Source organism: Bos indicus, chromosome 6 (assembly GCF_029378745.1).
Source record: "Bos indicus isolate NIAB-ARS_2022 breed Sahiwal x Tharparkar chromosome 6, NIAB-ARS_B.indTharparkar_mat_pri_1.0, whole genome shotgun sequence".
Taxonomy (NCBI): Eukaryota; Metazoa; Chordata; class Mammalia; order Artiodactyla; family Bovidae; genus Bos; species Bos indicus.
In genome coordinates this window covers 56,129,767-56,366,854 of record NC_091765.1, presented here as the reverse complement: position 1 = coordinate 56,366,854, position 237,088 = coordinate 56,129,767, and the positions used below count along the sequence as shown (strand labels likewise).

The 237,088-nt window shown below is 37.7% G+C and overlaps 1 protein-coding gene and 1 long non-coding RNA gene across 7 annotated transcripts; one reads left to right on the top strand and one right to left on the bottom strand.

The window, feature by feature from the left end:
- Positions 1-23,875: 23,875 nt before the first annotated feature.
- On the bottom strand, positions 23,876-29,828 carry LOC139183613 (uncharacterized). The gene is made up of 2 exons (XR_011567143.1): positions 29,714-29,828; positions 23,876-24,890 (listed from the first exon to the last, which is right to left on the bottom strand). It is a non-coding gene; the product is annotated as an uncharacterized lncRNA (long non-coding RNA).
- Positions 29,804-227,585, top strand: ARAP2 (ArfGAP with RhoGAP domain, ankyrin repeat and PH domain 2). Of its 6 annotated transcripts, XM_070791262.1 has the most exons (34): positions 29,804-35,432; positions 44,972-46,023; positions 58,132-58,190; positions 59,245-59,321; positions 59,975-60,066; positions 61,761-62,114; positions 76,218-76,287; positions 81,329-81,382; positions 83,095-83,215; positions 92,459-92,637; positions 105,229-105,344; positions 109,405-109,604; positions 115,839-115,924; positions 116,691-116,873; positions 119,243-119,417; positions 119,896-120,030; positions 128,120-128,264; positions 132,678-132,780; positions 133,961-134,159; positions 134,342-134,405; positions 151,768-151,931; positions 157,419-157,631; positions 161,914-162,019; positions 165,769-165,916; positions 167,384-167,452; positions 170,035-170,109; positions 173,889-174,006; positions 183,838-183,966; positions 200,874-201,013; positions 208,901-208,983; positions 210,412-210,447; positions 212,293-212,356; positions 218,542-218,676; positions 225,094-227,585. In XM_070791262.1, exons 2-34 carry the CDS (start codon positions 45,116-45,118, stop codon positions 225,472-225,474), a joined length of 5,181 nt encoding a protein of 1,726 aa, XP_070647363.1. In that variant the 5' UTR covers positions 29,804-35,432; positions 44,972-45,115; the 3' UTR covers positions 225,475-227,585. The 6 variants fall into 6 exon arrangements, 5 of the variants coding, with proteins under 5 accessions (XP_070647363.1, XP_070647365.1, XP_070647366.1 ...); XM_070791264.1 differs by lacking the exon at positions 167,384-167,452; XM_070791263.1 differs by lacking the exon at positions 81,329-81,382 and having other exon boundaries at positions 29,805-35,432.
- Positions 227,586-237,088: the final 9,503 nt, after the last annotated feature.

The following is a 237,088-nucleotide window of genomic DNA, read 5'->3' as shown; positions in this document are numbered from 1 at the left end:
ATGTGAGACAGCAAAAGAGACACAGATGTAAAGAACACTCTTTTGGACTCTGTGGGAGAAGGCGAGAGTGGGATAATTTGAAAGAATAGGATTGAAACATGTGTATTACCATATGTGAAATAGATCACCAGTCCAAGTTCAATGCATAAAACAGGACACTCCACGCTGGTTCACTGGGACAACCCTGAGGGATGGGATGGGGAGGGAATTGGGAGGCAGGTTCAGGATGGGGGATACATGAACATCTAAGGCTGATTCATGTAAATGTATGGCAAAAACCACTACAATATTGTAAAGTAATTAGCCTCCAATTAAAACAAATAAATTAATTTTTAATTATGCCAAAAAAATGGTGCTAGAACAATTTCCTTATAAATTTTAAGCTTATCTTTCATTTTTGTTATATTTATGTGTTAATGAGAAGTAGCAGCAAAGGAGTTAATTCAAACTAAGTCACCAGATTTGAAAACTATAGCCAACATATTTGCAGAGATCATTTCATTCCTTTGTGTTTAAGTAAATTCCAAAACTTTACCAACTGATTGCAGTAACTATTGATTTTAATATGGTTTTTCATACCTGAAGGTTTAGTGTTGAAAGTTCTTATTGGTGACTTCTACAGTCACTATATAGCAAAAATGGTTTGTTCAGGGTGTCAGGAACTGTGTTATTCAATTTTTTGGTTAGTAAAAACTCTTCTTTTAGTGGCCTCTGAAATTACTATCAGTGTTTGAATTACAGCTTACAACCTTTCTCTGTTGAGTCATTGTTGTATTTATGAAAACTATGACTCTATAGAGTCATGGGCCTATGACATGAAACCAATGAAGTGAACTTTCATGAGAAATGAAAACTAGACAGCCTTCTTCTCTGCCAAAATTTTCAGAGACAGATTTTCAAACGAGGGTGTGCCAGGTGCATTGCTACTGTGTAGTGTGTGGTATCCCAGTTTAGAACGAGTTTCTATACCTTCCTCAAGGCTCGATTTCTACCAGGGTATAATTAGAAATTTGAGATGTAGTTCTGGTAAAGAGAAATAAGAAGTAACTGAAAGAAGAAAAGTAATATTTTTAAAAGAAAAAAAAGGGAGGGTCTGATATATGTTGACACTACATATACCCTTTAAGTTCACCTTGAGTTTCCCCCCTCTCCTCTGGACAGTCACAAGGAAATCCACCAAAGGAACAGATCTGTGCTATTCTAGACATTACCTCCACAGAATGTCCTTCTACCCACACTCTGGCATCTCTTACAGATCTTATTCCTAGACTTATCATTCCAGAACTCATCTCTTTGAAAGTAGAATTATCATCAGAAGTCTTATTTCTTACACTGCAAAAATAAATTTACAAGAAACTAATTCTTCAGCATGAACTGCACCCTCAGCATCATGGGCACTTTTATAAAGTGGGGAAAGAATACTAAGAGGCTTCCAATTTGCTGCTTTTCAGAAGTAACTGAACTCTTTGAACTAAATTTGCCTGAGCTGGGACTGCTTGAGGATCTTCCCCAACCAGTGTCCATCAGTTACAGTTACATGTTGAATCTTCGTAGGTCTTTGTTGCTCAGAAGTAAATTTTATTATAAATGGAAATTATCGAGTTCCTTAGAACCACAACTTTCTCTCCACTTAGACTATTGTTATCTTGACATATTTGATCTTATGCAATCAACTGCTGTGTCAAATTATTTGTATCCACTACAGGTGTTAACCAGGTTCAACAGCAGAAAAGTGTTACCAACTTTTCTATTTTGCTTCACTTCCCCTCCTCATTGTTCTCATCAGTGGGTTCAAGGCACCCTAGGATCTCGGTGAGTGGCAGCGGGTGGGAGGAACAGCCATAGCTGGCTCTAGGCAAGCATTTTTATTATGAAATAATCACTGGCAACTTCTTTTTGGCCCTGCTTCCCACTCACCTCTCCCTTTCAGCATATCTTCCATGTTGTTCTTTTTCTTTTGCTGCCTTGAACCATCTGCCAAAAATCACTTGGATAAACCCATTTGCACTAGAGTCTTGGCAGGACTGTGGGTTTCCTCATCAGCATTACTTGAATTTTTTAAGACTGAATCTGTGGTGATAAAATTGAAGCTTCTATGGAATGTCTTTCCGGGTACCTCTCAGCCTAAGTGTTGGGTTTGTGCAGTGAAAGGCAGTCATTGGGAACAGTTCTTTCTGTTTTTCTGAGCACTGTCAGAAATGCATCTTTTTTAAAAATTTTAATTTCTTTATTTAGAAATAGCTATAAAATTTTAAGGAAACGTCATTTGATTTTTAAAAAATTGAGAACAAAAATGAATTCTGCTCTCACAAAGGGTTCATTCTTTGTTAGGACACAGATGAGCCAAGATTGTACCACCTTTTGAAGATGCTGTTACAGTTACTGGTAGACCCAGATAACAGCCCTAATGTAATCCCAGGCTCCCATATTGAATTAAATCTGATCTAGGTTATTTAGGTTACATACTGCATAAATTCCCTCTCTGTGTCATTTCTCTGTAAAGAGTGAGCATGCTTCAGTTTTCTCTATAATATACATTTATTTTTGGAGCTCATTAAAAAGGTTAGGAAATTTAAATAGGTCTAGTCAGTAGACAAAAAGCTAAAGTTGAAGTTAGAAATACTCTCTGTGGTATTATCTAACACAAGATGAGAGTGTTTTATTTATTTATTTTTTTAACTCTTGGGTGCTATCTACAAAGACATTAAGAGTGCTGTTTGAAAAGTAGGTCTTAAAAAATCAGGTGTGTGTGTGTGTTTGTGTGTGTGTATGCTGCTTAAGAATGTTAGTTTTGCTTTAAAAGCAAAACTTGTAATAAATAATCAATGCTGTATGCCATTTTTCCCCTTTGTCTTCCCCACCATCTCTCTCATACTTCCTTTGGCTGCAAATACGTGATTGTAATCTCTTCTTAGTCTAAAATTAATTTGTACTTTTCTAATGTTTATGTTGCTTCTAGAAAATAAACCAGGTTATTGGTTTATTTGGGGGGTTAATAATTTAATTGCATTTCAGTAAAGATGCTATATAAAGTCATTTGATTATACAGGATAGTACAGTAAATCAACACCTCTGTATGGAAGTGGGTTCCTTGGGTTTTGAAGGAGTTAATTCCTCAGTGCCTTATTCATGTACTAAGGAGGACTGGTAGTTCTAGGAGAAATATGCCCGAATGATCAAGATCAGAGGACTTCTCTTATTTCAATGTACAAAGGAAGTAATGTATTCATCCCTGAAAGAACTGAGTTCTCTGTTTGGGTACTTTTAAAAAGCCACAATTTCATCTGTTAAATCTTCAAAATGTTAATGATAGCTTAGAATAGTAAAAATGGAACCATTTCTAAAGAATTGATAATTACTAATCCAATAACTGGAAATATAGGGGCCTTCAGAGTTTAGCTTGTGCAATAAGCTGGAAGATTTTTAAATATGCATTTTCTACACATTCATTAAGAAATCCTACTTTTTCTGAAGTACTAGACTCCCAAATATTTTTTTGTACTACTTCATTTACTCTCATTTCAGCAACAAGCTGTAAGCATAATACCTGGAAAACAATCTTAACATTCTTAAGAACCCAGAAAGTAGAGTGCTTCAAGGAGAGATAGCAGGGGACATGCTAGGAATTTTAAAAAACAAGAAACTGTCTTTAATATGCTTTTTGGAGAGAAGAGGTGATCCATGGTAGAGCTATTTTTGAATATACAGGAGATTTTTACAGAAGTTGAAATCTTTATCAACTTTTCACAAAGGATGAAATAGTGTATTTGCATGACCTTGAAGACTAATGTTTTGAGGCATTACTTAATCCAACAGCTGTGGCAATACCCTTTTGTGTGATACAAAATAAACAAAGAAACAGAATATAACATGGCAAGTGAATTTATGAGAAAGTCTGCTGTGTGAACACAGCTTTGGCTTCCACACAGGTTAACTATTTCAATGTGGTAGTGGTGATATCCTCCCTACAATTTAGCTGTGAAATTTGGGTCAACAGTAGATACTGTGACCCATTTTGGAACAACTGTAATCAGCATCACTTATGAGCCATGACTAGCACAAGCAGCAAGACAAGATCAATGATGATCTACAGAAACCGGGTGTTCATCACCAAACCTCTGCTGAATAAATGTAAGGACCACCTGTGTGTACATGTCCTAAGTCACTTCAGTCATGACTGACTCTTTGAGACCCTATGGACTGTATGCTACCAGGCTCCTCTGACCATGGGTTCTCCAGACAAGAACACTGGAGTGGGATGCCATGCCCTCCTCCAGGGGATCTTCTCAACCCAGGGATCGAACTCGAGTATCTTACATCTACTGCATTAGCAGTCAGGTTCTCTACTACTAGCGCCACCTGGGAAGCGCTACCATTGACCTGTACATCTACATACAACAGAGAAGGAAGCTATGGTGTGAGATATTTGCCTTTCCATCAACTGTCATGGATTTATTGTATGCTAAGCATTATCCTGATATCCGGGTGGCTTAAAAGATAGCTCTTGCTCCTGTGGATCTTAAAAATGTAGTAGGAGTGACTAAACATTGCATCGATAAGGAACAAATTTGTGCCAGCCTGGATGGGAGTGGAGTTTGGGCGAGAATGGATAGATGTATGTGTATGGTTGAGTCCCTTCTTCACTGTTCACCTGGAGCTATCACAGCATTGTTAATCAGCTATACCCCAGTACAAAATGTTTTTGGTGTTAAAAAAATTAAAATTAAAAAAAGAGCAAGCTAGCCATATATTAAACAGGGTTTTAAAAGATTTAGTGCTATGGATTAGACAAGGAAAACAAAAGGAAGAAACAGCTAATAGCACAGGCAGGCAACTGGAATGGTAGACGTTACTGAGATATCCTCAGGTGCAAAGTCAAACCTGTGGCAAAGTCCCAACTTGTAGAAAGAACAGTGAACCCACAGATGAACTAGGAGTACCTAAGTCAGGAGAACTTCTGGTGAAACCATCCCCAGGGAACTTGCTTCTTTTTTTCATGAATCCTGAGGTTTGTACTACTCTATGTTGCTGGCCTACATGACACTTTTCCCTGTTTATTCTCAAATGAATTTCTTGAATACAAATAATGTAAACCAGTGTAAGTATACAATGTCAGGCAATTATCTGTAGCCCTTTTCAGCCAAATCTTCAAATTTAAAGCCTTTGAATTTCTTATAAACTTCAGAAAAATGCTGCTGTGATGCTGTAACTGATTGTGCCTTCTCTGTGAAATGTTGTTTCCTTTTGAGGTTTTGAGAGATATGTTCTTTGGAGAACCTCAATACCAAGATAAAGTAGAGCGTTTAGCATTTTGTAAGCTCACACCCAAGGATTTCCCACAAGTTGAACATTAATTTTTAGTATTTTAGAAGAGAACAACATCAGCCACCTTGACTGTATACTGTACTGGAAATATAATGTCACTGGCATCTAAATACTCATACATAATTACACACACATTTTAAAGTATGTTCCATCCATTGTGGAGAAATAAAATGCATCCATTTTGGTGAGTGCTAATTACTTCTGTTCTAAATCCTAAATTAGGAAAGATATACCCAACAGAGTTCCAAAGAATAGCAAGGAGAGATATAAAAGCCTTCTTAAGTGAACAATGCAGAGAAATAGAGGGGAAAAAGATAGAATGGGAAAGACTAAAAGACTGAAAAAAAAGAGATCTCTTTTAGAAAATTGGAGATACAAAGGGGGTGTTTCCTGCAAAAATGGGCACAAAAAAGGACAGAAATGGCCAGCACCTAACAGAAAGCAGAAGGGATTAAGAACAGGTGACAAGAATACACAGAAGAACTATACAAAAGAAGATCTTCACAACCCAGATAATCACAATGGTGTGATCACTCACCTAGAGCCAGATATCCTGGAGTATGAAGTCAGGTGAGCCTTAGGAAGCATTAACTATGAGCAAAGCTAGTGGAGGTGATGGAATTCCAGCTGAGCTATTTCAAACCCTAAAAGATTATGCTGTGAAAGTGCTGCATTCAATATGCCAGCAAATTTGGAAAACTCAGCAGTGGCCACAGGACTGGAAAAGGTCAGTTTTAATTCCAATCCCAAAGAAGGGTAATGCCAAAGAATGTTCAAACTACTATACAACTGCACTCCTTTCACATACATGCTAGCAAAAGATCTCCAGGGGATCTTTTGCAACCAGGGATCAAACCCAGGTCTTCCACATTGCAGACAAATTCTTTACTGTCTGAGCCACCAGGGAAGGCCCAGACAGCATATTAAAAAGCAGAGACATCACTTTATCAACAAAACTCCATGTAGTCAAAGCTATGGTTTTTCCAGTAGCTATGTATGGATGTGAGAGTTGGACTATAAAGAAGGCAGAGAGCTAAAGAATTGATGCTTTTGAATTGTGGTGCTGAAGAAGACTCTTGAGAGTCCCTTGGACAGGACAGAGATCAAACCTATCTAACATAAAGGAAATCAACCCTGAATATTCATTGGAAGAACTAATGCTGAAACTGAAGTTCCAATATTTTAGCCACCTGATGTGGAGAGCCAACTCATTGCAAGAGACCCTGATGCTGGGAAAGATTGAGGACAGGAGAAAAACAGGGTGACAGAGGATGAGATTGTTGGATGGCATCACTGACTCAATGGACAGAAGTCTGAGCAAACTCAGGGAAATAGTGAAGTAGAGGGAAGCCTGGTTTGCTTCCACTCCATGGGGTTGCAAAGAGTTGCACTCGATTTGGCAAATCAGCAACAACAACAAATCCTAAATTGAGCAAGATAACTTACAAAAGCGTTCAAGCTGGTTTTAGAAAAGGCAGAGGAACCAGAGATCAAATTGCCAAAATCCACTGGATCATCAAAAAAGCAGGAGAATTCCAGAAAAATATCTATTTCTGTTTTATTGACTATGCCAAAGCCTTTGACTGTGTGGATCACAATAAACTGTGGAAAATTCTGAAAGAGTTGGGAATACCGGACCACCTGACCTGCCTTTTGAGAAACCTATATGCAGGTCAGGAAGCAACAGTTAGAACTGGACATGGAACAACAGATGGTTGTTGTTGGTTCCATCATGGTTCCAAATAGGAAAAGGAGTACATCAAGGGTGTATATTTGTCACCCTGCTTATTTAACTTCTATGCAGAGTACATCATGAGAAACACTGGGCTGGAAGAAACACAAGCTGGAATCAAGATTGCTGGGAGAAATACCAATAACCTCAGATATGCAGATGACGCCACCCTTTTGGCAGAAAGTGAAGAGGAACTAAAAAGCCTCTTGATCAAAGTGAAAGAGGAGAGTGAAAAAGTTGGCTTAAAGCTCAACATTCAGAAAACGAAGATCATGGCATCTGGTCCCATCACTTCATGGGAAATAGATGGATAAGCAGTGGAAACAGTGTCAGACTTTATTTTTTGGGGCTCCAAAATCACTGCAGATGGTGACTGCAGCCATGAAATTAAAAGACGTTTACTCCTTGGAAGGAAAGTTATGACCAACCTAGACAGCATATTGAAAAGCAGAGACATTACTTTGCCAACCAAGGTTCGTCTAGTCAAGGGTATGGTTTTTCCAGTGGTCATGTATGGATGTGAGAGTTGGACTGTGAAGAAAGCTGAGCACCAAAGAATTGATGCTTTTGAACTGTGGTGTTAGAGATGACTCTTGTGAGTCCCTTGGACTGCAAAGAGATCCAACCAGTCCATTCTGAAGGAGATTGATTTCTGGGTGTTCTTTGGAAGGAATGATGCTAAAGCTGAAACTCCAGTACTTTGGTCACCTCATGCAAAGAGTTGACTCATTGGAAAAGACTCTGATGCTGGGAGGGATTGGGGGCAGGAGAAGAAGGGGACGACAGAGGTTGAGATGGCTGGATGGCATCACCGACTGGATGGACGTGAGTTTGAGTGAACTCCAGGAGTTGGTGATGGACAGGGAGGCCTGGCATGCTGCTATTCATGGGGTCGCAAAGAGTCAGACATGACTGAGCGACTGAACTGAACTGAACTTACAAACATGTTCATTCATTTAAAAAATATTTTTCTAAGCATCTATTGTGTGTTAGGCACTGGGAGACCCAAGTCCCATCCCTCATGTATCTGATATTCAATTGTGTGACTTATATATCCTGTTTGTTTAGATTACTAGAAGAGGCTAGCTAGCCAACTGTTTAAGATAGACATAAATAAACAACTTGTAATACTATATTATCTTTGTGCTACAGGTAAAGGACCATTTCCCAGCCTGTTGCAGCATGCAAAGACTCTCTGATATTTCACAATAACGTTAATACCTAATTCTTCAGATCTAATTGCTTTGTTTATCTTGACCGCTAGAATAATGTAATTGCTAACAGTTGTGCTTGAAAGAAAACAAATTCCTCTAGTTCCAAATTGTAATGAAGAGTATTCTCTATTGTTTATAGTATCTGTTTTATACAATGTATAAAAAAAGTATGTTTTGAACTGGTTATAGTTTCAGCAAAACTATAGTGACTAAGACAGTGCAGATATTTTTAGCATCATTTTTCCCCCATAATGAATTAGCTCTTTTGACTGGTGAAGAATCTGTTTTCATGATGTCAGGTCACTGGATGGAATTTTGACTTCTTGGAACTTCAAAAGGCTCATTATGTGATATATAACATGCAAATCCAATTTGACAGAAAATGCTTGATGAGGCTCCATTTCCTGAGCATATTTTTGTAAATAGATGTGTGTTTGGAATATACAGAGTATTTAAAATTTTATGGCCTATCTAGTTCCCTCCCCACCAAAATGCAGATATTTTAGGATACTTAAACTCATGAATATATAATCATTATAAATAAAACCAGAAAAAATAGAAAAGACTCAGGGCAAAAAAGAAAATAAGTTACTACAAAAGAGATAAGATCATTCCTAAGCAGAAAAAGATAAGATCATTCCTAAGCATTTAACTTAATATAACATTGAGCTTCTTCGCCATCAAGGCCATGGCGGGATGAATTCTAGTGGTTTTATTTTTAGATGAAAGAAGGTATATAAAACACTTCTAGTACTGAATCCTAGCTGATTTTGACATATTGATATTTATGTAAAAAGGGTAAAACAATGATCAATTCTTCAAAAGAGGCTTTGAAAAAGTATCAAAATTTCTTCATGGTTCTTATAACAGTGAAAATATTTGTATATCAAATTATATTATGGGACAAGAATTGACCTTAGGACAATAGAGTAGTTGCTTAGATATGCATATGCATATTACCAATAACCTCTACTGAAACAGAAGTAGAGGTTAAAGCAGTTGAAGAAATGAATATTAGCTTGTCTCTGTTAAATTAAGCAAGAAGAACAATAATTTGAAGGGGCTCTCAAAATATTGAATTAAAATGAAACAAAAAGTTTTATCTTGAAACTCTGTAAAGAAAGAAGAATTAATACTCAAGCAGCTTTCTTTGGTGGTGTAATAAAATTATGAAGGTTAGCTTGTCTAAATTAATCTATTTACTAATTTTTTTCCTTTCTTCACTTTTTGGTGCTAGATCTTATCTTCCTAAGGTACTAATGTTTTTCTTTTGCGCTTGTGTTAGCTTATGTCCTTTAAGAAGCAAACACCAGTACCAGATTAAACATGCTAGAAATGCAGGGAACTTCCAATGGGAAAAAGGGGGAAGGAGCTGGAAGAAACTTGGTCTGACCTTAGGTGAAGAAGAGAGACAGGGAAGGAAGAAAAGAAAGAAGGAAGGGAGGGAAGGAGGAAGAGATGGAGGGAGGAAAGAAAAGTACTGCTTCTAGATAGGCTTTGCAGTTCTAAAGAAAGTTCATCACGGTCATCTGGTAGGTTTTGAGCATAGTCTCTACTGTGAGAGGAATTTCTTGTCTCCCAGGAGCAGACCTGCCTTAGTACTTCTGCCACACCCAATCATTGGCTGGAGGCCAGTGGGAAGGTGTGACCCTAAGAGAATTGAAGTGATAGGTTTCAAATCTTAGCAGCTGGGTCCATTAGTTAGTTATACTCTCAGCCATCAGAGATCCAAGGGACACCTTCTCAGGGTGTCCAAAACAATGTGCATATAATGGCCTCAATTTACCTTGAGCAGCGTTAATCATTCTACTTTCTATTTTTATCTGCTTAATCTAAATAACGACAATCACTTTTTGAATATTCACCAGGTGGCAGACACTATTAAAATCTTTACATGCGTTCTGTCGTTTCATTGTCACAAACACCCTGTTATTATTCCCATTTTACAGAAGATTACTTAATGAGTTTCTTGCATGAACTGGCTGCAATGGACTATTACATCATCCTTATTAAATTGAGGACTGTTTCCCAGAATCCCCTCACCTGTCTGGTCCCCCTACCAAAAGAAGAACTTGCAAGACATTGGCAAATTGAAGTGATGCCACAGACTTTACTCTGAAAGTTGTTTTGCAGCCAGACAAGATAACAGATAGATGAAGTTGTGGTTCAGTGGGGTTGCTGCATTGTCTTAGTTCTCCTCTGCTCTAACAGCTTACTGGTCCTGAATATCAAAGTTGGGGACAGGGGAGCCTGGTGGGCTGCCGTCTATGGGGTCGCACAGAGTCGGACACGACTGAAGTGACTTAGCAGCAGCAGCATGTATACCCAGAAACTCTCAGCTGCAGACCCACAGAAAGAACATTCCATAAAGCTCCCCAGTGGGATCTCCTTTTATGGGTCTATTTTAGTAATGGGATGTACTTGGCTCCTTAGATTGATAGCGTGCTAACTTCTCTTATCTTCTAAAGTTTCCCTTCCAGACTTTCACTTCCCCAGCTCCTCCCACAATTGTAAAGTATAGTTCTTATAGTTAATTCCTTTTCCCAGAACACTTAGTGAGTCTCCTGCCCTGCCTGAACCTGGCCTGATAGAGTAATAGCAAAATAAATGAATGGTCAAGTGAGGCCTAGCCTAGGGATTGAGAGGTACACCGTGAGGCTTCAGAGTCTAATATCCTGTATTTTAGATTACAGGAAGCATGATCCATTTGTTTTAAATATCAAATACGCAAAAAGAAAATTTAACTAGAAGCTATTGAGATTAAAGTAATTCCCTTACAGTTTAAAGCTTCTCACTTGTAGTTTTCCAAGTGTTTTAACAGTATCTGTCATGTGGTGAATATCCAAAAAGTGAAGATGATGATATTTTAGGTAGATAAACATCCCACTGTTACACAGTGTGTTATATGTGCAGCAAAAATGTTGTCCAAAAATTTAAATAAATATGAACACCTATAATCATATCTGGTTAGGATCCTAGATTTTTGTGACCTAAAAAGCAAAGGACATCACCTTAATTGAGAAAATTTAAGAGCAGGCATTATCTATCAGTCAAGCCCCTAATATTAATTCATTTCTAATGTGTCTAGTTGTTGTTTAGTTGCTAAGTCATGTCCAACTCTTTGCAACCTCAAGGACTGTAGCCCACCAGGCTTCTCTGTCTATGGGATTTCCCAGGCAAGAATATTGGAATCTTCCTCCAGGGGATCTTCCTGACCCAAGCATTAAAGCTGGGTCTCCTGCATTGGTAGGTGGATTCTTTACCACTGAGCCACCTGGGAAGCCCTAGTGTGTTTAAAGTTGCCTGTGAAGTGTATCTTCAAGATACTGAATGGTGCTAAATTAATATTACTACATCAATATATAAAAGTGAATGTTGAAAAATATCTTTCAAAAATGATGGCTTTGCCATAATTTACATGAAACTTTTTCCAGAGAGTATTTTTACAAGACATTTTATCTTTTTATGCTTTCAACTTTAACCTTGAACAGTGAAAGTGAAAGTCAGTCTGTCGGACTCTTTGCGACCCCATGGACTATACAGTCCATAGAGTTCTCCAGGCCAGAATCCTGGAGTGGGTAGTTGTTCCCTTCTCCTAGGGATCTTCCCAACCCAGGGATCGAACCCAGGTTTCCCTCATTGTAGGCGGATTCTTTACCAGCTGAACCACCAGGGAAGCCCAATTTTGAACAATAGACAATCAAATAAGGAAAAAAATGTCACCATTTGTGTCATCACACCAACCTGGGAAAAGGACATAGGTCCATAATTATAGTTGTACTCTGTTCTTTTCTGTGCTTGCTCTATTTACCTATTGTGTTTTTACCCCAATTTTATCCCTCCATATGTATGGTAGTTTTGCCAGCTTGATGTCCTATTTGGTTCTGCCAATAAGGGTCCCTAGAGAGGATGGGAGGATGGGGCAGGAAAGGCAGAGAAGACCTCCCTACTCTTTCTTGCTTTTTCTCTAAGCACTATGTGGCAGCAGTAATCTACCCCCAGACTGTTTATTCCCACTCCTTTTGGCACTTCCAGAATAAGTCCTATCACATGCCAAAGTGAAACCACATCAGCCAAAGGGGACTCCTTATCAGAGGTTGAGCCTCCATTCCCTGAGGCCTCACCTCTAAGCTGCTACTCTGGTAACTTCTGTGTTTCCATTTTGTTTCCAGAGCCTTTGGGGGAAGTAGTTGCTTGTCTTCATTAGCTCTTTAATTTACCCTAGTGTTCCCTTCTTGCTCTGAAGGCCTCCAAAGCCTACATCATCATTCCTTGCATTAACTCTTCCTTGAAACTCTTGATGTGAATTGTTTTACTCATTGGACTCTGTCACAATCACTATTATATGGCTTCCAGCAAATAAAGGGGGCTTATATTTTCTTCCTTGCCTTTTTCTTCCCCTCAGGTATTTATGAGAGTTTCTAAGGTAAGTTGTAAATGTCATCAAGAAACATCCCCTCAGTTATTGCAGATTATATACAGTTTTTTTTCCTTCTTCCCAGTTCTTTATGAAATCTTCTGCTAATGCCTCTATAGCTACGATACTTAGGTCCTGCTGACAGACACTGAAGGTGAGGTCCTCCCTGAAGATCCAAATGTGACTAACATTCTACTCATTCTGCCACTCACTCTACTGTGCCCACCCCTAGTTCTAAAAATACCCAGCGTAATATAGCTTCCATTCTCCTAGGCTGCTTTCTTTGATGTTACTTTTGTGCTGGGCTCTTAGTATCTCTTAAACATGTGGGGAACAGCTTTCACTTTTACAGTCTATTTGATGGCACGTCCTTCCCTATGGCAGAAGTTTGAGTTATGGGGCTGAGCTGCAGGGCAGTCTGTGTCACTGACAGAGGGAACTGCTTAGAATTACCCACGTTCCCACAGAGGCAAAGAGTCCCACCCCCACGCCTGCCCTATTTTAGCCAGAGTGTGATCCGTTTTATGTTTTATTTTCATTTCCTCTGAAGATTTCATTTGCACAAAGGAGTTCTCTGTTACAGAAAGATTTTCGAAACTGCTAGCATAGAACCTCCAGATGTGCCCAAACATATCTAAATTCAATGGTGAAAAATACCTAAGTTTTAATCTAAGACCACTACTACAAATGTAGAAAACACTTGTATGGCCTGTGATTCTTAGGATTCAACATAAAAATTTCTTTCAAGTTTTAGAACTTTGAAAAAGAATAAATTTATTCCTTATTTGTTGAAAAATATGTGTATATGATCTTCAAGGAAACTCAAGGCCTACATTCCTGGTAATTGTATTTGTGGGTTCAAAGAACTTACTAGAAAAAGTGTAGTAGTTACATGTTGTGCTTTGGAGGATCCAGAGTATGAGAACTGCCATCAGTGAAAAAGATCATAAATCGGAACCCCTGGATTTCACTAGTTAAACAAAAGAAAATGAAGAAATGTGCTGAGCTTCAAAGATCTCTAAGAAAACATGTACTTTTCACTAATATGCACTTGTTACAAAGTAAATGAAAATTGCATGTGAAAGGGATTTGAAAGCCATAAAATACTACCAAAAGAAAGCTGTGGATATTTGGAATGCTCTTCTCAATAAAAGTGAATACCTGGGAAGACATATGAAAAGGTTATTGAATAAGAAAGAAAAGAAAAGGAATTGAAAAAAAAAAATTTAAAAGAAATCACAACTATATCAGTGGAAGCCATATGAAAACAAGATTTTTTCAAAATTGGCTTATTTCTAGCAAGGTGGTAAGTTCCTATATGGTAGTGTTTATTTGTTAAAACAAGCAAAATGTGGGAAAGTTTTAGTCTTCAAACACTGAGCCATTTACTTGTGATATATATATATATATACATATATATAATACATATCAATATATATGTATTTTTGGCAAATAAGGCCAAGAAAGAAATTGAAGAATTTCTTTGGACTTTATATTGCTAGTTAAACTCGTTAAATTAGTTATATGTCATAAGGGCATGCCAGTGAGATTTTTCGGAGCTTGCATGAGCATTTGCTACCATCCACAAATTTCCTAAATTAAATTTTTATATAATATAGTACTGAACACCAACAACACAGCATAGAACTTAGAGATCTTTATTATGCTTTGGTTGTGAGTTGGGTTGGATTCTGCTATTGATTTTTAAGTAAAAATCTTAACTTTACCCATAAAGACATCTTGTTTCATTTTCATTAAAAGGTAGGCTGAACTTTTTTTCAAGTCCATCTTCTGGAGGCTCTATAATTTTCTTTGAAGTTTTCTAAACTTCTTTCCATTTTGAAGTCCATGGACCTGGAACATATGTCTAGAATGTGTGCATGCTGGTAGTATTTTAAAGATTATTTCCTTAAACCATGTCCACCAAAAAATTCTTGATAATTTTGCTGCAGGAAGCAATAGTCAGTAATCTTCTTTGAGCATAATCTATCAGATACAATTTCTCTAATTACACTGCATCAGCTTTTCTAAAAGTTCTGAAAACGTTTCCATAAACTAAAGGTGTTACACAAAAAGATGTTTTTCTGATCAAATAAATTTAGGAAATGCTAAGTTGAACAAGGTTAAACAGGTTTCTTTCCTGCAGGAGTCCCATGAATACTTTAATAAGATAACATCTGTCATAAATCTCTAGGAGAGAATACTGATTGATGATGTGTTTTCCAAAGTTGCTTCGTCAAGTAGCTTACAACATTATTTAGACCTTTTATGAAACTCTAGTTTGGAAATGTTAATTCTATGATTTGCTTGAGTGGGGCCTTGAACCACTGAATGGGCCTAATAGCAAGAAATTTCATTTTTTTTCAGGGCTTATCTACTTGCTCTGAATTCATCATATTAGTAATGTGGCTGGTGAATGACTTGCCTGGTAATTTTACTGACCAAACATATTTTTTCCCCTCACAAGTTATCATGAGTAGTAAGATTCTCTTTAATGTTCAAAGTTGGCACAAGGAACTTTGAAAACTGGAATTCAAAATGCATGCATCCTGGAAATCATAACTAAATTACAAATGTCATAAACTGTGCAGAAGAAATTTGAATCAAGACATCATTGCCTCTATTATTGATATAATATTTAAGAAGGTGTGTGAGGGAGTGGGTGGACTACTTTGAAGGCTTGGGTTGTTATTGTTTTGTATTGTTTAATGGGATGATTACAGTCTTGTATAGGCTTGTACCCAAGTCACACCTCGCTCAGTGAAAGATTTCCATCAATAACACAGAGATGAAAGCTGCCGTTAAAGTCTGTTATCCAAGCAAACCTTTGGCTAAGGATGCAAGAATCCATTTTAATAGCCTAGCTCCAGTCACTATATAAGCTAATAATACTCCAGGCCCAAGAGGAGATGCCTTATGTAGTATTTACAGTGAGCTAGGCCTATACATCTGACAGTGGTACTAAGCTTGCGTTCCAGCTCTACCTTTTATAAAGTGTGTGACTTTGAGTAAGTTACTTAAATTCTTAAACCTCTAAGTATCTCATCTATAAAATGAAGCTAATACTGAAATCCAATTTATAGGGTTGTGAGGATTAAGGGAGAGGGCTTATATGTTGAGATTGCATGTGGGTTGATAAATATGACCCCAATAATAAAACATATTGTTGTTGTTCAGTCATTAAGTTGTATCTAACTCTTTGTAACCCCATGGACTGTAGCATGCCAGGCTTCCCTGTCCTTCACTGTCTTCTGGAGTTTGCTCAAATTCATGTCCATTGTACATATAGGTAATATTTAATACATATGTCTACCCACACATGCTCACATGCATGCATTCCTGCAAAAATGCAAGACCCCAGCCTTGTTGATGTAGTAGCATGTTCCTTTTGTCATTTGTGTCTACCACGTGATATACTTGGCCACAGGCTCTCGTACACTATTCTCATCATGTTAGTTGTGGTACGTAACGTAGAGTTAGCTTTGAAGAAGGCAGCACAACAGTTCACGTGTTTGCAGTGAGTGCCAGCTGTGTCTGAACCTTGCTAAAGGCTGTGGAGTGTCTGAGAGAAGTTTGAGGTAGGGACTGAGTCTTTTGAAAGAGAGAAACTCAATTAACCCAAAAGGGGCTGAGGAGGGGATGTCAAAAGCTGCTGGCTAAGAGGACGTTATCGCCAACATCTCAGGAGCAGCAAGTAGAATCCAGATTCCAGCAGTGGTTGAGGGTGAGCAGTGAAGTGGGTACAGAGTTGGGGAGAACTAGGAGAGAGCAAGCCAGAAAATTACAGCTGCACCTACCATTTAAGACACCACCCTTCCTCTCAATCTCCTTTTCCCATTGATGTGAACCTTGACGGGTCTGATGGAACAGCTGGTGAAGTGAGGGGGAAAATCCTACCCTTCTGATCCGAGCAACCACCCCAAGGAAGGCTTCCAGACCTGAAGCCAAACGGTGGGAAAGGGAGTGGTGACTGAGGACAATACGTTTTATAATAAATGAACAATACAGGAATTAATTTGTTATGCTAGATCAGGCTGCACTTTTTTGTTACATTCACTAGATTGTTCTTGTTGTTGACACAGTTGAGAAAAATCTAAGGACCAGCCATATATTTCATTCAGGGGAAGGAGCAAAGTAAGTCCAAAAGCACACTTGGAAAGGGGCAATGGAAGGAAAACTAAAGTTCTTTATATATGTGTTCCTATTGAATTCAACTGGCTCAACAAAACATTTACCTATCTGATGATTGTATAAATGTTATGCTTTTTATTTAAAAGTGTTCTCTGCACTTATGAAGCTAATCTAATGAATTAACTTGGTGGCTTTTTTTTAATATTACTTTAGTAAAAAAAATTGTCCCCACCTTTGGGTACAAAGGCAAATACTGCTTCCAGTGCTATTTTATTTTCTTGTTTTTCTGAAGATGAATGAAAATCCAAAAAACCTTCCTTTTTTAGTGTCCTAGTAACTGTAATGAAAAAGCCAAGCATTCATGGCTGAATGAATGCATAAGCAGTAGTTCCTTTATAAGTGAAAGAAAGCAAAGTTCAGTCAAGCATGACAGCAGGGTCTCCTTAATATGCTTGCAAAATGTACTGGGAAGACACAATGTATTCTGATTGCTAAACCAGGCTGAACTTGCAGTAGTGTGGGTATGAGTGTTTCCACAGGAAAAAATATAAAACCATTACACAGGATGCTACAGAAGCCATGTGGAGTGAAGGAAATGCAGACTTGAGAGTTGGGTCTTTGAAGGTCTGTGCACCTGCTGTGGAGCATAACTGAGATGGTATGTCATTTTTCACACATAGAAAATGATCAAATGGCAGATAGAGATCTTTTCTAAAAACGTGTTTTTTAAAAAAACTGAGAACACTACCTTTTCAGACAGAGAAACAGGATATTTGGATCTTATTTCCTAGAGTAAGAACAGCAGACATGGATGGCACGGAAGTTACAGTCACGAGTATACACACAGCACATGAGGTCACTGGTGAATGAACTTTTAAATCATATATTCATGTCTGGCACTGTTAGAGACAGAGAGAGTAACTTGGTTAGCACCTTCATTCTAAAATATACCAACACATTTTTATGAAGGGCTGAGACATTTTTTAACCTCTGCTCTCCTTCTATCAATATATTTTTAATTACTTGGTTTAGGAAAAAATATTAAATTTGTTTATATGATACAAAAAAGCCACCTTATAGTTAAAACTTAAAATTTTCCTAACATTAGGATTCTACTATACTGGAGTGGGTTGCCATTTCCTTCTCCAATGCATGAAAGTGAAAAGTGAAAGTGAAGTCGTTCAGTCGTGTCCAACTCTTAGCGACCCCATGGACTGCAGCCCACCAGACTCCTCCATCCATGGGATTTTCCAGGCAAGAGTACTGGAGTGGGGTGCCATTGCCTTCTCCACTACTATAGAAAATAGAAGGATAAATTGAGTTGATTGTCCATTTTATTTCCCTAAAAGCAAAGGTATCAAATGACAAGTATCAAGTAATGTTTGTAAGTCCCTAAGAAAGCTGTGAGTTAGTCGTTTCTATTTGTAAGTCACAGTCTATAGGTGGACATATAGTGTGGGTCCATCTCTACTCTGAAATCTCTATAGATTAGACTGTGCACTCTTTTTGGGTAGGTGGAATGTAAAAGTGACTAAAAGGATGGTCCCTGTTAGAACATCGTTTTACTGAAAATATTCTTTTTGTCACTTTAGTTTTTCTTACAAAGTATTGTTTTCACCTCTTCAGGATAGTTGGCTCTTGATGTCATCCCTCTAGCATGCTTCTGAACAGGAAGTTACCTGAATGTGGGGAAACAGCAATAGAAGAAAAAAAGATAGTCTCTAGAATCATATAAATGTTCTATCAAATAATACATTTGCAGTTTAACTTCTCTGCATCTCAATTTATATATCTGATGTAAGAACATAGCAGTCATACATTCCATCAAGGGTTATTTTGAAGATTATATAAGGTAAGGAAATTATTACGTTGTCCCCTGCTTCAATCTTTTTGATGACTTCTGATCACCCTTCTGATAAAAATCCCCAAACCTGACATGACTTATATCATATCAGATCAGTCACTCAGTCGTGTCTGACCCTTTGCGACCCCATGAATCACAGCACACCAGGCCTCCCTGTCCATCACCAACTCCCGGAGTTCATTCAGACTCACGTTCATCGAGTCAGTGATGCCATCCAGCCATCTCATCCTCTGTCGTCCCCTTCTCCTCCTGCCCCCAATCCCTCCCAGCATCAGAGTCTTTTCCAATGAGTCAACTCTTTGCATGAGGTGACCAAAGTACTGGAGTTTCAGCTTTAGCATCATTCCTTCCAAAGAAATCCCAGGGCTGATCTCCTTCAGAATGGACTGGTTGGATCTCTTTGCAGTCCAAGGGACTCTCAAGAGTCTTCTCCAACACCACAGTTCAAAAGCATCAATTCTTTGGTGCTCAGCCTTCTTCACAGTCCAACTCTCACATCCATACATGACCACTGGAAAAACCATATCCTTGACTAGACGAACCTTTGTTGGCAAAGTAATGTCTCTGCTTTTGAATATGCTATCTAGGTTGGCCATAACTTTCATTCCAAGGAGTAAGCGTCTTTTAATTTCATGGCTGCAGTCACCATCTGTAGAGATTTTGGAGCCCAGAAAAATAAAGTCTGACACTATTTCCACTGTTTCCCCATCTATTTCCCATGTGATGGGACCGGATGCCATGATCTTTGTTTTCTGAATGTTGAGCTTTAAGCCAACTTTTTCACTCTCCACTTTCACTTTCATCAAGAGGCTTTTGAATTCCTCTTCACTTTCTGCCATAAGGGTGGTGTCATCTGCATATCTGAGGTTATTGATATTTCTCCCGGCAATCTTGATTCCAGCTTGTGTTTCTTCCAGTCCAGTGTTTCTCATGATGTACTCTGCATATAAGTTAAATAAACAGGGTGACAATATAAAGCCTTGACGAACTCCTTTTCCTATTTGGAACCAGTCTGTTGTTCCATGTCCAGTTCTAACTGTTGCTTCCTGATCTGCATGCAAATTTCTCAAGAGGTAGATCAGGTGGTCTGGTATTCCCATCTCTTTCAGAATTTTCCACAGTTTATTGTGATCCACACAGTCAAAGGCTTCAGCATAGTCAATAAAGCAGAAATAGATGTGTGTGGGAGAACAGAGGTGTGCTCTAGACCAAGAAGAACATTTGAAAACCTCAGAGGCAGCAAAAGTCAGGAACTTTTGAGGAAATAAAAGAGGGTCTTTCTCTAGATGGTGAAAAAAGGACAAGATGAAGTTGAAGGAACGAGCAGCTATATACTTATATAGTTATACATAATATACCTGCTTGTTCCTTCATCTTGTCCTTTTTTCACCATCTAGAGAAAGATCCTCTTTCATTTCCTCAAAAGTTCCTGACTTTTGCTGCCTCTGAGGTTTTCAAATGTTCTTCTTGGTCTAGAGCACACCTCTGTCCTCCCACACACATGCACAGCACACAAGCTGACTCCCATCAGCCTGTACTTCTCAGTTTAAATGTCACCTGTAAAGAGGAATCTTCTGATTTACCAGTCAAAACCATTCCTTCCTTCCCCTTATTATATTCTCTTGCATAGAATCTCGTTCATTCCTAAAGCCACAAATGTTGGGGTACTCTGAAATGGCTGGAAAGATAGACATCAGGCAGATAAGGAATCAAATATTACTTTTATTTCCCTTTGGCAGCATGCCAGGCTGTGGAAGCTATGGATAGCTTCAAACCTCCCATAGGTTTTAGAGTTTGGAAGAGCAACACACTCTTTTTGTCACTTGGCTCCCTGTGAGAAAGAGGGAATGAAAGAGCAGGGCTCATATGGCCATTTTCCCCTTCCCAAAACACTACATAGGTAAGTTACTACAGGTCATAGAGTAGAGTGTGTCTGTGGTGGGGAGAGGGAACTAGGAGGGTTAGAAACTCTCTAAATAAGAAGGAAAGATTGGGAATAGGGGGACAGCATTTCGTGTATTCTCAACTAAAATGTATTAATATGAGCCATATGCAATGACCAGGTTAATTCTGAGGTTAAATATAGACAAATATCAGTAAATTCATATGGTTTAAGTAAAATCATACATGTACAAATAGTATATACATGTAAATATATAAATACAGTATATATATGCATTGATATACTAGTAGTATATGTAATATCTGTATACATGTATATGTATATACATGTAGTATACTATACCATGAAAGTGAAAGTGAAAGTTGCTCAGTCATGTCCGACTCTTTGCTACCCAATGGACTGTAGCCAGACAGGCTCCTCTGTCCATGGAATTCTCCAGGCCAGAATCCTGGAGTAGGTAGCTGTTCCCCTCTGCAGGGTATCTTCCTACCCCAGGGACTAAACCCAGGTTCATACTGTATTGTATATATATTTGTTTGATTCTTTGGGTAATATCTTCCCCTGTTATCATGTTGTAAACTTCAGAAAGATAGTGACATAAATCTACTTTATCTTTCCATCTCTGTGACTCATCATATTTTATTGGCCAACCCAATACAAAATTTAGTTCAATGAATAATAGCTGCAAAGTGTTTAATATGATATTTGACTTATTTTAAGAACTCAACAGATGCCAGCTATTACAATGATAACACTGGTTGCTGCTTCTGCTGGTAAAACATTCTTATGTGTTGGGTATTGACTTTTGAGCTGGGTTCTATATTTATAAGATTTCTACTTCAGAAATCCGTAAGTGTTCTTCGAGGCTCACTCAAATAACGTGTCATTCACTGGTCATGATTTCAGGCAATATCCCATAGTTGCAATTTCCACAGCTTCTAAGTTACAACCAAGGAGAAGTAGGGTGAGGAGAAACTACAGCAAATTAGGGAGTGTATTCCTGTCCAAAAATGGCAGCCAGTTTTCCAATCTGTTCACACTTGCTCTGTGGGAATGTGAGTTCAGCATTATCAGACACACTGATTTTCCAAGAGAAGCTAAAAATTCATATTTTAATGTAAACTCTTCTAAATTTGAGCAACTAAATACTGTTAAATTCTATGTACTTTGAAAGCTAATGGACTTCATGTTTTCCATGTGCAGCAAGTTTGTGTCCTCTGCTTTTGTGATTGTTAATTGTGGTATGCTGCTGCTGCTAAGTCGCTTCAGTCGTGTCCGACTCTGTGCAACCCCGTAGATGGCAGCCCACCAGGCTCCCCCATCCCTGGGATTCTCCAGGCAAGAACACTGGAGTGGGTTGCCATTTCCTTCTCCAATGCATGAAAGTGAAAAGTGAAAGTGAAGTTGTGCTCAGTCATGTCCGACTCTTAGCTACCCCATGGCCTGTAGCCCACCAGGCTCCTCCTCCCATGGGATTTTCCAGGCAAGAGTACTGGAGTGGGGTGCCATTGATTTCTCCAATTGTGATATGAGGTCTCATCAATCCTTTTCTTGTTTTAAATTTGCCCTTTACATGATTGTTAGTCTGTGCTTTTCAAATTGGTTTTGTAACAGTTGATTTGCTTTATAAGAGATCTATTTTTAGCTGTTGCTTGTGTATTTCTACCTACCTATTTTGCAAATCCCTCCCCACTTTTTTTTTCTTATGTCAGAAGAACTCTCAAGGCTAGTTATTTATTATAAGGGAAGCATTTTTAGCACAAAGGGGCAAAATGAAACTATACAGTATTTTCAAGCTATAGCATGAAGAAATAAACTTTGTGAAGTGTTCAATAAACAATTTCAGAAATGAGGAAAATTGACACAACAAAGTGAAAGCAATGATTTTACTCTCAGTTGATGTATTTCCTGTGAAAATCCACTGAGTCATAGTTAGGATTTCTGGACTTCTCTTAACACTGATTTTTCTTAAGGAACTATTTTCCATATAAAAGTAAAATTAGATGTTTATGTTAGCGGTGGTAGAAACTACTGGATATCTGCAACTCTAAAATGTAATCTACTTTTGGATATGTGATTATTTTCTATACCACAAGAAAAAAATCTCACTATTAAACTATGATATAACACTGTTCATTTAGAATTTATATTATGTATATATATGCATATATATGTATATAAATATGTATATGAAAATGCTCTTTGAGAATTATTTAAACATAGATTTTATCAAATCTCATACTCCCATTTCTTTGCCTCTTCACAAAGAAAGCTAATATCTCTTTGATGACATTTCATAACAGTTAAACTCAACATGTGTAGCACTGTCAATGCAAGTAACTTCAATGAAGTGAGGACAAAATAAGCATCTATGATCAGGTTCATGAACATGTAGGTAATGACAACTATACTATGACTGTTGTGAGACAACAGCAATTCATTTTAAGGTGAATTTACATTTCAAAAGTAGTAAAGTGTTAAAATATATGTATCTGTATCAATGAAATGGGCTTCCCAGGTGGCACAATGGTAAAGAATCTGCTTACCAATGCAGGAGACAGCAAGAGATGCAGGTTCAATCCCTGGGCCAGGGAGATTCCCCTGGACTAGGAAATGGAAATCCACTCCAGAATTCTTGCCAGGAAAATTCCACAGACAGAGGAGCCTGGTGGGTTACAGTTCATGGGGTCACAAAGAGTTGGATATGACTGAGCACATCAATGAAATACAAAATGAAATTTTCATATAAAAGTAATATTTCAGAAACTCATTTAGCCTCTGTTCTAATAGTGACACAGATAGTATAGAATCTTCCCACAATGCAGGAGACCTGGGTTCAAATCCTGGGTTGGTAAGATCCTTTGGAGTAGGAAATGGCAATATTCTGCAGTATGCTTGCCTGGAGAATTTTATGGAAAGAGAAACCTGGCGGGCTGCATTTCATGGGGTCACAAAGAGTTGGACAGAGCTGAGCAACTAATACACTAATTCCTAGAGCCTAAATGAGTTTCTGAAATATTACTTTTATATGAAAATTTATGTTTACTTTTTTCTTGATATTATTCATGGTTTCTGAAAAACTTATATTTTAAAATAAATTATTTCTGCAATACCATCAACTTTTAATCAATAATTGAATTGATTGAATATTTTGCACTGCTCTTTTGTCTACCTTACAGTAGATATCCACTCAAGTTATTCCCTTGTGGTGAGAAAGAGTTAAAAAGAACTTTCAAAGCAACTCTTAAAACTTGTAACAAAGTACTGAAAAAAGTCAACCTAATGAATATATACTCTTTTCAGTTTAATAAAACAAACATTTATCTAAAGCTTTATGGTAAGTACTTCAGAGAATTCAAATAACAAGATTCTAAGTATGTATAATGCAAGGCAGACTGACAAGAATAAAGAGGTTATGGTACTTCAGGAATACAAATAGTAATAAGAAAAACTTCTCAACATCCATAAGGCAAACCCTACTGATATAGGCTCTCCAATAGCAGTTAAGAGAAAGGACAATGGGAAAACCCAAGAGAAAGTATTGTATATGTCTGAATATATGGTATACCATTTTCTCCCCAAAGTTAGGCATCAGAAATAAAGGTCCTTAAGGTAAGTTTTCTTTGAGGCATCCTAGCAGAATGCTTAAGGCATAAGTTTTGAATCCACATTCAGTTCAGTCAGTTCAGTCGCTCAGTTGTGTCTGACTCTTTGTGACCCCATGAATCGCAGCACGCCAGGCCTCCCTGTCCATCACCAACTCCCGGAGTTCACTCAGACTCACGTCCATCCAGTTGGTGATGCCATCCAATCATCTCATCCTCTGTCATCCCCTTCTCCTCCTGCCCCCAATCCCTCCCAGCATCAGAGTCTTTTCCAATGAGTCAACTCTTTGCATGAGGTGGCCAAAGTATTGGAGTTTCAGCTTTAGCATCATTCCTTCCAAAGAACACCCAGGACTGATCTCCTTCAGAATGGACTGGTTGGATCTCCTTGCAATCCATGGGACTCTCAAGAGTCTTCTCCAACACCACAGTTCAAAAGCATCAATTTTTCGGCGCTCAGCCTTCTTCACAGTCCAACTCTCTCATCCATACATGACCAGAGGAAAAACCATAGCCTTGACTAGACGAACCTTTGTTGGCAAAGTAATGTCTCTGCTTTTGAATATGCTATCTAGGTTGGTCATAACTTTCCTTCCAAGGAGTAAGCATCTTTAGTTGAGTTCAAATACTTTCTTCCTTATTTACTATTTGTGGGCTCTTAGATGGAATAATTTTTCTGTGTCTTGGTTTCTTCACTGGCTAAAAAGAAAAAAAAGAGAGAGAGATAATGATAGTATCTATCCCATACCCGATAAGAGAATTGAGTTCATAACGCGTAACAATGCCTGGTGCATAGAACCTGTGTATCACAGGATCTCCACCTGCTTGCAATTATTGTTCGTTAATCTGAACGGCAAACTACAGAACTGCAGGAGTGGGGGATGGGGAGTGTAGCCTAAAATATCCTCAATCAACCCTAGTTTAGGATATACACAAGGGCCATCCAATAAACTTGGTTAAAAGGAGGTGAAGATATTTAAAACAAATTAAGGACTTATTTTGGGGGTGTGACCTCACAGTTTTAAGTGTACTATGTTACTGCAAGGATCCTTTTAAAACCACTCAAAAAAACTGGTAGAGGTCATTACCATACATATTTCGGATGAATGAGAAAAAACAACTTCTTAATATAAAGCAAATAGGAACTTTTGGTTTGCAATGAAATTCCCAATGACAGGATCATAAAAGGTTTCAGAAAGTTAGGTACCTTCAAATATTTAGATAGAAGTGAAAATAATATTCTCTGAAAACAAAACACCTGTGATTCAAAGTGAGGTTCTAGTGATGAAGTCACTGACATCAAAGTTGCAAGTTAAAATTTGAATAAGATTATTTCATAAAATATGAGTGGAAAAGGCAGTATATATACTATATAATTTTATTTTCATGGATAATTTATCTAAAATGATTAATTTTTTATTATAAGTAGACATGTCTATTTTTATATACATTCCTAAAATTTTATGTTTTGCAAAACACTAGATTTTCCTTTATAGAAAAATGGAGGGATTAAATTCTGTAAATAATTCTGGGTATCAGATTTGGAAAGGCTTTAGAGGGATGTGGTATTTGAAGCTAGTCTTGAAGAATAATTGGAGAAAGGATAGAATTAATTTTATTGAGAGATGACTATTTTCTCGGTGCCATAGATATGTAATCAGGGTTTACAAATGGTTGAATTGAGACTCAGATAAGTTGAATTTGCTCAAAATGCCACAACCTACACTGACCAGGCTTCATTTTGAGCACAGACCTTTGCAATTTCAGCACTGCGTGCTTTCCGAAACAGGCAATTCAGTGCAGAGAATGGTTCCTGGAGAAGACTGGGCTGGAATTCTCTGTGCCTTATGGCATAATTGGTGTAAATCACTCGACATCTTTTTCTTAAGTTTCCTTTCTTATAGTGGGGATAATAACACTATATCTTCAAAGAGTTGTTGGGATAATTAAATGAGCTTTTGCAAGTAAAGTGCTGGGAATAGCAACTGGCACAGAAATGCTCTATGGGTGTTAGCCTTGATGATGTAAAGAAAAGGAAAAGGCGGAGGAGAGGAGGATGGTTTCCACTCTCTCCAACTGCCTCCTTCAGAAGCAGAATGCATTCTGGGTAGGAAAGATGGGTGGAGCAGAGACACAAAAGCTGGCAAGGGCAGAGCTATGCCTGCTCTCCCTCTGAAAATGGAGGAAATAAGTTGGAATGGGTCATTTTGGAATAAATACAGAGATAAAAAGATATATTCCAAATACATATTTGGAATAAATAAACAGATGGAAATTAACTGGTACTATAAGGAGAAGGGGATGACAGAGGATGAGATGGCTGGATGGCATCACTGACTCGATGGACGTGAGTCTGAGTGAACTCCGGGAGTTGGTGATGGACAGGGAGGCCTGGTGTGCTGCGATTCATGGGGTTGCAAAGAGTCGGACAGGACTGAGCGACTGAACTGAACTGACTGATATAGTAGAATGGCCTTGACAGTCAACAGATTTTTCATACTTCAATTTTTATAAAGTTACTTTTCTTCCATACTTTTCTCCCTGAATGCCTAACTATGAGGGCTGCTACATATCAATACATTACACATAGGCTATGAATAGAGTCTAGAAGTGTCTGATTTATCCGTTATTTACTACTTAATCTAAGTCTCAATCCTTTGTTTGTAAAATTGGAAAAAGAGTTCCAACTCATGGGAGTTGTACAAACACAACATATATGCTAGGTGTTCGGCCAGAACCTGGTATGATTAGTGAACAGTTAACAAAAGATTTTGCCATATTCCTTCAGCCATCTTTTATCTTCCTTCATATATTAAGGTTCTTAAAATCAGCATACACCTTATCACCAATGCATACTTTCAGTAAGGGAGTCCTGCTTTTCTTTCACTTCCCAGAGCTATTATTGACTCATCAGTGTGCCTTACAGCTTTTATTTCTTCTCAGAGAAGACTGAAAATCTGGGGGTCTCACTGTGTTTGCTAATCACTGTAGTTTCAATTTTGTTTATTGAAAATAAAACTATCTTATATTGTTTAAAATAAAAATTTTAAACAATAAATGACTGAATGATAATTGAGGAAGTAAGATATTGTTACAAAAAGGCACAAAGTCTTATTTTATAAAATCTACCGAGAGAAATAATTTGAGGACTCTGTTCCAGTAACAGTGCTTGCCTTATTGAGACATACCATAACTGATGTAAGATTTTTTGTTTATTTATAACCCACCTTGCTCAGAAAAGGATTTAAGATGGCTTACAAAGATAAAAATAAATGACAAGTATGTGAGAACTATGAGGGAGAGGGAAAATAAAGCCCACAGAGTATGGACTTAACAGGAAGTCAAAAAGAGCCACAAAAATAAAATTCTACAGAAATCCAAAAAAAAAAAAAAAAGACAATTCTTGAGATTTGGAAAATGTCGAGTGAACTTTCCTCGTGAAAATAGGTCTTTCTTTAAAGTATTTAGTTCAAAAGAAACTGAAGATTTGCTGTCTCTGGAGCATGCTTGCCTCAGCTGCCTCAGAGTCTCCCAGGGCAGGAGGGTGCTTTTTGATGGGCAGATTTTTCGCTGAAGATGAAGCCTCCCGAGAACCCGGGCTCCTGGGAAGCCTCCCACGCTCCAGACTTCACCAATTATTTCATTTTCATAATAAGCTCAGCACTTCCTCTAATTGTTTTACTTTCACCAACACGAACAGGACAAAGTAAGGACATTTCATCTTTTAAGGGAGAGAATTTCAGGTACAGTCTGTACAAAGATATTAACTAAAATATAAAAATAAGGAGCTTGCCTTGAAGTCACTGGCAAGCGATAAGATTTTACGGACATTTAAGTATCGATATTCCGGGGCGCACAAGGGTTTTTCTGTTTGAATTCCCATTCCTCTCGCTGCTTTATTGTTACTTCCAAGAGCAGAGTGTCAAGGTCCAAGTCCAAGGGAAAATGTCTTTCCGGGATCTAACGATCTCAGAGGCCAAAAGGACTAGAGCAGGGTTCTCCCTCCCCTCGGAGGGGTGGAGACCAGAAGGGGGACAGAAAGACAAGAAGGAGAAATATAAAACATCTGTGAGGAGGCTGTATTAGTTCAGATCTAAATTGAAAATCCCCTGCACCCTTAAAGTTATGACTGCTTGGGCAAGTTGCTCTCCCCCACAAACTCAACTAGAAAGTGAGAATATTCGTCCTTCCCTCACAGAGAATCCGATATAATGGGTCGAGCCTAATCAGCACTGAGCTTGGTAAACAGATTCCCGGGCCCATTGAGTGCAACTTTCCGCAGAAGCAGCCTGGGAAAACTAGCGCCCTAGATGAGTCGTTAAGTTTGGGAAACGCTGAGGCAACCTGGAAACTACTTAGTAGAGTAATACTAATAATCAGTGGTGCTGAGATTCCGCCCACTTGACAACCCACCCATCCGTGAGCAATGACCAACCAAATGGCCGGCCTGAGCCGGGGTAGGGTCACCGGCATCTCTCCGGGGAGGGCTATGCCCTCGCCGCTTTGGGCTGCGGGACGCGTCCTCGCGGCTTCACCAACCCCGCCGCCCCGGGAGCCTTGGGGCCGAGGTGCGCCAGGTGGCGACGGTGCCAGGCGCGGCCAAGTCGGGGCGGACTGAGTCAGACACCCAACTATGTTGCGGAACCAGGGCGGCCGGCTTGGCTGCCCCGGCCGCTGAGCCTCGCTGCCCCCACGCCTGGCGGCTCTCCCCGCCCCCGCGGGCCTGGAGGAAGCGGCCAAGGCGCGGCGCCGGAGCACCTGGGCAGGGCGCGGGCGGCGGGCGCGGCGCTTCCGGAGCTGCGCGCGGGCTCGCGCTCCCCGCCTCCAGGTGCGGCGGCCGCGGCGTGCTGGCCCCAGTGACAGCGCCGCCCGCGCGGCCGCCTCCTGGCTGCAGACGCCGTGCGGGCAGCCGGCGGGGAGGGAAGCAGGAGGCCCCGCGCCTGGGACAGGAGGGTGAGGACTGGTCGAGCCGGGCCGGGAAAGAAGCCGGCGACCGGGCTCCCCCGCCCGCCTCGGCTCCCCAGCTCCGCTGCCCGCGCGCAAAGCGAGTCCAGGGGACTGCGGTGGGCTGGGCGGCGGGGCCGGGGTCGGGCGTGAGGACCATCTCATCTGAGCCGCGGCTTTCCGGCACCTCTTTGGGTACATATCCAGAGCGCCAAGTGTTCAGCTCCGGTTTCTACCGCTTGGATTTAGCTCCCGCATGTGGGCGTCTAAAAGGAAACCAGAAGCTGGTAAGTGATACAAAAACTCTACTTAGTAATGGGATTTGACTCAGGAGTGGGAAGAGCCGGATAGACGGCTAGACCCCTTCCTCGAAAAGGAGCTGCCCTTCAGTGAGTTTCAGGCAGCAGTTAATTACTCGGTAGAGATAATGAGTTCGCTCGGATCCCTGTGCTCCCCCGCACCCTACTTGTTCTACACTTTGAGACCGCAGGCCTGTTAATTAACTTTAATTACAATCATTTGGCCTCCACCTGCCTGAACCTAACTTCATACTCGAAAACTGTCGACAGGGAGTTTACCAGATTGATTTTCTCGTTGACGTTTGGAGACAGGTCTCCTGGGAGAATGGGTGCCCGTCTTACTAAACGAGGTAAGTTCATCCTTGCTTCTTTTCTTAAACTTGTTCGCCTCACCTCCTTGCGGCGATCTGGAGTAATTTTGATTGGGGGGAAGTCTTTGTGAAAATATATTGTGAACTATAACCTTTGATGATTAGAGGCAAATTAGAAGCTAGTTTGTTTGGAATAATGACATTGTAGGCTGTTGCAAGTTTGTATGATGATGGCAACTTTTTTTTTTTTTGGCAAGGGTGTCCTTGAAGTAGTCTGCTTAGTGGAATATATCCTTTTGGTTTAAAAAAAAAAAGTACCGAAAAATAAGCTATTTTTAAAAGTACACATAATCGGATGTCATTGTGATTACCAATAATAGTGTTGTACTTACAAGCTTAGTATTGATTTCTCCCGCACTTAAGCACTCTTTGCCCGCATGAGTTTATGGGAACATTGCCCGTAAGTAATTGGAAGATGAAGTTATGACTATTTTACAAAGGAAGGTAACTTTTTTAAGGAGAAAAGAGAAATACTTCTAAACTTATACTTGTGACTTCCATACACTTACAAGAGAAATACTGAGGGGAAAATTCTCATGACCTTCCACTGTTTAACAGTGTTTTAAAAAGAAAGAAAAAGTAAAATGGGTCATGGAACTAGGCTAGAGTCTAAAGTGGAAATATCTCCCTGGCTACTTTTCAGACAGCTGTTTAACAAATACACACTTAAGGTGGGTCTTAACACCAAGAGTGTTCTCTATCGACTTGATTTGTCAGTACTCAAAGATTTGTTTAAATGAAAATATACCTAGAGGGGAAGTCAAATGACTTGTTAAAACTTATTTGTGGGCATGTGTGTGCATTTTTTTCCTTCTTCCATAAGTCAGATTTTATATGGATAGTCCATGAGAGGAGAAACTGGTACATTTAAAAACAAATATGTATTTTTTTTCATTTTTCCTATGTCTCTTGAATATTAAAATTTTTAATGAAAGTCTATTTGAATTCTATAGTGCTTCTTTTTTCAAAAGTTTCTCACATATGATTTCATTTAATCCAATAGTAGCCTCTTTTTCCCCCCACCTACCCCCACATTGCCCCTTCCCTCTTCCTTCTGCACACTGGTGATCAGTAGTTTGTTTTCTGTATTATCAGTGTCTGCTGCTAAAAACAAATTTCTTGACCATCTCATATCATTGCAGTTTGAGCCTTCTAGATAGAGTACTTTTCAATTCAGCTACTTAGTTATTGTGATTAAGTAGAGGACTAAGAGGCTTCCCTGATGGCTTAGACCATAAAGAATCTGCCTGCAATTAAGGAGACCTGGGTTTGATCCCTGGGTCAGGAAGATCCCCTGGAGGAGGGCATAACAACCCATTCCAATATTCTTGCCTGGGAAATCCCTTGGACAGAGGAGCCTGTCAGCCTAGGGTCCATATGGTGGCAAAGAGTCGGACAGGACTGAATCGACTTCGCAGCAGCAGCATAGGAATGAGATTATAATGAATTGCAGTTTTCTTGGAAGAAAGTCTTAAACTATCACCATAAGACTGTGAAGTTTTAAAAACCGGCTTAGAACTCTGTATTATAAACATCATGATATTTGGGAAATTTTCTGGTTTTGCTTTGTTTCTTTCTGTCCTACCTCTTAGCAACTTTGAGAAAGTTCAGTGAAAGGTGCTATAAAAATGTTACTTATGAATGACAGCCGTTGCTTTTAAGAAGAAATTATTTTAATGTTTTAGCAAGTTTTTTTTTTTCTTATTTGTTTGTTGAATCATTTATTGAATCCAATGTTTGTATTTTCTAAACTGAGGAATTTGGGGAATATTCTGGAAAATATTAGGTAAAGAACATTTTATTAATGTTGGAAATATTTCTTAGCTTTGATCAAATGTGATTGACGAGAGACTGGAGGCTATGAGATGTCTTCTCATCTGTTTGATTGCCTAAAGACATCTCCCTCATTGCCCCACTTTGTGGCAATGACTGCTGTCTCCACATGCTACGTTCCCATACATCTTGAAATTCCCCTCTGTAGCTCCTTCACTGATCATTCCATCCTCAGAGTTCTGAATTGCTGCATATTTCAATTATATTTATGGTGTCAGTTTGAAGTTTTTAGAGTTCCTTGGAATTCTTGAAAGATGATGGTGCTACTTCTCTATGTAATTATACATTATACATAAAACAATACTTAAAATATGAACCATGTGAAAGTCAAGCTCATAAGACTTAAGTTTTCTCATCATTACTCTTGAAGTGTTTTTATCGGGTACATTTGAGTCTTCCAATTTTGTTGTTCCTCTTTTACTGGCTCTTACTGACTTATAAAGAACTGTCCATATGCATTGGAGAAGGCAATGGCAACCGACTCCAGTACTCTTGCCTGGAAAATCCCATGGACGGAGGAGCCTGGAAGGCTGCGGTCCATGGGGTCGCTGAGGGTCAGACATGACTGAGCGACTTGACTTTCACTTTTCACTTTCATGCATTGGAGAAGGAAATGGCAACCCACTCCAGTGTTCTTGCCTAGAGAATCCCAGGGACAGGGGAGCCTGGTGGACTGCTGTCTATGGGGTCGCACAAGAGTCGGACACGACTGAAGCGACTTAGCAGCAGTAGCAGTCCATATTCGTGTCATTTTCCCTTGACATGCATTATATATGCATATATATGCATACATATACATATACATATAACATGTAACCATGTTACAGCCATGTTTAATACACTCCTTTAGATTTGAAACTCCTGGAGAGAAGACATTTCATTTTCACTTTCTTTTTAGTACAATATATATATATCATTGTTCAGTCACTAAGTCGTATCTGACTCTGTGACCCCATGAACGGTAGCACTCCAGTGTTCCCTGTCCTTCACTATCTCACTGAGTTTGCTCAAACTCGTGTATAATGAGTTATTGATGCCATCCAACCATCTCATCCTCTGTCGTCCCTTTCTCTTCTTGGCCTCAGTCTTTCCAAGCATCAGGTTCTTTTCTAATGGCTCTTTGCATCAGGTGGCCAAAGTATTGGAGCTTCAGCACCAGTCCTTCCAGTGAATATTCAGGGTTGATTTCCTTGCAGTCCAAGGGACTCGGAAGAGTCCTTTAAGAGTCTTCTCCAACTCCACAATTTGAAAGCATCAATTTCAAATGCTCAATTTGAGCATCAATTTTGATGCTCAGTCTTCTTTATGGTGCAACTCATATCCATACATGACTACTGGAAAAACCATACCTTTGTCCACATAGACCTTCGTTGGCAAAATGATGTCTTTGCTTTTTTACACTTCTTAGGCTTGTTGTAACTTTTCTTCCAAGGAGCAAGTGTTTTTTAATTTCATGGTTGCAGTCACCATCCACAAGAATTTTGGAGCCCAAGAAAATGAAATCTGTCACTGCTTCCACTTTTTCCCCATCTATTTGCCATGAAGTGATGGGACTGGATGCCATGATCTTCTTTTTATGAATACTGAGTTTTCAGCCATCTTTTTCACTTTCCGCTTTTACCCTCATCTAGGGCTTTTTAGTTCCTTTTCATTTTCTGCCATTAAAGTGATATCATCTGCATATCTGAGGTTGTTGGTATTTCTCCTGGCAATCTTGATTCCAGCTTGTGAATCATCCAACCTGGCATTTCACATGATATACTCTGCATAGAAGTTAAATAAGCAGGGTGACAATATACAGCCTTGACGTTCTGATTTCCCAATTTTGAACCAGTCCATTGTTCCATGTCTCGTTCTGACTATTGCTGCTTGACCCGCATATAGGTTTCTCAGGAGATAGGTAAGGTGGTCTGGTATTCCCATCTCTTGAAGGAATTTTCCAAAGTTTGCTGTGATCTATACAGTTAAAGTCTTTAATGTGGTCAATGAAGCAGAAATAGATTAAAAAAAAAAAAAATCCTTTGCTTTTTCTGTGATCCAGGGTGCGTTGGCAATATGATCTTTGGTTCCTCTACCTTTTATAAATCCTGCTGGTACATCTGGAAGTTTTCAGTTCACGTACTCCTGAAGCCTAACTTGAAGGATTTTGAGCATAATCTTGCTTTCTTAAGAAATGAGTGCAATTGTACAGTAATTTGAACATTCTTTGTCATTGGAATGGAAATTGACCTTTTCCAGTCCTGTGGCCACTGCTGAGCTTTCCAAATTTGCTGGCATACTGAGTGTAGCACTTTAACAACATCGTCTTTCAGGATTAGAATATATATGTATATATGCACACAGTAGCACGGTTCTCAAGTGTGATGATAGGTGCTATCTTGAACTGCAAATGTTTCTCCCTGTTATGTTATCTTGGAGAGAGTAGTTAGCGATCCTTAAATATTTATTTAATGAATAAATGTTAATAAATGAGTCAATCAGTTGAGAGACACTTGGTGAGATATCCTCTTACCTAAGAAAAAAGAGACTTAGATAATTACGGAGCCAATAGGAACAAGCCCTCAAATTCAGTTGGAAAAGAGGTCAGGGTGCTATTTATAAATGCTAAGAGAGGAAACCATTCACAGTAGGCTATTTTGAAACATCTGGTTGTTAGTCAAAAAATGTGACTCAAATTCAGAGAAATAGTGGAGAATACATCTGATACATTTGTATCCAATTAAAAAAATTGATATATAAAAGTGCATGTATCATAAGTGTACATTTTAAAATCTTTTTATTGAAGTATATCATGCAAGTTTTTATCTCAGCCAATTAAACATTAAAGGTATGTTCAATGTAGCATGAAATAGAACAGAATCCTGAAGAATATGTATGTACTCGTGCTTATATCAAGAATCCTGAAGGGTCTGAGTGTCCTTTCAGCTGCCAAGATACAGATGTGGGTAGGAGGGAGCTGGAATGAGCAGGTTTCAGGGGCACTCAGGTAGGTGTCCTCCACTGTGGTGTGGGCTTTGGTTTGTTAATGACTTTACCCCCACTCCTGCTCTTGTAGGAACTTGGGGAAATGCTTGCCTAAGAACTGTGGCCCCGCTTTAAAGATCTCTGAATTAAAAATTAAACATTTTTAATGTTTAAGAGACTTAATTTTAAGTTTAAAAAAAACATTAATTTTTAATGTTTGAGACTTAACTTTAAGTCTCAAACATCAGCCAATTAACTTAAAATCTGGATAGACAGTTTGAAAGAAAAGGGACTTACTGAAGCTAAGGAGTGTTTCAAGCCACATAACTTATTGGGATGTTATAGAAAACACCTAAACCCAGGTACTACTTAGGCTAATAAAAAAGTCATACAAAGTAAAGGAATGGTCACTACTGGCCTTCACTGGCTGTGAAATGTATATTCTTAATTTTGAAAGAGTTGTGTCTTTCAGATTGCACAGAAAATAAAATAATCAAAGCATGACTTAGAACAGTCTTTTCTCCTTGATCCAAGCTGTGGAAGGCTTTTGCCTGGAGCCTGACTATTTTCAGCTCAAACCTCTGTTACTCTCCATCCAGCAGCCACTAATTAAGTGCTTATTGCTTGCCAGGAACTAAGATCTTTATGCATATTTACTCATTTCATCCTCAAAAGAGTCTCGTGAGGTTCTCATTTATCGTCGCTGCTTACAGATGACCACAGTGTGTCTCAGAAAAATAAAGGAACTTTCCCAAGTTCATGCAGGTATTACACAGCAGAGTACGATCACTGGACATCACTGTGCTGTTTCCCAAGTCTAAAGTCTTCAGGTAAAAATCTTCATTCTCACTACTATAACGACACCTATAGTTTACTAAATTAATGAAACTGTTTACTGCTGTGTGAGGTGTTTTGTAGGTTTATTAGAAGAATAATGGGTGGTGCTAATTGAAAGGAATGTAATTTTATGAAGCAGGCAGGAGAATACCGATCACACCAAGTGCAATAATGCAGTATGAATATGACCAACTACAATATTATATACCATGGGTGAATTAGCCAGCATTTTTTGTACACTTATAATTCATGTCAGGTGCTTTTCTATATGCCTTATGTATTTGACTTGTTTAATTCTAGCAGAAATCCTAGCAGATATTTTATCTTCATTTTATAGACAGGGAAACTGAGCTTCAGGGAAGTTAACTATCTTCAGGGACAAAGACAACAAGTGGGAAAGGCTGGGTTGGAGTTCAGGCAGTCTGACTCTAGAGCACTGTGCTTTGTGTACTGTGGCCTGAGTATCTCAAACAATTAAAAGTAAATGACTTTAGGCTTCCGTATTTACTTACTTACATGGACGCATATGCTCACAGCTGCAAAGGCTTATATAACTTGAGTTCGCAAGGGATGGTATAGTTCAGCAGCATTTCCCTAGAGACTCTAAATGCTATGTATAGTAGAACAGTCAAATGAGAGGGAAAATAGGAAGTCCTTGATCCCTTCCTACTGTTAAATCGATCGCATAGGTATTAGGAGGCATCACAGTTAACAGCACAGTTTGTAGAGTCTGACTCTTGGAATTCTGAAACTTATCCACTGTTTTCCTGCTGTTAAATGAGATCCTATAAAGTTGGTTTGTAATCACTCCACAGATATTGGCTGATAACATTAGCAATAGAAGTCTGAGGGAGAATGAAAGAGGATGGATGTGTTTTGATGAAGGGGAAAGAGGGCTCAATGTAGAGAACCTGGGGCAGTGGAGGAAAGAGTTCAGAGTTGAGGGAACTGGGCTTTCTGTAAGGGGTTAAATGGGGCAGTGTTATCACAGGATAAGGTAGGTGACCAATGGTAGGGGAGAGGCATATTGAATGACCAACCAATTTGACACCAAGGATGTAAGGACTTAGACTAGAACAATAGAATTCTTGATCTCTGACCTTTTGTAATTTGCCCTATACGATGGGATAGAGTAATGACAGCAAGCGTGCTTTCTTAAAACCACTTCCTCTTCTGCATGGTTGTGGGGAGCAGAGTGGAACGATTTGTCTTTATGACTATGTGAAGTTAACATCTTAGTATTAAACAATAAGTCTGTTTGATGTGAAATACAGTGATACCTCCTCCTCGTGACTGTATTCTGTACTGAAGCAAAAGTAGAATTCTGGTAAGACCTGTAGCCTGAACTCACTAGTTCAGTGTGTTATTTATATGGACCCTCCGAAGTTTGTAAGAGATTAGCTGTTTCTCCACATAAATAACTTGAAATCAGGGACGCTTCCTTTCATCATCTATAGTGCCAGGTATCCTTTGGGGATAGCTGATTAGCTCTGGAGATTTGGAGGAGTAAAAATTGTGCCTGAGGTTTCTACCTTGGGTATCATTATGCGTGCTAAGTCATTTCAGTCCTGTGGGACTCTTTGTGACCCCATGGACTGTAGCCTGCCAGGCTGCTCTGTCCATGGGATTGTCCAGGCAAGCATACTGGAGTGGGTTGCCATGTCTTCCTTCAGGGAATCTTCACAATCCAGGAATCAAAGCCACATCTTATTCTGTCTCCTGCATTAGCAGGCAGATTCTTTACCACTAGGATGTCCTAAGTCAGTCAACTCTCCTATTTACTGGTACCCCTCAGTCACTGTGACCAATAAAAGTAATTTCTCACACATTTCTGATTCGCATTCAATTGGGGATGACTGTTTTGGAATACAATAAACTTCCATTGTTTTTAGAATCTGTAAGACTTGTATTGATGACACTGAAGAGTCTCTGTATTCATGTGGCAGCCTAACTTACTGAGTTTACATTTTTAAGGCTGTTTTCTGTCTTGTGATCCTAGGATTTTTAAGTCTATTATTTCAACACATTGGCAGGTTTCTAAATACTGTAAGGTTATGTTTATGATTTTAAAATGGTATGCTTTTTTTTTTTAAAGAAGTAGATTAAAGTTGAGTGAATTTAGTTATACTATTGCTACTTTTTCCCTCCCCAAAGATATTAAAATCAGGCAGAAGTGATTCCAAAAGTTGTCAGCACTGAATATTTAATGACTTTATGGTTTAATGAAGTGACCCAGGTTTTTCAGTTATTTTCTTTCCTTGTTTAACTGGGGAATATGACAAAGTTACACTGGTAGTGGGTGGGGGGATGGGTAGTGGGAAGTGGTTTACTGTGGTGGTTTTTCTTACTCGAGACATTTGGAGGCGGGTGGCTGTCCCAACCTACGATTTTTTTTTAATTGAAATATACTTGATTTACAATATTATATTAGTTTCAGTTTACAATTTTTATGAGTTATACTCCATTTAAGGTTATTGCAAACTAATGGATATGCTATTCAATATATCCGCATTGCTCATTTATTTTATACATGTCCTTGGTGGCTCAGTCAGTAAAGAATCTGCCTTGTTGTGCAGTAGACTGCCTACAATTCAGAAGACCAGGCTTCCATCTCTGGGTTGGGAAGATCTTAGCGAGTAAACCACCAGCACATGATAGTGTATATTTCTTAATCGCCTATCCCTATCTTGCCACTTCCTACTCCCCTCCCCTCACTGGTAAGCACTAGTCTGCTCTCTGTATCTGTGAATCTGTCTCTGTCGCATTCATTTTTTAGATTCTGAATATAAGATAACAAAGAGTATTTGTCTTTGTCTGACTTCTTTCACTAAGCTTAATAACGTCTAGGTGCCTCCATATTGTTGGAAATGACAGAATTTCATTCTTTTTTGTATAGCTGAGCAACATTCCTTTGTATTCCATGTGTACATATATCACATTTTCTTTGTCCATCTATTGATGGACACTAAGATTGCTTCTGTATTTGACTATTATAAATAATGGTGCTATGAACATTGGGGTGCATGTATATTTTCAAATTGGTGTTTTGTTTTTTGGATATATATCCAGGAGTAGAATTGCTGAATTCTATGGTAGTTCTGTGTTCTTTGTTTCTGAGAAGCCTCTGTTCTGTTTTTCCACAGTGGTTATACCAATTTACATTCCCACCAACAGTGTATGAGAGTTCCCTTTCTAACACATCTTTACTAATGTTAGTAATTTGGGTTCTTTTTGATAGTAGTCATCCTGACAGGTGTGAGGTGATATCCCATTGTGGTTTTGATTTGCATTTCTCTGATTAGCAATATTGAGCATCTTTTTATGTTTCTGTTGGCCATCTATATGTCATCTTTGGTGAAATATTTAAGTCTTCTGTCCACTTTTTAACTGAGTTATTTGTTTTTTTGATACTGAGTTTAATATTGAATGTATGAGCTATAACCATTAACTGAGTTATTTGTGTTTTTGATATTGAGTTTACTATTGAATGTATGAGCTATAATCATATTGGTCATATCATTTGCAAATATTTTATCCCATTTGGTAGGTTGTGTTTTCATTTTGTGTATGATTTCTTTTGCTGTGCAAAAGCTTAAGTTTGATGAAGTCCATTTGTTTATATTTGCTTTTGATTCCTTTGCCTTAGGAGACAGATCCTCCAAAAAAATACTGCTATGATTTATGTCACAGAGTGTTCTGCCTGTGTTCTTTTCAAGAGTTATATAGTTGCCAGTCTTACATTGAGGTCTTTAATCTACTTTGAGTTTATTTTTGTATATGGTGTGACAAAATGCTCCAATTTCATTGATTTTCGTGAGGCTGTCCAGTTTTCCCAGCACTCACTTATTAAACAAGAGACTGTCTTTCCTGTATTGTATATTCTTGCCTTCTTTGTCATAGCTTAATTAGCCATAAGTGTGTGAGTTTTATGGCTCTCTGTTTTATTCCATTGACCTATGTGTGTGTTTTTGTGTATCATGCTGTTTTGTTTACTATAACTCTGTTCTATAGTCTGAAGTCAGAAAATGTGATACCTCTTGCTTTGTTCATTTTCTGAAAATTGCTTTGGGAATTTGGAGTCTTTTGTAAACTTTAGGAGTATTTGTTTTAGTTCTGTGAAAGATGTCATGGGTATTTTGGTAGGAATTGCATTAAATCTGTATATTACTTTGGGTAGTATGACCATTTTAGCAATATTCTTTCAGTCCCTGTACATGGGATTTCTTTGTATCATCTTCATTTTCTTTCATCAGTATTTTATAGTTTTCAGAGTATAGATCTTTCACTTTGTTGATTAAGTTTATTCTTAGATATTTTATTCTGTTTGATGAATTTTTAAAAGTCCTTTAGGTGGGTTGGAATGCTTCCAGCTGCCCTACTACTAACCCTTCTCTCCCCTTGGTTCTTGATTCTAAGATCACTTGTAGTGGTTAGATGGATTGGGAAAATCTGTATTTGAGCTCCTTTGGAGCTTGGTGACCTAAATAGACAAAACTTTAAAACTTTGTACTTTCCACTTGTTACCTTAAATCATCTCAAAGTTGAGAGGGAGTCTTTCAGCACACATTTATTGAGCACCTTTTATGTGCCTGATGGTGTTCAAAGTTAAGACCTTCAGCAGTGAACCATAGACAAGATTTCTATCCTCTGGTAGAAGTCTACAGATGTCATGTAGTAACAAATACCACAAAGATACAGAAAGCAAGAGTAAGGAATGCTGTGGGACAGGGCATGCTCATATGCCTAAGGGCACTAGGGAAGGCCACTTTAATGAGCACACGTTTGAGCATAGACCTACTCGAGTGATGGAGTGAGCCATGAGCCATGGGAATATGTTGGGAAGTAGATTTGAAAGAGATAGATGGGTGAGAGGTAGGAATCATGTAGTAGAAATAGGACTGAAGCCAGCTTGGTGATGATTGAGTGATGGGGGCTTCAGGCAGAGCCAGGGAAGATGAAATTAGGTAGTTGCAAGGAGTGATGTGATGTGACTTTTGTTATAAAATGAATAATTCTGGCTGTTGTATTGAGAATATGCTGCTTGTGAAGGCAGGAGACCAGGATAGAATCTGGGATATCAGTCAAAAGGCTGTTGCAGTGGTCTAAGAAAGATAAGAAAGTGGCTTGGGCTAGCATATGAGCAGAAGCGATGATGAGAAGCAGTTGGTATTCATAGTACCTCCAAGGTAGAGCTCAGGAAGATAATAAGATTACGGTTGTTAAGTGATACTGAAAGCTGGGCATATAGAAGGTACTCCTAAGTGTTACTTCTGTTTTCTTTTTACTTTCTCTTGGAAATGGGTCAGGATAGCATGGGCAAATGTACATTCACATCTGTAATGCCAACTGTTCATGTATTCTCTAAATGTGTTCTGTATATATACATCATGTACTGTGTTTACAAACAAGTAATTTGGCATTTATTGGGCAGCTTATATGGGCTAGTCATCATCTTGGCAGATTTATTAGTTTATTGTGGGACAATAAACATAATTATGATGACAGATACTTATTTAACATTTGCTGTGTGCCATTGGTGTTCTTGATGCTTTACAAAAGCCTTATGAAGTAGGTATTCTTACCACTCCTTTCCTGATGAGAAAACTGTGGCAGAGAGAGGTTAAATACTGGAATTTGACCAAGGTTGCCCAGCTCCCAAATCCTGGCTATTACACTGCACTATCCTGTTTCTATAGGTTAACATGGAGTCAACAGGATGTGATTAAATACTGAGAAGTAAATGCTGTAGTCATACAGTGAAGAGTTTATTTCTTGCTTGGTAGAGACCTTATGAAGAAAATAGCATTTGAGTTACATTTCAAAGAATGGGAAAGATTTCAACTGTGGGAAGTTAATGACTTAGTGATGAAAATTTGTAATTATAATGATGGAAGTGAATATGTGCTAAACACTTGCTGGGGATTAAGCACTATTTTAATACTTGGAGTGGATTGTCTCATGTAATCTTTACCAGCACTGAGGTACCTTTGAACATTTTCATTTTATGGGGAAGGAAACAGACACACAGATATGTGCCTATGAAAGTGGAGGAGAGTGGAAATTGAATATGACTGCAGACTCCTGGACACTGTCTTAGGAAGGACATCCATCTCCTGGGGTGGGGGAGTGATGGACTTCTGCTGAGGTGTGAGGAATTTAAAACCCAACCAAAATTTTTTGTGCATCTCAGTCATCTTTGGCATGTGTCACAAACATAGATTCTTGGGCCTATATACAGATGTTGCTGTACAGCAGATCCACTCACTGATACCAGGAAAGCCATGAACCTAGAACATGGCATGTGTGCCTGGTGCCCAAATGGAGGTCCAAACATGGAGGGCTTTGATGTTGTGTTAAGGAGTTTGCCTGGTAGACTTTTGTAGTTAGGGGTGCTCATCTCTTTGTAGCTGATGATATCTTTGGGGGCCTGAAACCTTTGAAGAAGTGGGTCTGTGAACACACTTGGATAGTCAGACAGTTAAAAAGCACGATGATTGGAGGATGGCGCCTACATGAAAGTGCAGAGAGGTGGGGCCTACACAAAAGCGCAGAGTGAGTTTGTGGGGCCTGTGGGAGAAAGCCTCTTCCAGGTCACAAAAAGGAATCTAGTTCATTAACCTTATTTAGCATACCCATGATACCAGAGCGAGGTGGTATGGGTTAGAATATTTGGTATATCCATACTTGAGTCAGCCACTGAGGAACTTCATGTGTAAGAGACAGAAAAAACTTGTATATTAAAACATAAAGGCTCACACATGCACACACATTAAAAAAATAACAAAATGGACTTCTGAACCACTTCTACCATTGCTACCAGTCTGTCTCCTGTCTCTTAAACAAAAGGAGTGATTCATTCTATTTCGTGAGGTTGATAGGAAGCCTTCAGAGAGGAAGTAATAGATGCCTGTTCAAAATTGTAAATAGTGCAGAGGATTTGGCAAAGTATGTAGATCTGCCAGCTCTTACAGTGTATGTAAAAGGTATGGGGCTATTTAACAGTTTGTTGCTTGGGGGAAATGATAATTAATGAGCTAAGGCAACCCACTCCAGTGTTCTTGCCTGGAGAATCCCAGGGATGGGGGAGCCTGGTTGGGCTGCTGTCTATGGGGTCGCACAGAGTTGGACATGACTGAAGCGACTTAGCAGCAGCAGCAGCAGCAGCAGCAAAGTCAGTGAAGTGGCATGGGTTAAACTTGAGCCTGGAGTTAGTATGTGGAAACATCTCCCTAGCAGTAGAAATATATCTGAGGTACAGTATCTGGAGCATTGTTGCCACTTACATCGATAGTAGCTACTATTACTTTTTTATGTTCAGATTGAGACCAGACTTGGGGTGGTATGGCACCCCAAGAAGCTTAGCCTGTTCTGTTCAGGATGTGGAATGACAGGCCAGATTTGGACTTCCAGTGGTTTAGTGGTACATGGAGACTGGGCTGAGGGATTTGTTGAATGATTGCAGTGATTTAGGCAGATGTAATACAGGAGGGCCTGAACTGTGGTGAGGAAGGTGGACGAATATATTACTTCATGTTTTCTCACAGTTCTAGAGCCTAGTATCAAAAGTTGCTGCCACTTTGGTAACAATTATTTCCATTTTGTAATGGGCAAACAAAACTAAATAATGGGATTAAAAAAATAATTATGTGAACAAGAATAATGTATCTGAGAATTAGGTTCATATATGGTGTTGAGGTTTAACTTTCTGCTTTTTTCCCTGACATTTTGGTATTTTGAGTGTGACAGAGGGATACCTGTTGGGCACAGGCATTTCCTGTCTTTCATCTCTCTTTTTTTTATTTAATTAATTTTTTGTTTTTAGTTGAAGGATAATTGCTTTATAGAATTGTGTTAGTTTCTATCAAGCATCAGCATGAATCAGCCATAGCTGTATATGGTCTTTCCTCTCTGGTTTGTAACTTTTATTCCTTTGTTTCTGAAGTGCTGCCTAAATAGTATATGTTTTCCCTTTTATTTTTGGTGTACCCACTTGTCAGTGTCAGCTAAAGTTTTAGAATAGTTGAGGCAACATCTTATGGGCAGTTGGCATATATCACATGGAGACTCTTGAGTTGTGTCTTCTAAGGAGCTACTTTGAGATGCAGTTTTTTCCAGAAACACTGCATCTCTGCTTGCTCAAATGAATATACCTGATTCCACTGTGTCTCATTTTATTACTTCAGTGTATAGTCATTATGCTGATTTCCCAGGTGAATCAGTGGTAAAGAATATACCTGCCAAGCAGGAGATTCGGGTTTGATCCCTGGGTTGGGAATATCCCCTGGAGAACGAAAGGCAACCCACTACAGTAGGGGAAATCCCATGGACAGAGGTGCCTCCAGTATTCTTGCCTGGGAAAACCCCTACAGTCCATGGGGTTGCAAAGAATCAAACATGACGTAGTGACGAAACAACAATTGTTGTTACCTATATTCTGTACTTTTTTCTTTTTTCCTTGATGCTTAATATATAGAAATTTGCATATACCATACACTTTTACAAACTCAATGCAGCCATATAAACAACAGCTGGAAAAACCATCTTTTTAAAGAATTGAACAATGTTTGTGAGAAAAGTGAACTTATGTGAATCTGCTGTGTATAAAGGAAAATGTGACCTTTAAACTTTTTCCTTTTCCTTTCATATTAACTTACTTCCTGTTATCTAATGTAAAGTTGTTCATCTAGTCTTGTCTTATATAATATTGTGCATATAATGCTGCTGCAATTTTGAAGCAAAAATCATTGACCTGGGAAATACGTTCTAACTGTGCTTTTGGAGTGAGTCTTTGAAGAAAGTATAGTAAAGGACGGAGTTGCTCATATCTATTAGGTACTGTTAAGAAAAATTATCTAAAATTTGGAAATCAAAAGAATGTACAGCATGTTCCTGGGATGCCTTGTTGAGGGTATTGTTTAACAGGCACACCCCAGGGATATTCTAATTCTTGTGTTCTACCTCCTATTTACTATTTGATTAGAGCCCTGAACTGGGAAGTTACCTGTTGGCTTATAGATTTTTGTCCAGTGGAAAGATATCCCCAAAGGTTATGGTTTTATTGCCCTGTAGATCACTAACCAGTTTTTTTTTTTTTTTTAATATAACCTACCCATCTTATTCTAGAACTAAAAAAAAAAAAGTTTTCTGATGGACTATATAAACCTGTTCAATAAATGATCTTGGAACTAGCCCTACCACCTTACAGGTTCCCTCATTAATTAGTGAATAAAATTTTTGGACACATGTTTAATTTATATTTAAGAATCTTTTTTTTTTTTACCTTTTTGAAAATCACCATTTGGTACTACTATAGCATTTCTGTCCCATCCCTTCACACTCTACCTAGAAAATGACTTTCTAGGGCATGCAGTTTCCAAACTTAGATCTAAGTTTCCAAACTTAGATCACTACTCAGTACAAGTAGTGATCCTCATTTCTATTGTGTTTCTTCAGAGAACGTTTGTAATATAAAACTAGTTTTGATGCCAAAAATGTCCTAATAAATTGCTTTTCTTTTCTCCTTTTTTCCTAGGCTTAAGCACATAAAGCATTCACTGCGGAGAAAACAGCATTTTTGAGATAAGTCAGAGGAACACCCACTACAGAAGCACACCCTCCTAGTGTGTATTGCATTGCACTGCTTCTTAAAACTTTGCCTAGTGATGAAGCCACCACTATGTCCTCAGTCAGTGAAGTGAATGTTGATATCAGAGATTTCCTAATGAGCATTAATCTGGAGCAGTACCTCTTAAACTTCCGAGAATTTGGTTTTAATAATGTGAGGGACTGTGCAGAAATAAATGACAGTGTGCTCCTCAAAGTTGGAATATCACCTACAGGACACCGGAGGAGGATACTTAAACAGTTACAGATAATCCTGTCAAAAATGCAAGATATCCCAATATATGCAAATATTCACAAAACAAAGAAGAATGATGAGACTTCAAAGGATCACCAGGCTCCGTCTTCTGCTCAGAATACCTCCTTAGAATTTTCAGATTCACATGGTGTTCAGATACCTAGCCGGATACAGTTGGAGACTGTTACAAAAAATGTTGGAGAAAATGAGGTTTGTGTGGAAAATAGCCAATCTCTTAAATCAGATGATAAGCTGACTCTTCCTACACACAACTTCCCCATTCCAGAAGACGAACCACACTCGAATTCAGGTTCTTTTCAAGATTCTTTACTTCGTAATGAAATTACCGACATAGAATCTTTGATAACAGAGAAGACTGTAGGCTGCACAGCTGAAGAAGAACACACAGGAAGAGATGATTTGATTTCAGAAAATGTAGGCAAGCTTCCTAATGCAGACCTTGAATTCCTTTCCTCCCATGACTCTTCAGTATCAGAAGCAAATTCTGGAAATGGAACTAACGTTTTATTAGAAAGCTCACCACCATCCCCATTCTTTCAGTTTCAAGGAGAAATGGTTGTAAATGATTTGTATGTGCCATCATCACCAGTCCTAACACCTATGAGAAGTCGTAGCAAGTTGGTTTCAAGACCATCTCGATCTTTTCTGCTAAGACATCGGCCGGTACCAGAGATTCCAGGATCAACGAAGGGAATTTCAGGGAGGTAGGAAATTTTATGATAGGCTGTGTGTATTCAGTTTGGGGGAATGTAGTTAGTTCTAACAATTTTCTTTTCTGTTTTCCTTTCTAAATTTGACATTTTAGTTTACCTGTTCAACCAACCTTTTCTTTCTTCTAAAACTTTTTCATCATGTCATTTCTCTTGTATACCACTACCCAGAGTCTGTTTTCAACTTGTAACTGCCTGGGACTCTCTAACTTTCTCCTATTTAATTGGTGGAATTCCCATCCACTAATTCTACCTGGATATTCCATCCCATATCTAGTATATGGAACCTTCCACCATATCTAGTATTATCTTCTTCCATGAGTGCACTTATATTTGAATTGTTGACTCTGTCTCCCCTAGGAGACACCAGGTTATGTGTTTCTTGGTAGAGGACCATGTTTATATGATTGTATCTCTACTGCCTGACACAATGACTGGCACCAGTGAATCAGTCAACATGCATCTGGTGGGCACCTACTTGATACTGGTCACAGTGCTAGGAGCGGAGGAAGTAGAGAGGGATAAAGGGGCTTGAAGTGTAGCACAGGAGACATGTAAATAGTAGTAGTATTACAGTATGAGACCAAATGAGCTGGAGACTGAAACTCTAAAGAGGGGTCCTAACGACTTGTTGGGCCTTTGGTGCCCTGGGGTAACTGTAGAGTCAGAGAGGAGCTGACTTACTGCAGAGACTGCTTTCAACCGTTTCTTAAAATTACACCTAAGATGTGGTTTCCTCCAGGGCTGTGGTGAGATTTTTTTTTTTTTTTCCTATTTACTAAAATCTAACACTTGTCTCTCATGAGGTTAAGTTCAACCCGTACTGCTGTGGCACCAAATGCAATTACAGATTCCTGTGCAGGGTCTAGGCTGTGTATTTCTGCAAGATTCTCTTTCCCCTGCTGATATCCCTGTGTAGCCACTCTGTCCCTGGTGCTGGAACTTGGTTGTATTTACAAGAGAAAATATGGAAATTTAGTATATGCAAGAGAAAACATGGCAGTTTATAAGACCATGTTAAATGTCTTCCAGTAGTGTGTAAACTCCTTGAGGGCAGAGCCCCTAATTACTTTGTCTTTTTCTTGGCATCCCTGGTGCCAGGGGCGGTGTTGAGTATTTACTGGGAAATCAGTTGGCAGTGTCATTTACTGAACACCTGGAATCTAGTTTGGTTTATAATTTTCCATAAAATTATAAACTAATTCTCACACTGGCCCTTGAAATAGGTATTGTTCACCCATTTTGTTATGAGGTAATTGAGCCTTAGGTTAATTTTTCTAGGATTACATTGGCTATGAACTCGGATTTCATTCCAGTTCATTTGATTCTATAGCACACTTTTTTAACCACTCATTTAGTAAATGTTCTTAAAAGTGTTGATGATATATATAAGAAATGGAGTATTTCTTAGGAATGTAGAAAGTCACCAGTTTTTGTATACCATTGTAACTTTAGCATATTTTGCTAATTTTTGACACTTAAATGAGAGGGGTCTGCTGTGTCTTTGCAGGAATGGAATCTTTTTGGGAGCCATAAGGATAACTTCAGATAAAAACCATTGGGCTCAGGTTTTACTTAAGTTGTGTTATTTTTATACATTTTTGAGACTCTTTTGATGTTCATTTAGTTCTAAGTGTAAGCTTTGTAACATGTGAAAGGCTAGTTATTCACATTGTGATTCTTGAGTCTTTGAAAATGAGAATTGAAATAATGGTACAATTAGTAGTAAGCAGCTTAGCAGGCAGAGAAGGCGATGGCACCCCACTCCAGTATTCTTGCCTGGCAAATCCCATGGATGGAAGAGCCAGGTAGACTGCAGTCCATGGGATCACTAAGAGTCAGACACGACTGAGCGACTTCACTTTCACTTTTCACTTTCATGCATTGGAGAAGGAAATGGCAACCCACTCCAGTGTTCTTGCCTGGAGAATCCAAGGGATGGTGGAGCCTGGTGGGCTGCCGTCTATGGGGTCACACAGAGTTGGACACGACTGAAGTGACTTAGCAGCAGCAGCAGGAGTAGCAGCAGCTGATTATGACAGTAAATGGTATCTATGGATTTCTGGTGGTCAAATTATAAAACGAGAAAATAAATTATTTTCAGAACAGTGTTTTTCTTTGTGGTCCTTGCCTGAATTGCAAATAGTAATTGCAAGATTCTGCAGTGTTATAAATGAAACTGTAGATTATATAATCCAAGATTCTCTCTAGTCAAATAACATCTAAATGATATTTAGTATATTCCTTGATGTAGCATAGAATATATTTCTTTGTGGCCAGCAATTTTAACCTAATTTCTTTACTCACTAAACATTTTGTATAATTATTGAAAGGAACATGATTCTGGCTGTGTACCTGATGTGAGGTGCTTTGTTTCTATCTCCCTGGACATGTACCCCCAAACCTCTACCCCTTGCCAAGTTATCTGATGCAGTTGATGGGTTCTCTTTGTCCGTGCATTGGGCTCCTTCTCTGAATTCTATCTGATCCTCTTGGGAAGGCTGGGTTGGGTGGGGCTATGCTGGTGGCTCAGACGGTAAAGCCTCTGCTTATAGTGAGGGAGACTTGGGTTTGATCCCTGGGTCAGAATGGTCCTCTGGAGAAGGAAATGGCAACCCACTCCAGTACTCTTGCCTGGAAAATCCCATGGACCAAGGAGCATAGTAGGCTACAGTCCATGGGGTCGCATTAAGAGTCGGACGTAACTGAGCAACTTCACTTCACATGCTAGACCCTGGACCTCAGGATCACTTTGTAAGTCCTGTCTCTTGGGGTCTAGGTCAGAACTAGCCTTGAGCCAGTTCCTTCCTTATCAGCTCACCAGTAGGTCTCCCATAGAAGTCTCTAAGTAGAAAGCAAGTTCCACCAGCTGCCCTTCCCTGTGAGTCATAGGTGTGTCTTGTGAATCTTAATGATCCTTCCAGGAGGATCCTCCTTAGAACACAAAGCAGGAAGGATTCAGGTATCTTTTGCTATGAAAGAGGTACATTTCTTCTCCTCCTCCCTAGTTTAATGATTTTCATACATATTTCATGCAACTATTTTATCCTTGGTACAAGTCACAAAGCCCTGTCTTTTAGGTGTCATGCCTTTGAATATGTTGGGGAAGGAACAGTAAAGAAGCAAAGGTGGAGGCGAGGAGGGTGGTATGCAAGGGTGCACTATGGTTGGAGTACATCTTTTGTAACATAAGACTGAAGACCTATGTTAACTGTTGAAGGGCATTTTTCAAAAGTATGTGTTCTAAACCTGAAGTCACCAGCCTTCTGAGAACTTTTTATTAAAAGTAAAAATCATAGATATTTTTCTCTGGATGTACATAGACATGATGATACAGACATTAAAAATGGATCTGCTACTTTAGACTTTAATGGTGAGACATGAACAAAAACATACAGACAAATAAACAACTGTTTGCTACATTGAATTAGAAAAATACTGAAATTCATCCCATCCTCATGTTCAAGAAAACCTTTATATGTCATGTAAATAGCAAAAAAAAAAAAAAAAGAAAATTCTTAGCATTGTAAAATTCAGATTTTTTCCTTTAAAATGGCTTTTTACAAATTCTATGAAAATGAGTTGATTATTTCAGTATTTGCAAAATTTTGACTTGAATGTCTATCAATAACAATGAATCAAACTTTTTAAAACCTATTTTTTTTTTTTGTCACACCCTTTTCCATGTACACTCTGACTCATGGCCCCAAGTATTCTGAACAAGTGACCACCTCCTCCCCTAATTTTACTCTGACTTAGCATTTCAGGGGGAAAGTAATGTTTGAGCCAAAAAAAAAATCCTTATACTACAAAAGCAAATGTAAAAGTTCAAGTCTAGCATTTTCTTGCTGTGTCACTTTAATCCTTTTTTTTTTAAATTTTATTTTATTTTTAAACTTCACAATATTGTATTAGTTTTGCCAAATATCGAAATGAATCCTCCACAGGTATACATGTTTGCTTTACAGTGTGTTGGTTTCCGCCATATAGCAACATGAATCAGCCATAGACGTACATATGTTCCCTTCCTCTTGAACCTCCCTCCCACGCCATCCCACCCTCTAGATTGTCACAGAGCATTGGGTTGAGCTCCCTAAATCATACAGCAAATTCCCACTGGCTATCTGGTTTACATAGGGTAATGTATATGTTTCAGTACTACTCTGTCCATTCGTCCCACATTCTCCTTCCCCTGCTGTGTCCATAAGTCTGTTCTGTCTGCATCTCTATTGCTGCCCTACAAATAGATTCATCAGTACCATTTTTCTAGATAATGAATCAAAATTAATAGATAATCACTTGACTTACTGTTAGAGTATAAAGGTATCTTATCTGTGTGATACTTTCTACAAGTGAAGAGACATTTGTACTCTTTATTCATAATTTTGAAAGTCCTGCTTTGTTTGAAAAAAATTTTTTGAACTATAGCTTCTGCTAGTTGATGAAAAAAGTATTACAATAATGATGTAGACTTTTGTGTTGTAATCCTTCTGTAATTTTTATTCTTATCCTAAGGACTGTTTTGGAATTTTGTAAATTGAGACTCAATTATTTGTTCATTATACATTTCATATTCTTCATCTGAGCTGTATTTAATGCACCCTTGTGTTCTCTGAATTCAGATTTGTGTGATTTAGTTAGACATGCAGTTCAGTTCAGTTCAGTCGCTCAGTCGTGTCTGACTCTTTTCGACCCCATGAATCGCAGCACGCCAGGCCTCCCTGTCCATCACCAACTCTGGGAGTTCACTCTAACTCACGTCCATCGAGTCAGTGATGCCATCCAGCCATCTCATCCTCTTATCGTCCCCTTCTCCTCCTGCCCCCAATCCCTCCCAGCATCAGAGTCTTTTCCAATGAGTCGACTCTTTGCATGAGGTGGCCAAAGTACTGGAGTTTCAGCTTTAGCATCATTCCTTCCAAAGAAATACCAGGGCTGATCTCCTTCAGAATGGACTGGTTGGATCTCCTTGCAGTCCAAGGGACTCTCAAGAGTCTTCTCCAACACCACAGTTCAAAAGCATCAATTCTTTGGCGCTCAGCCTTCTTCACAGTCCAACTCTCACATCCATACATGACCACTGGAAAAACCATAGCCTTGACTAGATGGACTTTTATGTAACCTCAAAACAGCTTTCCCCTGCTGCTGATGATTCCAGTGTTTTTCTTTTGAATTCAATTGTGTAATGACCTATAGTTAGTCTGTTGTAGTTAGTATGTTGCAAATTGTAAGAATTGTATTTTTTTAAAACAAACATTCTGTGTAAAGATATGGTCCATTTGGGGTGTGTAATTGATTATTTTTTTTGGCGTGGGTGTCATGCCCACATAATGGGTAAGTGTAGATTATAAAGAGAGATCTTTAACGTTAATTAGCATTTATGCCACTGCTTTTCTTGGCAATTTTAGTGATTTAAAAATATGAGAACAAATAACATCTGTAGGTAGTTGAAGATTCACTTTGGTAGTCAGTTATTTTTTTGAAACTTGGTTCACATAATGTTATTTTAAAGGTTGTTAACATCCATGCATGTATTTTATGCAGTATCTGCTGTATAGTAGTTTACTAAATGAAAAAAAATACAATTTATTCTGCTACTATGTTGTTGACACGTTTTTAGTCTTTCAAACGAAGAGTGTTCATACTTTTAAGGACTTTAAGAAGCAATAGTTCATATTATCACTTTACCAGGAAGACCAACCATTCTTTTCTCTAATTAATAAAACAGTTGTCTCATTCTAGCTGAGTGTTTGTGTTATGTAAGGCACACATTATGCTCTTTAAAAGCACCATCTCATTAACCCTTATGATATTCCTAGGCAGCAGACCTTGTTTTTATTCCCCTTTAGTAAATGAGGAAATTGGACTCAGGTCTGTTGAATAACTTGACCAAGATCACCAAAGCATAGTAACAAAACAGGATGATAACTACTGCTTTTCTTAATGGGTTTTTAATTTTTGCAAATCACCCATGCTTTATATTTCAAATTTAATAGCAATCTGCAGTTTCTAGGAAAATTGATGGGAGAATAATAGAGCAGAAAGGAAAGAGCATGGGCTTTGCACTCAGGATGGAATTCACCTTGAATGCTGGTTTTTGCCTTCTATTAGCTATGCCACTAGGAGAAGGCAATGGCAACCCACTCCAGTACTCTTGCCTGGAAAATCCCATGGGTGGAGGAGCCTGGTAGGCTACACTCTGTGGGGTCGCTAAGAGTCGGACACGACTGAGCGACTTCCTTTCACTTTTCACGTTCATGCATTGGAGAAGGAAATGGCAAGCCACTCCAGTGTTCTAGCCTGGAGAATCCCAGGGACAGGGGAGCCTGGTGGGCTGCCATCTATGGGGTCGCACAGAGTCGGACATGACTGAAGCGACTTAGGAGGAGCAGCAGCAGCTATGCCACTTGGGCCAGAGAATCTCCTTTCCTTATTGGTAGGATTAGGACAGCAAGTTCAACCTCATCAGTCTATTAAGGAGATGAAATATGAGATGTAGATACATAAACCCCTAATAAAATGCTTTTGACATAATAGATATTAGAATATAAAATAGCTTGAGATAATTTATTTATAGATAAATGAGAATATAAATGGATAATCACCAGTTTTAAAAACAGCTTGTTTTCTGTGTTGAGCTAATTTTCATCTTCAGTAGATCAAATGAACTTGGTTGATAGATTTGGTAATTGCTTGCAGGTGGATACTGAATTGCAAAATCAATACAAATCATTGCGTACTTTTTTCTTTATATTTATAAAAATTAAGCCAACAAAATATGCTTTAAAATACCACTAATGGATGTACTTAAAAGAGTTCAAAACCTTTTTTTTTTTTTTTAACTACTTTGCATGTTTTTTTCCCCAGTAAGTTAAAGTTAAGTTTTTTATTAAGCATGAAGGTTTTAAATAGGTCTTATAGAGTTACCGGAGAAGGCAATGGCACCCCACTCCAGTACTCTTGCCTGGAAAATCCCATGGACAGAGGAGCCTGGTGGCCTGCAGTCCATGGGGTCGCTAAGAGTCAGACACGACTGAGTGACTTCACTTTCTCTTTTCACTTTCATGCATTGGAGAAGGAAATGGCAACCCACTCCAGTGTTCTTGCCTGGAGAATCCCAGGGACGGGGGAGCCTGGTGGGCTGCCGTCTATGGGGTCGCACAGAGTCGGACATGACTGAAGTGACTTAGCATAGTAGTAGTACTAGTAGTACTAGTAGTAGTAGTACTAGTAGTAGTATAGAGCTATGCTGCCTGAGTTTGAATCCCAGGTTTGTTACTTAAGAGCTGTGTGACTTTTGGAAAGTAACTGCTTTGATTGCCAATTTTCTTCTTAAAAAGTGCATATAATTATAGCTCTTCTTTGGATGTTTGGGACTAAATGCACAGACATACACATTGTGAGTGTGTGTGTGTATTTATAAAATTTTGAGACCTGAGTCTGATATATAGTAAGTGCTCAATAATAATTAGAGGTATTTATTATTAGCAGAAGTTATCAAAGATGTAGAAAATTTGAGTGGTGCTCTAATCAGGGGTTCAAATTATTAATATATATTTATGTCAGTGACATACAAATTTGAGGAAATGATTATAGCCATATCACAGTGTCAAGAATCTGGAGATGAACAAATAAAGGATTAATTATTTTGCAACACTTAGATAAACTTGTATGCCCTCTCCTGTCACAGACAGCTTCTATCCTGACTTTAAATAATGATTATTACACTCATACTTTAAAAAAATATTGTACCTCTTAAGTATATCCCAAACAATATGCTACAGTTTTGACTGTCTTGTGGACTTAAAAATGCAATCATATAGTAACTCTTCTTACTAAGCTCATGTTGCTTAACTTTGAAACTTCTCTATGTTGATACATACAGTTGCAAACTATTTTCATTGCTGTATCATAATTCATTGTATGGCTATACCATGATATCCATTCTTCTATTATATTTCATATGCTCAACATATTCTAGTATTTTGCATATAAACAATATACTTATATGTGTAAGTTTATAACTTACATAATAAAATAGACTGATGCTAATATATATGTTGATGAATTTTGACAAGTATGAATACCTATGTGAGCACTACCACAATAAGAATAGAGAACATTTCTACCACTCCTCAAAAATCACCTGTGCACATAGGTAGTAAATTATTCTTTCACCTGCATTGGGCAACCACTGATTTCACTGTAAATTAGTTTTTGCTGTTTTAGGGTTTCATACAAATGATGTCATACAGCAAAAAACACTGTGTTTGATATCTTTTATTCAACCTGATGTTTTTGAGATGCATCCACGTGGCTGCATGTCAGTTTGTTGTTGTGGATGTTGAATATTGTTCTTTTGTGTGATTCTTCCACAGCTTCTTTTAACATTTGCATGTTGACATGTACTTGAGTGGTTTTTCTTGGGGCACGTTCTACATGCATGTCTATTGAATATATACCTAAGAGTAAAGTTGCTGTCGTAGGATATTGCTTATGTTCCATTTTGGAAGGTAATACAAAGTGGTTCTCACCATTGAATGGTTATGCTTACTTACTTTAACACCAGCGGCGTATGTGTTTTCCTTTTGTCTCATACCCTCAACAGCATTTTGTTATTTAAAAAATTTTAGCTGTACAGGTGGGTGGGTAGTGATATTTCATTGTTTTTTTTTTTTTTTTAACGTCTCTGCTTTTTATTTATTTATTTATTTTTACTTTACAATATTGTATTGGTTTTGCCATACATCAACATGCATCCGCCATGGGTGTACACATGTTCCCCATCCTGAACTCCCCTCCTGCCTCCCTCTCCATACCTTCCTCTGGGTCATCCCAGTGCACCAGCCCCAAGCTTCCTGTATCCTGCATTGAACCTGGACTGGTGATTTGTTTCTTATATGATATTATACATGTTTTAATGCCATTCTCCCAAATCATCCCCCGCTCCCTCTCCCACAGAGTCCAAAAGACTGTTCTATACATCGGTGTCTCTTTTGCTGTCTCTCACACAGGGTTGTCGTTACCATCTTTCTAAATTACATATATATGCGTTAGTTTACTGTATTGGTGTTTTTCTTTCTGGCTTACTTCACTCTGTATAATAGGCTCCAGTTTCATCCACCTCATCAGAACTGATTCAAATGTATTCTTTTTAATGGCTGAGTAATACTCCATTGTGTATATGTACCACTGCTTTCTTATCCATTCATCTGCTGATGGACATCTAGGTTGCTTCCATGTCCTGACTACTGTAAACAGTGCTGTGATGAACATTGGGGTACACGTGTCTCTTTCAATTCTGGTTTCCTCAGTGTGTATGCCCAGCAGTGGGATTGCTGGGTCGTATGGCAGTTCTAATTCCAGTTTTTTAAGGACTCTCCACACTGTTCTCCATAGTGGCTGTACTAGTTTGCATTCCCACCAACAGTGTAAGAGGGTTCCCTTTTCTCCACACCCTCTCCAGCATTTATTGCTTGTAGACTTTTGGATCGCAGCCATTCTGACTGGCGTGAAATGATACCTTATTGTGGTTTTGATTTGCATTTCTCTGATAATGAGTGATGTTGAGCATCTTTTCATGTGTTTGTTAGCCATCTGTATGTCTTCTTTGGAGAAATGTCTATTTAGTTCTTTGGCCCATTTTTTGATTGGGTCGTTTATTTTTCTGGAATTGAGCTGCAGGAGTTGCTTGTATATTTTTGAGATTAGTTGTTTGTCAGTTGCTTCATTTGCTATTATTTTCTCCCATTCTGAGGTCTGTCTTTTCACTTTGTTTATAGTTTCTTTTGTTGTGCAGAAGCTTTTAATTTTAATTAGATCCCATTTGTTTATTTTTGCTTTTATTTCCAATATTCTGGGAGGTGGGTCATAGAGGATCCTGCTGTGATGTATGTCGGAGAGTGTTTTGCCTGTGTTCTCCTCTAAGATTTTTACAGTTTCTGGTCTTACGTTTAGATCTTTAATCCATTTTGAGTTTATTTTTGTGTATGGTGTTAGAAAGTGTTCTAGTTTCATTCTTTTACAAATGGTTGACCAGTTTTCCCAGCACCACTCGTTAAAGAGATTGTCTTTTCTCCACTGTATATTCTTGCCTCCTTTGTCAAAGATAAGGTGTCCATAAGTGCGTGGGTTTATCTCTGGGCTTTCTATTTTGTTCCATTGATCGATATTTCTGTCTTTGTGCCAGTACCATACTGTCTTGATGACTGTGGCTTTGTAGTAGAGCCTGAAGTCAGGCAGGTTGATTCCTCCAGTACCATTCTTCTTTCTCAAGATTGCTTTGGTTATTCGAGGTTTTTTGTATTTCCATACAAATTGTGAAATTATTTGTTCTAGCTCTGTGAAAAATACCATTGGTATAGCTTGATAGGGATTGCATTAAATCTATAGATTGCTTTGGGTAGTATACTCATTTTTACTATATTGATTCTTCCAGTCCATGAACATGGTATATTTCTCCATCTATTAGTGTTCTCTTTGATTTCTTTCATCAGTGTTTTATAGTTTTCTATATATAGGTCTTTATTTTCTTTAAGCAGATATATTCCTAAGTCTTTTACTCTTTTCATTGCAATGGTGAATGGAATTGTTTCCTTAATTTCTCTTTCTATTTTCTCATTATTAGCGCATAGGAATGCAAGGGATTTCTGTGTGTTGATTTTATATCCTACAACTTTACTATATTCATTGATTAACTCTAGTAATTTTCTGGTGGAGTCTTTAGGGTTTTCTATGTAGAGGATCATGTTATCTGCAAACAGTGAGAGTTTTACTTCTTCTTTTCCAATTTGGATTCCTTTTATTTCTTTTTCTGCTCTGATTGCTGTGGCCAAAACTTCCAAAACTATGTTGAATAGTAGTGGTGAGAGTGGGCACCCTTGTCTTGTTCCTGACTTTAGGGGAAATGCTTTCAATTTTTCACCATTGAGGATAATGTTTGCTGTGGGTTTGTCATATATAGCTTTTATTATGTTGAGGTATGTTCCTTCTATTCCTGCTTTCTGGAGAGTTTTTATCATAAATGGATGTTGAATTTTGTCAAAGGCTTTCTCTGCATCTATTGAGATAATCATATGGTTTTTATTTTTCAATTTGTTAATGTGGTGTATTACATTGATTTGCAGATATTGAAGAATCCTTGCATCCCTGGGATAAAGCCCACTTGGTCATGGTGTATGGTCTTTTTAATGTGTTGTTGGATTCTGATTGCTAGAATTTTATTAAGGATTTTTGCATTTATGTTCATCAGTGATATTGGCCTGTAGTTTTATTTTTTTGTGGCATCTTTGTCGGGTTTTGGTATTAGGGTGATGGTGGCCTCATAGAATGAGTTTGGAAGTTTACTTTTCTCTGCAATTTTCTTGAAGAGTTTGAGTAGGATAGGTGTCAGCTCTTCTCTAAATTTTTGATAGAATTCAGCTGTGAAGCTGTCCGGACCTGGGCTTTTATTTGCTGGAAGATTTCTGATTACAGTTTCAATTTCCGTGCTTGTGATGGGTCTGTTAAGATTTTCTATTTCTTCCTGGTTCAGTTTTGGAAAGTTGTACTTTTCTAAGAATTTGTCCATTTCTTCCACGTTGTCCATTTTATTGGCATATAATTGCTGATAGTAGTCTCTTATGATCCTTTGTATTTCTGTGTTGTCTGTTGTGATCTCTCCATTTTCATTTCTAATTTTATTGATTTGATTTTTCTTCCTTTGTTTCTTGATGAGCCTGTATTGCTATGACCTTTCCCCTTAGCACTGCTTACATATTTTCAATTATACTCTTAGAACTAGACAGATTTTTGATTAAGTACTGTGAAGCTAAGACAAAAACATCATAAATACTTCAGCAAATATGTTCACTTACTTTTATGAATTATAAAAAGTGAGAAGCAAATACTTGTAAAATCCATTAAAATCACTTTCTTTAAGGCTGTTTAGAAAAACACATTTATGGAATGTGGCCATTGTATTTTAGTAAAATAAAACTTATTTTTGAATATTTGTTTTTCTACCAAAGAAAATATATGTGTCTACAATTAATCCTTACTCAAGATAGTAACATGTGGTTTACATATGTGTTTTAATGGCTCTATTTTTCCCTTTGCTTTAAGCTATTTCCGTGAGAGAAGAAATGTTGCTACCTCAACTGGAAAATCTGTGACACAGCAAAGTGAGTCTCCTATTTTAAAGTCTGTAAATTAGGTAGTACTCATTTGATAGTCTTATATGTGTTAAAATCACAATCAAGAAGGCAACCCACCTGTGGAATAGGGAGTAGTGGGAATAACTCTCTACCAGGGTTCATAGTACTCCAGACACTTTTAAAAGTGAATGAATGAAAAACAGTAATTAATATACATGCAGACTCCTGGAAATTTGCACATGTTAATATAAAATTTTTTTCTACAGTCTTCGTTTATTATTAACCACAGTCAAAGGCATTTAACTAAGTTATGTGGTTTCCGAGTCTGAACTACAGGGTGTATATTTATGGAAAGTAATTTTGCCATGGTAACAAGGAAGGGTGACATTCATTGCTGTGGTCAACTGCTCACTAACAGAGGCTTTTCTTTCTTGTTTTTGAAAATTCTGCTTATGCAAGTTCAGGAACATTCTTTTCAATGATAAGTTAGCAAGCACTTGGTTAGTGAGCCTTTAAAAGAGTTTGCAACAGCAGAAAATGGAAATGTTAAGAATTCTTTATTGTAGATCTGTGTAATTCAGGGATAGTGGAAATTCTCTTGAAATAATTTATATCCAGGTGTGCTAGCAGTTATGGTGTTAGAGGGATTATATTAAGTGGATTCTGGCATTTTGAATGCTATTAATATCTAGCTGTCAGTGAACTTTTAATGATCATTTGTGGAAAATTACAGTAAAGATTAATTTTCTGCCATTATTTAGAAATTAACATTATAAATATATTGTGACAGTTTCCATTGTATGGGGAAATGTGTTTAATTATGTGGATCTTTGAGGTTAGCAAGAACAAATATGACACATCACACTTGTGATATATCTTAGTTGTGAAGTGAGGGATGTCTACAGAAAGAAAACCACAGTTAGAGTTGATTTGGAGGTAAGAATTATGAGCATAATTTGGACTCTTAGAATAAAGCTGAAATTGTGATATTGTTATGAAATAATTAAATACATGCTTTTGTAAAAAAAAAAAAATCACATTATTCTCATCTTTCCATCTCATTCTGTCATTCCCCCAAAAGACACAAATGAGGAGAATTCATCTTCCATTCTACCTTATGGAGAGACCTTTCTCCTCCAGAGACTAGAGAATTCCAAGGTTAGTCCCATACATTTTAATTTTTTTCCATATTCAGTTCTTTGCTTTTCTGCCTTTACATGCCTCTTCATTTTCCTTTAAGCTGTTTGAAGAATGTGTTATATGGAAGAAAAATTTCTAGTGAGTAAATTTCTGTTCAGTAAAATCATGGTAAATTGATATCTTAAAATATATATTACAAAAACACAGTTTGTTTTTAGGGATACAGATCAATGAGTTTTCAAAATTTAAAGGTACTTTAAAAAAAGAGAAAAGAAAAACTCCATTAAAAAGTAAAGCAAACTGACAGAAGCCCTTGATTTTACTTTTCCTTATATCCAAATACAGACAGACTTCTATTTCCTCTCCAGAACTTTTGCTCTTTTGGTATTTTATTTGTTGGTCAAGATTAAGTTGGAAGACAAAAAATAAGTGGGAAAGTAAATCAGGTTTTAGCATCTTATGTTCTTAGTTGAAAATATGTACTAATGATTTAAATAAAATACTGAAGGCATCAAAAGACTGTGTTTACTTTTGTCTCACTAATTAAGTTGTTTTTGTTGAAAATTGAGCTAAACAATAGACATTTGCTTAATAAAACTAAACCCAAATGCTGTGGATCTTTGTAGAATATTGTGACCCTGAAAAAAATATATATATATTCTTTTTTATAGAAGAGATCTATAAAGAATGAATTTTGGACCCAGGAAGAAACACTCAAAGGGGAAACAACTACTGAAAGAAACTCATTTTTTGTCAAATCAAGGTATGAGGACATGATTGATGATGATTAATTCTTTTGAATAGAATGTTATACACGATTCATTGTTCAACTCTTGTTCATATTTCTAAGAAAATAATTTATATTGGAAATTTCAAATCCTTTATTTTGATAACAGCATTCATTTTAATAATTTAGAGTCTGTAAATTGATTCTATAATCTATAGCACACTATTTTTGTCTTTTCATAATTGAAACCATTTTCTGCTTTTCAGAGTGGCAAATATGTGGTAACTATGTTTGCATTTTAAAGACAGGAAGTTACCTCAATATGAAGAAGAAAGGGGCAATGCCAAAAATGTCACTATGTGAGATACACAATTTTTACAGATGTAATGTAGAAGTTCAGCAGTGATAAGCAGCTTGAAAATTATCCAGTTATTTGGATCAACATGAGGTTAAACAGAGTATGTAAGGCACCAAGTTAAATTTTACTTTTCCTCTCAGTTTTATTAGCACTTGATATAGTGCATCATTACCTAACATTTGTCTTCTGGTTTATGCTTTATTCTCAAAGGCTGACACTGTTGAGGGTTTCTTTAAATTGGAATAAATAATTGAGTATCTTCAGTAAGCATTTGAACCTATTACAATGCAGAATATGGAGGGAGCCAAATTAATCCTTCTTTAAGGAAGCAGTGGTGGCTCAACATTAAAAAATCCACCTGCCAATGCAGGAGACACAGGAGATGCAGGTTCGATTCCTGGGTCAGGAAGATCCCCTGGAGGAGGGCATGGCAACCCACTCCAGTATTCTTGCCTGGAGAATGCCGTGGATTCTCCCATGGACAGAGGAACCTGGTAGGCTACAGTGCATAGGGTCACAAAGAGTTGGACATGATTGAAGTAACTGAGCACTCAGACACGCGCACAAGGAAGCGGTGGTTTTTAGAACTCCACATCCAGAAGGATGTAATTTGACCTCTCAGCCTATCTGTTTCATTGATTAGCAAAAACTTCTTTGTACTGAGTTTTGTTGTACATAAATGGCTGAGCGAGTCTGTTTTTTCTTAAATTTATAGGAAAGTAATTAGCAATTGTGTATTCCCATAAATATTACGCATTACACAGCTTTTACCTTCTGATGTCCTGGACCTTTCTTGTTTTTTATTAGCTACTTTCTAAGTCTAGTTTTTCCTCATCTAGTTTTTTCCCTTAATCTTGCAAAATAATACTAAAGATTTCACTTTGTTTTATTGCATGATGATGGAGCAGAGGGTCTTTGGAGTCCTTTTATGGAGAGGCAGAGAAAGGACAACAAGTGGAAATAAGATCTCCAGTGTCTCTCTTCACAATGTTGTGGTTCATGATCTTGCCTGTTAAGTGGCTGACCACATACTGGTGCTGGTGAAGTTTAAATTGTGATGCAGAGAACACGGCAGTCTCCATCCTTAGTACTTACACTCAACCCCCCAAATAAACAGATCAGATTAAATGATACATAAAAGAAAAAGACACTACTTCTTATAGTATATGAATCCGTATTCAAATATATCTTAGGATAATGAGAGAGTTCTATTTTTCTCAAAGAGTTTTAAAGATTATCCAGAAGCATTAATTGAGCTCAGATTTTCTTGGCCTTAAATTTCTGTAATTGGTTGTTAATAAGTAGAAAAAATCATCTATGGCTTGTCACATACAGTACTAGGAAGTATTAACACCATTCTTTTTCCATTTAGCATATATGATAACAGGACGGAAAATATAAGTGAAAACAAAGTAGAAGATATTTGGATACCTCGAGAGGACAAAAGCAATCTTCCTATAGACTCTGCTTCAGAATCAGAGTATTCAACAGTAGAAGAATGCTTTCAGAGTTTAAGAAGAAAAAATTCAAAGCCATCTAAATCAAGGACTCAAAAAGCAGCAAATTTGGACCCTGTTAATAGGCACAGTTATCCACTAAGCTCAACAAGTGGAAATGCTGATTCACCAGTTATTTCCTCAAATGTAATATCTCCCTATGCCTGTTTTTATGGATCATCTACAAGGAAGGTTAAATCCGGATGGCTTGACAAACTCTGTCCCCAAGGGTATGTGTTCTTTCTTTTTTTCTTTAAGGGCTTATTAAAAAAAAATTCAAGTGTATCCATTTCTAAACCTACTAGGTTGCTGCTGCTCCTCCCCACCCCACCCGTATGCATACAGAAACAGTTTTGAGAGACTTTTGATAACATTTTTGCAAATGCTGTTTCTTTAGATATATGAGGGACATGTGCCATGTACTGTATGGAATTCTGGGCTAAAAGATTCTGAAAGCAAATTAAAACTGAAAGTCCTAATTTCACATCTAGATCCTTAATGTTAGTTTCTAACTTTGCACCAAAATGGGCTACCCTGTGTTTCAATTTGTAGCAAAGAAAAACAACACAGATTGAGTTAGTATTACTCTGCCCACACTGTTTGGCTTTTGCTCATGTTATAACAGTGTTCTGTTTGGGAATACAAGGGTTATTGTAGTTAGGGAAAAGTAGGTCATTGTTAGATATTAGGCTTCACTGTTACAGATATATTGTTTTGAGTTTTGAATGTTGCACAAAAGGTCAGAGTCCCTTGAATATTATACTTTTAAAACAGATTTATCATTTCAGATGTTGACAAAGAAACTTCTGTCTTTAAGCATTTTACAGTACTGAGAAATCTTTGGAGAGGGATTATGTTTAATTAGAATTGTTTTCTGAATTTTGAGTGTCCTTTTGAAATATTTACTGGAAATGTTTCTCATGGATTATTAAATTATTTTGGGATTAAGAAGAGGTGGCAAGAATACACAGAAGAACTGTACAAAAAAGATCTTCATGACTCAGGTAATCATGATGATGTGATCACTCATCTAGAGCCAGACATCCTGGAATGTAAAGTCAAGTGGGCCTTAGGAAGCATCACTACGAACAAAGCTAGTGGAGGTGACGGAATTCCAGTTGAGCTATTTCAAATCCTGAAAGATGATGCTATGAAAGTGCTGCACTCAATATGCCAGCAAATTTGGAAAACTCAGCTGTGGCCACAGGACTGGAAAAGGTCAGTTTTCATTCCAATCCCAAAGAAAGGCAATACCAAAGAATGCTCAAACTACCGCACAATTGCACTCATCTCACATGCTGGTAAAGTAATGCTCAAAATTCTCCAAGCCAGGCTTCAGCAATATGTGAACTGTGAACTTCCAGATGTTCAAGCTGGTTTTAGAAAAGGCAGAGGAACCAGAGACCGAATTGCCAACATCCACTGGATCGTGGAAAAAGCAAGAGAGTTCCAGAAAAACATCTATTTCTGCTTTATTGACTATGCCAAAGCCTTTAACTGTGTGAATCACAATAAACTGGAAAATTCTTCAAAGATGGGAATACCAGACCACCTGACCTGCCTCTTGAGAAACCTGTATGCAGGTCAGGAAGCAACAGTTAGAACTAGACATGGAACAACAGACTGGTTCCAAATAGGAAAAGCAGTACATCAAGGCTGTATATTGTCACCCTACTTATTTAACTTATATGCAGAATACATCATGAGAAATGCTGGGCTGGAAGAAGCACAAGCTAGAATCAAGATTGCTGGGAGAAATACCAATAACCTCAGATATGCAGATGACACCATCCTTATGGCAGAAAGTGAAGAGGAACTAAAGACCCTCTTGATGAAAGTGAAAGAGGAGAGTGAAAAAGTTGGCTTAAAGCTCAACATTCAGAAAACTAAGATCATGGCATCCAGTCCCATCACTTCATGGCAAATAGATGGGGAAACAGTGGAAACAGTGGCTGACTATTTTTTTGGGCTCCACAATCACTGCAGATGGTGATTGTAGCCATGAAATTAAAAGACACTTACTCCTTGGAAGGAAGGTTATGACCAACCTAGAAAGCATATTAAAAAGCAAAGACATTACTTTGCCAACAAAGGTCCATCTACTCAAGGCTATGGTTTTTCCAGTGGACATGTATGGATGTGAGAGTTGGACTATAAAGAAAGCTGAGTGCTGAAGAATTGATGCTTTTTAACTTTGGTGTTAGAGAAGACTCTTGAGAGTCCCTTGGACTGTAAGGAGATCCAACCAGTCCATCCTAAAGGAGATTAGTCCTGAGTGTTCATTGGAAGGACTGATGTTGAAGGTGAAACTCCAGTACTTTGGCCACCTCATGCGAAGAGCTGAGTCATTGGAAAAGACCCTGATGCTGGGAAAGATTGAGGGCAGGAGGAGAAGGGAATGACAGAGGATGAGATTGTTGGATGGCATCACCCACTCAGTAGACATGGGTTTGGGCAAACTCTGGGAGTTGGTGATGTACAGGGAGGCCTGGTGTGCTGCAGTTCATTGGGTCACCAAAAGTTGGACATTACTGAGCAACTGAACTGAACTGAACTGAAGTCTCTCCTGTTTAAGTTGATGTGGTATGCATCCTTATGTTGTGCTGGTTATCTCTACTCTTCCCTTGAAAAGATGCATCATTTCTAGAAAGCATTGTTTTCACCTAAAATAAAATTTAATAGCAAAAAAATTTCCAGAAGAACAATTAGTTGACTAATGGGAGAAGAAATAGTATTTCTTAAGAAAGAAAAAAAAACATGCTGAGCACTTTTGTGGTTAGTAGTGATATAGTTAATATTTCAGCAAATCAGATATAGACTAAACTGAGGCAGAGTACTTCTTAGTATCAGGTATTTTTGTCACCTTTCTGGTTCCATTAGGGTGACAAAATAGTCAGATGTGTCTGTTTTCATCAATCATCAATATTATTGGTAAATGCATAGTCAGATTGCAAAGGTATGAGTCATTACTCAAATATACACACTGGCAGAATGAAGCAGTGAGCTGGAATAGTCTCAGATCTCTCATTTCTGTAGAACTTAAATGATTAGGGAGATCCCAGCCCTCTCTAAGCATCACTGGAAGATTTAGCAAACTCTTACAGAGCCCCCAGCAGCTGTGATTTCCTGTGTGATCTCTGATGGCACCTTGCTCTTGCAGGGTTAGTATGTTTATGCTCCAGGCACCTGAGAAAGCTTCACCATTAACTGGTCACCTCTGGGACAGTTAGAATGTTATCAGAACTCTGACTTTCATCCTTTCTATTCTGAACCAGCCTAAGGTTAGAAGATGTAATTTTTTGAGATTTTTATTTTTCCATTTTAGGCAAAATAATTGAGTTTTCTGACTTGAGAGTCTTTTCCCAGTAGACCAGAATGCAGCTAGGAAAGTAAACAAAGGAGCTTGTTATATCACCAAGAAATTTGAAAGCTCTTCTCTATGATTATATTACTAAAACTTAAGAGAATTACGTGTAATTGGCCAAGAAGCCTGTGTTTATTAGACCATAAGTAGAATTTCCATTTTTTTTTTTCTCATTAGACTCTGTAGGCTGTGGTGAGGGAGAAGGCACTGGCACCCCACTCTAGTACTCTTGCCTGGAAAATCCCATGGACGGAGGAGTCTGGTAGGCTGCAGTCCATGGGGTCGCTGAGAGTCGTGTCACTTTCTCTTTTCCCTTTCATGCATTGGAGAAGGAAATGGCAACCCATTGTAGTACTCTTGCCTGGAGAATCCCAGGGACGGGGGAGCCTGGTGGGCTGCCGTCTGTGGGGTCGCACAGAGTTGGACACGATTGAAGCAACTTAGCAGCAGCAGCAGCAGCAGGCTGTGGTGAGAGCGGTTGATGCTCATTACTTAGACAAAATGATGCCTATCCATTGCTTATGCAGAGGTTGCTGAGCTTTATCTCATGGCCACACATCTCTTTGGTGCAGGTGGCAGTGATTTTGATGGTGTTCTAAATTCTGTAGAGAAAGTATTAGCAACTTTTTTCTGTAAAAGCTCAGATAATACATACTTTAATCTTTATAGCCATATGATGTCTGTGGGAGCTCAGTAACTCAGCTATTGGAGCATGAAAGCAGCTGCAGAGAAGGTGTAAACTGATGAATGAGGCTGTGTTTCAATGAAAATTTATTTATAAACCCATCTGATGGGCCATGTTTGGCTTGTGGGACATAAGAGCGTAAAACTGATTCAGTGGTGTGGCTGAAAGCTCATACCAGCTTCCTCCATCTCCCTTGGGCCCCATGTTGAATATTATAACCTAGATTACAGAAGGGGAAAGCTGCTTTATTATTCTATCAAGTCTGGATCTAATCAGAAGCAGAATCCCTTTTTGAGGGCCTTTGCACTTCTTCTTTCAGCCCTGTGTTCTTGTAGCCAGAGAACAACATGGCTTATATCTTACCTTCCTCAAGGTCTTGCTCTAAAGTCTCCTTTGCATTGAGGCCCTGACACTAAAGTTAATATTATCACTTCCCCCTCTCCCAATACCCCATCACTCCCTTAACTGCTTTGTTTTTCTCATCGCTCATACACTAGCATTTATTTAATGCATAAATGCTCCATGGGGACACTCATCTCTATTGGATTTTGTTTACTGCAGTATCCTCAGCAGCTGGAAGGTTGCCTGGCAGTGGTAGATAACTCAGTGTTTGTTGTTGAAAAACACCTAGTGTTAGACATCATTTCTTTTCAGTTTTCCTAAAACATCAATTTTTTAAAAAATTTATAGTAATGTAATAAAAACTAAACTCCAAACACTGTAGTGATTGTAAATCTATCTATTCTATTGATAATGCTGGTGTACATCAGCAGAGCAAGGACTCTCAGTGTGCTTATTGAAATTCTGTTTAATTTCTTAAGACAAGTACAAGTGTTGTCAGAACACAGTTTAAAGCAAATAATAGCCATACTCAGTTATCCTTTTCCAAGTAATGTTTAAAACTGTCCTCAGTCATGAGTGACATTAAACAAAGTAATCAAATTCATAATCTGGATTTATTTCACATGATTGAGTGTCTGTTTGCTTTGAAATGGAAATGCCAGTTCTGAATCAATACACCGTATGTGATAACTGCCCAATATTTAGTAAGAAAATAATTGTATAATACCATGCAACTAGAGAACTATGGAAACACTTCCAGCTGAGCTTAAAGTATGAAATTTATTTAAGTATTTGAGTGAACTAATTATAATACAGATTTATATTATTGGTTTTAGAAAATAAATGAAGAAAAACTTAGTAAAATGTTAAACTTGGGCCTGTTATTAGTGTTTCAAACAGGTCAAGCAAATGAAAAAATAAATAGTCTTTTGTGTTTAAAAAAAAAACAAAACTACTGGTTTTGAGGATGAAATACCAAGTCTCTTTCCTTCCTCTTTCCTATTTGTAACTCATAAGCTCAAGCTTTTCAGTAAGTCTGAGTAGATGTAAATATGGAAGACTGGATAGAATTTATTACAAAATTTCCTAAATATAGGACTCAGAGGAAGAGTCCTGTGAATTGCTATAAAGAAAAGAGAAACATGGTTGAATGTGCTTCTGGGAGAAGCACAATTGAAATATCCAAGAATATCTGCAATTAGAAAACCCGTTGACTTCTTAACCTACTGTTTCCTAAGAATGTTTGTGTGTTCAGTATTTGGTATAATGCACCAAGCATATTTATAAAAAAATGCAATGTATCTCAAGGAATTTACATTTTATTTCCCAAGATGTTTAAGAACTTTTTTCTTGTTGTTGGTCTTCAGTCACTAAGTCGTGTCTGACTCTTTGCGACTCCATGATCTGCAGCACACCAGGCTTAATTCTTCTTTAAAAAATTATTCATTTTTTAACTATAGAGAAGCATTGTGTAGAAATCTGAGTCTGGGGCAGCAGGAGCTGAACATTTGAGGCTAATCCAGCAATGTGTGAATATAATACACTTAAACTATGGAAGAATACAATGAGCAAAATGTGTTCCTTGTCTTTTTTGTGTCTTCCTCTTAAGGCAGAAAAAAATACAAAGAAAGATAAACTCAGAAGACAAAGTATAACAGTTGGTACAGAAAGGTCCACAGAGAACAGAATCATGAGGTTACAGAGGGGCTGAGAAAACATTTCTTCAAAGATCATCTCGGGAGGAGGAATACCAGCTCAATGACCTTTGGAAAATGCCAGTTAAAACCATTTTAACTGGCATTTCTAGCTAAGTACTTTTCAGACTAGAGGGAGTGAAAAGGCACTGATATAGGTGATATCTGTATGTGCTGAAGTCTATGAGATAAATAGAGGGATTAGTTGAAGTTATTTTATGGAAGAAACAAATTAGGCTTTAGGATCAGGAGGGAAAATCAGGCAGAGAATTACATGTCCAGGTTGAACACAGAACTAGGGAAAGGGAAAAAGCCAGAGGTCAAATATCAAAAAAGGGGGCAAATCCCAAGCAGTGGTTGAGGGATCACTTAGAAGCCAGTAACCCAGGACTTGGAGGATACTGGAGCTTATACTGTAGGTTCCTTTGTCAGAGCTGACTTCCAAGACAGTGCCCAGGGTCTCCAAGGCTGCTTCTGTGGAGTGACTCTCTGCCTGCTCTGTAGTGGGTGGGGACCTCCAGCCTCCCCACAATGCTGTCCTGTAGTCAGCCTTTCAGTGAAAAGCAGATGTAATGGAAAATTGACAAGTCTCTGACCAAAGTGAAAGTCATTCAGTCGTGTTCAACTCTTTGTGACCCCATGGACTATATATAGTCCATTGAATTCTCTAGGCCAGAATACTGGAGTAGGTAGTCTTTCCCTTCTCCAGGGGATCTTCCCAACCCAGGGATTGAACACAGGTCTCCTGCATTGCGGGTGGATTCTGTAACCAGGTGAGCCATAAGGAAAGCCCAAGAATACTGGAGTGGGTAGCCTATCCCTTCTCCAGCGGATCTTCCTGAATCAAACTGAGGTCTCCTGAATTGCAGGCAGATTCTTTACAACTGAATTATCAGGGAAGCTGACACCTTTTGAACTTGAAGTTGAATCTTAAATCTCTGACAAAAAGTATTTTTTTATACCGGAAACTATTGGCCATTTCTCAAACCACACATCACTTGTGAAGAATGTGCCAAGCTACTAAAAAGTTTCCCAATTTTATCTGTAGTTTGAGGAGAAAATTTTTAGTTTTAATGTTTATTAAAATAGCATAACTATTTTCTTTCTGTCAGTCTAGCTAGTGAAGTGAATGAATGGAATCAGATAAAAATTAGAATTTTCAGGCTATTGCTCCTTTCCTATGTGACTCAGTTTCTCAGAATCTCTGTATGCCACACATAAAAATGTAAGGTCAATTGCATTTCCACAAATCTTCTGATTCTCAGCCACTTGTCCTTCCTTTATAGTCACCTCCAGAGTCACTTGTGCATGTATCTCCTGAGACTCTGAAATTCTGTGAGTAAACTTGTTTTGCCTTCAATTTGATCTGTTGCAGGCTTAGCAGTCATCTCTCTGAAACCTCCTGAGTTGGTTCCATCCCTTCTTGTGCTTTCTTGATTTCCTGATACTGTTCTTTACATTTTTGTTCAAGTTAGTTTGTAGGTATTTATTTGTATTTGTTTTTTCATCCTTTGATATTTTAGGAGAAGTAGAGATAAATGGCGGAGAAGGCAATGGGAACGCACTCCAGTACTCTTGCCTGGAAAATCCCATGGACGGAAGAGCCTGGGAGGCTGCAGTCCATGGGGTCGAGAAGAGTCAGACACGACTGAGTGACTTGACTTTCACTTTTCACTTTCATGCATTGGAGAAGGAAATGGCAACCCACTCCAGTGTTCTTGCCTGTAGAATCCCAGGGACGGGGGAGCCTGGGGGCTGCCATCTATGGGGTTGCACAGAGTCGGACACGACTGAAGCAACTTAGCAGCAGCAGCAGCAGAGATAAATGCAAACTTTTAAGTGGTCATCTTAGCTAGAAGCTGTTGAGTTGTTTTATTTATTTATTTTTACAGAGTATGACTCCATAAAATAGAGAGGTCTGAGTCTTTTAACACAGTTTTACATATACCATGTCATGTAAGAACAAAACTCTTTGTAAATATTAGCAAAATTGTGAGTCACACATTGAAATTTGTACTTTATCGTTGACTTCTAAAACTCCTTTGGCACTTGAGATTTTACGTTAAAATTTGTTTTTTCTTCATTTAAAGCAGAGATGGAAGCTGGGATTTCAGAAAATTTTTGTTTTTGTTTTTTTGGCCTCAGCTCATTTTGGTTCATATTATTTTGGAAACAATCATTTTGGTTTGGTTAAAAGTGAAGAAATGCACTCTAGAAATACACTTTAGAATAGAAAAGTGCTGATATTTTATAGAAATATTATAATTCCTTGAATGTGTATCTATAAAATACTTTATACTAATACTGCAGGATTTAAAGCTTCGTACTTAAGAGCTATGTGATTAAGTGATTAGCTAAAATAAAAAAGAGCTGTTAAATAAAAATCTGGATTTTTTGGAAATTGTACCAAAAATATTGAGCCTAGCTAGGGTTAGAGCAGAAAATAAGATAAAATATGCATAGGCTTCTTCAGCACTATGTAAATAAGGCAGGTGAATCTGAAACAGCATATTTATGATATCTTTTTCTTAGATATTTTTGAAATAATTGAGAAATATGTTTGTGATGATTAATAAAAGTCATAAATTTTGACTTAGTTACTTTTCAGTTGTGTGATATTTAAAGATGACAATTTGGTAGCCTCTACCACTTTAATGTCATTGGTTAGCATACTGATCGAATTTTTAAAGAGTTAAAAGATATATTAAAAAAATAAAAACCTTGCTGGCACTTCAGATCGAAATTAAATAGGAGTGCCTTCATGGAAGTACTTCATAGAGATTTAATTGTTTGTATATACACAGTTGTTTAAAAAGAGCTTTTAAAATACACAGTTTTTGAGACAATAAAAACCAACACCAGGTGGCGAGACTGTATTTAAGATAGCAGTTGAAGCTGCCCTACCAGAACTCAAGGGAATAGCTTATAGAAATCAGTAACACTGCACCTGCCTTATAAATTACTGTAAACAAAACTTCTCAAAACAATGTTTCCCTTTAGGATCCTAACAACAAAATAGTATAAAACCTAGGCTAATATTTTTTCTTGTCTGCTTTAACCTTTTTTCCTGAAGGAATTCTGAAGTACTTTGCAGAATTGAACTCACATATCAAATGGGCGGAGGTCAAATGTTACTGCGACCTGAAGGAATATGCAAGATACTTAGCTGTAAAAATGTGCCAGCATCTGTTCTGAGTAGTTGTTAAGAGCACAGACTTAGGGACCAGACTGCCTGAATTTTCTTCATAGAAATGATCTTTATTAATTGTGTGACTTGGGTAAATTATTTAACCTGCCAGTCCTTCAGTGCCTTCATCTGTAAAATAGGAATATTTTTGCCTCCTATGGTTGTTTGGAGGATTAAATGAATTAATATTTATGTATAGCTTGCTACAGTGTCTAGAACAAAGCACTATATAAGTGTTTGTTATTTTTATTATCAAAATTATTGTGCCAAATAAGTTCTTTATTGACTGAGGTTTTAAAATCTGTGTATAATAATTTATCAGTATTTCAGATCTAATTTGTGTCATGTGATAGGAACACAGACTGGAGTGACATTGTTTTTATATCTTGTCTGTTTTCAACATTTACTAAATAAATTGTTAATTGAAATTTAAGGGAAAGGTATAAGTTATGTTAGAGAAAGCTTTTAAAGTACTTTAGCAACCTCTAATTGTCTGTAATAGATTAATTTTACATACTTACCTTGGAATTAGTTGCTGGATATTGAGTAGACGTTTATAAATATATGAGAAAAATATTTAATTCTTACACAGAAAAGATAATTCTTAAAAATCAACTATTCATAACTTTCTTTTTAAATTTAAAATTGTATTGACATTTAGAAACAGTGCATCTTAAGCTCTCCCTTTTATGCAGTTGAAATTTTGGTTAAATTTTAGAGTTTGCCAGTTCAAATCCAAGTGTCCATTTGGCAGAAAGGGGACTTATATTGTGAGATAGTATCTAAGTACAAGTTTTTATCTTTAACCAATTGATAGAATTTAGTATTAAAGTTCACATGCAGAAAATAGCTAATTTAATGTTGACACATTTAATGAATAAAATAGATTATATGTGTAGTTTTAGAAACATATTCGTTGATTTGCATCTTTAAATAGGAAGATACAAAATGCACATATCTTAAATAATATATTTTAAGAAGATGTAACTGTGAAATGTATTTTAAAATTACATGGAAATATTGATGAATTAAAAAGTTTTTGTCAGAAAAATCTGATCTTTAGTATTTGAAAAGAACAAAATAAATTAACGGTAAACTCGTTGAGTTAGTAATTTATTTTCTCTATCCATAAAATGAGAATTTGAGGAAGCATCTTACAATGAGAAATACATTTATTTGTTATTCTATGCACTAGATATTGAGCATATTTTATATGCTAGAAACTGGTAGTCATTGGTTTTACATTGATTAAAAAGACATGGTTTCAGTGCTCAAGAATCTCAGTATCTATTGAATAGTAAGGGAAATGGAGGACATAAAATAAATGTATAATTGAAAATTCTCCTAAGTGTCATTAAGAAATGGAGCAAGAGGCCAAAGCAACCTGAAGGATTTGCGTTACTCAACGGTGGCCACTTAGGGGAATGACTTTTGAACTGAGATCTCAAGGACAAGCCAGCTATGTGAGGAGCAGGCAGCATTTTCTTGGCATATGGGAAGGCCGCAAGACAAAAAAGAATCTAGCGAGAGGAGACAGTATGGTTGGAAGACAGTGTCCACAGAATAGGTACCCACAGATTGGATGCCTGGCTGGATGAATGAATGATAGCAGAAATAATGTTTTAATGGTAGGATCGCAAAGTGGCTGTCTTCAACTACAGAGCAGTTGATTTTTCAGCTGCCACACTCTCATTCCATTTCATTGTGGGCTGGGATTTGTCTTATTTACCTGATCTTCCATAGCTTATTAGACAGATTTAACCTTTATACTGTGCAGTACTGCAGCAATTAGAAGCAAAGGATTAGAGACGTATCTAATCCTTTAGATACACATCTCACAGCATCTTAAAAACATAGTGCTAAGTGAAAAAAAGTGAGAAACAGTGAGATCTGTAGCACCATGCCATTTATGTAAATTAAAAATACATGTTTTGTGAACTTATGGTAGTGGGAGGAAGGCATAGTTAGGGAGTTTGAAATGGACATGTATGCACTGCTGTATTTGAAAGGGAATAACCAGCAAGGACCTACTATATAGCACATGGGACTCTGCTGAATGTTGTGTGGCAGCCTGGATGGGAGGGGAGTTTGGGGGAGAACGGCTGTATGTATATGTACGGCTGAGTCCTTTTGTTGTTCACCTGAAACTACCATGACATTGTTAATCAGCAATACCCCAATACAAAATAAAAAGGTAAAAAACATACTGGGTTAAAATGGCTGAACACATGCAATAGTCACCTGGCAGTTGAGAAAATCAAAATGGTTGGAGTATCTTAGGAGTTGAGTCTCTCAGAGGCAGAGGTTTTGGTTGACTTTCTTCAGAAAGCCAAGTATTAAGTGTGTTCTTTGTAGTCAGTGCCTAGGAGGAGAAATGTAGCTAGGCATGTGGTAGCATCTCTGACTGATCTCTGAGCTGTCTGCCCTCCCTCTTCCCCTACTCATTTTCCTGGATGATGCCTCAGACCTCAAACTGTCTATCCACATGCTAATGGAATTCTAAGAAAACTTTAAGTCCAAGTGACTGCAACTGAACAGTCTTAAGTAAGACAGGTTAAAGTAAGTTTTAAACTTCTTTTTAGTCCGTGCTTTGGCAGGTTTTGAAACTCTGAATCTAACTCTGAGGTTTCAGAAGTTTTCCCGCCTTCTGCCAACCTTTCTTTTAAAATACAGATTATTTGAGTGCTGGTCAGTTGAGGTTTTACTTGTCATCTTGCTGTTTCGCTAAGGGGACATTTGCTTAATCATGTCACTCTTTTAGTCAACAGATTCTTTTTTAGTACCATATTTGTCTCTGTGTTAGCTGCTGATCATATAGTAGAGAATGAAATATCCTTGGACTTTGTCCTTGTAAAGCATAAGGACTGGTGTGGGAGTCAGCAACTCAACAAACATAACTACAGACTGTGTTAAGTGCTATGAGGAAAAAGAGAGGGTGCTTTCAGAGAATAACTTTGTGATTTGCTTTGGATTGGTTTGTCAGTGGAGGAATGTCTGTGTGGGTGGTTAAGTGGAACTCTGAAAGATAAGGAGTAGTTAGCCAAGGAATTAGGGGGGTAATGGAAGGTCCTAAGGCCTTTATCTCCTACAGATGTTGATTATTTTTATTCTAAAATGGGAGATTATATGCACTACTGAACTCTGCTTCTGCTAAGTCTCTTCAGTTGTGTCGGACTCTCTGCGACCCCATAGACGGCAGCCCACCAGGCTCCCCCGTCCCTGGGATTCTCCAGGCAAGAACACTGGAGTGGGTTGCCATTTCCTTCTCCAATGCATGAAAGTGAAAAGTGAAAGTGAAGTGGCTCAGTCGTGTCCGACTCTTAGCGACCCCATGGACTGCAGCCTACCAGGCTCCTCTGTCCATGGGATTTTCCAGGCAAGAGTACTGGAGTGGGGTGCCATTGCCTTCTCTAGTTTCCTATTCATCATGTAAGGTGGGCAGACGCCTGACACAAAATCTTGATTTCTTGAATTAGTGTTGAGATTGTGTGGGAGGGAGGGTGTCTAGTTACCTGCCTTTAAGTGTGACAGATCAACATGAAATGAGCCTAGTGATTTTATTCAATGTATAATTATTGTGTATTTGCTTAGTATTTTTTACCTTGTAACTCTTAATGCTGGCAATTTGAAGAACCCTTGGGTTCTGTGAAGAAAGTAAAAACCAACACTGTTGAATGTTGCAAGGTTAAGAGAACACGTGGCACACCAAGAGAAGTTAAAAAGAAGCAGAAGGTTGAGGGAATAAGCCGGAAAGAACAAGGTAGTTGGTTGTGGTTATATAATTTTAAGCTTTTGTCATAGTCTTACTACTTCGTGATTAACCTTTTGAGCTCTTTTGAATAGTCTTACAATTTCATGATTAACTGAAGGCTTATATGCGACAATGTTGTCCACACCAGTGGATTTTGAAACTTCTCTCAGATCAATTTGCTCTATCTAAGGAGAATAATTTGGCTAATGATCAACGTGGGCGGCTTGCTGTATTTCATTAGTGTAACAAGTGTGTGGGCTCAGGAAGTAGCCCGGAAGACAAGTTCTCCACACTTTCTGAAGTGTTTTTTCTATCTTTAAATCTTCTGAAAACCACAGAAAGTTATACAATTTCCTTAACTTAAATGTGTTAGAAAACTGCAAAAGGAAAAGGTAGACCTGGTTATCCACTTAGTTTAGAGATGACTTTTAAAATAGGAAGTTTTTGTATATTATCTGTAATAAAGGCCAAAGGTATCTCGATTATGTCAGTTCACGCTGAGTCATGTAGAGAATAGACAGTCAAAACCTTTAGGGCTGTCTGACTTTGGTGAAAGGGACTGAAAAATAAAAACAAGCCCAAGTAGAAGTGGGTCTTCAGTTTTCCCTTATATAGTCAGGGTGATTTTTTTCCTCTTTTATGCCTAAATAGAGAACATATGATGACATAATTTTGCTTTGCTTCTCGAGTCAACAACCATTTCAAACTGCATTTGCCTTTCATATGATTCTTTTTCTCAAAATGTTAATGTTTCAGCGAATTTTGGATGATTGCAAATGATTCTCTATATTTAGACAGGGCCTCTTCAGCTTATTTGATCAGAATTAAATATATCTATGTAAATCCAATTGACAAAGCTTTGTTATTTTAGCAAAACATTATTAATGCTCCAAAGCAGAGATTTAAAAGCTAAGATAAAATGTTATAATCTTAATGAAAGATAAAAATTCTTATTATTAATGTTTTCATTAAGGGATTATCCCTTTAAAGGATATGATGTGATGATCGTGTTTTTGTCCACACTTTACAGGTATGGGAATGACACAGTAAGTTACAGTTTAAAAATGATGACCCTGTTAGAAGTATCCTTTTTAAAAACACCTAGAAACACTGATTAGAAAGTGTCATTGTATGTATTTTCTTTCCTTTGTACCATTGCCTAAACTGCATCGTCACAGCCTATTGTTTTCTTCACTGTTTTAACAGCAACAAATGGGAATGTACTGAAACACAGTTATGGTACAAATGCATTTAAAATCCAAGTTCATGGTTCTTAATAATGTGAAATGACAATTTCATGTGTTTTACAGAAAACGCATGTTTCAGAAGAGATGGGTGAAATTTGATGGCCTTAGCATTTCTTATTACAATAATGATAAGGTAAGTATGTTTTACAGTTTTAAAAGATTGTCCTGTGTGTGCTGAATTTATTTCAATAAACAAAGCACATGATTTGGTCTTTAGGTGTTGGATTATCAAGATGAAAAGAATTTGCATAGAGTAAAACACTTAACTCTTTTCATAGGTTAACTTTTTCGTGGTGCATAAAATTGAGATTTTTAAAAACTTACGTATCTAACAATTATTTGTGGAGAATCTCCTGCAAACTACTAGAATTGCTATAGATGATATACAGATATATAAGAAATTGCCTTTATTTTAGGTAGCACTAAGAATGTTTAGAGAACAATACCACAAAGGAGAAGTTACTTTGTTCTCTAGAAGGGCTATGAAGGAACCAAGGAATGCTTCTTGCACGAGATTTCAAATGGCCATGAATTTTGAAGAAAGAGGAGTTTGTACGTAAACAGGAAGAACAGGACTTGATAGTTGATAGAATGAGTTGCCCAGATTCTTTGGTGGGAAAATAGTGAATGTGAGGGACACTAATGGCTGATGAAGCTGAGAAGGTTGGGTTTGGAGTTCCAGCTCATTGAAAATCTTAAAGTGCAAGGGCTTAAAATGTATTCTTTCAGCAGTTGAATCTTAATGACATGTACTGTTTTCATCAGGTGCTTCTTCATTAGGTATGAGAATGTCTTTATTCTTAAGAGCTGTAGACTGAGATATTTTGGAGTGAAGTGTCATGAAATCTGAAAATGTCTTGAATTTACTTCTCTATATATACTTTATATATAAGCATATTTATATATTATAGATGTATATGTATATGCACACGTGCATAATTAGGTAAAACAAAAAGGTTTCAATGTTAACAAATGTCAAATTGAGGTAGAGGTTATGAATGTTCATTGTACTAATCTTTCAACTTCTATGTGTTTGAAAATTTCCTTAAATAAAAAGTTGGTACTAATAAATATACCTTATTTTTTTGTTAGTCAAAATCATACAATTTTATAATCTTAACTGCACATTCTTTTAATATACAAACAACAGTTAACCACATTCTCTTATTTAAAGTTTATAATCTAAAATCATCTTCTCATTAGAGATTTTTCACTGCCTTATGTTGGTGTTATTTCTGGCTTGAACATTGAGGTAGATTGCTTTTCATATATTGATTCTTTAGTGCTACAGGACGAAGAGCATAAGCTTTTAGAAATAAAGTAATACACACTGCAGGCTAAAACACAGGATAGTAGGAGGTTTTGAGAAGTGTTCACTGGTTTCACTTTGCAGGGATCACTATAAACCATCAGGTAGGTTTAAACATGCCTCTTTAATGTTTGCAGGATGATGAGATGAATATTTGTAAATGCTAGTTTTCTACCTTAGCTGCTGTTTTTAGTTTGCTTGTTGATTTGAATATCCAGGCAGTTTCTGTACGTAGGGTGGTTATAATGTATGCTCTGTACCTGATGCAATCTCACCCCTGGTTTTCTTCATCACCTGTGCCCTTCTCTGATTTGCTTGAAATGAGGAAGGAAACTATTCAGAAGTGAGACAGGCTTCCCTGTCATCAGGCTCATTATCCCCTTCTGGGGGAGAGGATGTCTAGTATCTCTGACCAACCAGATTCATTCTGTCCTTTAAAAGCTCATTTCAACTGCATTGAGGAGACGAGCACATACCCGCCTTGATGCAATAAAGATGATGCAGCCTTGGCTTGAAATCGAGACAAAAAGTTTATGATAAAACAAATTATTATAGGGATTTCTATGGTGGTCCTGTGTTTCGGATTCCATACTCTCAATGCCAAGGGCCTGGGTTTGATCCATGGCTGGGGAACTAAGATCCTAAGCCGTGTGGTATGGCATATATATGTATATAACAAATTATTTAGCTTCACATTAAAATTTTTTAAAATGTTAAATTGTTTCCTATGGCACTTTTTTCCTTTACTATTCAGATGATTGGTGTCATGTTGGCAAAAGAACCCCAGGACCACTAGATTAGGTGTTTCCTAAAAGGAGATGTGGTTTCTGTTGTGACCCTTCTGGCTGAAGGGCTGGATTGGTGGACTGGGAAGAGAGGATTGTAAGGCCAGTGAAAAGAGGGCACGGGTGGGGCCATAGCTGCCATCTCAGCTGGGTGTGGAGTTTTCATCACTAGTTGCAGCTCCAGGGCTTTTGAGCGCAGGGTCACTAGTTGTGGCACACGAACTTAATTGCTCTGTGACATGTGAGATCTTCCTGGGCCAGGGATCAAATCTGTGTCTCCTGCATTGGCAGGCAGATTCTTCACCACTGAGCCACCAGGGAAGCCCCTTCCAGTGTTTAAATATACACTTGAGGGGCATGTGGCCGGGCTTTCAGGAAGTAGTTTGCAGAGTTGCCTATTCCCTTAGTTTTCTTCTGCTTTTCTCAGTGCCACTCAATCATGTCTCAGCAAGGCCTTTTCAATTGTATTACTGAAAATGGCATCATCCCAGCAGGTTTGATATCTTGTCACCTGCCAAGAGATCTGACTCACCCTCCTCTCACTCAGCTGTGGGCAGAATTGCCCCGTGGTCCTTTCATTGTCTGCAAGTGGTAGATAAATGACAAACTTGACCTAAATATCTGTGTTATAGGCTCCGGGGATGCTTTAGAATTTCTTTCCTTCAGGAAAATTTTACACTCTGAAAAACGCAGGCATTTTGAGCCTGGTGTCATTGAGTTTCCTTTTTTTTCCCCCTCTGTATTGTCTTTATCGTGTGCTGGAAGGGAAATGTAAAGTCACCTCTACAGTGTTAAAAAAATTTCGAGATTGATCTTGATAATTCATAATAGTTATAAATGAGCCTTTAGAGAAAGTGCAACTTCCTAAAGTTCAAGTGACATAATACTTTGCTTCTTAAGTACATTTTGATCACTTCTGGGGGATTCATTTTTCTATTACTCTTCTATAAGTACTGACCTGTTAAACAACATTATTGTAGATATGTGGGTGAGTTGTTATGTTTTTAAGGAATTAAAAAAAATTCTATGAAGAGATTTAGTGGAAGGAAAATCTCCTTTTTAAAATTCCTGTCTTTCCCTACAATGCCGTTGACTTTTCTCTACTGAAAAACTGGTTAATGGTAAAATTTTATTCAACAAATAGTTAATTATCCCATTAGAGATATGTGTTTTATAAACTCCTCTAATCCTTAGGCAAACTGCAACTTGAGAGTGGACCACCTAGAAGTGATAAGTGCTTTTGAATACTCTGAATTTTTCATTATCTGGTCTCAGCCAGTACAGACTTACAGTCAGATAGACCCTTTCACTGTTCCAAGGGTGCTGGGCCTCTTCACGTCTCTCAGGCTGCCTGACAGTGGAGAGACAGTCTCTCCCTCCTGTCAATTCCTAGAGTCCTTAGTAGTCTAGTACAGCTTGGTACCTGCCTGTATTTATTGAATTTTTCTTTGCTAAACCAGTCATGTGATGTCTGTCTGTACAGGGACTTTTTTCAACAGTATCAGGGTACAACTGTGAAAAACTTGGGCATATCTTTACATGTAGTCTCATCTCTATGGTTTTGCTCTTCCTCTGAATCCATTAGACATTACAGTCCATGAAAATCCTGTGCAAACTTCAAGGCCCATCTTGTTCATCTTCTTGAATCTTTCCTTTATTCTCTCCAACTATGGCATTTGAACAATAATAAGCAGGAAAAGTGAGAAGGAGCACTAGCTGAAAGTAGGGAAGCAAATCAGGAGAGTGGGAAGTAAATCAGGCATTAATTTATCAGGATGTAGGCTGTATAGGCTGGTGGAAGTACTAAAAAATAAATTTAGAAAAATACTAAAAATGAGCTGTCAGAATTTGTATAATTGTGATTGATTGGACATAAGATTCATTCATTCAGAAAATATACAATACTGATTATGTGAAAGGTGGTGAAGGAAATAGAACTATGATGCACAGTCAGTTTAGAAAGATTGTTTTAATCAGATGATCACAAGTAAATATAAAGATCATCATTTAAATTAGAGTTAGTAGTTGTTATAGACAGAGAAGGCAATGGCACCCTACTCCAGTACTCTTGCCTGGAAAATCCCATGGACGGAGGAGTCTGGTAGGCTGCAGTCCATGGGGTCGCTGGGAGTCGGACACGACTGAGCCACTTCACTTTCACTTTTCACTTTCATGCTTTGGAGAAGGAAATGGCAACCCACTCCAGTGTTCTTGCCTGGAGAATCCCAGGGACAGGGGAGCCTAGTGGGCTGCCATCTCTGGGGTCGCACAGAGTCGGGCACTACTGAAGCGAATTAGCAGCAGCAGCAGCAATTGTTATAGAGGAAGAGCACAGGTTCCTATTAAGGTTTCTTCCTGGGTCAGGTTGAGGGGCCTGAGAGAAAAGCCGAGTTGGAGAACTTTTTTCAGGAATATAAATTCCCTGGTGGCTCAGAGGTTAATGCGTCTGCCTACAATGTGGGAGACCTGGGTTCGATCCCTGGGTCAGGAAGATCCCCTGGAGAAGGAAATGGCAACCCACTCTAGTATTCTTGCCTAGAGAATTCCATGGACGGAGGAGCTTGGTGGGCTACAGTCCACGGGGTCACAAAGAGTCTGACACGACTGAGCGACTTCCCTTTCATATGCTGAAACAGGAAAAGAAATGGAAGCAGTAAGTATGTGAAGACGGATATGTAAAATGGTGCCTTGCAGAACAGAGTGTGTGGTGTCACTGGATTGAGGAGAACCATGATGTGTGAAGGAGCTGCAGGAATCAGGAAGTAGCGGGGAGCAAGTTGACATTGTAGCTGTAGGGGACTCCCAAGTCATGTGGGTGCAGAAGAGCAGCCCAAGTCAAAGGCTATTGTGTTGAAGACTGATTGACCAAGAAGTGATATCTTAATAGACCATTATAGATGAAGATAATTCAGTTTTAGAGTTTGAGGTGCTTATGGGACAGTTAGAGGTACCATGGATGATGCAAAAATATGGGAGTGGAATGGGTAGAAATAGACAAGGAATAGAGGAAGAGACAGATTTTAGAATTCTCCCCATAAAATTGGTAGTTGAAATAGTAAGAAGGGATTTTTTTCCCTTAGGAAGAGAAGCTAAAACCCCCAAAATGGAAAATAAGGAGAAGAAAAAGTTATTCTGTAAGTACTCATTCCTTGACATCCCTCTCCTTTTTCTAGGAAGTTACCTCCTCATATTCCTAAATCACAATTCAAATATCTTACTTGATTTTGGCTGCTTAAGAGGACAAAGGAACATCTTCAAGGCATTGTTATTGAAGATGACATAAAGATGAATAGGGTTTTGATGGATACGTGAAGTCAGGGATCAGGGATAGAGGAAGACAGCGGAGCAGAGGAAACTGTCAAATAACTAAGAGGGAATACCATGAGAATATAATGTATGTCCTCAACTGGCAGAGGAGAAACCTCCCAGGAGACCCATCTTCCTGCTCATGCAGCTGTCTTTTACCCATCTGCTATGTACAGCTGTAGTTTGCTGCTGGGAGGAATATGAACATGACACTTGTGCTCTGCATGGAATGACTTAGTAGGTTCTTTGCCTAACCGGTTGTTTCAGATCCTTGGGACTTGACTCAAAAGTAATGGCTCCATGGATGCTGGAAGAGAATTGTAGAAGAAAGCTTATTGAGCTGTGTCCAAACTCTCTTGACACCCAAGACATTTTGTAATGTGACCTTGATTTATATTTTCAGCCTCATCTGTGTCCAGCTTCTTTTGATACTCAACACTTTGCATAATGTGGCCTTGATGAATGTTTTCTACGTCATCTCTTTTGATTCTACACTGCAGCTCCTCTTACTTCTCTACTTGACTCCTCTATTACTCAGTCTTTCCAGCCAGAATCTGCCACCACCACCCGGCCCCACCTCCTCACATATCTATTTGGTTAACTTAAGGTTTCTTAAAGTCAGGTTCAAATGTCACTACTTCTGTGAAAATGTCTGCTTTCTTATAAGGAGAACTGACAATTCTCATCTTTGTACTCTTTATTTCCCATAGTTTTTACTCACTTTTAAACTTGTCTCTCAGGTTGGTTTGTTTTTGTTTTTGTTTTTGCGGCTATTTGAATGTGAATGTACAAGTACTCTTGGAATTTTTCTTTCCAACACAGGGCCCAGTCAATATTACATTGTTGGGAAGTAGTTGAAATTGTGGGGTGATTATTATGCCAAATGGTTTAGGATGGTCCAGGAAAGCACAGACTGAGAAAGTCATTGAGAATCTTAGGAATGACCTTCAAAATTGTAATGTGTATATGCCTATTGCAAACAGCTGAATCTGTATCTTTTTATTCTTTAGCCCCTGGAGACTAAAAAGTGATGCAATGTGAGATTAAGATCTTCATCATCAGAGCGTTGACTAATAGGGTTAATTGATAGAAGTCCAGTAGTCTGGTTTCTTAGATAATATTCTTGCTCACACTGTGTAGCAAGTTTTGAAATGGTTCAGTTACAGTACCTGTAATGGCCAGCAGATGCCTGCAAACACCATAAAATCATTTTGACTAGACTGTTTTCAAAGAACATACTGCTGTTTTTCAGAACGATGTATTGCTATTCTAGTACGGTTGTTTGTAATGTGATTCATTGCCTAATTGCAGATGAGGAGAAAATTGAAAAGACATCTCACTTGGAAGAGATACTTAATATTTTCCTTTCTGGGCTATTAAGTGTATATGAGGATATATGCTGTTTGTATGTGATTTTTAAAAATTTAGATTGAGATTATGAAACAGCAGCAGTTATAAATACCATGCCATTCTATTTTTGATCAAGGGAATGTTATCTTAATGTGTCTTCTCTGTGTATCTTTTCCTCCAACCAATACAGGAGAAGTATTCAAAAGGAATAATCCCCCTTTCTGCTATATCTACGGTACGAGTTCAAGGAGACAACAAATTTGAAGTTGTTACAACACAAAGAACTTTTGTTTTTAGAGTAGAAAAAGAAGGTAAGTCTTTATCCTTATAAAAATGTTCACATGAATTTCTTCCCAGTCAGAAATTTAATAAACAAGCTAGAAATGGCAGGCAATCTTTAAATATGTTGCTTTTAATTAATTTACATTGTCTATTAGTTTTTGAAGGCCATAATATCAAAACATAAACAAGACGACGAGTCACTGTTGTTTGTTCACTGTTCTTTCATGCAACAAATATTTAGGGCAAATCTACTGAGTGCCAAGGACTCTTCTAAATTTGGGGTATATAGCAGTGAAAAAAAGTAGACAAAAATCTCTGCTTTTATGGAGCTCACTTTTAGCTGTTGATAATGCAAAGTAGTTACTTAAGGTGGAAAACAACAATTGAAAGATTGGTTTTATGAAGTTTATCTGTGGCTGATTTTAACTGAACATGCAGGCATAGTAACCATTCTAATATAGATTTTGGAGCGTCTTTTCTATTCCTTGAGTTTTTTTTTTTTTTTTTCCCCCACCTTGTATCATCCTGTGGGTCAGTTAATGGCTAAAATTGATCTAAAAATGACATGTGGTTTGTGGATGGAGTCTAAACCTTTGTATCTTATCTTTTTTGGAAGGGTGCAGGAGAGGTAGAGATAGGGAAGTTAAAAGTTCTCTGTTGTAACCTTGACTGTCAATATATCAGTACAATAAACCTTACTGCTCTTAAATAATATAGATAAGGCCATCTTCATTACCTAAAGCATTAGATTTTAAAACCTTTTGTCATTTTAATGTAGATAATAACTTGATTTTTAAAAGTACTTCTTGGTACTTAACTATTTGAATATTGGTGACCTGGAAAAATGACTGAATATGTGGTATTTGCTAAAAGCTTCATTTTCAAAATAGTCTAATGAGGTTCATAGGTATTATAGTTAGTATCCTATTTTATACATAAACAACAATACTAGCTATTATGGAGCAATATTTGTCTTTTATAAATTGCTAGATTCCTTGAACATATGTCAATGCATGGCATATAGAACACATTCAGTAAATATTATCTGTCACTGAAAAGCTTCCATTATTACTTTAGATATTCAGTAAATAAAAAGTCCCAATGCTGTTCACACTGGAGCCACATTTTTCAGACTGTGAGTCACTCACTTCCATTTATGAGATCAACTTAGTGGTTTCAGATGGTGTCCCCAAAGCCCCCAAACAAAAACCAAACAAACATGAAGTAGAATAAGGAGTATCAAAGTGCAGTGCCTACAGCCAGGGTATCATACGTGAATACACGTATCATGCTGTGTATTGTATATGCTGCCCAGGTGTAATGTAAAAGTGTTTCTCTCTTGACTTGATCTTTAAAAAAAAGTCACGAACTATCACCTGGAGTCGAGGTTGGCAAACTGGCCTGTAACCTAAATCTGGTTCACTGCTTGTATTTGTAAATACTGTCTTACTAGTCCCCAGACCGGAGAAGGCAATGGCAACCCACTGCACCGTTCTTGCCTGGAGAATCCCAGGGACGGGGGAGCCTGGTGGGCTGCTGTCTGTGGGGTCGCACAGAGTTGGACACGACTGAAGTGACTTAGTGGCGGCAGCAGCAGTCCCCGGACACTCATTCATTTACACGTTGCCTTATGGCTCTTTCTGTGCTGCAGTGGCAGCGTTGAGTAATTGCTGTAAACTGTCTGGCCAGGAAGGCCTAGGAAATTTACTCTCTGACCCTTTCCAGAAAGTTTGCCAACCCCTAGAGTATTTGATACAGACATATGTATTGTGACTCATTGCCTGAAATTCAGAAAGTCTTCCACAGTTGTGATACTCAATATGAGAAACATATTTGATATCACAGTTTCTCTGTTTCTGTATTTTCTTAAAACACACGACATTGCTCCTGTCAACTGGCTATCAGAATGGTCTGTCCTTATGTTCTGGCCTCCACTGGCCGAGCTAAATGCTAATTTCTTTGAGGTGCTTATCCTCTTCCCCTTGGCTTCTCATAGTAAAATTCACATATGCCACAGAGTCTGCATTTTAAGATAGATGTACTAAATAAAGCTTCAACTTGTGTGAAAATCTGTTTAGCCATATTTACTTGTGGCAGTTAAAAATTAAACAGACACATTTTATTGAAATAAAATGTATCAACCCACACATGTTTAAAAGTTACATGTTTACAATGGACCAATAAATCCCTCTGTGGTATGGAGTTCATCTTTATGATGTAAGCCTAGTATAAGAATTTCATGAACTTTAGTATGAATTTTTGTGTGTTGAATAAGGCTTAGGTCTTTAATTTTTAAAACCATGAAAATACTGCTTCAGTGAAAACAGACTAACCACATAGAATTACTATGTTATTTTCATTGAAAGTTGTTTTTACGTAGTAACAGCTCACATTTTTAAAAGTGTAGATATTTATAGATAGATAGATAGATAGATAAATGGCACATATGTCTATATGTTTACTAGGGAACCGTCAGCAAGATGCTGAATGTGTTTTTATTAAGTGTTTGTCTTTTTGTCCTCCTTCCATGTATACAAATGCTTGATCATTTTTTATTTGGTAGAAACAGATATCAATCATAGTTGCTTATAAAAAACTTTGCTTCAGTCTTATTAAGAAGCAAAATCAAAGTTTAGGACAGAAAGGGGCAGTAGTTTGACATCTAACAGAGATGAATTCTTTATTTTTGGTGAAAAGATTCTGAGTGACCTATATACACAGCTCCCTTTGTCTCCCCTGAAACCAGTGTCACGATTTCTAAACTCCCATGTCACCCACTGGCATTGCTAAGAGAAGATTACAATTTGGCAGCTTTTCCCTGCAGATTTTCTAAGGTTTCAATTCCCCTGGGTTTCCTAGTGAAATGTTGTTTTCTTGGCTGCAAGTTAATTTTATTGAAATTATAAGGTCTGGAATTCTCGTCCTCAACCTAGAAAATGTAGTCTGATTCCTTTCCTCCTCAAGCAGAACTACTGGGATTGCTCAGAGGATTGTAACAGCTAATGATCCTTCAGTTAATCTGTATTCCCTTGACACCTGTGGTAACACAGGTGTTGTGTTACTTTAAGAAACAGGTGATGTTTTCAGTGGGTAGTTCTCATAATTAGAAGAAAGCTTAAGAATTCTGAGTGGTCCAAAAATAAACCCAAAATGGCTTAAAGACTTAAACATAAGACATGACACCATAAAACTCCTAGAGGAGAACATCAGCAAAACTTTCTCAGACATAAATCATGCCAGTGTTTTCTTAGGTTAGTTTCTCAAGGAAATAGAGATAAGAGCAAAAATATACAAATGAAACCTAATCCAATTTACAGGCTTTTGCATAGTATAGGAAACCATTAAAAAAAAAAAAAACTCTGAATGGGAGAAAATATTTGCAAATGATCTGACTGACAAAGGCTCAATCTCCAAAATACACAAGCAGCTCATACAACTTAACAACAACAAAAAACCCACTCGAAAAATGAGCAGAAGACCTTAATAGACATTTCTCCAAAGAAGACATATAGATGGCTAGGAGGCGCATGAAAAGATGTTCAAAATCACTAATTATTAGAGAAATGCAAATCAAAACTACTATGAGACACCACCTCACACCCATCAGAGGAGCCACCATTAAAAACTCTACAAATAACAAATGCTGGAGAGGATGTGGAGAAAAGGGAACCCTTCTACACTGTTGGTGGGAATGTACATCGGTGCAGCCGCTATGGAAAGCAGTACGGAAGTTTCTCAGAAAACTAGAACTACCATATGACCCAGCAGTCCCACTTCTGGGAATATACCTGGACAAATCTATAATTCAAACAGATACATGCATCCCAGTGTTCATAGCAGCCTAGTCACAATAGTCAAAGCATGGAAACAACCTAAATGTCTATCAACAGGTAAGTGGGTAAAGGAGATGCGGTGCATACATACAGTAGAATACAACTCAGCCATAAAAAAGAATGAAATGATGCCATTTGCAGCAACATGGATGCAACTTGAGACTATCATACTAAGTGACAAAAGTCAGAAAGACAAAGACAAATACAATGTGTCACTTACATGTGGAATCTAAAATATGGTGCAAATGAACTTGTCTATAAAACATAAGTAGACTCAGATGTAGAGATCAGACTTGTGGTTGCCAAGGGGTAGAGAGGGTGAGGAATAGACTGGGAGTTTGGGGTTAGTAGATGCAAACTATTACATTTAGAATGGATAAACAGTAAAGTCCTATATAGCTCAGGGAACTGTTTCCAGTCTCCTGGGATAGACTGTAGTGGAAAATAATATTTTTAAAAATGAATGTGTATATATCTATAACTGAATCGTTTTGTTATACAGCAGAAATTGGCACACCATTGTAAATCAACTATACTTCAATAATAATAAAAAAAAATTCTGAGTAGTCATTCCCTTTCAAGGACCATTTTTGGTACCGCCCCTTAATTGCAGATTCCAAGTTATGTGTCCACCTTAATTCTGTTTCTGTACAGCATCATACAGCCCTCTAGTGGCAGCTGTGAAACTGCAACACTAATTTTTTTTTTTTTTAAGAACACTTGGGAATTTGGGATGAGAAACATATAAATTTTCCTTACCTGTTTTGGGCAAACAGACTTACCTGTTTTGAAATCTTCCTTGTTTTCAGAAGCAATGCATGGAGCTTTTGTCATCTGGAGGAAGAACTAGAGGAGTGAAAGTTCTCTTTGGTGTACTTTGATTGCCTGTCATAATATAATAGACCTCAAACTTTGGGGTCACTGTCGAACTTTTCCTACCTTATTTGCATCCAGGCCAGATTCAGCAAATCTTACCATTTTGACTTTGGAAATATGCCTGGGTTCTAACCAGTTCTCAGCACCTCCACCATTCTCACTCTCCCACAAACCACCTTTTTTTGGGATGATTGTCATAACCTCCCATGATCAACAGCAGTCATATTTTCATTATGGTTGTCAGATCCTCCAGCAAGAAAATGCTGACCTCCCAGACAGGTCCTGTCTCCCACTTCAGAGGCTCTGTTGTCTTTCTAGCTCACCGAGAGTGAAGTCCCTGTGAGGTCCAGAAGCCCATGCAGGGTCTCGCCTGTCTTTGTTTTGTCTGTGCTCACCCTCACGCACCATACTGCAACTACAGGAGCCTCTTGGCCTGTGAACGTGCCAAACCTATGGTTGCCTTGGCGCTTGCTGCTTTCTGTGTCCTAGGACACTCTTTCTCCAGTCATCCTCCCCATTGCCTTTGCTGCTGCTGCTGCTAAGTCGCTTCAGTCGTGTCTGACTCTGTGTGACCCCATGGACTGCAGCCCACCAGGCTCCTCCATCCATGGGATTTTCCAGGCAAGAGTACTGGAGTGGGGTGCCATTGCCTTCTCTGCCCCCTTGCCTTTAGGCTTTTGCAAAATCATCACCTTCTTCCTGAGCTTTTTTCTGTTATCCTGCATAGAATAGTACTTTCTGTGCCCTTCTTCCTGTGTTGTATTTTATCCCATTGCATTGTCAGTGTGTCATATATATCTATGTTTATTGCCTGCCCTCTTTCACAAGAATGTAAACTTCTGGAGAGTAAGGCCAGGATCTATCTTGTTCACTGCTTCATTCCTGGTATTCAGAATAGGGCTTAGAACATAGCTGGAACTAAGTGGACACTCATATGAATGAATCATTATCCATAAGAATAACCATAGTGTGTAATAATTCCTTCTCTAATATTGATCATGGGTTACACTGAGGAATCTTTAGATTATATCAAAATTTAAGAGTACATATGAATTTTGTTAGATTCTTTTATTCATGTTTTACATGCCCCTTGTGTGGCAATCCCTCATGTAATCAATCCTATTTTGCTAATGAATGTGTCTACTGCTAAATCCAGTAGAGTCTAGAGGATGCTAAGTATCCTCTGCTGATTTTTTTAACCTTTTTATTTGTGTACTTTGAGTTGACATTCCAGAAAACCTTAACTAGCTTGAGGTTTGAGGGGATCGCTTATGTTTTTTATTTACATTCTAGCATAATCACAAGAAAGTGGCAATTTTGTTTTCTCTTTTTCCAACCTAAAAATGCTCTATTCAGAGCAAAACCATGTCCCAGTCAGAGCATATTCTCAGAGGGAGTGATGCTTAGCACGGTGCTAATAAGATCAAGATAGACACTCAATAAACATTTGTTTTTGGAAAGAATAAAAGTACCTTGGTGTGAATAGCAGGCAGAATCCAGCACAATATACAGCTTTGCCTGTGCCCAAAGGGAAATTATTATTTGTTTTGGGATGCTGTGACTTACAAAGAATATTCCCCATGTCCAAGTATGCACACTTTGCAAATACCAATGACACTTGTAATCTTTTTCATTGTGTTTGAATTGTCTGTCTCACTGTTTATCTCCTTTGGCATGGGTTATTAAGTATAAACTGCACATTAGTATTCAATCCTGTTCTTCATGATTGTTACTTCCTATTAGCAAGTGAGAACCTCAGGAGCTAGAGAATTCTTGTAGGCTAATAAGGGCACCATTTGCTGAGATGGAGTCATAATATACTTAAGACAAAGAGTTAATGCAATCGCAAATTTAAAATTATTTCCTGATAAACTGAGATATCCACTAATAGTAGTCTGAAAACCAAAATCACTTTGGCCCAGTTCATTAAATTATGGCCTACATTTCAAAGTCAGTGATTTGTGTGGATTAACATAAACAAACAGAAAACATTATATACCATTTACTTGGCAGGAATATCTGTGTGTACTTATTGATCACAAATAATCACCAAGTGGAAAGAGTGTTGCTGTTACTGACAATGTAATACATTATCCCAGAGCAGTCTATCTGTAGATGTAAAATGTAGAGTAGGGCTTCCCAAGTGGCTCAGTGTTGAAGAATCCTTTTGCCAGTGTAGGAGATGTGGGTTTGATCCCTGGGTTGGGAAGATCCCCTGGAGAAGAAAATGGCAACCCACTCCGGTATTCTTGCCTGGGAAATCCCATAGACAGAGGAGCCTGTTGGGCTGCATTCCATGGGGTCCCAAAATGTTGGGCACAATTTAGTGACTAAACAACAAAATGTAGAGTAGCTGCTATGGATTGACATAGGCGTAGTTTCCTAAATATTTTCATGTCTTTTACTTTATAATGATGTGGGAGAAACTTGAGTCCTGATATATAGGAATAAGCACTGTTACTTGGGGATTATGTAATATCTGCAATAAAATATCATTAAACGAGTTTTTAATAAATACTTGGTCATTAAAGACACAACTAAATAGCTTTGGTAGTTTTGAAGGTGAGCAAGAATGAAGATACTTTAAAAATTAAGACTTGTATTATAAAATAACTGGGAATCCATGTTGAAATGTAAGTAAGTCTAATATGGAGACTTAATTTCAATCTACAATGACATTACCTCTAACCAGTCTTAAAAGGATCTGAGATACCAGGCAGTTTCCCAAACTTGGGTCCACCTTACTCTCCTTCTCAAAAATTTTTCCTACCTGGAATTCAATCTGTTTGTTTGTTTGTTTTCTTTTTCACCTTGATAAAACCACTTTTACATTTTTTTTTTCCTGGCCCATTTTCTATCTTCCTAGAATCAGTTATACCTCAAGTGTAAACCATTTCTTCTCCTTTTACATTAAACACTTATCCACAATCATGAGTATTCTCTTGTATGGATTGCCTTTATTCACATATTGCTATCCATCTGCCTAGATGCTCATGCTAGGGTGCTGAAAACCTCAGGTGGTTCTGTTAATAGAACCTTCTATTTTCTTTGATGGATTCTTGATTCCAAGCTACCTTTATTCTGAGTAATTCATTTTTTGATGAACACCTGTCAAATGTACTCAAACATATTCAGAACCACAGCTGTTTTTTTTTCCATTTTCATTGTACTTTAAGTCTCTATTGCCTTATTCCTGACCCCCTGCCTTCCAGTTTGTTCTGTCATCAACCTAATCTTGTCCCTTTCTCGCTAAGAATTCTGAAATGGTTTTCTTTTGCTTCCATAATAAAGACCAAATTCCTTATCCTAGGCACTGTAGGATCTCCAGCCATATTTGCCATCATTTCTTTGTGAGTTCAAAATTATAAATTTATTTATTTATAAATTATCCCCCGAGCAGATGTTCGTTATTTCTGTTTCCTCTGCTTAAAATACTATTTTGCTTGTTTTTCTTCCAAGCTCCAGTTTGTTTGTTTTTTTAATTCCTCCTCATCCTCAAGACCTCACACAAATATCCATTTTTTTTTTTAGCCCCTCATAGTGTCAAGAACAATTGTCTGAGACTTAAAACATTTGATTCTCCTAATTTTAATACTAACTAGCTATATGACCTTCAGCAAATCACTTACCTCCATTGAGTTGATTCATATATTACTTGATACCATTTGTATGACATTTACAGTATTCTGTGTTCTATTATGTGTTCATATCTAACTTGACTTACAACTTTGATTGCTCTTTGGGGACTGGATTGAATTCCTTTGTCTGTAACACAATGTGTTGTAGTTGAAGGTCATGTAGTTTTTGTGGAAGGAGTGAGAGAAGTAGTTTTAACAGATGAGATGCTATTGTTAGTGAAAGGTATGGGTGAGTGAACATCAAGGCAAGCGCAGTCTTGAGTCGGTTCCAAATGCCTGCTACAAAGCAAGCCTTTCTGGATATTTTAGTAACTGTATTGCTGGGTACAATCTGTTACCTGTTCAGTAGCCATATTACTTTCTTATATTAAAAAAGACAATCCAATCTCATGAGTAATCTAACAATGCTGCTTAGATGTTAACATGGATATGCATCATCTGGAGATCTTAAAATGAAGATTCTGATTCATCCATTCTGGAGGAAGGCTGGGATTTTGCATTTCTATTCAACTTCCAGGTGAAGCCAGTGATGTTGGTTACAGGGCAACTGAGTACAGTCGGCCCTCTGTAACCTTGGTTCCCACAACGAGGACGTTTTTGATCCTCAGTTGGTGGAATCTGCAGTTGGTGAACTTGGGGATACACGGGGCTCACTGTTATGAACTTGAGCATCTGCGGAGTTAGGTATCCCGGTGTGGGGGCGGGGGGGGGGGGGTCCTGAAACCAGCTGCCTATGAATACTGAGGAATGGCTAATAACCTAACAGAATTGGGCTGTTGCCCTGACAACAGTAGCATTTAGACTGTGGTTTTGGGGAAGGATCTGTAACTGATCTGTTTCAGAGAAAGTCAGTCTTGTTCCACATTTCTATGTGTTTATAGCTTATTAAGCATGGGTGTATATTTTCTCCTGTTTTTATTTTCAGAGGAAAGAAATGACTGGATCAGCCTACTATTAAATGCACTGAAGTTACAGGCCCTTTCTTCGCAGTCTCAAGCTGCTATTGCACCTGAGAAATGTGGATATCTTGAACTGAGAGGCTATAAAGCTAAAATTTTTACTGTGTTAAGTGGAAACAGTGTGTGGCTTTGCAAAAATGAACAGGTGAGCCATGTTACGGTGATTGCAGATTGTGGTTCCTTACAAGACAAACTACAGTCACAGCCATGCTTTGTTTGCCTTATTAGTGTTTTATTAGTGACTTATTAGTGTTTTACTGATGGAGGTTTGCTATGCTTTGTATACTCCACTAAATGTAACAAAGAGTTGAATTTTCTCAGCTCCACTAGCAGCAGGAAGGTAATCTACATCAAATTTGAGACTAGACATCATTCTTTGAAATAGAGGAAATAGAATCAATGAAAACTGAGTTTTGAAAAGTATTCTTTAGCTGAAGTAACATTAGAAAACTACATGAGAGAATAATTAAGAACCAGTTAACCATTATAGCTGTTGAAGAAAAAAAGACCTTGTTCTGTGTGTGTTGTAATTCTTTTGTTTTGTGACAGAAAATTATAAAGGAAGCACAGGTAACATATTTTCTTTAATTTACAGGATTTAGGTTTATTTGTTTTGCAGTAGATATGTCATTTGCAGAGGAGATAATTTACTAGAAGCAAGTGATTTATATACACACAAACACCCATATGCACATGTGTACATAGACATATCACATAAATAAATAAGATAAATTGTTGGGATATTAATGTTGGTTAACATCAAAGGATTCAGTGGAGAATTTAAACATGTTCAGGAGACTGACGTTAAAGTTTTAGCAAATTCTGTTAACTTCATTTGATTCTGTAGACTTTTTCTCTAACATACCTGGCTTTTAATATGTATAAGAAAATTACTTTCTTACCCCTTTTTAGAAATGAATTTTTAATCTTTCAGCTTAGAATATATTAGATGCTAAGTCATTATCTATGGAATTAAGTAATGTGTTGGATATCTGATCTAAGACGAAGTTACTTTGTGATAAATTATAATGGGTTATGATAAGGTAAAATATAAATGCTGACTATTTTCATAACAAAATAGAGATAACAACCTAAAATAAATAGTAGTTTCAAAAAAATTAACTATAGATCTTTATCCAAGCTTTCCTGTGAACTTCGGTGTGAACTTCTTCATTACAGTTTTGGGGATAAGATTTCTTAGCCAATTAACTATGGAAAGCATCATTGAGCAGTGTTGGCATATTAATAAGTTGGATAGTTAGCATATTCTTCAAGAAGAGTAGTGATGTACAGCTTAATAATGTGTATGAATTGAATATGAACATTTTCAGTCTGTGAAGTAAGATGATTAAAACTTTTTTTAAAAAATGGAATAAAGATTAGAAATACATAATTTGCATGTATCAGAATGCAAGTTTCTCTGCCAAATTAATGGAAGTTTTCATTTTTCACTTGCACAAACCTGATGGACTTAAAATTACTAGTTTCACTGTTACATTACTAGATTGTCTGAGTTTATGTTATCCTTTAAAAGTAGGTGTTTTTCAGTTGAGTTCAGTTCAGTTGCTCAGTCCTGTCTGACTCTTTGTGACCCCATGAATCGCAGCACACCAGGCCTCCCTGTCCTTCACCAGCTCCTGGAGTTCACCCAAACTCACGTGCATCGAGTCAGTGATGCCATCCAGCCATCTCATCCTGTGTCGTCCCCTTCTCCTCCTGCCCCCAATCCCTCCCAGCATCAGGGTCTTTTCCAGTGAGTCAGCTCTTCTCATGAGGTGGCCAAAGTACTGGAGTTTTAGCCTCAGCATCAGTCCTTCCAATGAACACCCAGGGCTGATCTCCTTTAGGATGGACTGGTTGGATCTCCTTGCAGTCCAAGGGACTTGCAAGAGTCTTCTTCAGTACCACAGTTCAAAAGCATCAATTCTTCAACGCTCAGCTTTCTTCACAGTCCAACTCTCACATCCATACATGACCACTGGAAAAACCATAGCCTTAACTAGACGGACCTTTGTTGGCAAAGTAATATCTCTGCTTTTTAATATGTTATTTAGGTTGGTCATAACTTTCCTTCCAAGGAGTAAGTGTCTTTTAATTTCCTGGCTGCAGTCACCATCTGCAGTGATTTTGGAGCCCAAAAAAATAAAGTCTGACACTGTTTCCATTGTTTCTCCATTTCCCATGAAGTGATGAGACCAGATGCCATGATCTTAGTTTTCTGAATGTTGAGCTTTAAGCCAACTTTTTCACTATTCCTCTTTCACTTTCATCAAGAGGCTTTTTAGTTCTTCTTCACTTTCTGCTATAAGGGTGAAAACTAGCCAATCTGATCACATAGATCACAGCCTTGTCTAACTCAATGAAACTAAACCTTGCCGTGTAGGGCCACCCAAGACAGATGGGTCATGATGAAGATGTCTGACAGAATGTGGTCCACTGGAGAAGGGAATGGCAAACCACTTCAGTATTCTTGCCTTGAGAACCCCATGAACAGTATGAAAAGACAAAATGATAGGATACTGAAAGGGGAACTCCCCAGGTTGGTAGCTGCCCAATATGCTACAGGAGATCAGTGGAGAAATAACCCAGAGAGAATGAAGGGATGGAGCCAAAGCAAAAACAATACCCAGCTGTGGATGTGACTGGTAATAGAAGCAAGGGCCGATGCTGTAAAGAGCAATATTGCATAGGAACCTGGAATGTTAGGTCCATGAATCAAGGCAAATTGGAAGTGGTCAAATAGGAGATGTGAAAGTCGACATTCTAGGAATCAGAGAATTAAAGTGGACTGGAGTAAGTGAATTTAACTCAGGTGTTTTTAAAGTTTTGTTAATACTTTTTTGTTAGCAAGAAATTATATGAAATTCTTGCTTTCATATTAATATGTCAGCATGAAAAGCATAATGACCATTTGTACCTAACAAACGACCACCATTTGTTAGGTACAAGGTACTATGCTAATTAATTTATAAACATTTGTTTTTCATCCTCCCCACAAATGTAGAAGAAGATATTCTCATCCATGTTTTATAGATGCGGACAATGAGGATTAAGTAACTTGTTAAAGGGTTACAGTTCATCATGCAGAGTTTAAGAGAAGAACTTTATAACCCTAAGCCTAGCTTCTTTGTCACTACATCAAAATGTCTTTTTAAAGTGTATGTTGAAAAGAAAATTTCTGGCTTATGACCTTTTAGAAATAGCCTAAGGACTCTTTCCTTGAATAACTTATTTGCCTAGGTAGTTCAGAGTATGCATTCAGTAAACATGTCAGACACACTTAAAGCAACACATTTACTGAGGAGGACAGTCTTCTTTTCCAGGAAGAAAAGTCTAATGGCATCTAATGAAGTCTTGGACTTAGAAACACTTTCATGTACAAGTAATACATGTAATCGCCTTAAAAAATTAAATTATTCGTGCCGGACTCTTCCTCATCTTTCAAGAAGTAAACCTATTTTTAATGAATGTATATTTCAAGACTTTTTCAATGCATTAACATGCTTATTTATGTACCCTTAGAAAGTGCATACTATTGTTTGTGTATGTGGTCTTAAAAGATCGCATCATATTATATGGAGCTAGGTCTTAAGGGACTTGGTCTTGAGTCATGTCTTCAGGAACTAGTTGGCTCAAGACTAGATTGATAAATTAAGGGAGGCCCTTCATGGTTAAGCCTTGACATATTCCAGTTTCATTTATTTTATATCCTGGTGTATATCTTTCTTTCCAAAGGAAGGTTGCTCATGGGTTTTCTCATGTGGTTGAGCAGACTGTAAAAAGAGCTTGAGTGATGGACTAAATAAGGAGCCCTTCTCATGAATGCAGAGGTCTTTTAGCTGTGTTTTAGGAAAAGCATTAAAAGATAGTGAAATAGTTAGATGTAAAAGTTTTATATACACAATACATAAAGTAATATTTTTTTAAATGATAGGAAAAAAACTGTGAAAATGTAAGAGGTGTTAGATTTGAGTCTCTGTAACTTAATTTGTATTGGATCTAATTTAAGTTCATGCATCAAAACAATTCTAAAAACAGTGATTTTTATTGCCCACCTAACGTAAAGTATAAATAGAATAAAAAGGAAAGCTGACTTATACCCCTCTCCCTCACATATGAACTGTTTTCATTTTTCTTGCCTCTATTTGAACTATTTCCCTGGTAGCTCAGACGGTAAAGCGTCTGCCTACAATGTGGGAGACCCAGGTTCAATCCCTGGGTCGGGAAGATCCTCTGGAGAAGGAAATGGCAACCTACTCCAGTACTCTTGCCTGGAAAATCCCATGGATGGAGGAGCATGGTAGGCTGCCTCTATTTATGCATATGATAGTTTTACTAATTTTCTTTGGAAGTCTTTCCAGAGGGAGTAAACAAACAGAGGGTAGAGGTGGAAGAGTAGCTGCTCCAGCTTATGTTGAAGCGTTTTTAAAATGGAAAGTTGGAAGCTTATTTAGAGCAAAGAAGATTGAACTGGGTGGTAGCAGTTCTGGGTTTTCATTCTTGCTCTGCTACTGATTGGCTCAGATAGTTAAACTAATCTCTTTCTGTTTGAATGGCATCCTGTGAAAAAGAGAGTGGGGTTACTATCTCTAAGACCATTATTTACATTTCATGTTAAAGTTCCAGATATCTGGGCTCTTATCAGACCCATTGACTTAGAATTCCTGGGCTTGCGATGCTGTAAAGCATCCCAGTTGACTCAGTGACTGCTGACAAAAACCACACACAGTAAAACACTGCTCTGTGGGGTTTTCTTTTTTAAAAATTATAAGCATCCAGCAAAAGAGTTAAAGTATTTCTGGAGCTGGAAAATGTATAGAGCTCTCCTTTGTCAGCACTGAGTGCTGCTTTAGTGTGTCCTTTCTCTTCTTGGGCTTGCTATACCCCTTTTTGTGGTTAACTTTCATTTAAGTGAATCTTTTTCCTGATGGAACATTTTGGAATGTGGGAACGTTTAAGTAGAAAGTTAAGAAAATCTTTATTAATGGTAATAAGTTTTTAAATTTTGAAGAACTGGTCTCAATAAATTGTGTATGATTGTAAACTATAGCTGCTGTTTTGTTTTATTTTTTTTTAATTTCTATAATCTTAATTTTTATGTAAAATTTTAATTTTTCAGCTTATAAATTGTATGATGACTATTTAATTCCTTTTTCTTAATGCAAACTTTTATTACCAGAGTGTGATCTATTGGAGAGATATTTGCAAAGTCAGCATAAAACAAAGTTCTTGAAAAGCAATTTGAAACTCTTAGTTCACATAAGTTCTTTTAACTCTGTGTGTATGTCTGGAAATTTACTCTGATTTTGTGGATTATTGTTCATCTTTTCTTGTGCTTTTTCCTCTACTTCCAATAGGTGGCCTTAAGATTTCCATGTCAAGCATCTGTACAGATATACTTTTAATACTTTTTCATTTTTTTCTGGGTCCATCTCTTCTACTAAATCAAGAACTTAAGTTTTGTAAGTTAAAAATGGCTGTTAGATTGGATTATCCGAACTATGGTCTTATTTTTGAAGTTCTTTACTTTTTAAGAAAAGTAGCATGATAAATGCAAGGAGATAGCAGTCTGCACATTCTTATCAACAGTTCACTGCCAGATCTAAACTCTAGACAATTAACATGAACTTTTCATTTTATCAGGCTTCCCTGATAGCTCAGTTGGTAAGGAATCTGTCTGCAATGCAGAAGACTCAGGTTTGATTCCTGGGTCGGGAAGATCACTTGGAGAAGGGATAGGCTACTCACTCCAGTATTCTTGGGCTTCGCTTGTGGTTCACCTGGTAAAGAATCCCCCTGCAATGCAGAAGACCTGGGTTTGATCCCCGAGTGGGAAGATCCCCTGGAGAAGGGAAAGGCTACCCACTCCAGTATCCTGGCCAAGAATACCAAGAATTCCAAGGACTGTAGAGTCCATGGGGTCACAAAGAGTCAGACTCGACTGAGTGACTTTCATTTGACTTTTCATTTTATCAGTTGCCCAGTTCAAAGATTCACTTTTTAATATCTTTCTTTCACTTTCATTTTTTAGCAGATTGTTGAAATTAACTTGAAGTAGCTTCAAAGTAGGAGAAATGCCTTAGGGAATATTAGGATTTTTTTTCTTTTTTTCTTTTCACATAGGCTATATGAAGATATGTATAAAAACATTTATTAGAAAGATGCAAAGTAGAAACAGATACCAAAATTCTTTACCTGATTAGTGGCAAAACACTGGTGCTATTATAATTATTTTATTATTAATATATATTATTATTATATAAATTGAATGTTATCTGTTTAAATGCTTATACCCTCTCACAACCCACCCACACCCATTGTTTAATTTTTTCACATTTTCTTCTATTCCTTGTTTTTGCTTCCATTTATATACCTACAATATATTATAATTATGATAGTTTTCCCATATTGTTACTTCAGCTTTGTTTAACATGAATTGTGTGATAGAATTTGTAGAGGTTATGTTATAGTTCCCCATGTTTCTGTATTTGTTCATCCATTTTGCAAAAATTTATTGGTTACCTCTTCCTTCCTGAGTGCTGCTCTAGATACTAGGTGCTCTGTGGTAACTCAGAAGGTCCCTGCTCTTTGGGAACTTACCTCCCCTTGTGAGTAACACATAGTGATAACATAAATGAGTGAGATTTCTGAGAGGCTTCTGTCTGTCTGTAGCCTTTTCTTTCTTTTTGATTCACTTTTTGTGCAAGAATCCCTGTGACCCTTTTCTAAAGAATTGCTTGTATTTCAAATGCTGTTAGGTATATAAATAAGTACTAGCTTCATTTTAACCTTGACAGTGTTATAATTTTTATATTCCCAACTTAAGACTGTGACAATTTCCTTTATTCACCGCATGCCCATAGGAGTTCCAGGCAAGTAGCTGACAGTAAACATTTGTAGAATGAAATTGTTGAATTAATAGTCATTTATAGCTGTTTTCAGGACTAGAGAGCTTATAGTTGAGAAAATTTTTCATTTTAATATTATTTTCTTCTTTATGAATTTTCATTTTTTTTCTGTTTATTGGAATTATTTTGTTGTTTCTATTTGAACTCTTCATATAATATAGATATTAATCCTCATGTCATATTTTCTGCAACTGGTTTTCTAAGCTGTTGCTGCTTTTGCATTTTCACTTAATTTTTGTTGCATAGGAATTTTGTTTATAGAAATAAATTGTGGGTTTTTTTAATCAGTTCAAAGCTTATAGACTTTCTCTATTTTGGAAAATAATTATTTCATTTATTTATCTTAAAATGATGTGGGTGTAGTATATAAGCCAGTATTTTAAAATTTTATATAGGTAATGAAATAAGAACATTCACTGATGTGTATATGTATGTGGTATTATATACAAGGTATTGCTGCTCGAGTGAAATTTCTGCCAATAGATATGAGGCGAATTGAAGATAATTGACTTTGGTTTCCATTTGTGATGTTGTCCTGGCAGTCAGCCTCCCATCTTTTCCTGATGAGTTTTTGAATATCATGTTAATATTAGGGACTTCATTACAACCAGATGTCTTGCTTGGTGGGTTTGTGTATCCATTTAATGATAATTGTGGCATTGAGGTTTTAACTACATTCACTTGATTAAACATTCTCAAATCCGGGTATAACAAGAGATTCATTCCCCCAGTGTAATGTTCCCCTGTGTCTGGTATGGGAATGAAATTCTAATAGAATTTAAATAGACCCCACAGGGCTCTGGCTTGTGTGGTACAGAAAGAAGCAGCAGGATGGAGGTGGTGGCCTCAAATTCTCTGGGTTCTATATCTGGCCAAACTCTGCATCTGGTGTTTGCCCGGAAGTCTGATGCCAATGTCACACAATGCCACATCTGCTTTCCACAAATGTCTAAGCACCGAGTTCTTAAATTCCTGGCAGGGAAACCTGACATCCGTATTTCCAAAAATAGGTTTGAGATTTTAGCAAATTTGGGGTTAATAAACCCTTCTTTAATTTTTCTGTTTAGGAATGAAACCATTATTTTGCTCTTTCACTTTGTAGTTTTAAAAGGTAGCTCGAGCCAGGCTCTGTTACTACTAATTTGTACAAATAACCCATTTCTCTGTCTTTGTAAATATTTGTCACTTATTCTAACCTGAATGTTGAATATGGAATCATTGGTGTGAATACTTCCAGTCACTGTAAATGGATATATTCTTATTGAAGACAAATTCTGTATTCAGAACCTTCAAATGAGAGGACTGTCTGGATGTATTAGACTTTCAACTTGTATTTCTTCATTCAACTTTTATAGCAGTTCTATAAAAGGTAGATACTACTGTCTTTTCGTAAATGAGGAAATTGAGGTCTGGACAAATTAAGGAACTTGCCAGTAGTCACAGAGCCGGTAAATGGATCAGCCAAGATTCTCCCCCAGTTCCGACTCCCGGTGCTCACGATGTCATTACTGCCTTTGCAGCATCAGACCTCTTCTGCCAAGCGCGGCCATTCATGCTCTTTGGGATCACACGTTGTGTGACAGCAAATTAACTGTGAAATATAGCTTCCTCCAGAGTCTGTTTTTAGCTTTATGCTTTCCATAACAATGTATTTCTACCTATGGAATTTCTATGCTGTTGTTTTTTCACTACAGTGTATAGGATTTTAAAGGTTGAAATTTAGCATGTTCCTGGCTCATCCCTATTTTTTCAAAATGAAAATAGTGCTGACAGATTGTAGTTAATGGGTAATTTATTTTTAATTTTCATGAAAGTTTACCATTCACATTCCATTCCATTTTTTAACATTTATGTACACCTGATAGTTATTTTTAAGCATGCATTTTCTTGTAATTAACTTTTTAATAGGTAATATGTTCAGTTGGTTTCAAATTCAAGAGGAATAATATAACGGTAATAATAATAGCTAACTGGGACTAGAAAGCACTTCTGCCCCAAGCATTCTTCTAAGCACTTTTTATGCATGAATTTAATCCTCATACAGTGATGCAGTAGGTACTACTGGTAGCCCTGATTTGCAGACAAATGAGCTGAAGCAAGCGAGGTACATCTGATCAGTCTGGTCTGGACTTTGTGGGTTTATCAGTCAAGTGTCACCTCCTTTGGGAAGAATATGAACTCAATACTCTCTTTTTTGGATCAGATTCTGTGCTTACCCTACAGACATGGATTATTCTTTTATTGCACATGTTACAATTCTCTCTCATTTCTCCTCAAACTGTAAGCTTCCTCAAGTACCCGCATCTCATGCTTTAGAGCAGGCCCACCACTTAGCATAAATTCTGGCTGTCTAGAGGTACCTACTCAACATAGTTTTGCCAGGACATATTCTCTCATTTTAAAAATGGCTGTATCTTCTCTCCCTTCTTCACAGAATTGTTAGGAAAATCAAATCAGAGTTCATAGCTGTTTGTAAGCTTCAGAGCACTAAGCAAACAAGTATTAAATCAAGTATGGAGTGTGTGTGCTTAATGAAGACCAGTACTTTTATATCCTTTGGATATTAGCAAAAGGATTGGCATGCAGGATGCATAGGTTCTTGACAATCCAATGTGTCACTGTATTCTGACCATCCTGTTTCTAACCAATAGTCTTAATAACTTCAAGTGCTTTTTTCATAATCTGATTGCATGCTTTTTTTTTTTTTTTTTTTTGCTCTGCTGAAGGCCTAGAGAAATGTTTATATCCTGATACTTAGATGACGTAGACTTGTACTGTTTAGATTCTACAACTGGTTCTGCTGTCTAATTCAGTGTTTCTTAATACTTGTTACATATGGAAATCATAAGGTGGTAGTTTTGTTTTGTTTTTTAACTGAAAATCATTAGGCTTTGTCTTCTGATTCTTGGGATCAGAATCTCAGAGTGGAGGGAGGGAGAGTTCAACACAGGTAATTTTGATGAGGCTCTAGGAATGGGATATATTCTAAATGTGTTCTAAAGGGTATGTGACAAGATGGCTTAATGTCACCACAAATATTTTTTTAATAAGAAACGCAGTCATTTCATTTTAATAGCTCTCGAGAGCACTGACATTTATTTTGTTACTCTGCTGTACATTTTACAGACCATTTGTGCCGGTGAGTTCAGTGGGTACTCTAATTACTCAAAACCATATGGCCTTGGCAGGCAGCTGATAAATGGGTTACAGTTTCTTTCCAGGCTGAAAAATCATCTTTTCCTTGCTTGGGATAAATCTGGGGCCTTGAGCTGAACCTCACTTATTTTATTTTTTAACAGAAATTGCCTCTTTATATGTAGATATTTCACGACTTGCTTGTAGAAATGAGGCACCATCTCTTTAGGCTGGAGCCTTGATGAGTCTCATCAGTTCTATCCAAGGCTGTCAGTCTTACCATCTGCTGGTCTAAGTGTCTATTTCCGCCCTTAGTAACACAGCACCTGCAGGCCAGGCCCCCATCAGAGAATAATAATCAGAGTAGTCTGTTAGCCAGCTATTGGCACAAGTTGCATCACGGAACATTGTTTGAGGAGATGCAGCCTATTTTATTCTAGAGGTACCCCCATATCAAGCTGGGTCATCAGAAAGCTGTTTCTCTAAAGTGTCTTCTTACCTTGCTAGCCCCATTTTATTTCCCCATTTATAACAGAGAGTTTGAGTTTCCAATCACTTAAACGTTGAAAGTTGGTCCAACAGTTGCATTATCCAGCGGGAACATTGGTATGGATAATTGAGAATTTGTTTTCTGTAATTATAAGTTAATTACTTTAAGTAAATAAGTTCTAGCATACTATACGAGAACTGACATTGAGGGTTGTGGGCGCACCGGTGCGCGGCGGGAGAGTGTACATAGTATGCTAACAACTGTGCTGACATACTATGCGAGAACTTGTTACAGTGGAACATGTTGGAAAAGTTTGGCTTCCCTCCTGCATACATATCATTTAAGTACTGATTTTTGTTAGGTGGGCTTGCAATACAAAGTAGAAGTATGTCACATTCTTCCAAGTATTTCACAACACCTAGCATGTTCCTGTATCTTTTATATTACTGATTCCATTCCTGGTTTGTTTCTCCCAACAATAGGAGCCGTTTGTTCTTTCATCAGAAAAAAATCATATTCAGTTTACAAATGAGTCATTTCCTCATTCTAACTAAAATGTATACATTTTTAAAAACATGAAGCAAAATTTTTCTGCAGTTTGTGAATGGAAACCCTTTATGAGTGTGGAAAATTTGTTGCATTGTTGTTTTATTCCACTTATTTTATCAGCCAGGAATGCATTAGTGTCTCTAATGACAGAAAACTGAAGGATAGGGTAAATAGATTAGGAACTTGTTTGTTTTAACAAATTTCTTGCTGAGGCCATCAGGGAACAAGATTTTCTTTTCTTTTTTTTCTCATTCTGACATCCTTACAGTATAAGAATTTGTCCTCAGGCTTTTCATCTCAAGGATGCTTACATTCTAAAATGGCTTTGTTATTTCCCAAGAAGATGTTATTTTCCAAGAAGATGGAAAGGGGTGAAAAGTCTTTTCTTCCGAGATTTGTCTCTCCTCCTTACCCGCCAGGCTGGAAATTACTTACATTTTATTGACCAGAACTATGACATATGGCCCCTCCTAGCTGCAAGGGATATAGGAAAATAGTACTTTTACTTTTAGCTTGTACAACAGGTGAGACAAAGAGAAGGCAGCTTCTGAGGTGTTTCTTTCACAGTCTCTGCTGAAAGTGTCCTTCCTGAAAGTAGACCCATATTTTTTGCAGTTATCTTTAGTATGGATAATTTTTCCTAGTCATAATTTAGGAATTCAGAGTACATTTAATCTGAACCTATTGACAGAGATAATTCATTTTTTGAAGTACAGATTAATTATATTTTTAAGGTGTGAGATGGTTTGATAAATCAAATTCCAAAACCCTTATGGCTAGATAATATATTACATACTTTAATGCTTTTAGGTGGTAGACTGTGTGCCTTTTTGAACACTAATTTTGGTGGGACAAGTTGAACATAGTGGCTGCAGGTGTTGAACAAATGGCATTTTCCATACAAAAATAGCATTTGAGGAGCTTTTTAGGAATCTAATTGAAGGAAGAAGAAACTAATAAATTTAGAAATGAGATAAAATTGTAAAACAAGTAATTCTTTTGTTTGAGAGCAAACGAGGAAGATAGTGTGATGAACAGAGGTAACACTCTACAGCAGAGAGAGAGCCAGTAGTCAGGCGGCCTGGGTTTCCCTCCTTCTCTAGCACATGCAGCCGTCTCCTCTTCCCATGTTACTTTACCTCTTTGAGTTGTGGCTTTCCCTTCTTTTTGTCTAAACAGTCATTATACCAACCTCACAGTGTCATTTGACTCCCCCCACCTAGAAAATGGGAAGGGTTAGTTTCCTGTTCCCTTTTTGAAATGGCTAAAGGTGAAAAAGTGCCTAACTGTTCAGAGCAAGGCCTGTGTAGCTCAAGATCTATGTCCTAGTCAACTTACGTATTGTGTGGAAAAAAGCTTTGCTTTATTAGTAGCCTGGCAGGCTTCAAATGCTATCATGTTATCATGTATTTAAAGTGTATATGTGTGTGTATATATATATATATATATATCATGTATATAAGATGTATATATTTTATATATCATGTATATGAAATAAGAAAATCACTCAATGCATTTTTAATGAATTGCTTAATTCCATATTTACATGTTGAAGTAAAATTTAATGAGATTTATTAAATTTTAGAGAATATAATTTTATTTTCAAGATCCATATTTTCATTTCTTTATGATTTTTTGTTCTTTTCCAAACTAGGATTTTAAGAGTGGACTTGGTATTACCATAATCCCTATGAATGTAGCAAATGTAAAACAAGTGGACCGAACTGTAAAACAGTCTTTTGAAATAATCACTCCCTACAGGAGTTTTAGGTAAGTTATATTTAAACAGTTTTTGTTTGTACTATTACAGTAAAGCTTAGGTGATCCATTTTTACATTGCCAGTCATGATTTGACTTCTTATAGGACACAGTAAAATTACGTTCTTACTTTTTCATATTGTGTCATTTATTAGCCAGTGTGTAAAAATTTACCAATAAGCACCAAGGATGCTCAGTAGCACTGATTATTAGAGACATACAAATCAAAACTACAATAAGGTACCACCTTGCACCAAGCAGAATGGCCATCATTAAGAAGGCTACAAATAAAGTGTTGGAGAGAGTGTGGTGAAAAGGGAACTCTTCTACACTTTTGGTGGATGTATAAATTGATGCAGCCACTATGGAAAAGATTATGGAAGGTTCTTTAAAAAACTAAACATACAGATACCATATGATCCTACAGTCTTTACTCTTGGGCTTATATTCAGAGAAAACTCTTAATTCAAAAAGATGTACGCACCCTGTTGTTCACCACAGTGTTATTTAGAATAGCCAAGACATGGAAGCAACCTAAATATCCATCAACAGATGAATAGATAAAGAAGATGTGGTGTGTGTGTATGTATATACAAGAAAGACAAATACCATATAGCATCTCTTATATGTAGAATCGTAAAAAAAATATAAATGATCTTATTTACAAAACAGAAATAGATTCACAGAAAAGACTTACGGGAAAACATCCCCACCAAAGGGGAAATAAATTAGGAATTTGGGATTAACATATACACCCTGGTGGCTCAGACGGTAAAGTGCCTGCCCGCAATGCGGGAGACCCGGGTTCAATCCCTGGGTCGGGAAAATCCCCTGGAGAAGGAAATGGCACCCCACTCCAGTACTCTTGCCTGGAAAATTCCATGGATGGAGGAGCCTGGTAGGCTACAGTCCATGGGGTTGCAAAGAGTCGGACACAACTGAGCGACTTCACTTTCACTTTTCATATATAAAATGGGTAAACAATAAGCACCTACTGTATAGCACAGGGAAGTATATTCAATATTTTGTAATAACCCTATAATGGAAAAGAATATGAACATATATATGAAACTGAATCACTTTGCTGTACACCTGAAACAGAAATAATTGCATTTTTACTTTTTCAGATCATGTAATTTGTTAGCCAGTGTATAAAAACACTTTGCGAAAATGACTTATCATACAACCTGCAAAGATACAAATTTCTTGAGATTTGAATAGTTTCTTTTCATAATGCCTTTTTTCTTAGAAGGCTTGATGATTTTTGATCCACAAATATATGAAAAATTGTTATGAGGGAATAAAATAAAAATAGATATAGCATTGTCTTTAAGCTGTATTGTTATTTTGTCTTTTTTTAAGCCTAATCAAATACAATCTCTCCTTTAAGATTAATCCCTAATTATGGTTACTCTGTGATTTTTTTTTTTTTTTATTTATTTATTTATTTTACTCTGTGATTTTCTAAAAGGAACTCCAGCTTAAACTGTTGCTGAACTTAATGACTCACAGCACTTATTGATCAAATATCTTAGCATTTTGGTATATATCTTGTATTATGGTACTCTACTCATTATTTTATTATGACAGTGAAGCAGAAAACTTAATGTATGTTTTTATACTTGTTAATAATCTATAGTAACTCCATTGCTTTAGAGGGGCATAAGTCATATCTGTTGAGTTCAACCATGTTAATTTGCTTGTCACAAATAATCAACATACCACAAAGTAGTATGTGGGTTAGAGGCAATTGTCACAGGATTTTGAAGGTCTAGCAATTAATTACTTTATGATTTCAAAAATGCTATTAATACCAACTGTAGTACCCATATTATCTGTTAAAATATGTCTACTGGCTGGAATTTTGAAAAAGAATAACAAGCTTTATTTTCATAAAGGAAATTCAAGCCTTAACTGACAATGTAGACATTGTCTAAGCTGTTTTTACTTAAAGTGCTTTATATTATGTCAAACTTGAACGGTTTGTCCTAACACCAGCCAATTCTCCAACTCTCTGTACACCAACTGGGTGTCCTATATCTTCCTGGAGGGAGACTCAGACCCCACGGGTTTAAGGGCTCAGTCCCAGAAGAGTGTCCTCAGGTTACTCTCACTCAGCCCAGCTTAGTTCAAATTGGGGTGCTCATTACCCTCTCTCCCCCAGATTTGATAATTTGCTATAATGTCTCAGAGAACTCAGGAAAAGGGTTCAAATAATATTACCAGCTTATTATAAAAAATGCAGCTCAGGAATGGCTAAATGGGAGAGCTTTAGAGGCCACAGTACAGGGGGTTTGTGGCAGAGAACTTCCAAGCTCTCTCTGGATGCACCACCCTCCTGGCACCTCAATGTGTTCATCAGCCTCAGAGTTCTTCAAACCCTGTTGTTTGGGGGGATTTTATGGAGGTTTCATTTCATAGGTGAGAATGATGAAATCCAGGGTGTGTGTGCAGGTGCTCAGTGGTGTCTGACTCTTTGTGACCCCATGGACTGGAGCTCACCCGGCTACTCAGTCCATGGGATTTTCCAGGCAAGAATACTGATGTGGGTTCCCATTTCCTCCTCCAGGGGATCTTCCCAACACAGGCATCGAACCCTCATGTCCTGTGTCGCCTGCATTAGCAGGTGGATTCTTTACCACTAGTGCCACCTGGGACGCCCTGAAACCCTGGGCCATTGATGACTAAGTCAATTACCAGCCTGTCTCACCTTCCCAGGGGCTTCCCATATGGCACCAGTGGTAAAGAATTCACCTGCCAATACACGAGACACAGGTTTGATCCTTGGGGTTGGGAAGATCCCCTGGAGTAGGAAGCAGCAACCTGCTCCAGTATTCTTGCCTGGGAAATTTCATGGGCAGAGGAGCCTGGTGGGCTACTGTAGCAGAGTCAAACATGATCAAGCATCGCAGTTCTCCCCTTCCCAGAGGTCAAGGATAGGAAAGTTCCAGCTCTCTAGTCCCATCTTGGTCTTCTGCTGACCAGCTCCCATGCTGAAGCTGTCTAGCCTCCAGTCAGAAGCTGTCCATTAGCATATAAAGGGTTTTTGCCACTCAGGGGATTCCAAGGATCTGAGGAACTATACACCTGGAACCAGGGACAGGGACCAACCTATTTTCCATTGTATCCTGTGGGCTCTGACCAATCTCTATAGAGAAGCAGAAAAGAGACCACTAAAGAATTTATAGATGTTATAGTGATAATGAAACTTGGAGTGATTAAAAAATATAATCCATGGAGGCCACTGAATTTCTCTATAGATTATGTAGGATATATTAGTCCTCTGTTACGTTCATTGTATCTCAAAGCATTTTCATCCTCAGAACAGAAAATTGTAGTGTGAAGCATCGTTCTATGGGCCATTGACTGAGTTTGGGGCACTGTGTATAGCACATTTTCTGGCATATTATAAGTACTCTCTAAATATTTCTTGAAGGAGTGAACTCATGTTTTAATGTTTTTATTCTTTCACTCAGGTACTCAATAAGCACTAAGAATTGGAATAAATAGGAATGAGGCTAAAAATGAGTTAGCATTCTGTTAGAATACTAATCACTTAAAACTTTCTTGATTTCTCAGTTTCTGAAAGCCATCTGGACATTCTTCCAATTAAAAAAATCTATTTTTAAGACAAAAAAATCAAAATTTCTAGTGGGTGTTTTTGATAACTTAGTTTCAGACTATGGCATATTTTCTTGGCAAAATAACCCACTTAGTCCTGAAACTCTGCCAGTCTCTTATTGATTATGATGTAACCACTGCTTAGAAAACATGGCCTCACTTTTAAGCTTTTGACCTAACAAGGTGATATTTATATCCTGGTCAGAAAAATGTGTATGTTAATTTTGGCTCAAGATAGGTAAACAAAGTCATAAGCAACATGGAAAGTTAAAGGAAAAAAATAGATTTCTCAATGAGATGGTTTTTAACAGAAAAGACTCTGCAACTGCCTGGAAGGCATATTTTTCAGCTGCTGTCTCCTTTGTGAGTGAAATGAATATACAAACCGAACATACTGCTTAATTGGCCTTTACAAGGGAGATCGATAATGCAGAAACGTTAATTGTTTCAGCTTTACAGCTGAGTCTGAAAAAGAGAAACAAGAGTGGATTGAAGCTGTGCAGCAATCAATAGCAGAAACTCTCTCTGATTATGAAGTAGCTGAGAAGATTTGGTACAATGAGTCCAACAGGAGCTGTGCAGATTGTAAAGCCCCAGATCCTGACTGGGCCTCCATCAATCTCTGTGTTGTCATCTGCAAGAAGTGTGCAGGTAATTAGTGATAAGTTACGCTCATCGCTGTTTGGTGGCAGATCGGCACCGAAAGCTCTTCAGTGTCATATATATTGTGTCCCAGCTAATGGCTATGAAGAATAAAAGCAGAGAAAGCTTATTACATTTAAATCAAATTTAGAAATATCATTCTATACTTCTCTTATGCATGGCTTAGAGATAAAAATTGATTTTTAAGCATGTAATCATTTTTTGTGTGTGTGCCTACTGGACCATGTATGGATTTTTAAAAGACAGTACTGAAATTTTCAGATTTGGGATGAATGTGTTTCAGAATGCACCCTGAACACACTCACTGTTCGTATGATTTGTCCCTTTTCCCAAATCATATTTTGTAAGATGTATTTTTCACATTTCAGTGCTGCTCTGCTTTCTAATCTTGTTACAAAAGATGTGTTCTCTCTTACAATGAGAATTATTATATAGAAGCATTTTCCAGGCATGTTGAAGTTTATGAAAGTAACCAGTGTTGTGACTTGTTTTCTCCTTGTGACCTTAAACCTTAAGGACTATTTGACATCTCGTATTTGGGAGGTAAGGCAGCTGTCCAAGTGAGTGAAGGGAATGGACCCTAGCTTAGGTATGTGACTGTGGAGGTCTTGGAGAAATTAGTTACAACCTAAACTTTCCTCTGGAGAAGGCAATGGCACCCCACTCCAGTACTCTTGCCTGGAAAATCCCATGGATGGAGGAGCCTGGTGGGCTGCAGTCCATGAGGTCGCTAAGTGTCAGACACGACTAAGCGACTTCACTTTCATGCATTGGAGAAGGAAATGGCAACCCACTCCAGTGTTCTTGCCTGGAGAATCCCAGAGACAGGAGAGCCTGGTGGGCTGCCGTCTATGGGGTCACACAGAGTCGGACATGACTGAAGTGACTTAGCAAACTTTCCTCAGCTCTTTAGCTCTACCAGGTACTGTGCTGGTCCTGGGAGTTAAATCTATAAAATATGACATATCCTGCAGAAATATATAGTTATTTTAATAGACTATGATAAGGATAGCAATAGAGTTGAGCACAGGTTTCATTGAGACAATGCAAGGAAGAGCTCCTATCTCAGACAGAGCAAAGACAGGACAGTTGTTTCAAACCCTTCAGAGTCTTCCAGAGCTCTGTGCTACCACATTTCTCATCCTACTGAGGTAGGAGTTCTCAAAAGTGGATCAACTACATCAATAGCAACCAAAAAGCCCCAGTTAATCCTCCTTGACTTTGCATTTTCTCCCAACCTCTTCTTTCCAGTCTCATTGGAAGAGATAGTGTCTGTCCAAGGCTATTCTGTCTTCTTATGTTCCCTTTCTCTCCTCTCTTCTCTGAGTCCTTACCCCATCACTTATTCACTCTCTAAGTACAGTAGGTCTTTCACAGTCACGGGTTCCAGATCAAAAGTAATTGGAAAAAAATTCCAAAAAGCAAAATTTGAATTTGGATGTACCTGTAGTTGTTACTTAGCATTTATATTGTATTATGTATTTTAAGTAATTTAGAGATGATTTAAAGTATTGAATATAATAGAGAATGTGTATAAGTTATATGACGATACTATGGCCATATTACACAAGGGACTTAAGCATACTTGGATTTTGGTGTCTGTGGAGAGTCCTGGTATCAATCCTCTGAGATACTGAGGGACAGCCATATTCAACTATGGTTTATTTGGTTCAGCATGTAAATTTGCATAATTCTGTTCTGTTAACACCAGATCTCTGAAAACTTATTATTCCCTTAGATATAATTCTCTGTTCCTTTTTCCTTTCATAGAGAAGATACTTTCAAGAGTAATAGTTTATGCAGGTTTTCATTTCTTTAACTTCCTACTATATCATCAGCATCCTGTAATCAGTCTTCATCTGCCTCACCTCCAATAAAAATATTTTCCAATAAAAATACACATTTACCAGTGTATTTTACCTCTCAGTTTCTATGTGGTCAGTTCCTATATTCCTTGCACTCTCGGGAGTATTTGACATTCTTGACCAGTCTGCCTCTCCGTGACTTCCCATCCTTCCTCAACTTCCAGCAGGCCATTTTCTCTTAGTGTGCTCTTGCTCTTCTGGTCATCTTTTGCCTGCTCCTAAAACGTGTGTTGCCTTGGGTTGTATCCTCAGATCTCTTTCATCCTGACATTCCTGAGTGATGTTATTTATCATTTGAATCCAACAGTCTTTTTCAGCAGGTGTTTCTTACTCTGTTGGAAACCATACTCCTGTATCTCCTGCTAGGGTCTCCACTTGGATTTGCTCAAGATACCTCAAAGGCAACATGATAGTGTGGAGTTCTCACTGCTTCCCAGCTCACTACATAAAACTGAATATTTTCCTATATTACAAATCTTGATCAGAAGTCATCTACTCTGCCCTTCACTCAAGCCTGAGAGTCCCTCTTGACCCTTCCCCTTTCCTTAAAGCCCACCAGATTCCATCCTGGTTTTACCTTCTAAGTATCTCTAAATCTGTTCTCCACTTCACTTCTTTTCCTACTGCCTTAACTCAGAATCTTAGGCTACTCCAGCATCCTTTCTTCCTGCCTGCCTTTGGGCTTTACTCCTTTTAGTATTGCCTTTTTGTAGTCTCCGTAAGTGCAAACCTATGCTAGGTCTTGCCATGGGAATTCTAGGGCATCGTGCTCTGAGTATTTTTTTTTCTCAGAGAAGGGAGGAAAGGAACCTACCTAATGTACAGAGAGGAATGAACTTTCTCATGATCATTAGGCAGAAGATCCTTAAGACCAAAATAATGTTTTGTGTTCTTTTCTCCTCAGTTTAGAAAGAGTCTGACATAGGCCTGGGTGCCCAGTAAAGTCTGAATGATGATTTATATAGCAGAATTAAATTGATGATACTAGAATGTTGGGCTGTTACTCTCTTCCAGGTATAATAGTAGAATAAAGAATCCACTTTGGACTTTTTAAGTATACATTCATTAGCTAGTATGTTGCTAGTCTTTTTTTTAAGAGTAAGGGATGATATCTGTATTCACATATATGTAATTTACACATACCCATTATAAAATTTTAAGTGACTTAAAATTTCTAGTCAGTTACCAAACAATGAAAAAATTACGTATGTATACACATACATACATGTACACACATAAACACATATACATGAATACATACTTTTAAAGGGCTTCCTGGTAGCTCAGCTGGTAAAGAATCTTGCCTGCAATGCAGGAGACCCCAGTTCAATTCCTGGGTCAGGAAGATCCCCTGGAAAAGGGATAGGTTACCCACTCCATTATTCATGGGCTTCTCTGGTGGCTCAGATGGTAAAGAATTCACCTGCAGTGGGGAAACTTGGATGTAATCTCTAGGTTGGGAAGATACCCTTGAGGAGAGCATGGCAACCCACTCCAATATTCTTGCCTGGAAAATCCCCATGGACAAAGGAGCTTGGTGGGCTGCAGTCCATGGCTCACTAAGAGTTGGACACAATTGAGTAGGTGATTTCCATAATCTTTCTTATTTTTGGTTATGATTTCTGTTTGATTACTTCCACTACTGTGGTATTGGAGAAGGAAATTGCAGCCCACTCCAGTATTCTTGCCTGGAGAATCCTGTGGACAGAGGAGCCTGGTGGGCTGCTGTCCATGGGGTTGCAAAGAGTTGGACACGACTGAAGCAACTTAGCATGCATGCATGCATTGGAGAAGGAAATGGCAACCCACTCCAGGATTCTTGCCTGGAGAATCCCAGGAATGGAGGAGCTTGGTTGGCTGCTTTCTGTGGGGTCGCACAGAGTCGGACACGACTGAAGTGACTTAGCAGCAACTGTGGTATAAAAAAGTAGGTAATAGTTTAAGTTGAAAAGATATATTAATCCAGACATACATATATTTCTTGTTGTTGTTCAGTGGCCTAGTTGTGTCCAAATCTTTGCTACCCCATATTTGGCAGCACATCAGCGTTCCCTGTCCTTCACTAGATCCTGGTGTTTGCTTAAACTCGTATCCATTAAGTTGGTGATGCTATCCAACCATCTTATCCTCTGTTGCCCCCTTCTTCTTGTTTTCAGTCTTTCCCAGCATCATGGTATTTTCCAATAAGTCAGCTCTTCACATCAGGGGGTCAAAGTATTAGAGCTTCAGCTTCAGCATCAGCTTCAGCTTCAGTCCTTTCAGTGACTATACAGGGTTGATTTCCTTTAGGATTGACTGGTTTGATTCTCTTTCCTGTCCAAGGGACTCTCAAGAGTCTTCTCCAGCAGCATAGCTCAAAAGCATCTATCCTTTGACACTTAGCCTTCTTTTTGGTCAGACTCTCATATCTGTACATGACTACTAGAAAAACCATAGCTTTGACTATATGGACCTTTGTTGGCAAAGTGATATCTTGGTTTTTAATACACTGTCTAGGTTTGCCATAGTTTTTCTTCCAAGGAGCAAGTGTCTTCATGGCAGCAGTCACCATCTGCAGTGATTTGAAGCCCAAGAAAATGAAGTCTCTCACTGATTCCATTTTTTCCCCATCTATTTGCCATGAAGTGATGGGATTGGATGCCATGATCTTAGTTTTCTGAATGTTGAGTTTTAAGCCATCTCTTTCACTCTCTTCTTTCACCTTCATCAAGAAGCTCTTTAGTTCCTCTTCATTTTCTGCCACTAGGGTGGTATCATCTGCATATCTGAGGTTACTGATATTTCTCCTGGCAATCTTGATTTCACCTTGAGCTTCATCCAACCTGGCATTTCACATGATGTACTCTGCATGTACGTTAAATAAGCAGGGTGACAATATGCAGCCTTGACATACTCCTTTCCCAATTTGGAACCAATCCATTGTTCCATGTCCGGTTCTAACCGTTGCTGCTTGACCTGCATACAGGTTTCTCAGAAGGCAGGTAATGTGGTCTGGTATTCCCATCTCTTGAAGAATTTTCCGCAGTTTGTTGTGATCGACACAGTCAAAGGCTTTAGTGTATTCATTGAAGCAGAAGTAGATGTTTTTCTGGAATTCCCTTGCTTTCTTTATGATTCAGGGAATATTCATAGTTTGATCTCTGGCTCCTCTGCCTTTTCTGAATCCAGCTTGTATATCTGGAAGTTCTTGGTTCACGTATTGCTGAAGCCAAGCTTGAAGGATTTTGAGTATAACCTTGTTAGCATGTGAAATGAGCACAACTGCATGGTAGTTTGAACATTCTTTGGCACTGCCCTTCTTTGGGATGGGAATGAAAACTGACTTTTTCAGTCATGTGGCCACTACTGATTTTCTGGAATAGTGAGTGCAGCACTTGAACAGCATCATCTTTTAGGATTTTAAGTAGCTCAGCTGAAATTCAGTCACCTCCAATACCTTTGTTCATAGTAATTCTTCCTAAGGCCCACTTGACTTTACACTCCAGGATGTCTGGCTCTAGGTGAGTGACCATACCATCATTATTATCTAGGTTATTAAGACCTTTTTTTTGTTTATAGCTCTTCTGTGTATTCTTGCCACCTCTTCTTAATCTCTTTGCTTTCTGTTAGATCCTTACTGTTTCTGTCTTTTATCATGTTCATTCTTTCATGAAATGTTCCCTTGATATTTTCAATTTTCTTGAGATTTGTAGTCTTTCCCATTTTGTTGTTTTCCTCTATTTCTTTGTATTGTTCATTTAAGAAGGCTTTCTACCTATCTCTCCTTGTTATTCTCTGGAACTATGCATTCAGTGGGCTATATCTTTCCGTTTCTCCCTTGCCTTTAGCTTCTATTCTTTTCTCAGCTGTTGTAAAGCCTCCTTAGGAAGAAACCACTTGGACTTTTGGCATTTCTTTTTCTTTGGCAAGTTTTGATCGTTGGCTCCTGTACAGTGTTACAAACCTCAGTCTATAATTCTTCAGGTGCTCTGTCTACCAGATCTAATCCCTTGAATCTATTCCTTACCTCCACTGTGTAATCATAAGGGATTTGATTTATACCTGAATGGTCTTGTGGTTTTCCCCACTTCTTCAATTTAAGTCTGAATTTTGCAATAAGGAGTGGATGATCTGAGCCAAAGTCAGTTCCAGGTCTTGTTTTTGTTTCTCCATCTTTGGTTGCAAAGAATATAATCAATCTGATTTCAGTGTTGACCATCTGGTGATGTCCATGTGTTTTAATGTTAATACAGACTGCCATGTATATATACATACATACTTTTTAATGGTAAAATACATGTACATAGAAATTCAAAGAGAATTATTATCATTATTATTATTATTATTAATTAATTTATTTATTTATTTTGGTCTACAGGGCAACATAGATCTTTAGGACCAAAAGATTCCAAGGTTAGAAGTCTGAAAATGGATGCCAGCATTTGGAGCAATGAGCTCATTGAGGTGAGTCTGACTTGACTGTGGTGTGATCAGCGAGAATCTGGGAGGAAATGTGCAGTTGGTGGCGGGGTGAGGTTACTTTAGGATTTCTCTGATCAAGATCTCAGCACAGTATTAAAAATGGCTTATTGCCTGTTGTGTAGTAGTAACTTTCTACCTTAACTTTCAGAATGCTTCCTAAATGAGGTAGTTACTTTAAAAATAAAAATAAAAAATGCAAGGAGCTTTAATGGTAATAACTACTTTAAAAGGCTTGGCAGCTCTTTTTAAAGCCAGAATTTACTCTTTCTTTTTAACCCAGCATGGATAAAATATCAGAGTGGTGAATACAAACATTTGGCAAAATTGACTATTCTTTATCTCGGCCATACTCTGTCATTAACTTCGATCTTGTCCAACTTGTCTCCTGCATCTATTCTGTGCTCGGGTGTAACGCTCTCAACCATATTAGACCACCTACTCAGCCATTTTAAATGAATCTGTCTCAATGTGAGCTAGCTTCAAAAAGTAATAATGCTTTTGCTGCAATTTGTGTTGCTTGCAGTTTCTTTTCTAGCTAATCTTTTACCATTATTAAGAGCAGCTAGGCTGTTTAAATAGAAATATTGTCTGCTTTCACACTGCATATTCCAGAAAAAAATTGGGTCTTTTTTGGATTTTTTGCATATTTTACACTAAACTGTGCTTTAATTTGTCATGTGACTCAGTTTTCTGCAGATTCAAATATATTGTTTAAATTGATACATTTTGTAATTATTTGATAATTCAGCTTTTCATTGTCATTGGAAACAAAAGAGCTAATGACTTTTGGGCTGGTAATCTTCAAAAAGATGAAGAATTACACATGGACTGTTCAGTAGAAAAGAGAAAAAATTTTATCACTCAGAAGTACAAAGAAGGAAGATTCAGAAAAACCCTTTTGGCGTCTCTCACCAAGGAAGAATTAAATAAGGTAACCAGTGAAATGTAACAAAAGACATGGATGTTAAGGTCTTTTTAAGTGTGTGCCAAGGGTTTTGAAAACATGTTTAAAAAGATAAACTTCTGAAAATTTCAAAAAATTTTTCAAAATTTTGCTGTTTCATAAAATTATTGTTTAATTTTATTGCCTTTTGTAACATTGCGCCTTAGATCTTTTCCCTTCATTTCACTTGAGGATTCATTATCAACAGCAAGTAAACTTCTCCTCCCTCACTGAAGTTTCTATCTGATGTACACCCACCCCAGTTAAAACTTGAACAACGTTCCCCATATTAGGGACAGGATATTGAACATAATAACTTCAGCTCGTATGCTGCTGACTTGGTGTCAACAAAATGAACTTCATTTACTCAGTTTATTGTTATAAACAGTAGTTCGTTTAGTGCCCTTGATTACAAGTGTCCTTTGCCTTCGGCTGAGTGATTCTAGGTCTTCTTGTGACCGTTCTATATTGCTCTTTTAGCAAAGAATTTGTTTAACATCTTGCCCTCCTTTTTAAAAAAGAATCAACTGCTTCAATTTCTTGTGTGTCAGAAGGTTCTTCTATGTATAGATATTGAAAACATAAACTTTTCTATGACTAGAGTATGCTTTCACGGTTCTCAGTTCTTTAAAATGCATTCAGTGTCAATGCTTATTGGATAAGCATCCCCAAGTAAAGAGCATTATGCTGAAAATTTTTGAAAATGAAGACCTTTTCACTTCTTCTCTAGAAATTATAAGATTTATACAGTTGTTTTATATTTCTCTTCTATTGGTTTAGTTACCATAAATTAGGTTCTTGCTTCTTTATACATCTTTGGTATTAGTAAAGTGAGGCCACCAATTTATTTTAAAGCAATGATGTACAATAAATGCAAGATGCAGAATCTATACGTAAGGTAGGGGAGAGTCAGAGAGATGGGACAGAGGTGGGCAGTCATATATAGGTTATTGCTACGTCATTTAGTTTTGTTTAGGGTGATACTTTTACAGATGCTAATTTCTATGAAAATAACTGACCATTTATACTAGACATGCATGGAATAGTGGTAACAAGGTATAACCAAGGGTTATAATTAATCTAGTTCTATGTATCAGAGGCCGATAAAAAGTACATAAATAGTAAGTTGTGAATTTGGGGAAGTAACTGGCAAGATTGGAGAACTAGGGCATATTTTCCCCCCAATGCATTCTCTCTTTTTGATAATGACAGGAATCTTGTCAAAGGGTAAATACTGATGACCCCAAAGGAGATTTTTTCTGCCACACCATATAGATACCCTGAGCTAAGATATTAGATAAGCTTGACTTTAATTACTAGCTGTTTCTTTCTTCTTCAAGATATATAGGGATGTCTGTCTGTTAGGATTTACTACCACATTGGGCTTCTTAAAAATGGTACTCTTCACATCAGTGAATAATTTTTAAAAATTACTTTATTGAGGAGATACTGCTTAAAAATTGTTGGCTCTGTGGATGTCTTCATCGGAAAACTGTATATTTAGGTCCTCTACCCATTTTTTAAATTGGATTGTCTCTTTCTAATTGAGTTGCATGTGTTATCTGTATATTTTGGTTGCTAACCCTTATGCAATATATGGTTTGAATGTATTTTCCCTTGTGCTGTGGGTTAACTTTTCATTTTGTTGATTGTTTCACTATGCAGAAGTTTTTTAGTTTGCTATAATTCCACTTGATTTTTGATTTTGATACTTGCACTTTTGCTATCATATCCAAAAAATCATTGCCAAGACTGATGTCTTCTCTGGTGGCTCAGCAGTAAAGAATCCACCCGCAAAACAAGTGCTGCAGGAGACATGGGTTTGATCCCTGGGTTGGGAAGATTCCCTGGAGGAGGGCATGGCAACCCACTGCAGTATTCTTGCCTGGTAAATCCCATGGACAGAGGAGCCTGGTGGGCTACGGTCCATAGGGTTGCAAAGAGTTGGACACAACTGAAGCGAGTTAGCACGCGTGCAGAAACATTCATGCAAACAAAATATTTAGTGGATACTTCATTACTGCATTTGAAGTATTTTGAACTTTCTGAGCATTGCCATTATCATAGTATGTAAAATACAGAAAATATCTTCCATGGCAGATATAATGGATTTGAAGATTTGGAACATCACTGCAATAAAAAAATGAATAGACATTTGGTGATCTTCTGTTGAAATTTAAATTCATGTAAACCAGGCCTTTGTTACCTGTTGGTTAGTTCAGGGCGTAATAATTATTAGATTTGTTAAAAAGAAATACAAACTGCATCTCATAAACGAATGGGCAGACTTTCTTGCATTTTAATTGCTAGAATTATATCTTCTTCACTTAGAAGTTGTATTTTCTTTTATTGACCAGGCTCTGTGTGCTGCTGTGGTGAAACCAGATGTTCTGGAAACAATGGCTTTGCTGTTCAGTGGAGCAGATGTCATGTGTGCAACAGGTGATCCTGAGCACAGCACCCCCTATCTGCTGGCCAAGAAGGCAGGGCAGAGTCTGCAGATGGAATTTCTCTACCATAACAAGTTCTCAGGTTAGTCCCTCTCATGCCTTCATGAACCTGGTCTCTCCTGATAGATCCTTAAAAGGACTGCAGCGCAAATCTGTAAATTTCTCAAAACAGAAACACCATTCAAATGAAAAGAAAATGTAATTGTCAGAAAGACAGAAGATGCTTATTAAGACCCATGTTTTATTTGCTTTCAAGGAAAAGTTTAGGAAATCAATCTTTTATTTGTCTTTAATCATCTAAATGGAAGATTAAAATAGTTAATCCCATGTAATCATTTTCACTAAAATTAAATCCAGTTTTCATGTATGAATAATAAACACAACCAAAGTGCTTATTTGCAAATTTTATGCAAAGCAAAATAAATGTTTCTGTGTCTTTATTCTGCAGTATATTTGAAGTAGTTTTTCTTCTATCTCAGAACTCATCAACATATTCATAAGCCAAGGGAAAATTGTTTACATTTCAGATTTCAGATGTGGTATTTCTGTAATTTTTCTAGATTTCCCTCAACATGACATATATTCTGAAGGTCGATTAAATCAAGAGTCCTCCCAGTCTACGTTCCTCTGTGACTTTTTGTATCAGGCTCCTGCTGGTGCTTCTAAACTCTCTTCAGAAAAAAAACTGCTTGAAGGTATCTTTTCTGCTCCTTTTAGATTTTGTCATCTGATAAAATTTTATTTCATTATCAAAACAATTAGGTTTAAGTTTTGATATTTTTCCCCTTGAGATGTTAGATTTGATCTTGCAGTAGAGAAATATTTATTTTTTGAGGATTTATAAATGTTTCCAGGCACAGGTATTATTTCATGCACTGCAGCAAAAATTTACTACTGGTTCGGAATGCTGAGCGAATTCTCAGCAGAATTCTCTGACATCTACCTCGGAGACAACCAATTCTGCTTCAGGATTTAAGAGTTATTCCAAAGAAATGTGAAATTCAGCCCCTTCCCTTCGGGACAGACCCCCCAGCTGGGGAGATAATATAGATAAATGTCAACATGTAGGAAGAACGGACAAGTCTTTGGTTTATATTCTGTCAGCATACTAAGTGGTCTCAAGTAGTTGAGTTTGTTCTGATTGTAGTTGTGTGTGTCTGTGTAAGTAAAATAAAGCTTAAGCATGGTTTCCAAAAAATGATGTGAACTAATTGATTTAACAACCTGTTGTAGGCTTGTGGCGTTGATCTTAGAAGAATCATAGTGGGTATTTATCTATCCATTTCACTCCTTGTGTCAGGCATTTGCTGGGCATTAGGAAAACAAAAATGAGTAAGACACAAGCTAACATTATATACATTCAAACTAATATTAGAAAGTAGGCAGGAAGAATATAATGCGCTCTGTCTTACTAGAACAGAAAGAATTTAAGAGAGATTAAGTTATGCAGGCCAGTTGATGGTGGACTTCGGAGACTCAGAGGGCAGGTATTAATTCCCTAGTGGTAAAATCCAACCATATTACTTGGTCAGAGGAATAATAGGATGAAAAACTCACTTTAGAGTGTTAATCCTGATCTTCATACATTTGAAGTGATTATTTCAATTAAAGGCTTTATTTGTCCAAAAAAAGAAAATTATAACCTTTAGCAGAGTTATACTGGGATAAACTATACTTTATTAGATTTTTGGCCGTTCCTAGTGGCTCAGTCGGAGAAGGCAATGGCACCCCACTCCAGTACTCTTGCCTGGAAAATCCCATGGATGGAGGAGCCTGGTGGGCTGCAGTCCATGGGGTCTCTGGGAGTCGGATATGATTGAGCAACTTCACTTTCACTTTTCACTTTCATGCATTGGAAAAGGAAATGGCAACCCGCTCCAGTGTTCTTGCCTGGAGAATCCCAGGGACGGGGGAGTCTGGTGGGCTGCCGTCTATGGGGTCGCACAGAGTTGGACACGACTGAAGCGACTTAGCAGCAGCAGCAGTGGCTCAGTAATCAAGAATCTGCCTACCAATGTAGGAGCCCCTTGTTTGATCCCTGGGTCGGGAAGATCCCCTGGAGAAGGAAATGGCAACCCACTCCAGAATTCTTGCCTGAGAAATCCCATGGATGGAGGACTCTGGCAGGCTACAGTCCATGGGGTCACAAAGACTCAGACAGAACTTAGTAGCTAAACAACAAAAACCTGTAAACAGTAGCTCGCCTTTAGTGAGCGTGTACTGTGTGTAAGGCATTGCTTTAGGCTTTTTCTATATGTTCATTGTAATTCTCATAAAAGCTCTGCAGGATGGTTGATATTATGCTGGTTTCACATGAACAGTGGAGGAACTCAGCATGAAGCAGAGTTTTGCATTTGATTTGTGTTATAATTGTTACTGTATGACTTTGGCTTTCGTCAGTGTAATGACCAGGTGACACTAGATGGCAGAGCATCTTTATTCTTTGAGTTTAGGTTTTTTTGTTTTTTTTTCAGCAAATTTATTTCCATGTCTTACTTTTCTCAATGTAACCAATAATAAATGATGAATTTTAGAAATTTTCTCATCTTCCCATTGCTCCTTATCAGTATTTAATACTTAAATAGTTGAAAGTTGTGTGATCAAGAGGGAAGAAGTACCAGAACAATCTGTGAAATGATGATAGCAATTATTAAAATAATTGAATAACAGGGCAATTAATGTACTTGTTAAGAAGTGTACAAGTTTTCTAGAATTTTTCTTCTAAATTGCAGGATATATTAATCTTCCCTTCTAACCACTTATACAAAGATGAAATAGGAAGGAAATCTGAAATATGAACTTTTCTTCCTAAAGCTTCTCAATATATCATAAGTATTCTGCAGACTAAAAATAAGCTTCTAGTTATTTTTTGACAATTCTGGTTATAATATTTATAAACATCAATTCATTTTACTGTTTTCTTGAAATATATTGCTTTTCTTAATCACCTTGAGAACTGAATTGATATTTCAAATTTGTAACTAAATCAATTTTTCCTTTTATAAAAGATAAATTAACTATGGATTTTGTTGTTGTTGAAATTTATTTCAAAAAACAGAAACCAGTGCATTCTCCATATTTGTAATTTCATTAGGGATGTTTTCTCATTTTGAAGCATTCTGTTTTAAGTGATATGTACTTTGACTATGGAGCACACAGAAATGATTTCATTGGAAAACAATCTAATAGTCTAACAGCAAGGTATTCTTTGATAGTCTTCATTTATTCCATCCAGTATATCAGCAAGGTCTGTCATTTTAACTCAGAATAGACCATGAATCAGTTGGCTGCTCTCCATCTTCACTAACATCATCTGAACCCCAGTCACCATCTTGTCCTGCCTGGGCTGTAATACCCTCTACCCCAGGCCATATGTTTACTGGTTAATATCTTCCCTGGCTTCCCTCCAAACCGTTCTCCCAAACAGACATAGTGATTGTTGAAAATGCAGATCAGATCATGCATGTCCATTGTTCAAGTACATTTAGTGGCTTCCCATTACAGGATATAACCCTTTTCCTTATCTGACCTAAAACACCTTCTGGTGCTTTCCCCTCTTCATCTTACATCCTTCCTTCCTATCCTACCTGCCTGGCCACACTGGTTTCCTGTCTGTTCCTGCAACAGGACCCCTCCGGACCTTTGCAGTTGCTGTTCACTTTGCAAGGAGCACACTTTCCTCAGCATGACAGCTTCTCACCTCTAGGGGATCAATTCAGGGCCTCCTGGTCGGAGACACCTCTGTGGCAGCCTCCTAAAGTGTGGGCCCCCCGCTGGTTCTTCCCTCTCATAGTGTGCTGCTTGTTTCCATTGTGGCTCTCATTGTATGAACTGGATCCTTGTGTGATTTGTTTCTCCCTCCTTCTGGAGTGAAAGCTTATTGAGGCATCAGCATTCTCTGGTTTATTCAGCATCATCAAATCTCTGGTGCCTAATACAGTGTCCACACATAACTAGTCATGTGCAAATATTTGTTGAATAAATGGGCATTGCTCTAATCACATTACTGCTAGTGTAAAAGCACAGATTACTTTATATATACATAATAAGATTTTTATTGAAGTATAGTTTCTATATGGTATTATATAAGTTTTACAGGTGTATGATATAGCAATTCACAATTTTTATATAGGTTAAAGTCTATTTATAATTATTAGTTACTATTTTTTGACCTGCTTATAAAAATATATAAGTGCTGACACAAAACACATTTTGTTTGGGAAGTGAGTGAAGTCGCTCAGTCGTGTCCGACTCTTTGCGACCCCATGGACTGTAGCCTACCAGGCTTCTCCGTCCATGGGATTTTCCAGGCAAGAGTACTGGAGTGGGTTGCCAGTTCCTTCTCTAGGGGATCTTCCCAACCCAGGGATTGAACCCGGGTTCCTGCATTGTAGGCAGACGCTTTACCCTCTGAGCCACCAGGGAAGGAAGAGCCTACTTAAAAACACAGAAGAAAAAGTTGAATTAACAAGAAACAGAGAGTTTTGGTGGTTTTTTTTTTTTTCCTCTTTCCATCAAGATTCTGCAGCAGTGGTACTCCTGTTGAGCACCAGCTTTATGGAAAAATTGAATTATTTGGAAGGATTCAGAGATTAAAGTGTGGTTGTCACCTTTGGCTCTGAACAGCAAGCATCTGGACTGCATCACTCCATCAGGGCTTGTCAGGATGGCCACAGAGCAGACTGATTAAAAACAAAGAAAAAAGTCAAGGAATAAAATGCATGCAAGTCCTTCAGAGAGTTACAGAGGCTTCAAATTGTCAGTTCAGATTTTCAGGATTTGAAGTTCTTCTAGCCTCTGGTTATGAAGACTGATCTGTATTTTTCTTTTTCTCCCCAATTTAGTGTTCATGAAAGGAAAGATTGATAGCTCTTGTTAAACCTAAGTGTAGAGCTGAATAATAGCTTCCTGATTTTGTTTTCTGTTTTCTCCCCTCAACCATATTATTTCCCCTTGGTATCTTACCTTGATTTGTTGACAGTGTTTGAGTTTTAAAAAGAAAGTGGTTGATACGGTTTACTAGAAACTATGTATTATCTGTTTATATTTAATTTTATGGGTTAGTATTGAGGAATTTTGAAGATCCTTTGTTCCATAAATGCCTAGCTTGCATAGTTTAAAAATGTTTCTTCAAGGCTGAAATATTTTAAATGAAAGGAGTCCTAGTGCATATTTTTATTTTCTGTGGATGCTGAATGCCATCAGTTTGGGAAATTCTTCATCAGGAAACAACTTTATGGTTTTAAAAAAAATAATAGTTTAACCTGAACTATCTCTCATTTATTGTGCATATATGTATTTGAAGGCACGACCTCTAATGTACCCTGGTACATTTAAACAATGGACATATATGCTTCAAGCATATATCAGGCACAGACAGGGAGGTTGTGAAGTAGATAGAAGGGTACCTTCCCTAGTTGACTGCTTGGGTTTTACTCCCAGCTCTGATGCTGAGTATTTATGTGATGTTGGTAAAGTCCATCCATCTTGTACCCATGAACAGGGTAAAAGGAAAGGAGTACATAATCATAGAACTGACCTGATAGGGTTGTTCTGAGGATACAATGAGTTAATGCATATAAGATGTATAGAAGAACATATGGCACAAATGCATGATGATGAGAGGATGAGGACAAGGAGGAAGGTAGCAGAGACACACAGGTATCCATGTACACAACTGCTTCTGGTTTCCGGTTAGCCTTTGAGTTTAGGACTGATGCTAAAGCTGAAACTCTAATACTTTGGCCACCTCATGCGAAGAGTTGACTCATTGGCAAAGACTCTGATGCTGGGAGGGATTGGGGGCAGGAGGAGAAGGGGACGACAGAGGATGAGATGGCTGGATGGCATCACTGACTCAATGGACGTGAGTCTGGGTGAACTCTGGGAGTTGGTGATGGACAGGGAGGCCTGGCGTGCTACAATTCATGGGGTCGCAAAGAGTTGGACACGACTGAACTGAACTGAACTGAAAGGTCCGTCTAGTCAAGGCTAGTAACTCTAGTTATATGGTTAACTCTAGAGTTAACCATAACTCTAGTAATATTCATAGGACTATTTCAGTAGGTCACCTCTGGAGTTCTTTATCTGTGCATGCGTAAATTGCACTAATGTTTTTCTGCCCTGATCTAAATGTCCAGTTTGAATAGAAGGAAAGAACAACCCTTCCAGCTAATCCAACCACCATAATAAACACAACCTCTTGTCTTATAAACACCTTGTGTCCTAAGAGTTGTCCATTCTGTGACCCCAATCTTGCTTTTGGTAGACATCTTCTGGTAACTGATTAAGCAGTAAAACTTGTTCTGTAGCAGAGAGGATGTCCTGTCTGAATTAGCCCAAGCAGACCAATGCCATCCAATGTAGTTTTGTTAAAGCTTTCTGATTGCTTCCCAGATGAATAGAAATGTCAACTTTTCCTATCACAGCTTTGTTGTTATAAATCCTCAGAGGTAATATCTATGCCTGTTTTGTCTGACCTCTGGCCTATTTTCACTTAAAAAAAATGAGGTTCATCAAGGATTATGGTGATGATGCTACAAGGTTAAATCTCCTCAAGCCCATATTTCTAACTTAAAATGAGTTTGTACTCACCTTTTTCAAGAGGTCTGTCATTTGTTTCCCATTAGAATTAGCATAATTAGGTTCTGCATTTACATTTACTTTGTGGATCATGCATTTGACACTTGTCTAAGACCTTCCAATGTCTCCCACTTGTCTACTGAGAAAGGTGTAAACTCTGAAATACCTATCATGTAAGACTCCTGGGGCCTGGCCTCTGCCGTGAGCCTGCAGTCTTGTTCCCAAAGTCCTAATTTCATTCTCTTTCTTTGGCCAAATAGGTTTTTGACAGTTTCCCCTTCCCATGACTTTCCTCACACAGTTCTTTCTCAGAATTATGGAATGATTGGTAGCTCAGTGTGCATTTTTTGCTACTTTAGAAACACACTTTTCCATATAAATGGCTATTTCAAAAGCCGTAATTCGCGTGAAGTTTTTCCTTACCACTTCAGTCTGAGGGTAGCTTCCCTTTCAGAATGGGTCTGATCTCTGAAGGGCCCACCTCAGATGAGGATGAGAGAGACAGAATTCTTAGTTAAAGGACAGGCAGTCACCTCCTTTTTGGAAGACCAGCTGATATTTTCGGCCCTTATTTTATTGAAACTCTTTCTGTATTTAATGTTGGTAATTACTCCTTTCTGAAATGCTCCCCCCTTTTCTGTTTATACACTGTCTCTTCTCATTTGTTTCACTGCCTTTGTGAACCCTTCTATATCCATTGTTCCCTAAGTTCCCTAAGATGTTATCCTCGGTTGCTGTGCATTTTCAACTGTGGCCTGTACTCTAAAGATTTTCTGGTTATTGAGGCTGTTCCTTGCCCTGAAGATTCAAATCCACAGGGTAATCTTCCTAATAGGTATTCCTACTTGAATTTCTAGGAGATATCTTTCATTTAGTGCATATCCAAGGAAATTTGGATTACATGCACTAAAACTGTTTCTACTTCATTTTCTTTTAGGTAAAAATAGGCATTTCTGCCTACCTTGTAATCAAAGCTAAAAATGATTAATAACCATTAATAAGCTCTCTCTTACTCCCTATGTCCCATCAATAAATGTTTTATCCCTTTAGAATACACAAGTGCATGTATGCATTTTTCTCTCCCCTCCTCCCTGTCTCTATGGTCCCCATCCTTTCCTATCATCCCTTCTCCCCCTTACCCACCCATTATCCTTACTATCACTGTAGTACTGCCTGCCTTGGATGGTCTTCATCTTTCACTTTTGAGAGTGTCTCAACTGGTCTTCTGCCTTCAGCCTCACCTTCTCACATCTATGTTTCACAGAAAGTAAGTGTGTAGAATTTAAACCTGCAATTTCCTTCCAATGAAACCATTTCAGTGGCTTACCATCAACTCTAAAAGCAAAGTTTAGCAAACTTTTCTTAAAAGGGCCAGATAGTAAATGTTTCAAGCTCTGCAGGTCAGATGGTCTCTGCACTTGTTGCAAGAAAGCAGCCTCAGGCTATCCACAAATGAATGGGTGTGGCCCTTTCACAGTAAAACTTTTTGTTTACAAAACATTTGATCTGGATTTGTTGATCTGGATTTTGCCTGCAGGCCATAGTGTGCTGAACTCTTAAAAGATAAATTTCAAATCCTCTAAACAGGGCAGTAGGGCTTCCCTGGTGGCTCAGTTGGTAAAGAATCTGCCTGCAATGCTGGAGTCCTGGGTTCAGTCCCTGTGGAGGGAAGATCCCCTGGAGAAGGAAATGGCTTACTCACTTCAGTGTTCTTGCCTGGGGAATCCCTTGAACAGAGGTGCCTGGCAGGCTGTAGTCCATGGGGTCGCAGAGTCCAACACAGTTGAGCTATTACACTGCTACTAAACAGGACATTAAGGACATTTGTTTTTTGCATACCTACCTAACATCAGCCACAAATACTTTTTCCCCTACATTTTCCCTTCCTAATACTCTGTATAGACATCAGTCTTTACCATTTCAGCATTGTTTTGCAGTGGTCTCTTTATCGATTTGCCTGTTTCTCTGGTCATCAGTGTCATAGTTATTTTTGTCTTGTTCATCCCTTTCTACTAGGTTGTAAATTTTTTGAGAGCATTAAGTGTGATAGTTTTATATCCCATGCAGCAGTATCATGCTCTTTATACAAAATAGGAAACTAATACATCCATTTACTTGAATCCAGTTATTTAAGACCATATATTTAAAATTTTGATTTATGGTATAGCTCAATTTATTATTTGTTTTGTTTTAAATTCCTAGAGACAAATAAAAAGTGGTGTGTTCTAGAAGGAGGCTTCTTGAGTTACTATGAAAATGATAAGTCTACCACGCCTAATGGCACCATTAATATCAATGAAGTCATCTGCCTGGCTGTGCACAAAGAAGACTTCTGTTTAAATACTGGGTAGGTCTATCATTAAATGAGTAGGAGCTGAAAGTATTTTCTGATATGTATCATACCAGCTAATGAGTGTTTTTATCATCATTTCACTTCTTCAGTTGCTTCTTACAGAAGAGTTTGGTAGTTTCCTGAAGCCTACTCATTTTTCAGTTTCTAAAAGTTCCTTAGGGAATTCACTAAAAAGTGGGAAAATTAAAATATTTCATTAGGTAATATGAAAGGCTGACATCTTCACATCAAATTTTAAGTAAGTTTACATCATTCCATTCTTGCACATGTAGTCCCATAATTTTTATGATTGGCTCACCGTTTAATATAGTGATTTAATGACAAAATGTGGGCTTTCACTAAATGTATCATGGTTAAAATAGATGACAAAAAAGTGCAGTGGTAATGTTCACAATAAAATAAATTATGCATATTTAATAGCATATTGAAATACTAAATTTCTTAAATCTATTTTGACATTTTTATGGTCTCAAAAAAGTTTTCAAGAGTAGACATTATTTTACATTATTTAACATAGTTGATTCACAAATAGTTTAGTAGGATTCTGTGAGGACTTTTGGAAATTGACCCTTTAAGATCTTTGGTATGAAAGTTTCTTATCACATTTTGTAATGTAATTTTTGAAAAATATAAATATTAAAATGTGCAAAAATCAGTTATAAAACTGATAAAGGAACATAGTATTTTAGGGAAGAGATTTGTAAAGCTATGTTATTTATATAAAATTATATGAAATACTGAAACATTTTACTATTATCACATAATGACCAGTACATGACTATTGTTTTCTAGTAAATCTAACTTTTTGAGTAAAAAACTGGTTATTTCTTGATTTATTATTTTAATCTTAATAGTGCTTTTATTATAAATGATTAAACAGTTTAATGTGGCTTACCATAAAAAAAAAAAAAGACCCTGATGCTGGGAAAGACTGAAGGTGGCAGGAGAAGGGGACAACAGAGGATGAGATCGTTAGATGGCATTACCAACTCAATGAACATGAGTTTGAGTAAACTCTAGGAGTTGGTGATGGACATGGAGGCCTGGTGTGCTGTAATCCATCGGGTTGCAAAAAATATAATTACTGAGAGTGTAACTAGAGGAGCAAATAATTAAAAAGAAAAACAGTGAGTTGAGAGACTCTTAAGGTTGAACTGGTAGTATTCAGTGTGTGACTGAATGAAATGCTGATGTCAAAGGGAAGGATAAATTAAGATTCCAAGGTTTTGTTCTTGTTGATGAGGCAGATGGTGATGCCTATAAACTGGAATGTTAAGGAGATAGCAATAGGTGTGGGGTGAGAAAGAGAAAGAAGGACGATCAGTTTAATATAGGGTATTTTGAGTTTTTGTTTTTAGGTAATGTCAGCAATCCAAGTCTATGCCCTGACCAGTAATGCTGAAGAAGCTGAAGTTGAATGGTTCTATGAAGACCTAAAAGATCTTTTAGAACTAACACCCAAAAAAGATGTTGTTTTCATTGTAGGAGACTGGAATGCAAAAGTAGGAAGTCAAGAAAACACCTGGAGTAACGGGCATATTTGGACTTGGAGTACAGAATGAAGCAGCGCAAAGGCTAATACAGTTTTGCCAAGAGAACACACTGATCATAGTCAAACACCCTCTTCCAACAACACAAGAGAAGACTCTACACAAGAACATCACCAGATGGTCAACACTGAAATCAGATTGATTATATTCTTTGTAGCCAAAGATGGAGAAGCTCTATACAGTCAGCAAAAACAAGACCGGGAGCTGACTCTGGCTCAGATCATGAACTCATATTGCCAAATTCAGACTTAAATTGAAGAAAGTGGGGAAAACCACTAGACCATTCAGGTATGACCTAAATCAAATCCCTTATGATTATACAGTGGAAGTGACAAATAGATTTAAGACACTAGATCTGATCAAGTGCTTGATGAACTATGGATGGAGGTTCGTGACATTGTACAGGATACAGGGATCAAGACCATCCCTAAGAAAAAGAAATGCAAAAAAGCAAAATGGCTGTCTGGGGAGACCTTGCAAATAGCTGTGAAAAAAGAGAAGCAAAAAGCAAAGGAGAAAAGGAAAGAGATACCTATTTGAGTGCAGAGTTCCAAAGAATAGCAAGGAGAGATAAGAAAGCCTTCCTCAGCAATCAATGCAAAGAAATAGAGGAAAACAACAGAATGGGAAAGACTATTGATCTCTTCAAGAAAATTAGAGATACCAAGGGAACATTTCGTTCAAAGATGGTGATGTCCTTCAATAAAGGACAGAAATGGTGTGGACCTAACAGAAGCAGAAGATATTAAGAAGAGGTGGCAAGAATACACAGAAGAACTGTACAAATAAGAGCTTCATGACCCAGATAATCACGATGGTGTGCTCACTCACCTAGAGCCAGACATCCTGGAATGTGAAGTCAAGTGGGCCTTAGGAGACATCACTATGAACAAAGCTAGTGGAGGTGATGGAATACCAGTTGAGCTATTTCAAATCCTGAAAGATGAATCTGTGAAAGTGCTGCACTCAATATGCCAGCAAATTTGGAAAACTCAGCAGTGGCCACAGAACTGGAAAAGGTCAGTTTTCATTCCAATCCCAAAGAAAGGCAATGCCAAAGAATGCTCAAACTACCGCACAATTGCACTCATCTCACACTCTAGTAAAGTAATGCTCAAAATTCTCCAAGCCAGGCTTCAGCAATACGTGAACCGTGTACTTCCATATGTTCAAGCTGGTTTTAGAAATGCAGAGGAACCAGAGATCAAATTGCCAACATCCGCTGGATCATTGAAAAAGCAAGAAGGATCCAGAAAAACATCTATTTCTGCTTTATTGTCTATGCCAAAGCCTTTGACTGTGTGGATCTCTGAAAGAGATGGGAATACCAGACTACATGACCTACCTCTAGAGAAACCTGTATGCAGGTCAGGAAGCAACAGTTAGAACTGAACATGGAACAACAGACTGGTTCCAAATAGGAAAAGGAGTACATCAAGGCTGTATATTGTCACCCTGCTTATTTAACTTATATGCAGAGTACATCATGAGAAACGCTGGACTGGAGGAAGCGCAAGCTGGAATCAAGATTGCTGGGAGAAATATATAGATAACCTCAGATATGCAGATGACACCACCCTTATGGCAGAAAGTGAAGAAGAACTAAAGAGCCTCTTTAAAGAGGAGAGTGAAAAAGTTGGCTTAAAGCTCAACATTCAGAAAACTAAGATCATGGCACTGGTCCTATCACTTCATGGCAAACGGATGGGGAAACAGTGGCTGACTTTATTTTTGGGGGCTCTAAAATCACTGCAGATGGTGACTGCAGCCATGAAATTAAAAGACGCTTACTCCTTGGATGGAAAGTTATGACTAACCTAGACAGCATATTAAAAAGCAGAGACATTACTTTGTCAACAAAGGTCCATCTAGTCAAGGCTATGGTTTTTCCAGTGGTCATGTATGGATGTGAGAGTTGGACTGTGAAGAAAGCTGAGCACCAAAGAATTGATGCTTTTGAACTGTGGTGTTGGAGAAGACTCTTGAGAGTCCCTTGGACTGCAAAGAGATCCAGCCAGTTCATCCTAAAGGAAACCAGTCCTGGGTGTTCATTGGAAGGATTGATGTTGAACCTGAAACTCCAATACATTGGCTACCTGATGCGAAGAGTTGACTTATTTGAAAGGACCCTGATGCTGGGAAAGACTGAGGGCAGGAGGAGAAGGGGACGACAGAGGTTGAGATGGTTGGATGGCATCACTAACTGAATGGACATGAGTTTGGGTAAACTCCAGGAGTTGGTGATGGACAGGGAGGCATGGCGTGCTGCGGTTCATGGGATCACCAAGAGTCGGACATGACTGAGTGACTGAACTGATCTGAACATATATACTTAGCGTGTTCCAAGAAATACTTGGAGCTACGGATGAGCAATGAAGGAAAAATTCAAGATGTGGGATATTACCCTCTTTTTATGTATACTAAGGAGATGACATTTTGACATCGGTTGAGATGATGGAGGGAAAATTTGTGAAGATGAGAAGAGAACTATTTAGAGAACTGTTTGGCCAATGTTTGCTTTGAACAGGGGGTTGGAATAAAGAAGGAGTGATCTCAGAGGGAAGAGGAGACAGAAAGAGAGCCCCCTGCCAAATCAGGGTATCAGCAAAGTCATGCCATACATAGAGTGGTTAGTCAGAAGAATATTCTTTGTGTCTGATCCAGTGTGTTCCATTTAATTCATTTGAATAAAGTACAAACCAGCAACAGAAAAATATGATAGGTAGGTGGTAGATAGATCTCACACTATTATTCAGGTTTCAAAAGGAATTTAATTAAAGACTTGATCTTTGTGTAATTTTTTTCTCATAAAAGCCACACATAACCAGCAGTACCTTTTTATTCTTATGTCCTGTAGGCCCATCTTTACTTTTGAGATTTATTTACCCTCAGAACGTGCATTTTTATTTGGAGCTGAAACATCTCAAGTGCAAAGAAAATGGACAGAAGCAATAGCCAAGGTATTTATTTTTTTTGTTCATTTTTATTGGAGTATAGTTGCTTTGGGCTTTGCATGTAGTGCTAGTGGTAAAGAACCCACCTGCCAATGCAGAAGACATGAGAGACATGGGTTTGATCCCTAGCTTGGGAAGATCTCCTGGAGGAGGGCATAGAACCTACGCCAGTATTCTTGCCTGGAGAATCGCATGGACAGAGGAGCCTGGCGGGCTACAGTCCATGGGGTCACAAATTGTCAGACACGAATAAAGTGACTTAGCACATATGCACACAGATAGTTGCTTTATAATGTCGTGTTAGTTTCTACTATACAGCAAATTGAATCAGCCATACATTTACATATATCCACTCCCTTTTGGACTTCCCATTCAGGTCATAGCAGTGATTAAGTAGAGCTCCCTGCACCACACAATATGTTCTCCTTACTTATTTTATATATAGTATAGTAGTATATATTTGTCAATCTCCATCTTCTAATTCCTCCCACCACCCCTTTCCCCCTTGGTATCCATTTATTTGTTCTCTCCATCTCACCAAGGTATTTAAATATTGTTTTATTGCCTAAATCCAGAGAATATTCTTTACCTTTGGAGGTTCATGAAAATTTTTTACAAGATTCCAGAAAGCATGTTCGTACTTAATTAGGTTTTCATAGGTTGTAGTCAAATGAGTTTAAGAGTTACGTTTCTGGAGCCTTAAGCAGAGAAGAAATTAATGTAGGATTTTGGAGAAGTTATTTGTAAAATTAAGGCCATACCTTGATGGTGGAGATCTTTTCAATATTGTAAAGTCATTTCTGTGTATGTCTTTTTATAGGTAGATTTCTTATTCATAGTGTACACAAACGGGAAAAGAACAGATTCAATAAAAGATACAAATGAAGACAGACATTGAAGGTTGACATTTTAAAAGATTCCATAAGTTGACAAAGAGAATGTCTTCCTGTTTCAATTCCGTATATATCAAGAAAAGGGGGTTAACATTTGAAATTGCATTATATTTACAGCTTTTCAGTTTTAAGACTGATGGCAAGTTTAAATAATTGTTTTGAAATCTGGATTACTCCTAAATCTTTAATACAGAAAAACAGGTTTTTCTTTCCCTTTTCCCTCATATCTTTAGTTATGTAAGGGATTTCCTGTTTTCACTGTCTTTATTACTTTTTTGTATTTGTTTTAACAGCATTTTGTTCCCTTTGTTGCTGAAAACTTAACAGAAGCTGACTATGATTTGATTGGTCAACTTTACTACAAAGACTGCCACGCCCTGGATCAGTGGAGAAAAGGCTGGTTTGCAATGGACAAATCTAATTTGCGTTTTTGCCTTCCAATGCAAGAAGGTCAGGAGGACAGAATGCACTTAAGACGACTACAAGAACTAAGTAAGTTTTTTTTTTTTTTTTTCCCCCTCCCCTTATATCTGCACAGAGTTCTTTGCTGCACATGGAAATAGTAGATTTCACATACAATTATGATGACTCACTTCTAAACAGTGAGTAAGTAGTTGATAAAGGTATTTTGTATAATGCTTTTAAATAATATGTTCATACTTCTTTCCCTCCAGCAATTAGCACAGTCGTTCAAAATGGGGAAAAATTGGATGTTTTGCTCTTGGTAGAAAAAGGGAGGTAAGTGCATTTTTGCTTTTTGTTCTTTATCTCAACGAATCTATGGAGTTGGGTATTCTGGTTATCCTCTTGGAGGAGAACTCATTATTTTATAAACTGTTGGAAATTGTCTGAATCTTGTGTGTGTATGTATATATTCTCTTTAGTACAAAGAGTAGACCAGTGAAGCTTGCTTATTTTTATATTATGAGAAACTCAGTGGGATCAGTTATTGTAGTTTTCTACAGACCTAGATTCCTTTGCTTCCTTTGGAAGCACTTTGACATTTGTAAATATATTATCAGTGTAGATATATGATAGGTATAAATAATACCCTGAATCATGTATAGTTAAAACCTGATTTCTTGAATTTGTTCAGTTTTTCAATAAATATTAAGCATCTACTCTATGGTACTGTTATAGGTACTGGGAATATTAGTGGTGAATAGAACAGATATGGTCTTTGCCTTCATGAAGCATCTACATTTGTCAGGGAAACAATATACAATATAAGCAGGCAAAAATTTGCATAGTATTATGTCCCTTAATTTTAAGTGCTTGAAGAAAAATAAGGTAAAGAGAGTATACCTGGTAGAGTGGTATTCTGTTTTCAGTAGGGTGCTAAGAGAAGATATCTCTGATCAGAGATCTGTATAGAGTGGAGGAAAAACAAACAAAAAATATGCAGCAGTCTGAACAGAATGTACAAGGCACAAGGGCAAGGATATTTTGAAGACCCCAAGAGTGAGTTGTATTTGGCATGTTCAAGGTCTGCAAGAAAGCTCCTGTGGCTAGGGAAATTTCAGTGAGTGAGAGAGGGAAGAAATGATTAGAGATATCCCTGGGCCAGACTATAGAGCCTTACAGGCCATGGTATGTAAAGACTTGAATTTTATTCTAAGCATGGTGAGAACCCCTTGATTTGAGAGCCAGGAAATTCAGTCATCTGACTTATATTTTTAAATGACTATTCTGACTCTAGATGGATAGCTTTCGGAGGGCACAAGTGAAAGTTTGAGCATCAGGTAAGATGCTGCTGCAGCGGCCAGGCAAAAGGTGACTTCCTAATGACATAGTGTTGAGTGGTAAGATATACTGTGTGGGTAGAGGTCAGTGAATCTGTTGATGAATTAACTGACTGTGACAGTCAGAGATTATCCCAGAGTTTTTGGCCTGAGCCTTTAAGTGAATTATGGTGCTCTATTCTGAAATAAAATATACATGGAGAGTAGAGGTAGGGTATTAGTACAATTAGGGCAGTAGATCAAGAATTTGGTTTTGGAAATGATTACTTGGAGATTTCTGTTTGAAAGCAAAGTGGATACACAAGCCTGGAATTAAGTGGAAAGGTTACAGCCAAAGATAAATATTTGAGAGTCATCAGCATACATTTTGACTGACTTATTTAGCCAAGGAACAAATCAGATTCACCTAGAGGAGGACTGTAGGTAGAAAAGAGACAAGGAGGTAGTCCCAGGGCCTTCAGTTTTAGAGGAGGAATGATCTAGCTGAAGGGCCTGAGAAGGAGCAGCAAGAGTCAGATCACAACAACTATGATGGCATAGTCTCCTGAACAAATTGTTTTCTCTTTATATCTTATCATTTGCTTTCAAATCCCATAATTAGAATGTTTAGCTCTTCAAGAGTGCGAGATAGTATTTGTAAATCTATATATATATATATATATAATGATAAATATAAAAGCAAAGCTCAGTTAGCCTTCCCTCCAGTGAGCTTCCATGCTAGTGACAAGGATAATGACTGAGCCATTATCTGAACCTGTCTTTTCTTGAACTTCACAGGAAGATGCCAGCTGCTTTAGATAGTAAACGTATTGCTGATTAGATACGTATGTCAGAATGTGCTTTTAACTTAGAGACATAATCAGGATTTTATGTTTTTACTTTATTTCTGGACTTAAAATGATTAATAGTATTTTAGGTTCTAATTTTGCTACCAGATGATAGTTTTACTGTTCTCTCAGAATACGTTCCATACATGTTCAGAAATAATAGTGAGAGAGTAGATAGTGTTGTGGCATTAAAAGTCTAGCACACATACACTTTTTCAGTTCAGTCGCTCAATCATGTCCAACTCTTTGCGACCCCATGAATCGCAGCACGCCAGGTCTCCCTGTCCATCACCAACTCCCGGAGTTTACTCAAATTCATGTCCATTGAGTCGGTGATGCCATCTAAACATCTCATCCTCTGCCATCCCCTTCTCCTCCTGCCTTCAATCTTCCCCAGCATCAGTGTCTTTTCCAGTGAGTCAGTTCTTCACATCAGGTGGCCAAAATATTAGAGTTTCAGCTTCAGTATCAGTCCTTCCAATGAATATTCAGGACTGATTTCCTTTAGGATGGACTAATTGGATCTCCTTGCAGTCCAAGGGACTCTCAAGAGTCTTCTCCAACATGACAGTTCAACAGCATCAATTCTTTGGCACTCAGCTTTCTTTATAGTCCAACTCTCCATCCATACATGACTCCTGGAAAAACCCTTGGAGCCCCCCAGAAATAGTCTGTCACTGTTTCCCCATCTATTTGCCATGAAGTGATGGGACTAGATGCCATGATCTTAGTTTTCTGAATGTTGAGTTTTAAGCCAACTTTTTCACTCTCCTCTTTCACTCTCATCAAGAGGCTCTTTAGTCTTCTTCACTTTCTGCCATGTGTGTGATATTATCTGCATATCTGAGGTTATTGATATTTCTCCCGGCAATCTTGATTCCAGCCTGTGCTTCATCTATTAATATTTATGGAATGCCTGCTGCCTGTTACCTACATGGCAAGAAAAAATGGTCAAAAATACAGATTTGTTGCTTGAGCTCACAGAGCTTATGTTCTTAAATTAGAAAACAGTAACTTGCTAGTGAAATTTATTCTGTGTATTATATATATATATATGTAATTTTTAAAAATCATGTTACTATACCCAAGATATTTTTCTACCAGTTTTAGTCTTTAAAGGATTTGACCGGTGGTACATAGATTTTAATTGTGCCAAATGTGGATTAGTGTTATTCAGTCTGAATTTTTATTTAGTGCTAACCACATGCAGTGTACTCCCTCATGAATGCAAGATAAGGAAGCCAGAAGACTAAATGTTTCGTTACCTTATGACATCTTGAACTTTACCCTGGGCAACAGGAACCAGAAGGTTTATGGAATAGTTTAAAACTAGCAGGATTCCAAAATAATGGTCAGAACTGCTCATTTAGTTTTTGAGAATAAAGTTTTTATCTATGTGCATGTATGCTCAGTTGTATCCAACTTTGCATCCCCACAAACCATAGTTTGCCAGGACTTCTTCTCTGTCCCTGGGGTTGCCCAGGAAGAATACTGGAGTGGGTTGCTGTTTCCTTCTCCAGGGTATCTTCCTAAGCCAGGGATCAAACCTGTGTCTCCTGCATTGACAGGCGATTCTTTACTGCTGAGCCACCAGAGAAGACTCTTTTTATCTACATGTATTATCAACTAGTTATGTTGAAAGCATTTTTATGAAAGGCAATAATAGAGAATGTGTTAAGATGAGAGTAGGAGAAATACAGGATAAATATAAAACCAAGTTATTTTTCTTGAACCTCTTTGCATAGCTGCCATACAAAAGGAACCATTGGAAAACAACTGTGTTTATCATATGCTTATATTTTGGTTTTACTTGCTTTCCCTGTTTTCTCCAAATCAATAATATTCAGATAAAAGCAATAATAAAATGATGACAATGTATAAAAATTACAGGCACTATTTTGTACCAGGCACTATTTTAAGCACTTTTGTACAGCCTTCCAGTGTCTATATGATGCTGAGGGGGATAATCCAATTTGAAATCAAGATAAGGACAGTTTTTAACTTAACAATGTAACCATTTCTTTTTAAAATAAGTTGTAGTATTAATTTACCAAGATCACTCTCAAAAATTAAGTCAACTGATATATTAGGAGCCTGGATAAATAATATGTCACTAGAATTTAAATTTCAGCATCTTATTAGAAAGTAAAAAGTTTATTAGAAAACTTGAGGAGAAGGCAATGGCATCCCACTCCAGTACTCTTGCCTGGAAAATCCCATGGACGGAGGAGCCTGGAAGGCTGCAGTCCATGGGGTCGCTGAGGGTTGGACACGACTGAGCGACTTCACTTTCACTTTTCACTTTCATGCATTGGAGAAGGAAATGGCAACCCACTCCAGTGTTCTTGCCTGGAGAATCCCAGGGACAGGGGAGCCTGGTGGGCTGCTGTCTATGAGGTCACACAGAGTCGGACATGACTGAAGTGACTTAGCAGTAGCAGCAGCAGCAGCCCTTTAGTGGTGCTGTGCCACTCTGCGTCTTAAATAATTTAATAAAATTAAAAAAAAAAGAAAACTTGAAAAGTTATTTTACTAGAAAAAATATATCCATCCAGTGGCCACCTAATTAAAGATGAAGCAGAAAGAAGAGAGGTCAGAAGTGGGAATAAAGAATCAACCTGGAAGATGGTGAGTGCACTGGGTTATAAGCCTTTATGGAACAAAAACCCATGCAGGTATCCAGGGCACCATGTATGGTGAAGAACAGGGTCTCATATTTATATACCTATGTGTTTATTCACAGATGTACACACATGTGTGTACATATATGTGGGTATGTATACACATATGTAAATAAATAGAGACAAATGGAAAAAGAGCAGGTTTGGAAGAGAGCTTGGGAAATGATGAGTTTGATTTTTGACATGTTGAACATGAGGTGCTTATAAACACTTAAGGAGAAATTGCTTAGAGGGAGTTATGTTTATGGATCTGATGCTCATGATTGGTTAATGGGGATGTCAATATTGGAGTTACCCACATACAGAATGAAGAAGGTGAAATCGCTTAGGGAGGGTCTATAGAGTGAGAAGGGAAGAAGTAATGTGTTGGGACTTTGATGAATACACAGAATGTTGGAGGTGGGGGCAGTTTTCCGGGGATTAGCTACCCCAGGGTATAAAAGTAGTTTATTCAGAGAGTGAAGCAGGAAACCAAGAGGATGTGTCACTAAGCCCAGAAAGAGTGGGGCAAGAAGGAAGGAATAGTCAGAAATACCAGGTGCTGTCTGATGACAATAGATACTCCATTGGATCAGTGATGGGGAGTCCAGTCTGGTGACTCTTGAGAAGAACAGAAGTGATAAAGCAGAAACTGAGTTAAAGTTGGGACCTGGATAAGATTAGATAAACCAGCTGGTTTTGGATATTGGGATCTTTCTAGATCTGGTGGTAGGCTATTGAGGGAGAGTCCAATCTGTTGGTTTTCGATCAGTCTGCTGGTTTTCAATTGCTTTATGAAATAGGAAATAAGGATGACTTCAGAGCTCTTGGCCTGGATGACTTTGAGTGATTTTATCACATACCAAATGAGGAAATAGATTCTTTTCTCCCAGTGCTCAAACCAGGCCAGTTAATTTTAGATGGGATTGTTTAAGAGCTGTTTTAATACCATTTAAAAAAAGAGAATTTCATTGCATAGTCCTGTTTTTCATCTCTCTCTCTTTTTTTTTTTAAATTTTATTTTATTTTTAAACTTTACATAATTGTATTAGTTTTGCCAAATATCAAAATGAATCCGCCACAGGTATACATGTGTTCCCCATCCTGAACCCTCCTCCCTCCTCCCTCCCCATACCATCATCTCTCTTTCAATTTGTTAGTCCCTTGGGAAATAACGACTATGAAGTACAGTAGGTTGTGTTAGACTTGTTAGAAAGACAAAACTGTAGCTTTAAGAAATAAAACAACTTCTAGTTTTTCACATTGGTGGCATATAAAGATAGTAAGAATAATTGAAAGAGAAACCAACTAGCTATAAGTTTTAACCTTTATTTTTACAGCTTGAACAAGAACAGCAAATCATAAATAAGCTTAATGAATTAATTTCACATATTTGCTCTTTCCTTGTCTACCTTTGGTTAAACTGTTAAAATATATTAATACTTCTTAAAGGCAAGAGAATGAACCCCATGACCTAGAAAAGTTCATGAATTGATAACCAGCCACTGAATATAGTCACTATTTAGATGTATATTTTAATCTTCATGGTAATTTCCCCTATATACCTAGCATGAGTGTCTTTAGACAGAAAAATATTGCAATAATATTTTCCACACATAGAGCATTTTTGCTGTGAAAAGCTCTAAGCAGAAGGTACTCCAGATGGTGTAGCTTTAATGTGTATTCTTTGTATACTTTAAAAATTATTATTTTGGAAAATAAAGCTTTCTTGATTACACTTAAGGCTTTCTACCGTGATGTTTGATGCTGTTATTGGAACTTAGATTTTGTGCTTTTCTTTCAGGTCTTAGGGTTTCTGTGTGTGGAAAAAGGAAAAGAAATCATGTTTCTGAATATCCATTGTTAGTCAGTGAATGTCCTGTACCCCAGTGAGGTCAGAAGGCACTTGTTTGGACAGTAGGTTATATATCCACTGTGACTGAAGTGTTCAATGGACTACAGCATCCTTTTCATAAAATTTGAAAACTATTTCTGCACTTGGCCCACATTCTCTGTGTATCTCTTTCTGATAAATAAGTTACTGTGTTCTCTATCTCACATTCTGTAGCTTCATGCTCGTTTGTCAAAGATACCTATTGTTAAGCTTTTACTGAAAGGCTGTTAGTTGTAATAAGCACAGTATGAATAACTCAGCTGTGTTATCAGAAACAGAGCCTAGTATGTTTTTTTTTTTTAATTTTGTTGTTTGATTTTTATTTTAATTTTTTATAAGGTTGATTTATTGGCCTATAGTAAAGTATGATGCACTTGATGGCTCCCAAGCCTAACTGAATTCTGTTTTAACTGCAAATTTCAGACATTAAGGAGCTGACACTGGGGAATAAACATTTTATCAATATGTTTCACAATTATGGGATAGACTACTTTTCTTAATTTGGGAGATGAACATTCTTAAGTTGAAGATCCTTATTTCATATCAATTTATTACATGTGATTTTTTTTTCCCCATACTTGAATTGTGTTTTATAGCAGCTAATATGTTAGCAGTACTGTCTAGGGTGAATTATCTTAAAGTGGTTTCTAAATTGTGCATGTAATTGCAAATTAAACAGTAGCCGATTGCCCACAATATCAGCTTGACTGCTTTTGTAACTTTCTGATCATTTAATTTGTAGAGATGGTTTAATCTGAATGTTGCCAAGGCAAACAAGATAGGCTCTTCTCTCACCACCGCCACTGGTTTTGCAAAAAAAGGAACTATTCAAACTTACAGTATAAAATGATTTTTTTGTTGTTGTTGTTAAAGAGAATTATGATAAAGGAAATGTGTGACTATTTAACAAAAGATGGATTTTGAAGTATTTATTATTTCCTTCAAAAAATGTATTTCATTCCCCAGTTCAGGACACTTCCTGTATACTAGATATAAACCTGTGAACATATAAATGCAATATGGGGTGAAAAAATACAGAATGAAAAGATCTCTTCTAGATAAAGGGATCAAGATAATCATTTTTATTTTTTAAGTATATTTAACTGGCTCTGGAATCCTAAGTAGGATTAGAGTTGGAAAAAAATTAGGGGTTGAGACACAAAGATATTCCAAGAGGTGGAAACAGTAGTTTCAGAGAAATAGGATGGGTTGGGGTAAAACTTCACTTCAGTTTGGCCTTAACCTTCAGTTCTTGAGGAGGAAGCATGGGACAGTGGGCCTGGAGAGATAGATTAATATCATATTAGTATTATCAGTTAAATGTAAGTAATAACTTGTCTTGTTTTGGAAAGGATTGCAGGTTCTTTATGAAGGTACAGAAGCCTTTTTTTTTGGCAGACTTGAAACAGGGCTATTTCTCACATTCCTATCGGTAATTGCCTAATGGTGTGTAGAGATGAAATTGAAAACCTGGAGGCTTGCCTTCTCAGGGAATAGTGTGCCTTGACACTTCTTACTGAACTGTTGGTTTCAGAAGAAACAAATTATTTAAGCTAATATTTCTTTCTCCATTATTCTTGTGATACAGTCTCTGAATCTACAGATTTAATAATTGTTTGCCTGTTTCTGGCTGAAATTTCATCTCTATGCAGCAGTTTCTTATCTGCTGAGGAAAGAAATACTGTTTTTCTATAAACGAAAATGAGGGTGATTTATGGATGTGATGACTTAATAAAATGTGCTGGACTCCCATTTCTGCCCATGAAGAAATATCTGGCATGGAATATGCCCTCCCACTTTAAACTACTAGAAACCTGTACCAAACGAACTATTTTCAGACTTTGGAACAATAGGCTTCCCAGGATTGTGACCATGGAGAGAAGGGAAACAAGTGACTTAAGGCCTAAGATCACCTGGGCTTCCTGTCAGTACTTGGCACAGGGAATGGGGGGATCCAAGCAGCATATGGTGGTTTTGCTATATTGGAGGTAGAGCTTGAAGTCTGGAGAATCCACAGTAGCTAAACTTTGCAAGATAGAGTTCAGAGCAGAGGGAAAAATGTACAGAGCACGAGCTTCAGAAATGTTCATAAGAGTTCCCTTCCATCTTCACTCAGTATGAACCTGCATATGTGCAGGTCAAAACTCCAGGCAAAAATACTCTCAGGGTGTGCAATGAGTTGAACAGTTCGCAGAGTTTAGACACTATTTGAGTGTGTTCAAATTTTATCTAGCCAGGTTAGACAGACTTCATTAAACACACAGAGCATTTGTAAGGACAGCAGAAGGTAATCCCAGAATATTAAGGCTGAACCAGCCCTCAGGTAAAGGCTGCTCCATTTATGCCTTGCTAAGCTCCAAGGCAAACCATTCAATATCACAGTAATCCAAGTCTATGCCCCAACCGGTAAAGCTAAAGAAGCTGAAGTTGAACGGTTCTATGAAGACCTACAAGACCTTTTAGAACTAACACCCCAAAAAGATGTCCTTTTCATTATAGGGGACTGGAATGCAAAAGTAGGAAGTCAAGAAACACCTGGAGTAACAGGCAAATTTGGCCTTGGAATATGGAATGAAGCAGGGCAAAGACTAATAGGGTTTTGCCAAGAAAATGCACTGGTCATAACAAACACCCTCTTCCAACAACACAAGAGAAGACTCTATACATGGACATCACCAGATGGTCAACACCAAAATCAGATTGATTATATTCTTTGTAGCCAAAGATGGAGAAGCTCTATACAGTCAACAAAAACAAGACCAGGAGCTGACTATGGCTCAGACCATGAACTCCTTATTGCCAAATTCAGACTTAAATTGAAGAAAGTAGGGAAAACCACTAGACCATTCAGGTATGACCTAAATCAAATCCCTTATGATTATACAGTGGAAGTGAGAAATAGATTTAAGGGCTTAGATCTGATAGATAGAGTGCCTGATGAACTATGGAATGAGGTTCGTGACATTGTACATGAGACAGGGATCAAGACCATTCCCATAGAAAAGAAATGCAAAAAAGCAAAATGGCTGTCTGGGGAGGCCTTACAAATAGCTGTGAAAAGAAGAGAAGTGAAAAGCAAAGGAGAAAAGGAAAGATATAAACATCTGAATGCAGAGTTCCAAAGAATAGCAAGAAGAGATAAGAAAGCCTTCTTCAGCGATCAATGCAAAGAAATAGAGGAAAACAACAGAATGGGGAAGACTAGGGATCTCTTCAAGAAAATCAGAGATACCAAAGGAACATTCCATGCAAAGATGAGCTCGATAAAGGACAGAAATGGTATGGACCTAACAGAAGCAGAAGATATTAAGAAGAGATGGCAAGAATACACAGAAGAACTGTACAAAAAAGATCTTCACAACCCAGATAATCATGATGGTGTGATCACTTGACCTAGAGCCAGACATCCTGGAATGTGGAGTCAAGTGGGCCTTAGAAAGCATCACTACAAACAAAGCTAGTGGAGGTGATGGAATTCCAGTTGAGCTATTCTAAATCCTGAAAGATGATGCTGTGAAAGTGCTGCACTCAATATGCCAGCAAATTTGGAAAACTCAGCAGTGGCCACAGGACTGGAAAAGCTCAGTTTTCATTCCAATCCCAAAGAAAGGCAATGCCAAAGAATGCTCAAACTACTGCACAATTGCACTCATCTCACACGCTAGTAAAGTAATGCTCAAAATTCTCCAAGCCAGGCTTCAGCAATATGTGAACCGTGTACTTCCTGATGTTCAGGCTGGTTTTAGAAAAGGCAGAGGAACCAGAGATCAAATTGCCAACATCCACTGGATCATGGAAAAAGCAAGAGAGTTCCAGAAAAGCATCTATTTCTGCTTTATTGACTATGCCAAAGCTTTTGACTGTGTGGATCACAATAAACTGTGGAAAATTCTGAAAGAGATGGGAATACCAGACCACCTGATCTGCCTTTTGAGAAATTTGTATGCAGGTCAGGAAGCAACAGTTAGAACTGGACATGGAGCAACAGACTGGTTCCAAATAGGAAAAGGAGTTCGTCAAGGCTGTATATTGTCACCCTGTTTATTTAATTATATGCAGAGTACATCATGAGAAACGCTGGACTGGAAGAAACACAAGCTGGAATCAAGATTGCCGGGAGAAATATCAATAACCTCAGATATGCAGATGACACCACCCTTATGGCAGAAAGTGAAGAGGAACTAAAAAGCCTCTTGATGAAAGTGAAAGTGGAGAGTGAAAAAGTTGGCTTAAATCTCAACATTCAGAAAATGAAGATCATGGCATCCGGTCCCACCACTTCATGGGAAATAGATAGGGAAACAGTGGAAAAAGTGTCAAGACTTTATTTTTCTGGGCTCCAAAATCACTACAGATGGTGACTGCAGCCATGAAATTAAAAGACGCTTACTCCTTGGAAGGAAAGTTATGACCAACCTAGATAGCATATTGAAAAGCAGAGACATTACTTTGCCAACAAAGGTCCATCTAGTCAAGGCTATGGTTTTTCCTGTGGTCATGTATGGATGTGAGAGTTGGACTGTGAAGAAGGCTGAGCGCCGAAGAATTGATGCTTTTGAACTGTGGTGTTGGAGAAGACTCTTGAGAGTCCCTTGGACTGCAAAGAGATCCAACCAGTCCATTGTGAAGGAGATCAGCCCTGGATTTCTTTGGAAGGAATGATGCTAAAGCTGAAATTCCAGTACTTTGGCCACCTCATGCGAAGAGTTGACTCATTGGAAAAGACCCTGATGCTGGGAGGGATTGGGGGCAGGAGGAAGAGGGGACGACAGAGGATGAGATGGCTGGATGGCATCACTGACTCGATGGACGTGAGTCTCAATGAACTCCAGGAGTTGTTGATGGACAGGGAGGCCTGGCGTGCTGCGAGTCATGGGATCGCAAAGAGTCGGGCATGACTGAGCGACTGATCTGATCTGAAGCTTAAAAACAGACCTCTCCACAAGTAGTTTAGTTACCCAGGGTCAAATAGGCAAAAGGGACCAAAACAAACATCAATACCCTTATAGGATGGAGAAGGAAATGGCAACCCACTCCAGTGTTCTTGCCTGGAGAATCCCAGGGACGGGGAGCCTGGTGGGCTGCCGTCTATGGGGTCGCACAGAGTTGGACACGACTGAAGTGACTTAGCAGGACCCTTATAGGAAGACAGCACAACCCTGACACTGAACTTGTACTCATGATGTCTAGCATAGAGTTAAAATACTGGTGATATGAAAAAGCTGCAAATTAGATGATAAGAACAGACTTAGAAATGAGAAAGATAGTGGAATTAGCAAGAATATACACAGTAATTTTGAATTATTACTAAATATATTAAAAGATGTAAAGGAAAACATAAACATAGAAAAATGTATCTAAAGAAGAAACCAAATGGAAGATCTAAGGCTGAAGAATACACTATCTGAAAAGAAAATCTCACTAGATCAGCTAAATGCAGGAGTAGACTATGTTTAAAAAAAACAAACTCAATAAACCTGAAGTGATGACAATTAGAAATTAACAAAACTTTAGCTCAGAGAGAACAGACTGAATAAAATTAGCAGAGCCTCAATGACCTGTGGGACAATATTAAGCATTGTTATATAAGCATAGTTAGAATTGTAAAATGAGAGAAGAGAAAGATGGAGTAATATATATATATATATATATATATATATATAAAATATTTGAAGAAATACGGCCAAAGATTTCTGAATTTCATAAAAACTATAAATGCACATATATTAAGATCAACATAACATCCATGATAAAGACAAACCACATCAAGACATATCATAATCAAATTCTTGAAAACCAGTGTGAGGAAAAACAAAAATATCGGGGAAGGGGGGAAGAAACATTAAAAATAGGGGACAATGATGAGAATGTATTGGCAGAAACAGTGCAAACCAGGAAATAATATGGTAAAATCTTTTAATGTGTTGGGGGAAAAAAAATAACCAAACCAGAAACTATTAGCTTAAAATACTCTATCCAGAAAAAATATCTTACAGAAATGAAAGCAAAATAAAGTTTTTTTGGCCAACAAATGCTAACGTATACTACAAGACTCAGTGTTTTTATTTTTTATAAATGCCTAAGATATTATCTTTTTTAGTTATGTTTTTGAAACGTGTTGTTTGCTTTTTAGTTGTGTTTAAAATGTTCTTTATAAATATGATTTCATTTTTTGTACAGCAAATTTATAGATCTTATCATTCATTTGTCTTGGGTCTTGTCAGTAGACTAGGCTCAAATAATGATAGTCTCTATTTTGTGGATATTATATTACAACTTTAAGAAAATTGTTTTATTAGTTTTAGGACTTGGTTTCTATGTCTTATTGAACTATCTTGATGCATTATAGGATATACGGATTTTTTAAAATACGGCTTTAAAATTTAGGTTTGGGAATGAACAGTTAGTAAAATGTATTTCTCTGTAATTAGAGTTCTTCAGAATAACTCTTCAGATTTTCAAGGTGTAAATTCCTATTTCTTTGAAATAGGAATGATAAACCATTGTTCAGTAACATTTGAAATAATAAAGTTGGCCATCATTTGTGTTGAAAATATCTTTCGATGCTTTATTCAATGTGCAGTTTAGGTAACATCAGAGAGGAAAGTTGTTGAACTGATACTGTTAAATGTCAGACATCTACCGCACAAGATGATGTATTTTAGGATTTAGCCTTTGACAAGTTGACTTGGGAGTTAACTTGTCATTACTGATTCTACCCTTCACTAGTTCACATGCAGACAGTTAAACTTGTCATCACAACATTTCTTCTGACTAGAAAGAAAATTTGAAGTTTGAAACATTTACAGTTAATGGCAGAATTATACTGCTGTTGTAGGCAGGCCATTGCCTTTGGGGTTTCTTTAACTACTTGCTCAAATATTGGTCGTTGTTTGTTTATACACACACCTTTTCAAAGATTTTGTCGCCTATTTCAGAACTTAATCATCAGATAAAAAAAGCAGCTGAGACTCAAGAAGAGTTAAAATATATTTTTTAAACTCCTGAATTTAACAAGCTATAATTTTGATTAAGTCTACATAATGTAGGAGCTTGATTTCTCAGGGAAATTACCCAAGTTAGATAGTTTCATTTAAACAAATAAACCCAGCAGTAGAATGCTTTTGAGTTAAACATGACATGAGATCAGTGAAAAGGCAAAAGCATGTCAGTATTAAAGCAGGTGTCAGAATTCTTCAAAAAGGAAATGACAGAACCTTGAGATCTGAGCTGCTGTGATGGGTGTGGAAAATAAAAGCAATAAATAAAGATGTTAGGAAGCAAGAGATGAAGATTATGGGCATCAGTGTCAGTGAGGATGCAGTTACGGCAGGTTCAGAAGGTGTTAAGGTGAGTGGAGTGGGGTGCTAGTAGCTTTATCTTCATAGAGGAGCGTTTCAAGGAAAGAAAGAAGGAATGCTGTTTTCTCCTTAAATTAGGGCCAATGAATTACCGGGAATGTAAAAGATTACCTCTCTTAGTCCCCTCAAAAGAAAAACCATAGCGACCGATTGTTCATGCAGTTCATTCCTTTCTCTTCAGATTGAATCCAAAGTAGCCATTTCGTAGTTTGAAATCAAACTTAAATAGTTGGACGTTGGTACGCATGCATGCTAAGTCGCTTCAGTCATGTCTGGCCCTGTGCAACCCTATGGACAGCAGCCCGCCAGGCTCCTCTGTCTGTGGGATTATCTAGGGAAGAATACTGAAATGGGTTGCCATTTCCTCTTACTTTAGTATAATTATACGTAAATGCATCAATGATTAATTTGTTTCAAATCAAACTTTTTATCTAGTGATAAAACTTTAAAACAACGCATCTACTAAATAATGCATCCACTAAATACCTGCCTCTTGAGAAGCCTATATGTAGGTCAGGAAGCAACAGTTAGAACTGGACATGGAACAACAGACTGCTTCCAAATAGGAAAAGGAGTACGTCAAGGCTGTATATTGTCACCCTGCTTATTTAATTATATGCAGACTACATCATGAGAAACGCTGGGCTGGAAGAAGCACAAGCTGGAATCAAGATTGCCGGGAGAAATATCAATAACCTCAGATATGCAGATGACACCACCCTTATGGCAGAAAATGAAGAGGAACTAAAAAGCCTCTTGATGAAAGTGAAGTGGACAGTGAAAAAGTTGGCTTAAAGCTCACCATTAAGAAAACGAAGATCATGGCATCTGGTCCCATCACTTCATGGGAAATAGATGGGGAAACAGTGGAAACAGTGTCAGACTTTACTTTTTTGGGCTACAAAATCACTGCAGATGGTGATTACAGCCATGACATTAAAAGACGCTTACTCCTTGGAAGAAAAGCTATGACCAACCTAGATAGCATATTCAAAAGCAGAGACATTACTTTGCCAACAAATGTCCGTCTAGTCAAGGCTATGATTTTTCCTGTGGTCATGTATGGATGTCAGAGTTGGACTGTGAAGAAGGCTGAGCACCAAAGAATTGATGCTTTTGAACTGTGGTGTTGGAGAAGACTCTTGAGAGTCCCTTGAACTACAAGGAGATCCAACCAGTCCGTTCTAAAGGAGATCAGTCCTGGGTGTTCTTTGGAATGACTGATACTAATACTTTGGCTGATCCAATACTTTGGCCACCTCATGCGAAGAGTTGACTCATTGGAAAAGACCCTGATGCTGGGAAGGACTAGGGACAGGAGAAGAAGGGGACGACAGAGGATGAGATGGCTAAATGGCATCACTGACTCAATGGACATGAGTTTGAGTAAACTCCGGGAGTTGGTGATGGACAGGGAGGCCTGGCATGCTGTGATTCATGGGGTCGCAAAGAGTCGGACACGACTGAGAGACTGAACTGAACTGAATTGAAGTATCTGGCACTATGCTAAATAAAGGCTATTGATACTGAAATGCTTTCTTTGTTTGCTTGTATTAAGTTTGTGGTGAAGTGGCTAAAAAATTCACACAGACACAACAGTTGATGTGATGGAGGGTGGAGTGGGTGTTTAAGATTAAAGAAGAATGTCTGTTTCACCAGCAGCATTGGATGGAGGCAGATAGGAATGGAGGGTCCCAAAGGGTTACCTAGAATATACCAATCGGGGAGAAGCTGGACTAAGCAGTCAGAGAGCAGGAAATACTTATTGCAAAGAGAAGAACATGTTAATTTCTTTCTTCTTCCCTTCCTTTCTCCCTGCCTCCTGGGAATGGCACAGTTGGAGTGGATAATACAGGACAGATCTTGAAGACCTTTTAATCTTGAAACCTCCAGAACTGCCGTGGAAGGACAGTTATCAGGAAGTGATGTCATTAGCTTTGTATTTTAAAAAGATCATTCTGGCAGTCTTAAGGAGAAGGTAGAGGATAGGGAAAGGAATTTTGTTTGGAGGGACTTAAGTGACTTTAAGGAGCAATAGAAAGCCCGAGGGCAGTGTTCAAATAAAGAGGAGGCAAAGCAAGTATGTCAGGGAACTGGATGTGACAGAATTCTGTGACTCAGTTCATATGTCAGGGGTGGGGTGGGGATTGGGGGGATCAGTCTACAATAATGAATCCTAAATTCCTGGTGGGATAAGTGGAGAACATAGTACCAGTTTGGTATCAGTATCAGTTCAGTCGCTCAGTCGTGTCTAACTCTTTGCAACCCCATGAACCGCAGCACGCCAGGCCTTCCTGTCCATCACCAACTCTCGGAGTCCACCCAAACTCATGTCCATTGAGTCGGTGATGCCATCCAACCATCTTATCCTCTATCATCTCCTCCTCCTGCCCTCAGTCTTTCCCAGCATCAGGGTCTTTTCAAATGAGTCAGCTCTTCGCATGAGGTAGCCAAAGTATTGGAGTTTCAGCTTCAACATCAGTCCTTCCAATGAACACCCAGGACTTATCTCCTTTAGGATGGACTGGTTGGATCTCCTTGCAGTCCAAGGGACTCTCAAAAGTCTTCTCCAACACCACATGAGAAGGGATAAAGATTTGAGATGCTTGTGGAATTAACATTAATTAGTATTATGGTTTATTAGTTACTAATACCACATTTACTGAGTGCTGAAGTGGGTGCTATTATTATCCTCATTTTTGCCTTTGATAAAACTGACAACCAAAGAAGGTTGATAACTTGTCCAAGGTCATAAAGGAAGTGAGTATAGTGCTAAAACTTGAGTTCACGAATTGTTTTCCATTCTGTTAACTTCTTTATGCTCTTGCTTTTCAATCATATGGAGATCTGATTTGTGAGACAGTTCTCAACCAGAGATAGGGATGTGAGACTTACTAGCTTATATATATGGGGGATAAAACCACTGGCCTGAATGACATGTCCCTTGGAGAGTCTTTAGAGTTCATGTGAGTACACTGAAGTTACAAGTTCATTTTTATTTATTTATTTATTTTCAAAAGCATCAATTCTTTTTTTTTTCTAATTTTATTTTATTTTTAAACTTTACATAATTGTATTAGTTTTGCAAGTTCATTTTTAGAAAGAGAAAGTGAGTTTGGGAAAGAACTGAGGGACCAGAAAGATAGGAGGAAAAGCCAGGAAGAACTGTTCTGCCAAAGCTGAATTGGGTGGTTGTTTTCCCTCTCTCTCTCTCTCTCTTTTTTTTTTTTTTCTACCTTTAAAAGGTAGAACAGTCCTGAAGTCATCAAACAGTTCTAACATCTTAAAAAATAAACCTCCAAATATCCATGAGAAGTTACAAGTGATGCTGGCCAGAAGGGTTTCAGTTCAGTTATTCAGAAACAGAATGAAAGAGGAAATGAAAAAGAGGCGAGGACATTAAGACCACAAGTTCAGGGAATTTTCTGGCCTCTATGGAGAGAGACGTGTGACTCCAAAGCAGAAGAGGGATCAAGTGAGTGGAAGCTAGTGGTAGACAGAGGGGTTTTCTTCTGATGGATGAGATCAGATCACATTTATATGGATTTAAGGATATTCTCTGTAGAAGGCTTGAAAAAAACAAAATTATCATTGAAATACTTTTCAAACTTTACAGAACATTATACATCCATGGGCATACCAAGTTGGATTTCACAGTCTGGCATACTGCAATTGAAAAAGCAGCAGGTACAGATGGGAATGCATTACAAGACCAGCAGCTCGGCAGAAATGACGTTCCCATTATCGTGAACAGCTGTATAGCATTTGTTACACAGTATGGTAAGTATCAGAGTTTTTATTCAACCCCAAGACTCATAGTAGCATCTTACAGTTTTGAAATAGTACCTCCATTGGACTGAATGAGAGCCCTTTGTATTTTAAGCACATCAGTGAAAATTAAAAGTGTAGTCCCCCTTCAGCCTAAATGCCATTCCTTCTCACAGTAAAGTTCATTTAAATTATATCACATGTCCTTACAAATTCCTTCTTCCTTTACATGCATAAAAATTTTAAATGACATATTAGAAGAATCTATATTGTAAAATGTATATTTAAAAAATGATTAAAGGTTGTACTCTTCAGAGGTTATAACTTTACAGTAAAGTCTTGGGGAATATAGTGGTGACTGTGTTTTAGAAATGGTAAATGATGGGACAATGTGTAAAAGACTTGACTTTTTGTAGGCCTGCATGCAAAGTGTCTGTGTATTTATTCCATTTAACATGTTTTTGGTCACATGTTTGTATTAAGAAACGTGGTCATTAATTGTACTGGTTTGACTTAATCATAACAACATTTTTATGAAAGTTTGCAGGTTCAAACCAAGTTGAATCAGGTATCATTTTAATTTAACATGCTGTGGCAGTATTTTATACATGCCTAAAAAAGTAAATGAAGTATGTCTTTATTATTTTTACTTATTTTCAAATTACTACTCATTCTTAAAATTTCTTCTGAAAATTTCTTCTGTTACATGTTGCCTTAATATGCTAAAAGATAAATTGTTTAACTATATTTTTAATATAAAAATATGTTCTCTCTTTCAATCTGTCTATAAAAGGCATTGATTTAGATTGTACATGCAGAAAAAAAGTAAAATGGTTTATCTTATATTTTGGAAGCTGTGTTAACTTTTCATTGTTCTCCTAGTCTTAGATGTATCTTTGGGTATTTTTAATTTGAAAAGAAAGTGTAATCAGTGAGAGAGCTGTAGAAAAACACTGTTTTATGAGTGTTTTTTTTTTTACTTATTTATTGTCTATAGTGTGCCAGCTGCTGAGCTTAGTACTGAAAATTGAGCAGTGGTAGTAAAGAGTGAAAGAACCATACATTTTGCCTTCCAGTATGAGAACTAACAGTGAAATGATATGAACACAATGCCAGAAATAACAAATGCTATGAAAAAAAATAAGGGAAAATTAAGTCTAGAATATGTGTATATTAATCTGTTTTCTCCTAGGGAGAGTGCCATTTTAAGTATTTCACTCATTTCATGTGTTATCCAAGTAAAATTATGATTAATATTCAGGTTTGAATATTAATTTGTGTTTGAATTATATACATGTTACAAATATGTATGTAATCACATTATGTGGGAGTATTCTGTGAAGTTCCTTGATAGTATGGTTATATTTTTCTTATCAAATGTCATCATCTGTTTGTTTGAAAATGGGGGAGGAAGGTTATCATCTTCACTTATTAGTAATTCAGTATTGGTGCACTTGCATTGTGCTGGTATAAATAAATTGCACACATCTTATGTTTTAGCAAGATCATAACCTCATTGGGAATTTTCACATCATGTTCGTTTCATAATGGTATAAGGTCTTTCTTAAGCTGACAAATGATTAAAATAGCTTGACTTGCTCCCAGTGTATCCAATTTAATGTTTCTCTAGGGAAATCAGAAGTTTCTTTGTGGTGTTTATTTGCATTTAAAATCATTAAGCATTAGATTGTTTTCAACTAAATTTCATATATTATAATTACCTTGTAGCTCTAGCATAAGGTACATTAGCTTCCATATTAAAGTAATAAAGCCAATAAAAGACTCTTAATGTTTTTTCCGGCTTTTTGTTTTTTTAATGAGCAAAACACGTGAAAACCTTGATATTACCAGCATGGATAGAAGGGAAGATTTGATATAAACTTAGAAAATGCCCAGTGATTATAGGATGCAGAGGGCCTATATGATCACAATTATTTCGAATTTCCTAATCTTTGGTATAAAATCTAAAAGCCTAATTTTTGTGCTCATGGTGTCAAAATCTGAACCTGACAAAATTCATGTATAATTCTAAAGAGTTTTAATTGTTTTAATGAGTTACAGCAGTTAGTTCTTGGGGGGATATATTTAATTTTTTGTAAACAAAATTGCATTCAGATTCACATTGAGTTACCTTGTACCAGTTGTTAGAAATTCACTCAACTAGGAACATATCTCAGAAACTTAATCAGTTTTTTGGTAGAACTTGCTTGTTCTTCTATTGTGGTCATTTACTGACTATCGACTGAGTTCTTTGAGGTACTGTGTAACTACTGTATACAGAAAATAAGACATGATCTTTGCCTTCTAGGAATTTATAGATTGTAGATGAGAATAAGTGGGCATTTATATCTCAAGTGTATGAAATTCTGTGGCAGTGGGGTTCAGGGCGTGGTCCAGGTGTCCATGGCTTAGAGCTGAAATTCACTTAGTGTAGAAGTGGTCATGGAGGGTTTCATGGCTGGAGCATGGAACCTGCCATGTGTTTTAAGAGAGAATGGGAGCTCATTAGGAGAAGGGAGGAGGAGGGATTCCAGGCAGAGGAAACTGTGTGTCAGGTGTGGAGTCATGAAGGAAGTTGTCTAGTCAGGGAACTTTGGGTAGCTACATGTGGTTAGAACTTAGTGTAAGAAGAGCGGAAAATAAAAGAAGCTGGAGAACTAGTTAGGACATTCATATAGGGTCTTATATGAATGCATGCATGCTAAGTCATTTCAGTTGTTTCCAACTCTTTGCGACCCTATGGACAATAGCCCACCAGGCTCCTCAGTCCATGGGATTCTACAGGCAAGGAGAGTGGAGTGGGTTGCTATGCCCTCCTCCAGGGGATCATCCCAATCCACGGATCGAACCCATATCTCTTATGTCTCCTTCATTGGCAGGCCAGTTCTTTACCACTAACACCACCCGGGAAGCTCATGGTCTTATGTATCATAATAAAATCCCTAAACTTGCCCTCTGTTTTGTTCAGTTGCTCAGTCATGTCCGACTCTTTGTGATCCCATGGATTGCAGCACACCAGGCTTCCCTGTCCTTCACCGTCTCCCAGAGCTTTCTCAAACTTATGTCCATTGAGTTGGAGGTGCCATCCAACCATCTCATCCTTTGTTGTCCCCTTCTCCTCCTGCCTTCAATCTTCCCAAAAGTTTGCCCTCTAGTCAGTGGTAGGGGGGCTATATCCATATTTTTAAGCATTTTGGTAACACCAGCAGACTTGTATCTCAGATCATTCTATTATCATTTTCAAGACAGACTGGAGGGCTCAGTAGAAATAGGGACAGAGAGGGGCAATAGCATACTGAGGAATTGGGTGCCTGAAATTATAATAGTGCAGGTGATGGAGCAAGGGGACAGTTTTGTGAGACAAGTCATAATGAAAAATATATGTGACAGTTTTCTTGAAATTTTTATTGATTCTTTTGATGTGATGTGTGAGAAAGAGAAGTTCTAGCTTATAAATGACTGGGGAGAAGGCAATGCCACATATGGAGGTATGCTACTGCTAAGTCACTTCAGTCGTGTCCGACTCTGTGCGACCCCATAGACGGCAGCCCACCAGACTCCCCCGTCCCTGGGATTCTCCAGGCAAGAACACTGGAGTGGGTTGCCATTTCCTTCTCCAATGCATGAAAGTGAAAAGTGAAAGTAAAGTCGCTCAGTCGTTTCCAACTCTTAGAGACCCCATGGACTGCAGCCTACCAGGCTCCTCCGTCCATGGGATTCCCCAGGCAAAACTACTGGAGTGGGGTGCCACTGCCTTCTCCACAAATTATAGAGTAAATGTCAAATATGAATCTATAAGTGCAATGTTTTTGACCAGTGTGTCCTACTTGGTGTGTAAGTTCAGTTCAGTCGCTCAGTTGTGTCCCTCTCTTTGTGACCCCACGGACTGCAGCACGCCAGGCCTCCCTGTCCATCACCAACTCCTGGAATTTACCCAAACTCATGTCCATCGAGTTGGTGATGCCATCCAACTATCTCATCCTCTGTCATCCCCTTCTCCTATACCTCCTGGAGGTATAGGAACAAGATAAAAGGCATGTTGGGATTGGGAGGTGAAGTAGTGAATGGGGCAGGAAAATTAATTTGTTCATATATATAAGTATAGTCTATGTGGCTTGTATTTGGGAAGCCCTGTATTTATATATAGATTTAGATATGTAATGCACATGTGCATTTGAAATTTTCAAAATTAAAAGCTGAGTAGAAATATACATGTCTTAGTTGAAATGATGAAAATGGATGGGTTCATCTAGAGAATTTTGTAGGGGATCAGAGAAGAGAATTGAGGACAGTTTCCTGGAATCATCAGTAAATATTGGATAGCAGAATAAATAGAAGACTAGAAGAGGAGTCATAGAGGAAGGGGCCAAAAGAGATGAGATCATAACATTGTGAAAACCTTGAGATTAACAGAATTTTAACCAGGATTCACTGGAGTATTAGACACTGCAAGGGGATCCTATTACATAAAAATTGAAAAGCATCTAGAAAGCATATTCTTGAGGAAGATGGTCCCAACAGAGTGGGAATTAGGCCTGAAGCAACAGTAAGTGGTTAAAGGCTCAATGGGGATGCAAGATGGTAGAAAGAATAAATACAGAAAACTCAGATTAGTTTTGGAAGAAAGAAAAACAAGAGGCCTGAAGGGAGGGGGCAAAAAAGTATTAAAAAATATTTGTTTGGCTATCATCATCATCATACCACCACCACTCTTCCTTCAGTTAACCACTGCTACTCTTATTTTAAGTGGGAAACTTGATCAGTATGTAATTCTGAAAAGTTATGACCCAGCTCTTCCATCTAGAAGAAGTTGTGGAACAGACAGAATTAAATATGCACATATGAATGTAGAGACTTAAGAAAATTTATACTAGAGAGTCTTACTTTCGTCAGTGAAACTGAAGGCAAATCTGTACTCTGAGAGACTAAGCAAAGGGCACTTATAGTAAAAGAACATTTGAGAAAGATGCTATGAAGGACTGGCCTGCTGCTGCTGCTACTGCTAAGTCACTTCAGTCATGTTCGACTCTGTGGGACCCCGTTAGGCTCCCCCGTCCCTGGGATTCTCCAGGCAAGAACACTGGAGTGGGTTGCCATTTCCTTCTCCAATGCATGAAAGTAAAAAGTGAAAGTGAAGTCGCTCAGTCGTGTCCAACTCTTAGCGACCCCATGGACTGCAGCCTACCAGGCTCCTCCGTACATGGATTTTCCAGGCAAGAGTACTGGAGTGGGGTGCCATTGCCTTCTCCGGAAGGACTGGCCTAGGGCCTACTAAAAGCTGAGGATGGAATAGTTTGTTCATCAGGTTTGCATTTTACGTTATAAAATTTGCAAGGAGGGGAGCTTTCTACTCTCATGCATGTTTATATAAACTCTTAGATGATGATTTTGTCTTGTACATCATCCGAACACAGAAATTAGTTCTTTTTTTGAGATAGTAAAATGGATTTTGACCTGAGACTTTTTTCATATAATCTTTTTTTTTTTTTTTTAACAAAGGTTTAGGATACAAAAATATCTATCAAAAGAATGGTGATCCATTACATGTAAGTGAACTCCTGGAGAGTTTCAAAAAGGATGCAAGAAGCTTTAAATTGAGGGCTGGAAAACATCAACTTGAAGATGTGACAGGTGTATTGAAGAGTTTTCTCTCCGACATTGATGATGCACTTCTCACTAAGGAGCTCTACCCGTATTGGATCTCTGCCTTAGGTAATACATAAACTACAGAATAAAGGCTTGCCTTCTCATTTGATAGTAGATTTTTAAAATCACCTCTGATAATCTGAACATTTAAATGAAAGGAACAGTGTACAGAAATTGTAAAATAGCTGTTTTATGTGCCTCAAAAGAAATTTATGGTGGTAATTGCTAAAGTCTTTTATGATAATATTTAGTTTTTGGTAGATTTCTTAGTGCTTACTTTGCCTTAACTTTGGAAGTGTTAATAGTCAAGTCCATGTAGGCTATTAATTTCTCATTAAGATTAAAATGAAAGGTGTATTACAACATTGGTTTTATGATTTTAACATATAGCTCTTTGACTTTCCTTTTTCATTCATTCTGTCTCTTTAGAGTTACATGACAAAAGACCTTTTTAGTCTTCATTTTTTTTTCAGATGCTAATGAAGTAAAATATCTTTGCTATACTCTAAAAGAACTTATTTAAGAAATGATCTTAGAAAAAGTTTATTAAATCAGCTGCGTGTGTATTAAATCACTTCAGTTGTGTCAGACTTTTTGTGACCCTATGGACTGTAGCCCACCAGGCTCCTCTGTCCATGGGGATTCTCCAGGCAAGAATACTGGAGTGGGTTGCCACGCACTCCTCCAGGAGATCTTCCCAACCCAGGGATCAAACCCATATCTATTATGTCTCCTGCATTGGCAGGTGGGTTTTTTACTACTAGCACCACCTGGGAAGCCCTATTAAATCACATAATGGGTCAAACTGATTTCAGCAAAACCTATATTTACCTCCATTAATTCAAAATAACTCCTTTTTTAGAAACATGATAATACATATTTTAAAATATAAACTTTGCCTTTAATCCCAGATTTCTAATAGAGCTATTTTCATTTTTCACATTATTTCATAATCTTTGTCCCACACCTATGATTTATATATAACTTTTATTAATAAACTAAAATATTCCCCATATATCAGTAATTTCAAAGTGATGATTTTGAATCTTCATTTTCCCCCAATTTTTAAAATGTATCATTGAATTATACCATAATTTACTAATATATTTCTCTCTTGTACATTTGACCTATTTTGAGAATTTTTTTGGAAAATGACCTTTGAATTGACTATATGATGTTTTTCTGTTGAGAAAAGTTTCTTCCATTGAAAGTATTTGTTTAATTTAAAACATAAATATGATATTTGAAGGGATTAATTTTGAAATGCCACAAAACATCTGTAGTTGAAAAATAATCCCAAGATTGACCTTTTTTGTCTCAGCAAGAAGAGAGTAGTATTGTTATTAAAATAAAACTTTTCATAATGTAACTACTTAATTCAGAAGTCTTTTTCTTGTTTCCTATGTTTTTCAAATCAATAGTTTCAATTCTATTCACAAGAAGAGTTGATTGTATAATTTTCTGGAATATAGAATTAGGTAATACATCTTTTTAAGCACAATTGCCCTGCCACCCTCATTTTTGTTTTAAGATTTTATTGTAATTCATAACCATGAAATTATTTATAGTACCTGTATTTTATAAAGACTTACAATTTGCCTTTATTGTAAAATCAGTCATCAAAAATCTATGACAAATATGCTTTTGGTGAAGTTGTCAAATTTAATGACAAAGAGGTCTTCATTGTTAAACTACAGGAGAAAGTAGTTGAGAAATAGCATGTGTCAGAGAGGAGTGTGTTCACCTTCCATTTGGATGTGAATCCCTGAGAAATTACTTTAAGAAGGCTTCGACTGCTGCTAAGTCTGCTGCTAAGTCACTTCAGTCGTGTCTGACTCTGTGCGACCCCATAGATGGCAGCCCACCAGGCTACCCCGTCCCTGGGATTCTGCAGGCAAGAGTACTGGAGTGGGGTGCCATTGCACTAGTGTTCAAAGTTCTTTGCTTTCAGATCCTTGTAGCTCACCCTGACCTGTCAGAAAGTACCCTTTGTTGGATCTGACAAAAGTAAACCAGAACTCGATGGATGACCTCATTGGAGGGCTCTCTTGGGTCCTGTGCGCCCAAGGCGAGGAATGTCCTACAGTTGCATAGTACCTGTTTATATGATATACGTGACCTCTTCTTCTAAGAATGCTAATTAAATTGTCTGAAGGCTGTGATTGGTTGAATTGTTGTATTTTCTGTATGACCTAAAATCTATCTTCATTTCCTTTCCCAGTTACTCAAACTTCATTTTGAAAATATCATCTATTTTATTCTTATAAGATTTGTGAAAATAGGCTATACTAGCATGTGCTTGTTATAAGCATGCTGCTGCTAAATTGCTTCAGTCGTGTCCGACTCTGTGCGACCCCTTAGACGGCAGCCCAGCAGGTTCCCCCATCCCTGAGATTCACCAGGCAAGAACACTGGAGTGGGTTGCCATTTCCTTTTCCAATGCATGAAAGTGAAAAGTCAAAGTTAAGTCGCTCAGTCGTGTCTGACTCCTAGTGACCTCATGGACTGCAGCCTACCAGGCTCCTCTGTCCATGGGATTTTCCAGGCAAGAGTACTGGAATGGGTGCCATTGCCTTCTCCGAGTTATAAGCATAGTAGTATAGTATTAATTTGGAGAAGGCAATGGCACCCCACTCCAGTACTCTTGCCTGGGAAATCCCATGGACGAAGGAGCCTGCTGGGCTGCCGTCTAAGGGGTCGCACAGAGTCGGACACGACTGAAGCAACTTAGCATAGTATTAATTACATTTAATTGAATAAATACAATTACCTCTACAGTTAGAAACTGGAAGACATGAGGGGAAACATTTGGATTATACCAAGAATGATAGCTAATTCTTAATTCACTTCTAGTATAGTCTTTGAATGTTACTGGGGTGTCTTCCGCTCTTGCTTTATGACAGTCATCCATCAGCGTAGTTAAGTCAATATGACCATGTTTACTTTTATAGATCTAGTGTGCAGGTGAAATCAGTACAAAGGAGTTATCAGTTCCTGTTTTAAATAGGAGCGTACTTCAAAAATGTGTCACAGAATTTCTTACCTCCCCAGGGATCCAAATGCCCTTTACAAGTGACTGTGTACTTTCAAAGAATCATTAATGTGCCACTGGCTTTCTGTGAATGGAATGTGTAGGGCTAAGCAGAAAATGAAAAAGCCCTGTTTCCAAAGGTGGTTGGGAATGGAGAGGGAATATAAGTGCAATCCCCTTGAGTTAGAGTCAGCACAAGCTATTTATTTGAAGAGAGGTCTCTTATTTCCCCTGTGAAAGAAAAGGTTAGACCAGACCACCACTATACAACCTCCAGACTAGAACTTTGGAGGTTCCTGTGCAGTTGCTTTTAAGTATTTGACTTCTTAGGGTTAGGAGAGTGGAGGAGAGTAGTTCCTTCTTGTCCTGCTCTTCATGAATAAGTTCTAATCATGACAAAAGCAAAGGATCTATCTATCCTCCTCTCAGTCTGTGTCACTGTTACCAGAGCCTTATGACTTATTCCACTGCCCCCCTAACCTTCTACAAAGAACTGAAGTTGCCAGGGCTGGTGAAAGGACTTTTGCATGGATCTGTGCGGTTAATGTGGAGAAGGCAATGGCAACCCACTCCAGTACTCTTGCCTGGACACTTCATGGATGGAGGAGCCTGGTAGGCTGCAGTCCATGGGGTCGCTGAGAGTTGTATGCGACTGAGCGACTTCACTTTCACTTTTCACTTTCATGCATTGGAGAAGGAAATGGCAACCCACTCCAGTGTTCTTGCCTGGAGAATCCCAGGGACGGGGGAGTCTGGTGGGCTGCCGTCTATGGGGTCGCACAGAGTTGGACACGACTGAAGCGACTTAGCAGTAGCAGCAGCAGTGTGGTTAATGTACAGTTCATAGTTCTGGGATGGTTCAAAGTTTAGGGAAGATTTTTATGATGCTAACAGGGAAAAATGGTCAGATATGTCATTTTCTAATAACAAATAGTGAGATCTTTCCATAGCTATAGTTAAAATACTTTTGGCTCATCTCTTCAATTTGTAGGCTAATTTGTTACTACTTGAAAATAGTCCTTTTAGTTGAAGTTCAGTAGAATGTAGCATTGAAGATAAAATACAGACCTGGGTTTTAATAGTGGTTTATTTTTAATTATAAAATATAAGAGCTGTGACATATAGCTGTGGAATGTTTGTGTAAATATCAAATACTTTTCCAGAATTAGAGAAGTTTGAGTGTTTTCTGTTTTGAAACTTGATTGTGTCAGTGAAATACAGTTGTGAATATTGTTTTAAAATACTGATAAAAGGCAAATTGGTAATACAGATGATTAGTTAGACCTAAAGTTTCATGTGTGTGTGTTTAACCTTTAGATACCCAAGATGACAAGGAAAGAATTAAGAAGTATGGAGCATTTATACGTACTCTTCCTGGGGTGAACCGAGCAACATTGGCAGCTATAATTGAACACCTTTACAGGTGGGTGGATTCATGAACTTTTCTAGATATTTCAAATATGACACTCAGTAAGTCATTATTTTTTTTAATTTAAAGTACTGTGGTTCAGTTCAGTTCAGTCAGTCACTCAGTTGTGTCCGACTCTTCGCGACCCCATGAATCGCAGCACGCCAGGCCTCCCTGTCCATCACCAACTCCCAGAGTTCACTCAAACTCATGTCCATCGAGTCAATGATGCCTTTTACCATATCTTAAGAATGGTTTCAAAAATGGAATTCCCATAAACTATCAGTTTGGTGTCTCTTAATGCAATTAAGATACATTTCAAATAAATAGCCCTGGAGAATTTCTTAAATGGATTAGAAATAATCGTATATCACCTTCTCAAATACATCCAGTACTTAAACAGGAATTTTAAACATTTTGATGTCAGACTATTGATTAGATAAGGAAAATTTCAAAAGTCAAACCCATTTTCTATGTCAGGGCATGTAGTCCCCTGCATTTGGAAGGCTAGGAGGAATAAAATGGTAGCTTGAGAAATGACATCTGAAAAATCAGGGTGTTTGGGAATAACATTTTAAGTCAACAGTTTATTTTGCTATGAGCAAGAATCATTACTGAAACTTAAATCAGTGTAAATACTGCTTAAGGAATATATTGTTGGCAGCTTCTTGCATGGATGCAATATTCCCTTGAATAAATTTCTATAAAGCTGAATTCTACTAAAAATACCTTAGTTGAAGTTTAGATTCCTAAATCTCCACAATTTGTCTTTTGTCTTTATCTTTCTTTTCCAATCATTACTTCTCATGCATGTAAACTCCATTACTATGCATCTGATTTTCTTATTGTGTCATACAAATATAGTTGATATACTGTACAGTCCTATCTCTATGCCTAAGAGACACTGGGACAGATTTTTTTCTTCACAAATTTCAATATGTCACCTGCTGCTACAATGATCAGTTAATATTTTAAACATTGAGTTACATATAATTCTTAAACTTCTTTATTCATACTTGAATTTCAGATAATGAGCTGCTTCCTATCCTTTGTTTAACTAATATTTATTTTCGTTCCTACTATATACAATGCCCACTAAGAGTCCATGCGAACAGAAATGATTGCTAATAGTACATGAATAACAAAAATAGTCTTAAGACTGCAGTTTCCAAATAGCACCAAGGAACCCTGAGACATCACAGTGGGGATGGGGACTTACAGGGATGCTGCAGGGCATTTTATACATTTTAGGAAAACACAGCACTGTCAGCACAGATTTTAAAACAGAGAATTTTAGCATACGACATGAAATTAAAGAGGAAGGATCGAGTGATACATCATTGTGTGTTGAGATCCAGGTGATGGTTCAGATCTAAAAGGATAAATGAACTGGGCATGACAGAAAATTAAGTACAAGACATGAGTGAGGGATATTTTCAGGAAACATGTGTGCTAGAAGATGAGATGGTTTATAGCTGGCTGGCATCAGGCTGTGAAAGGCTCTGTTCATCGTGCAAAAACATTTGGATTTCATTCTTTTATGTGATAAGGAATGACTGATCCAATCTGTTTTAGGATGATAACCCATGTCCTGGGATTGATTGGAAAAGGTTAGAACAGAGGCAGAGAAACCTACTTAAGACACAATTTTTGTGGACTTCTGATGTGAAAACCTGAGTGGGAAGAGAGTAAACTGGCTGAATATGGGACACTTGCAGATACTAGTGTGGGAGCAGGGAAGTAAAAGAAGAAAAGGAAAATACATAGTGGGCATATTTATGCCAGTAATTCAGGCAGTTACAGAAACTGAAGAGGTGATAAGTGTTAGAGGAGAATGCTCAGGAGAGATGAGAATATTTGATAGTGTCGTCAAAGTTTGAGAGGTCAGTGTGGATAAAGTCAGATTGATTTAGCATTTACTTCTATCCGTGTCCTAGATAACAGATCACTTCCTCCATGACTAATATTGACTTAATTCCCTTCACTATATATATTTGTGTTACACACTGCAGTGTGATTAGGGGCTTTCCTAGTGGCTCAGTGGTAAAGAATCCATCTGCCAAGCAGGAGAGGCATGTTCGATCCCCAGGTCAGGAAGATCCCCTGCAGAAGGAAATGGCAACACACTCCTCAGCCCACTCCAGTATCCTCACCTAGGAAAACTCATGACAGAGGAGCCTGGCAGGCTACAGTCCACGGGGTCACAAAGAGTTGGATACAACTTAAGACTAAACCGCCACCACCACAGTATGATCAACACAAAGTCTCTGTGAGATGTTTAGATTCTAATAGTAACCGAGGCAGACTTGGAGATAGAATTTCCAAATATTTACAGTCTAGTGTGATGAAAGAAAAGTACAGAGTGGTTTTGAGAGGGATGCCCACAATTACGACATCCTCCTCTATTAACTTGCAATGCCTTTTGCATCTTATAAATCATACATGATGATCAAGCTTGCTCTGTCTCCCCTATGCAATTTGGTATTTCATTGTTTCTTACACTATCATATATATTGCTGTCATATTTCCTTATTTTCCTTGTACCTACTAGAATCTTCGCTCTTTATAGTTAGGTGTACCTACCTAGTCTTGCTTTATTCCTTAGATAGAGTTGATCTCCCTTTTTTAGCATGTATTTTAGAAATTCACAAATGTAATTAGACAGGCAATTGAGCAGCTGTTATGTCTACAGTCTGGAGAAGGCAATGGCACCTCACTCCAGTACTATTGGCCTAGAAAATCCCATGGACCGAGGAGCCTGGTGGGCTGCAGTCCATGGGGTCGCTAAGAGTCAGACACGACTGAGCGACTTCACTTTCACTTTTCACTTTCATGCATTGGAGAAGGAAATGGCAACCCACTCCAATGTTCTTGCCTGGAGAATCCCAGGGATGGGGAAGCCTGGTGGGCTGCCATCTATGGGGTCGCACAGAGTCGGACATGACTGAAGCTACTTAACAGCAGTATGTCTACAGTCAGTGATAGAATTAACTGATATTTCCATGGGCATCAGTTAGAGTTCTGCATTTTTATCATTGTAAATTTCCTTTTATTGGGGTGATGGCTATGGTTTTTTTCTTAATTACTTTGGACTTAAACATTCGTGAATACTTGAAAGTTCTTTGTAAAACTGGTGTTGTAGCCTACTGATTGGGAGAATTGATTCTCTTCATGTCTGTTCATTGTAAAAAGTGATTGCTTTCTGAGAGGTGTCTTATTTTGAGTAACCATTCAAACACTTTCGACCATTTTCTCACCTGATAAGGATGTGCTGGGAAATTCAACACTTGCCCTGAACTTTGAGTTTGGAACTCTTTACTTTATCTCCCAATTTGCCATTCTTGCCTTATTTCCTGCTTACCTACTGCCCTCTGTCCCTCTTTTATTTATGCTTCCATCCTACAAGTCATTTGACACCTTTCTGCAAGCACACCTTTATGCCTTAGCTACAGGTTGTCCCATCTGTAGAACTGTCTGGATATTGGGGAGGGGGGGGCCTTCTTCTAAAGCGATGAGCAAGTACTGCTTTGTAACTCGTAGTAATATCTTTGACAGTAGTCTTTTCTAATGTTCTTAAACCTGAAGGATACTTGGAAGAAAGAACTGTGTATTTTTCTTTAAATCACCGCTCCACCTTTAGTATCAGTGACTTTCAATATGTTTGTGTTTAAAAAATAAAAGAGGATAAATGAACATGAAGACATAAGTTTTATGAAATTTTCACATAGAAATACGTTGTAACAAGTACTGCTTTTCTCTAACAGGGTTCAGAAATGCTCAGAAATCAATCACATGAGTGCCCACAATTTGGCCTTGGTTTTTTCCTCCTGTTTCTTTCAAACTAAGGGACAAACTAGTGAAGAAGTGAATGTAATCGAGGACTTAATTAATAATTATGTTGAAATTTTTGAGGTAAATATTTTATATCCTGCCCTTGTTAAAATGGTTTTGATGTTATTGTTTGCAAACAAAAATATGTATTTTAGGATGTCTTTATTCATGTCTTTAGGAATATTTAAATATAAAGATAGGTACATGATCCTTCACTTTTCAGATATAACTAGCATTTTAAGCTATAGCCATTCATTTAAATTTGGCTGCTTTTAAAGCTTTTTTACCATCTGGTATCTGTTGCACAGAATATTTCTATTTATAGTGTTTTTATGTTTTTTTCTCAGTATGTGTATGCATTAAGTATGTCTACTTAGAGGTGTGAAATTATGAAATTCACAAATTCAGTAAATTACATCAGGCTGATAAATTTTGTAGTTGAAAGCATTTTAGAGTTTTTTTTTAGTTGTGCATGAATTGGAAAAAAATTCTGAAGTAATATTCTGTGGTTTTTATTAAGTCATCTCTATTCTAATTATTTGACTTTTCAATTTGCTATTTTATGAAGTTCATATTTTCATGTTTTATCAGAAAACTCTTAGAATAGGGATAATTTTTTTATTTCAAAGGAGTAAAAACAGAGGAAATAAGCCTAGGATTTGAATATGGTGGGGGGATGTAGGGGACCTGGGTCAAAGGTCCATTTCCACTGCTTGACTGTTTCTGCCATCTCAGTGTTGTCATTAAACCTTTCCGGGCATTCTGTTAAGTAGTCTTGTACAAGACCCCTTGTTTTCCAGAATTGTGTCTTTACCAGATGATCAAATAGGTTAATGTAATAAGTTAACTTTTATAGTTCATACATTCTTATAATAACTCATCACAAGATTGCTTAAAAAAGGAAAAGAAAGTATATTTTAATAAAATAACAAATTTCATATCTTAATTTATGTAGGAATGAACAATTGTTGAATTCTCTTTGCTCCTTGATCTCCTTTTTATCTCTTCCTTTATGTGTCCACTGTTTTTGATCAATAGCAATGTCTTCACAATAGTTCTGATTCTGAGAAATGAAAGACTTTGGGAAAAAAAATGTGTGGCTTTGCATGCTCTCTTGATTTTCTGTTTTTGTACTGTTATAGTAGTAAAAATGTTTATCTACATAGTTTTGTTAAGTCCAACTTTAACCAAATGGTGGAAACTTCATAAGCCCTTAATGAACATTTCTGATAAAAGAAGTCTTTACTCTCAATGTACATAAACTCTGTTGAACCCTTCATCAGCCACTTTGCTTATTAATACACTTCAGCAAAGAGGATGTCACTGATGGAATGTGTAGCCTAAAGTGGTATCATCATAAGATATTCTGAACTTTATGAGCCTCTATCTTGTTGGCTGCCCTAGCTGTGTGGGCCCCCGCTGATGAAGATGGCCATTCTCATTTATTTTTAACATGTCAGTCTTTAAATTCCTGAAGAAAGTTATGTGAGGATGAGTACCATCACTCCTTGTATTTTATTAGAATGTCCCAAATTATATTTTAAACAGGTTAAAGAAGACCAAGTCAAACAAATGGACATAGAGAATAGCTTTATTACCAAGTGGAAAGACACTCAAGTGAGTAGTAATAGTTAGATCTCCAATTTGAAAAAATTAAAAACAAAAAACAAAACAAAAACTTTCATTGTAAGTAAACATTTGTTGTGTTTATTTTCAAATTCCTGTTTGAAGCAAAGTAAAACTAATGAAAAAAAAAAAAAAAAAACAAAACCTAGATAAAACAGTTGTGAAATTCTGTAGCATGACACATACAAAATGCCAAAGTATGCTAATGTAATGTTTTCAAAACATAGATGGAAAAGTCAGTTCCAATCTTATCACAATGTCCTTTCTGAAATCAGTTTTCATTTATGAAGCACTATTGAAAATACTAGTGGATTTCAAAGGAAGCATTTAAAGTCAAAATAAATACTAAAATAAACAGAAAATTCAGACTCCCTAATGATTCTTTCTATTATGCTTTTGAAATTATAAGTTATTTCTTATATGCTTTTGCTTTGCATACTCTTGGATGATTGCACTAGTGGGACTGTTTCTATTGTGCACTTCAGAACATGTTAATTTATCTCTTAAGTTGACTTTTCTAGATCTTCCTAACTTTCCTCGGGTGCATCTTATTGAATTTGTGTGTTCAGGTTGCACTACTGCTTTTCCAGGGTACCTTTCCTTGTTTGATGAATATTCACTGGACTTTTTTGAGGCTGGCTTTGTCTTCTAATAACTAGCAATTATAGTGGATTCAGAGTACCAGTGTAGATAAGACAAATGGGTCAAATAAATTCTCTTTGTAGGTACACTCAGAATTTCAGGTGAATGCTTTCTTAATAATCAAACCCTGAAATACACACAACTAATTTAGAGAAGTTTTCAGAGCTATCATTCCATATGAGGGAAATGAGGAAAGGCTTTCATTCAAATGCATAGATCCCCTAGTACCAGTGAAAAGTGAAAGTGTTAGTCACTCAGTCATGTCTGACTCTTTGTGAACCCATGGACTATAGCCTGCCAGGCTCCACTGGCCATGGAATCCTCCAGGCAAGAATACTGAAGTGGGTAGTCATTCCCTCCTCCAGAGATTATTCCCGACCCAGGGATCGAACCCAGGTCTCCCACACTGCAGGCAGATTCTTTACCATCTGAGCCACCAGGAAAGCCCACTATTGTGACATTAATTCCGTAAGAAATTGTTTCCTCCATTTTGACCCAAAGTAATTAATGCAGCCTCCAGAGGAGTGGCAGTAACACTAAAAAAATGTGGCTCATTAGCAGTTGGTTCTCTTGGATTCTTGCTTTTGGAGAGAGTTTCAGATATGAAACAAAAGACTGTGCGAGCCTAAGGGTAATCTTTGGCAGCACTATCTGTATTGTTATTGGATAAAGTATGAGTACCATTCTGCAGTTTTATCATTTGTATTCATACTACAATAAAGAAATGAGTCTTGAACACTTTCTAATTAAGTAGAAGTAAGTATTGCTAAAATAAGAAAAGAATTGTCTATAAAATAAAGCTATTCGGAAGAAAAGTAGAACAGTTTGGAAAAAATCTGTTGTTTTGCTGGAGTTTTTCTCCAGTCCATTCAAAACTTGTCTGAAGTAGTTTTCTGACAGACTCTAAGTCTTATCCCTGTTTGATTTTCTGAGCTATTCTTGTTTTTGGCTACACTCTATGAATTCTTTGTGTTTGCTTTTTTAATTTTTAAAATGTGTCCTTCCCGGAGAGTTGTTTATACAAACACAGGGGAAAGTAAAAATGTCAACTGTATCTTTTCTTCCCTAGCATTTTTATGTAGCTCTAAACATAGGGAAGAAAAATTGGAAATAAGCTTTGCTAAGCCTGTAGTGTTAGAATAACTATGAACAGCTCTTTAAAGTACATTTTTAATGTTTGCCCCATAAATTTACTCCGCAGGTTTTATTCTGAGGCAAATTTAACTTTGAAATGATCATTTCTCCATTATGATCTTTTTCTAAAAATGAGTGATGGATGTGACTTCTGAGTGATTACTTAAGGGAGTTTCTGAAAAAAGCAACTCAAAATATTTTTCGTAGATTTGTTTGGTTCTTTGTTAATCTTCTTCACATTATTGTGTCAATCTACATAGTGACATCTTACGCTTTGTGTTGCCTGCCTTGTGTTTTCTTCACATAGTGAGTCTTAGGGGTAGTAGGGACCCAAATAACCTAGCACTTGATGTTTGGCTAAGGTAATTTAAGTAAAAACTTTATTATCTTCTTATATTCTGTCACTTCACTTTTAATTTTTGTTGCTAAATATACATTTTCTATTTGTAATTTTAATACAGCTCTGACCTAATTTATCTTCAAATTTCAATCTTTGGCCTTACCATCTCTGTTTCTACTGTAGCTAGTTAAGGGTATGTGAGGACACTATACTTTTGAGTCAAAGACAAGAAAAATGGTATGTGATTGTGTTTGCTGATTATATCATTTGTGTAGATACCACATCCTTAACTGTATCCAGAAAATGGGTATCATTATGTTGTGAACAGGGAGAATGATCCCATTTCATTTATTATAAAATTTTTAGAAATATGACTAGGACTTTTGAACCATCCTAAGTATTGTGTATGTCCTTGCAACATACTTATATTTGCTGTCTTCGCATCTGCCCTTTTTAGGTTTCCCAGGCTGGAGATTTGTTAATTGAAGTATATGTAGAAAGAAAGGAACCTGACTGCAGTATTATAATTCGGGTGAGTCCCAAATATGGAATGTAAAGAATACTGTTGAAAATCATAAGTGTTAGCATTAGTCTACATATCTTGAATTTTCCATTGTTTTTTCTATCTTATTTTATATGTCCAATTCAAATCATGACAAGTTTGACTCTTCCTGCCAATATCCTCTGGGAATCCCATGTTTTAGTCATTTGGAGACCACCCTATGTTCTTTTAGTTGTGGTTAGGATGTTCTATAGGTTCTATAGAACAGCCTGAGCTCTAACATCTGCTACTCGTCTTCCTACCTTCTTGACATGAGGCAACAGATATACTCCCATCTGAGTCTCTATCTACTTACCTTTCTAATGAGGGAAGATTACAGAATTTATATAATAGCATTAATTTGAGGACTTGGTAATATCCTGCCTATAAAACACTTAGCAGATATCATGGTACATAGTCAGTTCAGTTCAGTTGCTAAGTCGTGTCCAACTCTTTGCGACCTCATGGACTGCAGCACATCAGGCCTCCCTGTCCCTCACCAACTCCTGGAGTTCACTCAGACTAATGTCCATTGAGTCGGTAATGCCATCCAACCATCTCATCCTCTGTCATCCCCTTCTTCTCCCACCTTCAATCTTTCCCAGCATCAGGGTCTTTTCAAATGGGTCAGTTCTTGGCATCAGGTGGCCAAAGTGGAGTTTCAGCTTTAGCATCAGTCCTTCCATTGAATATTCAGGACTGATTTCCTTTAGGATGGACTGGTTGGATCTCCTTGCAGTCCAAGGGACTCTCAAGAGTCTTCTCCAACACCACAGTTCAAAAGCATCAATTCTTTGGTGCTCAGCTTTCTTTATAGTCCAACTCTCACATCCATACATGACTACTGGAAAAACCATAGCCACATGGTACATAAGTGCTCAATAAATAACAACTAGTATATAAATCTCCCGCTCTTGTATCCTAGACTTTGTTGTTGTTTTGTCACTAAGTTGTGTCCAACTTTTTGCAACCCCATGGCCCACCAGCCTCCTCTGTCCTTGAGATTCTCCTGCCAAGAATACTGGAGTGGGAAGATTCTCCAGGGAATCTTCCCAACCCAGGGATTGAACCTGCATCTCCTGCATTGGCAGGTGGATTCTTTACTGCTGAGCCACTAGGAAAGCCGATCCTAGACTTTAGCTTCCAATATTTCAGTGTACTGGAATATGAAATAACTCTTCTCTTCCTTGGTAACTTTAGTTAACCATTTGTTTTGAATTTAAAAGATCCTTTTCATGTTACCATAGTCTGTACTTAGTCAGCCTTAAGAGAGTAAGACTGCTTTCTTTGTGCATAGGATAGAATGCTGCCATCTAACAGTAGAAATTCAGTTTTAGCTTCTTAGCTTTTTTAAAGTGCAAGATAAAACAGAGTCTTAACATTAAATATTTCTGGAATTTAGTTATGTCAAAGATACTGTAATTATTATTTTATATGTGTTTAATGATTACATACGGGGATATTCTCAGTTGGCACAGTGGTAAAGAATCCACCTGCAGTGCAGAAGACACAGATTCGATACCTGGGTCAGGAAGATCCCCTAGAGGAAGCAATGACAATCCATTCTAGTATGGTTGCCTGGACAATCCCATGGACAGAAGAGCCTGGCGATTACAGCCCATGGGGTTGCAAAGGGTTAGACAAACTGAGCGACTAAGCACGCACACACACAAATGATTACATATGATTCTTTGACACTGGTTACTCAGCTGTGGAACTAACACAAGCTGCCTTGCACTCCTTGGCCACGTCTGTTTGTTACACTGAACATGTGATGTTGATCATAGGGGACATGAGGAAGTAGTAGAGATATCTCAGCATATGTCTATCACTTATGCTGAAAGGGATAGTCAAAGCACATGACTTAACTCCACTTACCCATAAACTCTTCACTAGTTCATTTTATCTAATAGAGCCATACCAGAAGTTATTAAAATTGAGCAAAATTTGTATTTTAAGTATATTCATATAAAAGAATGTCCACTTTCACCTACAAAAACTAAATTCTCTTGAAAAACATAGCAAAAACTATATAAAAATAAACATCCAGTTAGTGCTTAAAACTTTGCACAGCTCTTATATTTATTTCAGTCAATCATTACCTCAACCCAAGGAGGTAGGTGAAGCAGTGATGTCTCACGTTCATATGAGTAGAAATGGGAATTAATAACATTAAGGCCTGGATGCAACATTAGTCATGATATTCCAAGTCTGATGTTCATTATATCGGTTTGTGTATCACTTACAGTAATTAATTCCGAAGTGTGTTTTGTAGAGTTCAAGGTGTTCTGAAGAGGGGCCTTGGGTATCACCTGGAACAAGGAAATGAGTTCCAATCTTCCATTCCTGTGTCAACCTGAGGAACTCCCTGCCAACTATTTCACTAGTTTGGTTTCTCAGTAATTTATTTCTTTGTAAGGAAGGGCTATACTTCTTAAAAAATTGTAAAGCCATTCTGATGAGTGACATCACTGAAGTCATTCATCTACTAAGGTTTCTATTCCTTAAAATTCTCTGCTTTTGCCATATGCTATTTTTTTTTCCTTTTAAGGTTGTAATACACTGAGCTTTTCTAAACAGCAAATAATGGACTTCACTGCATCATTAATATATTCCAAGTCAGTGTTAGTCGCTCAGTCATGTCCCAACTCTTTGCGACCCCATGGACTGTAGCACGCTAGGCTCTCTCCAGTCAAGAATACTGGAGTGGGTAGCCATTCCCTTCTCCAGGGGATCTTCCTGACCCAGGAATTGAACCCAGGTCTCCCACTTTTCAGGCAGATTCTTTACCATCTGAGCCACCAGGGAAGCCTAATATATTCCAAAGGTATTCCACGAACTCCAAAAGACAGACTATATGAGTTACCTCTAATGAAAGATGTTTTATATTATTTATATATGTGCAATATGCTTATGATCAATAAAGGACAGGAGAAATGGAAATGAGCACATTTTCTAAGAAATTTTTAATAGGTGCATACTTGTACTGAAAATGTGGAAACAAGGTTGCAGCTGCAGTATTCTCATGCTTAAATCATGTTCTATTTTTTAGCATTGTAACTAAATTCTAATTGGAGAAAACCAACTTGCTTTTGGCCAGTATGCCTGTAAGACTGGTAAAAACAAAAACCGGGAGAAAGCAAATGAGAAACCCCCAAAGTCCCTGAAGAAGGTGGTGTACTTATGCAGTGGTCCAAGGCTCTGAGACTCTCGGAGAGCCGACCCCCAGGCTGACTCTGCAGACTCTGCCCTTGGCCTGAAAGCAGACTTTGGCGTCCCAGCATCTGTCACTTGGCATGGCAGGGCACACCACACACCACTAAACCTGGGGCTTTTTGGCATGGTGGACCGCAGTCAACTGTGTATAATTTAGAGCCCAAACTGAATGAGCCATTTTAGACTGCTGGTTATAGAACTGAGTGAAAAGATTTTTGCCTACAAGGCCATAGGATCCAATATCTGTGGAAGGTCTTTCTGAGTATGAATAGGTATCTTCCCTTTTTGAGTTATTTAATTGTTCACTGAGTTAAAAACAAAAAAATTCTTCCCGATTATATGGGCACTTTTTATACATACATGAAAATGTATTGCATTATGGAGAAGATCTGAATAAGCTGTTTGCCCTAGATGCTTAGAGAAACTAGTTAAACGTACTAAGAGGACACTTATAGTATCATTAGGTGGTAGATGGTGGGCAGGTGTTACCGCCCTAGCGTAAGGCCACTTCTGCGTTTGACGTATATTCTGAAGAAATTTTGCTTCTCTTGCAGATATCTCCTGTGATGGAAGCAGAAGAGTTAACTAATGACATATTAGCAATAAAAAATATAATTCCAACAAAAGATGATATCTGGGCCACATTTGAAGTCATAGAAAATGAAGAGCTCGGTAAGTGGTTCTTATGCTAGGGATTTTTAAATTCCTTAGAGTGTGAAGAAACACTATTTTTCTGAAAAATCATTACTAACATTTTATGTTTTTATAAAGTTTCACATATGACTTTATGACTCCCCTTCTACTTCAGTGCATGAATTGATGTATGTTGGTGCTACTTGAGGTTGCCCTCCTATGATTTTATTATTAAAATAATTAGATTGTTTTATTGACTGTAAGTTTATAGTGTAAAATATTAGTTGTGTATGTTTCTGCCTCACGAAATAAGGCTTCATTTTTAAGAACAGGCAGTGTGATTTGTAACAATATTCTAAATGTCACCACCACCATCCAGCTTATTCCACGTTATTCCTGTATGCTGCTTATTTAACAAGGATACTGATTTAAAAGATTATTATTTTAAAAACTAATTTTGTTTTAAGCCTAGAAGGTTCCTTTTTAATTTTTTACTTTGTCATTTATCTTTAGTAGAGTGGATCAGATATTTTGTCATTTTTTTTAATCTCAGGTACAGAAGAATAAAGAGAGCTTTTAAAATGCGTTGACCACCCCAAGAATAATAAGCCTAACATTCTTATGACACCATTTGGTTTTAAAGACCTCTAGGGAAAAAAAAAAAAGATGCAGAATGTCTTTGTATCTTGACCATCTGTCTAGTTGATACCTGCTTAGGTCTTGGGACTCTTTCAAGTATAGATGTCAAACTGCCAAAAGTAAAATCTCTTGCCACCTGCAAGCTCAATACAAAAATTAAAATTGAACATTAAAAATACCTCATTGCATATTACTAAGAATCTTATAATCAGTGTTAGAATGAAATGGGATTATCAAATACTTTGTCTTTCATTATTCCATCTTGATGTTTTTATTCCTTTATTCTTTTTATCATGCACTATTCTTTAAAAATGTAATTTTTTTTAAAACACTACTTTCCAATATTCATTGCCAGGATTCAGTGACAATGGTCCTTTGGTGTCAGTTCACACTGTCTTCCCCATAGTCAGGCTCAGTCTGGCCTCTCATAAAAGGTGTTTTGCCCAATGACTCCAGCAACCCCCCACCTGCCAAGTCTAGTGGATTGCTTCTGGCTTTACTTTGCTTCTTCTCAGTGTAGCATTTATTGCTAATAACCATTCCCTTTTACTCAAAACGCGTTCACTCTGTTTTCATTGCTGCTTTGATTCTCTTCCTAGTGCTGGAATTGTTTTATCTCGTTTGTCAATTCTTCTTCATCTGTCTATCCCAAAATAGTGGGTTTCTGCTGCTGCTCTGATCTTTTTTACCATCTTTTCTCATTTTGCTTTCTTTAGAAGACAATCACCATAGAAGACAATCACCTCTATACCTTGTGCTTGACTAACACACAAGAAGATGTTGCCCAAGTGCGCCTTTATTCCTCCCCTTCTGGCCCCCTTGTTTACCTCCTTTAAAACCCAGACTAAGGGTTCCATCACACTTTGTCTTGTCGGTTTTGTTTGTTTGTTTTTTATGGTGCCTATCACATGGATTTATTTTTGTCTTTCTTGAGAGCTCTTTAGCGGGAACAAGGGACTCTGTTTCTATCTCTAGTACAGTTTTTATCTCTGACAACAGTGCCTAATAACAGTTGCTATACAATTAAACGGAGAAGGCAATGGCACCCCACTCCAGTACTCTTGCCTGGAAGGTCCCATGGATGGAGGAGCCTGGTGGGCTGCAGTCTGTGGGGTCGCTAAGAGTCAGACATGACTGAGCGACTTCACTTTCACTTTTCACTTTCATGCATTGGAGAATACAGTGGCAACCCACTCCAGTGTTCTTGCCTGGAAAATCCCAGGGACAGGGGAGCCTGGTGGGCTGCCGTCTATGGGGTCGCACGGAGTCGGACACGACTGAAGCGACTTAGCGGCAGCATACAATTAAAATCTTTTGCATAAGTGAAGCATAATTTTGTATTACTGTATAGTTCACTAGTGTTAAAGTCTTGACTTTGGTTGTTTAATTTCAAGAAGTGGGTAGGTTACCAGCTTTATTTGTGAGTAAAAGATAACTGTCAGTACTACTGCCTAAATTATCTTTGTAAATCACAAATAGGTTCATATTATTTTAAAATAATTTAAAACCTTTTCATTATTAGAGAAAAGACAGTCTCATCAATAAGTTGTACTGGAAAAACTGGACAGCCACATGTAAAAGAATCAAATTAGAACATTTTCTTACACTGTATACAAAAATAAATTTAAAATGGATTCAAGACTTAAATGTAAGACCTGAAACCTTAACACTCCTAGAATGTAGGCAGAACACTCTTTGACATAAATTGTAGCAGTATCTTTTGGGTCTGTCTTCCAAGGCAATAGAAACAAAAGAAAAAATAAATAGTGCTGAAGAATTGATGCTTTTCAACTGTGGTGTTGGAGAAGACTTTTGAGAGTCCCTTGGACTTCAAGGAGATCCAACCAGTGCATCCTAAAGGAGATCAGTCCTGAGTGTTCATTGGAAGGACTGATGTTGAAGCTGAAACTCCAGTACTTCAGCCACCTGATGTGAAGAGCTAACTCATTTGAAAAGACCCTGATGCTGGGAAAGATTGAAGGCAGGAGGAGAAGGGCACGACAGAGGATGAGATGGTTGGATGGCATCACCGACTCAATGGACATGAGTTTGGGTAAACTCCGGGAGTTGCTGATGGACAGGGATATCTGGTGTGCTGCGGTCCATGTGGTCACAAAAAGTTGGACACGACTGAGCGACTGAACTGAATTAAACTTCGTAGCTTGTATACAGCAAAGAAAACCATCAACAAAAATGAAAAGACTGCCTACAGAATGGGAGAAAGTATTTGCAAATCATACATCTGTTAAGAGGTTAATAGCCAAAATATCTAAATAACCCCTACAAATCAATAGCAAAAAAAAAAAAAAAAAATCCACAAACAATTAAAAATGGGCAGAAGATCTGAATAGACATGTTTCCAAAGGAAACATGCAGATGGCTGACCAGTGCATGAAGAGATGCTCAGCATCACTAATCATCAGGGAAATGTATTGCTAAATCAAAACCACAGTGATATATCATCTCACAGTTGTCAAAATGGCTGTCATCAAAAAGTCTATAAATAGCAAATGTTGGTGAGGATGTGGAGAAAAAAAAGAACCTTCATATACTGTTGATTATGTAAATTGGTATAGGCACTATGGAAAACAGTGTGGAGGTTCCTCAAAAAAACTAAGAATAGAATTACTGTCTGATCTCGCAGTTCCACTCATGGGTGCATATCTGGAAAAGATAAAAATGTGATTTGAAAAGATACCTGCTGCCCAGTGTTGACAGTGGCATTGTTTACAAATATGCTTGTAGACGAGCAACCACTGGGAGATCTCAAAGGCCTCCTTAGCTCTTAGATAGCTGATGGTCTCCTCTATGCTTCTGTTGCTGTTGATTTTTTAGGAAGTCAACAGCAGAACAATGAATCATGGATTTGGGGTAGTCATCCTCTCCCTACCCTTGTTTCTCTCAAGGGTTGAGTTAAAGGATAGCCCCATCTCTCAGTTCTGGAGGTCTGTGCCTTTGGGCATTTGTTCTCCAAAATGAGAGGAATAATCCAAATGGGTGAAGATAGGAAGGAATTATATATATAGCTGGTACAGAGATTGCACTATATCTGGAAACACTCTTTTTAAATTTCTTCTGGGAAAATGAAGGGATGCTTATCCTGAAAATGACTAATTATCAACTTGCATGTGCCAATTAGTATATCACAAATGGTAACACTGGAGTCAGGTGTTGTTTTTTTTTTTTTTTTTGGTTCCTTCTAATTAAAGAAAAGTTGATGAAACTATAAAAAGACTAGGAGACTTCAAGCTGTTTTGACTGGTAAATGTCCAGATATATAATCAAAGGAACACCCCATGTACATCAAGAAAGAGTACATCTGATGGAGTTAGGAATTCAAATTTGGCATGGTCTTAATGTTTGGTCAACCATTCAAGTTGAAATTTCCCAAAGAGAAAACTAAGATTATTTTCACTGCTTTTAGAGGAACACAGCTAAGAAAGCAACAAAGGGACCTGTGATTATGTTGACTTACTGGAGCAGATGGGACCTGTGGAGCCACCTGACCTTCTGAAATATTAAGAGCTTTATTTCTAGTAACATGCAGGGAAGATAAAGTGAAATGTAAAAAGAAGATATAAGTGAAGGCATTGGTAGTCCATAAGATTGTGGTTGATAGGAAGAATGTCAGCAAGGAATTGGTGCTTTATCTAATGTAAATATAAATACTCCAAGTAACCAAAGCAACCAAAAATAAATAAGTAAATGAATAAATAAGCAAGTGAACCAAAAGTGCTGGATTTTATTTTCACTGCCTGTAAACTTTAAAACCATAGTTCTCTACCTAGTCATTTCCAATGCCTCCTTTGTATAATAGATATTTTGTTTGTTCCCTTTATTATCTTGAGAGACTCTACTAGAGTGGGTAGCATTCCCTTCTCCAGGGGCTATTCCTGACCCAGGGATCAAAACCAGGGAGGGAGATTTTTTACCATCTGAGCCACCAGGGAAGCCCATGTAAGTGCTCTGACCTTTCTATATGGTTGAAGATAATGAAAATAGATTCTTAAGTTTATAAATGGAATTATCATAGATATGATAGCTACAAATTCAGACTGATATAAGCATGTCAATTTGTGACTCATGTATCATTAGCAGAATTGCCATCATTGGTGAAATGGTGTCTTAGTTTGTTTAGCCTGCTATAACAGAATTGGGATCTTCCCTGGTGGCTCAGACAGTAAAGTATCTGCCTACAATGTGGGTAGGCCTGGGTTCGATCCCTGGGTTGGGAAGATCCCCTGGAGAAGGAAATGGCAACCCACTCCAGTACTCTTGCCTGGAAAATCCCACGGGTGGAGGACACTGGCAGGCTACAGTCCATGGGGTCACAAAGAGTCGGACACGACTGAGAGATTTCACTTCACTTCACTTCACAACAGAATTACACAGGAGAAATTTATTTCTTACATTTCTGGAGGCTAGAAAGTCCAAGACCAAAGTGCCAGCAGACTTGTTGCTTGGTGAGGGGCTGCTTCTTGGATGACAGATGGCCATCTTTTCACTGAATCTTCACATGATGAAATGGAACTTTGTGGGATTCCTTTTATATAAGAGCATTAAGCCCATTGGGGCTTCCCTCATGGCTCACCAGTAAAGAATCTGCCTGCCAGTGCAGCAGACACGAGTTCAATCCCTGGGTCAGGAAGATGCCCTGGAGAAGAAAATGGCAACACATTCCAGTATTCTTGCCTGGGAAATCCCATGGACAAAGGAGGCTGGTGGGCTACAGTCCATGGGGTCACAGAGTCAGACACAACTTAGCAACTAAACAACAACAAACCCATTTAGGGGGACTCCACCCTCATGATTTAATCACCTCCCAAAGCCCCTCCATCTAATACTGTCACATTGGGAATTACTTCAACCTATGAACTGGGGGAGTGGGGAAACAGCCAAGCTACAGCAGGTGGTAAACAACTCTTAGCAAAATTCTGACAAAGCACAATTATTATTTTTTCTTTTTTTGCTTTTGTAGTACTCAAGATTCATGGAGAAAATACATCATGTTAAATCCATATAAAATATTTTGAGAATTTATATTAAGGCTAGTTAGATTCTAAGCTGTTAGTTTATAAGTAGGATTTCCTTCTAAATGAGTGTCTGAGACATTGGAAACTTGTGCTAGACAGAGAACAAGCCTTTCTTTGTCTCATCCTTTGAAAGATGCCAGGCATTCTTGACACACTGCCACCAGTGGGTCTTGGTGCCAGGACAAGCTGAAACCCACCTTGGGAGAGGGTATCATTTTTTACCATACTCCTGGTATTTCAATGCTTCACTTTAAGAATGAACCGGTATCCTACCAACGTAGCACTCTACCCCTTAGCTCCTTCTATGCTGAAAAAAGTTAACTGCTCAGGGGCCTCATTTAAGTGGGCTTCCTCACTGAGAGGCTCAAGTTGGTGAAGTAGCTACTTTCTACATAGCAGCATCATAACAAAATGTTCTCTTCCTGCTCGTATCTACCATGAAATGGAAGATCAGTTCATTTTTATTCAGAGTCTTTCTGGTCCTTCTCTTGATTGACAGGGTGCTGTCATCCTCTGAGAGACTTGCATGGCTCTAGATTTGACACTAAAATTATAATTATTAAGGAAGTCTCTGGAAATCCTATGTCGTTACTGCCAGAAATTTAAGGATAACACCAATTGTCTCAGGTGGAAATGAATAGTTCTCTGTTTAATGAGGCCGGCCAGTTTTAATTCTACAGACAAGATTTTAAAATATTGAGAACATGACCTAGCTAGCTAAAGAACCACCTCCACACCGTTCTTAAATGATCACGCTGAATTTTCAGCAAAAAATTTAATGCTCTAGATAGTGTGAGTGGGTGCATGCTAAGTCACTACAGCCATGTCCCTCTCTTCATGACCCTGTAGACTGTAGCCCACCAGGTTCCTCTCTCCATGTGATTCTCCAGCCAAGAATACTGAAGTGGATTGCCATCCCCTCCTCCAGGGATAAACAGTGTACAAATCGGGTTTTTGTTTTTTTTTCCCCTAGTAATACCCTAATGCCAGCTGACTTACGTAATTTATCGTGACAGATGGTTGTAAATGTAACTGTTAACAAAAACTTGTTTACTTGTAGGAATTTATATTCCAACAACATTTGATGACTCAGTCCATTTTTCCTGTCTCTTAACTCCTTTATAATTGTGTCATTTGACAGTCTAATAAGTATTTATCTTTTCATCCTATTTTTCAGCTCAATTTTTATGCAGGAACTTGGATCTTCAGGATTTTCATTCTCTTGAATTAATACTGATGTGAAAAACATACTTGGCTAATTTTTGCCAATCTATATTTGCTTCTCCCTCTGCTGTGATATATTTCAGTATAACTAAGAGTACCTTTAAGGTATCACTGTTGTATCTACTGGTAATAGTGACCCTCTTTAATACAAATGTTCTAATATTTGGAAGTGTCATTACAAATTCTTATAATAAAGGAGAGTAAGCTTTTTATTTCAATCCAGGTAGTTTTGCAGTAAGAAGAGCATTCCTACCTCCAAGCCAACTGCAGTATGATAAATTTCTTGACATAAAGGATGTTGAAACTATCTTATTTACTTACTGTCTTCTCACTAAGGATAGGAAAGTGAAGGAGAAAGTGTCAGTTGGCATTGTTTTTCACTTTGCATATATTACCTTTTGTCCTCAGAAATATCTTGGTGAGTTGATACTTTTTCCCCAAAATTACATATGTGAAAATCATCATGGGGAGGTTTACATATCTGTACAAAATAAAACCAAATGTAATAGTTATGATTTGGAGCTTGGGGCTGTAAAGTCAGATAGATTTGAGAATCAAATCTCTGTTCCTCACTTGAATCAGCTGTTTGATTTTAGGCAAGTAGATGAATCTCTCTGATTCTTGGGTTCTTTAACATGTAATATAAATAATGATAATTTGTAATGAAAAGTGTTTTAAGAGTTGAAAACAGTAATTGATGTAAGGTGGCCAGTGCATAGTATGTTGATACATAGTTGGTATTCTAGAAATGGCAACTGTTAACAGGGTAAGTAGCATCCCCGAGTTTTCAAGTAGTGTCCCATGATTTTTGCCAAACCTTTTATAAATTTATTTTAAAAAACAGGATTAAAGTAGCACAAAAGATTTTCCCTGATTTTCAAAGAAGTATATATGTCGGCTGATCCATTTACAATTATTTACTGTTAATTTATGGATTACCATAGAAATTTGTAAGGTATTTTATTCCCCAAGTATTTATTATTGAACATCTATTATGTACTCAGCACTCTGCTTTGTGAAAGAGATATATTTATAAATAAGAAATAGGTTTGTCTCCAAGATGTATGACTTAGTTGCTCTGTGTTTTGTTGTTGTTGTTGTTTGCAATCACCTCACAAAGCCTAGGCTTACACCAAGATGCACAGAATGCAGAACTGCATTTCACTGTACTGAATAGAAAGCAAAAAATCTAGTTATTTACACTGGAAGGAAAAAAACAAGTTCCAGAATGCTGTGCTAATAAAAGGGAGACCAGTACTAAAGAGAATGTGATACATTTGGTCTTTTTTATTACTTGGGACTTTATGTATACATGGGTAATATACAAGTGTGATGCTGTTGACATAGACTTTGTTGTTGGCATTACTACTTTAACCAAAAACAAAAACCCTAGTAGGAGGTTATGAAAGAGTTGAGTTGACTTATAAAGGCTGTGGTGCCAGCAAACTTACATCAACATCTTCACGTTAGAGTTTATGTTCTTGCTATTTCAGTTATGCTGTTTTCAGTACACTATGAAAAGACTTGATTTTTTTCCCCCCCAGCATATGCTTCTGTTACAAGATTTTATTAAGTGATTAGCATATTTTGACCAGGCTCCCCAGGTGGCACTAGTGGGAAAGAAGCCACCTGCCAATGCAGGAGACTCGGGTTTGATCCCGAGGTTGGGAATAGGAAATGACAACTCACTCCATATTCTTGCCTGGAAAATCCATGGACAGAGGATCCTGGCTGGCTACAGTTCATGGGGTTGCAGAGAGTCAGACATGACCGAGCACGCATGCACACACACATGCATATTTTGATCAGCAAAAACTTTGCTATGAAATTTGATTGTAATTCTAAAAACCTATGGGGTTTTTTGGTTAATTAACTCTATGTTAAGAACTTGTGATATATTTTAAAGTATGGTTGCATAAAACAGAATATATATGGATGAGTATTTATCAAGGAGAAATTGTAAAGATGTGACCAACTTTTTGCTTGTTAGCCTATTATATGAACTGTTAATGGATAATATTGCTGCATGTTTCTGATTGATATTTCCACTAATAGTTAAACTGAAATTAGTCAGTACTGTTTGATAAGGATTATATTCTGTTCTTTTTGAAGTTATACTTTATAATTTCATATAAGTTGATTATCAGCTATAAGTTGTTCACTAGTGTTGATCAGAAATTATGCTAGCCTTGTTGGGATAAACAAAGGATTTATACTTAGTACTGGGCCAATTACTAGTACTTTTACAAATATTTAATTGTGTGTGCAAACAGGCATTTTTCTATAAGCAAACTAGAATGTTGTTTAAATTAAAAAGTAGAGTAATTCACTAATTTGTTTTATAGAAAGGTAGCTTTTTTCCTGAGATTTTTATATAAAGAATGCTATGCTCTGCTGTGCTTGGTCGCTCAGTTGTGACTGACTTTTTGTGACCCCATGTACTGTATGTAGCCTGCCAGGCTCCTCTGTCCATGGAAATTCTCCAGGCAAGAATACTTGAGTGGGTTGCCATGCCTTCCTCCAGGGGATCTTCCCAACCAGGGATCAAACCCAGGTCTCCCACATTGCAGGCAGATTCTTTACCGTCAGAGCCACCAGGGAAGCACATGAATACTGGAGCCCATAACCTATCCCTTCTCCAGGGGATGTTCCCAACTCAGGAATCAAACCGGGGTCTCCTGCATTGCAGGCAGATTCTTTACCAGCTGAGCTACCAGGGAAGCCCCATCTAAAGAATAACACCTTATAGTTTACTAACAAACAGATGTCCCTGTACAGATTTATTTATACAGTGAATTTTATTATGTGATTAATGCTGTTCCAGGTATCCTGTATGTAGTCCTAGCACTATTCTTGTGTACTATAAGATACAGTCATGCTTGTAATGCACAGAGCTTTTTAAAAGGACGTTTTAAATTTTATAATCAAAAAAAGTTAAGACTTTTTTGGTAATTTATTTATTTTTTTTTTGCAGAACGTCCTCTTCACTACACAGAAAATGTGTTGGAACAGGTGCTTCGATGGAGTTCATTAGCTGAACCTGGCTCTGCTTATCTTGTAGTGAAGAGATTCTTAACCATTGACACAATTAAACACTATAATGGTAGGTGCTGCTATTTCACATTCCAACTATGATTGAAAATTCAAGTGGTTAAAGGACAATTATTATGGCACAGGTGTTACTTGAAAATGTAAAAAATGGGTAGCTAAATGCAGAATCTACTCACATGTTATTGCAGAATAGAAAGAAGAATATATAGACCAAGTGCCACGATCAGACTTTCCTGGTGGGTAGCACTGTGATATTAGGTGGTTATTTTGATGGTATCAAGGTAAAGATTCTGCAGGAATGATTCTTCTTTTTAAGTTTTTGTTTGTTTGTTTTATTGTCATGCTTGGGTGTTTTCCTAATTTTTGGATAGATGGTGAATCATCCTGAGTTATGTTTACATTTGAAAGTTCTCTGGGCATTCAAGAAGTACAAGCTCTGAGATTGTGTGCTTGTTAAAATCCTCACTTATTTTGCCATAATATTGGAAAACAAATATAAAAAAATACTTCTAATAATGATATTTTCTATCCAACTGGGAGAAGACATGTACACATGTAAGGTTAAGTCAGAAGTTAGCTAACATGGGGGAACTATGGAAGACACTCTCTGAACTTGTTTGACATCTCAGAAAACTTTCATTTTGAAACTTTGATTTTTCTGTTATGTTGACATTAGCTGACAGATTAGAAAGAGATTTCCTGCCACACAGTCTATAAACCAACTCTGAAAGCAGAGGATTCAAATTTTATTAGATGAAATTTACCACAGCTTTTCTAATTCATATTCATAATAACCATTACTATTTATTAATCATGTATTTTATTAACTGAGCTCCTTACATACCAAAACTCATTTAAAACTTTTTTTTTAATTTCTCCATGAGTTATATTATCATTTGAATTTTACAAATGAGGAAAGAGCTCAAAGAAATTAAGTAACTTGCCTCCAGTTCACATATTTATTAAATCCAGTAAGTGTCCTACATATGAAACTGCAAGATGCAAACTTTCAAATATATGAATGTGCCTTTGCATGTCCAGTCACGTAAGTTAGTTCATGTGTCTGGCGTGCACTGCCACATGCGTACATCCTCTACCGTTGGTTTTGCTTTGTGTGCTTTACTGTACTGTATACAGTACAGTCGGAGAAGGCAATGGCACCCCACTCCAGTACCCTTGCCTGGAAAATCCTGTGGACGGAGGAGCCTGGTAGGCTGCAGTCCATGGGGTCGCTAAGAGTCGGACACGACTCAGCGACTTCACTTTCACTTTTCACTTTCATGCATTGGAGAAGGAAATGGCAACCCACTCCAGTGTTCTTGCCTGGAGAATCCCGGGGACGGGGGAGCCTGGTGGGCTGCCGTCTATGGGGTCGCACAGAGTTGGACACGACTGAAGCGACTTAGCAGCATAGAGTACAGTAGTACAGTATCTTTATTTCAAGCCCAGGGTGTCTGGAAGCAAGCCTAAAAATAGCAGTGATGTAACAGTACTGCTATTCTGTGCCAAGTGATAACCATGGAAACAAAAGTGAAAATAATTGAGAGAGTGGAGTGAGGTGAAAAGATGATAGACATCGCTCATTCTTACGACATGAATTGTTTGACCGTCAGCACAATTCTAAAGAGCAAGGACAAGATCATGGAACATGTGACGTCTGCTGTGCGATGATGTCAACGATAATATCAAAGAAACGTGCAAGAGTGATGGAGGAGATGGAGAACTTTCTCAGTGTGTGGATGCAGGATCAGCATCAGTGTGGAGGGCCATGCAGTTTAATGCTGATTCAAGAGAAAGTGAAAAGCCTTTATGAAGGCTTGAAGAAGAAATACTGTGAAAATTAGAGGGTGCATTTTTTAATGTTAGCAACAGCTGGTTTCATCAGTTCAAGGCTAGAGCCAACCTTCACAACATAAAAGTCACTAGGCAGTGAGTGCAGATAGCTTTCTGGGAATTTCCTGAAATGCTTTAGGGAATTATTGCTGAAGACACATATTTACCCAAGCAGGTTTTTAATATGGATAAGACAGGGCTGTACTGGAAGAGGATGCCAGACTGAAGTTACATCTGTACGGAGAAAAGTTGATGCCAGGCTGTAAAGCAACAAAGGATAGGCTAATTATGTTGTTTGGTGGCAATGCTTCTGGTGATATCAAGCGGAGACCTCTCTTAGTTTATCATTTGGAGAACCCAAGAGCCCTTAAAAATAAAGCCAGGAGCTCTCTTCCTATTGTGTGGAAGAGTAACCCCAAAGCCTAGGTTACACAGGGCATCTTCCAAGATTGATTTTTCCACCACAGTATCCCAAAGGGATAGAAATCTTACTTGGAGGACGTCCCATTCAACATTCTTTTGTGGCTTGACAGTGCTCCAGGCCACTCCCCACTCATGGACAGTTTTCATCCCATCTTCAAAGCAGTGCATCTTCCACTGAATACTATGTTGCTCACCCAACCTGTGGACCATTATAGCAACTTGCAAGAAATATTATTTATGACACAATATTCATCAGGCAGTAAAGGTGAATGATGAATCAGGAACAACCTTGAAACAATTTCGGAAGGACTCTTAACATCTACAAGGCCATTCATTTTTTTTTTTTTTTACTTCCCTTGGCGTGAGGTTACTGCTGTCACCATGAATGGGGTTTGGGAGAACCTTTGCCTACAATTTGTTCATGATTTTCTTGGATTTGAGAAGGTAGAGGAGGAGTCAATCTTTGGCAACTTAGTGACCCTCAGCGAGAAGCTGAAGCTAGATCTGCAAGAAGATAACTTCATTGAACTCCTTGCTGTCAACACAAGAGGCTTATTAATGAACACCTGATGGAATTGGAGTCCCAGAGAAACAATGGAGAGAGACAAGAGAAAGAAAAAGTAATTAAAGAACTGAAGAGAGTCACAATTCAGGAAACGGCAAGGGATTTTCTTTATAAGAGGAGTAACTGTTTTTAAGGCACAGACTCAATATAGAACGGTACACAAATCTTGCAACAGCCATTCAGAATGCAGTCCAGTGCCACCATGCCACCTATGATGAGAAGAAAAAAAAAGAGCTACCACCCAGACATTACTGGATTGTTTTTTCAAGAGAGTAGGTGGAATTGAACCCAGCAAGGAACCAGAACCTGTGCCATCATCAGGCATGAGTGAAATTTCAGCTTTCCCTCTGTCTCCTATTGCTGATGGTCCTTCAGCTGTACCATCTCCCACCTCTTCTTCCTCCTCAAGTCAGTTAATTCTTCTTGCCTGTTTATTCCATGCCAGCCCCTGTATTCCAGCTGTACTGTACTTTTCAAGGTGCTGTACTGTACTTTTCAAGGTACAGTACTGTAAGGTTAAAAATGTTTTATTTTTGAGTTTGCTTTTTATGTATTATTTGCATGAAAAAATATTATAAACCTATTATAGTACAGTACTGTATAGCTCATTGGGTTGGGTACCTAGGCTAACTTTGTAGGGCTTATGAACAAACTGGATTTGTGAGTGTGCTCTCAGAACAGAGCCCCTTTGTATGTAGTGACTTGCCATACTGGATTTGAGTACAGGTTAGTTTTACTTCTAATTAAAAAAAAAAAAGTTGGGGAGGTTGGTACAGCTCTTAAACGTGGTAAAGCTAACTGGTGTGATTGCAGACTCTTAACTAGTAGTGACAAATCAGTAAGTTCTTAACTGTACCAGCTAGTCTGTGTTTCTGTTTTTGTGATAATGTTTTGGTGTGTTCTGGCTACTGCAGTAGACTGGGTGGCTCATGGTATATGTGCGCTCAGTCATGTCCAACCCTTTGTGACCCCATGGACTGTAGCCCACCAGGCTCCTCTGTCCATGAAATTTTCCAGGCAAGAATACTGGAGCGGGTTGCCATTTGCTTGTCCAGGGAATCTTCCTGATTCAGGGATCGAACCTGAGTCTCCTGCGTCTCCTGCTTTGCAGATGGATGGCTCATAAACAGAAATTAATCTCTTACATTCTGAAGACTAGAAGTCTAACATCAGATGTCAGCCTGGCCAAGTTCTGGTGAGAGTCCTCCTCCAGGCTATAGACAGGGGACTTCTTGTATCCTCCCAGGGTGAAGAGCAGAGGGAGGAAGCAAGTTCTCTGTGACTCTTTGTTGTGGTTGTTCTTTAGTTGCTAAGTCATATGCAACTCTTTGTGACCCTGTGGATTGTAGCTTGCCAGCCTCCTCTGTCCATGGGATTTCCCAGGCAAGGATACTGAAGTGGGTTGCCATTTTCTACTCTAGGGGATCTCCCCCCACCCTCCGCCCCACCAGGTATCTACCCAGCATCTCCTGCATTGGCTGGCGAATTCTTTACCACTGAGCCATCAGGGAAGACCCTCTGTGACTCTTTCAAGGACGTGAATTCCATTCCTGAAGATCCCACCCTCATGACCTCATCTAATCCTAATTACCTCCCAAAGGCCCCAAACTTCTTAATACTGTGTAGGTAGGTTTCAACATATGAATTTGGGGAAGCATAAATATTGGGTCCTAACTCGGCCCTTCATATCTTTTAATTACATAAAAGTATTTTTACAAAATGCAGACTTCTATGTCATTCTGGTCTTATTAGCATCAAAATAGAACAGGTGTTCATTTTGCTATAGAAATTAATCTATTCGACATCTGTACCTTATTTAATTTCTTTCTTCCTCCTACATATGATTTTGATTACATCCTCCATATACTGCTTAAGGATTACAGTAGAAGTTCTCTCTAGTCATATGATTGCTACAGTCCTCCCTGTCATATAGCAGCAGCCCTTGGGTGGTGGAGACTTTCGTCCTCCAGGGACATTTGACAATATCTGGAGATATTTCTGTCACACTGGGTGGGGTGGGGCTTCTGGTATATAATGGTTAGAGACCAGAGATGCTGCTAAACATCCTACAATACACAGGAAATCTCTTTACAACAAAGAATAATCTGGCCGAAAAAGTCAGTGGTGTCATGTTGAGACTCTCTCATTTGGATAATGTATGAAATCTGGTCTAGTTCATGAATTCTGTAATTCATTCATTTTAATGTTGAGATAAATGTTTTGAGCTTATGAACGAAGTCCTGTCAACATTATAAAATATATTAAAGGTTCTCATGGCTTTTCTTTTAGAAAATAAGTGATATTTTCATATTTTTGGGTGAGAATTTTCATGTTTTTAATATTCCTCTAAAATGTCTCTAAATGCTCCATGTTGCAAAATACTTAAAATCCCACACTTAGACATAATAACTTGGGCTTCCCAGGTGGCACAGTGGTAAAGAATCTGTCTGCCAATGCAGGAGATGCAGGTTCAATACCTGGGTCAGGAAGATCCCCTGGAGGAAGAAATGGCAACCCACTCCAGTATTCTTGCCTGGAGAATTCCCATGGACAGAGGAGCCTGGTGGGCTACAGTCCATGGCATCACAAAGAGTCAGACTCGACTGGGCACATACACACAGAATAATAACTTAGTTCTTATTTGAATGCTAATAGACTAGCCACTTGAATAAAAACAGATGAGAATAAGATCTTAAAAGACTATAATATAGAAGAGGATTTTGTACAGGTAGGCCTGAGGGATAATTCAAAGCAAGGAAACCATTAAGTTTTGTTAATCTTTGGGAAAAAAAAATCATCAGTGTTAGATTGAGCGATCACATATAAGTAAAATCTTTCTGTTGTTTAAGGGCAAGAAGAAGTGGTTGAGTGACAGACTGTGAATTGGCTCTACCTACAAACTGGGTAGGAAGATTGGGCATGGGATGCCTCACCTGTTGTTATTTCCTCTTCTGGAATTGTGACTGCATCCTGTCATGAAAGCATAAAGCTTCTGTAAGATCTAGACAAAGCACCTTTCATAAAACCTGGGAATCCAAGCAATGGAAAGCAGCTTACGCGAAAGTTTCAGGGACCTGGATGGTGGAATATTCTCTAGAGTAACATGTCAGTAAACTCTTGTGTCACTCTCATCTCTCCTGCATTCCTGTGACAGCGTGGGAACTGTGAAACTTATCTCTGCCCCTGCACTCGTCCCCCTCAGCTCACCAAACCAGTGTGCAACTTGCTATTATGATAGCTACAGTTCTTTCTACCAGGAAATTATGTCCCTCTGCGTGAAAAAAAAAAAAGTTTTAGAGTAACACCCTCAGGAAATACATTAATTAGACTATTTCATGTTAGTAGTTTATATATATATTTTGGTCAAAAACAGGATGTTTTTAATTAGAGCTTGATTTATATTCAGATTGTCAAAGTAAAACAATATTTTTGGTTATGGTTGGTTCTGCATCTATCTTCTTTTAGGATTGTCATTTTAAAGAAGGTTTGGCATATTGTTTGTTTTTAAAATCAATTTCTTAAGTCATAATTTTTTTCTTCCAGTTGTGTCTCACAGCAACCTAGGCTTACAAGTACTTCTTATGGGTTGCCCTGTGTCATAGATTTTATGTTGGCTAGGTGTGCAGCCTACTTTGTCTCTGTCTTGGCAGATGTCTCCTAAATCAATCACAAGGATCACTTTCTCCAGAATTATTGCTTCATTCATTACATGCACTACTCCTTAAAATTGGAATCTAAAAGGAAAATAATGAAAGTAAGTGTGATTTCTCTGTCAGTTTGTTAGCAGAAAAACTGAAATCATCTCAGAAACACATTGGTTAAGGATTTCCTTTCCTTTCTTAAGATTTTCTTATTCTAACCTGCAGGCCAAGTTGATGTTAGGAGAATTTTAAACAAGGGTGGTTGGTTACAACCACATTTTTCTCTCAATAATGAATTGCTTACGTGTTAGTATTTCATTAAAACATAAAGTAGCTCTGCCACGTCCTTTACATCCTGTCCCATCATACCTGATACCAAGTTGCCACAAATTTTAGTGTCTCTCTACCTATCTGTATCTCTCCTTTATCTATACTCACACACTCATGACTTGCATTTTATTAATTGTATGATGATATTTCTGATTTTATGTAACAAATTAGAGGCATATATTTTTGTTTGAAATTATATTTTCAGTACCTTTTTGCTTAGTGAAGAATTTTATCAAATAATAAGTTTAGGGGTCTGAAGTGTTTAGGGGATTTAATTTTCCCAATTTGCTCACTTTATCTCAAGAGTTTAAAATATAGACATCACAAGAAAGAATAGATTTTAGAAGCATCCAACATTTACATTCATTTAAGGTAATAAAGAAATATACTTTACTTTTATGGAAGTATATGAAGGTAAAGGAATTTTCTGTTGTCTCTACTTAAATCACATATTAGTTTTAACATCTCTTTTACAAGTTAGGCATAAATTTATAGCTTCTGTAAGGTTCCAGATGGAGAAGGCAATGGCAACCCACTCCAGTACTCTTGCCTGGAAAATCCCGTGGATAGAGGAGCCTGGTAGGCTGCAGTCCATGGGATCACGAAGAGTCAGACACAACTGAAGTGACTTAGCAGCAGCTTAGCAGCAAGGTTCCAGAATAAATAATTTTATGTTGCAGGAGTCTTACTTTAAGCACTAAACTTCTTTAATATTACGCCAGTAGAAGTCTAGATACAACAACAGAATCAAGTTTTAATTATCTCAATGGGAAGAACTACTTTTAAGATAGAATATGTAACTCAAATGAAGATGCCTGTGGGTTTCTAAATTTAGATTGCTACTTAAGACAGATGCTTTGGAATTAAATATGCATTAGAATGCTGCTGCTGCTGCTAAGTCGCTTCAGTCGTGTCCGAGTCTGTGTGACCCCATAGACGGCAGCCCACCAGGCTCCCCCGTCCCTGGGATTCTCTAGGCAAGAACACTGGAGTGGGTTGCCATTTCCCTCTCCAATGCATGAAAGTGAAAAGTGAAAGTGAAGTCGCTCAGTCGTAGCCGACTTGTAGGGACCCCAAGGACTTCAGCCTACCAGGCGCCTCCATCCATGGGATTTTCCAGGCAAGAGTACTGGCGTGCGGTGCCATTGCCTTCTCCGATGCATTAGAATAGAATAGATCAAAATGCAACTGCTTCTGGCAAATTCAGACCTGGGAAGCTGAGCCATCCACTCTGGACTGACTTAGAAAATAAAAGAATATTCCAGCAAAAATAGTATGAGTTCATAAATCTTAGTCTAGCTGAAATAATTTATATTCCATTCCTCATCAAATCTTTTTAAAGCCAAAGATGTGTAAAAGTTGAAAATAAATCCAGTCCACTTCAAGTGGAGGGGTTTTCTCAGAAATTGATAACAGAATAGAAAAGTAAGTAGTGCTCTACTTTTTACAGTATGCTGTGTTGTCGTCAAATGTCATGGAATCTCTGGCACTTTCCTAGTCAATCCTCCAGTAGAAACTGTATTTACAGTTTTACTGCTTATGAATAATCTAATTACAGAAGGGTGTCTTCAGGCTGCTTGTTCTATTAAGCATTACTTCTTCAATACAAGTAACAAAGTAAAACACACTAGGAAGTAGGGGGATATTTGACTTTTTCTAGATTGTGTTCAAACAGTTCTTGAGTTTGGCTTCTACTCAGTCATAGAACTAAGTTTTATTAAATGTGAATGAATGTCATAAAATGAGTGAACTATATCAAATTCTGCTTCTTCCAAATTACAGCATATGTGTTCTATATAATCAATATCAAACAAAGAATATGAATAATTTTTAATTTGAAAGAGATTTTAGATGTCAGGCTGCAAATATTGCCAAATTTGTGGAATATTTTCAAGAGAAAAGAGGGCTTCCCTTGTGGCTCAGCTGGTAAAGAATCCACCTGTGATGCAGGAGACCTGGGTTGGATCCCTGGGTTAGGAATACCCTGGAGAAGGGAAAGGCTACCCATTCCAGCATTCTGGCCTAGAGAATTCCATGGACTCTGTAGTCCATGGGGTCATAAAGAGTCGGACACAACTGAGTGACTTTCACTTTCAAGGAAATGTCTCATGAAAATTGCTACTTAGCATACACAAGCAGGGATGGAACTTGATTTTTCAGATAATGTGTAGGCTTGAGGAAATAGTCTTTTCCAGTGAAAGAAGAAGGGAGATCCATAGAGACACATTTGGTGTATATTCCCTTGTCATTGCTCAGATCATATATAAGAGATAATATTTATTGGGTGCCAGATGCTGGGCTGATGGCTTTGCATATGCCATCTCATTTAATCTTCCTCGTAGTCTTAAGAGGTTTTTTACAAGTATTCTCTAAGCCTCTAAGTAACTTGCTATGTGAGTTCTCACATAGGTTGTGGAGGAAAATTCAAAACTCATATTATTTTAAAAAGCAAACATGAAATTATTATTTTTTCAAGGACAGATAAGATTGAGTACATTCAGGGCGGTATGGCCAGAGACTGAAATTATTATTTTTAAGAGCTAAATTATGAGACAAACATGACTTTTTATGTATTCAATGCCTAAATTTTATCTTTAGAGTTTTAGGGACATGAATAACAAATATGGACTGGGAGTAGTTAGAAAAACATGTTCATGGATGAGTTGGGTCTCCAGAAGTAGGAATAGAATTTGTATAAAACAACAATGGAATTCCCCTCAAGTACATTCAACCTGAGGGAAATTGATCAACATAAGTCGTGCCATAGAGACAAAGATCAGCTTTCCAAGCAGTGTATTATGATCAACTGACTTATAAATAAAGAACATTTTAACTTAATAGTTTATAGAGATGAGTAGAAGGAATCTAATTTATTTAGCCCTTGAAAAATCAAGGAAAGAATTTAAACTTTTAATGTTAGGCAAGTGAGATATTGAGTAGTAGAAAAATAGAGCTTTGGAAAGGGGATTAACATGATAAAACTATCTGAATAGCACCAATCTGGAATTATATGGAGTCATTAGACAAGCAAGCCATGAAGTTCTAGAATCCTGGAATCTGGATATTAAGTAGAAAAGGCAGGGGTCAGACAGATGATATTGGCAAAGAAGTGGAATTGAACCCCAGAGAAAATATCTGAGAGAAGAGTGGTCTGAATTGCTATCTGACTGGACATGAAGGATGAAAGCATAGTATGTGTTTTAGAAATATTCTCGGGTTATGTTTTCCCCTCTCCCCTGTTCCTACTGCTTCTCTGTCACTGTCTCTCTTCCCAAGACCCTCCCAGCTTCTCCACAGATGAGCTTTTATTGGGATCAGGGACCACTGGTTAGGAAATAGTGTTTTTGTCTAGGGCTTCCCTGCTGGCTCAGAAGGTAAAGCATCTGCCTGCAATGTGGGAGACCCAGGTTTAATCCTCGGGTCAGAAAGATCCCCTCGAGTAGGAAATGGCAACCCACTCCTGTACTCTTGCCTGGAAAATTCCATGGACGGAGGACTCTGGTAAGCTACAGTCCGTGGGATTGCAAAGAGTAAGAACTTAAATGTTTTCAAATGGTTTGGAAAAGTATTTTTGAGGGACATCTGTTTCATAGTCCTAGTTATATGTCTGTTCTGTTTAAGTAATTAAATTTGACCATTCTGTGTTGTTTTATACAAGGGCTTTTCTAATTAATAGCAGAAGTACAGCACAATATAACTAAGAATACCAGTCTATTCTCTTACCTAGGGTTAACTCTAAAGAACCCTCACTGAACTCCCACTGATCCTTTCTTGCCCTAGCAATCACCAGGAGGGGTTTGACTCTCTAGTTATTATTGTTTTGTTCAATTCCTAAAATATGTCCAACTCTTTGTGACCGCATAAACTGCAGCACACCAGGCTTCCTAATCTTTTTTTTTTTTTAATTTTATTTTATTTTTAAACTTTACATAATTGTATTAGTTTTGCCAAATATCAAAATGAATCCATCACGGGTATACATGTGCTCCCCATCCTGAACCCTCCTCCCTCCTCTCTCCCCATACCATCCCTCTGGGTCGTCCCAGTGCACTAGCCCCAAGCATCCAGTATCATGCATTGACCCTGGACTGGCATCTCGTTTCATACATGATCTTAATAAGCTTTTTTGCCCAGGATGAGGCTGAGGAAGTGAAAACATAAAAGCAAAGTACCCCATGATTGAGAGACCACGTAGTACTAGAAGTTTGGAAAAGTGAATTGTTGAAAGGCATTTAATTTATAACCATTGTTACGTTACATACTGCTGCTGCTGCTGCTGCTGCTGCTGCTGCTGCTGCTAAGTCGCTTCAGTCATGTCCGACTCTGTGCGACCCCATAGACGGCAGCCCACCAGGCTCCCCCGTCCCTAGGATTCTCCAGGCAAGAACACTGGAGTGGGTTGCCATTTCCTTCTCCAATGCATGAAAGTGAAAAGTGAAAGTGAAGTCGCTCAGTCGTGTCTGAACACAACTGAGTCATGCACTATGTCCCCAAAATGTATAGCTTCATCTTGTCCCTTAAATGGTGGATAATTTTCCTACTTATTTTAACATTGTTAGAGCATACAGAAATTTTATCATGAGAGCTTTCAGAAATTCTTTTAGGCTCTCTATATTTATCATAGAACTTTATATTTCAAGTTTATTTTTGCTCTTTCCTTCTTTATGAGTCCCTTAATAATATATGCATGAAGATTTAGCTAAGAGGACTTCCCTGGTAGTCTAGTGGTTAAGACTCCACACTTCCACTACAGGGGACTTGGGTTCAACCTCTAGTCAGGGAAGTTCCAAATGCTGTGCAATGTGGCCAAAAAAAAAAAAAAAAAAAAATTGAAGGTGAAGATTTAACTAAGATACTCAATTGGTAATGGTAGTTTAGTCATTAAGTCATGTCTGACTCTTATAACCCCATGACCTATAACCTGCCAGGCTCCTCTGTCCATAGAATTTTCCAGGCAAGAATACTTGAAGTCAGTGAAGTCGCTCAGTCATGTCCATCTCTTTGTGACACCATGGTCTGTAGCCTACCAGGCTCCTCTGTCCGTGGGATTTTCCAGGCAAAGTTATTGGAGTGGGTTGCCATTTCCTTCTCCAGGGGATCTTCCCAGCCCAGGGATTGAACCCAGGTCTCCTCACTGCAGGCAGATTATTTACCACTGAGCCACCAGGGAAGCTGTATGTACTCAATTACATATGGTTTATTAAAATAAATTTTAATAAATATGCACTCAAAGGTGACAACAATGTTTTTGTCCTAAGCCTGTTTTCTTTTTGACCTATGAGTAGTTTAAACACTAGACATATGATTTTTTCTTACTGGTAAAATTAGAAAGCTTTATTAAACTGAACCGGAGAAGGCAATGGCACCCCACTCCAGTACTCTGGCCTGGAAAATCCCATGGGCGGGGGAGCTGGTAGGCTGCAGTCCATGGGGTCGCTAAGAGTTGGACACGACTGAGCAACTTCACTTTCACGCATTGGAGAAGGAAATGGCAACCCACTCCAGTATTCTTGCCTGGAGAATCCCAGGGACAGGGGAACCTGGTGGGCTGCCATCTATGGGGTCGCATAGAGTCGGACATGACTGAAGTGACTTAGCAGCATTAAACTGAACAAAAATCTTAAAAAGGTATAATCAGAAGGTGTGAATGGAATTGGTTTGGCTTAAGCAAAATGTAACATCTGTATTTCACAACTTGATTATAATTTAATGTTTTTAAAATACCTATTTCTAAATCAATAGTATTATAAATATCTTTCTCCACTTTCACTTTCTTATTCTAAATCAGCTGAATCTCTAAGCCCACCCAGTGTTTTCTAAATTGCTTACTGTATTTTTCCTATCAGGATATATAAGCATTGTTTGTTAACCTATGTTTACTCTGCCTCTAACACTGCACTGCAAGTCCAGAAACCATCTCCTCGGGTATTATTGTATATTATTAGAACCAAGTGCATACTAGACTCTGAATACTTCATGAAGAAATGAATTGATGTCATATGAATTTTGTGGAATGCCGGGGACCAGCCCCGCTGATCCAGGGTATTCGAAGGAGAGACGGCGTAGGCGAGGATCAGGAAACAACTGCTTAATTAAACGTTAATTAAGGATATAAAGAGTAATAGAATAAGGATAGCTCAGTGAGGAAATTTCAGTGAAGAAAAGAGGCTGAAATAAGGATAGCTCAGTGAGGAAATTTAGTGGAGAAAAGAGGCTGAATAATTCAGCCAGAAGGTGAGAGAAAGAACGACATGGGGAGACCAAGTTTCAGTGAACAAGGCCCGCACTTTATTTTCCAAAGTAGTTTTTATACCTTAAGTTATGCATAGAAGATAATGGGGGAAGGGGTAGAGTCATGCAGCAAGCCAGGCTTTCTTCCTGCAAACTTATCATATGCAAAAGCTTAGGTGATTTGCATCATCTTCTGGCCCAGAGGCCTGTTAACATTTTAAGACACTTTCTTCAGAAAATTTATTTTTCTCTAAAGGTGATTGGTCAGGAGCCACCCTCCAAAAGCATTCGATAAAGTTGCATTCCTACAGAGCAAAGGTGTGGTGGGCTATAACAAGAAAAAGAATTAACTCTAGGGTCCCAGGTTACAAACATTAAAGCTACTACTTACACCAATTATATTAATCAATACACTGCCAGGGACACAGCAGGTAAGGGATATGGAAACTTAGCAGCAAACATTGGCCCAACAAGTGAAAATCCCTTCACCAATACAATTTTTAATCAATCTTTTAACTACTCAAAAGAATCTGTGTTTAGACAGTTTAGAACATCTCCTGCCTCTCACAGTTGGGAGGCTCTGAACAATCACATGTGACCAGAAAAACCTATTCAGGCAGGCTAGAGGATTTCCAAAGGAGTTTGTAGGTTAAACACTGTCACACCCAGGAATTATTAACTGGAGCTGTAAGCTAACTCTTTTTTCAGAGAGAGGTAGTGGGGGACAGCCCCCCGTAAAGTCAGAGGTGTAGGTGAAAGCACAAAGCAGAAAGTAGGCAGATTCTGGTTTTGGGGGTAGATGGGGGACTCCTGAGGCTCGATCCCGCCTTTGCGTATGCCGAGCCTCCTTCCTCATGACCTTTGTCATGGGCAGAGTTCCTCACGCTGGCTCCCTGCAGTGATAGAATTCCAGTTGAGCTATTCCAGATCCTGAAAGATGATGCTGTGGAAAGTGCTGCACTCAATATGCAATATGCACTCAATATGCAATATGCCGGCTCCCAGCAGTGGAACACTATCTTCTCACTGCATTAAAATAATCTTTCAAGTCTTTTAATTGGAAAAGTGTTATTTTTAATTTAAATAGAAGCTAGTTAGCTATAAAATACTACTTGAAATATTTTTTCTATGAAATTGACTATTAAGAGATTGTTCCAGAAGACAAATTTTAGCAGTGTATTTTTCAGAAATTATTTTAAAATCACCAGCTCCCTAAAAGAACCTATTTTAGCGTGGCATCATGATTAAAAGAATGTTTTTGTGGTAGTATGCAGATCATGAAAACTACTTTTGTTTGTTTATGGTTAAGATCAGTGATGTGATTCAACATATTGATGTCTGCTTCCAGGTTGTCGTCCCGTGCTCATATCTGAGTTATAAGGCAGTACTTCAAATTTTTCTAACTTGTTTTCTTATACTAACTATAATTGTGAACATCTGTGTATCATTTGCTGTTTGATTAAAGGTTTTCCCTAACCAAGGGATTGCTAGGTTTAAGACTAAAAAAGTTCTTTTTCTAAAATCATTCAAGTTATCTATAATTTTTAGAAACTATGAGTGAATACTTAAGAGTTTCATCACTTTAATACCAGGAAATTGCTAAAGGTCTTGATCCAGATGTGGTGTCCCTCCGTACATCTTTTGAGGACGCCATCTAATGTGAGGGCCACAACAGTCTGCAGGATAAGTGTCATTACTCCTATTCTACAGGAAGAGCAGGAGTTGACCCCAGCATGACCATGTCATGGCTACTTGGCTTCAGGTTCCTTTTCTTTCCTTTGTTCCTTGTTTCTCAAGCAGACAGTTAAATAATGTTGAGATTTTAGAAAGAAAATTGTACCCAGAGGGATGGTATGGGGAGGGAGGTGGGAAAGGGGTTCAGGATGGGGAAAACATGTACACCCATGGCGGATTCATGTTGATGTATGGCAAAACCAATACAATATTGTAAAGTAATTAGCCTCCAATTAAAATTAATAAATTTATATTTAAAAAAACAAAAAGTTGTAAACTGGAGATATAGTGATAAATTATTCACGATAAATTTATAGATTCAATGTGATTTTATTATCAAAAATGTGGTTTTTAATGGAACTGTTTAAATGATTTCTAAGTGTGCTTAGATGCATTATTGCATAAGCGTTATTGGACATTTTGCCTTATTTACCCTTACCTGTTTCATAGATATAGGAATTTTTCTAATGTCTGAAGAATTACTGAATTCCTAAGTCAGAATTCTAGAAGAGATTTCTCTTTTACCTGTGTATTTTTTATTATTTATATGAGTGCTATTCAAAGAGGTAAAATGCAAGCTGATGATATAATTTTAAATTGCCTAGTAGCCACATTTAAAATATACATATATAAATACACATATATATCAGTTCAGTTCAGTTGCTCAGTCGTGTCTGACCCTTTGCAACCCCATGAATAGCAGCACGCCAGGCCTCCCTGTCCATCACCAGCTCCCGGAGTTCACTCAGACTCACGTCCATCCAGTTGGTGATGCCATCCAGCCATCTCATCCTCTGTCGTCCCCTTCTCCTCCTGCCCCCAATCCCTCCAGCATCAGAGTCTTTTCCAGTGAGTCAACTCTCCGCATGAGGTGGCCAAAGTACTGGAGTTTCAGCTTTAGCATCATTCCTTCCAAAGAAATCCCAGGGCTGATCTCCTTCAGAATGGACTGGTTGGATCTCCTTGCAGTCCAAGGGACTCTCCAGAGTCTTCTCCAACACCACAGTCCAAAAGCATCAATTCTTCAGCCCTCGGCTTTCTTCACAGTCCAACTCTCACATCCATACGTGACCACTGGAAAAACCATAGCCTTGACTAGATGGACCTTTGTTGGCAAAGTAATGTCTCTGCTTTTCAATATGCTATCTAGGTTGGTCATAACTTTCCTTCCAAGGAGTAAACGTTTTTTAATTTCATGGCCACAGTCACCATCTGCAGTGATTTTGGAGCCCCAAAAAATAAAGTCTGACACTGTTTCCCCATCTATTTCCAATGAAGTGATGGGACCAGATGTCATGATCTTTGTTTTCTGAGTGTTGAGCTTTAAGACAACTTTTTCACTCTCTTTCACTTTCATCAAGAGGCTTTTTAGTTCCTCTTCACTTTCTGCCATAGGGTGGTGTCATCTGCGTATCTGAGGTTATTGATATTTCTCCTGACAATCTTGATTCCAGCTTGTGTTTCTTCCAGCCCAGTGTTTCTCATGATGTACTCTGCATATAAGTTGAATAAGCAGGGTGACAATATACAGCCTTGATGTACTCCTTTTCCTATTTGGAACCAGTCTGTTGTTCCATGTCCAGTTCTAACTGTTGCTTCCTGACCTGCATACAAATTTCTCAAGAGGCAGGTCAGGTGGTCTGGTATTCCCATCTCTTTCAGAATTTTCCATAGTTTCTTGTGATCCACACAGTCAAAGGCTTTGGCATAGTCACATATATATAAGTAGGTGAAATTAATTTTACTTATATCTTCTATTTAAACTCACATATCCAAAATATCATTTCAATATATAATCAATACTATAAAATTGTGATATATTTACCTTTTCTGATACTACAAAATTGTAATATATTTACCTTTCTAGGTACTAATTTTCAAAATATGGTATATATCTTATGTTCACAGCACATCTCAGTAGAGACTAGCATGTTTCAGGTGCTCATTAGCCAGTAGCTAATTGAACAGCATAGGTAGGCCTGTATATTACAGAGATATAACTAGATCTGGTTAGTGTATCTGTAGCTTGTCCAACACTCCCCTGATATGAGGTGTTCCCAAAAATTAACTAGAGGTTTCTTAATTGTAGGAAAGAAGTTATTATTTTGTATCATCAAATTGAAAATATAGAAATGTTTTATATTCTATTCCAAATAAATGAAAATATACCTAACTTACAAAAGTAAATGTTATACTTTACAGAGAGGAAGGCCCTGGAAAATATCAAAGAGGGAGTCTTGAAAGTTAAAGAAGAACCATCTAAAATACTCTCTGGAAATAAGTTTCAAGATCGGTATTGTGTTTTACGAGATGGGTACCTCCTTCTTTACAAGGATCTGAAGGTATTTATATATATAGTAGTTGAATATCTGTATATTTTTGTGTGAGTTCACATTCTTATTTCATATCTCTAAGCCCTGTCTTCAGGAGTTCAAGGCCTATAGTAAATAAACTGCATTCAACCTCTGGGAGGCTGGCAGAAAGGTAAAACCACATAGTCACTGTGTAGAAGTTTGGGCAGCTTTTAAAATAGTTATTCGTTCTGACTTACAATCCAGCAACTCTGTTCCTAGGTATTATATTCACTAGAGCACTTGTTCAAGAATATTCATAAACAGCTTTATTCATAAAGGCTAAAACCTGGAAACATTCCAAATGTCCACCAATAGGAGAATGATATATTCAGACAATGGAATGCTACTCAGCAATAAAACTGAATGAATGTAACAACGTGGGAGAACCTTCAAATGCTTTTTGAGTAAAAACAGTTTGACACAAAATAGTACCATATGAGTCTAACCATAAAAGTTCAAAACAGAGACAAATTCCTCTATGGTGATAAAAGTCAGAAAGTGTTTGCCTGGGGTATGGAGTAGCATTGCTACAGAAGCACAGAGATACAGTCAGTAGGGTATTTTCTAGGATGACAGAAATAAATGTTCTCTATCCAGTTTTGGGTGGTTGTTACATGGGTATATACAATAGCATCTCTACTTCAAGCAATATCCAAGCAGTTATTTTGAATGTTGAATAACCACAGGACCCAAAGATACTTTTTCCACTGAATTATAAAAATTCACTTGAATAAACATTGCTTGCATACTTCAGGTGTGTGGTGCTTCACTATGTTGTGTTTTGGAGATCTATAAAAAAGGACCAGACTAGTATCATGTTTAATATTGTTCTGAAGGAAGAAGAGTCATTAAGTAGCTTTCCAGAGTTCTACAGTCCCATTTTGCTGTGGCTTTTATTGAGCTCTCCACACACTGACCACTGTCGTATATGTCCCTCCAGCAAGGAAGCCTTCAGGTGGGCATAAATAAATCTTAGCCTCCTACTTGGTGTATCCATTTAATGGTCATATTCTTCAAGGACAGCAGAACGTCCAGGCAGAGAGCTAACAAAACAGCACTGAATTTTGCAGCCCAACTTATCCCTCTCTTCGAAGACCTGTATTATATACTGGAAATCCCACTCTGTTGTTCCGGCTGATAGAGTTGGTGGGGAGTCTGTGTAGGTATCAAGTGATTGCTATCATTTGTTATTGTTTGATATCATTATTCACATTCTTCAATGCAGGAAGAGTAAAGTTTGCAGAAATAAGGCACTTAAGAATTCTAAGTTATGTGAAACAAACACATCACATTTTTTAAAGATTTATTTATCATTTTTGTCTGTGCTGGGTCTTCATTGCTGTGTGAGCTTTCTCTAATTGTGGTATTCAGGATTCTCATTGTGGTGGCTTCTCTTGTTGCCAAGCACAGGCTCTAGATGCACAGGCTTGAATAGTAGTGGCATGTGGACTCAATAGTTGAGGCTCGTGAGTTCTAAGGCGCTGGCTCAGTGGATGTGGCACACAGGCTTAGTTGCTCTGTGGCATGTGCGATCTTCCCAAACTAGGAATCGAACCTGTGTCCCCCATACTGGCAGGTAGATTCTCAACCACTAGACCAGCAAGGAAGCCCCCAACACATCACATTGTAAAGTTCATGAACTGTAGGTTTGTGTTTGTGAAAGGAAATGCTAAACCTCACAACTGAAGTTCTAGCCATCTAAGACCTGAATCTGGTTGAATCCTGTTTGGGTTTCTTCAGTGAGTCACCCACCTTGATCTTCATTAGACTCATTTCCTTCATCCCGGTCCTTCCATTTATATGCTGGTTAATGGTCACCTTTGTAGTTGGGTATTTACTTAGTGTAATTTAAAATCATCCTGGACTTTTTAGTTTCATTAAGGAACTGACACTTCCACTGTGTAGCAACAGAAGGTTCTAAAAACAGCTAGTATCAATACCAGTGCAGTCAAGGGCCCCATCTAACATTCAAGTGGTTAATCCACAAAAAGCAGAGTTCTGCACATTTCACTTATCTCACTTTATATTTCCAATAATCCTATAAAAGTAGCACTATAATTATCCCCCTTGACACATGAAGAAATGGAGTCTACCAAGATATTACATAACTTGCTCAGGATCACAAAGCCAGTAAGCAGTAGAGTCAGAATCCACTCCCAGGTGTCTCATTTAAAGGTTTTATGCATGGACTCACTAAAGAAAAGCGTTTGTATTATTTTAGCCCTATGTTTTTTCTGACAGAATTTTACTTAAAGAGGATAGTGTTTTTCATTTTAATAGTACCAAGTATTTCCAAATAGGACACTTCATACAATTTAGTTTCTTATACTGTTTTTCCCCAAGCTGGTATAAATTAAAAAATCTGCCACAAGGAAGCCTGTACATGGAGATATTATTTTTTTTAGATGAAATGATTTTATAATTGAGTTAAAGAATCTCATCCCTTAACAGAATGATTTTTATGAATATGTGTCTTTTTGAAAGCATCATTCTGCTTAATCTAAAATAAGTCATACAAATCGGTAGACAGTGGTAGGACTGAGTGCTCGTCTGAAAGTTCTTTTTTTTTTTACATTTGCAATATTTTCCCCATGTTTATTGAACTATAATTGACAAAAATTGCATTTGTTATAAAAATATGTTTTTGATATACATATACATTGTAAAATGATGACCACAATCTAAGCTAATTAATGAATGAATTAATAGTCATTACCTCATATAGTTTTGTGTGTATTTATGGTAAGAACATTTAAGATCTACTATCTTGGCAGGTTTCAAGTATACAATACAGTACCATTAACTGTTGTCACCATGCTATACTTAGATTTCGAGGACCTATTCTCTCTGCACAACTGAAATTTAGTACCCACTTATCAACACTTTCCCATTTCCCTCAGTCCCAGTCCCTGGAAACCACCATTCTACTCCCTGCTTCTTTGTGAGTCTGACTTTTTTAGATTCTGTTCAATACATGTAAATGAGATCATACAGTATCTCTCAGAAAGAATGTTCTTTAAAGACACTGAACACATTTTGTTTCTATCACAGCGACCTCAGGTTATGGAATTATAGTGTTAACTGTTTGAAAGTTGTCTTTATGCATCTGTCAGAATCAGTTAATGCGACTGACACTTTCATTTGCACAGTAAGGCAGGCAGATGAGGGACATGGTTTTCCTTTAAACTCAAACCACTGTTATTTTCATGGTGTTATTTTGTTGGTTATTTCTGCATGTTGCTGGTCTTTTGCTTTTAATATTGATGGCCAAGTCATTGGCAATGTTTGCTTTTCAAATGAGTTTACAGTAAATAATCAATAGTAAAAATCCTCAAACTTATCTGAATACAGATTTGGCTCTGGTTTTGACAGTTGCCCTTAATATATGTATGCTTGTATATATTTAGAAAATGATTTACTGAGAAGGGAGTAGAAATTACAAATTGAAAAGTATATTTAAAGAGACTGTGTGTTAATTAGAGATAATTTATGAATGCTCATTAACAACAAATTAGAGTAATACACAGGGGAAGATATATTTTGTTTTGAGAGTTTTTCCTGCTCAGAAAATATTAATTAAAATGTTTTCAGACTTGATTTACATAAAAGGTTAGAAGTTTCAAAGAATATTACCATTATACTGTTAATGGTGTCAAAAAAAAAAGCAAATGGGGAGGGGATGGTTGTTAAAATTTACATGTACTAATAAGCAAATTTTTCTCAGTAACAAGGATAATTTTTTAAGCACACTAATTTAATTGGTTCAATTAAAATTTTACTTTGAAATACAGTGCCTGAAGCAACATACTACGTATTTCATAACACTTGAACTTTTTGAAGAAATTCTCCAGAAAACACACATACTAAAAAAGTTGTAATGAACCAATAGTAAAGTTATCACGGTAAATGAGATTTCTTTTAAAAAACTTTGTATTAGAATCCTAACAGGTCCTGCTTATGCTTATTCATTTTGAAGATTGAAACTGAAAAGGGTTTCTTTTGACCATGGCTGAACTCCTCTCAAATTATGTCATCTGTGTTCTCTTTGCACAGGATAGAACATAAAGTAATGAGCTGGAGTGTCCAGAGTGGCTTGGCAATCAGTTGTATTACTTCAGACTCTCAATCTATTGCCAACAATATTTCAAAATGTAGGCAGTCCTGGGCTTACCAATGTCCTGTATAAATAAGACTACTCATACAGCAGTAAAGAATCCGCCTGCCAATTTAGGAGACACAGGAGATGCAGGTCTAATCCCTGGGTTAGGAAGATCCCCTGGAGGAGGGCATGGCAACCTATTCCAGTATTCTTGCCTGGAGAATCTCCATGGACAGAGGATCCTGGTGGGTTACAGTCCATGGGGTCACAAAGAGTCAGACACAGCTGAGCGACTGAGCACATACATGCATGCACCTAAATCAGACACAGGTGCTCCTCATTCTCAGATGTGCAGGTCCCTTCTTACTGTCCTGCTGGGATTGCAGCCTCTCGCCTGACTCTGCTACTGCCTCCTTTGGGACTGAGTCCAAGGGACCAGCAGTCTAAGCAGTCACGTCCCTGAGGAGGGACGTGAACCTCAGCTATAATCTGACTGAACCTCTGATGAAGGTGTCCAGGAGTCTCTGCTATTATATACACTCCTATGTTCTCGTCTCCTTGACTCTTTCCTGTATAGAAAACTTACGGCCTTAAAAAACTACCTCATTCTTCCATATCAGTCTTAAAGTGTTAATCCTGAATATTCAGTAAAGTAGCAGGCTAAAATACAGATACCCCAAAACCAAACACATGAAATACCAGAAAAATGACCTTAACAAGAAGAGGCTGACATGAAGAAAGCTACAGAACTACACTAATAGAAATGGGTGAAAATTAATGTAAAGTCTACTAATATTGATCTGTAGGTTTAATGTAATTATTAATGTTTTCAAAATCCCAAAGAAAATAACTTTTAGAACTTGGAAAAAATAATTTGACAGCTCATCTTAAAGGGTAAACAGATAGGAATTAGGAATACTTGCAAACATTTTAGAGATATAAAAAGTAAAATCACTGTCAAGTATTTTGCACCCAACTGTTTATTCATACAGTAAAACTAAAATAGCTTAGTTCATATTGTGGCATAAAAATGAACAGAGATAGCAATGGTAACATAAAGTGAGGTTAAAAAAATGTAATTATCATAATTGTTTTGATAAATATGTCATAAATGCATGTCTAAAGAAAATTTATATAGTAAATTGCTTTGTTGTTCAGTGGCTAAGTCACATCTGACTCTTTGTGACCCCTGGACTGTAGCCCGCCAGGCTCCTCCACCTATGGCATTTCCCAGGCAAGGATACTGGAGTGGGTTGCCATTTCCTTCTCCAGGGGATCTTCCTGATCCAGGGATCGACCCTGTGTCTCCTCACAGTCTCCTGCCTGGGCAGGTGGATTCTTTGCCTCTGAGCCACCAGGGAAGCCCAATTGTTAACATAAAATTTTCAACTTAAATTCTCATCTATTCTGTGTGTAAAATATACCAGATTGATAAAAGAATTAAAACTTGACAAATAGCAACCCTTCAAGGTCCATGGCTATGCAACTGAGTATTTATCAGATATGTGGGGAACCCTTTAAACTTGGAGTAAAAGTTCAAAAGAGATCAACATACTTGACTTTATAAAAATAAAAGTAAACAGTGACCAATTAGTATAGACTTATTTCATTTAAAAAGATAAGGCAATTTCCTATTTGGTATATAAAGAACTAATGTCAGTAAGTAAATGTATAAATAAATGGATAAATTGTTGATCAAGTCAAAACTGAAAACTGCTAGTAAATGCAGAAATATATGTTTAACTGTAAGTAAATATACCCTATCAATTTTGCAAAATCTTATTGTTAATCATGTCCTAGCCTTTGGCCCTGTGATACCATTTCAAGAAATCTAGCCATACAGGAAAAAAAAAAAAAAAGAACCAAAGTATTTTTAAAATTATGTGCCATGATAATAATAGCAAACTCAGTGATAAGGGTGACTAGGAATAAATTCACCATGTAAATTTCAAGCCTTATCATTGCTGCCACAGAGAACACTGGTCACCAGGCATTATCCAGGATCTTCTTCCTGCTCACTTTTTTCTCTACATTTCCTCTACATTCTCCTAACCTGTTTTCTCCATGGAAACCAATTTTTAATTTTATAAAAATTTCCATATTTTCCACCCTTTATGCTTTCAAATTCAACTGCTTTCATAAGGAAAATAATTTATAGTAATAGTTTAACTTTTATAAAACTTAGGACTGATTTGAGCTCTATACTTGCTGAATGGGCTTTTGTGCATTTTTCTAGGGCTCTAACAACTTGTCTGTCTATCGATTTCTATGAAGCATTGTGTTCTAAATTTGTAATAATAGCTGTAATTTGCTGTGCCCTTAGTATTTGGCCATTTACTGGACTAAACTCTTTAAAAGTACTTTTCTTATTTAATTTGTACAATAACCCTTCACAGTAACCCTTTATCATTTAATCTTCTTAATAACTCTATGAGATAGTATGTTTATTATTCCTGTTTACAAATAAGATACAAGAGCAGAGAGCAGTAATGTGAGGTTACAAGCTAGTAGGTAGCAAGCCAGATTTGCACCCAGGTCTCTGACCCAAGACCCATTGCTCTTAGTTATTTATAAATGCTATCTGCATACCAGGTTGAAAAAAGTGATTTCCTTGAAAATTTTTAGGATATTGGGAAAGCTTTTTCTAATTACCATTTTCATGGCTATTATCTTTATAAAATCTATTGCAGGCTATCCAACAATAATATATGTATATGCTTTGATATTAAATTAGAATATAATGATTGAAATTTTTCCTGTCAGATACTTTTCCTGGTGGTTCAAGGATTTGAATTTTTTCATATTAATCAGATAAATATGTTGGGATGTGTACAGAAAATATATAATTGATCTAAAAGCAAATGTATATTCTTTTTAATAGTCTCTTTTTGTGAGTTATTAGTGAAAATTTTCAATATGGATATTTGAGATAGTCTATGCCTACATAGATTTGTAGTTCCAAAATCCAAAAAGTACAGAAAATCATAACTCATTTGGTGGCAAAACTTGACCTACACCAACATAAAGATATTTGTCTTAGTCTGTTCAGGCTAACTATCATAGACTGGGTGGCTTATAAAAACAGAAATTTATTCCTCCAGTTCCAGAGGCCGAGGGCCTGAGATTAGGGTGCCAGTGTGGTCAGGTTCTAGTTAGAATCTTCTTCCAGATTGTAGACTGCCCATTTCTCATATCCTCACGTAGTGAAAACAGAGTTAATCTCATGACTCAATTAACCACCCAAAGCTATCACCTCCAAATACCTTCATGCTGTGGATTATATTTCAGTTTGAGGGTGTGGGGATATGAACATTCAGACCATAACAATACTTATGGCCTTTATTTATTCACATTATATGAAATGTCATGCATTTCTGTAGAGAATATGAATCTATTTGAATATAGGGTGGGTGCTACCCCAGGCAACACCAATGAGATTGTGGAGTTACAAAATATACTGCATATGTATTTTTTAAATATGAAAAAAAAACCCATCATCAGTTCTCATAAGTCCCAAGTGTTTTGAATAAGGAATTACTGTGTGTGTTTGTACATATATATGCACACATATGTAATCATACATATATATACAGGATCATTTATTTAAATTTACAACATTGTAACCAACACAATCTTCATTTACCAAAAATTTGGTATGATATTCATGAAATATTTGTGAAACTAAACATTCTAAACTCTATTCTTAATACTCAAGGAAAATAAAAGAACATTTATAAAATCTTTTTAATTGCAAATTATTTTGTTTTACTTTACAGAGTAGCAAACCTGACAAAATGTTTTCTCTCAGTTCAGTGAAGTTTTATCTTGGAGTGAAAAAGAAGATGAAGCCTCCAACAAGGTAAAGCTTGGAAGGGCAGAGCTGTTGAGAAAGTTACAGGAAGACCTTTCCAAGGATTTAGGGATCAATGGCATTAGTCTGACTCTTCATAAGCTAAGCTTTAGACAGATTAAGTTGCCACAAACATGTGGCAGGGGACCTGGGTGGGTGGATATGGAGAGATGATGATGTTCCCACTCAAGTCAAGCTCCTGGGGAATTGCATCTCCTCTGTGTAGAACAAGAAATCCCCAGAAGGCCCTCACAACTGGGAAATACATGGGTTTCTCCACATCCCTTTCCCTGCTCAGTCACAGAATGTTCCAGTCAGTCAGTCTACCCAGAGGAAGAAAAATGCTGCCCTCCATCCTTCTTGGCTTTTATTTTTTCTTTTTTACTGGAGGATAATTGCTTTACAATGTTGTGGGGGTTTCTGGCATGTATCAACACGAATCAGAAATATATATATTTGTTTTTTATATATTCATACATATATATTTCCTTTTCCCATCCCATGCCTCTAGGTTGTCACAGAGTTCCAGGCTGGGCTCACTTGTTCTATAGCAGCTATATAACCACCAGTTACCTATTTTTCACATGATAGTGTATATATGTCAATATGACTTTCTCAGTCTGTCCTTCCTTCCCCTGCTGTGTCCACCAGTCCATTGTCTACATCTGCATCTCCATTTCTTCTTCATAAACAGGTTCATCAATACTATTTTTCTAGATTCCATACATATGCATTAATATATGATATTTGTTGCTTTTAGAACATCTTGGCCCTGGCTCTATAATTTGCCCTCTTTGTTTTACTGTATTTGGTAAAACCTCACAGCACCTGGGTAGTTGAGAGAAACATTATGCTTCTTTAAACATTATGCTTCTCACTAGCACTTGAACCAACCCAGCATTTGAGTTATACCATACTTATTCATCACAGATTACTTTGATTAGCTAATTAAGGTTTTTACTAATACTTTTAATATCATGAAACATTATTTTAATAAACTGTATATGATTTCAGATTCTGTTACTGAAAATGTACTTACTTTTGCCTCTGTGCTTAATTTCTTAGCCCAGCACATGTATCTGTGTTGTGGCTGGTACATTCTTTAAAATTTCTCACAATATCAGTAAGTCAATATGTGTATTTTATTTTGGCCAGTTTTCTAGACATCTGTCCTTACTCAGCCAAGAATATCCCCACTGCCTCATAACATCATGAGACCCCATCCCCCCGTGTCCTTTCAACATATCTATAAATTTATAGCCAAATTCCTCAATATCCATCATACCCAGCGAATCATCACTTGTGGATATCAATTCTGTTATGCTTTCCCACCATTAAACATTACCTCCTTAAAATTTCATCCTGTGTATTGTCGCGTAAAATGGATCATTTTTAATATGTATATGTGTTTTTTCCACCCCCCCCCATACGATGCAGTTGGGGATTGACAGCGTATTCTGAAAAACATCACTGGTAAGTTAACAGCTAACAGATTTTGGTTTTGATATATTGATGATAACGACAGTAAATAATGTTGTTATTTGGCAGATATATCTAGAGACAAGAAACATTCCTTTTAAGTAAATTTAAACTCTTTTCTAAATACCTTGAGCCTAAAAAGAGAATAGGAGGTTTGCTTCAGGGTTTAGGTCTATTTAAGTTTCATGTATCCTATTTGCCAACACCTCAAGAAAAACTACACATGATTTCTTACTAGTTATTATATAAATGTGGAATCTCTGGTTTTAAGGGATAAGCAGACAAAATTCAGTTTTAAATTAAGAATAAGAACTCTGAAAAACTCAAATTTAAAGAAAAGACCTTGGCTTCAAATCGGTTCTTTCTGTAGAGTACTTCTTTCCATTGATGTCTCTCCATAGAGATTGGACTAGATCTCCCTGTGTCTCATCCATACCAGATCTGCCTCTTAATTCTCTGATCCACCCACACCCTCTATCCTTGGAGCCTTCATCCATCTGCCAAGATCAGTCCAGGAGTCCTAAGTGCTCTTCATGCCTCTGACTTTGCTTTTTGTTTCTGGCACATTCTCCACCCAGCACTGAAGAGATTTTCTAAAATCTATCATATTTCTTTTCTGCTTTAACTCATCTATGAATCCAAAATGTAGGATAAAGTATAGGATTATTGGCACAGCACATGAAGTCCTTTAATATGTATCTCCCATGACTTTCCCACATTTTTACTTAATGATAAAACAATCTGTTTCTAATTCACTATACATGCCTTCCTGCTTCATATCATATGCTTAATATCCATGCTGTCTTCACTGAACCTTCTTCCATAGTGTATGCTCCCCCTTCCCTCATCACTTTTATCTTCTTCCTGCTGATCTGGCAGACTCAGCTGTCATTTTTTATTCAAACCATAGCTGAAATGACAGAGAAAGTCTCATCAGATAACTCTTTCTAATCAATTTATTTCTTCTTTACATCTACAGTATTTTGTGCTGGTGGATCCATAACTAAAATGATTTGTAGAGGGAACAGTTTTCTTGGACATGGCAATAGGAAGGGACAACTGTCTTCATGAGAATCTAATGGAGGAAGCAAGGATTATTTTTAGAAGTTTCATTCTAACATTTTTCTAAATTATTAATAAGGATATAAAAATAACTACTTTGAAATTATGCCATTCTAACATCAGTTACAAGATTTTCCACCTCATCCCCAGGTGTGCTGTTTCTGTGTTTGTGTTCAACTTTACTTTTTTTCCCCTCGCTGTGTTATAGTTTGTTTACATTCCTGGCTTTCCTAATAGACTATGGGAACCTTGAAGGCAAGATCTCTGTTTTGTGTAGGTTTTCAATAGGTTACTGAATCAGTGTTATTGGACATGCAGTGGTTTTTTTCATTTAGCTCATTTTTCATGAGTCTTGTTGGGTATTCGTGTTTATAATCACATGGACTGTGTCTGAAAAATCTGCTCTTAAGAAAATATACACATTTTTTTTTTCTTAGGCTCAGTTTCTGGGGGAAAAAGTATTTTACCATCATGTACCTGAAAAAGTAAATGACACTGACCTTTCTGCATTTCCAAAAAATACTGCTTATCATTTTTGGGCAGTTTTCAAAGCCTTTATTTATATTTTGGTTAAACTAGCATATTTATACTACTGTTTTGATAGCAGAAGCCTGAAGTAACTTGTATTGAAATACTTCCAGTTTGATTGCATTATGTCATTAATTAGGAGAAACCCAAAGAGATTTCTGATCACTTAATCACTTACTTGCCAAATAAATACACTGGAAAATTCCTTTGTCCTTTTGAATTATATATTTTATAAACCTTGTCTTATAGGCACCTGTGTTGTGAGAGTTCACAAACTCAAACGGAGTGGATGGCCAATATCTTTATCGCCCAGGTATGATATCTATTTCAACTATCTAGTAAAGTGTGACAACTGTTTATAGGAAATGTTAGTGTGGTTGTAGTTTCCAAAGAATTTTTACTGAGTCTTTTGTGTATACTTGTATTTTCTCATGATTTTTTAAATACATGAGGACCCAGATTTACCCACTATTCTGTAAGAGAACGTTTACTCTTTGTTGAGGCATGTTTTTTCCCCAGCCCAGCGGCTCCTCAGCTTGGGGTGGCATCTGGCTTCAAGATGGTAGAATAAAAAAAAGGGGCTTGTCTGAGCTCTTGTCCTCCAGAGTCCCACTGGATCTGTGTTTAGAAAATGTGTTCTTTTCATTTTTCCAATTTTTTATTAGAAGATGGTGGCTTTACACTGTTGTGTTAGTTTCCACTATAGCGAAGTTAATCACCATACATATATACATACACTCTCCCTCTTGGGCTCCCTTCCCATTCAGGTTTCCACGGTGCATAGAGTAGAGTTCCCTGTGCTATCCAGTATGTTCTCATTAGTTATCTCCTCTACACAGTGTCAGTCCCAGTCTCTTAATTCCTCCCATGCCACTCCAACCCCCCTCATTTCCCTCTTAGTATCCATCTATTTCTTCTGTGTCTGCATCTCTATTTCTGCTTTACAAAAAGATCATCTAGAAAAATGGTATAGATGATCTTATTTGCTCTTTTCCTTCCTGTTCTCCCCGTGGCCTCCTGCTTTTCCAAAAACAAGGATGGGAACCTACATTTCTTTAATACATACTGTGTAATTCATGTATTTTCCTCACAATGAATTGTGCATGATGCTGCTTATAGATAAGAAAACAAAGTTTACAAAAGGCTCAGTGATTTGCTTAGGACCATACATTTAGTTAGTGGTTTAACCCAGAGGCCAACACCTACCCTCAATTTCCCATTTACTCTCCTCCCTACTGGAGGACTCACTCTTGCAGTGAATGATAAAATAGTCCCGTTAATAGGACTGGTTTCTTCCCCAACCTTGTCTGGCCAGACTCCCAGCAGTGCTTCCCCAGCATTGAAATTCACTGGTAACGATTAAGTTGCCACTCTTTATTACCAAGGGTGTGCTTCCCTGTTTCTCTTACAAGTGAGAAGTTAATTCACCCTCAAATCTTGTCCTTACTTGTTTTGAAAACCATTTTCTCTGTTCATTTAATTTATTAACCTTTCCAGTGGTTAATAAACACAGCTTTTCTCAGCCTGACCCTACTACTACTACCTGGGAATACATTTCCAGAAAAAGTCCAGTGGCTAACTTTTTAGAGCCTTTTCTTTTTTTGTGACCGTTTAAAAATTTAGATAAATTCAAGTCCTACTTTAAAGAAAGTAGGCTTGAAGTAATAGTAAAATTAGAACCATAGAGTCTAAAACTGTTACAGAATCTGGTTATGGCACAATTACATTGATGTTTCTGTTTTTATGACTGAAGTCATTAGATGCTGTAGTTGAAAATCAAGGTGTAAACAGCCAGGAAACCAAGGCTGCTCTCACCACCAAGTTATTTCTCCTTGCCTCGCCTGTCCCTTGTTGTGCTGGCCCCAGAGACTCAGTCCAATTACATGTCTTCAGTTCATTCCACTTCTTAGGATTAAGGTAAACACAAAGGTCCTTTTGGATTTGAGGATTTAATGGTTCATCTCCAAGGGGGAAAGAGACAGGAACGTAGCCAACGTTAATATATATGTTAATACACACACAAGGAACCTTTCTGGTGCCCAGAATACTTTTCTAATATCCATCCCCATTCTCACCCCTGCCTCAACAAAAGTCTTCAGCTTACCTGTCACAGCCTCAGAAAAAATCTTCCCGGACCTTCAGACCAATTAGACCTTAGAGCTGTAGGAACCCTCAGCATCCTGTACTTGAACATTGTAATACTAACTAAAAAGCATTTGTGTATTTAAGTTTCTTATGTCTGTCTTTCCTACTAAAATGTAAACCCCATGAGAGGAAAGACTCAGTCTTACTAGAACTACATGTTTATCTGCATCACAGGATCCAGTACATCTTACAAAGTACATGCTCAAGTTAGTATTCTAAACTAGTAAAGAGAATAATCAGGTAAAATTTCAAATAGATATTAGTGTGGTAAAATAATGAAGCAAGCCAGGGAAAGGAAAACCAGTGTGACTGATGTAAGGAGGGCATTGATTGAGAAGGATTCTCAGGGGACACCTTTCTGAGTAGCTGACAGGTGTACTGAGACCTGTCTGAAATAAGGAAGCCAAGTATGTAGGACAGTTAGAACATTCCAGGGGCTGGGGCCAGCAAGGACATAATCTTGACTTATTCCATGAACATCAGGAAAGCCTATCTTGGAGAGGACATAAGAGATGAGGAAGGCAGGGGACAGATGATGTAGACCCAGTTTAGGAGTTATAGTGGGAAACAAGGGAAAGATATAATCAGCTCTTATTATGGGGAAAAAGTAATTATGGTTCCTTTGCTGAGCTACACTTTAGGGGTCAAAGATGGAAGCAGGAAGAACAGCCATGTGGAAGAAGACAGCAGCTCAGACTAGGTAACAGGGGGTCTGGTAAGACATACTCAGATTCAGGAATATTGGAAGGTGGAGCCAGTAAGTCTTACAAATTGATCAGCTATAGCAGTTTGAGAAGAGTAGAAATGAAGAGTCCTAGTTGTTTGGCCTCTGGCAGCTGGTGAATGTAAGTGATATTATCAGAAGTGCAGAAGAAGACAGAGTTCTATTTGGGCCACATGAAATTTGAGATGTGCATTGGACATACAAGTGGATATGCTGAGTAGCAGGTTTAGATGTATGGATCAAAAATTCAGGCAAAACTTTGGGGCTGAGATGTAAATTTGACAGAAGTCAGCATTTGGATTGTATTAAATGCCATCAGAGGCTACAGTGAGATGAGAGAGAGAATATACAGAGAGAATATTAGAATACAAAATTGGTGAGGGGAGGGCTGTAGCAAGAGAGGGAGGTCAGACAAATAAGCCCTAGGACATCCCAAACTTTAAAGGTCAAACAGAAGAGAAAAATTGAGCAAAAGAAATGAGTAGCTTTGAGAAAGCAGGAAAACCAGGTGATAGGTGCAGAGAATTCTATCAAGGAATCAGAGGAGAGAATATTAAACCAGCAGGGGCCTTGAGCAGATGTGAAGCAATGTGAGCAACTGCATGTGTTCATCATTGCAGAAAAAATTCATTATACAACAGTGTGTGTGACACATTTGTTCTCGGTTTGCTGACTATATATTCTGACCCACTATGCAATTATAGATATGACTGGGGAAGAGTTATTTATATTCAAAGCAAATAGTTATTGGAGGGGAAGGAAGCCTTGTTTATATGGCTAGAGATGCAGAGAGATTGGTACATCTCATGGTGAGAAAATTGAATGATTACTAATAATTTTTCAATTATATCAGTGAGGTCACCACATGTGAGTCTGGGAGGGATATTACATGTACAGAGACAGAATAAAACGTGAGAAATTACCTTCAGAGACTGAGGAAGCTAGTTGTATGTACTATAGTAGAATGTCCAGGGAGTGCTGAAGGCTCATTTGAAATTTCAGGATAAATTTAAAGTGAGATGAATCTCCAGACTGATCTATTCTTTTTTTGCCTCCATTAATTTGGAAGTACCCACAGAGTAAGTAGAATTGGGTTTTACTATGCTTGGGGTTATATCAGGCAAGTGTGATAGCAGAAGCAGCCCAGCCTTGATTTATAAGGAGGTGAGTATACTGATTGACCATGAAATCTAAGCCAAACTGTGAAAGAAGTGGGGAAAAATGTGAAAAGTAGAATGGATAGAAGGTCTCAAGAAGTCTAAGGTATATTCAGAGTGAACGAAGCTAAACTAAGTTATCTAAAATATATCAAGGTCAGAAACTGAGAGGCAGAACCTTGTTAATGGCAGCATTGTTCATCATAGGCATGGTATGGGAATAACCTATGGACGGATGAATGGATAAAGAAAATGTGTATTCATACATATATACAGTAGAATATTATTCAGCCCTAAAAAGGAAGTCTATCATTTGGGACAACATGAATGAATCTGGAAGGCATTATGCTAAATGAATTAAGCCAGACAATTATTGCATGGTATCCCACATAAAAGTCAAACTCATAGAATATGACACTGGTTTCCAGGGGATGTGGGGGGTGGGAGTAAGAGGTTGGTGAAAGGATATATACTTTTGGATACATGATGAATAAAATCTGAGGATCTAACAGGTGACATGGTGAGTGCAGTTCATAACACTGTATTATAAAATTTAAATTTTCTAAGAGAATAGAACTCAAATATTCTAACCAAAAAGGCAGTGAGGGTGGGGTGGGTAAATACATATGTGAGGTGATGAATGTGTTGATTAACTCGATGAGGGGAATTCTTTCACAGTGTATGCATGTAGTCATCATGCCGTACACTTTAAACATCTTTTATTTGTCAATTATACCTCAGTAAAGCCGTGGGGGAAAATTATAAAAAGAAAGTGAGAGGCAGGAATGAAGATTTGAGGGTGTGATCACTGGTTATAATAAAAAGATCCTCAACTATATGCTCCATGCAGTATGACTTTTTGAAGTCACTTATACATAACTATAAATGATATCAGAACATATTACTTATGTCTTAAGATTTGTGGTGGGAAAAATATTGCTACCTCTTGGATCAATCCAGTGAAAACTAATTAGCCAGTATTCACAGCATTATATATATCATGTCAGAAAAAATAGTGTGTCTAGAAACTACATTTGCTCTTAGATTTCTTGCAATAATACCATTTAATACATATACTATACACCAGTGAGTAAAAGCCTAGGCATTCATTCATAGGGTTACCTAATTCCCTCCCATAAGTTTCTTCCCAGCTTTACATGTTGGGAATGTCCCAGTTCTGTAATATGAGTTATTTTACCAAGTTTAAGACTATAATATAAAAATATGAAACATAACTTTCTGATTGAAACATTGCATAACCATTGCAGATTTGCTGAACCAAAGTAAGCACTCCAGTGAAACTCAAGGGTAGATTTGATGCCTAGGCAATAACTCTACTAATAACAGGGCATATACTGTAGGATCCTTAAGGATGAAATGAGATAATACCTGTATATTGGTAAGCACAAAATGTAGCAGTATGCCCTTCAATATAACTTAGCTGCTGTTTTATAGTGAGTATAAAGTTTGTTGAAATAGTTCTTTTGCTATAAAACACAACATTAAAATACTAATTGCAACATAAGAATACGACTCTGTTCAGTCTTGAGTAGAGGAAAAGAATGAGTAGGCATTTAGCGATATAGTTTACCAGATGGTTTTCACTTCATCATAACATCTGTAAACTTCTCCTTGTGTGTGGTTGATATTTTGTATTTCTTTCATAGAATGCTGTCTGAAAATCGATTTGTTTCTCTCAGCTTCTGAAAAATTAATCTACCCTGAGGAGTATAAAAAGTCTTTAAAAGATTTTTCTTTTATACGTATATCTTAAGGATTTATCATTCAAGAGCTTATACTTTTACCCATGGGTATTTCCTCCCTTTGCAAAATTACCTTTTTTCCAGTCATATCTATAATTGCTCACTGTCCAGAATATGTAGTCAACAAATTGAGCACAAATACACACTCTGTTGTACAAAGATTTTCAGTAGAAATGTTTGTGTACAAGGTAACATTTCTTTGGAATTCAATTAGTTGAAAAAGAAACATTTTTCAAAAGGTCATAAAATAAAGATAATTTTTCTGCTAGCCATGCCTTAGGTTGACTTGAGGGTATATATAATGTCAAATTATTTTGACACTAAAAGTTATCTTCAGTGGTAAGAGAAAATGAATGTGTAGTTATTTTGATTACAGGGCCTAGAAATGTAGACAGGTATATTATTTTTCTTCTACAAAGAGATTTACTGGTTTCTGTAAATATTTTCCCCCCTTTGGTTTGAAAAGTAGTACAGAAGGCATATTTCTGAAGCTTAGAAATTGAACTGAGACCTCAAAGCTCAGTTCACTTAAGAGTTTTACATCCTCAAGCGGTGCTACCACGAGAATCAACATCATAATTACAAACAACCTTCTCGTGAAAAGCAGATCACCTGACTTGGATAGATGGGAAAGGAGCCCAGTGACTATAAACTTGGTGGACCACATAATAAAGTCACACACCCACAGCAAGAAATTGTGTTTCCACAGCATGAAAATGATATATGGCCACCAGCTGGAAAGGAACGAAAACGTTCTATAACCAAAAATCCCAAAATTGGAGGTTTGCCTCTGATTCCCATCCAGCATGACAGAAATGCAACCCAAGCCCGGAGAGAGACTGAGGTAAGATTAGGATGTTTATTTTTACATTAATCATAATAATATTTGTTTACTTATGTCTGAATGTGGTTAAATGCATCAGTTACCTCATTGGTTTCAAGAGCACAGTAATAATCACTTGGAAGAGTGCAGTAAAAATACTAAAACTGTAAAAATCACATCCATCAAGAAACTATATGCATAATCCTATGTCACTCTTTGAAGTTTTATATTTTGTTAACTTAAATAAAAGTAATTTTAATAATGTTATTGATCACTCAATTAAATATGCATAATACCACTTAGCTTATTTTATCCCTAAAGTGGCCAAGAATATTAAATATGTATACAGAAGTTTCTGGTGGTAAAATCAGTCTCAAATTAGCCTTACAAGTACACTTGTAACCTCCTTACAATGAGCCCAGGGCAGAATATGTCGGGAGCCATGGTAACAAGACTTACCAGTAACACAATCAAATTCCAGTGGTTTGGGAACCCATGGGGTAGCTCAGTTAATTTAAGGAATGGCAGGATGACCCTTGAGCATCAATAAAGAAGATTTGGCATCTTTCATGAAAACTATGTTTTCCTTCTCACTTTGAAGGGTAGGATGAACATAAGTAGCGTTGGTCTTGATTCAGACAAAGACACAGGCTGTAAATGTCAAAACTCATCACATTTTGCAACTAATGTGCATTTCAGTGCATTAAATGAGTCCTTCAAAACAAAAAGAAAAGCACGCAAAAGACATTTTTGTTTCTTCTTAGAGCCCAGATTTGGCATTTTTCCAAACAAGAATAACTTTTTTTTAAAGTTTTATTGCAATATAGTTGATTTACAAAGTTGTGTAAGTTTCAGATATAACAGGAATAACTTTTGAGAGACAAATTAATTTAGTGATCAGATTTTTAAAAAGTGTTTTTCCATGACTATCTTTCCTTAAACATTTATCCCACTATACGATCTCTTTTCTCTAAAAGATAAAAGCTTTGAAAATAATGGTTTATTTCCTTTGTTGCCTTCTGTGCTGATGTAATCAAAGAGAAGAATAAGACAGCAAGAACTCAAGAGCTTGTCCCTTCTACCATTTTGCACTTAAAAGTTTTTCTTCCTTATAATAAACTGTTTTGCAGAACTGTGGATTCCTCAGATAATCTAGAATCTTCATTTTAAGAGTCATGTTTGGGAACCCAGGTTAGGGGACATAGAAATGCAGGGAATAACTATGCCCTGCTGTGACCCTAGCTTCTCCTGACATTGCCTCAGGATCAATTATGGAGCAAAGCAAATTTTAGGAACAAAGTACGTTAACCAGTATCCAGTATAGAATTGAGATGATTGAATAAACAATAGTTTGTTACTTAACCTCAAATCCAGAATTTCAGAGGCAATTTTTTTTAACATTCTTGAGATCAGAAAACTGATGAACAAAAACTATAACCAAATTGATTTCAAAATTGAAAACAATTTTATGAAATATTAATTTCTAGAAAATTTGTTAGTAAACTAAACCAAGCTTTTTCATAAGTGTGGGAATTCAACAAATTTGACAAAGAAATATTTTAAATGTTTGATGTTTTTCAGTGATAAATAATGTTTTATTTGGTAATGTTTTTCACTGAAAACCATTAAAGTTTAAAAAAAGAGAAATTAAAATTGCAAGTTTTCACACAAACCAAATAAAGTATTTTTAATTGAACCTATGTAAATATGGAGTATATTAATAAATGACAGTATTACTAGCTAGCTTAATACAGTCTAAAGTCAGTCAATGGATATAGTCAAGAAAATTGCTTCTAAAACAAAATGTTGGCAGATTGGTGCATTTGGTGACTTCCCATTAAATGAGCTGTCTTGCTTTCAAGAGGTTCGTTTAAAAGTTGTATGAGAATACCTCCTCCAAGCAAGGAAGGCTTCCTGGAGGAAGTGACTTCTAAAATTAATTAAGTCAATTAGCAGTGAGCTAGTGAGTAAGCCAGAGGAAGTAAGTTGTTGACAAATCATACATGAAGAGGCAAACAGTGCTTAAGAACACATAAGCTAAATGATACCTATGGCCCTCCTACTTCCTCTCGGGTACCTTCTTAACTTACTGTGTACATTGTGCTCAGCTTTTATCTGTAAGCTCCTAGGGATAAGAAGAAGCCCTTACTTCATAGGGTAATATTCTCTCTGCTGAGAGATGAACTCCATTTCAGATCCTCATTTCCATTCAATTTTCTCTGATACAAACTGGCATCCACTGGACCAAGCCACCTCTTGCTTTCCTAATTTCATAGCTTATCAACCTTTCTTTCTGAATTATTAATACCTTAAGGACATGAAGCACATAAAAGATGCCTTTTTTCCCCATGGTATCAATGTCCTTTCCTTTCCCCAAAACACACATGGCACTCCACATACCATATCATCATACAAAGCACTCTCACATCCTCTTGATTTTTATCAATTCACTTCACTACCCCTCCCCAGCTTCATTATAAGGTTATGTTATTTAGTTTAATATCATAGTTTTACTTGAAATTTTAGCATTATATGTATTACTGCATGTGTGTACACTAAATTGGTATGCTCAAGACTGAGATGGATTTCAGTTACACCAACAGGAAATAGTCAAGAGAGATTGAGGAGTAAAGAAGTTAGTCATAGAACTGAGGTACCTGATAACACAATGGAAATTTCAATAAGGTAGTATAGGGGAAAGTATAAAAGTAAAATTGATACAAAACAGGATGATTGTATTGAAGAGACTAGATGACTAGTGTGTGCTAAGTCACTTCAGTTGTATCTGACTATGCATCCCTATGGATTATAGCCTGCAAGGCCTCCTCTGTCCATGGGGATTCTCCAGGCAAGAATACTGGAGTGGGTTGCCATGCCCTCCTCCAGGGGATTTTCCCCACCCAGGGATCTAACCCATCTCTCTTATGTCTCCTGCATTTGCAAGCAGGTTCTTTACCACTAGTGCCACCTGGGAAGCCCATACTTGACCTCTAAATACTATACCAGAGTCCCCATGTCTCTCTGCCAATAGTTGAAAGAAAACAGTCATTATGATGTATAAAACCCCTCCATATTGGTCCTTGAACTCAGCAGTGGCCACAGGACTGGAAAAGGTCAGTTTTCATTCCAGTCCCAAAGAAAGGCAATGCCAAAGAATGCTCAAACTACCGCACAATTGTACTCATCTCACAGGCTAGTAAAGTAATGCTCAAAATTCTCCAAGCCAGGCTTCAGCAATACGTGAACTGCAAACTTCCTGATGTTCAAGCTGGTTTTAGAAAAGGCAGAGGAACCAGAAATCAAATTGCCAACATCTGCTGGATCGTTGAGAAAGCAAGAGAGTTCCAGAAAAACATCTATTTCTGCTTTATTGATTATGCCAAAGCCTTTGACTGTGTGGATCACAATAAACTGTGGAAAATTCTGCAAGAGAGATGAGAATACCAGATCACCTGACCTGACTCTCGAGAAATTTGTATGCAGGTCAGGAAGCAACAGTTAGAACTGGACATGAAACAACAGACTGGTTCCAAATTGGGAAAGGAGTATGTCAAGGCTGTATATTGTCACCCAGCTTATTTAATTCTATGCAGAGTACATCATGAGAAATGGTGGGCTGGAAGAAACACAAGCTGGAATCAAGATTGCCGGAAGAAATAGCAATAACCTCAGATATGCAGATGACACCACCCTTATGGCAGAAAGTGAAGAAGAACTAAAGAGGCTCTTGATGAAAGTGAAAAAGGAGAGTGAAAAAGTTGGCTTAAAGCTCAACATTCAGAAAACTAAGATCATGACATCTGGTCCCATCACTTCATAGCAAATAGATGGGGAAACAGTGGCTGACTTTATTTTGGGGGGCTCCAAAATCCCTGCAGATTGTGACTGCAGCCATGAAATTAAAAGATGCTTACTCCTTGGAAGGAAAGTTATGACCAACCTAGATAGCATATTCAAAAGCAGAGACGTTACTTTGTCAACAAAAGTCCGTCTAGTCAAGGCTATGGTTTTCCCAGTGGTCATGTATGGATGTGAGAGTTGGACTATAAAGAAAGCTGAGTGCAGAAGAATTGATGCTTTTGAAATGTGGTGTTGGAGAAAACTCTTGAGAGTCCCTTGGACTCCAAGGGGATCCAACCAGTCCATCGTAAAGGAGATCAGTCCTGGGTGTTCATTGGAAGGACTGATGTTGAAGCTGAAACTCCAATACCTTGGCCACCTGATGCAAAGGGCTGACTCATTGGAAAAGACCCTGATGCTGGGAGGGATTGGGGGCCGGAGGAGAAGAGGACGACAGAGGATGAGATGGTTGGATGGCATCACCGACTCAATGGACATGAGTTTGGGTAAACTCCGGGAGTTGGTGATGGACAGGGAGGCCTGGCGTGCTGCGGTTCATGGGGTCGCAAAGAGTCAGACACGACTGAGAGTCTGAACCTAACTGAACTGAAGATACCAAGTGAAACTTTAAGATTCATATTTATTTATAAAGTCCCCATCACATCCTTATGTTTAAATAGCCACCATTTTTACTAATCCTCTCTTATTTTTGTTTGCACTGTGATAAAATACATTTTCCATTTTAACCAGTTTACATGCACAATTCATTAATTACATTCACATGGCTGTGTAGCCATTCTAACACATTCTAATGAAACTTTAGAATTAAGCTAGATACTAAACAGCTAAATATTTCTTCTTATCAGGTTTAGAGTAGAAGCATTTCTCTGAGATGTATAATCATGAGCTTATCAGAAAATTTCAAATTGTAAAATTATGTCCCAATCTGCTGGAATTTAGGAAGATAAAACAGAATATGATAAAATGAAATATTATATATTTGAATTTTTTAAACCTTTCTTCATCCCTTATTCAGAAAATATTTATTGGTAATTTCCCATCTGCAGGCACTTTGATAAGTTCACTCATCAGTGAACAAATCAAACAAAAGCTAAAAACAAAACCCTCCTTGCACTGTGTTGAGTTTTGAGCAGCATTCAGACAATCACAAGAGGTATGAATAGCTTATCTAGTATACTAGAAAGAGCACTATGGATAAAAATAAAGAGGTGAGGTGTTACCCTTTGAACATTACATTGGACATTTTAGTCAAAACACTGTTTTTGCTACTTAGTTTCATTTTTTTCAAAGTAGTATTTTTTTATTTTATATTGGAGTATAGTTAACAATATTATGTTTCAGGTGTACAGCAAAGTGATTCAGCTATACATATATATGTATCTATTCTTTCTCGACTTATTTTCCCATTTAGGTTATTACAGAATATTGACCAGAGTTCCCTGTGCTATACAGGTTATCTAAGTATAGCAGTACTTTGGCTAGTATAGTCATTTTAACAATATTGATTCTTCCAACCCAAGAACATGTTGCCTTCCAAGCCAGATCCTTTGGGGGCTACTCTTCCCAGAGACAGACCCCTTGGTTGGAAAGCCTCATGTGAAGCTCAGGATTTTTACTCCTGTGGGAGAACTTCTGCGGTATAGTTATTTTCTAGTTTGTGGATCACCCACCCAGTAGATATGAGATTTGATTTTATCATGATTATACTCTTCCTACCATCTCATTGTGGCTTTTTGTCTTTGGATGCAGGTATCTTTTAAACGTTCCAGAGTGTGTGTGTGTTTTTGTTGATGGTTGTTCAGTTAGTTTTTTTGGTGTTTTCATAAGAATGGGTAAGCACAGATACTTCTACTTGCCATCTGCAAAACAGTCCCATTCTTCACGTTACATCACCAATTTCATCTTTCTCTCAAACATTTATAATACAATAAGAAATTTTCCTTGGATTTCTTCGTGCTTTGCAGTTTTTAGGAGGAAATTTTGAAGAAATTCCTTCAACTCTTGCTTGTAGGATTCTAATAGGCATTATATGGGGAAAAGATTGTACTAGTCAAATATTTTTGGAGGAGAAAAAAAAACAGAGTAAGTTGAACAGGTTTTTCTGATAAAGTATTTCTTAGCTTCTTTAATATGTATTGTGAATCTCAAAGAGGGATCTATTACAAAGTGTATTTCCTGGACTTATGGCCACAGAGACCCCCGTTTTCCTCTGTATTTCGGGTACAACACTGTAGGAATTATAGATGCATGAACATGTGACACATCCAAGCAGGAGTGAATTGAAAGAGGCAAGTTTAAAATGGGAGTCAATTTGAATAACTAGCTTGAAAGACATCTTTGAAGTGGTATGTTAAATGCTTGTTAAAATGAATTTCCGTGATCTCCATTTCAGTTGGTTTTGTAGCTCTCAGATCCGTCTATGAATTCAGACTGCTGCTGGTGCCAAAAGTCAAGTTAGAACCTAAGTCATAGAAATAAACGCTAATAAAATAAGCATCAACTTTTACATGCCATGTATTATTTAAGCAGAGTAGGCCAGATCTTGCTTCCCTCTGAGATGTTTTGTTTTATTTTAAGAGTGCAAAAGCAGAACTCGAAAGGCTGCGGCTTGGTGCAAAGCGTGACCAAGGTGGAGATGGCACCTTAAAGGAGAAAGCCTCCATCGTGGCCCAATGCCTGGAGCACAAGGATGAGAAACTTCGAAATCGAACCAGAAAACACCGGAGTTTCAACTGTCTGGAGGACACAGAGGCTGAGGTATTTCCAGGGCGACAGAAAAGCCATAAAGGCCTAAAGACACTGAGGAAGACCGAGGACAGGAATGGCAAAGATACTTTGGACTGCAATAATAAGTTACCACCAAAGGTCATAGAAGAGCTTAGCGTGGTTCTCCAGCGATCAAGAACGCTTCCAAAAGAGTTACAGGATGAGCAGGTGGTGCAGAAGGAAATAAAATGACTTGTCCTACAAATTATTTTTTTAAATATTGTGTACAGTGTCTGAAACCAAACTGTATTTTATGCTGGGAGAGATGTGTTTAGCTATCCTTAACCATTTAAAGAGCATTTTAAACTATTAATATGTATGTATATATGTGACAAGTGTTAGGATTCACTGTGTTGTGGTCTGAACAAAGCTTGTACAGTTCAAAATGTTAACCTTGCGTAGGAAGGCATTGGGTTACTCTGAGTGGCCAACCTTTTGAAGTACAGTTGACCCCTGAACAACATGGGGCAGGGGTTAGTGTGTTAATCTGTGTATAATTTAGAGTCAGCCCCCGTATCTGAAATTCCTCTGCATTCGTAGGTTCAACTGATTGTGGATCATGTAGTGCTGTAGGATTCACTTTTTAAAAATATCCACATATAAGTGGACCCACGCAGTTTTAAACCCACATTGATCAAGGGTCAACTGTAGGTGTCTGTTAAGTCGTGTAAATTTATGAACAGAAATTGCAAACTGTACTGTATTGTATAAAATGCTGTATGTAAATGAAGCCTATGAAACTATATGTAACACATTTTGCACTTTGAGAAACCTTGTATATAAAGTTATCATATGTTTTTAGGTTTACATAGGGTCCAACCTTAGGGAAAAGAAAGGAAAGTAAGTTGGAAAGGGGGAGGATTTATTTTAGTGGCTGCCTATCAAACAACACTGAGGTTTTAAAAAGAGGCAAAGAATTAACACATGTCCTGAAAGCCAAGGAGGTCAGGTTGAGATTCATTCTAGTTTACTGTTGACCAGACCTTGTTCATGAGAAACTGCTTGTTAAGAAAATAATCTAGTGACTTAAGTGTTTCCCAAGATTAGTATTCAGCCAGCACACATGAATAAGGGCACTGGCCACTGTTCCCATGGTGTCAGTGGACCAAGCGCAGTACCAACCCATTCACTACACTTGAGTTCTTTGCAGGTGGCTGCTGAGAGGACTCTTACCCTGCATTGAAGAGATCATGTATACCGGACCTGGCATGGATGCCACTTGCACTGTTGCTGTATACGAGCAAATTTTGTGACTTCCTTACTGTCATTCCAGTATGAGCAACAGTCATCATCACAGGGTTTTATTGTTTTTTTTTTATTACTGTTTTACTTTGTATATTCATTGTATGTTCATTTCTGAAGTAATATTGAGTCACAATTTACTGAAACTGTACAACATATGGCCATCTGGGGGTAGGAATTAGATTAACTACTATACTTTGGGGAGCTACTAGTTCCCTTTCAACCTTTTTTTTTTTTTTTCTTTTTAGTAAAGCAGGAATCTTCTTCCTGTGCCTAATAAATAATGACAGAGCCCTCTATTTTTAATTCCACATAAAGACCAGCTACTAGTTTGGTTGTTTTCTCAAACAATACCATCTAAATTATAGTTGACAGGGGTAGCACTTTTCATCAGTTTCTTTAGAATTGTATTAGGTCTGGTGAGTTTTGATCAAAATTATTTTACTAGTAGGTAGCCAAGCTTTATTCCTACCATTTCCTACCCCCCACCTGTTTTTCAGGTGTCTTATCAGAATTTATATCAGTATACAAAGGCCCATACTTTTTTCAGTCCAATCATAGTGCAGTAATATGCTGTTAAATGCTATGAATTTCTTCATTACAAAATACTGATCTCTTATACCTGGTGGTGATAAAATAGTTTACAAAGGATATGTGATATTTATTCTTTAAATCCACATAGATTGGAATTTTCTTTTTAAGAGAGAAACTGCTGGTCAGTTTATGAAATAGGTGGCACTGCTGGGGAGCCTTCATAGCTATAAAGCAAGAATCATGGTGTTTAGGAAAAAAAAAAAAACTAAAACTATTATTTTTAGTAAATGATAATATTTATGTTTTATGAAATAAGGGGACATGAAAATTATGCTGGACAATGGAACAGTATCTGGATTTTTTTTTTTTACCTGCCTTATTTGAATACTTTTGAAACTTGAGCTTAAAATCTAATAACTTCTATTTCCCTTCCTGTACAACTGTCTCCATTTTTCAAGTGTAAGATAAGGGCTAATGATGACATCTCATATATTTTAAGTAAAAATTAAAATTGTTTTCCAAGTCCACCTGAATGTGACTGTTTTTTCAAATTAACCACCTTCATCTTTTGAAAATAAATAAATAGATTGCATTTGAAAAAAGTTTCAATATATACTTCAAACTAGCTGTTAGTTTTTTAACATGTCAGTATGAATACTGTTCTCTTTTAAATGATGACTATATGCAGACATGAAGAAACAAATTGATGGTACTCTCTCATTTCTGTTGCAATAAAGTTAATAAAATTAAGCAAAAGTAATTGAAGCAAAAATATGATGTCCATATAACTATATTATCTGCTAATTTATATTTGATAATTTTAATGCTATAATATACAAACTGTATTGTGAAAGGAATATTTTTGAAAATTCACTGAATTTATTTGGATTGACTGTAGTATCCAGGTATTTGCACATTTCTCACACTTCTAATAATTACTTTGAGGAGATGATGAAAGCTTACAGTATCTCATCAAAATTTGCACCAAAACTTTCATATTATTTGCTCAACAAAAGACAAAATTAGCTTAATGTGAACAATATCTTGTTATGTGTACAATCATCACATTTATTTCTAATCATCTGAAAACAGCACAGAAATGAATATTGTCGGTAACTGAAATTTATCTGCTTCACATCCCTTAGTTATTATTTTTAAAAATTTTTTGTTGAAAATGTTGTAAATTATTTTGTATATACCTATCTTCTCTTCCATGGCTACTAATGTATAATGTAAAGTTTTTAATAACTCATATCTGTATAGATTTGAGACATTTTTGTGAATTACTGGATTAAAGTTCAGAATCTAAATGTTCTCATCTGAGAAGTGGGAATAACCAATCTTGTGGGCTTTTTGTGATGACTTATATATAGTTGACCCTTGAACAACACAGGTTTGAACTGTGCAAGTTCACTTATACATGAATTTCTTTCAGCAGTAAATAATATAGTACTACATGATCTACTGTTGATTGATTTCACAGACAGGGGGAGCAACTAAGTTATGTACAGATTTTCAACTGGGTAGGGGTCAGCATCCCTATCCCCCACATTGCTCAAGGGAATGAACTACACAATCCACTTTTTTGTGTATGTTTTCAATAAATATTCAGTAGGCCCTTGGTAATCACACATTCCACATTAGCAAATTCAGCCCACTGTGGACTGCAAACTTAACATGCTATTAATAATTGGCTAAATCTACAGATATTTACCCGTGAGGATGAAAAGCTGACTATGGGTATCCTGATTTTAGTATACATAGCAGAAATGCCAAGAAGGCAAAATGGTTGTCTGAGGAGGTCTTACAAAATAGCTGAGAAAAGAAGTGGAAGTCAAGGAAGAAAGGGAAAGATACACCCAACTGAATGCAGAGTTCCAGAGAATAGCAAGAAGAGATATGAAAACCTTCTTATGTGAAATAAAGGCATAAAGGAAAACAATAGAATGGGAAAGACTAGAGATCTCTTCAAGAAAAGTAGAGATACCAAGGGAATATTTCATGCAAAGATGGGCACAATAAAGGACAGAAATGCTATGGACCTAACAGAAGCAGAAGAGATTAAGAAGAGGTGGCAAGAATACACAGAAGAACTATACAAAAAAGATCTTCATGATCCAGATAACCACAATGGTGTAATCACTCACCTAGAGCCAGACATCCTGGAATGTGAAGTCAATTGGGCCTTAGGAAGCATCACTACTAACAAAGCTAGTGGAAGTAATGAAATTCCAGCTGAACGATTTCAAATCCTAAAAAATGATGCTGTTAAAGTGCTACACTCCATATGCCAGCAAATTTGAAAATCTCAGCGGTGGCCACAGGACTGGAAAAGGTCAGTTTTCATTCCAATGCCAAAGAAAAGTGAAAGTGAAGTCGCTCAGTCGTGTCCAACTCTTTGGGACCCCATGGACTGTAGCTTATCAGGCTCCTCCATCCATGGGATTTTCCAGGCAAGAGTGCTGGAGTGGATTGCCATTTCCTTCTCCAAGGGATCTTCCCAATCCAGGAATTGAACCCGAGTCTACTGCATTGCAGGCAGACGCTTTACCATCTGAGCCACCAGGGAAGCTCAGAAAGAAAGACTTTCCCAAAGAAAGGCAATGCCAAAGAATGTTCAAACTAACACACAATTGCACTCACCTCAAATGCTAGCAAAGTACTGCTCAAAATACTCCAAGCGAGGCTTCAACAATACATGAACTGAGAACTTCCAGGTGTTCAAGCTGGATTTAGAAAAGGCAGAGGAACCAGAGATCAAATTGCCAACATCCATTGGATCATAGAAAAAGCTAGAGTTCCAGAAAAACATCTGCGTTATTGACTATGCCAAAGCCTTTGACTGTGTGGATCACAATAAACTGTGGAAATTCAAGAAATGGCAATACCAGAGAAACATACCTGCTGCCTGACAAATCTGTATGCAGGTCAAGAAGTAACAGAACTGGACATGGAACAACAGACTGGTTCCAAATTGGGAATGAAGTACATCAAGGCTGTATATTGTCACCCTGCTTATTTAACTTATATCCAGAGTACATCATGAGGAATGCAGGACTGGATGAAGAACAAGCGGAAATCAAGATTGCTGGGAGAAATATAAATAACCTCAGATATGCAGATGACACCACCCTTATGGCAGAAAGTGAAGAGGAACTGAAGAGCCTCTTGATGAAAGTGAAAAAGGAGAGTGAAAAAGCTGGCTTAAAACTCAACATTCAAAACACTAAAATCATGGCATCCGGTCCCATCAATTCATGGCAAATAGGTGGGGAAACAATGTAAACAGTGACAGACTTAATTTTCTTGGGCTCCAAAATTACTGCAGATGTTGACTGCAGCCAGAAAATTAAAAGACACTTGCTCCTTGGAAGAAAAGTTATGACCAACCTAGACAGCATATTAAAAAGCAGAGACATTACTTTGCCAACAAAGGTTGGCCTCGTCAAGGCTATGTTTTTTGCAGTAGTCATGTATGGATGTGAGAGTTGAACCATAAAGAAAGCTGAGTGCTGCGGAATTGATGCTTTTGATCTGTGGTATTGGAGAAAACTCTTGAGAGTCCCTTGGACTATAAGGAGATCCAACCAGTCCATCCTAAAGAAAACCAGTCCTGAATATTCATTGGAAGGACTGATGCAGAAGCCAAAGCTTCTTTGGCCACCTGATGCAAAGAAATGACTCTTTGGAAAAGACCCTGATGCTGTGAAGGATTGAAAGAAGGAGGAGAAGGGGATGACAGAAGGTGAGATGGTTGGATGGCATCACTGACTTGATGGACATGAGTTTGAGCAAGCTCCAGGAGTTGGTGATGGACAGGGATGCCTGGCATGCTGCAGTCCATGGGGTCGCAAAGAGTTGGGCACTATTATGCGACTGAACTGATGCTGAAGCTGAAACTCCAATACCTCAGCCACCTGATGTGAAGAACCAACTCATCAGAAAATTCCCCAATGCTGGGAAAGATGAGGGCAGGAGAATGCTGACAGAGCATGAATTGGTTAGATGGCATCACTTCTCAATGGACATGAGTTTGAACAAACTCCAGGAGATAGTATAGGACAGGGAAGCCTGACATGCTGTAGTCATGTGGTCACAAACAGTAGAACACAACTTAGTGATTGAACAATAACATAAGCATGGACAAGGGATTATGATGATAAGAAAGTAGTTGTACTCTTAACCTCTCCCTGACAGAAAATGTCTTGGAACCCTTTCCTAACAGTTATACACCATCTAGGGATGCATCTGAATAAAGACAGAACAATTAGGCAACGACTTTCCTCTTTTGAGGAAAGACTTACCACCTAACAACTATTGAGATCATCCATGCACTGCAATAACCAATAACCTCAGTGGTTGACGCACTTATCTTCCCAAGCCCACACTATGCTGTTGCCATTGCATTGAAAGGCTAAGAAGTGAGTTCCCACTTCAGAAACATAAAAATTTCCATTCCAAAAATAGAGATGACTGGTGACAACACTCAAAGCTCTCAACAAACACCAAAACCTGGGACTTTGAGCTCATTTCTGTTGAATCCCTTTCGTTTATTAAATCCTAGCAACATAAGGCAACACGTTGTTCAACAGTTCACTTAAGACTATTCTAAATGTTGGATCCTTTATCAGGTTCCTCATAGCTCCCATAGTGGAGTGTTCATGGCTCTTGTTCCTACAAGTGCTGCCTATAACAAAAAGCAAATGGCATAAATGACCCTGGTTCCAATTCAGTAATCTGTTCCTTCACATACTTTCTACAGATGCTTACCCCCAATGAAAGGATTTTTATGTTTTATTTTTTTAATTGAAAATGGTTTGGAACCTATTGGAAGTAACCAAGATGCCTGAGTAAATTTGTATTGATCCTAATATTTCTAGTTATTTTCTGCCCAACTGCTCAACTACCTAATAAAGAGACTAGGAATCCTTTAGTGAGGATTTATTCTTTGGCAGATGAACTTAACTTTTGCCTCCAAGGAATTTGTCTGGTTTGTGTTTTTTATGCATTATTCTAACTATGGGTTTCCGTGGTGGCTCAGACAGTACAGAATCCACCTGCAATGCAGGAGACCTGGGTTCAATCCCAGGGTTGGGAAGATTCCCTGGAGGAGGGCATGGCAGCCCACTCCAGTATTCTTGCCTGGAGAATCCACATGGACAGAGGAAACTGGCAGGCTACAGTCCATGTGGTCACAAAGAGTCAGACACAACTAAGTGACTAAGCACACACACACAGCACATTCTAACTATAGACCAATTCTTTTCTTTGCATGAAACAGAATTGTGAAATTACACAAGTAAATGGAATAGAATGGTAATCGGTAATCTTCCAAATGCATATAATTACCCAGTTGAATAATGAAATTAGACATCTAACTAGTAGTTTAGAACAAGGTAGAAATAACATATTTGACATGCTAAATCAAATTTATAAAGATGTGATTATGATTATAGATATTTTATAAAACATAATGACCTCTTTTACTTCACCTCATGAAAGACAGTGTATACACAAAGCCAAAGAATTCTATATACTCATTCCAGATAAATCAGATCTTAACAGATTCTACAATCATATTACAAAATTATCAGAGCTGAGGCTTCTTCCTAAGATTTTAGTGGAATAATAAACCTAATTTACTGGCGGATATTGTACTCATGTCTACAGAGGAATTCAAACACTTTTTAAATATTTTGAATGAGCTCTTACACAATTAATACAATTTAAATACCAGAAACATTTAAATCATTTCTGTCAGTTGACTGTTCAAATGACAAAATCAACACAAGGAGTTATTGTATATTTTAAAAGGTAACCTGCCAATCAGTTAAAGTCATTAAACCTGAATACTAAATTCCTGGTGATATACATTTTAAAATACTACTGCAAAACAAACTCCTGTCCTCATCTGCAATCAGCAATCATTATAAAATGTCCTATAAGTAGCCTGCAGGCCCGAAATCCCTCAGGGATTTCCCATTTTGCTGCAGGACAGTGCTTAATAAATATTTCTTGAGTGACTGCATGAATAAGAGCAGTCATCAGCTTTACACTTAGTGAAAATTACTTCCAGATTTTGATAAATGTTTAACAGTTTGTGGTAATCGTGTAATGTTTTTTGGTTAGTGTTATTCTGCCTATTCAGTTGTTTATTTTGCCTTTTTGCTGGCTTTTTCCCCTCCGTTTGTTAATGGTGTTTAAATAGAAAATTGGGAAAGTCTCTTCCACTTGTTCTACATAAATGTCATTTTATACTGGAAGTCTAGATCTGGTCTCAATTTTGATTAAAATTCACCTCTCAGCTTGGTTTCTAAAGATATATATCCTTATAAATTGTTATTGTACTTCTGCAACAGATTAAAATTTAATGTCTTTAACTTAAATGTCCCACTTAATAGAAATTCAATTGCTTTTCTACTTACCAATTATAATAGAAAAAATTTGACCCTGAAATATAGTTGCTAATTTTTCCAGTTTTTAGAATAATAGAGCAATAACTGATTATCAAATGCCAATGGTTTATATTCATAAACAGTTACCTGAGCTAGGCCTTTCTGTTCCAGACAAAGAGAATTTGGAGATATAAAAAGGTTATTGCTAAACCTACTGCAGATGAATAATCCAGTTGCTGCTCTGATGTTTCTGGGGATTAAAACCCCTTAGTAAATTAAAGCTTGCACATTTCATCAGTACAGTCATGTATTGAGCATTTACCAAGTACAAAGCATTAGCTAAGGATATATAACTTGCAAGATTTTTTTCATAAAACACAAGGTGATAAATTTAAAATATTTAGCATTTTGCTAGTCACATTCCCAAACACCAATATTTAGGAAACATTAGTTTCCACTTTATTCATTCTGTTGTATTCACTTTTTTTATTCCACTTAACAATGATTTATGATATCTACTCTATGGCTGGTATTGAGCTAGTTAGCAATCCCATAATTGGATCTAAATTTGTAAGATAATCAACCACGTGAAGAACAAGAAATGGGACCAGGGTTCATCCACAATGCTGATAGCTCTCTAGCTCTCTGAAATTTGATGGAAGTTGCCTGATGCTCCACTCCACCTCCAAGTAAACCCAAACTCTCGTCAAAGAAACTGTTTTTCACTTTAAGAATTCTTCAAGTTTTACTCAATTATTCGAAAGGTGTGTAAATATTTTATAAGTACAATTTGAAATATTTTTATATTTTTATTTTAATTAGAGAGATATTGTTAATGTCTTTGGTAAATGAAACATCAGCTAGTTGAATGTATGGTAGTACCTTTTTAATTGGCACTCACTTTTAGAAGTATACAGCATTGTGGTGGAAAAACATCATATGTGAAGTAGGCCCCCTTCATGGATCACAGCCTGTCATGGCAATGGGGCTTACATAACTCAATGAAGCATTGCCATGCAGGGCCACTCAAAACAGACAGGTAACAGTGAAGAGTTCTGACAAAATCTGGTCCACTGGAGGAAGAAATGGCAACCTACTCCAGTATTCTTGTTTAGAGATCCCATGGAAAGTATGAAAAGGCAAAAAGATATAACACCAGAAGATGAGCCCCACAGGTCCTCAGGTATCCAGGGGAAGAGCAAAAGGCAATTACTAATATCTCCAGAAAGAAAGAAGCTGGGCCAGAGCAGAAATGATGCTATATTGTGTGTGTATCTGGTGGTTAAAGTCTGATGCTGTAAGAACAATACTGCATAGGATCCCAGAATGTCAGGTCCAAGAATCAAGGTAAACTGGATGTGGTCAGAGATGGCAAGAGTGAACATCAACATCATAGGAATCAGTGAAATAAAATGGATGGGAATGGGTGATTTTAATTTGGATGACCATTATATCTACTACTGTGGGCAAGGATCCCTTAGAAGAAATGGAGTAGCCTTCATAGTCAACAAATTGCCAAGAAAATGCACTGGTCATAACAAACACCCTCTTCCAACAACACAAGAGAAGACTCTATACATGGACATCACCAGATGGTCAACACCGAAATCAGATTGATTATATTCTTTGCAGCCAAAGATGGAGAAGCTCTATACAGTAAGCAAAAACAAGACCAGGAGCTGACTGTGGCTCAGACGATGAACTCCTTATTGCCAAATTCAGACTTAAATTGAAGAAAGTATGGAAAACCACTAGACCATTCAGGTATGACCTAAATCAAATCCCTTATGATTATACAGTGGAAGTGAGAAATAGATTTAAGGGCCTAGATCTGATAGATAGAGTGCCTGATGAACTATGGAATGAGGTTCGTGACATTGTACAGGAGACAGGAATCAAGACCATCCCCATGGAAAAGAAACGCAAAAAAAGCAAAATGACTGTCTGGGCAGGCCATACAAATAGCTCCGAAAAGAATAGAAGTGAAAAGCAAAGGAGAAAAGGAAAGATATAAACATCTGAATGCAGAGTTCCAAAGAATAGCAGAAAGAGATAAGAAAGCCTTCTTCAGCAATCAATGCAAAGAAATAGAGGAAAACAACAGAATGGGAAAGACTAGAGATCTCTTCAAGAAAATCAGAGATACCAAAGGAACATTTCATGCAAAGATGGGCTCAATAAGGACAGAAATGGTATGGACCTAACAGAAGCAGAAGATATTAAGAAGAGATGGCAAGAATACACAGAAGAACTGTACAAAAAAGATCTTCATGACCCAGATAATCATAATGGTGTGATCACTGACCTACAGCCAGACATCCTGGAATGTGAAGTCAAGTGGGCCTTAGAAAGCATCACTTCGAACAAAGCTAGTGGAGGTGATAGAATTCCAGTTGAGCTATTCCAAATCCTGAAAGATGAAGCTGTGAAAGTGCTGCACTCAATATGTAAGCAAATTTGGAAAACTCAGCAGTGGCCACAGGACTGGAAAAGGTCAGTTCTCATTCCAGTCCCAAAGAAAGGAATGCCAAAGAATGCTCAAACTACCGCACAATTGCACTTATCTCACACGCTAGTAAAGTAATGCTCAAAATTCTCCAAGCCAGGCTTCAGCAATATGTGAACCATGAACTTCCTGATGTTCAAGCTGGTTTTAGAAAAGGAAGAAGAATCAGAGATCAAATTGCCAACATCTGCTGGATCATGGAAAAAGCAAGAGAGTTCCAAAAAAACATCTATTTCTGCTTTATTGACTATGCCAAAGTCTTTGACTGTGTGGATCACAATAAGCTGTGGAAAATTCTGAAAGAGGTGGGAATACCAGACCACCTGATCTGCCTCTTGAGAAATTTGTATGCAGGTCAGGAAGCAACAGTTAGAACCAGACATGGAACAACAGACTGATTCCAAATAGGAAAAGGAGTTCGTCAAGGCTGTATATTGTCACCCTGTTTATTTAACTTACATGCAGAGTACATCATGAGAAACGCTGGACTGGAAGAAACAGCTGGAATCAAGATTGCCGGGAGAAATATCAATAAGCTCAGATATGCAGATGACACCACCCTTATGGCAGAAGGTGAAGAGGAACTAAAAAGCCTCTTGATGAAAGTGAAAGTGGAGAGTGAAATAGTTGGCTTAAAGCTCAACATTCAGAAAACGAAGATCATGGCATCTAGTCCCATCACTTCATGGGAAATAGATGGGGAAACAGTGGAAACAGTGTCAGACTTTATTTTTCTGGGCTCCAAAATCACTGCAGATGGTGACTGCAGCCATGAAATTAAAAGACGCTTACTCCTTGGAAGGAAAGTTATGACCAACCTAGACAGCATATTCAAAAGCAGAGGCATTACTTTGCCAACAAAGGTCCATCTAGTCAAGGCTATGGTTTTTCCTGTGGTCATGTATGGATGTGAGAGTTGGACTGTGAAGAAGGCTGAGCACTGAAGAATTGATGCCTTTGAACTGTGGTGTTGGAGAAGACTCTTGAGAGTCCCTTGGACTGCGAGGAGGTCCAACCAGTCCATTCTGAAGGAGATCAGCCCTGGGATTTCTTTGGAAGTAATGATGCTAAAGCTGAAACTCCAGTACTTTGGCCACCTCATGCGAAGAGTTGACTCATTGGAAAAGAC

Excerpts from the sequence above, each read along its gene's own strand:
- ARAP2 (XM_070791262.1), top strand. The coding sequence starts at position 45,116 with ATGTCCTCAGTCAGTGAAGTGAATGTTGATATCAGAGATTTCCTAATG. Across the intron at positions 183,967-200,873 it reads CACAATTAAACACTATAATG|AGAGGAAGGCCCTGGAAAAT; the intron begins GTAGGTGCTGCT and ends TATACTTTACAG. Across the intron at positions 212,357-218,541 it reads CCAATATCTTTATCGCCCAG|CATGAAAATGATATATGGCC; the intron begins GTATGATATCTA and ends GTGTTTCCACAG.